Raw genomic sequence first — 288,358 nt, forward strand, 5'->3', positions numbered from 1 at the left:
ATGCTAGGGTACTGCTTGCCACCCAAATGGTGTTGTCAGGGAAAATTGCACACCCTGCAGAATTAAATGGAACACAGCGCCCTCCGCTGGTGTGTGCAGCCACTTGGATGGGGACTGAAGAAACACACCCAGAAGCACAATTTTAAAGACAAAAAGAGAAAATAATGTTTAGAACTGAGAGTTGCAGAGAAGCTTGCCTGCTGGACAGGAATGAGGAAAAGACAAGGTGGAAAGGCCATGTTCATCCCCAAGGAAATGCCCACCCACCCAGGATCCATCATCAGAGACAACCGGAAAACACCTGTGTGTCCACCTCTGTCCCTACACAGACCCCATGGAAACGTACACCCACCTAGGACCCATTGTCAGAGGCAACGTGTCTACCTTGTCCCTACACAGACCTCACGGAAACGTACACCCACCCAGGACCCAAGGGTGTGGTAGCTGACATGTGTAAGGGGTTGTGGCCCCCTGCCCATCTCAGATGTCAGCTGTGTGCTCTGACATAAGCCATCTGGTGACAGCTCATTAAGTCAGGCCCTGATTCTTCTTTAACTTCACCACATACATGGTGATTACAGAGCATCTATCTCCTAGACTACATTTCAAGGAGGTGATATTCAAAGCTGGTTAATAATTGAGCCCAAAGCCCCACCAGCAGCTGTGTGCTCCCCTTTAGGTGAGCAGGCGCATACAGACAGGTCATCCTTGCCTTCTTCTCTGGGTCCCCACAGTAAGACCTGCTGCCACCTTCTAGCAGGCTCCTGTGCTCCCTGAGGCAGAGGCCGTTCTCATTTCCACAGCTCCCTCCTATCTCGCTTCATGTCGCTTTAGCAAAAGGGAGTCTTGACAACTACATCGATGCCCACTAGCCTCTGGCAGCATCTGCTTCCCAGTCTGAAAGGCGGGACTTCGATGGTGCAAACACACGGCTGAGGCATGACCTGCCCTGGCTCTGAGCGCCAGGATCCCTGCTATGGCAGGGACGGAGACGCTGTCACATCAGGCGACTGGGTACCCTCACAGGGAGTCTTCCTCATAAAGCACAACAACTCTGAGAATGCTGCACAAATTCTCAAGCGGTTTGAATGCAATTTTGAAAAACATAGGTGGTGACATCATGACAATGTGACAGCTGTTGCCACTGTGGACATATGTGCTTGCTGGTATGGGAGCAGACAAATGTTGATGCTGCCACGGGACAGGGCCAGGTTTGCTCAGCAAAGTTGTTCCCCATTGTTCTGACGCATCCCCAGCCTGAAGATGATGTAGTCCCCATTTGTTGACATTTTTACTGATTTATTTATCCACCTGAGATGGAAAGGGGGTTGGAGAGGGAGATGTGTCATCCATTTCCTGGTTTACTCTCCCAATATCACAACAACCAGGACTGGGCCAAGCTGAAACTAGGAGTCAGGAAACCAACACGGGTCTCTCACCTGGGTGACAAGGAACTAACTGCTAGGCCCACCCCCCCACCCTCTGTTGTCTTCCATGGTTCCATGGAATGTATGAGCAGGAAGCTGGATTTGGGATGGACATGGGATGGACACCTTGATGCAGGATGTGGCCATTCCAGCACCATGGAGTCTCATATCTGCACTCATGTTCTTATTCATGAGATGGAATGTTAATGACGGGTTCTGGCTAACATTAAGTTCAGCACAAACGCAGCCTAATCAGCAGGCAGGTGTCATGTCTTGATAATGTTAGTTTAATGTGGGCACTACTTAATTCTGTCATTCAGTTAGGGCCCTGTTGCATCACCAGCACTGTGTGGCATATCTGTTGGAACACACACTGCACAACGTCTGTAAAAGGTGATCATTAAAGGAAGGAGGTCTTGGCAGAGACAGGCCACTCACCTCCTCCTCATCTCTCCTCTTCACAGTCACTGTGCATTTTGAACAGCATTGGTTTTTAGTAACCATGTGTTCCTCTTTAGTGTAGCCACATGGCTTTATCTAAATCCACCTGTGACTTGTGCTTCAGGCTCCAGACAGCATTCCGCAGGAGATCCGCTGCCAGCAGACACAATTCTGGGATTCCACCCAACCTCTCAGTGGCTGTGCGCTGTGTTCTGGAGCCAATGTATGGTAGATTTTCAAGAATAGTATGGCTGGGCAGAGCAGACCAGAGCTCTGGGAGGACTGCTGGAACATCAGTGTCATAGCACTCAGCCACTGAGGCTGACTGTGAGGTCGAACATGCTGCAGAAATTTGCTCATTTGAAAACTGGAAGCAATCGAAGTTGCACAGACCCTGGCAGTTATTCACCTCAATGTGGCCTTGCTGACAGAATCCTACAGGCTCGGGAGTTCTTTACCTCTGCATGGGCTTGCTGACAGAGTCCCACAGGCTCGGGAGTTCTTTACCTCTGCATGGGCTTGCTGACAGAGTCCCACAGGCTCGGGAGTTCTTTACCTCCACAGGCCTTGCTGAGAATCCCACAGTTCCTGACAGAACTTCACCTCCACAGGCCTTGCTGAGAGTCTCACAGGCCCTGGGAGTCCTTCACCTCCACAGGCCTTGCTGACAGAATCCCACAAGCGGGAAGTCCTTCTCCTCTACATGGTCTTTCTGATATATATTCTGAATATAACCAACTACTGTACCTTTTACTTGTATATCACATTGATTTTCAACCTTGGGATAAAGTTTGTACAGGACACACCGTGCTTCTCATTTAAATAAAGGCTGCCCAATAATTCATGACCTTTCTAGAAAATTATGTGTCCCTGAGAGAATGCCCCACCCAAAAGCTCAGAGGTCAAAGCTAAGACCAAGTCCTTGTCTGGAATTTTTTTCACCTTATCTCTGATTGGGAATGGTGAAGCTCTAGGGCTGACACGGTTGGGCAGTGGGCTGGGAGTTAGATTTAGGAAGGTGGCTGACTCACTGCACATCCCTGATGCTGTACTTCATGCATGAGATCACCTCACTTCCCCATACCTTCGGTCAGGCCAGGCACGTTTCCTTGCCACACTTTCCAGCAGCTGCAGCTGTGGCTCTTCTTTGGAGCTCAGGAATGAGGATGAAAGACGGGACCTGTGTCGATCACGGACCCGGACAAGTCTGGCTCTTGGCCGGCCTTTGAGAATTGCCAGTGTTTTTCCAAAAAGGAGCAAATCCTGTCAGGACACACTGGGTACTGAAGCTCGGGTGTCTGGCTGGCGACAGAAGAACTGTGTGATCCAGCTTCTTGTTGTAAATGCAGATTTCTGGCACAAAGGGTATGTTTTTGTTTCTCTTATATATTTTAAATTTTGGAGAATCTAAAGAAGTAATCTGCTACTTTTGGTTTAAGTGGTTTTTTTCCTCTTCACAACATTAACACCTTAACCTAGTAGAGGTAGGAATATGTTATTTGTGTTTTGTACACAGGCATCCCATTCTCAAAGTCAATTTCTCATTATCATACATTCATCATTATATACACTGAAACTTAAACACAGATAAGGAATCTATTTTCCCCATGGAATTCAAAAGGGTAAGGACTGCAAGAGAAAACAATGTAGATACAACATATGTCAACTCAATTTTTAAGATGCCACATAATGTTCAACAACTTCAATTTTTCTTTCTCCAGCCACAAATGCTCCAATACATAAACATGTAAGATAATTAAGGTTTTGCTTTTGTTTATGTTTCTGCTGTCCTGGACATCAGTGAAATGCATCGTGGAAAATATAACTGGTCATTTGCTTGGGTTCCAATAAGAATGTGGTGGATCTGCAGTTTTCTTCCTAACCCTCTAGCTGGTCACTGTACAACAAGAAGCACAGATGAAGGGCAGAGGGTCATTTGAAGAAAGGACTCAGCCAGTCACTGACAATTCAGTGACCACTAAGTCTGGAGAATTAAAGTGACACATAATGTGGGGGAAACATGTAGGGTGGGAGCAAGGAGATGCCCGGTGGTCTTGGCAAGAAGGGAGCTTAGTGTACCACAGCTGCCAGCTCACCTCTGGTGGTAGACCTGCACCAGGTGGGATGTTATCAGTGCTGAGAGTGTGTAGCAGAACACAGGTTCCAAAGCACTTCCTGCAGGAAAACCCTCAGGCCCTCAGACCCTGCACCAACTTGGGGAGCTGTGGACTACCACACTGACCCAGAAAGAATTGAGCCTGACAATTCCATGACATGAAGATGACAATCCATGTCAGGGATGAGAAGTTCAGCAGAGATAAGAACTATAGAGAACAACCAACCCTAAAACTTAAAAATAAAGAATGCAGGAAATGAAATAAACAACACAGCGTCTCAACTGTAGAATTAAGGAGAGAAGGTAACAGGGCAGTACAGGATGTAGACAGGTTTAAAGTGACAGGGTGAAACATTGAAGACAGATTCCAGGAAAAAACAGAGGAAGGCTGATGGCAAAGAGGTGCCTGGAGGCCCTTGGACACCGAGAAGCAGTGGAGACAATGGAGCAGCATCACAGTGATCAGATAACCCAGCAGGGGCTGGTGAGTGGTGATTCCAGCTCCAGCAGCAGCCAGGTGGAAAAGAGAGTTCACAGGGAGCTCAGGAAGTGAACACAGGCAAATAACTGTGTTTGATCCAACTATGAGCAGTGAAAGAGTAGCAGATTCCAAGGGGCAGTGCAGGAAGAGGGTGGATTTCACAGCCAAGACCCTCACCAGTGCCATATTGGACACCATTTTGTGTGGTGTGGCGAAGGCTGTGGGACTGGAGGGATGGCTGGGAGCAGGCTCGTTTCTGGCTCAGTGCATTGCACTGGTCTCACAGGGAAAGCAGGGCCAGTGTAGCATTCTGCAGGTTCCAAAGTGGGTCCAGGTGACCCCTAGACCTGGAGGACAACAGACCCAGAGCCCCATCAGTGACACGTCAGGCATCATTCTGTGTGGTTTGGCAAAGGCTGTGGGACTGGAGGGATAACAGCAAGCTGCACATGTGCCCTGCTAAGAGCAAAATCACTTCCAGCTCAGTGCGTTGTGCTGGTGCCCCAGCAAAAAGAGTTCTGACATGGCATCCTACAGGTTTCATCCAAAATAGGTCTGGGTGGTACTCAGACCTAGCAGTCAGCAGACCCAGAACTCTACCAGTGCCACACGAGGCACTATTTTGTATGGTGTGGAAAAGGATTTATCACTGCAGTGACAGTCGTGAGCTGCACATGTACTAGGCTGGCAGCAAAATCATTTCAGGTTCAGTGCATTGCACTGGTCTCCCAGGGAAGACAGTACTGAAATAGTATCCTGCATGTTCCATCAGATAGGTCTGGGTGGCCCTCAGACCTAATGGCCAGCAGGTTTTTGCAAGCTCAGCACCACCAACAACCTAGTTATTTAGGACACCTGGTGAACTGTTCCAACAGGAAATAGGAAGAGGTTGTACAGGCAACAATTTGGTCACAGCATGGGATCACAGTAGGTGAAGAGTGGTGAGCCAGGAGGTGGTGCTATGGAGGGAGTCTGTGGTGGAAGCCTAACATAAGAGCCCAGACCTAGGACTCGTTAGAGTGAGTGGCACAAGTGACAACAAATGAATAAATGGGCACCAAAAGCTGGGATTAAAGATATATTCAATGAAATAATAAGGGGAAATTTCCCTAATCTAGAAAAAGAATTGGGAAACAACATCCAGGAAGTGCACAGAACTCCCAACAGTCTTTACCACGATACATGATCATCAAGCTCTCTTCAATTGGACATAAGGAAAACATCCTTAAATGTGCACGTGAAAAAAATCAACTGACATATAAAGGACAGGAGATCTCTCATAGGAAATTCTACAGGCCAGAAGAGAATGGAGCAACATATTCCAGCTTTTAAAAGGAAAAAAATTGTTGGCCCAGAGTAAAACTTCCCTTTGTCTTTGAAAGTGAAATAAAATTCTTCCACAGCAAAGAAAAGCTCAAGGAATATGCATCTTCCAGACCTGCCCTACAAATGATACTCAAAGATGTTCTCTTGACAGAGAAAAGGAATAGCACCCACCAAAACCAAAGGCAAATGCGAAGAACATCCCAGTAAAATAAAAACAGAAGACCAAATCAAGGAACAACCCATTGCTAAAATGACAGGACCAAATTACCACCCATACACATTAACATTGAATGTAAATGGCTTAAGCTCATTAATCAAATGTCATGGATTAGTAGACTGTGTTAAAAAACAAAACCCATCTAGCTGTTGCCTTTAGGAGACACATTTCTCCAACAAATATCAGTGGAAACTATAGCTCATGGATTTTGATTTCCTTTGTTAGTTTCATCTCTTCAAAACATCTTTTTTCTGATTAAATTATTCAGTCACTCAGATATCATACAGTAGCATTATTTTCTTCAAGAAGGTTCTTGAATTTCATTTCCTCAGCAATACATTAGTGATTCAGCAGCACGTTATCTAACTTCATGATGTTGTAAATTTCTATTTTTTTTCTTCCTTGTTGATTTTGCTTTATGGTTTTTCATTTAAGGGGATATATCAGTCAACCAGTAACTGTTTAATGGAAACTATCATATCTAGATGTGAGGATACAATGCAGTATGCATCTCTATTTCCAGACAAAGATGGACTTCCAATGAGACTGTTTACTATATCTTGACAATAGGATGCTGGACTCTTTGCCATTGTCCATGTCTGCAATGATGGACATATGACTGTGTATGAAGAACTATACTATGATAATGATATTGGAGAATTCAGTGAGAGGGGAGGAAATTGGGGAGGGAATAAGGGAAATCCCAGGGCCTATTGAACTGTATCATAAAATGATAATAAAAAAAGCAGTAAAATAAAAAAAGAACTACTGAAATAAAAACTGATCTGAATAATCACAAAAAATAATAAAAGAAAAGAATTGTTTGAAACAAATGAACACATAAACACAATACATCAAAACTTATGGATCAAGATCAAGGCGGTGTTAAGAGGAAAGCTCATCTCAATCAGTGCATATATTAAGAAATTAGAAAACCACCAAGTAGATGAGCTAACCTTACAGTTGAAGGAGCCAGAAAAGCAATAGCAAAACAATCCAAAGATTAGTAGGAAAGCAAAAATAACCAAAATTAGGAAGGAAATAAACCAGGGACCAAAAGAACAATCAATGAATCAATGAACTGAAGCACCGATTCTTTGAGAAAATCAACCAAATAGGTTCCCCACTAGCCCAACTAATCAAAACAGGAGAGAAAAACATGAAACCAATAGGATAAGATACAAAAAAAGGAAACATAACAATATATCAGACATAAGCAGAATTGTTAGGAACTATTACAAGCAACTATATATCAACAAATCAAAAGACCTAGAAGAAATGGGTAGATGTTTGGACACATACCATGTGCCAAAATTGAATCATGAGGCAATCAATAATGTAAATAGACCTATAACAAGGAGTGAGATCGAACTGATAATTGGATCCCTCCCAACCAAGAAAACTTCTGGACCAGATGGCTTCACTGCTGAATTCTATCAAACATATCAAGAGGAACTTAAACCTATCCTCCACAAGCTTTTCCAAACATAGGAAAGAGAGGCAATTCTTCCAAACTCTTTTTATGAAGCCAATATCACCTTAATGCTAAAGCTAGATCGAGAAACAACAGAAAAAGAGAATTACAGAGCAATATCCTTGATGAACATAGATGCAAAGATCCTAAACAAAATACTAGCCGACAGGATCCAACAGCACATCAGGCAGATCATTCACCTGGACCAGGTGGGATTCATCCTAGGCATGCAGGGATGGTTCAACACTCACAAATCAATAAATGTTATATATCACATCAACAAACTGAAAAATAAAAACCATATGATCTTCTCAATGGATTCAGAGAAGGCATCTGATAAAATCCAACAACACTTCATGCTAAAAACCTTAAGCAAGATAGACATAGAAGGAATATTCTATAACACAATCAACACATACATGAAAAACCCAATGCCAGCATCATAAATGGGAAAAGATTGGAAGCTTTTCCACTAAAATCTGGAACTAGACAACAATATCCACTTTCACCACTGCTATTCAATCTAGTATTGGAAATCCCCCAGAACTATTAGGCACGAAAAACAGATTAAAGGAATTCAAACCAGAAATGAGGAATTGAAATTACCCTCATTTGATGATGATTTGATTCTCTACATACGAAAACCAAAAGACTCAGTCAAGAGACTATCGGAACTAAAAAAGACTTTGGTAGGGAAGCAGGATACAAAATTAACGAACACAAATCAATGGCAGACGTATTCACAAATAACTCCATGGCTGAGAAAGAAATTGTAAGCTCAGTCCCCTTTAAAATAGAGGAGAGGAATCTCAAACACCTTGGAATTAATCTAACCCAATAGGAGGAAAACCTCTATGATGAAAACCACAAAGCATTAAAAAAAAAAAAAAAAGAAATACAAGAAGACCTTGAAAAATGGAGAAACTTACCATGTGCCTGGATTGGCAGGATCAACATCATCAAGATGTCCATATCACCAAAAGTAAAATGCAAATTCAACATGACCCCAATCAAAGTCCCAACAACATTCTTCTCAGAAACAGAAGGTACAAAAGTTCATCTGGAAACACAAGAGACCATGAATAGCCAAAGCTATCCTGAAGAATAAAAACCAAGCTGGAAGAATCACAATTCTAGACCAGAAGACATACCACTGAGCAGTGGTCATCCAAACAGTCTGGCACTGGTACAGAAACAGAGATCAATGGAACAGAACAGAAACCCCAGGAGGGAGCCCACACAGGTACAGCCAACTCATCTTTGACAGGAAGACTGAAAACAATCCAGGGGAAAAGCCTGATCTCTTCAACAAACACTGCTGTGACAACTGGATAGCAGCTTGCAGAATTAAGACGCAAGACTCACACCTGCCACCTTATACAAAAATAAGTTTGAAATGGATCAAGGACCTAAGTCTACACCCAAAAAGCCTCAAACTATTAGAGGAAAACAAAGGAAGCACTCTCCAAAAGGGACAGGGAAAGACTTCTTGGACAAGACGCCAAAAGCACAGGTAGCCAAAGCCAAAAATAACAAACGGGACATCAAACTAAAAGCTTCTGTACAGCAAAGGAAATGATCGACAATGTGAAGAAGCAACCAACAGAATGGGAGAAAATCTTGCACACTACACAACCAATAACCAATAGGGGACTAATATTCAGGATTTAAGAGATTCAGAAACGCAGGGGCAGCAAAACAAACCTGTGAACAAATGGGCAAAGGAACTGAGCAGATATTTTTCAAAAGAACAAATTGAAATGGCTAATAGACACATGAAAAAATGCTCAGGCTCCTTAGCTGTCAAGGAGATACAAATGAAAAAAACAGTGAGGGTCCAGCGCAATAGCCTAGTGACTGAAGTCCTTGCCTTGAATGCACCAGGATCCCATATGGGCACTGGTTCTAATCTTAGTGGCCCTGCTTCCCATCCAGTTCCCTGATTGTGGCTAGGAGAGCAGTTGAGGACAACCCAAAGCCTTGGGACCCTGCACCCATGTGGGAGACCTGGAAGGGGCTCCGAGCTTCAGATTGGCTCAGCTGCAGCCGTTGTGGTCGCTTAGGGAGTGAATCATCGGACGGAAGATCTTCCTCTCTGTCTCTCCTCCTCTGTATATGTGACTTTCCAATAAAAATAAATGGATCTTAAAAAAAGAAAACCACATTAAGATTGACCTAACTCCAGTGAGACTGACATACATCCTGCTGATATGGATGTGGGAATAAAGATACCCTGTTTCAGTATTGGTGGGAATGCAGGATAATACAACCACTACGGGAGTCTGTATGGAGAGTGCTAAGAGAACTGAAAACAGACCTGCCACATGATCCAGCTCTCCCACTTCTGAGAATATATCCCATGGAAAACTGCATATGAGAAAGGGGTCTGTAATTCTACATTTACAGCAGCACAGACATGTGCACCTGTCTAAAGAGGAGTGGGTCATCTACACTACAGAATACTGCTCAGCCATTAAAAAGAATGAAATTCTACCATTTGCAACCAAACGGTTCCAACCAGAGACCATTATGCTCAGTGAAATAAGTCAATCCAAAGGGACAAATACCACATGTTCTCTGATACAAGGCAACCTTCAAGCAAAATGTAAGATAAACAGCCTTTTCAATACTGTCTTTGCTGCATCTCATGAGTTTTGATATTTTGTTTTTATTCTCATTTCTTCAAAAGTTTCTTTTATCTTGTTAAATTCTTCACTGACTCATGGCTCATATTTCATATAAGAAGGTTTTCTATTTTCTTTTTCATTTCTTCAGCGATGTATCAGTCATTAAGTAGCATTTTACTTAACTACATGACACTAAATATTTAAACTTTTTTTCTCTGTGTTGTTGATTTTGTTTTATGGCTCTTAGAGGATGTGTAATTGTGTAACAGAGACTGTCACATACCGATGTGAACATACAACACAGTGTGTGTCTCTACTTCCAAACCAAAAATAGACTCCCAGTGAATTGTTGGGTATATATTGACAACAGGATGCTGGAGTGTCTGCCATTGTCCTTACCAATGGCAGAATACACTTAAATAGCAGAATGGTGGACTTATAATTGCTTATGAAGGACTATATTATTGTAATAATACCGTGGAGAATAGTGGGTGGGAAAGGGAACTTGGGGAAGGGAAGTCCCAGAGCCTAGGAAATTGTAGCATTAAAACCAAATCTAAAAAATAAATAGAAATGAAGAAACAAAAAGCCAGTAGAATTAAGTACACTGAAAAAAAAAAAAAAGACTTTCTGAGTTTGAAATGACCCAATCACAAAAAAGAAAGTAAAGAATGGAAAATTTCTTCACGACATCAGATAGCACTGAGGGGGCAAACACTGGTACTCTGGGTGTTCCGGAGGACACACAAGGAAAACGCACAGATGACCTATTCAATGAACGGCTTGTTCAACACCTCCAAATATTAGGAAATACTGGTACGTCTGACATGCGAGAGTTCAAAGGACCCCAGCAGATTTAACTACAAAAGATTCTCTAGCAGGGATTTTACAGACAAACTGTGAAAAAAAAGACAGGCCAAGAGACTGCTGATAACAACAAGAGCAGAGCTCAGGCACAGGGATTGCCCACATCAACAGCAGAAATCTCAGCTGAAACTCGACAGACCAGGAAAGCACAGCAAGAGATCATCAAAGCCCTAAAACCCTGCCATCCGAGTGCCCCACCCAGCAAAGAGAGCCCGGGCAGAAGGGATTCATCCGCGCCATGGCCCTCCAGCAAGGCCCCCGGAGCCCCCCGACATGTAGAGGGGCAGTGATCACAGTCTCCGCAGCAGAGCAGACACACAGGGGAGAAAGAAGGAAACAAGAAATGATTCACATTTTATCTTCAAAATTTCCCCGGGCTTGATTTGTCACAGTTTAGTGGTAGGATATTTTTTTTTGTCTGGATTAGTCAAAGTTCTGTAGTTTTTTTATTGAATTCATTAGGTTACAATGGTCTGTTGAAATGAGTTGGAAAGTACTAATCTTCCATTTCCTCATTGAACATATTATTGTCCTATTATTTCCTCCTTGTTTAGTATAATCTATTAATGAAATTATTTAGTATTATAGTTATCCCAAGGATAAGATTTTTAAAAATATTTTTTATGGGATAAGATTTTCAAACAAGAGATCTATTTATGTGAAAGGCAGAGTTTTGGGTAGACAGAATGAGCTTCCCCCTACTAGTTTATTCCCCAGATGGCAACAAAGGCCAGGCCGAAGCCAGGAGCCAGGAGCTTCATCCAGGTCTCCCTAGCTGGATCCATATCCTGCTGTTTTCCCAGGTTCCGTGGCGGGAAGCTGGATCCGATATGGAACATGTGGGACTTATTGACATCCAGATAGGATGCCGACGCTCCAGGCAGTAGCTTGACCAGCTCTAGCACAATGGCCCCCAGGGTAAGATTTTTAAAGTGAATTTAAGTTTGAAATATATATGGAACTAGTGAACATTTTATTTGTAATAGTCTTCTGAATATTTAAGGAAATTCATGTATCTTATACACATTTACAAAATCGTTGGCATGAAATTGTTAATATTGTTTTTAAAGTTAATTAATCTATTTTCTTATTCCATGATACAGTTCCATTGGCCCCAGGATTTCCCTACCCTCCTCCTCAAGTCCATGCCCCCCTCACTCATTTTCCATTAAAATGACTCATTTGTCATTAAAATCGTATAGTCCTTTAACAGTCATACATCCACCATTCTGCTATGTAAGTGTATCCTTACATTGTCAACATGGACCACAGCAGAGAGTCCAGCATCCTGTTGTCAAGATACATTCAACAGTGTCACTGGGAGTTCATCTTTGATCTGGACGTACAGACACACTGCACTGTATCTTCACATCTGTATGTGACAGTCTCTACTGCACGGTTATTATACATCCCCTTAAATGAAACGCCATAAAACAAACAAAATCAACAACAGAGAGAAAAGTAGAAAATTTAGAACAGCGTGAAGTTAAATGGTGTAAAACAGTTACATGTGAGGCAGTAACCCCACTGCTGGGTGTGGCCGGGAGAAATGGCAGCGGTTTGTGGAAGAGATATTTGCACCCCATGTTTGCTGCAGAACCAGAAATCTAAGTGCACACGGCCATCAGGTGGTGACTGGGGAGAGAGAGCAGCGTCCACACAGCGGGATTCCATCGGCCACAAGGAGCCACGGCAACAGATGGGCCACCGGGTGCTGCTTTAGGGCAAATCAGCCAGTCACCCAAAGAGGAGCCCCTGATCCCCTTGCTTACGCACCCCAAAGAGCTGATCTCCTTACAATGGGGAGCAGAGCAGTGGCGACCACGGGTGAGGAGGCCGGGGCGGGTCAGCCTGAGGTCCCCGGGACAGGTCAGCCTGCGGGCCGGGGGCAGGTCAGCCTGCGGGCCGGGGACAGATCAGCCTGCGGGCTGGGGACAGGTCAGCCTGAGGTCCCCGGGACGGGTCAGCCTGAGGTCCCCGGGACAGGTCAGCCTGTGGGCCAGGGACAGGTCAAGCCTGTGGGCCGGGGGCAGGTCAGCCTGCGGTCCCATAGTGGGCAGCAGAGCAGTGGCGACCACGGCTGAGGAGGGCCAGGGGCAGGTCAGCCTGGGTCCCACAGCACAGCCACAAGGAGCAAGCCCGGTGCGTCACTGCGCGGGAGCAAAGAACGATGTGTTTTTAGAATTGCTACCAGAGGATTGCTTTTATGTTCTCTCAGCAAATAAGTGATAAATGCTTACGATGATGCATACTTGAATTAGTTTAATTGGATCATTACATATATCATATTGTATACCACAATCAAAAATAAAGTGAATGAAAGAGGAACATCGGGGTAGGGGGAGGAGGGAATTCTGATTAATTGTATAAACAAGAAATTCTGTCAACATATTCTTAATTTTATATATATACATATATATGTATGCATTTTAAAGACTTATCTTATTTGTATTGGAAGGTGAGATATACAGACAGAAGGAGAGTGAGAGAAAGATCTTCCATCCGATGGTTCACTCCCCAAGCAGCCACAACAGCCGGAGCTGAGCCAATCTGAAACCAGGAGCCAGGAGCCTCTTCCAGGTCTCCCACATGGGTGTAGGGTTCCAAGGCTTTGGACCATCTCAACTGCTTTCCCAGGCCACAGCAGGGAGCTGGATGGGAAGTGGTGCTGCTGCGATTAGAACCTGGGCCCAAATGGGATCCTGGCTCATGCAAAGCGAGGACTTTAAGCACTAGGCTACTGCGCCAGGCCCCAATATATATATAGATATATAGATAGATATAATATATATTATAAAGATGGGGCAATGTGATTTTTTAAATTTACTATTCATGCAGAAGATTCAGTTATCCCAGCTTACGTTTTTGCAGTGCGTGGCTACAGTTCCCCTGGCCTCTGTTTCTGTGTGACAAGGGTACCTGAGCACAGGGTGGGTTTTGGCCCACAAGGCTGCCTCTCCAGCGTGCGCTTCTCTGCTGTAAGCCCTCCCTGCCACAGGCACAATGTGATGCACACAGGCTCTGATTCCTGCAGACCCTCAAGCACCAGGAGAGCACAGTGCTTCCTAGAGCCTGGTGGCTGCTGGCCAGGGGCTTTGAAGGGACCCTCCTGCCCTGCAGTGCTGTTGGACTAGGGGGTCGATGTATCCCGGAGGGGCCGAGTCTGATGCTGGCTCTGGGGTTCCTTAGGCTGCCTGCCTGTCAGCCCTGAGCTCCAGAAGGAGGACTTCTCTTGGGGAGGCCCTCTGTGAGCTGTCTGTTGTGTGTTACCAGCTGCTGGGCAGATAGCTGCTTCGGGGTGAACACACAGCAGGGAGGGTTGACTTGGCCTCAAATCTCATCCCACCCTAACACCAAGGTAGATGCACACTTCCCCTGCGAAGTGATGCTCTCTCCACATCCCACGTTACCGCCTGGGGACTATGGCAAGGCCAAGAACACAGAGTCCTTCTGAGAAGGCCCAGGGTTTGCCCCAAGCCCTAGACCTCACTGAGCCCAGCTGCATCCCCATGCTAAAGAATGCCAACATCACAGACAGCCTCCAGTCTTACCCACCTGCATCAGAGCTGCTTGCTGTGTGTTGTATGTGCAGCTACACACATCTATACAAGTATACAGACACAAACATACACCCACACAGACAAGACATGCACATACAGCACACATAAGCAAGGACAATCCACATACAAATGCCTCCACACCCACGGCCCCACCACATGTGACTGGCTGGGCTTTTGAAATGCACATGCAGCTGATCCATACATCTGCTGCTGTCTTTTCAGTTGGAGCTGGGAACATTTGCACAGCACTGGATTGAGCTCCACCTTGGTTTCCATAATGGGGTGGCTATTCCAGACTAGGACTCCACATAGCTTAGGAAGCCATCAAGAGACAGGACATAAACTTAAGGTTTTCTTATTCAGCACTAAACACTCAATGCTCGACAGATCCTTGTGTGTGTCTGCCCATGCGCTCATGCATGTACTTACACTTCTAGGACAGAGACACATTTAACATTTTCAGAGGTGGACAAGTTGTCCATTGCAGTGCACTGGCCAGCATGCGGGATCACCAGCCTTCACTGGCGGTGTGCCGTGTTCTGCAGTGCCCAGGCCTGTAACCACCTCCCTCTCGAAACTCGCTGGCTGTGCCCCTCTGCTCTTGATCACACAGTCCAAATGCACCTGGCATGTTTGTTGCTGTTCTATTGTAATGAAGCAGACACACAGCCTCCCACCGGTCTTCCTGGAACCCATCCCAAATTTGAGCATAGTGCAATTCTTCAGCTTTCCTGCAAAGTGTCTTCCTCTCAAGCTGCAGGTAAGCGGTCTCTTGATGCTGACTTTCTCCTCCTCCTTCTCTGGGATGGGGGCAGAAGGGACCTGACCCAAGCGGCACAGCGCCACCAGCTGCCCCACTGCCCTGTCCAGAGTGGGCATCTCCACACAGCTTAGCCTTGCTACGACCACAATGAGCAGGGCAAATGCTGGGCACATCGTGGCCCTGGAACTTGGCGAGGGGATGGAGCCAACACTGTGACTGCCGAGGGGACAGTGGGAGGGCTGGGCAGGAGGGGCCGCAGGGTGCTCTGGGGCAGGAGGCTTTTCTGAGAAGGTAGTGTGGGGATTCCACTGGATAAGGCAGAGTGGACATGTGAGGGTACAAGGGGCATGGTTCTTTCTTGCAGTTCTTAAATAAGAATGTACACTGGGGTGCCAGTGGTGGCCAGTGAGGGACACAGAAAGCATTTCCCAAGATACCCTTAGAGCCAGCGGCACAGAGAGGCTCTAGAGCTCAGGCCGTGAAGAAGGCGTCTCAGGCAAACGCCTGTGCAGGCAGCGGGTTGCCTCAGCATGCTGGTCACACGTGGCCACACTTTGCCGTAGCAGCCTTACCAATACACTCCTTCCTTCCCGTGGGAGGGACTCCTGCCAGGGAACTCGAAAACTCTCAGAACTGACTAGGATACACCTCTCTCGGCAGCAGAGCACCACACAATCTCCCGTTGGCACCATGGCCACGCCTTTCCCTGGCAGCTTTAGAGTGTTCCAGCACTGATTTCTAATAAAAGGAAACAAATGCAAGCACAAGTACCAGGAGGGAGTTCCCTTACTGTTGTTGGAGACTCACAGATCTGTGTCTACCTGCTCCTCCCCCAGAGGTGCAGCCGGTGGGTGGGGGCCAGGCCGCAGCAGAGCCAGGGGCTGCATTCTGCACTCGCCCTGGGTGCGGGGGCTAAGACAGTCTCAGGCAAGGAGGAGACTGGGTGGGAACAGCTCAGCTGGGACTCACACTGAAAGCTGCAAGCAGCAGGTTAACCGGCCCGTGCTGTGTCAAGTTGAGCAGTCTGGCTGCATCACTCATGGGTTGAGAGGCAGTTGTTTCTGGGAGGACCAGTGAGCGTGAGGGCTGACATGTCATGTCGTGTGTTGTGACCCCAGGGCATTGGCACGTGGAGAGCCCTGTGTTGTTTCACAGCCAGGGTCTGGCCTGGCCATTGTGGGCACTTGGGAATGAATTGTGAGTGGGAGCGCTGTCTGCCTCTCCAATGGGCTATGACATCAGTCAACATGTGCCACGTGCAAATTCTTTAACTGCAAATAGTCTACTATGACTCCGCGTGCAGTTCCTCCAGATGTGTCAGTGAAGGTGACAGGTCAGGAGGCCTCCATCCTCAGCAAGGGGACAGCTCGGTAGAGTAGGGCAGGGCTCAGCAGAGCGGGGCACTGCTCCTCCCTGTGAGAACACAACGGCCCTCCCCCTGCAGAACTGTGGTCCTCCCTGGACAACTGGCCTGCTGGCGGCTGCATTCGGGAACCCTCGGATATCAGACTGAGAAAATGTTTCTCTTTTCTTGGTAAAACACTCAGTCTCAGGTCTTCAAGCAACACAAAGACTAAGACCAACTTCAGGACAAGTAGTGGACGTGAGGTCATACTAGGGGCGCCCAGCGTGGCCATTGTCTTTACATGCAAGCACACATGAAGGCATCACACACAAAATGAACACTACCATGTGAATAGGGACATGCTGTAGACTGGTGTGACACTCCCACTGTCCAGGGGACACGAAGGTTACCAGCACCTCCAAACAGCAGAGCCCATAGCACTCTGCTCCCATCTCAGGACAGGCCCTGCACACACCTACAGCTCAAGTGCCAGACTCCAGGGCTGTGTGAGGCAGGGTGTGTTCTGCCACCTCTGCAGCCTGGCAGCCCAGCCTAGTATGAGCCTTGGGGCCACACTGCTGGTCTGAGGTTCAGGTGGATGGGGTCACAATGGGGTGCTGGCCTGAGATTCAAGTGGACAGGGTCATGGTTACAGTGGGATGCTGACCTGAGGCTCAGGTGGACAGGGTCATGGTCATGGTGGGGTGCTGGTCTGAGGTGCACAGTGGGTGGGAATTACCCAGGATCCCTGTGTGTGGTGCTGGGCACTTGCAGGGTGCTGACGGGCAGGTATCAGCCTTGCGCTGACCATAAATGGGCCGTTCCCTGCACTGCCTCTCAAGCACAGGGCCTGCTACAGGCCTCATGCTGCCCAGTTCTCATGCAGAGCCTGGTGCACCAGCCCAACGTGTCTGGAAAAGCGCAGGCTCCTCAAGCTGCTGATGACTTCAAGAGGACCCCAACTGTGTGTTCTCTTTCATGCCCTTTGATTTCAGCTGGCACTCCCTTTGTCCAGAAGGACAGCTGGGAATGCTGTGCAGGGAACCTAGAAGGAGACGGCCACAAGGATGACAAGCAGTCCCTGGGCACTGCAAGCAAAGCGCAGAGGGAGTCAGACACAGGGTACTACCACAGACAGACCTGGAAGAGCAGGAGCCAGACAGATGGCACAGTGGTGCCCTGGGGAAAGGGATTCCAGACATGAGAGAGGAGGGCAGGGTGTGGGATGCAGAAGAGCTGCATGGCCAGTGCTGGGTGCTCCAAGGAACCCATGCCAGGTCAAGCATCTGTGACCACACGTGCTATGGTGACCCACCTCTCAGCCAAGACTGCTGAGCATCACACCAGAGCATCTCGGCAGCCACCAGGAGTGCCGCAACAGGCTGACTACAGGCGTGTGTCCACTCCAGGTTGGCCAACACCCTTCCTCTCTGGTTCAGCAACACCGTGAACAGAAGGGCATACCTGGCACCTCCACACCCTCACCCCTGCTCAGCCCGGCACCTCTACACCCTCACCCCTGCTCGGCCCGACACCTCCGCACCCTCACCTCTGCTCAGCCCGGCACCTCCACACCCTCACCCCTGCTCGGCCCGACACCTCCGCACCCTCACCTCTGCTTGGCCCGGCACCTCCACACCCTCACCCCTGCTCGGCCCGACACCTCCGCACCCTCACCTCTGCTCGGCCCGGCACCTCCACACCCTCACCCCTGCTCGGCCCGGCACCTCCGCACCCTCACCCCTGCTCGGCCCGGCACCTCAGCACCCTCACCCCTGCTCGGCCTGGCACCTCCATGCTTTCCTAACCTTGCTGATGGTCCAGGGCTGAGTCCTGTCAGAGCAGCATTCAATGGGTCTTTTTCATAATGCACAGATGGTAAGTGTGGGTGAAGAGGCTGAGCTGTTGGGCTGAATGCCCTCCCTGTGACCAAGTCAGTGCCTCCTCGCAGGGTCTTGCCTGGTCATATGGCCTATTGCTCGAGGAAGACTTGGGCCAAGAGTGGCTTACCAATGCCACTGCACCCCAGCCCTTCAATTTATACTGGTGCCTACTGTACCTGTTGAGGTGAGAGTCCTGGGCTGCCATAACTCAGAGCCAGGACACCAATCAGGCTTGGCCCCAGAAGCCCTCGGGATCACCACACTCCAATTCCCCAGCTGAAACAGAGCTCTGGGCACAGTTCTTTGGCCAGACTGATTTCATTATGGCTAAAAAGAAACTATTTTATATAGATTTTCAAATACTTCCTTTAAACAAATGCCAATTCCAAATAACTCTAAAATTTCCTATCTTGCCTATAATCTAAAAATTATCTTATTTTATTCACCGTCTGTCACTGGTTTTACTAAAATTATTTCCTCTGCCATGCACACTCATGGAACCAGAGCACCCTCCTGCCTCCCTCATTCCTCCTGGGACTGCTGCTCGGTACTCTCCTCCGGCTGCCCTGTCATCAACTCCGATGTTTCAAGCAGAACTCTCCTCACTCCAAGGTCTCACGGAGCTGACTCTACAGATCACAAATACTGAGCACCAGCCATTCCCTGTCTATAAGAATGCCTGCTCTGATACCCAGTGTGTGCACCAGTGAGGCCCAGGCTCAAGCTGGGTGGGATGCTCAGACCCCTGCAGGAATCAGGATCACCAGGGCCTTCCCAGGCACTGCTGCACTGGGACATCACCCCGAACTCTTCCCTTCCCCTGCAAGCAGATCCAAGGTGCACACATGTTGGTCTTGGCTGGGAAGGCACTCACCTCACCTGGTGAGTTACCGGCAAGGGGTCAGGGCCCTATCATCAAGGCCAAAATGTCCATGAGCTCCGTGTTGGCTCATTCTCACTGCCTCACCTGCAGTGTAGACCACACAGCACACTCTGACCCCCTCTCACGGTGTTCCCTGCTGTGTAACCCACACGGCACACCCTTACTCCCTCTGTCTCCCTTGCAGTGTAGACTACACGACACACCATGTTTGTGCCGGCAGCTCTCTGTCTGTCCACGACACACACCATGGCTGTGTTCACTGTGGATGTTTTCTGGGACCTCACTGTTACACACAATGCCCACCATAGAGGCTGGAAGAAGCCCTGGCTCAGGCCAGGTGAGTACTGGAGCTCCTGGGCAGTTGAGTGCTGCCCCTCTGTGAGCCAGTGCGATTGGCCTCCCCCACAGCTAGCCTGGTGGGTATAGTAAAGCTGCCAGTGGTACTGAACTGAAATCAACTTCAAAACTAGCACATGTAAGGAACACATGGACTTCTGTGCTAAAATCACAGAAAAAGTTGGAATATAACCACATGGCTCTTCTCATTAAAACAAATATTGTGGGAGAATTTTGAGACTTATTGAGAAAAAGACTTGGGTTGTTTTCAGCAGGAATACGAATATGCCCAAGTTGTCCTATGTGTTGGCAGTACAGTCAGTCCCTGTGGACAATTTGCACACTCCCCAAACCCAATAAGTTGGCACTGGGACATTAGCATACTCATTTGCATTCATTTACATGTAACATTCATGTCACCTCAACTCCCAGACCTGCAGACTGGATAAATTTTTTAAAGGTGGTATGACCTACTGCAATTATGTCCAAACTCAGTATTCAGAATGAGGCATGGGAAAGTAAAATGCAAATCTAAACCAATCAATTCCATGCCTGATTAGGATTAAGACAGGCAGGGCCTTGGCTAGAAAGAGAGCAGCACACGGCCAGTGGTACATGCCCTGAGTGGTCAAGTGGGTGCTGCCCCCACGTTGGAGCCCACTCCGTGGCCACACCATGGGCACCCGCCCCATGCCAGCACCAGGCCCCACAGCTGTTCTCTTGTCCCACTGTTATTCACAGAGCAGCACCCTGTTCGTCGCTGCAGGTTGGGAGCTCAAGGTTTGATGCTTCCTTTGTTTGTGGCACAGTTACTCCTGTTCCTATGGGCACACTTGTCATGCCTGAATGCATATTTGTCAAGGCTCCAGGGGATGCAAGGACACAGCTGGAGAATGTGTGCCCATGTCCCACTTCTGCTGTTGCCCAGGGTGAAGACAAACAGGGGTGCGTTTGGTGGTAGAGAAGAGGTAAAGGCCCATGACCGGGAAGGAAGAGACACCAGGCAGGTGTGAGCTGAGTTGGGGGCCTGGCCCTTACAGGGATCCTCCAACGCTTGTGTTAAGGGAGGGTTGTCCAGAGCACCACAAATGGAAACCGATCATTGCCAACGCGAGCAGTTGGCCAGTGAAGGCTCACCACCCTCTCCATGCTCGATGCCTCACCATGTTGAGTAGCTGTGGCCTCTTGGGTGTCCTGCAGACACAGCCCAGCTCCCCATGAAGTTGCTGTGAAGGTCAAGGCCTTTAGTAGAAGCATAGGTGCTGGAGGCTGGGGCAGAAGTTGTCTGTGTTATCCCATGAGACCCAGGGAGTCTGAGAATCTCTCTGTCAGAGCCAGCAGGTCCTGGTGCTATCATCCAACAGAAGTTTCTGGTGGAACGTGCTAAAACCCTATCTAGCCCATGACCACCTGCAGTACAGAATTCTGAGCAGCCCAGCTCCTCTCTGCTCTGGGGTGGGAAGCTCAGAACCGTGGGGTGGGAAACTCCACCAGATGCAAGGTGGAGTAAACAGAGCCAGGAGCTGAGGCTGGGAGATACCTGGGCCTGGGTGAGGGGCAACCTGCTTCTACCCCCTTCACCTTTTCACCATCTCCAGGAAGAGGTCAGGGACTAGGAGGGGCAAGCAGTAAGATTCCATGGGCATCGGGATGGAGTAAGCAGGTGAGAGGCAGGCAGCCATAGCTGAGCTATGGCCTGCAGACAGCCTAGTGAGACTGGGGTGCTGGGAGCACAGTGCTCTGCTGTGTGGGGCTCCAGCCCTGGAGAGGTAAGGTCCTCCTGGCTGGAGTGGATGCTGGTCTCCTGATCTCGAGCTGGGTACTGAGACTGGCTCAGGTTTGCTCCACAAGGCCCCACTGGGAAGAACAGCGCCGGGCACAGGGTACATGGGGACAAAGCACTGCAGTATCCAAGGAGGGAGGTAGAGAGCTCCCCGATGGGACTATGTGTCAGGAGGTGGGCCTGGAAGAGGTCTCGATGAGTGGCTCTGTCCATGGCATCAGGCCATGTCTATGTCTAGGTCTGAGCCCACATGATGTGCATCACACAGGCAAGTACATAAACATGCAAACACACGCATGTGCATGCATTCATGTAAACAGTGCATGCGCAGTCCTCACACCAGGGGTGTACACACTCAGAGAACACTGCATGTGCAGTCCTCACACCAGGGGTGTACACACTCAGAGAACACTGCATGTACAGTCCTCACACCAGGGGTATACACACTCAGAGAACACTGCATGTGCAGTCCTCACACCAGGGGTGTACACCCTCAGAGAACACTGCATGTACAGTCCTCACACCAGGGGTGTACACACTCAGGGAACACTGCATGTACAGTCCTCACAGCAGGGGTGTACACACTCAGGAAACAGTTCATGCACAGTCCTCACACCAGGGGTGTACACACTCAGGGAACACTGCATGTACAGTCCTCACACCAGGGGTGTACACACTCAGGGAACACTGCATGTGCAGTCCTCACACCAGGGGTGTACACACTCAGAGAACACTGCATGTACAGTCCTCACACCAGGGGTATACACACTCAGGGAACACTGCATGTACAGTCCTCACACCAGGGGTGTACACACTCAGGGAACACTGCATGTGCAGTCCTCACACCAGGGGTGTACACACTCAGAGAACAATTCATGCACAGTCCTCACACTAGGGGTGTACACACTCAGGGAACAGTGCATGGGCACTCTTCACACCAGAGGTGTTGTCTTCGATTGCATCTTAAGACTACATTCTGTCGGCATGGTGAGAACATGACGTCACCTGCAGGATTTGCAGTCACTTCCGTTGTACACCAGCAGATGTCAGCTGTTTGTGCGTTGCTCTCTAACCATTCTGGTGTTTGTTCACATACAGTTCTCTAAAAGGCTGGAGAGAAGGAGCCTCCTTCTCCTGCTCTCAGTGTTTCTGTGGTGTGATGGATGCTGGGGAGTCAGCTGTGAGTCCAGTTCCCATTTAAAGCCATGACTGGGGAATGCAGGCTCTGCCTTAACCACACAGGGACCATGGGAAAAGGATTCTGCCCTCTCCCGGCCACATAGGAACTGTGAGATGGGGTCTCTGCCCCATCTATACAGGGACGTGGTCTTGGCTAGGCAGGCAGGAACCCACCATGTGGAAGTGCACTGAACATCCACCTCCTTCACCTCTTGAAGGTGACACATGTCCCCCATCACATGGTTTCTAGGCTCACCATGTAGAAACATCTGGTGTCACCACAGTCTGGCAGACAGCCAGCAGCAGGCTGTCAGAGGCACCCTCCCTGGGAGGGTAAGTCCCCACTAGGAACCTGGGAAGGACATAGCCAGACAGACAGCCCGGTCAAAAACCCATAGCAGGTTCCCCGGAGGGTCATGTCCTCCTCAAGGAGGATGTGCAGCCCAGGGAGAAGCTCCTCAGATGCCAGGGCTTCGCGTCGCAGCGACTGTGATGACCCCTGGATTACTAATGCAGGACAGAGAGGAGGGTAGGGTAGACACGAGCTCAGAAAAGAACCTGTCTATCTGTGAGGATGTCACACTCCTATCCACACAGCTCTGGATGACGCCACAGCCCACGCAGCCCTTGATGATGACCCACACAGCCTTTGATGTCGTCACAGCCCACCCAGCCTTTGTTGACGCCACAGCCCGCGCAGGCCTTGAGGATGACCCACACAGCCCTTGATGATGTCATAGCCCACCCAGCCTTTGATGTCATCACAGCCCACCCAGCCTTTGATGACGCCACAGCCCGCGCAGGCCTTGAGGATGACCCATACAGCCCTTAAAAAGTCACAGCCCACACAGTCCTTGATGATGTCATAGCCCACCCAGCCCTTGATGATGTCATAGCCCACGCAGACCTTGATGACGCCACAACCCACACAAGGCTTGATAATGTCATGACCCATGCAGCCCTTAAGGGCATCACAGTGCACACCACTGTGATAATGTCACAGCCCATGGAGCCCATGATGTCACATCATACATAACCCCAGATGATGTCATAGCCCACACAGGGCTTCCTTGATAGTGTCATGACATACCAGCCCTTGATGAAGTCTCATCAGACACCACCCTGAGAACATCGCAGGACACAGCTGGAGCATGCTCCTCCTCACAGCTCATGAGGACGTCACACCCTTACATGCCACCCAGGAGCACATCCGCTCCATGGCCCACATGGTCAGGAACATGCCAGAAGTCCAGCTGGCCCACAGCGGCCCCATGAACACCTAAAGTGCAGCCTCCTCAGCCCAGCCTCCCCTGCAGACGCCTCTTTCCCCACGGTGGAGTCTCCACCACAGCTGTGTGCTCCGAAAGTTAGGCCTGACCCCGACTTATTTCTTCTCAGCCTCCCACCATAACAAGCTTTTACCATTTTGTTTCTAAAATACTTGGATTCTCTCTTGACCGACACAATCAGGCCACGCTCCACCCCATCACCTTCCACATGGGAGCCTGCTATTCCTGCTCTCAGTGGGGACTGCTGTCCCCAGTCCCTTCAGTCCACGGGAAGCAGCACATTCAGGCCAGGAGTTTGTTTTTGTCATTCTTTTTGCTGAAAACCAAGCAGGGGTTTCTGTTGTAGTTCAAAGAACCTAAAGCTCCTGTGACTCACACGGCTCTCCGTCCTGCAGTGGCCTCTCCTGCTGGGCACCGCCCAGCCACACGACTCTCCTTCCTGCAGTGGCCCATCCTGCTGGGCACTCCCAGCCACACGGCTCTCCTTCCTGCAGTGGCCTTTCCTGCCGGGCACTGCCCAGCCACACGGCTCTCCTTCCTGCAGTGGCCTCTACTGCTGGGCACCGCCCAGCCACACGACTCTCCTTCCTGCAGTGGTCCATCCTGTTGGACACTGCCCAGCCACACGGCTCTCCGTCCTGCAGTGGCCCATCCTGTTGGACACTGCCCAGCCACATGGCTCTCCGTCCTGCAGTGGCCCATCCTGTTGGACACTGCCCAGCCACATGGCTCTCCTTCCTGCAGTGGTCCATCCTGCCGGGCACTGCCCAGCCTCGCTCCTGTCCAGTTCTCTCAGTCTAAGACACCCTCATGCCCTCTCCTCAGAGCAAGTGCCTGCACTTTTATATTCTTAAGATTTATTTCAAGGAGTTATGCTGAGAAAAGGAGAGACACACATTAGAGAAGAGTGAGAAATAGGGCGGGTTGGAGGAAAGATAGAGATATGGTCACTTTCTGCAGGCAGGGACAGGATGGGAAGAGCAGCCTGCACACAAACTGGTGCCCATTTAGGATGCTGCTCTTACAGGTGGCAGCCCTGCCCGCTATGCCAGGCCCAGCACCTGTGCTTACTTTCCCCCCGTTTCAATCACTTGGCTTAGACTAGATTTGCCATTCTACTGGTTCTCTCAACCTGCAGGATGCATTCTGTGTAGCGTGCTTACTGCAAGCTACACTCGACTGCATGGCCTTCACCTGTTTGCCACTCGCTGAGATTGCATCCCTTTCACCCTCAGGAGCCCCCAGCATTCATGCAGAGCATGCTCAGGGTGTGCATTCTGGCAGCAAGGTTGTCCCTGAGGACGCACTGACCCTGAGGGCCCAAGCCTTCTGATTCTGTACAGCTGTGAGCCATGCCGCCTTGTGCGTTTCTTCACTCTCCGGATGAGGTTGGTGGGCTGCCGTCTCAGTGGGCTTCTCATTCCTGGCAGGGTCATTGGACACGCGGTGAACATAGGACTGGGTAGCAACACATATGCTACATGACTTCAGCCCGAGATCTCCTGACAGCCATCTCCACTGGAAATGCCATGGAGACAACCGCCTTCCTTGGTCCTCTAGGGACTTGAGGTGCATTTGGAATCAGAGCGAAGCCGCAATGGAAGGAGCAGACTCTTGCTCTGCTGAGGATGGCTCCAGGTCTCATCCTCCCACCCAACCCAATGGATGGTACCAGACTCCAGCAGCTCAGTCACCTGGGTTTTCCCTGCTTCCTACCTCCTCTGCCTGCTCCCTGCACCCCATGGCCCTTCTCTCCCCACTCTGGGATCCTCTCTGCCCTCCCCTTGCCCTCTCCCTGCACCCCATGGCCCTTCGCTCCCCCATACTGGGATCCCTTCTATTCTCTGCTGAGGCCTCATTTACCAATTCACCAGAAACAACCTGGCTACACTCCAGAGGCGGCTGTTTCCCCTGGGCATCGTCTTGTCCACACTCGTACACCATCCTGCTCCAGCCAGTGCCCAGCCTTCCTCCCAACCCTCCTTGGGAACTCTCCCCAATAACCCTCCTCTTGCTGTCTCTTTCATGTTCTCTGCCATCTATCAGATCATTCCAGAAAATCACACCTGCCCAGATTGATGCAAGCTCTGGCCTCCAGCCTATGTCCTCAACAAGGAATCTGGTGGGCTGCTTCATAGTAGAGGTTGTCATGGTGACCATGCAGTGAGTGCAAGTGAGTCCTTGCCCAGCTCAGATGTCCTGCCCCCTCCCTGGAGGCTTCAGAATCAGGTGGTAGCGGCATGCTGTGGTCCTCTGTCCCTGAGTCACAGTCTCTGTCTCGCACATATTCCTAGAGGCTGAGCCCAGCAAGGGCGTCTGGCTCTGCCCCTTTTGGGCCATCTGCTGGATGTGTATGGCTCACCACACAGAGGCGAGATGAGCTTTAACTTCACACTCAGCTCCTTTAAGATAAGAAACTGAAAGGAGACATACTTTTTAACTATTCTGGTTGACAAAGATGGATTCAATGAGTTTTGGGTTTTGTTTCTTTGTGTAAAAAGTTCTTCATAAAGGAGAAAGTCTGGAGGAGCAAGTGTCGTGTTGCAGCACTTTAAAACACTAGTTGGGATCTCACAGCCCACAGTGCAGGGCCCGAGGCCCAGTGTGTCGGCCTTCCTGGGAAACCTGGGTCAGCTGCGGGTTTTGATCTGGGCCAGGCTCAGGTAGGGTGCACCTAAGGGCAAGTCAGTAGGTGGACGACCCACCTCCCTGCTATCTGTGCTTCAAATAAGCAAGCATCAAAATAAAATCTTCCATTGATAATGTTATTAATGATTTAGGTTCACTAGGAAAGCTATTTAAAGTGGTTACCTCCGGTTTCCATTAAAATGACAGCATCCTCCGCCAGCCTCCCTTCCCATGCTCAGACACCAAAAGGTTACGCATGTGCATGTGGCCACACACAATGGGAAGTGTCTACTCTGTAAGTCACTGCACAGTGTACATTCCAAGTAAGGTCTTTATCCACAATACACTTGTCCCTCACTCAGCAGAACACCATGTCCCTCAAGAGCTCATGGTCAACTTTGCCTTACGTTGTGCATACAAATCAGCACCTCCACAGAGTCAGATTTCCCACAGCCTCCCACTTGTTCCAGCAGCAGGTGCGTTCACAGCTCTGAGTCTCACAGGAGAGGGAGGGTCAGTGGCATAGATTTCAAGCAACAGCAAGGGGGCAGGCAGTGGGCTCAGGGAGGAGCTGGACTGTCCGTCTCCATATAGGTGGCACTGATATGCAAAGCATCGCCGATCTCTGCTCAGGCTGGGTTCAGTGTGCTGCAGCCATGGGGCCTGCATGTTTACCTCAGGGCTGTAGGGTCCGCTGCTGGGCACCTATAGGCTGCCCTCTCCTAAGTCCAGACTTGGCTCTGTGTGGAGGCCATCTCTTTAACAGGGGCTGTGTCTGCAATCACTTTAAAAATAACTCAACCCAGGCCCAGTGCGGCTGCCTAGTGGCTAAAGTCCTCACCTTGAACATGCTGGGATCCCATATGGACACCGGTTCTAATCCCAGTGGCCCCGCTTCCCATCCAGCTCTCTGCTTGTGGCCTGGGAAGGCAGTCGGAGATGGCCCAAAGCCTTGGGACCCTGCATGCTTGTGGGAGACCTGGAAGAGGCTCTGTGTTCCTGGCTTTGGATTGGCACAGCTCCAGCCGTTGTAGTCACTTGGAGAGTGAATCAGTGGATGGGAGATCTTCTCTGTCTTTCTTCCTCTCTGTATACCTAGCTTTCCAACAAAAATTCAATAAATCTTAAAGAAAAAAAAAAAAACCCTCAGTCCACAAGAAGGGCTGCATGGCCTGCTCCGACCTCTATTCTGGGAGGCAAGCCCCATGGTCCCTGAGCAGGGTGACATTCCCAGAAGGAATAAGTGACACATGGAAGTGTGTTGGATCAGTTGCAGTAACTGGACACCGCGCCTGGCAGGATGATGGCACAAGCGGGAAGTGTTTAAACATGTAGGTTCAGAACCGTGATTATGGTCCATTTCCATGCAAATGCCCAGGCAGGCATCAGAGTGCACCAAGGCCAGCTGAGCCAGAAGGAGTGAAGCCTGGAGCACACATCTATGAGGAATTAGAGAAAACTTGTTTTCTTCTTACCTTCCAGCCTGTAAGATTTATTCAAGAAACTTCCATTAGCACTAATGAGAGTGATCACACAAGTCTCCCATGAAACCATGTAAGAGGAGCTGTGAGCCCCATGCAGTCCCCTGAGGCCCCAGGGTTCCTGCAGCAGCAGCAGCTGCATACCCAGGCTCTGGTATCCAGCCAGCAGGTGCTGGGAGGCAGAACCCATGCTCTGCAGAGCTGTGTGGGAAGAATATCTCTACAAGGGTTCTGAATACCTCGGAGCACAGCCAGGCCACCCACCTGCTCACGAGATGCAGCCTCAGACCAATGAGGCAACGTTCTTAGCCTGCGGGTTCTCCATCTCCCCTCTTCTGCCCCTTGTATCTAACACTTCTTAGCAGAGCAGGCGACATGTACAGGGAGCACCCAGTAAAAAGCAGCGTTCTGAGGCTCGCTGTCCTCGGCCTGGAGAATCGTACATGCACTGGACACCCTGGAAACGTGTTGCTGCATGCTCTTCTTCCTTGGTGTACCTGCTTATGCCAGTGGGAAGCTCTCCACCGCCTTCTCAAGTACCCCAAACCAGGCTGGGTCTCCAAGGCAGTCTCCATCTTGCCCAGGGTTCCCTTGGTTCTCTGTGATGTCACTGCACGTGTCCCTTCCCGGCAGCACCCCGATGCTCTCAGCCCACACGCTCACTTGGGGCTGACACGCAGCTTGCACATTTATTCCATGCATAGGGTGCAGGGAATTCTACACAGGTGTGCCTCACTGTGGGCCTCCTTACATAAAAGAGGACCTCCCTCCTCCTTCCCCATCCCAGGCCCAGCTCTCCTCTGTCCCAAACCAGCCCTTCCCTCTGAGGCCCAGGCCCTTCCCTCTGAGGCCCAGCCCTTTGTGAGGCAGTCTCTGCAGATAAGCATGCACTTCAGGATACATGCATTGCAGTATCACTTATGCGACTGACTGCTGCTGCAGTTCTCAGACACTGTAGCCTGGGCCAGGTGCAGGTCTACCCTCACTCACACACACGCTTGGTTCTCTGACACAGGCGACATCCAAATCAGACTTCTGGAGAGACACTTCAGTTGTTTCCAAAACCAGCTCTTAGAAACAAGAGTCTAATGGATGCCACAAAAATAGCCAACACTTCTAAAATTGTCACTGTGTGACAAGTGCTTTCCTGCAACCCTGTTTGGTAGAAATCCTGAGATTATTCCTGATGTACATAAAAGGAAACGGAGGTGTGTTGTTACAGGGAGTTTGTCCAAGGTTGTGGGGTTGGCAGCAGGAAGCCGGGATTTGGGTCTCGTGAATCTGACATCTCTTTCCTCCACCCTCCTCTTCTTCCTCCTCTCCCCTACCCACTTTCTCTCCTCGAATGACAGACATGCAAATAAAGACAGACACCAGGAGAGAGAGCTCTCATGCTTGTTTATCTCCAAAAGCAAGGCTAGGCCAGACCACGGCCCAGAGCTGAGAGATCAACCCGGGCTCTCACATGGTGGCCGGAACTCAAGTGTCGGAGCCTTTACCCACTGCCTTCCAGGCCATGTGTTGACATGAAGCCGGGGGCTGGGGCAGAGGAGTGTTTAAACCCCACACTGCCCGACAAGAAACCGTTGCTACAGTCAGTGATGGAGCTGAGGGCAGCATCCTGACCTCTGCTGGCAGGAGTCTCCCAGGCTGTCACCTTCATGTGGCCTATGACACAACCTTCCCAGGCACTGAGCATCTGCAAGTGGAGTTGCCAGAGGGGAGATCCATCTTTTTAAATGTCCCTGATCTTGCCAGGAGTCACAGCCCGCACCTCTCAATCACTCACGATCCACTTGTGATGCTTAGAGCTGTGACACCACAGCTTGCACTGCCGGAGGGGGTGAACCCCGTCCCTGTCTTGTCTGAAACGGCCCTGTGGCAGCTGTCTTGTTTGTGTCTGTTAATTCTCACATCTAATGGTGTTAGGCTTTAAATGCACCTAAAGTTCTTACACACAGCTCATTCCCGCAGCCAAGTCCTCTTGTCACGATTAGTTCACCAGACACGAAGAGGTAACAGGAGGCCCCTTATTCCAGCAGGGACGGCAGGGAGGGAGCATCTCCTGCCATAGTGGCCGATGGTGGCTGCCAGATGGGGCACTGAGGAGCCGACTGACCCTTGGCACATAGGGGTCCTGGACTGTCGACCAGCACTCCTTTGCTCCCTTAATTGCTGAACATGGTGACAGAGGACCGAGGAGGCCCGGGCACCTTGCCACCCAACACTCTTACCACGCCAGAGGAGCCCTGGGTCACCATGTCGGTGGCTGGTAGACCTGTCCTTCTTATTAGACGCTGGAGCCACATATTCGGTGTTAAGGGAGTTTTGGGGACCCATCCCCCGCTCCTCCATCTCCATAGTCGGAGTGGAGGGAATTCCCCAACAACCTTTTCAGACCCCACCCCTGCCATGTGTTTTTAATTCCGTAACCTCCCATAAATTTTTACTCATTCCCCATGCCCGGTTCCCCTTCTAGGAAGAGACCTCCTAGGTAAGTTAGGAGCGTCCATCTCATTTGCTTCTCACACTCGCCTCACCTCCGGCTCGCCTTTGCTCCACTTCCTCCTCAGCTTACACAATCTCCAACTGCTGAGGAAAGCCCCCATTGCCATTGCCTGCTGTCTTGGTGGACCCTGCAGTCTGGGACACACAAAACCTCTCCTTTCAACTTCTGGATTTGGATAACAGCAGAACTTTGCTGAGTTTCCGGAACTCCAGTGCATGGGAGACTGCTTGGGGAGTGACTCAGCAGATAGAAGGTCTTTCTCTCTGTCTCTTCTCTCTATAAATTGAGTTTCTAATAAAAATAAGTAAATCCTAATAAGAGAAAATGATTCACCTGAGATCTGCTTTTGATTCACCCTCCCAAAACGTCCCTGCAGTGGCCGTTCTAGAACCATCCATGGAGGGTGAACACTTAGAATTCTTGCTCAGGAGCGGGGAAAGACCTCGCCCACCAGCCCATTTCTGCCCTCCTGGGCAGATGTGCCGCACAACAAGTAGCAAATGAGATCAGTCATCAACTGCTGTGGTTTAGAGGGAAGCTGAAATTCAATACATGATGGTTTCATGAGGAAAATCTGGACTCCCCGCACCGAAAAGGGCTATTGATTTGAACTACAAAAATCTGGAAGATGTGACAGGCAATTTAAGTAGAATGCTTGTCTAAATGTACTAATTTGTCTTTATGAGTAATATGGAGCATAAATTACACAATTTTTTTGTGTGAACCTGAAAGTCAGGCCCAAGAAAAGTATGTAAACATGGTTAGGAGGAAATATGAAAACAATAAACAAAATCCACATGGGCAAAACTTTCCAGCCATGGCTGTACACACATGTGCCCCACCCACCACAGGTGGCTACACGGTCCCGCTCAGCCAGCAGTCGGCAGCTGGCAGGCCTCAGGGTGCCTCTGTCCCCCTCAGGGCTTCTGCTTCTGCTGTGGACTCTGATGCTGACGGTGTTCTGTCCTGCAAACAGGTGGAGCTGAGGATGCCACAACAGCACCGCTACCCCTGCCCAGAAAGCTCTGTGTGCCCTTTCTGGCTCTGTTCTGAGCAGCTCATAGCTGGCATAGCTGCTGCAGCTCTGTGCAGGAGGGTAAGGCTTCAGGGCTGCTGTATGTGCCCGGCACCTGCGGGTCTAGTCAGGAGACTGGAGAAAGGACATGCCAGGCCCAAATCCCCGGGAAGCCAACGTGCCTGAAGTCTGCCTGGCCACGGGGCATCAAGCTCTCAGCAGCCGACTGCTGCAGGCTGCGGCAGAGCCCTCAGCAAGACCCGTGGGAGGCGGGGAATCCTGCCATTGAGCTCAGTGCTTGCACCCCACAAGCCCTCCACCCCAGGACTCATGGTCCCCAGGTCGTCAGGACTTCCTGTTTTGTTCTAGTCACAGGGCTGACTGCAGATCACTGTCCTAGGTCAAGAGCAGGAACGGTTTACACGGAAGTTCAAAGAGAACTGCATTTACTTTCAACTGCCCATACACATCGTCATATCATGTTATAATAAGTACTGTTGTAATGAACAGTAAAAAAAACATTGTGACAATCATGGCTAAAGCAATGCAAGTGATTACCGTGAAGACAACTGGAAGCCATTCTTTCACAGCATACAGGTGATTTTGAAAACTGAAAAATGCTTGGGTCAGTTGTTGGGGAAAAGAGGATGAGGTTGTGGCAGTACAAGCTGTCCTTCATTGCACTGGGCATCAGAAGAGCTTTCAGCACCGACCTAGCAGCTCCACCAAAGCTTTGTGTGTGTATGCACATGTTAGACATGTATGCAAGACACATATACCACAAACATACATGGACGAGACCCAAGAACATGTGTGTGTCAAATTTCGACGATGCTCTGCAGGGAGAGTGGAAGCAGTTCCTGTTGGCAACAGTTCGGTCTCTGTAAGGGCACTATGGGTGACAGCAGCATGAACTTCATGGGGAAATGAGCTAGGCCAACAGCAAACACTTGGCCAATGCACAGGTCGACATCACTGTGTGCGGCGTACACCAGGATGGAAGACGCACTTGTCCCTGTTTCACTGTCGGCAGCTCAGGACACGACTGAGCAGCATTCACTGGCCTGCTGAAACTGCAGGTTTGGCAGGCACGTGCAGTGCAGAGTGCCCCAGAACCTGTCAGCAGGACCACCGCCATCCAGATGCTGCTCACGGAGCTTTGGGGAAGCGTGTTGAATTTCACTCAGCCGTGTCCTTAGCATTGGAAATTGGAAGCAGCTGTGATCTTTCCCCCAGGCTCTGGGGACAGGGAAACTGGATTTCCTACAGCAGGAGCTGCAAAGGCGCCCGGTGCTCCCGGCTCAGCAATCACAGCAGCTAATTGGAACGCCAGAGGACACAGAGACGTCCTCCAGCAGTCACTTTCCTGAGCACTTCCGTTACCACCAAGAGCGAGCCCCAAAGTCCTCTGGCTAAGCAGAGAAGCAAAAGGAGAAGGGCGGCTGCAGACTGAAGGATGGCATATGGTGGCGTGACATGCAGTGAGCAGGGCCTGGGTGCCCAGAAGCCGCTGAGTGAGGCCATAGGTCTGAATCTGCAGGGTTTCTGATCCTAAGCTGCGCTATGAGAGGCACAGCAGGCAGAACCACCAGGGAGCTACACTGAGACTGCCCACCAGCACTGCAGGGTGGTACGAGGGGCACAGTGAGAACCACCGGGGAGCTACGCTGAGGCTGTTGAATAGCCACTGCGGGCCAGCAGTCAGCACACAGCATTCATCCAGTGCACTGGACACCAAAGCAGGCAGGCTTGTATGACAAGTTGAGGGCACATGCAGCCAGCCACCTTCAGACTCGCTCATCTCACTGCAGGTGCCATCAGCAAGGGCAACACATTAACCCTGCAACTTTCTGTGTCCCACAGACTGCAGGCCTAGCAAAACAGTCAGTGTATCCGCAAATGAGTACTCAGTACTGCACCGCTACTTGACCCAATCTGCATGCAGTGCTCAAATCTGTCGTTAGAGTGCCTTTAATGAGTCCACACAGCACCCACTCTCAGTCCATAATGTACCATGCTCACTCCAAGCACCCTCACTCAGTCCACACAGCACCCACACTCAGTCCACACAGCACCCTGCTCAGTCTACACAGCACCCTGTTCAGTCCACACAGCACCCTGCTCAGTCCACACAGCACCCACACTCAGTCCACACAGCACCCTGCTCAGTCTACACAGCACCCTGTTCAGTCCACACAGCACCCTGCTCAGTCCACACAGCACCCACACTCAGTCCACACAGCACCCTGCTCACTCCAAGCACTCTCACTCAGTCTACACAGCACCCTGTTCAGTCCACACAGCACCATGTTCACTCCAAGCACCCTCACTTAGTCCACACAGCAACCTGCTCAGTCCACACAGTACACAGCACTCACATTCAGTCCATAATGTACCATGCTCACTCCAAGCACCCTCACTCAGTCCACACAGCACCCTGTTCAGTCTACACAGCACCCGTTCAGTCCACACAGCATCCTGCTCAGTCCACACGGCACCCTGCTCAGTCCACACAGCGCCCACACTCAGTCCACACAGTACACAGCACTCACATTCAGTCCATAATGTACCATGCTCACTCCAAGCACCCTCACTCAGTCCACACAGCACCCTGTTCAGTCCACACAGCACCCGTTCAGTCCACACAGCATCCTGCTCAGTCCACACGGCACCCTGCTCAGTCCACACAGCACCCACACTCAGTCCACACAGCACCCTGCTCAGTCCACACAGCACCCACACTCAGTCCACACAGTACCCACACTCAGTCAGTACAATCTGTGCTCCTTGCCCACTGTGCTGGTTTACAAATATCTCAGACCCTAGGGAGCGTGCATGCACATGGCTGCAATCCAGCCGTGTGGCCTGATGCTTTCTGTCTCAAGGGCTCTGCTGTCTCAAAGAGGAATTGGCTGCCACATCTGCTTACCTAATGCACTAACGAAGAGTCAGCTCTTGATCGCTCCTCCTGCCCTACTGTCTTTGATTCCTCTGCCTCCTCCTCTACCGACTCAGCGGGATGTGCTAAGCACCCAGGGGAGCCACCACGACAGGTTTGGGAGCATGGAATGGAGCAGGGTGCATTGCGTGCAACAGGCAGGTGTTCTGTCTGGCCTCGTCACCCTCCAGTCTGCCGCTCACTCTGCGGCCTCTGGGTGACAACAGCAGTGTGGACCCACTCATGCCCCTCCCCTTGGGTGTGTTTGAGCCACTAGACATGGATGACAATGGCAAGTATTCACCACTGCACAGTGACAGAGAGTGGTGCTTCATGCCCATGACAGGAAGCAGTGCCCAGTGACAGGAAGCAGTGCTTAGTGACAGGAAGCAGTGCTCATGACAGGAAGCAGTGCCCATGACAGGAAGCAGTGCTCATGACAGGAAGCAGTGCTCAGTGACAGGAAGCAGTGCCCATGACAGGAAGCAGTGCCCAGGACAGGAAGCAGTGCTCATGACAGGAAGCAGTGCTCATGACAGGAAGCAGTGCTCATGACAGGAAGCAGTGCCCATGACAGGAAGCAGTGCCCAGTGACAGGAAGCAGTGCTCATGACAGGAAGCAGTGCCCAGTGACAGGAAGCAGTGCTTAGTGACAGGAAGCAGTGCTCATGACAGGAAGCAGTGCTCAGTGACAGGAAGCAGTGCCCATGACAGGAAGCAGTGCCCAGTGACAGGGAGCAGTACTCATGACAGGAAGCAGTGCCCATGACAGGAAGCAGTGCTCATGACAGGAAGCAGTGCTCATGACAGGAAGCAGTGCCCATGACAGGAAGCAGTGCCCAGTGACAGGAAGCAGTGCTCATGACAAGAAGCAGTGCCCAGTGACAGGAAGCAGTGCCCATGACAGGAAGCAGTGCTCATGACAGGAAGCAGTGCTCATGACAGTAAGCAGTGCTCATGACAGGAAGCAGCGCTCTGAGTGCATATGCCTCCCAAGGGCACTTCCTTTTGTGTAACTTCTGATGCTAACTTTCAAATATTTGCTGGGAAGTGGAATGAACCAGAATGAGTGAGAGTTCAAGGCTGCTCAGAACTAATGATTTGTGTTGAGTCCCAGCAACACTCCTTTCCAGCTTGCTGCAGGCAACCTGGCTTACAACACACAGGGCCCTGGCTCAGCTGCTTTCCCAGAAAAGTATTCTACCTGTCTAGTCTGACCACTAAAGCTCTCAGTGCTGGTTCAGTGAGCTCCAAGCAGGTACGGAGGCCACTCCTGCAGGAGATCAAGCAGTGATCCCTCAGAACTGGCCCACACTGCGGGGCAGGTCTCTCAGGGAGAGCTGCCTGAGGACTGACGTGGGGACTGGAGGCCCTGCATGGATAGGACTGACTGTGGCCTTGGTGACACCCCCAACACCTACATTTCAGTGTCTTTCGGTCTCTCACTACAAACATCGGATCTTGCAGGTCGGTAAAGGCTGCCTGTGCATGCTCAGCAAGCTCCTCACAGGGCTGACCCCGTCACCCAGGAGTTACCTGGAATGTGGAAGTGCACACACTCAACAGGAAGTATCCTAGAGCAGATCCTGGAAAGTGTGTTCTGCAGAGATGTGTATCAGACCTGCAGAAAGTCGGTCCTAAAACCTGACTGGCTTCCAAGCTGCAAAGAAAGTCATGCTCCCTGCTCAGATTTCATGTGGAAATTCATCACTAGAAAGTTCAATGACTGTTTCTGTGTGATTAAGAGACTTGGCCCCAGGACCACAGGTTCCAGGTGGAATCCATCTATGTCGCAAGGGCGGTAAATGGAGCTCACGAGGAATCCCAGGCACCCTCCAGCAGCCCCAAGCACACCGGGGAAGAACAACAGCAGGGGACTCTGCACCTGCTGCAGAGTGACAGCCTGGCCCGGGTCTGGCTGACACTGTGCAATGGAACCTAGACCAGGACTCACTCCCACCGGGCAGAATGACTGCTCCTTGGGAAAGGACCAGCTTTTCAGGAAGTGGAGCTGGGAAAGCAGTAGGTCCCCACATGAAAGAACACAACTGGAGTGGCGCTAACCCTACACAGCAATTCATTCAAAACGCATCTGTGACCTCCACACAAAGCGCATACCAAACATCTTTGTGAAGAAAATACAGAGCAAAAGCTTCATGATTTTGAATTGATTTCTGATGATTTCTTGACTGTGAGTACAAAAGTATAGTCAACCAAAGGAAAAAAAAATAAACAACAAACCCAGAAACACTGAAAGAAACTGAAAGACAAATGGGGTAGGTGCTTTAAAGAGCACTGGGAGGCGCCTCTGGGACACCCATCGCCCCAGGCTCTGCACCCAAAGGAGATGGCAGGTGCAGCCCAAACATTTAGGTCCAGCCACCTGCATGGATGACCCGGATGGAGTTCCCAGCTACTGGTTTCACCCTGGCCTGTCCTGCACATTTGTAGGCATTTGGGGAAGAAGCCACAGAACCACATGGAAGATATTTCTCTGGCTCTGTCTGTTTACTCTCCTCTCTTTCTAATAAACTTATTTTTCATAGAAAATGAAAAAAACTGAAACAATTAGATTATATGAAAAAAATGTGTGTATCAAAGAACACCACATGAGTGATGCCAACTCATGAAAACAGAGAAGATATTTACATATCATGTCTCTGAGTGAGGAGTGACCATATCTAGATATATAAATAATTTTTGTAACTCAACAAAGATTTGATTAAAGCAAGTACTTCAACTTTTTTCCAAAAAACAACCCCCCCCAAATAGCCAATAAGTACATGAAAAGACATTCCAAAGCACTGTTCCTGAGGGGAAGGCACAGCTAAGTCACTATGATACGTCACTTTGTACCCGTGAGGGAATCCATCCGAATGCACACGCACAGAGCCGTAACCAGCCTGCGCAGGGCTGCTGGGAACGCAATCAGGCAAGTACTGCGCAGCCCAGCATGGTGGCCACTCAGACACAGGAAGAGCACATGAACTCCCCCCGCCTTGTAGGCAGGGACTCAAGCACGGACCTGCACATTCACACTTGGCAGCAGCTGCAAAGTGGGCTCAGGGGCCATGTCATGGAGGGGTGCATGGAATCCCATTCCATCTTGGAAAGGAAGGAAATTCCAGGGAGATCTTGGCAGATGTCGTGCCAGAGAAACAGCCTAGTCCCAGAAGGGCAGACACTCAAGGGCTCCGCCCCTAGGAATCCTCGGCAGTTAACCAGACAGTGAGTGGAATGGGGCTTCCAGGGGCTGGGGCTGAGGGTTAGGGCTCCTGGTTGGGAGATGAGATGTGTTCTGGAGGCTGGTGATGTTCATACAAGCAGGTGAATGTGGCTGATACTCTGCTGATACGTACCCTACAGGGATCAGTATTTCCACAAGCGCTTACTTTTCTTGTGAAAGAAACTGAGCTAGGGACAGCAGTGTGGCAAGCTCCTGGGCACAGCTGCTGGCGAGGGGTCTCTCAGCAGCAAGGCAGCAGCCTGCAGGTAGCGGGGCAATGCCACTGAGGCGCTGGGTCACCATCTTGGAAGTAAAGCATCCCTAAACAGGACAGTGGTGGACATGATCTCAGTAGAAAGGAGTGTGGTGCTAAGGGGCTTCTGGTAGGTGCCAGGGCGTCAACAAGACCGACACCATGGCTGCAGAGCAGGGGCAGCCGCTGGGCCGAGGAGGCTGCCTGAGCGTGAGGACTCTGGATTCGGGTTTCAAGTTGAGCACAGTGCTAGGGTGTGTCAGGGTGACAATGCTCGCCCACACGCGTGGCATCCACGCATCAAGTCCTTACCTTTAGGTGGCTCCTTGGCCATCCATGAGTCCTTCTGGCCACCGGAACCCGTCCTGATGACACTCTGCTCACAGGCGGGGAGACCAGACGCCAGGATGGCTCAGTAACTACATGGCTTTCCCTTGCTCCCTGGACGTGGGCACCCTAGAGAAGAACAGGAAGACAGCAGCATGAGGCAAAGCCCCCGGAGGTGTCCCCGTCACTGAAAGGAGCAGGGGCGCCACGGTGGGTGGCCAAGGATGACGGCCTGCCACCCACAGGCATCACCAACTACACCTGTGTCTGTAAGACCACAGGGTACCGAGCTTGGCCAGGGGGCGTTCTCGCTGACTCTGACTCTGAACTGCTCTAGGAGCACAGAGGACCACAGCCAATGCACGTGTGAGGACACGGCTGCTCCGTGCTGCGGGTTCTGACCTTGTCTTGTTGAATTCCAAAGACAGCCCACTGACCCCCGTCATCTCCATCCAAACATTTTACAAGAACATGTCATTTGCTTATCAGAAATGAAATGAAATGCAACATTCTGAGTAACAATTTAAAATTCGCATTTGATATAGCTGTAAAGCGATATCTACATACGTTGTTTGAAATAAGTGTTATATGTAAACCTCTATGATTCATATTTATGTGGTGGGCAGTCACTGCTATGTGCTCTATAATATTATTAAATTGACTAAGAGCAGTCTGGATGCTATTCAATATATTAGCTTTATGAAAATACAAGCCAAATCTTACCATGTGAAGAGCACCAAGAAAGAAAATTTAAATCGATTTTGAAATGAACCAACAGAAAGGAAAAGAAGTGCCTGAGGATATATTAGCAGGATTGGATGTTTGCCACAAAGCCACCTGACGCGCTCTGGACGCTGTCCATGCCGGTTGTGCACACTGTTACATTAGCACATACCACTGAGGGGCTTCAGGGCCCCCAGCGGTGCTTCCACATGCACCTGAGGGAAGAACCCCAAGCCCGCCCCCACCAGCTACCCAGCTACCAGCTACAACACATGGCTGGCAACTGTCGGCCTGGGGCCAACTTGCCACTAGAAAGACAGGAGCTACGTGAAAGCATTTTGTGGGGAAAATGACAGATTTTGTTTGGCAAAGTGCTCCTCCACTTGCCACAGTACATCTTGCAGGGCCCTGGGCATTCTTGGGAAGGGGACTGCTCCAGGAGTATGGATTCGCCTTCCCAGCCTGGGGGCCATGGTTCCCACCCTGGGGCTAGAATGGCCAGCACTCCTGCCCTCTGAAGCTGAGCACCCTGTTGGGATGCTGTGAGTTCCAAGAACTGAAAGGCGCAATGCCACACCTGCCTCAAGGTGTGATCTCACCTGGGAATCATTTACCAGGAAGACAGGAAAACATGACTGCCGGGCCACAGACTGAGTGGCCTGTGTGTGTGTGTGTGTGTGTGTGTGTGTGTGTGTGTGTGTGTGTGCCTGTGGACATCCACGCACACTGTGCCTTCGACAGAATCTCTCTTATAGCATGAAGGAGCTGGAGCCATCTACAGCTGATGGCCCGGCAGTGTGGTCTCCTAAGATCCCACCTCTTCCTCACAATGCGGCCTAGCAGAAGGAAGGGATGCCAGTTGCTGCTTGGTCCCTCTCAGGCACATCTGTGGGAGCAGGCATTTGCTGTGGAATCCTGGGATGCCTCCCATGTGCAGCGTTCAGCAGGCAGCTGGGATGCAAACCACAGGACAGCCTGCCCAGGAGCACTTGGGCGGCTCAGCGCCAGCCTTACCCGTGTCCCTCCTGCCTCCCTGGTGATGGTGATGCGGTCTGCCTGTACGAGGTGCTTACCTGCTGCTGACTTTCCCTTACACAAGTCTTGGTTTTCTGTTCTTTGATATGAGGTAGCTCACAGGCAGTTTGAGGGTCCCATACAGTAATCCCATGTGTGGCTCCCTCAGTGTCACACAATGACACTATTGTGCAAAACTGGCTAAAATTGTGGCCAGAATGAAACTAACTCCTCCAACATCCCTGTGTGTGTCCACTGGTGTACATGTGTGGGTGTATATGGAGCAGGGGGTGCTGTGCTTTGGAGAGGTATGTGGTTAGCATGTACATGTTCGTATGTGAGGTGTGCATGTGTGATGCATGTGAATTTGTGTGTGGTTGTAGAGATGTGGTATGCATGAGTTTGTGTGTGTGTGTGTAGTGTGTGCATGTGTGCAATCCTCCATATTTCCATTGTCTTTGTGGGTCCACATGTACCCTGCCATAGCCAGCACATGGCTGTCCCTCACCTCGGACAGCCCAGCTGTCCTTCTTCACACACAGGCGCCTCCTCAGCCCATGACCTCCACCTTCGCCCTGGCAACTACTCATCTGTTTCACTATGATTTTGCCATTTCCAGAACACGTGGTGGGATCACACTCTTGGGGACTAACTCTTTGCCAGCCTGAGTCTCTGGAAAGTTCATGCTGTAGACTGCACCACTGTCTCAGACCAGGCAGGACTCCATGGTGTGGCAGGGCTATGGTCTGTGGGACCACGTACCTCTGAAGGGTATGAGGTTTTCAGCATGGGAAACAGATAAAAGATCTGACATGTCACATTTCCCCATGGGTCACAGGTATAAGTTTGCACAAATATATGTTTGCATTTTTCTCCTCTCTTCTGGAAAACCACATGGCCTCACAGCAGGTGAGGCGTTCATTTTGGTGTCACAAGCTTCCGGGGCTGGGCAGGGCACCTCCCCAACTGCACGTGGAGGAAGTAAATGACAAAGGGGGTGAGACCTTTACGCATCTTCCCGGTGCTGGGACACGATGCTCAAAGCAGCACGCATCATGCTGCAAGGTGCCTTGCATGCTACCAGCATGCTCATGCTCCCAGGAGAAGACCGGCCTGCTCAGCATGGGCTCACGGCCGTGTCCCAGCCTGTGCCTGCTGCGCCCATAATCTACAAGGGGCCAAGGACAGAGAAAAGGAAGTGCTCCCTCCTAAGGAAGCCACTCACTGCAGGTGATGTAGAGGCCACAGCTTTGCAAACCCAAGGACAACAGAGCCACACCAGGCACTGCAGTGGGGGCAGGGGGAGCTGTCCTCATTTGAACACATGGCTCTCCCTACCTGGCCTGCTCACAAAACCTGAGTGTCACCATCACAAAGGAGGCTCACAGCCCTTGGGCCGCATCCCTGGTGTCCTGGACTCCCAACCCTGCTGAAGGCATGGAGCCAATGTCGCTGCTGCCGCCCAGTGGCTTTCTGTGAGAGCACTCTACACCCTGTTCTGTGTAACAGGCTTACACCAGTGCTCCCTGTCCCGTCAGTGACCGCCTCCAGGAGCTGCTCAAGGCAGGAGGGACTGACCCTCTAGCTGGGGTCCTGCGAAGTCCGTGCTGCCACCAAGTCACGTCACAGCCCATCAACTGAGGGTTGACGCTCAGCAGGGCCCCTGCACCATGCCCTGAAAAGCTTCCTGTTGAAACTCTTCATAATCTGACTTTACGTCTTCACCTCTCAGAACTGCAGCAGTTGAAAAGTGGCTGGGGCATTCGGCCCAGTACTGGGAGACACCGGTTGAAAGGAGCATCTCACCGCCGGGGAGCTGCCAAGGCACTCCTTGTCGGGCCACAGCATGGTGAACTGCAGCCCTGGAACAGCCCAGGCTCACTCAAGGTGGGGCTGTGGGCGCCTTCTCAGCAACTCACGCTGCTGCTTCATATCCAGGTGTGGGAAGGGAATGATCCTTAGTGAAAACTCCAGGTGAGAACCATCAATTGTGAATGACTTGTTGTGCAATTTGTTTAATGTTATCTTTATTACTATTCATGATATGTGAACCAAGGTTACACTTTGTCTTGCAGCCAGGGTGTATCCCATCTAATTTGCACAGATCATGTCCATAGGAAGAGCTGCTAGTGAGCCTTGTTCTGGTCATACACAGTGTGCAGCGAGCACATCCCAGTCACACACAGCATATGATAAGCCTCGCCCCAGTCACACACACATCGTACAGTGAGCCTTGTAACAGTCACACACTCACTGGGTAGACATTGAGCTCTCCCCAGTCACACACACTCCCACTGTGTAATGGCCTAAAGCTCTGGTCACCTTGCCCCTTGAAGAGTTCCCTGAAAGCTGCCTGCTTTGCCTCAAATCCCTGGGGAAAGCCTCAGGATTCTCCTGGCTGTTCCTTTTGGCCTCTATATCCCTTCCTGTGAGTCAGTGACTGCCTTTTCAGGTTGTCCCTGCCCACCACAGAGAACAGTGCAGTGAGGCAAAGCACACTCCGGCCACCGAGCTAGAGCAGGGGACTGCTGCTGAGGACGAGGGGTGTTGCACGTGAGGCTGTGCAGCCCCTGCTCACCCAGGAGCCCGAATGTTGGCCAGCTGCCTCATCAGCTTGGAGCCCCCGCCCCAGGGCCACAGGGTACCTGTGTTTACAGGTGACAGTAGGAGCTCAGCAGGAGATGGTGCCATTTACAGGCTCTTGGGTTGCAGGCCCTCCCTCGGGGCCCTGTTCACTGCTCTGTTCATGGCATCTCCGTCTCCCTTAGTTGTGGCTGTCATCCTCCTTGTTCTGGCTGACATCATCCCATAGCTCCTTTAAACAAAACAGGCCCTTGGGGAACAATTTCTCCAATGATTCCCAAATGGAAGAATGCCTATGTATGCCCTGACAGCTAACAACACGTGACAACGCATGTAGTAGACACAGCTCTGCCAGCGGTGCTCAGAGGCCCCCCTCGGAGTGGCTCCACACGTGTGCTCTCAGCTCCAGCCTCATGCCCAGGGCTCCAATTCGCTCCACAATGGGTGAGTGCAGTGTGGAGCATCTCACATCCGATGTTTTTTGCACTTGGTTTTTCTCCTTTAACTTATTTTTCTTTCTCCAAAACTACAGTCTGGAAGCAAACACAACATTTACAGCGGAAAAGGATCAGTGTCAAACCTGGGGAGGAGTTCTCACAAATCAGTGATGTAACAAACCCAAGAGCAAGATGAATAAATGCGAACAACAAAGCATTTATGTCTGGAGAGATGTTCAATCCACAACACTCAGCGCCTGCAAGATGCAGAGTCCTTGAGCCCTGCAGTGGCTTCCCCCTTGGCTCTTGTCCTCAGCTGTGTCACTCACACCATGCTCCGGCTGGATGAGCCCCCTAAGCTGCTATGGGTTTTTACCACTTGGTCTTTTAATTCCTATCAGGTACTTCTATTTTCCACTCTTTCTTTTGGGATATTTTCCTGAGCCCAGAATTTTGAATCCCAAGGGACCTCTTCGTGTTGTCATTTTCTCATCTGTTGAGACAGTCTGCTCATCCCCCTGTGACTCTCAGGAAATGGGATTCTCGCTCCTCTCGTGTGGCACCTGTACTTATGTTGTTCCTTCTCTCATTTTGGTTTGGTCTTTCCGAAGTCAGAAGACCTTGATCAAGCAGCTGGAGCACGTGGCTCTTCCCGTGTTCACTGGGCAGTGTCAGAATTCTCTGTGAGGTCTGTACACATGGGTGGTTCCTCTTTGCCCATGCGTGGGTGACCCATTGGACCAGGGCTGCCCAGGTTAGCCAAGAGGACAGTTCCGGATTGGACTTGGAAGCCGCTCTCCAACTGGGCACCTCAAGGCTTTGTCAAGTCACAAGTTTTTCTGTATCAGAGTCTTCACTGGTCAAACAGCGGTCCTAGGAGGCTATATTACAAATATAATGTCCTTGAGAGTGTGGCTGATGCATACTAAGTGTAACAGATGTGATTCTAGAACAGCTGCTGGGTTGCACTGGAATGTGCATGGAAGAGCGACCCCTAAATCCCCTCCTAGTGGCATTGTGCACACCCTCAGAGCACAGTGTCCTCAGTAGGGAACCCTGCATAAACCTCACAGCAAACCTCAACTTTGCTACTATAGGAAGGGCAGCTGGGCATCTACCAGCCTCGAGCTTCCCATCAATCCTCCAGTGTTGGGCCAGTAGTACCCTCCCTTCTTTTTCTTAATTGCATTTAATTTTATAACAACGTTTCATAGGCTCTGATGTTCCCCCTTCCCCTTCCCTTGCCCTCCCCCCCATGGTGGATTGCTCCACCTTACTGCAGTATTACAGTTCAAATCTAGTCTTGTTTCTTTCAGTGCAAGCACATGCCTTGCATAGTGTCCAGTATCTTATTGCCCAGCTGAATTCAACAGTTTCTTGAGGAGACCAACTCTGGTCTGGAGACATAGCTGGCAGATTATCATTCCGACCAATTAAATGGCATAACATAACATCAGCAACCGTTTCCAACATTATGGGGTTAATTAACAATGTAATACTTTTCACAGGTACCCTTTTACAAATTGGCAGCATTTCAACTTAAATTAAGGCAAACATGTGGTATCTGACCTTTTGGGATTGACTCATTTCCCTTAGCATGATGGTTTCCAGTTGGGCCCATTTGGCCACAAAGAACTGCATTTTGTTTTTTTAAATAGCTGAGTAGTATTCTATGGAGTAAATAAACCATAGCTTTCTTGGTACCCTCCTTTCTTAGAGGCCAGATTCCAGAACCTATGGACACTTCTGAGGATGGTGCTACTGCCCGCCCCTGGCTTTATACTTGGCTAAGTTAGTGGCCACCTTGCATGGCCTCTGCTTCCAGCTTCCAAAGTGCTGTTGTCACCATCCCTTCTCTTGGTTCTTTGCTTGTTATTTTTATTGTTATTTCTAATAAACATTACTCTCTCATCATTTCAGTGATGTTTCAGGAAAGAGCAGAGTCCAAGATAGTTTTCAATCAGATATGTTTAATGAGCAAACTTGTAAAGATTTGCCATCGACTCCTCTCCTTTAGACTCAAGTACTTTTCAAGAAGAAGGATGATATCATACAGTCCATGAAGCATTTCAGATTCTGTTTTATCTTGATTCTAAGTAAGACTTGTGAATTAATTTTCAGCATTTATACCTGAAACAAGTTAGAAAAATGAATCTTATTTATCTCAATGTCTTCTTTCTGGGTGCATTTCCTCCATTTATAGTTCTCTTTCTCCATCATGTTCAGCTTTCCCCAATCCCCTTCTTCCCCCAATATGCTCTTCCCATACCACCCAGATTCAACGTCCCATCATTTTCTAAACATGACCAGCACATTTGATTTCCTAGTGTGGTCTTGTTCTGTGACCTCCATGTGGACAAAGCACGGCAACTGTATAACTGAAACTAAAAGCACGTCCTTAGAACACGGGACAAAGCAGCTTAGCAAAATCTTCAGCAATTGCAACATGAGCATCTGATCAACAAGATTCTCTCCTTTGTCTTCATTCTTTTTAGCTTTACCTTAGGCATATGTGCACAGTACTTTCTGTATCTTTGACTTAGGATACCACACGTGCAACTGCTTATTTGATCTTGCAGACCAAGCACCTCACTCTCAGCTCAGCACTGCCCTATTATGCTGTACTGGCACTGAAGAAGGACCCACTGTGTCTGAGGGTGCTCTGTGCTGGGAGGACACTGGTTTGCCCTCAGCAATGTGATTGTCTTGGTCTTGCAGATAGCTACATTTGCTTCCAAGTGTATAAACTGTGCATGTGTGCAGGGGGAGGAAGCAGGGGAGACATTTCAAACAGAATTTTGCTCAATAATTTCTAAGGTTTCTCTCTTCTTTTTCCTTCTCAGGGCCTTAATGCTAGGGTTCACATGAGAAAGGACCCTCAGGGTTACAGTGGTAAATCAAAAGGAAAGGCAAAGAGCGTTCAGCAAGTGGTTATTGAGTCTGAATTCCAGGCTGTGCCCACATTAGCACCTGCCTTCCTAAGTTGCCGACTGTGACACCAGGAGAGGGAGGAGGGGGCTGCAGCATCAGCCTCTGGATTCCTGTGTGAGAGGGGAACCTTCTTCATGTCCTTTCACTAACAGGAGGCATTTTAGAGCTAAACACAAGATCAGTGCCTGCATGTGACTGAGTTGGAGCAAGCACAACAGCTAACTTGAAGAGACCCCAAGTCCTCTGCCGGAAGAGAAATTCAAACCACTGTAGCCAGACTGGCATGACTTGGCATCATTATCAGGGTGGAAACTGCAGGAGGGCAGGAAGAGAGTGACATGGGAGGCATTGAAATCACACCCGAGACCCCGGCCAGGCTGCAGCTTCCTTCAGATACAAAACCAGAGTGGGAATGTTGTCATCATAGTCTTGGGGAGACTGTCTCTGTGTTTAACAGGAGACTTTTTCTACTTAGTAACCCACACAATTCTGAATTACGACAACCTCAGTTCCCCCAAGTCATAAAACGTTTAGGTGAAATCATTGATAGTTATGGAAAACATAAAATTCCCCCTGTAGCTGAAGACACACATGTTTCTTTTTAGTAAAACATGTATCTTTCAGAGAAACTTGCTGAAATGTAAATCTTCTCAACCCAATAACTTTTATCTATTGTCTTTGTTATAAAATATAACATATCTCTGGAATAAATATTTGATCTTTGGGTGTATAAAATCAAATTTAAGAGAGGAATGAATACACTTCCACAGGCTCACCAATTACAGTGGCAGCTAAAATATCCAAAAGATTAACAGAGATTCTTAAATAACCAAGATACTCCACCTGTCCCATATGTCAGTTCACACACAGACATTTTGGCTAACCCGGATGATAGCATCAGAAGCTTCCCAGCATGACCACGCTCCCTTCACGGCTCTTCAGCCCATTCAGGGCAGCCTTCTGCTCAGTGCCCCACCTCCAGTCCTTGACGGTTTATCTATTGCGCACCTAGCAGTCATACTAATCGCATATTCCTGGTTGGAAGTCAAGAACCGGAGGGGAAAGTCTTCCAGTGGCTTCTGCACACACACCCTGCTTCACTGTCATGCCCTTCCTACGTTCAGAGCAGCCGAGCCTTTCTGCTGTTTTCTGTCCTGTATGATCAAGTGCTCGCAACCTAATTGGAGCAAATGACACTACTTTTATAATCAAATTACAAAATGTTGCCTGTTTGGACTTTGCAGTGTATCAGTTTCCATCTTCTACACACAGATTCAAAGCCCAGGTGTGCGTTATGACAGAGAAGACACTAGACAAAAAGAACAGCAAGAAAACTCGAATTCTTCTGCTCTCCGTGAATGATTTGTTTCTTTGTCAAAGAAGTTGTCTTTGCTTCATATCATTTCTTACACTAAGTTCTTCCATTTAGATTGCCTACTTTTCCCTAAACATACCTGCTTCAATTTTACTCTTTAGAAAATGCTTAACATGCTTGCCTTCAATTCTCAAAATACGTTGCTGGTATTCCTAAATTCCAAAATACTTTAAACTTCTAATGTAGCACTGAAATTATACCTTATACTGGGGTAAAACTCACAACTTATTCTCTTCTTAAGCTGGAATTTTGTGGTCAATCAGCATAAGATGATGTTGATGATGATAATAAAAACAGAGAGCTCATTTAGGGGCGGGTGTTGTGGCACCACCTGCACAGCCACCATCCTGTAGCAGACTGCTTCTGTAAGTCACGACAATTCCATTTCCAATCCAGCATCCTGCCAACGCCCCCGAGTTACCAGAGGATGACTCGAGTACTCGGAGCCCAGCCATACATGTGGAAAATCTGGATGAAGTTTCAGGCTCCAGTTCCAGCCTGGGCCAGGACTGGCTGTTGTGGCCATGTGGGCAGTGAACCAGCACATGGAAGATCTTTCTCCCTTGTTCTACAGTTCAACAAGCAAACAACCAAACAAACAAACAGTATGTCAAGAAATTCTACACATCACTTCCCATGGTCCCTATGTGCTTGGGTTATCTCATAAACATGAATTCATACCAATGTTACAATGACCCCAAGAGCAGGCAGCATGGCAAGCTCCACCTTGGGAACACTTGGAAGAACAGCCTGCCTCTTTGGAGCTGTGTGGACACAGACACATGACTGGACCTCTGCATATTTAGCTTCTTCATGAGTAAAATTATATTGTCCATAAACCTTCTGTACAATTACTATGAATTTAAGATTCAGTCTTCATTCTTACCAAAAGCTAAACTAGCAATGCTGCTGTCTGTACAGCAAAACCAATTCATGGAGGAACTACAGGGTGTGATACAGATGTGGGGAACAATAGCATGGAGGTTGGGCAGGCAGTGTGGATGTGGCCTGGGGCACCTGAAGGGATGGTGGGAGCTGGCTCTGGCGTCTCCCAACTCTTATTCTCCACTGAGCTGATGGGTAGTGAGAGCTGACATTAGAGGGCAGGACTAGGGCTGCGTATCCATAGAGATTGCACAGAAGTGCCAGTCAGGAAAATTTTTACAGTAGTGCCAGATAATACAAAGAAGATAATAAATATAGCACAAGACGTTCACTTCTTCCACAGAGAAGATCACAGAATTTGATTAAGAGATGCCAAAGATGGAAATCAAAGGGGAGTTGAATTACATCCTGATTAGAACGACAACAGAGTGATGATTTCATTCTTTCTCTGTATTAATGGATAATGCAAGTTTAATTCAAATGCTGCCTGGGTTTTGTGAGGAACCTAGTGTTTACACAGAATGATAGGGGAAAGGCTGTCTGTATTTGTGAAGAAGAAAACCAGGGAAAGGGAACTTGCTGTGAAACTGTGGTAATTAAGACTGTGCAGGAATGTCTAGGAACAAAGAAACTGACCTTTCCATTGTACACATGCCTGGCTGCTCCATTCACATTATTTCTCAAGAAAAATAGAAAAAGCTAATCTGAGTAAGAGAAAGACTCCACTGACGTGTTTAACATCTCCCCTACTCATTCCAAAAGAGAAATCCCCTCCTTCCTCTCTCCCTCCCTTCCTCCCATCCTCCCTCCCTCCCTCCCTCCCTCTTTCCTTCCTTCCTTCCTTCCTCCCTCCCTCCCTCCCATCCTCCCTCCCTCCCTCCCTCCCTCCCTCCCTCCCTCCTTCCTTCCTTCCTTTCTTTCTTCCTTCCTTCCATTCATCCATCTCTCTTTGTTGATTTCCCATATTTTGGAACCATTCTTTGTATATAGGCTCTGTGATGCCCATGGGATCAATAGTTACACAATTTCAGTTCTACATCTCATTAGCTCATAGCCTTACTGGAAATCAAGTGCTTGAAGCAATGGAAGCACACTGGAGACATTAGAATTTTTCTGACTTTTCACTTTTTTTTTTTTGCATTCTGTTCTGGAGATTCTATGTTGATTCATTCCTCTTACCCAGAAGAGTGAAACAGAGTGGTGAGGTGTATTTCTGCTGTACATGTACATATTGTATCAGGATGCCACGTAGTGGGCCAGCCCCCTGGCATAGTTTTTTTGAACTCCACGGTATCAAAACAGAAAAACACCAGATAAAATAACTTCTTAGCTCAAAAATGAACAAAAGAAATCAATAGTTTAAGTACTGGTTTTATAGAAAGATCAAGGCACAGGAATGAAATGAGCACTAGATGTTAGTTTTATTGCCAAGATGTCAGCTTGGGTGTCCTCAAAGACATTATTGAGATTTGTTTTAATGTCCATGAAAGATGAATACCTAGAAGTATATTTTATCTGCATTCTTCAGAGATTATTTGGAAGGTCAAATGAGAGAAAAATGATGACAACATTTTAGAAACTATGAAACGATACTTTCAAAAGGTAGGAATGCCTGACACTAGTGTTGGTGCTAATAGTAACGGCCCAAACAGTGGAGTGGTAGACTGCAGTGCACAGAGCAGGCCTGGGCCCCGTGACTTTCTGACATATGGACACAGCAAGGTTACTGTTTAGTAAGAACTCACAGATCCTAACTGGGGAAAGGCCAATTTGGATTTTGTGATGGGTTAGGGTTAATTCAGTACTTTAGAAGGCACAGGGCCATGTGAGCTACTGGTGAATGTAACAGCCACACAGAGCTCCATCAATAATTAGGTGCTTGCTGATGAGCACCAAATGCTTGAGAGCTCAATTATGAGTTGCTCACTGAGGGTTAAATGGGAAGGACAGCACTGGCCCTGGCCTCAGTGAGCTTGCTGTCTAACTCAACTTGCTGTTCAAATCACAGGTAATTCCACACCCTATCACAAGAACAAAGCACAAAAGGCTCCCCATTAGGAGCACTGAGGTCTTGGTGTTGAAGGTGATCAAAGCTTTCCAAAAGATTCAGCACCAATGCTGAGATTTAAGCAAAGCACAACAAATAATGAAGTGGGAGAGTTGCTTGACTGCCAGACTGGGAGATGTTCTGGAGCATGGAATCGCTGACTGCACAGAGGGCACTTTGGATTGGAATCCATTGAGTTGGTAGAGGGAGTTAAGTTTAGAGGAAAGCAAACTAATCAGGGGCTGCTCCAGACAGGAGGGGGCAGTGGTGTGGAGCTGGGTGAAGGAAGCAAGGATAGAGATTTTGCGGCAGGAGACAGCACGGAACACAGGGTGGGAGGAAGGACATTTTCATTTTCTTGCAGTCTGGCTTGAGGTAAACCTATACTTCCGGCTGGGGCTGGGGGTGGGCAAGGGTCTGCTCAACCCCTTGACCATGGGATCCAGGCCCTGTCCATCACGGTGGGAGACCTTACACTCCCCTAGAGCAGCACAGTTGTCCCAGAGACTCATCCTCTTAAGTTGCCTACACAGCTGCCCGGAGAGCTGTCCTGTGCTCACACCTGTGCTTTGGAGGGTTTTTATGGTTTACAGTTTTGTCTTCTTTAAGTGTAAACCATCAGCTTTCATCCTGATGCAACTGAGTGCCTAAACCCGTCAACCTGGATGTCTGCTCGGGCACTAGGCTGCTGGCACAAAGCAGGCAGTGCAACTTTCTTCTCACAGCCATCAAGGTCAGAGGTCCAAGACCACAACACAGGGAGATGGCTGTCTGCTGAGAGCATGCCCTGGGTTCCTTGCTGGTGGCATCTCCCCGTGCCCACACACAGCTGTTGTCAGGAGGACGTTGCTTCCGGCAGCATTTTTCAGCTCTGTCATAAAGGCTCTACCCTCATGACCAATCACTCCCAAAGAACTCAGCTTGCCAACCCAGCACTGGGGGTTTGGGTGTCAGTGTGAGCTACGCAGAGATGCAAGCCTTTAGGCCAAAGTGATGCTAGGGATGATCCTACTTCTCCCTCACTCATGCTAACCGGAGTTTCTCCAGCTTGTTCCATGCCTGGGCCCACGGTCCCGTTACTCCCCAGCGCCACATCTCCACGTCTCTGGCCTCTTCCTGCTGCTTCTCCCCCGTCAGTAACGCTCACCTGCACACAGCCCTGCATGCCCCATGTTAGAATGGGACTTAGCTTCTCTTCCTCCTAAACTGCCCCTTCTCTTTCCCTACTTGATCCTCTAACAACTAGGTTAGGCCCATCTCTGTTTTTAAGGAAGCCTGTCCACTGCCTTCCTCTTCCCCAGGGGGTAAGGGCAAGTCCAAGTCTTACAGCCCTTGTCTGTCCATGTGGCTTACAACACGCATGCCTTCCACTGGAGCTACTAAAACTGTCCACTAGCTTCTTAAGGGCCTGTCAGGATGGTGGCCCTGCCGTCACCAAACAGGACAAAGAAGAAATGCTTATGAAATAATTCCTAGTGAAAATCTGAGCAGAGACTTCAATTGAGTAAATCAACAGTTTAATCCACTTACTCACTGAATCACTAGAAAAAAAAATGTAAATCATGGTAGAGATGTTTTCTATTTTCTAACAATCAAACCCTTCATCTTATTTTTTTACTGTTGTTTTATTTTTAATTTCACACACAAAAGCACAATCTTTCATTTTAATTGTTATCTATGGAGTCTTGGTAGAAATGACAAATCTCCTACTGAAGTTTTCTAATCAAAGTTGACCAGGTGGCTTACCACACGTATTGTGAGCTTGAGCTTACTGCAACAAACACTTTATACTTTTAATAAGTACTTATGCTACAAAAAAAGGCTAACGCTATAGATTACCCCAAAGGAAGATACACCATCCTTCACATATCAGAGCGGCTTCAAGAAACTCATCCTACAAGACGTGATTAGAAATATAAGAGAAATACTGTGTCAATACATTTTGGAAGAACATGATGTAAAGAAGTAGAAAGGTGAATAGAAGTTCAAATTAAAGATTCATCTGGAATCCAGAATAATAGTAACAGCTGTTGTGTCAGGCATGCAGGCAGTATTCAGTCAGACTCTGTCAGGAATATGCTCGTCTCCTGCGGGCCACCAGAAATGACAGAGCAGCAGCTCACACGCTCAGGGTACATTCTGCATTAGACACCACCTTGTTTGATTTCTGTAACAACCCCTGCAAGGACGCCAAGACTGACTACAACTTGCACAGGAGCAGATGAAGGCAGGGCAAGGTGAAGAAGCACTTCTAAGACCACACCTAGGACGCACTGGTCCGGCAAACAGCAGCTCCGGGAGGACTTCACTGGGGAAGAACTCAGCAGAAGCAGGAGCATCACAGGTGCTGTGGCACTCAGGCACACTGGAGCACACAGGCTGCACACACGGACAGCTCCTCCAGATGAGGACGTTTAACCTTTGTCAGTCACTTTTTGCTAGGAGAATCTGAAGACTTAACACATTCTCTTTATGTGCAGAAAACACTATTGCATGTTACAAACTCAACATAGTACTTTTAGTCACCTGTTCTGCCAGGTTAAGAATCTTCATTAGGTACTGGCACTGTGGTGTGTCAGATTAAGCCTTCACCCATGGTGCCAGCATCCCCTATGGGTACGAGTGTGAGTCCTCACTGCTCTACTTCCAATCCAGTCCCACTAGTGTGACTGGGAAACAGTGGGGGATGGCTTCAATCTTTGGGCCTCTGCACATGGGAGACCCACATGAAACTCCTGGCTCTTGGTTTCAGATAGGCCTAGCTCTGGTTGTTATAGTCATTTTGGGGGTACACCAGGGGATGGAAGATTTTTTTCCTTCTCTGTATCTCTGCCTTTCAAATAAAAGTAAATAAACCTTTAAAAAGAAAGAATTGTCATCATAGTCTGGAGAAGTAGGAGAGAATGACAAGGTGGGCCCGTGCAGCCTTGGCCAGACTAAGCCTGTAGGTGCCATCGTAGCTGGACAGACTGCAAGGCCTGGGCAGCCATGTCACAGGTTACCAGCACAAGAGCCTCAGGAGCAGAGACCAGCACAGCTTTGCCAGCTGGATCATCAGCTACACAAAAGGCAGCCAGAACTTATTGTGAATGCCATTAAAACTCAAGAGAAGTTGGAGAACGAAAAAAAGAAAAAAAAAGATGGATCAGGAAAACACAATCAACTATTTTAGAATTAGGTCCATTAAACAAAGCCACAGAACAAAAACAGGAAACCCTCGGGAGAAACTCCTGGGCATGACAGAAGTTCAGGAAGGCACTGTGTGTGATGGCTGACCTGGAGGCAGCTGCCCTGCCCTGATACCCAGAGTGTGATGGGGCTCAGAGCTGCACTCAAAGCCCCATCCCCAGAGCAGAGTCATAGTTCATGCGTGCCCACAGCTCCCTGGGAAATCTCTGGTCCTGGGGCTCAGAGGTGGGAGGAGGTGGCCTGAAGAGGAGGTGGCTTCAGGCATGACCCAGACAAGAGCAACCTGCTGGCAGCAGCTCACTGCCTAAGGCTGTGACTTCAACTGGGACAAACAAAAGCTTGGCAGAGCATTTGAAAGGAAATCTTAGAGAACTGGAAATCTGCAGGGGCCTTGAAAAACTATGAAATATTCCTGGGTGTCTAAGAGGCTGTATGCCTGCCCAGAAAAGATGGAGGAAGATAAAAAGTCACCTCTAGGTGACCTCAAAGCTCTGCACAAGCAGTGTGTGCGAGCATCACCCCTAAGGAACGGGGGGAAGGCATGCAGGAACTGCACTAAACAGCCTCTGGCTCAACACCGGCTGCTTGTTTCTATGGCCCAGATGACATCCGAGGAACTCAGGCTCTAAAACAATGAACAAAATAATAACAAACCCAAGAAAATGAAAAACAAAACTGTTAGGGGCTAGTGCTGTGGCATAACAACCGAAGCCTCCATCAGTGGCACTGGCATCCCACATGGGTGCCAGGTTGAGTCCCAGTTGCCTCACTTCTGATCCAATTCCCTGCTGATGCACATGGGAAAGCAGCAGGAGATGGCCCAAGTGTTTGGGCCTTTGAACTCACTTGAGAAATCTGGAGGAAGCTCTTGGGTCTAGTCCAGCTCCAGCCACTGTGGAAATCTGAGGAGTGACCAGCAGATAGAACATTCTACTCCCTCCCTCTCCTTCTCCCCCACTTCCCCTCTCTGTAACTCTGCCTTCCAAATAAATAAATAAATCATTTTAAAAAATAGAAATGTTAACAGAGGACTCAGTAGTCCCACAATGCAGCACATACAGAATTTTCAGCATCAGCCCCAGAGAATGACTAAGCAAACTATAAAAAGAAAAGCAAAGCAAAACTAAGTGGTAAACAAAAATCAGCAACAGCAGCAAGTCTCAAGGGAAGGAAGAAATTGATGCCCAAATTGTTAGAAAATATTACCTAAAAATGACCTAATTTTCTTAAAAACATAAGATACAGAGAAGCAGCCAGGTGTGGCACATAGCAATACACATGAAGGGAAACGAAAACAGCCCACAGGAAATATTCCTGAAGGGCCTAAGGCTTTCAAGTTAGTGGACTGGCCTGCAAGGTGGAGGAGCAGAGGGAGCGAGGAGGGAATGGAAGAGCAGAGCGAGACAGACAGAGAGCTCTTCTACTGACCGGCTTACTCCTCACGAGGCTGCAACAGCTGAACTGGGCAAGCCAGCAATAGGATGGCAAGGATGCAAGCACTTGGCCCCTCATCTACATCTTCCCAGGCTCACCAGCAGGCAGCTGGATCAGAAGTGCAGTAGCAAGGGTCTGAACGGGTGCTTTAACGCTAGTGTTGGCTAGGTCACAATGCTGGCCCCAAGGGCCTCAAAGGCTTTGAAGTTAGTAAAGGGAGACCTTCAGGCAATTATTCTATATCAGCTAACTAAGGAGAAGTGTCTCCAGAGTGCTGAGAGGGTTGGCACCTGAAGCAGCAGCTGAAAGGTTAGTAGGGACACTGACATTCTGTGCCACAATAACGAGGTTCAAGGTCCATCTCAATTCAGGATTGCTGCCTCCTTCCAACTTTGATCCTGGGAGCCAGGGGATGGTTCCAGTACATCCAGGATAGAGCATGGGAGACCCAGCCTGAGATGCCAGCTCCTGGTTTGATGTGGCTTGGCCCCAATGGCTGTGCGCATTTAGGACTGAATCAGAAGTTGGCAAGTCTCCCTCCTTTTCTCTCCTTCTCATTCTTATTCTCTTTCTCTGCCCTCCATCCTTTTTCTCAGCATTTCAAATACAAAATTTTAAAATTGTGAAAAACACTTCAACAGATGAACAATACATCTCAACAAATACAAAAGATCAATACAGAGTAGGAATTATAATGAGAAAACAAAAAAGTTTTGGCATTTAAAAGTACAATAACAGGAATGAAAATTCACTCTCAGGGCTTTACAACAGATTGGAGAAGGCAAAACTTGAGAAAAGCAGAAATTTGAAGATAACAAAAACTGCACACTCTCAAAAGAAGCATAATAATGAAGAGAAATGAAGGTCCATGGTGCACTAAACATATCAATATATATGTATATATATTCTGAGTATGAGATGATGAAGAAAAATAGAAAGGGCCAGAAAAATATATTGGAAGAAAGAGGTACTTAATACTTTCCAAACTCATAAAAAATATTAACCAACACACTAAAGAAAGCCAACGAATTCAAAGGAGAATAAATTCAAATTTGTCCACAAGTCAAAGTGAAAAATAGTTTTGAAGACTGCAAGAAATGAGTGCCTTGTCATCTACAAGGTGGATTAGTAAGATTAACACTGGCTTTGCTACAGATTTCAAGGATGTTAGAGATCAGTGGGATGGCCTCTTCAAGGTACCAAAGAATGGTCAAACAGGAATTCTAGAATTAAGTCCAAACTAGTGAAGATGCCAGTTAAGACCCCTCTGTCCCATGTCAGAATACTTGAGTTTACCACCCAGCTCCACCTCCTGCTCATGAACTCTAGGAGAGATAGAGACCAGGCTGTTTCCATGCATCTGAGAGACCAGGTACAACTCCAGCTCCTACCTTTAACCTGCCCCGTGCAGCAGAAAATTGCGGGATGAACTGTGCATGGGGAGATGTGCTCTCTCTTACTCTCACTCACTCCCTATTGTGTATCTGAGAGGTATCAGTGCTTTTCAAACACACAATAACACTACAACTATCTAAACTCTACCTTAAAAATTAAGAATAAACTAATCAGATCTGGAATCACCTTAGACGAGGTTTCTCTGGGGATCCCCCCAACTGAACCTCTGGACTTGGAACTCAATCATGGAGAAAATTACAGGTTCCATGGTCTGACCGTGGAGTGCGTGTGTCAGAGCTGGACCTCCTCAGTGGCTTAGATGGAGAAGTACATAGCATATCCACGCACAGGGAGGATATGGCAGTATGCTGGAGCCTTCAGAGGACACCTGGTACCACAACAGAGGATGGGGAACAGAACAAACCAAGATTTGGCAGTGAATACCTGGGCAAATTCAGACTCTAAGGTGGACTGTGTCAGCCAGTGGATTCTGGGGATTTTATTGTGCTTGGAGTGGCAAGATCAGCAGTAATTCAGAACTGTTGAACTATCAAAACCACTTAAGCAGGACCCTCGGAGCGTGCCGCACGTCGGGGGCCCTGGGATGGGTGGGAGGCGGTGTGTGGTTTCTCCCCTTATCTTACCCCCTTCTCCAGATACGGGAAGGAAAAAAGAGAATGTGGAAGCAATGTTCTTACCTACTTTCCTCTAGCCCTTGACCCTTTGCACCCTAATCAACTATGTAAAAATTATCAAAAATAAAATTGGAAAAAATAAATAATAAATTAAGACATTCTTGGGTGAACAAAAACTGAGATGGTGATTATTCTTAAGACCTGTTTTTATTTTCTTTTTTAAGTTGACACTTAATAACATACATATTTATCAGACACAGTGCTGTTATGTGTGCTGGTCCATTGGAAACTGTCCCAAGTGAGGCCTGGGCAAATATCTGGGCAAATGGAGGCTCTAAGGTGGACTGTGTCAGCCATCGGACCTTGGATTTCTTCTCTTGAATCAGCAAGATCGACAGCATTTCAGAAAGATTGCAACAATTTCAGCAGAACCTTCAGAGCGTGCTCTACGTTGGGGACCCTGGGATGACATCGGGTGGTCATCCCCATCCCCAGGTACTGAGGCAGTTGGGATGCTGCCTGTGGCTTCTCCCCTTCACTCCCTTCTTCCCCCAGACACAGGAAGAAGAAAAAGAAAATTCGGAAACAATGATCTCATCTGTTTGCCTCAATCCTGGACACTTCCCACCTTAATCAACTATGTAAACATCATCAAAAATAAAAATTTAGGGCCCGGTGTGGTGGTGCAGTGGTTAAGGTCCTCATCTTGCAAGCCCGGGATCCCATATGGGCGCCGGTTCTATCCCGGCGGCCCCGCTTCCCATCAAGCTCCCTGCCTGTGGCCCGGGAAAGCAGTCGAGGACAGCCCAAAGCTTTGGGACCCTGCACCTGCATGGGAGACCCAGAAGAGGCTCCTGGCTTCGGCATGGCATAGTATTGGCCGTTGCGCTCACTGGGGGAGTGAATCATCGGACGGAAGATCTTCCTCTCTGTCTCTCCTCTCTGTATATCCGCCTTTCCAATAAAAAAAATAATAAAAATAAATCTTTAAAAAAATTTTTTTAAATGTAATGAATTCAGTAATTTTAAAATACTCTCAACTTTTCAGGGTTTGTGTTGCAGTGACACAATAGGTCAGGGCACAGGTGGAACTGCATGAGCTCCACCTTGGTTTTCTCCTTCTTGCCAGGAGCAAGTGCCAAGGGTGGCCTCAGCAAGAAGCCAGCAAGGTACAAAGGCCATCATCCCACAGTTACTGCCTTGTGAAAATCTGGGAAGCGGATGTTGCCTCACCTCAGGTTGGGAGGCAGAGCTCGTACTGAGTGCACTGCAGCCCAGGGAAGGCCCCAACTTAGCTTCTAGTTGGGTCTAGGCCCCTAACCCACAGTAACAGAGCGAGCTTCTTAGGCATAGACGGAGGCACACTTTGCTACACAGAACCCAGAGTATGAGGAACTAACAGGAAAGGAAGGGAACCCCAGATCCTGCTGGAAAAGGCCCAGTCACTACCCAGCACTTGGGCACCACCCAACCAGCCCAGGAGGTGCTAGCACAGCACACAGTGCCTCACAGCCAGCTTTGCTCAGCTCCCATCATCCACCTTGTCCCCCTTGCGCTGTGGTCACCTGGCTCTAGGACTAGGCCTTTCTTTGTGGTGGTATAGGGCATGTCTCCCCCACATGCAGTTTCTCAGGGACAGGTGTGTTGGTGACACCAGGCTCACAGTAGGTGGCTGGGCTTATATGCTACCAGCTCCTGTTCTGCTGGAAGAGCCATCACTGGGTCCTGCTAATAGACGATTCCACTGGGCCATCCCAGGTAGTTGTCACCTGCACTCCGGAGCTCTGGGGAGAAGGGATCCCTTCACTAGAATAGAACCACACTGAGTTCTGAGAGCTCCACAACCAGGGATGGGTGGTTCCTGCCACAGCTGCGAACACACTCTGGGACACAGTGACACCATGATTTTTTTCTGAGCAACCCCGAAGAAAGGATGGACGGTGATTACAACTGGTTTTTGAGTTTCGCAGTGGGTAACATGTTCGAAACAAATGCATAAGACTCCTCTCATTCTTCAATCAAACACAAAGAATGCAACACTGAGAAACCTTGCAAATATAGACTGCATTTCACCCACCAACATTTTTCCTTCCTTCTTTCCTTCCTTCCTCTCTCTTTCTTTCTTCCTTTCTTTCTTTCTTTCTTTCTTTCTTTCTTTCTTTCTTTCTTTCTTTCTTTCTTTCTTTCTTTCCTTCTTTCTTCCTTCTTCTTCTTCCTTCTTCCTTCCCTCTTCCCTCCCTTCCCTCCCTCCCTCCCTCCCTCCCTCCCTCCCTCCCTCCCTTCTTTCTTTCTTTCTTTCTTTCTCTTTCTTTCTTTCCCTTCCTTCCTTCCTTCTTTCTCTCCCTCCTTCCTTCCTTCCTTCCTTCCTTCCTTCCTTCCTTCCTTCCTTCCTTCCTTCCTTCCTTCCTTCTTAAAATACATTCCACACGTTTTCAACTCTTCCTGTGTTGCAAGGTGGTGCACAACAGGCAGAGCTCGCAGGCTGCATGTGCATTTCACAGTCACATATGAACTCTCTTTTGCACGCCAGTCAGGCTAATGAGGTCACACGCCCAGGACACACAGCAGCTGTGGCTCATGGGAATGGTGTTTCAGGCCCAGGACCCACTGTGGCTGTGGCCCAAGGAGACTGTCACAGGCCCAGCACACACAGTGGCTGTGCCCCAGGGAGATGGTACCACAGGCCCAGGACACAAGGCGGCTATGGCCCAGGGAGAAGTGAGACCTTGCTTCTGGAATAGACCCTGCATGGGCAGGAGTGCAGGCAGTGGAGTCAGGCTGTGGCTGTCACAGTTGCACACTGATGGGCTTCCTGTATCCACACCAGCAGAGAGCAGACAGGGCATGGGGCAGCCCCCCTTTTTCACCGTGGGCCTCCACCACTTATGGGTGTGAAGTCTTGGGTTCCCATGAGCCTCCTTTCTAATGGCCTTTATATGTTGCTCATGATTCATGCTATAGACCTAACATGAATTCTTTCCTAAGAATCTGAACATCAAATAATATGAAATGATAATAGAACCCCAAATCCACCTGTCTTATGTTATGTCAATCCTCAAAACCAACACAGGCATGGACATTAGGGTCTAGCTTGTCATGGCTTGCCCATGTCATATGAAAGGCAGGGCTGGTCTGATTTCCTTTCTGCACCAGTGCCTGCTGGTAAAATTAAAGGGTGTTATCACTTCCAAACCCATAGAGGACCAGCATTGTCTGAAGGATGGTCCTTGGGGCCATGCTGCCTGGCACCCATTTCAACCCCAAGCAGCTGAGAGCCACTAATCTGTAGAAGCCAGCCCAGCAGGCACTGCCAGCAGCCAGCCCATCAGCCTGTAGTCAGTCCAGCAGGCACCACTGGCAGCCAGCCCAGCAGGCACCGCCAGCCCAGCCCAGCAGCCAGCAGCCAGCCCAGCAGGCACCACCTGCAGCCAGCCCAGCAGCCAGCAGCCAGCCTAGCAGGCACCACCTGCAGCCAGCCCAGCAGGCACAGCCAGCAGCCAGCCCATCAGCCAGCAGCCAGCCCAGCAGGCACTGCCAGCAGCCAGCCCATCAGCCAGCAGCCAGCCCAGCAGGCACCACCTGCAGCCAGCAGCCAGCAGCCAGCAGCCACCTAAAGGCACAAGTGATCTGCACACAGCTCCACTTGCTTCTCTGGAGTGTCGAGTTGCTTCTTTCACTTAGACATGCTTGCATTACAGTTGCACATGTTTATGGGCTATGACGTCATAAGTCCACCATGTACCAGTTACGTAATGATGCAGTCAGGGAAACTGCATCTCCATTCCCTGAGACTTCCTGGCAGCAGTCATCTGTGCCCACCAGGGGCTGACACATACTCATCTTATTCTCAGGCTCTTGTGACTTCTCCCACGTGCTATGGGGTCAGTCACAGTTACCTAGCAAATTGTCTGCTTGCCATTTTTACAGAGAATGCCAGCTTTTGATTTTTGACCTATTTAGGTATCTTATTGTGGATCTCCCAAAATAACAAAGAAGGGATGACTAGAAATGAAGAAAACATTGGCTAATCTACCAAGCTCCTGACAGACTCATGACCAAGACATCGCAGGAAAAGTGGAGCACGAAGGAGGGCTCCTCACTGGAAAGGCCTGGCCCCTGTGTGAGGGCCTGGCCAGGAAGCTCCCGAGGCCCTCACTTCCACCACAGCTGGTGACCGTCCTGAGAAGTTGGGGAGCAGACATCCCCTTATCAGCACTCACTGTCTTCTTTGCAGTTCTGCTGAGCTCCAGTGGGCAGGGCCCTCAGCAGACAGCAGCGCCACAGGCAGGACAGACTGCAGGTCTCTCAACTCCTCAGGCCCACCTCCAGCGCAGGCATCAGCGCCTCCCACGGGAGCACCACGCTGCATGGGGCTCTGTCCACTTCCTTCCCCAGAATTCAAGACAGAATCCTGATCAACCATGAGGGACTCTCCTGCCCACCCTGTGCATGTTTCTACATAGGCTTCAGGAGAGGGGGGTTTCCATCACAAGTGTGGAAAGCCCGGAGTTTCCATCACAAGTGTGAAACCCCCCCATGTTTCCTGTCACAAGTGTGAAATGGCCCAGATTTCCTGCCTCAAGTTTGGAAAGCAACCATGCTCCTATCACAAATGTGAAAATCCTGGAGTTTCCTGTCAGAAATGTCAGCTCTCCTGTTTCCTGAGTATAAGAAGCCTGGTGTTTCCACCATAAGTGTGAAAATCCCGTGTGCCCATCCTAAGTGTGAGAACCCCATGGGCGGTGCCCATATTCTCTCTTCTCCATCAGCTGAAAACGGCAGGGTGCATTTCCCACAGGGCCAACCTGAGTTTTCCCGTCAGAGACTCACTGCCCATCCTGAGCTTGCCTGCGACCACATGCTGGATTTGCAGTCCCTGAATGCCTCATTGTGAACATGGATAACCTGCTTTCCTAACAGCAGAAGAGCTGCTAGTTCTCCTAGGACTAAGTGTCTGTCCTTGGTGCCCCCACTGGCCCAGTGACAGAGCCGTTGGGTGGGACTGAAGGAGACCAGCGTGGGCTGGATTTGTGCTATGGTAGGTAAGCTACAGCTTGAAATACGGACATCTTTTATGAAGTGCCAGTTTGTGTCCTGGATGCTGCACTTGCAGTTAATACTCCTGGGATGCAGTGGAAGACTGCCTAAGCAATGGAGCCCACACCCCCGTGTGCGAGCGCAGGATGGAGTTCCAGGATCTGGCTGGCTCCCGCACAGGGTCAGCCAGAGAACGCAATCTCTCCTCCCCTGCCACCTAAATAAAAAAGACTCTTTAAAAACAGGATGCATTGCTTTCCAAAGTGTGTGCTTAAGAAGTGATACAGGGCCCAGTATGATAGTGTAGCGGTTAAAGTTCTCACCTTGAACACACTGGGATCCCAAATGGGCACTGGTTCTAATCCTGGCAGTCCCGCTTGCCATCCAGCTCCCTTCTAGTGGCCTGGGAAAGCAGTAAAAGAGAACCCAAAGCCCTGGGATCCTACACCCATGGGAGAGACCTGGAAGAGCTCCTGGCTCCTGGCTCCCAGCTTTGGATTGGCTCAGCTCCAGCTGTCACAGTCACTTGGTGAGTGAACCATCAGACAGAAGATCTTCCTCTCTGTCTCTCCTCCTCTTGTATATCTGCCTTTCCAATAAAAATTAAAATAAAAAACAACTTAAAAAAAAGAAATGATACAATAAAAGGTGATCCTGTGGTGCTGCTGAAAGAGAGAAACTGAGGCACCAGGAGAGAGCGCGTGCAGGCATTCCGCTCAGAGGGACTAACATCCGTGAGTGGCTATAGGGCAGCTCTCACTGTCCTCGGAGGGCAGAGGATCCTCTGCTACAGCCCTCTCGGGAGTCAGGATCTGAGATAAGGTTCCCCCCACAAACAGCTCAGTGCCCGGACTGCTAAGCAAACTGAACACATGTGCTTGACGCACAAGTGCAGACCTCACAAGCTCCACAGCCCGGTGCACTGCCCCACGCCCAGCACTGTGGATATGGACCCACGAGCTCCACTGCCTGGTGCAAGGCCCCACACCCGGCACTGTGGATATGGACCCAAGAGCTCCACAGCCCGGTGCACTGTCCCACACATAGCACTATGGATATGGACCCACGAGCTCCACAGCCCGGTGCACTGCCCCACGCCCGGCACTGTGGATATGGACCCACAAGCTCCACAGCCCAGTGCACTGTCCCACGCCCGGCACTGTGGATATGGACCCACGAGCTCCACTGCCCAGTGCACTGCACACACATAGCACTGTGGATATGGACCCACGAGCTCCACAGCTTGGTGCACTGCCCCACGCCCAGCACTGTGGATATGGACCCACGAGCTCCACTGCCCAGTGCACTGCCCCATGCTCGGCACTGTGGATAATGGACCCACGAGCTCCACTGCCCAGTGCACTGCCCCATGCTCGGCACTGTGGATAATGGACCCACGAGCTCCACTGCCCGGTGCACTGCCCCATGCTCGGCACTGTGGATAATGGACCCACGAGCTCCACTGCCCGGTGCACTGCCCCATGCTCGGCACTGTGGATAATGGACCCACGAGCTCCACTGCCCGGTGCACTGCCCCACGCCCGGCACTGTGGATATGGACCCACGAGCTCCACAGCCCGGTGCACTGCCCCACGCTCGGCACTGTGGATATGGACCCACGAGCTCCACAGCCCAGTGCACTGTCCCATGCCCGGCACTGTGGATATGGACCCACGAGCTCCACTGCCCGGTGCACTGCACACACATAGCCCAGCACTGTGGATATGGACCCACGAGCTCCACAGCCCAGTGCACTGCCCCACGCCCAGCACTGTGGATATGGACCCACGAGTTCCACTGCCCAGTGCACTGCCCCATGCTCGGCACTGTGGATAATGGACCCACGAGCTCCACTGCCCGGTGCACTGCCCCACGCCCGGCACTGTGGATATGGACCCACGAGCTCCACAGCCCGGTGCACTGCCCCACGCTCGGCACTGTGGATATGGACCCACGAGCTCCACAGCCCAGTGCACTGTCCCACGCCCGGCACTGTGGATATGGACCCACGAGCTCCACTGCCCAGTGCACTGCACACACATAGCACTGTGGATATGGACCCACGAGCTCCACAGCCCAGTGCACTGCCCCACGCCCAGCACTGTGGATATGGACCCACGAGCTCCACTGCCCAGTGCACTGCCCCATGCTCGGCACTGTGGATAATGGACCCACGAGCTCCACTGCCCGGTGCACTGCCCCACGCCCGGCACTGTGGATATGGACCCACGAGCTCCACTGCCCGGTGCACTGCCCCACACATAGCACTATGGATATGGACCCACGAGCTCCACAGCCCGGTGCACTGTCCCACGCTCGGCACTGTGCACACTCGCCTGCGGCTCTCGGATGCTCGGCAGACGCTCCCTTGAGAAAGGCAGGATCTGGGCAAAGCATCAGGTGCGCACAGAGCTGGTGCTCAAGCTGCTCCACAGCCGTGCAAGGCACAATCTCTTCACTCGCTTGAGGATCATGGATAAAACGCATACTTCTTGTCAAGGAAATGTTGCTAGGAAACTTGTTTACATGGTTTGGATCAAAAATATATACAGAAATCTGCTGTGGGGACACGATTCCTTTCTATTCTCTCATTCACCCGATTCCCAACTCTACCACAGATGTCAGCTTTGTTGGTGGTCTCTCCGGGAGCCTTCCGGAACTCTGGAAATCCACAGGCACAACTCCTGTCTCCCCTGCTCCCTCCCGGCCTGGAAGGTGGCCTCCAGCGCACACTCCTTATGGCCGGCGGCTGTGGGCAGTGACATGCATTCATGGAGACAGAAACAACCAGATCTCCATCACAGAAAACCCTTCCAGAGTTCTAAGCAGCTTCACCCCTAAACATGAGGGCCCAGGAGCGGTGAAGAGGAGCTCCCAGGTCGGGGTGCGGCCTGGATGTTTGCACTCTTCACTCAGCTGCCTCTAATAATGCAGTCCATCCCTAGCACACCATCGGAGGCCGCGCTCCAGATGCAGATCCATCTGCAGCAAAGTCCTGTGCATGGCAAGCGTGAGCAATTCAAACTAAGTTATGCTAATACTGTGCAATGGCATAATGCATCCAATACCTGGAGGTCTCTGCCCAATCAGAGGGATGGTTGCCCTGAGTGCAGGGCTGAGGGTACAGCCAGGGGAGGGGGATGGCTGCTCTGAGTACAGGGCTGAGGGCGCAGCCAGGGGAGGGGGATGGCTGCTCTGAGTGCAGGGCTGAGGGTACAGCCAGGGGAGGGGGATGGCTGCTCTGAGTGCAGGGTTGAGGGCACAGCCAGGGGAGTGGGATGGCTGTCCTATGCACAGGGCTGAGGGCGCAGTCAGGGGAGGGGGATGGCTCCCACAGCACAGCTTCTGTTGCCATGGACACCATCCTGCCAGGAGGCTGACAGAGTTGCTCCTGGCAGGCATATGCTGCAGCCAAGTCTCCAGGAAACCCCTGTGTGGGGTGCGGAAGAGACCACGCCTCTGTGAGCTCTCACAGACGGGGAGGCCTGGCCTGTGCGGAGCAGCTCTGCAGGCTCTGATCCTGTGGCTTTTGCAGGGCTGTCAGGAAATTCTCCAGCCAGACATCTCTTGGGGCCACATAGCCTCAAGTCCCCAAGCACAGGTGTCAGCTGCATGACGACTGTCAATGGCGGCAGGGCTGAGGGCACAGGGCCGGCCTCCACAGGGCCACTGGGCAGTGAGAGGACAGGCATCTCGTGACACTCTGGAGCTTGCCATGCTGGGCTGACGTCACCGATGAGCAGTGTCCTCAAAGCTGCCCTCCTGGCTCCCAGCTGCGAAGCACCCACTAAGTGTACTGTGCATGCCAACGTGCAGACCACTGAGGCGCTGTCTCGCCTGCCGTCTCACCTCACTCAGTGCCTGGCAGGGGCAAGTGTCCTAGGGACATGACTCATTCCCCCTGGCAAGCCCACACTGGCTGTGACAGGGAACATCACCCACTTGCTTCGGGTAAGGTTGGGGGTAGTGTGTAGGCTGGCCACAGGACAGAGATGCCACGGGGGCAGCGGCTCTCTCCACAGCTCACTGCAGGTGAGCCCCAGGCCAGTGCACCTCAGCTGACCACTTCACCCTCAACCGTATTTCCTATCACATATGCCCACCCTGTGTTGTCTAGGGCTGTCTTAGGAGTTTAGTGCCTTCACACTAACACAGCCTGGGAGTCCCTCATGTGTCTTAAGACTCTCCACAAATCCTGCTGCTCAAGCTACATTCACACCACACTGGCTCCTCCAAATGGGCACTGGGCAGCCAGGAGCAACGACACAGATGCTCCACATGTAGCAGGCCGTGAGGAAAGGGGTCAAGCAGCCAACGGGAGCCACCCCAGGGGATTGATATTACAAAGGAAATTCAAATGACCAACTCAGGAAAAACAATCAGGTGGCAATGCAGACAGCAGCAGGCTAAGTGGGCAAGTGTGGGCATCCACATGCACATGGACCAGGCATGCTGTTCTGCCCTGTGTGGGACCGCCCCCATCCCCACACTGCACAGATCTGCTCAGGGTGCAGGGCATCCTTCTGCATCGACAGAAATGAAGTTTCTGCCTGGGAGCTGGAGGGACCCCCGTCCCACCCTTCTGGCACACAAGGGGACCCGGGAACCTCAGTGCCAATGCCTGGCCTTTTCCACAAGTGCCCTCTGTTCCTGACAGTGTTTTCCGCATCTCTCACTGTTCTCAGCTCAGGTGACACGATCGCATCACCTCTACCTCCTATGCCAAGAGCTGCTAAACCAGCTCACAGCACAGCACGGTCAGGCCCAGCTCTGATGTGCACCCTGAAAGGCAGCAGCGGTGGCCCAAGAGTTGGCATTCCAGTCACCCATGCTGGAGACTGGCATGGTGTTCTGGGTTCCTGGTTTGGCCTGGCCCAGCCCTGGATGTTTAGCACATATGTAAAATGAGCCAAGGGCGGGATGTATGTCTCTCCTTCTCTACTTTTCAGGTAAGTGAAAAAAAAAAAAGTAACATAAAAACTAATACTAATGAAATAAAAGTCCCAGACTAATCTGGAATTCTTGTCATCCTGGGGTTTGCAGAGACAATACTTCCTCGATATCTGTGTTTTCCCTCCTTTTATTTCCATCTGATTGAGCAGCTGCTTCACCAGTGTATTTGATAAGCTCTTATTCAGCTTTTACTTTCACACAGCAAAATGCCAGCATTTTCAACCCCTTCCCTGCCCCCACCGGTGAAAGCTGAGGGAACAGTACTCAGAAATGACAGTTCCTTCACAGAACCCACAAAGTGGCCAAAGAGAGCCAAGTCCTCCTGTAGATCCTCCAGCAGCCTACTGTGGCCCTCTGTAGACCACAGTGGCTCACATCAGGCAGTCACAAACCACTGAGGACCACCATGGACGACTATTATAGACCATCACAAACCACAGTGGGCCAACAGAGACTACTGAGGACCACTGCAGGCCACCGCAGACACCTTATGCCACTGAGGACCATCGCTGACCACTGTGGACCACCACAGACACCACAGACTGCCAAGGACCACCACAGACCACCACAGACCACCGCGGATCACCATGGCACGTTTCAGTGCCTGCACAGGACACAGTTCTGGGAGAAGCCCTTGCCATGCGTGACTGAATCACCTTCCATGACAATAAGAAGGAAATGGCTCTTGTCTTCTATGACTCATTTTAGCAGTGGAAGTCTGTGACAAAGTCCAGAAACGTCAATAAATAACAAAAGGCTGAATGTGTGTGAATTTTTACACCAAGAATAGGATGGTTCATGCAGATAATCTGAGTCTGTGTATTCCGTTAAAGCAATTCTTGCTTGAAACCAAAGTGAAACGCCTTCAAGTTAGGAGCCTGCTTTCACGCACAGCAGATTCCACTGGCTCTGACAGATCCAGGCTCCCGCACTGCTGTGATGCCAGGACAAGCAAGAGCAGCCACATGCCCACTTTTTTCAGAAACTTCAAAACCTGCTTTTCTTTCCTCTTTTCCCTCTTTGCTTCCCTTCCTCCCTCTCTCCTTCCTTTTCCCACCATCCCCCTCTTTCATAAGGAGAATAGGTAAAGAAGTGAAATGCAATGTTCATGGTGATTGGCCATATTCTAAAAATGTTCTAAAACCTCAGTAATTCATGTAAAATGGCCTGCATAAACAGATCCTTGTTTTAAAATTAGACCCATCTCCAGGAGGGAGGCTGATCATAGTCATGATCCATGACTGGATAATCTGTTCAAAAACTTGGGGCTTTCCATGCCCTGCCCTTGTCTCAGCTCTTGCCATGGCAGCCACATCAGGAGCCTTAGGGGCCACATGTCTGGCCTTGGGTGCTCCTCAGCAAAGAGAGGCACCCAGACCACTCCCTACTGCCTGCAGTGAGTGGGGCACCTGCGGTCAGAAAGCCCTCCACATCTTGACATTGACCCAGCTGCGTCTGCCAGGTTCTGTGGGGCTGAACCTCCTAATGTCACGCCCTCCATCTCCCAGTGCGGCTGGCAGAGTTATGACTTACTGAACAACATGATGAAGCCCTAGCCAAGCGTCTGAGCCACAGTCCAGCGGCAGCAAGTGGTAGCAACAAAGAAAGCAATTTGAGAAAATCCATGAGAGTGAGGCACAGGATGCTGGTTTCAGCAGATCCCATAATCCCCCGGATGCCTGCCAGTCGGGTCCATCCCAGGCTTGCTCACACATGGTCAGGCAGGATTCAGCCCCCATTTGCGCCAGAGTGGTTGTGCCTGCTCTTGGGTTCCACATGCAGAGTGAGTGGAAGTGTCAGTGACTGAGTCAGCAGAGACTCATGTATTCCCTGTGGTCCACTGAGGACAGGCTTAGGATCACTGCTCAGGGAGTCATCATCCACACATTGGAGACCCAGTAAAGAATGGAGCATAAATAGGAGGGGCACATCTAGGAGCCCTCAATGTCCTTTGCAGTTCACACGCTTAAACCAGAAAGGGGCCTGGCAGTTTCCAAATGGAGCAGTGGGCTATATTTAACCCACTGGTGATTTGCAGGGAAATGAGATTCTCACAGCAAATGAAGACAGCTCTGAGGAAGGGCACAGGAGAGCCTGCATGTTGGTGCCCCCATGGCACCCTGCCACCCCAGCACCACATTGAGCACTGTTCAGAATGTACTGGATCACCTGGCATATTACTGAGTGTCATCAGAATGTCACCCAAACATTACCCAGAGCACTATTGTACTGTGTGTCATGTGGACTGTCACCAGTAACACCCACAACATCACAGAGAATATCAGGTGGAGGCCAGTATGCCATGCAGAGTGTCACCTGGAATCACAGGCTGTGTGTGCTGTTTGCTCACAGCTCACCTCTGACACACAGCCCATGGAGCCGAGGCATGGGGCCCAAGTCTTGTGTCTGTGCCTGTGGCTGTGACAATGGCATTGTGGGTTTGGATCAGGCACTGTTTCTTGATGACAGTGGGCCTGGTTCTTAGGGGAACTGCGTGGGGTTTCCATCAGGAGTTCCAGGTGGGGAAAAGCAATGAGGATTCCTGTGTCATGAATGGCCCTGACTAAGGTGCCTATCCGAGTCACCAGCTGCCAGTGCCCCAAGCCCACTGCTACCCTGGGCCTGGCAATGTGCAGTACGCCGGCTGGGGCAGAGGGAGCTGTACTGTGCTGTGTACAGTTCAGGTCACTGTTGGCGAACTTTAGCCAGGCACCTCAGAGCACACTGGGCCCTCACGCCCCTCCAGGTTAGGAGGCTCTTGCGTTCTCCAGTGGATGCCCCAGCTTCGCACCTTATGCCTGCCCAGGGGCCGTCGAGTTGGACGGCTGCTCCATGGCCTTGTCGGTGAGTGCAGGGGATGACACAGGCACGAGCAAGAGGCTCTGGCTCCCCTCAGACCACAGGATGTCCAAGCCGGCTAAAGGCACCAAATGCAGCGGAGGCCAGCACTGTGGTCCTGGGCCATCCCACAGACGGGCATGCATGCTGCCCAGGTTTGCTTACTGCCCCTGCCTCAGTCTTATTCTGCACCCTTTCCCTTTAGCTGTCTCTACTGAGTGTGCGGCTGAGACTTGTGAAGGTGTTTGCGCAGCCCTTCCACTCCTGGTGATGTGCATGGCGTGTGACAGCACACCACAGGAGAGCATGTCCCTTCCACAGCACACCCACGTGACAGCACCAAGGGCACAGGCATGCAGCTCACAGCAGTCAATTTCTAATTGCTCAAGTCGGCGTGTGTCACCTGGATGATGTCAAGACTGCCCCATGAGATAATTATAATAATCACAGAGAAGGGGGGAGGGCTTTGATGGCAGAAAGGCATCAGTGATGGAGAGCTAGGTGTACACAGAGCTTGCCTCCTGCTAGAGAGGAAGTCCACAGAAGTGTGTCCCAGGTGCCATTCCCCCTGAGGTCGTGCGGGGGCCGGGAAGCTGCACACTCCCACACCGGGTCCTGTCTTTAGGAGCTCCAACAGCACAGAAAAAGCTACCAAGAGCTTTGTAGACAGGAAAGCGGAGGAGGGAAAGGGCTGGTGCCTCAGAAAATAAAAATAAGGAAAAAAAAATGAGAAACACAAAAGGAAAATCAAAGGAATTGCACTGGATGGGGTTTTACAAGTCTGAGGGATGTATTAAATGGGTTTGCCCTTCCTTTAGCTCTCCAAACAGCTTCTAGGGGGACAAGCCAGCAAAGAAAAGATATGTGACTTCATGTCAAGCTGCAGACACAGCTGGGACTCTGTGGGGGCCTAGAGTGAGCAGAGGGACAGGCGTGCACAGGGACACGGGGGAGGGCAGAAGAACACGGGGGAGGGCAGAGGACAGGTGTGCACAGGAACACGGGGGAGGGCAGAGGGACACGGGGGAGGGCAGAGGACAGGTGTGCACAGGAACACGGGGGAGGGCAGAGGGACACGGGGGAGGGCAGAGGAACACGGGGGAGGGCAGAGGACAGGCGTGCACAGGAACTCACATTAGGCATGTGAACTGCATTTAAGTTTCCACTCTGAATTGAATGGATGGTGAATTTGTGTCCAGGACCCACCTCTCCACTGTACACCCCCCTCAACATGCACATGTGGAAACTGTCAGGGATGAAGGCTCACACTGCTTTTGGGAATCTGACTCACAACGGTGTCTGAGTAGCCCATCCTCATTACTGCCAAGGAGGGTAGCAGTGAGGCCCTGGGGTGCTGGCCACTGGCCTTGCCCGCAGTGCATCCCCAAGGCATCACAGTCGAGAGGTCTGCTGGTGGTCTTGATGCCTGGATGGGCCTGGGCAGGTGAGGCCTTGTTTCACTCTTCTTTCTAAGTGTGCACTGTGGGTCAGCAAGTGGCTGACTTCATTCCGTCCCCACTGAACAGCATGTTCCTAGAATCTAACAGCAAACCTGAGTGTCTCCTGGTGCGCAAAAACACTCGACTTCCTAGTTCACTTCTGGCACCACTTTTGGTTCCCATTTATGGAAAAACCTACATTCTCAGGACGTTGTCTGTGGTTAGTTCATCTAGCACCCTGTGCATCGGTGGAGCTTCCACTTGACTACTCCACTGAGCCAGATGGCGGAAGGCACTGATGGCCTGGGGTCTCTGAAACCCAGGGGCATTTATTCCATTCCCACCCAGCCTGACACCTCATCCCCAACTCGCACCTTTCCTTCCTCTAATTTCCCCTCCAGAACTTTTCTGCCTTCTTTGCTTGCTGCTATCACTTACTTCCCAGTGGTCAAGCTCTTTGGGACAGTGGTTCATGGAGCTCCCTGGACACAGCGAGCTACAGGCAGAGGGGACGCTGAACAAAGTTCTTGCCAGATGACAGAGAAGCTCAAGAATTTCATGTAACAGGTCAAGCCACCACCTGTGACGCCCAGCATCCCATACGGGCACCGGGTAGAGTCTTGGCTGTTCTACTTCCATTTCAGCTTTCTGATAATGTCCTTGGGAAAGCAGCAGAAGATGGCCTAATCTTCCGTCCCCTGAAACCTCATCAGAGACCCAGCAGAGGCTCCGCTCGTGGTGCCAGGCTAACCGAGGCCTGGGTGTTGTGGTCATTTTCATTCACTGGTTCATTTCCCAAATGGCTGAAAGAGTGGGGAAAGACTAGGCCATAGGCAGATGTTCATCTGGCTTTCCACGTGGATGCAGCGAGCAAAGCCTCAGGCCGTCTTCTGCTACCTTCCCAGGGAGCATCAGTGGAAGGTGGATTATAAGAGAGCAGCCAGGACTCGAACCAGTGCCCATATGGGATGCTGGAGCCCCAGTCAGTGGCTTTAGCAGCTGTGCCACAATGCTAGTCCCAACACACACCTTTTGGAAAAACAACTTTGCATAGATTTCAATACATTTTTTCCCTGAAGATAAACTTCTCTTTTAATTTCATGGTTCCATAAGGTTTCAGAAAGCCTCCTCTACATGCTGTTCTCACCACAGTATGCCCTGTGCCACAGGGGACTCCGCAGGGAGCCCCCCGCCCAGAAGCAGGTGTTTCCCTGATTTAGTCCCCAAATTCCCCTGATTTAGTCCTCAGGTGTACAGAACAGAGTCTGTCGAGCTCTGTCCCCTGGAGCTACATTCACAAGGTGGACAGGCACCTGGCACTGGTTTAGGCCCTGGGCACGGGTGAACGCAGGGAGGCACTCCCTGGCCAAAGATTCTCCCTGAGGCACAAAAGTATGAGTTATACACCCACATCCCAAGTGGCTGGGAAACGGGGACTCCTGTGGGCATTCCTATCAGACAGCCAATACAAGCCCACATGTTCCCTGAACCCACCACTTTGCTGGCTAACAGTCCCCTGAACAGTGCCCTTCCCCAGGGAAGTGTCTCAGATGGTCCTCACCCCGCCTCCCCAGTCAGGCCCATGCATGTGTCTCCAACCAGGGGGCACCCTGGGGAAGTAGCTTTTCTGGAACCTTCTGACCAGCTGCCAGTGATTCTGGTGAAGAGCAGCACAAAGTACTGAAGGAACTGAAACCATGTCCATGTATCAGCTTCACGAAGTTAGAACAACAATAAAGTTACCACAACGATAGCATATAGGCCATGTTTTTGATGAGCAGATGGGGCTGCACCCGCAGTGCAGGCCCATGGTCTAACACTCTGGACCTTGGCAGGATGCTCCGTGGCCCACATGCAGTGAGAATGAGTGGGAACCCTCAGCAGGACCTGTGAGAGCAGGCAGGTCATGTGTGATGGGCAAGTAATGAACATTCATGGATAATTTATCTCCAAGTGCTTAGGGAAAAGGCAGTGCTGAGAGCGCTGAAGGTGGGGCATTGGGTGCTGTAGTCTGGGTGGTCCTCTCAGGGTGAACTCCCCTCCACTGGCAGCTGTAGGGGCGTGCTCCCCTTGGGGACTGCGTGACTGACCTACGTTTATCACCACCCCTTGAATACCCTAGGGTAGAAGTGATTTGCACATTCGAGGCCTGCTCGGAGGTGCTCTGAAGCACACACTTGGGAGGGACACTGGTTCTTTGCCAGCTTCCTGACAAGTGAATATTGCAAAGACAATCTGACAAATAAAGCACAGGAATAAGAGATGAAAAGTCGCTCTGGCTGGCCAGTGAAACTAATCCTGCTGGTCCCCGCCGCACTCAGCATGGCATCTGTGAGAGCTGAGGGGCAGGACTACCTACTTAAATAGATTTACCAGAAAACAAATTAAAAAACCTAACAGCTACCATTGCTACTCCATGACCTTGCTACATACTCAACACTCAGGAATAGGAAACTGGAAGCATATTGCTGTCTGCAGTTTCCTAAGCCAAGGCATTAACACTCAAAGCATGGCTTCCTGTTGCATGAACAAAGAGGCAGGCCAGGCTCTCTCTGCTGCCCACTGGTGTGGGTCCTGTGCTCTAGGGCCTGGCGAGGAATCTCCTGGCCTAGCGTTCACCCCACCCAAGGCTTGCAAACCCCCATAGTCACAATGCCAGACCAAACAATACCTCCCACGTCGGTTCATTTGCAAAGCCAAGGAGCATATTAAAAATATCTGCAAAGCAGTTCTTGAGGTGGGCCTTTGGCACAGTGCTTAAGACATTACAACCACACCCCACAGCAGAGTGCCTGGGTTGCTGTCCAACCCCAGCTTCCTGCACCTAGGGAGGCAGTGGTGATGGCTCAGAGATGTCAGTGATGTCAGCCCTGCCCCAAAATGGAGACGCAGAGTTCCTGGCTCCTGGCTGGTTCCTGGCTCCTTGGCCCAATGCTGGCAGCCGTGGGCGTTTAGGGAGTGACCCAGTGGAGGGGAGAGCGCAGTCCACTTCTAAAACCTGTCAGGGCAAACTGACTGATTAAGAAAAATATCGTTGTTAAACTTCTTTTCTCTCATCATTTACCTAAAATTTATGGGCTTCCTCCTTGTTTGGGCTTAATGTACAAGAAAGAAAACAAGAACAACTATAGATGAGTATTGCTGGTGAACACTGATCCAGATTCTACAGGAAATCCCAGCAAAGTCAACCCAACACTTTCTCAAAAATAAGAAAGAAAAGAAAAGAGAAGAGAAGAAAAGAAAGAAAGAAGGAAGGAAGGAAAGAAGAAAAGAAGGAAGGAAGGAAGAGAAAGAAAGAAAGAAAGAAAGAAAGAAAGAAAGAAAGAAAGAAAGAAAGAAAGAAAGAAAGAAAGAGAAAGAAAGAAAGAGAAAAAAAGAAAGAAAGGAAAAGAAAGGAAACGAAACCTACGACACATCACACACCAGTGGGATTCATCCCCAGTGTATGGAGAAGGCTCATCACCTGCAAATCAATAGAATTAACACATCATGGCAACAGAATGAAGAATAAAACAATACTATCTTTTTAATAGATGGAGCAAAAGCATTTGATAGTCATCATGATTAAAATTTTGAACGTATTAGTCATACAACCAGCATCCTACATGTGAGAACTCCACAGCCAAAATCTCAGCCAAAGAAGAAAGGCTAAAGCATTTCCTCTCAGATCTGGGATGGGATAAGGCAGCCCATTTCTCCCCCAGTCACTGCAGACACAGACACAGAGAGCAGCTATAGACAATGTGGGAAGGCCAGAGAAAGAACAGCAGCAAAATACTAACAAAGGTTGGAAGTCAGATTTTCCTGAAATGCAAATAATATGATTCCATATATGGACAACACTGAAGATTTTGCCAAAAAGAAAAACTGAGAAGTGATAAAATCGCTAAAATTAGAGGATATAAAGTCAACACACACAAACTAGAAGTATTTTTGCACATTAATAATTAACTTATTGAGAAAGAAATTATAAGAGTAACCTTACAATACCTACAAAATAATAAATACACAGGCGTAAATTTAACCAAGTATGTGAAAGATCTTAATAATGAAAATTATAGAACACTACTAAACAACAATAAGAAGGCACAGGAAATGGAATGATGTCCCATACTTATGGGTCTGAAGAATTAAAATCATTAAAATGTCCATATTAACCAAAGTGATTTATAGATTCAATGAAATTGCTTTTAAAATACCAGTGGCATGCTTTACAGCACTAGAACAAAACAACACTAAGATTCATATGGAAGCAGAAATGACCAAGAATAACCAAGGCAATCCGGAAGGAAAAGAACAAAGCTGTGGGCATCTCAATGCCAAATCTCAGGACTATTACGGAGCTGTTGCACCAGAAACATCATGGTATTGGCATAAAAAACAGTACATAGATAGAGCAATGGAACAGACTAGGGAAACCAGAGATGAATCCACACATCTACAGCCAACTGATCTCTGACAAAGACACTGGAGAAATGAGAGAAAAAGTACCCTACATAAAAACCAACTAACAGAAAAAAGGGAACTAAGCCCTAAATGTAAAAGACCTGAAGCCACGAAACTGCTAGAAGAAAATGCTCAGAAGAAACCGCAGCTCATCAGCATTCCCTTGTTAGGTAGGACCCCAAAAGCCCAAGCAGCACACGGGTGCTGCCTGTGGCCTGGGAAAGCCTCGGAGGACGGAGGACGGTCTGAAGCCTTGGGCCCTGCACCCGCGTGGGGGACCCGGACCAGCTCAGCTCTCGCTGTTGCAGCCTGTTGGGGGGTGAACCAGTGGATGGAAGACTTTTCTCTGTGTGTCTACTTGTCTGTGTCTGTGTAACTTGGCATTTCAAATAAAAAAAAAATACCTGCTTAAGAAATGGAAAAGGAGCTAAAAAGGCATTTCTCAGAAGAAATCTATTTGGTAACGTATACATTAAAAATAATGCTGCTTGTCACCAGCCATCGGGAAAAGAGGAATCATAATCACGACCAGGTATCGTCACAACTCCAAATGGAATGGCTGTTATCAGAAAACAAGAAATACTGGTGCCGATGTGGAGAAAAAGAAACCTTTTTAAAAATTATTTTCCAAGTACAGTTTTATAGGTGTAGCGGTCCCTCCCCTGCCCTTCCTCCTCTTCCCACTCTCTGTGAGTTGTCACAGCAGTAGAGATCTTAGCAGCAGTTACCAGTTTAGCTTTCTGCTATTGCAACATGCCATGGCATGGCAGCATCTTACTGTACATGCGTATTTAAGTGTTTCATTGGGAGTCTTACTTTCATTTAGGGGACACAGAGTCCGGCGTATGGTTACTCCCCAGTTTGCTAGTCTGTGTGCAGTGTACCCATCACAACACACACATGCACTTGACCACCTACACCTATTTACTGTGCACTTTGCATAAATGCCATCTTATATCAGAAAGAACGCATGATATTTTTATCTTTTAGACTGGCCCACTTCACTAAGCATAATAGTCTCCAGTTGGAGTCATTTTTTAAAGTGAGAGGATTTTATTCTTTTTTTACAGCTGAGTAGTATTCCAGAGAATAGATGCACCACAGTTTCTTTATCCATTTCTTTTGATGGGCAAATGGGTTGTTGCCATGCCTTCTCCGTTGTGAACTGTGCTTCTGTAAGTGCAGGTTTGCAGGTGCATTCTCAAAGGCGCATGTCACTCCATCCGGCTCTATTTCCAGGCATGGGACATCTGGGTCAACAGTAGCTCAGTGCTCAGTTGTCTGAGCACTCTCCATACTGACTTCCATAGTGGGTTATCTAGTCTACACTCCCACAGCAGTGGATTGGAGTACCTTTCCCTACATCCATGCCAGAAGGGGTTGGTAGCAGATTTCTGCAGGCTATTCTTACTGCAGTTAGGTTAAACCTTGGTGTGTGTGTATGTTAATATTTATTTATTTTTATTGGAAAGGCAGATATACAGAGGAGGAGAAACAGAGAGGAAGATCTTTTATTCACCGATTCACTCCCCAGGCAGCTGCAATAGTTAGAACTGTGTCAATCTGAAGCCAGGAGCCAGGATCTTCTTCTGGGTCTCTCATGCGGGTGCAGGGTCCCAAGGCTTTGGGCCGTCCTCGACTGCTTTCCCAGGCCATAAGCAGGTAGCTAGATGGGAAGTAGGGCAGCCTGGATTAGAACTGGCACCCATATGGGATCCCGGCACATGCAAGGCGAGGACTTTAGCTGCTAGGCCACTGTGCCAGGCTCTTGATGTGGTTTTTGTTTGTATTTCCTTATTTGTTAGGAGGCTTGAACACTTTTTCAAGTAGTTATTTCATTTGAATTTCTCCTTTTAAAAAATATCTGCTCATGTCCTTCACCCAGAAAAGTAAGCCCTTATGCAATGTTGGTGTAAGCAGATTAGGAAAGCCATTGTAGAGAGCAGTATGGAGATTCCTTACAAAGTTAGAAACAATTCTACTAGGCCTGGCACAATGGCTCAGTGGGTAAACCGCTGCCTTGTATGTGCTAGGATCCCATATGGGTGTTGGTTTATGCTCTCCATTTCCCACCCAGCTCTCTCCTTGCAGCCTGGGAAAGCAGTGGAGGATGGCCCAAAGCCTGTGGCCATGTGAGAGACCCAGAAGAAGTTTCTGGCTCCTGGCTTCAGATTGGCTCAGTTCTGGTCATTGCGGCAACTTGTGGAGTAAACCAGCAGATGGAAGATTTTTCTCTCTGTATCTCCTTCTCTCTGTAAATCCGCCTTTCCATTAAAAATAAATAAATCTTTAAGAAAAATAGTTCCACCATATAGCCCAGTAGTCCTGTTTTAGGGTATATATTTATAATAATCTAAATCACTCCTCAGTGTAGCAAAGGGAAGAATCAACACAGATGTCTACAAGCAGGTGACTATGTAAATGAATGTGGCATGCATATTCATTAGAATATGATTCAGCTACCAAAAAGGTTGAAATGTTGGCATTTCCAGCTAAATACATAGGACCAGAAATCTGTGAATTGAGTCAGCCACAAAATAACAAATATCATTTGTTCTCCTTCATCAGATGAAGTTTTAAAAAAAAAGCACCTGAACATGACACGTGATTACCAGATGTTGGGAAGGAGATAAAAGGGAAAATGGCTAACAGGACTCTGGACACAGTGAAGCAGAAGAGAAGCTCTGTGCTGCTCAGGATGAGCTCTGCCCAGCAGGAGACCTGATGGGGGCAGCCAGCAGCTACCCACATGCTGACAGAAGCAGGTGATGGGAAGGCTGGCTGTGCAGTCTTCCAGCTGAGCCACATTCCCAGAATACAGGCATCAGTTGTGTTCCTGAATGCCCTCGTTTAATCAGCATTCAGTCTGGAGAAGCCTGGTTGTGTACTGCTAGAAGCATTCAGGCAGCAGCAATGCAGGTGGTCCCAGGCCAGGCTGAAGGCCGCTGCTGCCTGCACCAGCCTGCCACTGAGAACTCTGTCCTCTGCTGACCTCCGTCCACCCAGGAGGGCCCTGCATGACAGACACTGTTTCTCATCTGTGCCTGCCAGGGGGACTTGATGATGAGCCCAGGATGAGGGCTCAAATATTGGCTCAGAACAGCGCAGCCTCGAGCAAGGTTCAAACATTCATCACCTGCTGACACCTAGTGCTGATCCCAGCGCGGGGTGGATGAGCAGTCACAAGACAAGGACGCAGCGCTTGCGATGCACAAAGTGCCCCATAAGCAACTGCTGCTGCCACTGCCACTCCCGCTGGGGAGGGCCACGCGGGGGCAGCTGATAACCACAGCAGGTGCTGGGTCTTGTCTCCCAGGAAGGCAAAACACAGTCTCATTTCCCACATTCTAGTTTCAAATGGAAAGAAACAGAGCAAAGCAGTGGGATGGAGAAAAGGTGCTGCTTTGTTTCTGGAAGGGCAGAACTGCACAAGGACTGGGGATTTGGCCAAAGCAGCTGCCTGAGAATGCTGCAGTGCCCCTGGACCACGGCCCGGCCGGCTCTCCTTGCAGAGGCAGGATTTGCTTCCAAGGAGGTCCCCAAGTCCAGGCAGGGCTCGCGCCAGTCAGCCAGCACCGGAGAAGTCCAAAAGCCGCACCCCCCATGTGGCTTGTGAAAGATCTCTCTCTCTCCCTCTCTCTTTGCTTTATTATTTATTTGAAAGGCACTTAGAGATACTGGGAGAGACAGAAAGAAATCTTTCATTCACTAGTTTACACCTGCAGTGGCCACAATGGCCAGGGCTGTACCGGATCAAAGGCTGCATCCAGGTCTCCCACACGCGGGACAGGAACCCAGAGACTTGAGCCATCTTCTGCTTTCCCAGGTACATCATCAGGGATCTGGATCAGAAGATGAGCCAGGACGTGCAATGCTGCTGTCATGGGCAGCAGTGTAACCCACTGTGTCACAAGACGCCCCTCAAATAAATACTTTTTAAATAGTAAAATAACATAGGCTCCTGAACGTGTGTTGCAGCACACTTCCCTTCTCGTATGTATGGCAACTAGGTAGTCATTGCCTCTTCCTCTTTCACATTTCTCTCAGCAGATAAATATGTTTACAGTGTGGATCACATCATAGTTCAATCTCATATACACATTCTGGAGTATATAAGCACCTGATAAGTAATTTACACATGAATGTTGAATGCTTCAGGGCCCCAGTCACTGCTGCACAAGCCTGACCTAAGGTCTCCGCGGGCGGTGGAGGTATCGTGTTGAAAATCACAACAGGTAAATATCCATCACCTCTCCTTCCCATCATCCACGGCTCATCAACCCTCTTCTGCCACATGCACGTTCTCCTCCAGATGCAAAAGGCATCCCTAAGTTTACACAGTCTTCTTTATTGTGTGTGTGTGTGTGTGTGTGTGTGTGTGTGTGTGTGTGTGTGTGTATGTGTGTGTTCTACCACACACTGTAGAGGGAAGAGAAAAAGGAGGGGGAGGGGAAGAGAATGAAAGGAAAGGAAAGGAAAGAGAATAAAGAAGGGAGGGAGAGAAAGAAAGAAAGAAAGAAAGAAAGAAAGAAAGAAAGAAAGAAAGAAAGCAAGAAAGAAAGAAAGAAAGAAAGGAAGGAGGGAGGGAGGATGTAAGGAAGGGAAAGAAAGAAAGAAAGAAGGAAGGAATAAAGGAAGGAAGGAAGGAAGGGAGGGAGGGAGGGAGGGGGGAAGGAGGGAAGGAGGGAAGGAAATACTACAATGGAGACCCTGCCCTGGTGGGTTGATTCTTCAAATGCTTGCCAAGGTCAGAGCTTAGATCAAAGTCAGGACCCAGAACTGGATCCCTGATTCACGTGACACAGCAGGGACCATCACTGCTGCCTGGTAGAGTCTGCGTCAGCAGGAAGCTGGAGTAGAACCAAGGTGCTCCAACTTGGCAACCAACACCCCAAGCAGCAGCTCAGCCACTTGCCCGAAGGCCCAACCCCCTTTGTGTCCAAATGCACAGCAGAGGCTTCAAGCTCCTGACGCTGGCTCTCTCTCTTTCTGGGGCTGCACTGCTGCAATCCCCAGACACGCTCTGCCCAGGAGAGCAGTGTCTGTGATCCCCTCCTGGCCACCCCTCTGCCTGGTGCTGCAGTGCCCGGGAACACCCTGTTGGCCACCCCTCTGCCTGGAGCTGCAGTGCCCGGGAACACCCTGTTGGCCACCCCTCTGCCTAGGGCTGCCTGAGATCACCCTGCTGTCTCCACCATGTCTTGAATATGTGCATGATCACCATAAGCAAGTGTCCCCAGCTGTCCCACTTGAACCTGTGCCAAAGCTGTAGCTCTTACCTTGTAACAGCTCTACTTTTATCTATGACACATAATCCTTTATAAGATAGAGAAAATGTATTTGCATACACTGCTAGTATCAGACTGCCTCCACCAGGCTGTGTGGTCCTCAATGGTCCCATGTCTGCCGGTTTCTTCCCAGCTGTGTCCCCAGCCCAGATGACGGTTGCACAGAGCTGCTGCTGTCAAGGCTTTCACGGGTTCAGGGGGACAGTCTGTCTTCTCAGATGGCCTCAGGAACTCAGCAGACAGCAAAGAACAATGTGAGGAAAGGGACTTTGACCACATCGTGCGAATCTCAGAAGGCTGAGCTAGCCAAACCCTTGCCGGGTGACACAGGGCCAGGCCTGGGTAAGAGCTGAGACACTGCAGCTCAGTCTCATGTGAAACCCAGCTCCAGGCAGACCCGACCTCAGCGTGACCATGCCGAAATGTCTCCAGTGCAGGTTGCGTGAGAGTGGTTGGGCACGCCTGAGCATGTCCACTGTAGGCCAAGAGGAGACCCAAGCTTGGTCCCTGCTCCAGGTTAACTCTCACTAGAGGCCCACACTAAGGGCTGGGGATAAAACTATGTTGGACAGGGACCATGGAGACCACGCCAGCAAGGGGGTAGGGGAGTTTGTCACTCTGTGGCTTCCTATTATAGCTCCTCTGCTGATCCAATCTCAGTCAAAGGTTCATCCTCTTGACGTTCATGCTGATTTTTCAACGAGAGATCACTTTAGCCCTCGGTCCTTGGCCCTCGCTACTCATGTCCTGTCCACATGGCTTCCGCCTAGACCCTGACAGAACTGCACCATGGCAGCACTCAGACCTCAGGGGGCTGTCTCCAGAATTATTCACATTCCGACCAACTCCCACATGCAGCCTCATCTCATCCAGCCTGTGCCACCGCCATCCCTGCCAGCTGAACAGTGGCATGGGTACAGTGTGAGACACCTCGAGCTCCTGCCAGGTCTCCGAGAGTCCTGACTGCAGCACAACCACTGAAGATTGCTGGTGGCCAGCAGCCAACCAGGCAGCAGAGTTGAGTAGGGAGAGGGCATGCTGCAGTAGGGCTGCGGCAGGCCCTCCCCGTGCCAACTGCAGCCCAAGGTGGATGTACGCTTCCAAGAGCCTCTGGGACATCAACACAAACAGCTGTTGCTGTCAGGGAGGAGAGCCAGCCGGACCCCTGTGGCAGCCGCCGCCTTGCAGCGAGGCCAGAAGGTCACTGCAGCACATGCTGACTGTGCAGAATTCGCCCAAACAGCCACAGTCCTGGGACTCCCAGCACTTAAGGCCTCACCGCCCAGCCTGTCCGTCCCTTTGTCTCCTTGCTCATTCCTGTCTCCTGCCTGAGCCAGACAGTGACTTCCTGCCTGCCTTCCCTTCACTTGTCCTGTCTTTAATACAGAGAGCCAGAGCACCCCCACCCCCGCGCACACACATACACACACCGACCATCTGGTGGTTTGCAACAGAAGGCAGTAGTGAAGGGAACTTCAAGGCAAAGCAGGGGAATCTGGCAGTGGGGAGCACTCTGCTGAGCACTGGCTGTGGGGTTCGGGGCTGCCTATTCTTGGGGTCTTGGCACCTGCAGCAGGCACGCAAGGCCTTCTTTGCACTGGCAGGTGGGCTGCAACATTGAGTGCCATGGAACTGAAAAAGGGGTGTCTGCAGGGTGTGTGTTAAGACCCTGCCCTCACTCCAGGACCAGCAACATATAGCACCCGAAGACCTGTGGCAGCGCCTCTGCCAGGAAGCAACTTCTTCCTTCACCTGGTTCCCAGGTGACTGTACAAACCAGCTAGAGCAGGAAAACCATGCTGGAGGGTTGTCAGCCATGAAGTAGGAAACATTAGGCAGGAGATCAGAGCCATGAGCTGTGGTTCCAGCAGACAGCAGCATGGAAGCTGCTGCCGACAAGGAGGAAATGGCCATGAATTTCCAGATGATTAGACTGTCGAAGTCGATAATGCCCCAAATATGGGATGTCTGCATCTGAGCAAGTGCTCATCTATGAGCAGATGGAGAGCGGTGCTACATCAGTAAGCGTGCACACACAAAGAGCACACACGGCAGGACTACACACACAATACCCACATACACACATGACAGGACTACACACACACAGAGCACTCACACACATGACAGGACTACACACACAACAACCACAAACACACATGATAGGACTATACACACAAAACCCACATACACATATGACAGGACTACACACACACAGAGCACTCACACACATGACAGGACTACACACACATAGCACTCACACACATGACAGAATTATACACACAACATTCACACACGTAACAGGACCACACACACATAGCACTCACACATGCGACAGAATTACACACACAACATTCACACACATGACAAGACTACACACACATAGCACTCACACACGACAGGATTACAAACACAACACCCACAAACACACATGACAGGACTACACACATACAGAGCACTCACACACATGACAGAATTACACACACAACATTCACACACATATGACAAGACTACACACACAGAGCACTCACACACATGACAAGAGTAGCACCTGTGACAACGCATGGCCATGCAGTTATAGTAGCCAGCGCTGGGTCCACAGAATGGGACCAAAGGGCAGGGACAACTGTGACTGGGCCCCTCACGACCCGGGTTCTAAATGGTTTCAACATGTTCAGTGTGGGGAATTACTTACAACGTGCCAAGTATACAGTCCAGTGTATTAACCAACAAAATAACTAAGATAATCAAATCCTGACTGAAGTCCTCACGGAAAATAATTGAAGAAAAATGACTGGTATAAAATACTGAAATGAATGATCTTCCTAATATTTCAAGGGTATAAATACAGTTGAGGAAGTTATCAAAAACCAGTGATGCTAGAAATTCCCCAAGATACCCTACTTGGACACTCAGGCGCCCGAATGCCAACCGCAGGGAGGGCTGCTACCAATAAAGAAGGGCATCAAGGCCTAAAAAGTCTGGACATTTTTAAATGGACAATGAAGTAGCAATTCTGCCACACTCACTTCCTCAGTTTCCGTGATCAGTAGTGACAACTGCCATGCAGTGCACTTTCCTTTCCATCCATTGTATGTTCTTTAACCTGAGTCAAGCAATGAAAGCCAGAATTGAGCAGCCACCATCAGGTGCCCGCCCCAGCCTCATGAGAGCTTTCTGCCACGGCTCTGCTGCACTCAGGCCTGAGTGAGGGCAAACAGAGCCCCAGGCTCTTGGGTGCTGATCACCCACCGGGAGCTCTGGGTACGGCACAAGGTTGTGGTCTGGCAAAGGCATGCCATCATGTTCTGGCCATTCCACCCGCCAGGGTGCAGCTGTGGGTGTGATCGCAGCGTGCCACATTGGGCAGTCTGTGGTGGTGGAGCCTTACGCTGGCTCAGGGCCATGGCTCCCACAGCCCACAGGGATGTCCACGTGCATTTTCCATGGGTGTGCTGTACTTGCCAGCACCCTACATTAGCCATCAAGACTGGTAAGAGAACAATCTGTTAGACCTTTGAAAGGAGCAAATACTATCAGTAATCACAGACCGTGTTACATATTACTCACTACCTTTAGCCTGAATAAATGGGCACTTGGTGAATTCCTGTTTAACAGCAATAGACAACAACCTCTGAAAACTGTGGTGTAAGGCAAAGACTCACAAATGCATCATCTTGGCATGACATGTGGTGCTATCTAGCAATCAAAGGAAAACTCCAGCTCTCATGTGAGGAACACATCAAGCCTTATCTTGGGGTAGGACACTGGATTTAGTTTGTATTCTGCAACATGATTCAAGGCCTGAACTGCCATGGTCCTGAAGTGCAAGGAAACCTTCACCTGGAACGCTGCTCTGGGAGCCTGGGAAACTCCTCAGGCCTGGCCCTGCGCCAGAGCCTGGGAAACTCCTCAGGCCCGGCCCTGCGCCAGAGCCAGCTCGGGCTGGACCCCAGCCCTTCTCCTCGCCAGGGCAGCCTGGGCTGGACCCCAGCCCTCCGAGTGCCATCCTGAGCACAGGACACATTCCTTTTTGGTGCTGCCACAGGGAGCCCCTCAGGACACATTTGGTTACATGCATTTTCTTCTAATTGGGAATTATTATTTCCAGGCCAAAATGCATTAACTTTTAAAATGCAAATGTGGCATTGGTTTTCTAATCATCTCCAGCTTAGGTAACTAACAAGAAGCTTTGGTTGCTGGAAATGCTAGACTGTGAGAAGCAGCATTTTACATGTGAAGAATGCGTAAGAGAATACAGGAAATGCAGCTGATGAAAGTTCTCTGGGCTGGGTGTCTGACACAGCAGCTGAGGTGTGCCTGGAACACCTGCCCCCTGGCTCAGGTTCCTGGGCTCCTGTCCCAGCTGCAGCCTGCAGTCCAGCGTTCTATTAACGTGGACCTCGGGAGGCAAGCACTTGAGTCCCTGTCCCTGGTGGAGTTCTGCGCTCCTGGCATCTGCTTTGCAGTCATCTGGGCAGTGAACCAGCAGACAGGAGATCACTGCCTCTCGGCCTTGCCAATGGATAAAATACCCGCTACCGAAGTGCGGGAAACAGAGGCCCAGCACATTCAGTTCAGCTGGGCACAGAATCTGGCTGAGGGTGTAGCTCATGGGTGCAGGGAGGGTGGTTGTTCTCATCCTGGCAGAGCAATGTTCCTGCCCACGACAGTCCCAGGCGTCCATGGGCCCAGTGCAGCAGGGTCCCCAGTGTCCACAGACCCAGCACAGCATGGTCCCCAGTGTCTACACAGGCCCAGTGCAGCAGGGTCCCCAAGCATCCACACAGGCCGAGTGCAGCAGGGTCCCAGGCATCCACAGACCCAGTGCAGCAGGGTCCCCAGCGTCTGAAGGCCCAGTACAGCAACAGGTTCCACAATGTCCACAGGCCCAGTGCAACATGGTCCCCAGGGCCTATACTGGCTGCTCCTCACTGGGGGCTCACCTTGGATGGGATTTTTGCCTCCTGACTTCTGCTTGCATTTGCAACTTGGAATTAGCTGACTAGCTCTGGATTTTAGAGCCCTGGCTGCCACGTGCTAACCATCGTCAAATGCAAGCCAGTGACCCGGGACCAAGCATTGTCAGCAGTCACAGCTCAGCCGACCATCAAAATTTTCTTATGTTAAATGTTTAAGCAAACAGTTCATGTCAAAGGCATGTGTGCTTCACTGTCCATTGTCCTCTGGCTGGATGTTCTCTCATCCAACTGCTGGTTCACTATTCTTCCCACCTCATCTTTCCCATGTGCCCTGTGTTATCTTCCACCTGAGCCAAGGCCCTCATCCCCTTGCTGCACGACCCCCAGTAGGAGAGAGCCTGTCTGCTGTCTCGAGGTCTATTCTGATTGTCTCCTGTCTTGAGCATGAGCCCCTAGTGTTCAGCGGACCCCTGGAGCATGAGAACACAGCTGCATCTGCCTTGCCCACAGCGAGGACAGGGGAGAGTCCTTCATTCTTCTAAACGGTCCTGCTCTGCGGCTGGCTGGGGCTGGCCCTGTCCATGGTGGTCTTCAGCTGTGCCTCTCAGTGCACTGCCCCGTGTTCCTCTAGCTGTGACCACCCTGTCCCAGCCCCTCACTATCCAGGCTCCAATCTCACCCTACTCCATCCTCTGTCTGCCCCGTTGCAGCTTTCTGTGGCTCAGTTACTCATCAGTAGCACAGAAATCCTCCTGGGGCCTCCTTCCCAGGGCTCTGAGCACACAGGCGCACCCAGCACACGGAGGACAGACACACAGGCAGGGACTCTGTGGATAGCAGCAGAAAGGGAAAGCCACTGAGGATTCAGGCCCAGCCACCACGCTGGTTCCTGTGGGGTCTTGCGGCCAGGTCCCCAAATGCCTGCTGAGTGGAGTCATGCAGGCGCCTTACCCTGGCTTCCGTTCTGTGTAACCACAGGGTTGGAAGATGCGATTGGCTGGTGGTGTTTTGTGCATTTTGGAGCAGGTGTTAAGTAGGCCGATGCTCTTTCCCTTAAAAACAGATGCCATCTCCTTGGACCTCTCACACTGCAGGCTGTGAGAATAAAGTGTGTGCACCTGTTCCATGACACCAGGGCCTCTGTGGTGTGACTGACGCAGTGCTAGGAGGATATGGAGTAGGGATTAACGCGGGGTAATGGGGAAGCAATGTGATGGGAGGGACACAGCTGCCACTGGAAGGCAGGGCCTCCAGGGCGGCAGCACCCTCGCAGCCTCAGAGCTGGGAGATGACTGATATCGAAGCTGCCAAGATCTGGTCCCTCAAGTGTGGGCCCACGCTCCTCATCATCGGAAAACAGTAGCATGGAAACCAGTTAGAGGTAGGAGGTCAACCAATAGCCAAGAGCAATCCTCGTGGGTTTTCACAGCTTCTCTTGCATGCCGCAGTTTGGGGCATGAATAAAGGGGTGTCGATCCACTCCCCACAGACAGACACAGACTACCAAGGTTGGCCTTTCTGCAAAACGGGAGTGCATGAGACTCAAGCTGGCATCTGGCCACAGGTGACCACAGCCTCAGCTGGTGGCAGGGGTGCCTTCCCATGCCATGACAGGAACTGAGGAGGCCTGGCCTCCCTGAGTCCCTCAGCTGGGTGGCAAGTGTGTCTTCCCATGCCATGGTGAGCACCAAGGATGCCTGGCCCTCCCTGAGTCCCACCCTCACCATTATCCCACCCTCATCACTTCTGCACAGCAGCACACAAGTGGTCCACTCTCCTTTACATTTGAAAAGGCATCTTATGTTTTCCTGCCTGGATCATTAAGTTTTACTTATCTGAGATTCACAGAAGCAAGGGTTAAACGCCCCACAGATGCTCACAGAACTTGCCCCAGTTATCAGCTCGCAGCTGCTGAGGATGTTCACGCCCCATGTCCCTGCCGGGGGCACCTGTGGCATCCCTGGGTGCAGGAGTGCTGGCCTCTGTCAGACACTGCACACCCAGCTGCACCCACAGCAAACAGCACCTCCTCACAGGTCTATTTCTGACACAGTTAAAACTTGCTGCATGGCAATGAACAATTTCTGTGAGTCTGTCTAGAACAAGTAAACGTGTACTTAGTACAAAATATGATGATCTAAGTCAACAAGGATACTTCCAGATGCTCGTGAGAAAGTGGAAGTGAAAGGTAAGTGTTTTGTACAAAAACATTTCAAAATCCTGCAGCTTTTTCCCAATATTTTCCCAAGCCTTGTGAAGGCATGTCATATGAATGCACTGCACAATGGTTTTGTATCAAAGTAAACCTTGAGTGGAGTCTCCTGTCCCTGCTTCCTAGAGCTGCAGCCAGAGCAGCGGGTGTGCAATTCTCACACCTGTACGGCTGCAGCTCAGTGCTCTGCCCAACACAGGAAACACACTCAATGAACACGTCATGTGAGCCAACACAGACACGGGTCTGCACTGGCCAGCCAGGCTCTGTCACACGTGTAAGTGCCAGCAAATAACTGCAAATGCCATGACACGGTTCAGGCAAGAGCAGAATACCCTCAAACACATTGGCAGAGTGGTCAGAGTTTGGTCATCTGGCAGCAGGAAGGGGTGGCAGGTGCTCGGAGGAAATGCTCCATTCTTACCTTCCAGCTACCTGGTTGTGCACAGGCTGCACATGGGTGGGCTGGACCCACTGACCCAAGGATCCCTGCTGAGTTCTGGGGCCTCAAGGGCTGATTAAGCAGGCAAACCTGTCCCACTGGAGTCTGGTCCAGGGAGAGGACCAGAGGCCCAGCCAAAGGAGGCAGGTCATACATGAACCCAGGACATGGGAAACACTCCACTACCACCCGCACAGGTGGTAGTGGCCGGACATAGAGGACAAGCCCGAGCCTTTGGGCCACCTCAGCTGCTGTGAGCTCTTATAAATGACTGTGTTGGGCCCGGCGTGATGGCGCAGTGGTTAAGGTCCTTGCCTTGCATGCCCGGGATCCCATATGGGCGCCAGTTCTAATCCCGGCGGCCCCGCTTCCCATCCAGCTCCCTGCCTGTGGCCTGGGAAAGCAGTCGAGGATGGCCCAAAGCTTTGGGACCCTGCACCTGCGTGGGAGACCCAGAAGAGGCTCCTGGCTTTGGATAGGCATAGCATCGGCCATTGTGCTCACTTGGGGAGTGAATCATCGGACGGAAGATCTTCCTCTCTGTCTCTCCTCTCTGTATATCTGCCTTTCCAATAAAAATAAAAAATAAATCTTAAAAAAAAAAAAAAAGGAATGACTGTGTCTTGCTGACACATGGTCTCTGTGAAGACAGACGTCTGTGGGTAGACTGTGAGCAGGTTCCCTGAGAAGGAAGCAGAGCTAGTCTGTGAGCTCAGCCTGGGGCAAGGGTGGGCACCCTGCTGTGCAGCCCATCCACAGCAATGAGAGTGAAGGTTGCCTGCTTGCCTTGGTGCTGCAAGCAGCTCTCTTGGCACAGACTGCCCTGAGCAGCAGCTGGCCTGCATGACAGTGGTCCCTCCCCATGCTACCACGCACACCTTCCGCCAGGGCACAACTGACCTGGTCTTGCCCAGTGCAGAACACCAAGAGAGGAGATGTGCATACCTTCACACTGAGCAGCTCCACCCGGCCAAGATGGCAGCAGGCAGTCAGCACCTAGTCCTGCTCACTGCCAAAGCACTCCCAGCTGTGGGCTACCTGCCACAAGGCACCTCGCAGAGTCCTGCCCAGAGTCCTGCCGCACGTGTGCACTGGGAAACGTGTGTGACGAGGTGCCTCCCAAAACAAGGTGCGCTGAAGGAAGGGAACAGGTTTAACTAAGACCATCAAGTCAGCCTCTCTTCAAATTTTCAAGCGTACTTATCTGCTGTGCTGTAAATTCTAAGCCATTTTTCTGCAGGGGCTAATCCCAAGGAAAGTGATTTGCTTGCTGGATCTCTGAAAACTGCAAATGTAAATATGCCACTACAGACACCATCACTTTTAAGATGGATGATAGGACAGTCTCCCATTCATATCTTATTTAAAAGAGTTTTTATGGGAAATTCAGATATACAGAGAGGAAGATCTTCCATCTGATGATTCACTCCTCAAGTGACTGCAATGGCCAGTACTGCGCCGATCTGAAGCCAAGAGCCCAGAGTCTCTTCCGGGTATCCCATGCAGGTGCAGGGTCCCGAGGCTTTGGATCATCCTCGACTGCTTTCCCAGTCCACAAGCAGGGAGCTGGATGGGAAGCAGGGCTGCCGGGATTAGAACTGGCGCCCATATGGGATCCCGGTGCGTTCAAGGAGAGTACTTTAGTTGCTAGGCTGCTGTGCTGGGCACCATTCATATGGTTAGTTTTAAAAGTTGTTTATTTTCACTTTATTTGAAAGAGAGAGATTACGCTTCCATCTACTGATTCAATCCCCATATGCCTGGGATGGGCCAGGCTGAAGCCAGGAGTTCCATTTGGCTCTCCCCAAGTATTTGAGCCATCACCAGTGCCTTGCAGGGATGCGTCAGCAGGGAGCTGGATCTGAAACAGTAGCTGGGACTCCTACCCAGGCTGCGGGTGTCACCTGTGCTGAACTGTGCAAGGGGACATGGAGTGGGTGGCTTCTACAGTATAGTCACAAATCCCAGCACATTTCCTGCTTGCTGGGGGGCACCCAGGGGCTACTGTGAGTCAAGGCAAGGTCCTCTGATGCTTGGCCACAAGGAGGTGCTGTACACGCGCACACACACACACACACACACACACACACACACACACACACACACACACACACACATCTGTCCTGGGGACACCCCCACTCCCTTCAGGCACAGGATCCAGGCCCGAAGCCCTGTGCTGTCGGGGCTCCATCCTTAGAGACATACCTTCCAGCAGTCTAGCACCACTCTCCCCACTCCACAGCTGCAGAGTCACTGCCCCACAACGCTCACCGCTGAAGGGTGGCATGTCCCAGGGTCAGGGCCTCCTCAGACTGCTGCCCTCTGCTGCCTGGACACCTCTCCCACGGCATCTGGCAAGTCTGATGAGAAAGCAAGTGCCACTGCATCTATCCCTTGTAGCAAGGCATCCTACTATGTGCTTCTATGTACTATGTGTCCTGCGTCCCCTGTCCTCTGTGTCCCCTCTGTCCTGTGTCCCCGTTTTGTGTTCCCCCGTGTCCTCTGTGTCCCACTGTTTTCTGTGTTTCCCTGTGTCCCGTGTCCCCTCTGACCTGTGTCCTTCTGTGTTTTCTGTGTCCCCCATGTCCTGTGTCCCTCTGTGTCCTCTGTGTGCTGTGTCCCTCTGTGTCCCCTGTGTCCCCCGTGTGCCCTCTGTCCTGTGTTCCCTATGCCCCCGTGTCCCCATGTCCTGTGTTCCCTATGCCCCCGTGTCCCCTGTGTCCCCTATGTCCCATGCTCCCCGTGTCCCCCGTGTCCCCTGTCCTCTGTGTCCCCTCTGTCCTGTGTCCCTCTGTGTTCCCTGTGTCCCCCGTGTCCCCTCTGTCCCATGTTCCCTATGCCCCCATGTCCCTTGTGTCCCCTATGTCCCATGCTCCCCGTGTCCCTATGTCCTGTGTCCCCTATGTCCCATGCTCCCTGTGTCCCCTGTGTCCCTATGTCCTGTGTCCCCTATGTCCCATGCTCCCTGTGTCCCCTGTGTCCCTATGTCCTGTGTTCCCTATGCCCCGTGTCCCCCGTGTCCCATGTCCACTCTTCCCTCTGTGCCTTCTGTGTTTTCTGTGTCCTATGTCCCATATACTCTGTCTCCTGTGTCCTCTCTGTCCTGTGTGTTCTGTGTCCCTGTGTCCCATGACCTCTGTGTCCTCTGTGTCTCCTCTGTCCCTCTGTGTCCTATTTGTCCTGTGTCCTTTGCTCCTCTTTCCTCTGTGTCCTATAGGTCCTGTGGTGTGTGTGCCATGTCCTTTGTCCCTGTTTTGTGTCCTTGTCTTGTGTGTCCTGTGCCCACATTCTATGGTCTCCATGTTCCTGTCTTCTGACCACGTCACCTAGAGTCACATGTTGAAGCCCAAACCTCCAGTATGTGGGATTTGGGAGTGGAGGGGTGCTTGGCAAGGTGCTCACATCGTGACAGTGAGCTCCCCTATATGGTATTGGTACCTTTAGGGAACAGGAAGAGCCCAGAGCTCTGTGCATCCCTCCATACAGTGAGTCAGCCGTGCAGCCAGGACACGGCTCATGGACACTGCACTGGCCATCTGCCGCAGCCGTGGTTCTCCAGAGTTGTGAGCGGTGCTTGCTGTACCAGCTGCCCCGTTGGCCGTACTGTCACGTATTGCTACACCAGTCACCCCTCCCTGGGCTGACAGCCTCTTCCTCTGTGTGCTGCCCACCAGCGCCCCTTCTGCCCCTCGCTCCAGCCTCCTTGTCAGGTCTGCACTAGCAGGGAGAGCCTCTGTTTGGTACACAAGGACACTGTCAGCTCTCCCACAAGTCCTCAAACTTGCTCATCTCTGAGCCATTGTCCACATTCTTGCACACAACTCCTATGCAGATCAACCAATGCTTGTGGGCTTAATTAATAATTAAGTCATCTGCGTGGTCCACTGATCTGCCAGGTCAGCACAACAACAAAACTTGTGTTTTGTTCACCATTCTGTCCCGGAATCTGAAGCATCCCATAGTCTCTGAACACAGGAGAGAAGAGGTGTACAGGCAAGGGAGAGGAAAGCAGATGGCAGGAGAATGATGGGCAGATGGGCAGACAAGGAGAGCGGGAGGGGAGGACTGGATGGGAACAGGTGAATAGGCAAGAAGGATGGATGGGCTGATGGGCAGATGAAGGTATCTGATGACAACATGAAGACCAAGGATGGTGAGGAGGCAGGAAGGACAGAGAAGTGGGGAGCACAGCACACACCCCTCTATGAGGAATGGGGAGTTGGGCAACGCTTCAGGAGAAGGCACATCAGACCCTGTCCTGTAGGACTCTGTCGTGAGCACTGGGTGCGAGGGCACACCTGCTCCTCACTCTGGGTCCCCTGCCTCCTCCCAGGCCCCACTGGAAAGAACCTGCTGAGCTCAGGCTGTGTGTGCTTCCAGGGGCTGCCCTCCTGTAGAGCTGGCAGGGGTTAGCACACAGCCCCAGAGCAAGCAGCTTACAATCCTGATTCCCCCTTGCAGGTCCCTCTGACACCCAGGAAGTCCTGCTGAACATCCTGACAGCAAACCTGTGTCAGGCTCCACGGTGGGACATGTGGACCAGAGACATCCTTGCCCTCACAGGGGCCCACTGGTGGTACAGCCTATTTATTCATTGGTTCAAAATCAATGCCTATTTTCTCTGCTCATTTTGCTCATGAAACCTTCAATTTCAGTAAATCTATATAATATTTACCATGTTACATTTTCATCTCACACTCTTTACAAGGACTGTATGAGGAACTATGGAACCTTCTGCATCCTCCCTCCTGGGTGCACTGAACAGGCTGTGTCCCCAGGGACAGGTCCCTCTCTACTTGTCTGGCCTCTGGCAGCCATACCACTGACCACACACACATAGTAATGGTGGTATTCAGCAGGGGCTGTGATGCTACAGGGGAAGCCAGTGGGAATCCCACAGTACACTCTGTATACTGCAATTGGAAGCAGACTATGGACTGAGTGAAGCACAATGAAGTCATTCGCTGATGTACTCAACATGTGTACTTCCCCACTTACAGCTCCCAAGTAAAGAGAATCCTATGACACTCCTGCTCAGTATAAAATTATCTCCATGTGGACTGAGTGTCCGAAAAGTGAGCCATCAGACATTCTGAAATCTAGCCGAGGTGGAAAGCAGGCACTCTGAGGACCCCTGCTGCAGAAGGGCTGTCTCCAGGCAGTGCTTGCCATGGAGGACACAGCTCAGCTGAGGCCCACACAGAGCCCAGGGTGGTGTCTTGAACTTTGAGAATGAGGCATCTGCATAGCAAAACTGATTATCAAGGAGCACTTTAAAATTAAAGAAAACATACAAACTTACACAACTTTAGATTTCCTTAAATCCCTCAGACTTACGTTAACTCCCATACCACTGGACTTATTGGTGTAACACAGTGATACATGTTCTTGTAAGATTCCAACACTGGGGAATGTTGTGACAGTAGCAATTTCACCTACAAACAGCATTAGGTCTAACACTGAGCTTCCATTCATACCTCTGCAGAGAAGGGAAATAGAGGGTGGGAGGGAGAGGGGAGGAGGGAGAGAGAGAGGGGAGGAGAGAAAGGAGAGGAGAGAGAGGGGAGGAGGGGGAGAGAAAGAGGGGAGGAGGGGGAGAGAGAAAGGGGAGGAGGGGAGAGAGAGAGGGGAAGAGGGGAGAAGGGGAGAGAGAGAAGAGGGGAGAGAGAGGGGAGGAGGGGGAGAGAGAGGAGAAGAGGGGAGAGAGAGGGGAGGAAAAAGGGAGGAGGGGGAGAGGAGGTTGGGGAGGGGAGAGGGAGATAGGAAAAGAGAGATTTTCTACCCACTGGTTCACTCCCCGAATGGCTGCAGGTTTTGGCTGTGCCTAAGTCAGAAGAGGAACCAGGAACATCATCCCAGTCTACTACAGTCCAAGGGTGCCAGCACTTGGACTATCTTCCAACCACGTGGCGGACAGGTCAGCAGGAGCCGATGGGAAGCAGAGCGGCTGGCACCTGACCTGGCATTGGATGTGGATGTCAGTCCTGAAGCAGCCGCTTAGCATTGTATTGCATCAGCAGGCTTCCCCATAATTTCCGTTTGCCCTTCCCTGGCCTCCGTGTGGGTGGCTCAAGGACGAGAGGTCAGGCTTTTTGGTGAGGTGGGAGGCCCTGTCCCCGACAGATTGGTCTGGCTGTAGTGAGTGCTGGCTGAGCCTCTGCCTGGGAAGATGTCGGTGTGTGGGGTGTGAGTCCCAGTGGGGAACAGAGAAGCAGGTCTTAGTTGCAGCCAGGGTCCAGACCTCTGTGGCCATTCCCCGGTGCCTCTGTGTGTGCACCTCAGTGTACTGTCAGCTGGTCGGTCTCCTTACATTTAGAGAGCCAGGTCCATCAACTGGTTGCCACCAATTTATTCCTCCTCATATAATTCAACATTTTGTCAGTAACTAACTGCAGACACACATGAGTGGATAGCAGGGCTTGGCACAGACCCCCTGCCTGTCTCTGCCCTTGCATGGTGAATGGGCACCTGGGCAGCTCACAGGTGACTCCCACGGGGCCTGTCCTGGGAACTCTGGAGCAACACCTGCTGGCAAGATGGAGGTGCCTGCGTGCAGGCACTCACATTGAATCAAATGACTTCTCAGAGGCCAAGGTGCTAGGTCATTGCCAGTGCGCCCTGAAATGGGAGTGTGCATGGCTTCCCCATCAGCCAGTCACAGGTGCAGCTGCAGCTGAAGTAGGTATAGTGCTGACAAAACACAAGGACACATTCGCAGCCTCAGCAGGTCCCCCATTTTGCTCCCATGGGGCCCTGGGGGCACAGGGTGGGTCACACCTTCCTAGCTAATTCTCCCGGTAGATTTCCTTCGGCAAGAGCAGGGGTGAACACCAGCCCGCAGACAAGAACGTCCTCACCAGTGCTTGTACCTATCGCAAAGCAGCCACGTGTGCTTACATGCAGCTCTCTTGGCACCACCCTGGGGGCACTCTTGCGGGCTCTGGCAGGAGCAGACCCCAGTGAGACTCCCCGGACTGGTGCCCACATGCCTCCTGAGCTACGGCCAACAGCATATCATGACCTCAGGGGAGGCTTTTAGAAAGATCCAGCTCAAGGCCGAGGAACCACACGGGCCCTGCAGGGAGGCAGCACATCTCTGCCTGTTTGGCCAAGCCTTTGTCTGCGAAACAGAGGCCTCAGTGGCAGCACAGATGAAAGACATGACACACATGGCCTAGCCTTCACGCCCCCCTTCTGCTGCTGCTGGACTCACAGCATTACAGGATCCTAAGGGACAAAAAGGGTCATCGCAGGGTAAGACTCAAAGGGAGAGGAGGATGGCTGGAGCACACATTTTAAATTCAAAGGATGGAAGATGACAGAGAAAAGAAAGGAAAAACCTCAGGTCACCACCAAAGACACACATCCGTGTGAAGTTTCACGTGTGCACGTGTACATGCACAAATGTGTCCAAATGCATACACAGGAACACTAGTCCATAAAAGCACATGAATTCACAAAGATTAATACAGCTGTGTGCGTGCTTAGCACATGCTGAGGCAATTGGACAAGCCACCATTCACAGCCCACTAACAGAAGCAGGGTTCATACATACACTCATACAAGGTAAACACACATACAAAAGATGGACAGTGCATACAAGATACACATATTCACACACAGCCAGAAAGGCAGACCCGAAGTCATGGTTTGGAGCCACAAGGAAGCACCTAGGCCATCTGTGTTTTACAGACTTTGCTATAAAGCTTTCATAAGTGTCCATCAATCACACCAGTCCGGTGGAGCACTAAAAGTGACAGCAAATGTCTGTGCAGGAATTTACAAAGCCATCCTTTCTGAGCTGCTGCCTCATGCACACGTCCCCTCATGCATGCGACCCCCATTCCTGCTTGGCACATCAAGAGCCCAGCCCCACAGTGTCGACGATGCCTGTGAGACCCGGGCACTGTTGTCTTAACAGAAGGATTTGCTGGCACTGCAGTCCAGAGACCTTGTGGTGCCCCAGACTCCTTTCAAGCTCTTTGCCAGTGACACAGGAGGACAAATTTATATGGAATTTTATATTTTTCTGAAATGTTAAACACACTTGCATGTAACTGAGCTTAGGGACAAGTGCCTCATTTTCCATAAAGAGGAAAACAGTTGGGATGATGGATGTGTGGGCGTCAGAGTACAGGAACTGAGAGCCACTGGGCAGGGCAGGAGGACCCCCAGGCAAGTGGGGCAGCTTGGCCTCCTCTAATGAGGACTGCTGGGGACGGGCTTTGCAAATGGTACTCGCCAAGGCTTCTATTCTCAGGCAGCCCTGGGGACAGAGAAGAGGTGGGTGTGTCCTTGTGCCTCAAGTTGGCACATCTCACCTGTGAACAGCTGGAGTCGTGGGGAGATCACTCCTGCACACGCGAGTATCCCTGCTCAGGCTGGTATATGGTTTTCCTGGGGTGATTCTGAACTGCCACAATGTCACACAGGCTCAAGCTACAGAGGCAGTCACTTCAGGAGGCACTGCCTATGGGGTTCCAGCCACAAAACCTTGGAGAGCCCTCTACAACCCTGCACCAACTTGCTCCCCAGGGAGGACAAGAGGCCTGCTGTTTGCTGCTTCTGGCTTTGAATTCTCTCAGCCAGGCCTTCTTCAGCACTGTGCCTTGGGGCAGCATTTCCAGCCACCTGGACTGCCTGCCAGCAGGCTTGGCAGAGCTTAGCCCCAGGATGGCTCAGGAAGATGCACTGTAAAGATGAGTGTCCCATGAGGACATCACACCAGCCACAGACTTACTCCAGTAACAAGGAGCAGCCTGCACACGGCAACAAGGAACAGTCTGCACACGGCAACAGGACCAGTCTGCACACGGGAACGAGGAGCAGCGCAGCCTGCACACGGCAACAAGGAGCAGCCTGCACACGGCAACAAGGAGCAGCCTGCACATGGCAACAGGAGCAGTCTGCACACGGCAACAAGGAGCAGTCTGCACACGGCAACAAGGAGCAGCCTGCACACGGCAACAAGCAGCAGCCTGCACACGGGAATGAGGAGCAGTCTGCACCCGGCAACAAGGAGCAGCCTGCACACGGCAACAGGAGCAGCCTGCACCCGGCAACAAGGAGCAGCCTGCACACGGCAACAAGGAGCAGCCTGCACGTGGCAACAAGGAGCAGCCTCCACACGGCAACAAGGAGCAGCCTGCACACAGCAACAGGAGCAGTGCAGCCTGCGCACAGGAGGGGTGCTAGCCAACACTGCAACTCCTGCTTGCAGGCATCTGTGAGCCACAGGGAATGACACAAGTGTGCTCACACACAGCAGGCACCTTCGTGTTAGTGACACCCAGAAAGAGGACTCGCAGGAGCCCAAGACTGCCACCAGTGTTTGTCTCAGCTGTGTGCTCAGGGATCCCAATTTGGGCATAAGGACACATTTTCTGCTATTGAAATTTCAGGTTTTGACCTAAAAAGGGTCTGTGAGGGGGATGAGGTCTGGGGATGGAACAGCTCAGAGCATGACGTGTGTGACAAGTTGCCACCTGCTTCCCAGAGTGGGAATGGTAGCCAAAGGCGTGGGGAGGCATGCCGTCTGCGTCCCAGACGGCCAGCTGGGGCGCTCAGCAAGCAGCTCCATCCACCTGGGACCCCTCACTAGACAGCAGCCCCCGTCACTTAGCGACACAGTCCATCTGCCACCAAGGCTCCCGGTTACTAGGGAGTCACAGCTCCCAGAATTGTAGTCAGTGCCACCTACCCCTCCCCACGCAGGAGAGCTGCAGACTTCCCAGGCACTGCAGTTCCCAGAGCCAGAGAAAGACTACACTGGGCCATAAGCGGGAGGCCAGAGCACTCACCTCTAAATGGCATAGGCTATAGGTACCCTGCACCCCCTCATCTCAGTCTGCTCCCCTTCACTCCAGCACAGAGCAGGGGCCAGAGCATGGAGGGGAATGACAGGCAAGGGGAAAGAAAAAAGAGATTTCCTCAGAGGGGAAGTGGGCGGGGAAGGGGGCGGTAACCCAGGCTGAGCTTGGGGCACCATTCCCTTCCGCTCTCTGTACAGCACTGGGAAGCAGGAGGGACTCCACGGAGTGCACCTTTAGCCAGACGAAACAAGGATATGCTGCAGAAATGATGCTACAAGGGCTGTCCCAGTGCACCGCTCTGACACACTGCGTCACGAGGGCCCTCCCAGTGCACCGCTCTGACACACTGTGTCACAAGGGCACTCGCAGTGCACCGCTCTGACACACTGTGTCACGAGGGCCCTCCCAGTGCACCGCTCTGACACACTGCGTCACGAGGGCCCTCCCAGGGCACCGCTCTGACACACTGCGTCACGAGGGCCCTCCCAGTGCACCGCTCTGACACACTGTGTCACGAGGGCCCTCCCAGTGCACCGCTCTGACACACTGTGTCACAAGGGCCCTCCCAGTGCACAGCTCTGACACACTGTGTCACGAGGGCCGTCCCAGTGCACAGCTCTGACACACTGCGTCACGAGGGCCCTCCCAGGGCACAGCTCTGACACACTGCGTCACGAGGGCCCTCCCAGGGCACAGCTCTGACACACTGCGTCACGAGGGCCCTCCCAGGGCACAGCTCTGACACACTGCGTCACGAGGGCCCTCGCAGTGCACAGCTCTGACACACTGCGTCACGAGGGCCCTCCCAGTGCACCGCTCTGACACACTGCGTCACGAGGGCCCTCCCAGTGCACCGCTCTGACACACTGCGTCACGAGGGCCCTCCCAGTGCACCGCTCTGACACACTGCGTCACGAGGGCCCTCCCAGTGCACCGCTCTGACACACTGTGTCACGAGGGCCCTCCCAGTGCACCGCTCTGACACACTGTGTCACGAGGGCCCTCCCAGTGCACCGCTCTGACACACTGTGTCACAAGGGCCCTCGTAGTGCACAGCTCTCCCACACACATGCACACAACCCTCACCTGCTGAATCTGAGTTGTCTGTGCCTTTGTGTCGATTGCCCCATTTGCCCCTGAACCCCTGTGTCTGCTATGAGGGTGCTGCTCCTGCTGGGTGAGGGGGATGCCTGTGGGCTGGGCAGCGAATCCTCGTGAGCCGGGAGTGTTAGTGGGGAGTTGGGTAGTGTTTCTGCAGGAACACAGCTGGGCTGTCCTTACCTGGCAATCCCCTGCTTGCCCTGCAGTTGGGCTTCAAAATGAGATGGGGACCCTTCCTGTCTCCTGGGGTTCTTAGCCCCAGGGCCTCAAACCACTCCCCACCCGGGAAAAGAGCTGCTTTGCCTAATTATAGCTATATTAATTAAGACTTATTAACTCAATTGAGAGAAAAATTTAAAATAACCTGGGTTGCCACCTGAAATTAACAATGCATTGACTGAATAAATAGAGAATAAAGTCAACACTGGGACCAGCGTGTAACTGCTCTCATCAGAAAGCTTTTCTCCAACAGCACAGGCTGGTGCTTCTAATAAGTATTCATAGAAACAAAAAAGAGCTAGGTGCAATAGCCTAGTGGCTAAAGTCCTTGCCTTACAAGTGCCAGGATCCCATATGGGCACTGGTTCTAATGCCAGTGGTCCTGCTTCCCATCCAGCTCCCTGTTTGTGGCTTGGGAAAGCAGTCAAGGATGACCCAAAGCCTTGGGACCCTGCACCCATGTGGGAGACCCATAAGAAGCTACTGGCTCCTGGCTTCAGATTGGCTCAGTTCTGGCCATTGCAGCCACTTGGGGAGTGAATCACTGGACACAAGATCTTCCTCTCTGTCTCTCCTCCTCTCTGCATAACTGAATTTCCATACAAATAAATAAATCTTTAAAAAAGGGAACCCTTAACTCCCTTCGGGACTAGGGAGAGAGGCTTTCTCTGCTCCTTGCTTAGTTCCAACTTTGGATCCCCACCATCTCCTACAATGACTATCAGGGTCACCCCGGAGACCTCCCCCTCCTCAAAAAAAAACAAAACAAACAACAACAAAAAAATTAGAACAGACAGAGAACAACAAAGAAAGCTTAGAACCAGACAGGAAACGGTTAGTGGGGACTCACATATACCTTACTGGGTAGGTCACGAAAACAAATTACTCCTAACTAGGGTATTGAAGAATTCTCTGCACACCCCTCCTAAAACTGTTATGTGCCTCAACTGAGACATATGCCTTGTTAAAGTTATAAGCCAGTTTAGACTATCCTAAATTCTGCCAAGTTCAGTAAAAATTATGCTTCAATACAATAAACTGCTAAATACAAAAATGAAAATAGACACAAGACAGCTGAATAGTATCCTATATCCGTTTTAAGGTAGATAGAAGCCAGTTGTAGACAAACTAAAATTGAAATGTTAATGAAGTAGTCACAGGATGTGGTTAAGAACATGCATTTTCTAACATATCAGTCACTCAATACCGTATCAATTAACCCCATAATGTTGGAAACGGTTGTTGATGTTATGTTATGGCTTTTAATTGGTCGGAATGATATTCTGCCATCTATGCCTCCAGACCAGAGATGGTCTCCCCAAGAAACTGTTGAATTGAGCTGGACAATAAGATGCTGGACTCTATGCATGGCACATGCTTGCAATGAAAGAAACAAGAACTTTATTATTTGAACTATAATACTGCAATAAGTTGAAGTAATCCACCATGGGGGGAGGGCATGGGGAGGAGTTGGGGAACCTCAGAGCCTATGAAACGATGTCATAAAATGAAATGCAATAAAATAAATAATAAAAAAAGAGAACCTATGTTGGAATTACCATGTGATGTCAGTGTGGGAGAACGGCTCGCTGTCCTCGGAGCTGCACCTTTGTCAGGCATGAGTGTCCCTCACACTCAGCAGTTCTGCCCCACCAACAGCCATGCTCCTAGTTAGGTGTCAGGCACCATGCCAGAAGCATGGTGCGCTAAACCACGTGTGCCCAGAGAGCTCCCAAGCTCTAAGGCACGGTGCTGGGTCTCCTGCACTCAGCCACAGGCTGTAGCTCAGCCCCCGCAGGGTGTGGCATCTTCAGGGCTGGGCTGGGATCCAAGGAGAACCCCGCTGGGTGGCAACATCATCAGGAGTTCTTGAGGTAGCCTGAGAGACATAAACACGTTTTCACTGGGCCTCGTCACTGTTCCCACCCCAAACAGAACTGCTCTTATTGACTGGGGCTTTTCCCATCAGCGCTGGCTAGGCAGGAGAACTCAAGATGCTATTCCCACCTATTGAGGCACAACAGAATTTACATCTTTACTGATCTGGCAGAGTATGTGCTCTAATGAAACATGGTGAGGCGACAGAAATTTCTAACAATGGCTTCTTGCTCACTGAGAAATGGTACTAGAGAGACACCTCCTGGCAGCAGTGCCACCAAGCCGACCCACAAAAGCCCCGCGTGAAACTGAGAGCTCGGCCTTCACCACATCTAAGTGCAGCAGTAGGCATAGGACTCGTGGTGGAGATGCCACATCCTACACGGGAGCTTCCAGTGTAAGCACCGGCCTTGGGCTGCTGTCCCCGACCGCTGCTTCCTGCTCATGGGCACTCTGGAAGTGAGCCTGGGAGGAGGCCAGGGAAGTCCCCTGCTAGCCATGTTGGAGGCCCAAACGGGCTTCTGCTTTGGCCTGGCCCAGCCTGGCCAGGGGACATTGGCAGAACGAAGCAGCAATAAGAGAGGTTGGTTTCTCCCTGTACACATGTATCATGAAATTATATAATACACATGAAAGCTCTTTAAACAGGAAAGCTGCACACACAGACATGAGGCATTAGAACCAGCTTCACCTTCCTAATCCTGCCCACCTGTGTACCAGGAGGCCGCACAGGACCAGCGGTCACCTTGCTGCTATCAGGTAGGCACCTCCACTACTCATAGGAGCAGCCTCAGAGAGAAGGGGAGGGCAGGCTGTCAGCAACCAGTACGGCGCCACCTGCACCCCTTCCATCCCATGGGGCTGCCACTTGTGTCTCCAGGTCCCTGCTAACGGCCTGGGGAACCAGCGGAGGACAGTCCAGGTGTTTGGGCCCCAGAACCCGTGTGGAGACCTGGGTGGAGTCTCAGGCCCCTGCTTGGCCAGGCTCAGTGCTGGCTGCTGCAGCCATCAGGGGAGCGAAGCAGGGATGGAAGATCTGACACCCCCCCTCTTACCTTTCAAATAAAATATATATATATATATCTGAGCATGAGTAGACAGACCTGGGACTCTGCGAGTGCTGAGCACGTGCAAGGAGAGGACTGAGGCCACAGACATGGAGCACAGGCCTCCCAGGAGGCCACGGCCAAGGCTGCCACTCCTGGCTGCTCTCCTTTTCCTGGTGGCCAGAGCTGCTCCACACGCTCTTGTTGGTTTTCGAAGAGATTGCCTTTGGCGTCTCTGGCAGGGACTGTCACCTCACCTGTGCAGTTTGCGTCTCTTGTCAACAACAGGCACAGCTCTGGCTGGCTGTTCTAGAAACCACCATGGAGCCACATGCCACAGAAGTCCAAGCTCGCCAGGACTCCTGGGGTGGCCAGACATGTGCCACTCCTCCCTGAGCTGGTGCTGGCCTCCAGACGTCCTCCCCAGGGCCTCAGCCTCTTCAGGGGATGAGCCCAGAGCCTCCCCGCTTCTGCCATCCTGAGTTCTGACTGCCAGCGCCATGAGCAGCCCCAGAACGTGGCCAGCCCTGCTGAGGCACACTGGATCAGTGCTCCTGCTTCCTGTGAAGGTCAGCTGAGGAGTTCGGCAGGTCCACAGGGAGCACAACCCAGCAGAGCTGGCAGGATCCCCGAGCAGCACTGAGCATGCTCCATGCCCACCCACCCACCCAGCCTGTGGGGCTGGCAGGATCCCTGAGCAACACTGAACATGCTCCATGCCCACCTACCTAGCCGGTGGGGCTGGCAGGATCCCCGAGCAGCACTGAGCAAGCTCCATGCCCGCCTACCCACCCAGCCTGTGGGGCTGGCAGGATCCCCGAGCAGCACTGAGCACGCTCCAGGCCAGCAGCTCGTGCCACACCCACCTGCCCAGGCACTCTCCTGGATTTAACTGGAATTTGGTCAGCACATGGCTCTTCCCGTGCCCCATCCTTGCACACCTGCACACGTGCACTGGTGCATATTTACACATAGGTACACATACAACCCTGAGACTCAGCACTGCCAGGGAAGGCAGCGGCACCCTCTGAGACCACAGGCCTTTCCTGGCCTGGCAGATGGCGCTGGTGGAGCCAGGGCCGCCTGTCTGAGGAAGGACCCAGTGTGCAGGCCCGTTGTTTGGGTGTTAGAGTTTCCTAGTCACTGCTGACAGACGGCAAGTCACAGACCCATGCAGGGAGGGTGCTCAGCAAAGGTGGGGGCTGGTGGGCCTTTGCCCTGAGTTTACAGGGCAGGAAAGGTCCAGGCTGTCCCTCCTGAGTCTAGGGACAGGGACATACTAGCAGCTGTGGTACTGAAGGCCCTGGACAGCCTGGAGCTCAGTGAACCACCGGTGACCTTCAACCACCCTTCCCTCACCTCGGCTGTTTCTCTCACTTCTTGGTGCCTTTCTGGCTTTCTCACCTACGTAACACACATGCATCCAGCCGCCCACGAAGCCAGAAGCCAGGGGCGCTCAGAGGCTGCTGTGAACGCCTGTGGTACAGCAAGACCAACTGCTCTCTGGCACAGACAGGAAGCAGATCAGGCTTCCCCTTGGGCGTGGAGGACACGGCCCACAGTGCACCAGAGCTGTGGTTTCTGCTCTCAGATCAGCCTTGAGAATGCAGGCAACGCCTCAGGAGACTCCAGATCTCTAAGTAAATGCCTCTCCCCACGATGAAGGCACCGAGGTTCCTACCTGCCAAGTGCTGAACTCACATGGCCCAGCTTCTTGTCTCTGGGACAGGGCCCGTGCTGGCTGATGAGCACAGTCTCGCAAGGGGGTTCCTAGCTCATGATGAGAGGGGGTGCCAGCCAGCCCCCACAGCCCTAGGGGATTGTACTCGGCCCAGACAAACAGGCTGCTGAGCCACAGGGAGGGAAAGCTGGCAGATAGTTCTTCTAGGCTGATCAGATCCCCAGGCATCAGAGCGAAGACAGAGAGGGCACTCGGGCAGAGTCCCTTCAAACTGTGGCAGGAGGGGGAGTGGTGAGGGGCAGAGGAGCACCCTCGGGTTATGTGGCCCAGCTGGGACAGCAGAGGAGTGGCATGAGGTTAGCGTGCTAAGGAGGCAGGGGCCAGGCAGCTGTGGCTGGGGCCTGGCTTAGACTGACTCAGAGAGCTGCCTGTAAGCTCTGTACGCTGACACCCCCCCAAAGGGTGCTTGCTAGGAATTCTCCCCAAGGCTCCCAGGGAGGCAGCCTTTTTATTAAGAACAGCACTTGAGGAAGCTTACTCTGAATTATTTCTAGGTAACACTTTATACTGATGGGGATCTGTTCCATGCAGCCCTCGTGTGAGGTGGGAGCTGGTTTAGAGAACAGACCGCTGAACCTCTCCGGGGCACATGTGGGCTCTTCTGCAAGGAACAAGAGAAGAGAGAAGAAAAGGTGGGGCTGCGGTGGCCACTAGGTCTCAGGATGGAACCAGACAGACAGACTGTCAGACTCTGGGCCCAGCAGGGTCACAAGGCAGGTGCAGCGGGGTGAGGATGTAGTCTCAGCAACACGTCCACCTCCACCTCTGCAGACCTTGTGGGTGTTGACTAAAAATGCCCAGCTGCCGCTGTGCTGGAAGTGCTGACCCAGCAGGCCTGGTCAGGGGCCAGGAAAGCCTCCTTGGGAGTCCACGTGGGTGGCCCAGAACTTTCCTCAATGTTCAGATCTGTGCTGCCTGGCAGACCCAGTCTATGCAAGCCCTGAAGACATGGCTGAGGAGGCACCAGGTTGCCACAGCGGCTTCCACATGTGCGGTCAGGCAGGATCAGAATAAGGAAAGCTGGCTGGGTGAGATGGCAACAGGCTGGCCGCCATCACCATGCCCTCACTGGACATGCTCTACTTGCTGTCCACACCACCTGCTCTTCACTGCCTGGCCTCCCTGGAATCTGGCACCTAACATCTAGAGTGAATGCGGAGGCTCCTGACGGTCCCTCCACTGGACGCTGGACAGCCCTAAATCCCAAACGGCAAAGCTGCAAAATGAACGGGGTGCCAGCAGGCCTGAGCTTGTGGCAAAGACAAGAAGTAACTTGTGTCCTGTGACACCATCTGAGGATGTCTGAGTGCATTCTACTAAATAGCCATTTTATTTATTTGAAAATGCAGAGTTAAACAGAAGTGGAAGGAGGTGGCCAGGGAAGTGGCAGGGTGGGGGTGAGAGAAAAAGAGAGAGAGAATATGAATATGAGAATCTTTCAAATAACCATCATGGTCAGGTTGGGCAGGCTGAGGCCAGGATTCTGAAAACTCCTCTGGATCTCCTGCATGAATGCAGGGCCCCAAGCACTCGGGTATCTTCTGCTGCCTTCCCTGGTACATTTGTCTGGAGCTGAACTGGAAGGGGATGTGCTGGTGTTGTGAGAGGCACCCTAATCCGCTGTGCAATGCACTGCCCCCCTAACCTAATTCAGGTCACATCGAACTTTACAGCCCCTTGAAACACCTACTAAACCCTACAGCATTGGATGTTGCATTGTTGGAGGGCCAGGGAGAGGGGATTTATGGATGTTGCATTGTTGGAGGGCCAGGGCCAAGGAGAGGAAAGTTAACTTTCTATTTTTGGGGTGGGAACCTCATCACCACTTTATTATGCACTCTTACCTGACCTGCTCAATTTGCAAGGTTCATAAAGGCAGACCACTGGTTTTGAAGCTGTGACAAATCATTTTAAAGATGTATGGCTGAAACAGAAGCTGTATTACCTGTGTGCAGAACTCCCACCTGGCACAACTGTCACCTACTGGCACAAGTCCAGGCCATGCCTCCTGTGCCCTTCTGAAACCCAGGGATAGCCTCTGAATACGCTCCAGAAAGCAGACTGTTACTTTTCTTTAGTATCCAGAGGAGCAAAATGTCCTTGTGAAGTCCCAGGCAAACCTGAGAATGACCTAACAAAGCAAGCAGATCACTGCTCTCCTAGCGGCACTACAAGCATGAGTGCATGCCTAAAAGCTCATCACAAAGCATCGAGGAAGAAAACATAAGACACACACACTCACGAGCTCATCAAAATGCCCATTCTACCCACAAATTCAGTGCAGTCCCAATCAGAACATCAGGAGCTTTTCTTCAGACCAGCCCCAAGATGCACATGGAATCATGAGAGACCCTGAACAGCTAAAGATTCCCAAGCAATAAAATAAAGCTGGAGGCATCGTAACACCTAATTCCAATATATATTACTGGGCAGTAATAATCCAAACAGTTTGGTACTGGCACAAGAATAGGCATGGAGGCCAATCTAACAGATTAGAGGCCCCAGAAATTAATCCATGTAGCTACAACCAACTTTTCTTTGGTAAACGAGCTAAAATCACTCCTTGGAGAAAGCACAGTCTCTTTAACAAATAGTGTTGGGAAAACTGGATTTCCTCATGCAGAAGTGTGAACTAAGACCCCTATAACACCCTATGCAGAAATAAAATCACAATGCATGAAGAAACTAGACTAAGATCTGTAACACTCAAATTAGTAGAAGAAATCATAATGTAAAGACTACAAGACAGGCATAAGGCAAAGGCATTAAGAAATACCCCAAAATAACAGGCAAGAAAGGCAAAAATAGACAAATGGATCACATCAAGCTAAGAAGCTTTTGCACAGCATGTGAGAGAATTATCTATAACCCATTTATTTTTTTATTAATTATTTTTTGATACAATTTAGTTGGAGCTGGGCTATCCCTTCCCCTGCCAAGTTCCTTCCTTTCCTTTCTGTTCTCCCCTCCAGGTTATAACCTGTGGAGAGCGGAGCCGCGCTTCAAAGATGGCACTTGTTGATGATTGCTTCATGGGTCAAAGGTGGTAAACAGGTTTTGGGAAGTTACTGAGGATTGGGCCAGCACGCAGGGAAGATACGTGACCTAAGTCATGATTGGTGTGCTCGCCGCGTGATGTGAGGAGCTGTGTATGGATTGGTTTGTGTAATGTAAAAAGGTCTGGGTAAAAAGTAGTTAAGAGGAGATTCTCCCAGGCGCGCTTCAAGGCTAGAGCTAAGGCTATCGCTTCAAGGCTATGTTGTAGCTGCTATCGCTAGCACTAGGCTGTAGCTGCTTTCGCTTTGCTGCAATAAATCTTACAACTGTTGTAACTGCTTTTGCTTTGTAACTACACTTGAAGTCTGCAGAAATAAGCTTTTTAAAGAATCTTTACCATATCAGGGTCTTGCTCGTGGGACGAGGGACCCCGATAATAACCCATGTTATAGCAGTTCAATTCGCAATAGCTAAGATATAGAAATAGTCCAGATGTTCATGGTTGTGTAACTGGACAAAGAAAATGGGGTGTACACACACACAATGGAATACGTCCCAGCCACAAAAAAAAGAATGAAATCCTGTCTTCTACAACAAAAATGGGTGCAATTGGAGACCATAATGCTTAGTGAAATAATTCAGGTCTCCAAAGACAAATACCGTATGTCTTTGCAGTAACGTGTGGTAACTCACACTAGAGTACAAGGTATGCAGTGTTTACGGGCAAAACTCACAGATTTGGTCATTGTTTACAGCTCTTGTCTACAATCTTGAGGAACAGTGGTTTTTCTGTGCTTACTACCTGCTGAGTGCTTTATTTTATGGAGTACGTTTGTGATTATAAGTTGAAAGTATGTGACTGTAAAAGTTAAAAGCAAAATAAGAAAGGAAAGAGGAAGGAGGATGGAGTGAGAAGGAGGAAGGGCAGGGTGGGAAGTTTCAGTCTCTTGAAATTGTATACTAAAAAATGTAATTGATTCCCTTTATAAAAATTAAAAATTTAAAACTTGAATTAAAGTAAGTTTGTTTTGGTGCAAAATTTTGTGAATTCTGTTTAGTTTTTCATCATACACATTTCCCATCAACAGCTTAAAAATCTCTTGCAGTTTTTTTTTTATTTACAAAAACCATACACATTTTATATGAATAGCACTGTCCTTTAGATATTGAATAAAATAATAAATATCTCTTTGTCCTTCTTGATTATAATGATATTAAAATGTCCATATATTTGTCCTTATTTCTCTGACAGGCAGAGACAGAGTTCTCCCAGGAATTGGTTGAACCCTCAGATGCCTGCAACAGCTGTGGCTAGACTGGGCCTGGAACACTCCCAGGAACTCCATCCGGGTTCCCTAAGTGGGCCGCAGCCAGAGCACTGGTGACGTCACCACCCCTGACTGCCAGGGTCTGCCTCAGCAGGGAGCCGGACCAGGAGGGAAGTAGCACCTGAAGCACAAAAGGCACACAGGTGTCTTACTCTGGGGCGGCAGCAGGCCTGGTTGCCCTTCTTGGAGTTGGCCCACGCCATCTGTCTCCCCTTCCCTCCCCTCCTCCCTCGCTCCCTGCGCCTCTGCTCTCCCAGTCTTGTCAGTGTCTTACAGGGTTGTCACGTCCTGGTTCAGTGTGTGCTGCGTAGCATCTCCAATCTGAAGCTCCTCTGCCTGTCCTGTGTGAGTGCAGGCAACTGCACAGGCATGGGGCAGAGGCCTGGCATCACCACCTGCTGGCCACCTCCCCAGTTAGCCCATGTGCATCCACGCTGGCCAGTTTCCCAGACTCCTCTCTGCTGTCTTGATGACGTCAGTATCAATTCTGTTTCCTCTCCCACGAGGTCTCCCACGAGCAGCTGTCCACGTGGGTGACTACTCCTTTCATCTTCTGTGTGTGCATGAGCCGGGAGGAACACTATATGCATACAACCGTGATATCTGCATAGTGCTTTCAGACAATCTGAAGGAGAGAGACTACTGCTCTAGTCCTCATTGGGCATGCTTCTGCCGCTTACCACCAGCACTCGCCTTTGTCCCTTGCCTACAGAACTGCATTTCCTCACGTCCAAGGTCCATACGGAGCATCCTGCTGGAACCTGCTTTAATTCACTGGGTGAAGAGCAGGAAACGCCATGGGGAGGGGAGGGCAGCTCTGACTTCCAGAGCTCCTGAGCTCTTCTGAGCAGCATGTTTTCCTGGCACAAGCTCTCCATCTTGCACTTGTCTACAAGGGGTGTGTGGGGCGGGGCGGGGCGGCTGGTGTTGGTCAGTCCTGCCAGGCTGAGTCTCAAAGAGGGCAGGGTGGGCCCTGGGGGCCCAGGACCAGGGACCAAACCACTGAACCTGCACAGGACAGCTCCCCTCAAGGACAAAGGACATTCAGAGTTCTACTCTCCACCTTGTGACTTTGTGGGCCAAATCGCACTGCTGTACACACACACACACACAAACACACAATCACAGAAGTGCTGCTTTATGCACACACAATGCACTGCACACACGGATATACCTCTCTGAATCTATCAGAAGCAGACCACAGGCATCATGGCAAATCACACCTCAACACTCCATTGCAACCTTGAGCATAAGCTGTGTGTGATCAGAACTGAAGGCAAGCCGCCCTGTCTCAGTCACTCACAGCTCCCACAAGTCCCCAGCTGTCACATGCTCTCCAGGTGCTGCACTGCAGGAAGCAACTCAGAAACACAACGACTCTCCCTGTTACTTTTCTACAGAATTTCTTCTCTCTTGAGCTTTCTCCCATTTTTGTAAGATCCTAGCTCTTTTTCTCTAATCCTAGATTTTAACCTTAAAATTACAACTCCAATATTGAATGCATGAACAAACAATGATGCAATCGATTATTACATATTTGTATTTCATAAGCCAACCTTTCAGTTAAGAATCTTAGAGAGCATGCATGAAACATGATGAGTCATGAAAAAAATTAAGTGACTAAAAGGTAGTTGTGCATATTGTGTGTCCTGCTGCTTCCTGGAACTCTGGTGAGCTCTCCTCCATGCCACTTCCCCCAGACCAACTCCTCCCTCCTGCTGCCACTGCCAATGAATCAGCCAGGACAGCTGCTTGGTCTGCATGCAACTGTGGTCGAGCCTCGCTGACCAGAAAGCATGCTCCGCTCCAGGCTCCCTCCCACTGCCACTGGCCTGGTTCACCTAGCTCTTCCTTGGATTCTGAGCACCGAATACAAGGAATTCTGAGTGATTAGTACAAGAGGTAATCCTGTAGCCAGGAGGGAGTGGGGGCAGCCCAGCACGACTTGGTCATGCCGCTTGGGTCAGGGCTCCTTGGGGTGCCCGTGTGCCTTCCCTGCCTTACACCATGGCCTGTGCGCCCAAGCTAGCTGTCTCCTCTGGAAGCATGCTTTCATGTTTCTCTTAAACTTCATCTTTTGAGCAAGCAATACTTTTATGTTAGTGGAAAAAAATAAAACCAAATGGATGAAGGAGCGGAAGCAGTGAGCTGCTCTCTGTAGCAGTTAGCAGACATTTTGATCAGCTTCTTGTCGGAATTTTGGGGCTTGTACACAAATGCAAGTATACACACGTACACATTCCCAGCCTGGCTTCTCTTTGGTACCACCTGATTTTCTTAACAAAACCCTCTTAAACCCCTGCTGTGCGCACAGTGCACTTGACCTCTGTCCAGCTGCACCCGAGGGCGGGTCTGCAGCCAGGAGCAGCACAAAGCACGAACCGGCTACCAGTCAGATGGTTAAAGCAGGGCGTGCTGGTTCTCTGTGAGCAGTAATGGGATGACAGTGTGTGAAGAGCTGGAGCTGTCTGTCTCCTGGGCCTTCCCCTGTGGGGGTCTCCATGGGCCTGAGGGAAGCAAACCCCTGGCTGAGAGGGAAGCTGCTTGAGGCTGAACACACACACAGCAGCTCCGGTCACTGCAAGTGGGGCTGTGGCCCTGCGCTCTGCTCTGGCCTGAGCACACACAGCAGCTCTGGCCATTGCAAGGGGGGCTGTGGCCCTGAGCCCCTGCCTGGCCTGAACACACCCACACCAGCTCCAGTCACAGAGAGCGGGGTGTGGCCCTGAGCCCCTGCCTGGCCTGGCTTGCCTACCTGTGCACAAGGCCTGTGCAGCCCCCTTCCCTCCCCTCCCCATTGCACACAGTCCTGTCCACAGAGAGACCCTGGCCCAGCTTGATCTCTTCCAATTCAAGACTCTCCATCCCTGCGAGCAGCACTCCTGGCTCTTCTCTGCTTGCATCATCGCTGGACCCTCACTGTGTGGGGAACTGAAATGAGCTCACAGCAGTAGGGTCTCCCACTGTGCCACGTCTGATCTCTGGCTGCCTGGAAGGGGTTCTGGGACCTGTGACCTTTGACCCTTCCTGACTAATCCCGGTTACTCTCCCATTCCTGGGTACTTAATGATTTGTAGCTCGGTGAACACCAGCCACAAGTGACTTCACACTGTGGTGAATTACACACACTATTTTTTTTCATTTCATTTTATTTGGTGTAACTTCCCTCATTAAGTGATGCAACATAAAGAGCTTTTAGGCAAGAATTTTATTCCTTTTTGGTATCCATAGTGTCTGGCATGTAGCTTTGACTTAAAAGGACAGCACTAACGGTATCTGGAATACTTAGGAATGCATGTTTGTTTTGAAATCAGTCATTTACATTATTTAAATGTAGTACAATTCCTCACTTTGCTTGAACCCATAAGAAGAAAATCAGACACTACCAAGAAAATAAAACAGGTGCCCTCATATGTATGGGGCTGAGGAATGTCAAGATGCATGGCACTGGCCTGCTGAAAGACATGGGCCTGGTAAAGAGGGAGGGAGATGTGGAGGAGCCCAGGGAGCATGGCCAGCTTTGGATATGGAGTTGAGAAAAGGAGGGTGGATGGACACGGAGGAGCCCCAGGGAGGAGGGCCTGCTGAGGACCAGGGCAAAGGGAGGTAGATGGACGTGGAGGAGCCCCAGGGAGGAGGGCCTGGGTTCTTTCCTCTGCGCTTCTGTCTGTACTGAACCTGACCATGCAACCACACATCAACAAAGTGCAATGAGCCCAGAGCCTGGTCAGGACAATGATTTCATTCAGCAGCCGTCCCCTCACTGTGAAGGCCATATCTGAATGCAGGACTTCACTTCAGGCTGGAGAACACACCTACAACCAGATCCTCCGGCCACTGCTTTGCGAGTAGCAAGTGGTTCTTCCTACTCCCTGCGGCTCATTTCACACAAGAACAGTGGTGGGTGGCTGACTTAAGTAGCGCATGTCTCCCTCAGCTGGCCCTTTATATGGGAGACTGCCCAGTCCATACCTGCAGCAGGGATACCCAGTCGGTCATGGTGCCCAGCCTATCCCCGCAGCAGCAGGCATGCCCAGTCGGCCATGGATGGGGCTGGACACTGTGTCTCGACTGATAGGGTAATGTGTGCCCTTGTGTGGTGCCAATCCGTTTGTTTATATGGTTCATAGGATTTGACTTCACCACCTGTGGTTAGTCACAGCATACATATAGGAATTAAACAGCGATTACCCTAAAGGGCAAGTATCAATCTCCAGAGCAGGGGAGAACGGCTGGAGAGGCTATAGAGTGGGCACCTAAGAGGCTCTGCCCTCTGCGTGGCCACCTGCTATGCATGCTCACCTAAGACCCTCAAAGCCCAACAATGACTCAGTGGAAGGGATGAGACGGAAGGCATGTATCCTGCGACAGGTGTTAGTCTACTTTGCATCTTGCTGTCACTACCAGACATCTCACATCCCAGGTCGGCTCCCCGACCCCTGCCACCATGGTGCTGGTGCAGACGGAGTGGCTGGGTGCTCAAGAGCTCAGCATGGGCAGAGAAGGGCCTGGGAGAACCTCGAGAGCCTATTCCTCCTAGGACAGTACAACCCCATTTTATCCTGGTCAGCCGAGAGGCCTGCGCGTGGCCTGCACACAGCCCAGGCTTTTGAGTGCAGCCCCAGTGTCCATGCACTGGTCAGCTGGTACTGACTGCTTTGAGTTTACCCACAGCTGTCACCCTCATTTTAATGTGACCTGCCAGAAATAAATGCTGAGTCAGGGAAGCCACTGAACTACATCCACACGAAACACTCAAATATCAAAGCTCAGATTAGATACGAGACTGTCTCATGTGCAAAACATGTCTGAGACTTGAGCAGACCCTACAGCCAGCTTGAGTTAACATTCAACATAAATGTTTTTTACTTTTAACCACAGACAGATACAGCTAAACATGATGTCTTCTCCAACATGGCCAATGCAGGCAGAGGAAGAGTAACAGAGTGTACCGATAGAATAATGAGGGCAGCTGTGACCTGCTACCGCTGTGCACAAGTTCCTAAAGATGGAGGCACCCACAGAGCCACAGCATCTGGGAGACAGGTCCAGATAATAATTCCCATGATGGGACAAGTAGCTCTATTATCAGACAGGCAAATGGCAAAGTCAACCAGCAAACAAACTGCTGAATCTGAATCCCGAATCACACATGGTTTCCCTTACAGAGTCCGGAGACTGCAGTACCCCAGAATGGAGCCCTTCTGCCAGGCAGAGCGAGGTGTGCAGTGGGCACCTCTTCCGGCAGGCATAGGGCCACTGAGCTCTTGAAGCTCAGCTCCCACCCAGCTCAGAGCAGAACCTTCACAGGACCCATGCGGGCTCTGGCTGCACCACAGGCCGGTCTCCATGTAGCAGGTGCTGAGGCACCTGCCCTCCAGGCCACAACGTGTCAACTGCTAACACCCTTCCTCTACGACCAGGGTGTGAGGGCCACAGGGAGTCGCCTTCCTGGAGGGGACCCTGGCACCCCAAGGGCACCCCAAGTCCTCACTGTCTGCATTGCATTCCTGCTCCACTCAATCTTATGCAATATATGCACCATTTGGTGTAACTGCAAATGGTTGAGTTTAGCATGAACTGGCTGGATGAAGAGAACATGCCACACCACTCCCAGCTGCCTCCGAGGGGCCAGGACAGTCACTCACAGCAGCAAGGAAAACATCAAGGAGAAGCCGCTGGGCCCACCCACAGATGTCCCACGGCCAGAGTACCTGAGCCCATCCGCCACCAGCCAACACACTCCCCCGGCTGCTGCTGCTCCCTCTGGCTTCCGGTGATCTGCAGTGCCCACGGGGTGGGATTTCACCAACTCTCCTCCGAGGTCATCTTCTGAAAGACAGAAGGACAGCGTGAGAACTCACTGAGGACAGGAGGTGTCCACAACCAACAGTGCTCCACTGTGAGGTAGCGCCAACAACAAGGTGTTCAAATGGGATTTCACTCAGAATCCCAGCAGGAAATTCCACACTGTTTACTGTGAAGACTAAGACATTCATCAACCTACACGTGTCTGGAGTGAAGGTGTGATGGAACACACTTCATGTGCACGGGGACCAGCCAGGCCACAGAGCCAGCCCCTTCGCTCATGCGCTGCTGGCACTGGGAAGCAACTCAGCAACTGACAGCCACTGTGGGTGTTTATGCCTGGGAAAAAACACGACTCCATTCATAACAAATATAATCTGTAAAGGACAGGGTCACTTTCAACTGTCAGTTCAATTTTATCCTGGTAGAAAAAGAGAAATTACCTTTGTTCATGTCAATTTAGAATTGAAGCTTGAATCACACTTTTCTGCAATATTTTCTCAGCAGAAGGAAATGATTGCTCTAATCTGAAATGCTTAGATTATCTCAAAATATACTGTTGGAGAGAATTTCTCTTGTTTGAAATAAACAAAACAAAACACCATGAACTGGCAAAGCAGGGAGTGAGGGAGGCTATTGTTTCTGGAGCTCACCCCAGATTCGGGCCTCATTAATGCAGGCTGTGGCAGGCCTGCAGGTGTGAAGGGGTTGCAGTGAAGCAGAGGCCCAGGAGGCTCTCCCAGCTCAGCCTCTGCTGCAGGGCTACCGTAAATCCCTTAAAAAACAAGGGATGCCACTGCTTCAGGTTGCTGGAGGCTGAGAGGAGGCCCTGGGATCCCAGCTATCAGACTGCAGTAGGGGACCGCTCAGGACAGAATGGAAGATCCTGGACAAAGAATGCAACAAAGAAGCTGGCGGGCTCCACATACACAGCAAGGATGTGTTACCTAGGCCATCTGCACTAGGAAACTGCACATGCCACGTGGCAGCCCAACATTTTAGATTAAATCCAACCACAAAAGGCCCCTGGCTCCTGCCTCATGACAGAGCAACCACTTCCCACAAAACAACTGCGAGACTCAGTGAGGGATCCACAGCACAAGCTCCCAGGAACGGCCCAGATAGGCAACCCAGGGATTTCCTTTCGTTCAACGGGAACTGACAGTCACACAAAGAACATGCTTATCCGCCCATTTCACATGGGGCTGCAGAGGCTTCACAGGAAACTGCAGGAAAGACCGAGCTGGAGTCCTTGGGGGCTCAAGGCTGACATCTCTGTGGTTATTTTATGGCATTTTTATACATATTCTGGTTGTGATTTTAGCTCTAACCTGGGCCTTTATTCACCTTTGGTTATCGACATCTGAAACTCCAACAACCTCCCCTATGTCATTACTTTAGTATAGTCCTTCACCATCAGTTACAAGTTCATCATTGTGGGCTCTGATATCGGCAGAGTCCAGCATCCTGTTGTCAGAGGCATTCAACAGTTTCACTGGGAGTCCATCTTTGATTTGGACGTAGAGATTCACACTGTGTCATATCTGTGACAGTTTCTACTACAGAGTTACTATACATCCCCTTAGATGAAAATCCATAACACAAAATCAACAAGAGAGAGAAAAGTAGAAAACTTATAAGTTTTTGAAGTTAAATATCCTGCTATTTAATGACCAATGTGTTACTGAAGAAATAAAAAATAAAATCAAAGGCCTTCAAAGCAAATGATGCTACTGTATGACCTATGAGCCAGTGAAGAAAAAAAAAAAAACACAAAACTTTTTTTAATGAATGAAAATAAAAATATCAAACATCCTGAGATGTAGTAAAAACAGTATTGAAAGGGTCATGGATCTCATATTTTGCATGAAGCTTGCCTTATATCAGAGAGAACATAGGATACTTGTCCTTTTGAAATTGACTTGAAGAACCACCCAATGGAATGGGAGAAAATCTTTGCACATACACAACTGATAGGGGCCTAATATCTAGGATTTACTAAGAGCTTCAGAAACCCAGGGACAGCAAAACAAACAACCCTGTGAAGAAATGTACGAAGGAAATGAACAGATATTTTTCAAAAGAACAAATTTAAATGGCTGATAGACAGATAAAAAAATGCTCAGGCTTTCTATCTGTCAGGGAGATACAAAGGAAAACCACACTGAGGTTCCATCTAACTCCAGTGAGACTGGCCTACATTCAGGACTGTACTAACAACACCTGCTGGCGTGGACGTGGGGAGAAAGACACCCTCCTCTGTTGGTGGGAAAGTAGGCAAGTGCAACCATTATGGAAGTCAGTATGGAGAAGGTCAGGAACCTGAAAATTGACCTGCTGTATGACCCAGCTATCCCATGTCTAGGAATATATCCAAAAAATGAGATCTATACCTGAGAAGGGGAACTGTAATCCTATGTTTACAGCAGCACAACAGCAAAGGCATGGAAGCAACCCAGATGCCCGTCCAAAGAGGAGTGGATAAAGAAACTGGTACATCGACTCCACGGAATATCAGTCATTAGAAACAAAAATGAAATTCTACTATTTGCAACTAAATATCCCAACTAGAGACCACAATGTTCAGTGAGACTTCTTTTTTGAAGATATATTTTTATTTGAAAGGCAGGTTTACAGAAAAGGAGAGACGGAGATGTAGGACACTTCTAACCTACTGTTATTCCCCAAATGGCTGCAGTGCTGGAGCCGGTCTGAAACCAGGGGCCAGGAGCTTCTTGCAGGTCTCCCATGTGAGCACAGGGCCCTCAAAGACCTGGGCTATCCTCCACTGCTTTCCCAGGTGCATCAGCAGGAAGCGAGGTCAGAAGAGAGCAGCCAGGACTCCAATGAGCTCCCATATGGGATGCCAGTACTACAGCAGGCATTTCGAAGGGTCATTTTCAGAAATAAAAATATTATAGATAAGAGAAAAATATATAGTAAAAGAAGTAACAAAGATAAAGCACTAAGAAGAAAGCAGAAGCAATGATTGAAAGCTTTTAAATCCCCCTTTTCAGTTTTAATGCTCACAGACTCCGTGGTCTACGCCAATCGCGTGTCCTATGCAGTGACTGTGGTAATTCGGCATGCCGGGATTCTCTGTCGGTTCAGAGGGTTCAGTTCACACGTACCTTTCTTGAACTGACTAATTTCTGTGTTTTCAGCCCTTTACCAACATCCGGAACATGAACTCATTTGTAAGTAATGGATCATGGATTCCAGCATGCTAATTAGCAAGGCAGAAGAGCTGGGAACATAGCTCTCAGTGCAGAGCTGTCCACAGGTGAGGACATGGTCTGAAAAACCTACCCCGTACAGGCACAGACCTGCTCCAATGTCCAGCCCATGGGTATTCAGGGGACACTCGGCAGGAACTCATTACCCCCTGTGGCTTGTGGGGCTGGTGGCATTCTCGGTACAGAGGGACAGGGCCATGGCTCCCCTGTGCTGTCCTGTGGTGACAGGGTGGTTTTGCACAGTGAATGTGGCTCCCTTGTCAGGAACCTGGCAGAGTGGATGAGACAGGCATGAGTCTACAACCCCAGTGCTTCCAGCTCTCATCATCAGCCATGCTCTCGGCTTTGCATGTGTGCAGACATGTTGTGAGAACTGCAGTGCACCATCAGATCCAATCAAAAGCCACACATGGTGAGATGGATCAGACCGATGAATTAGCAGCAGAGCAGTGCATGGGGCAGGGCAGGACAGTGCAGTGAGTAGGGCAGGGCAGTGCACCGGGCAGGGTAGTACATGGGGCAGGGCAGGACAGTGTACAGGATCAGGGCAGTGCACTGGGCAGGGTAGGGCATGGGGCAGAGCAGTGCACAGGGCAGGGTAGGGCATAGGGCAGGGCAGTGCACAGAACAGGGCTGTGCATGGGAGAGGGCAGTGCACGGGGCAGGGCTGTGCACGGAGCAGAGCACTGCATGGGCAAGGCAGTGCAATGGTCAGCCCCACCTGCTTACTAGGAGTCCCCTGGGAGGCTACCCTACAGGGCAGCACCCAGGACTGCATCCGACTGCCCTGAAGTGCTCAGGCTGACCAGCCCCATGGCTCTCAGAATCATTTTGGAAAAGAAGCAAGACTGTGAGCACTACCAAGGATTTTCATTTTTTTCCTTGAAACATTTCTACTTGTTTAAAATTCAAAGTCAGAATAAATTCATGTATCGTTTCTGTAATAAAAATTTGGTAATTGTTAGATACACTACTGTTTTAAGGGTATGTATCAATTGGTGTAAAGCAAAATCAGGAGATTTAAATATTTATACTTCAATAATTGTCAAAAGTCTTGTGCCTCTTCCAATCCCCTCCCCAAATCTGCATACTGCTTCCCAGGGTAGTTTACAAAGGTCCTGGGATCTGCTAACTTTACAAACCAACAAATGAACTAAGGAGAAAGCGTAGTTAGGCACAATTAGATCCTTCTAGCTCATTAAACAATTCTTCTAGTCAAAGAGAAAATGACAGTGAGAATGAAGGCACCTGAAACGAGGAGCAGCTGGCGCTGCCACAGCACAGGGCTGCCCTGCCGATCCTCCCAGGCAGCGGAGGGATGTGGGGGCTAGGTGACGCCTAGGCCTCTGGCTGCAAGTCTGCAGCTACCTGCATAGGGGGTGTCACCAACGCACAGCCCTGAGAAGGGCACATGGCAAGGGGACGGAGCATGGTGCAACTTCACTGGCCGTTGGTGCTCAAGCTGGATGCTCATGTAAGCAGCCTGAGATGACAGTCATCACAGAAGGGAGCCCAGCAGAGGTGGCAGATGTGTTGTCCCCATCTCCCACCCCAATGCCTCTGAGTGTGCAGAGAGGGAGAGAGGGAGGAGGAAATGTAAAGACCACAGTTACCTCCACTATGGTGCCAAGCTTTAGTCTCCAGGCACCCATGCTGCTGCTGCTGCCATCCACACCCAGGGTCCTGAGGACAGTCGCTGTGTTCGTTCACCTCTGGCACCAGGGCCTGGGAGAGAGGCATCTGTGACAAATGAGTGTGCGAGTCCCCAGCAATGCAGAAGGTGTTGAGTGTTCTGCATCTCCCATGCAGACAGTACAGCACATGCACTCCAAATCCCCACGAGCTGCTTCTGACAGCTAAGCAGTGAGCTGTCACGGTGGTGCTCAGCCAATGCCGTGCTGCCGGTGGGAGCCGCACCCATGTGTGCTGCGTGGGTGTGCACGTGCTCGCAGGGAGTGTTTCCCACGCAGCAAGTTCCTGGGCCACACTGTTGGGTGAGCTGCTCCCTCAACTTCACAAACTGAGGCACAATGGGTTGAGCTGCTGCTTGTGGTGATTGGGTTCGAGTCTCCGCTGCCCCACTTCCAATTGCTGAGGTGGCTCAGCAGGCCAATATTCCATCTGCAAGCACCAGCAGCCCATATGGGTGCTGGTATGTGTGCTGGCTGCTCCACTTCCCAGCCAGCTCCCTGCCTGTGGCCTGGGCAAGCAGTGGAGGATAGACCAAAGCCTTGTGATCCTACACCCATGTGGGAGACCCGGAAGCTCCTGGCTCCTGGCTTCAGATCAGCTCGACTCTGGCCACTGTGGCCTTTTGGAAAGTCAACCAATGGATGAAAGATCTCTCTCTCTGTAAATCTTCAAATAAAAATAAATAAATCTTAAAAAAAGAAGAGATGGGAGCTGCTGCGGCCGATATCTCCTGGACCTTATCATGGGAAAGTTCCACCATCTCGCCTGCATGCCGGTCACAGGAATGCTCGAGCGATCCCCAGAATTGTCTGCTCGGCTACAAACTTTCAGGGATTGAGAATGTGTATCTTGGGCCATCTTCCCAGCCGCAGCTGCCTGATAGTGTGTCTAAAAGAAGTTGAACAATGCCACATGGAGAGATAGACAAGCCCCCAAGAGTGAGGGCGGACAAGTGCAGAGCACCAGAAAATAGTATAAAAACAGCAGCATTTTCTCAATAAAGCGGCATTCTCCTTACACGAACAACCCACTGTCTGTTGTCCTTTTTCCAACCCTAGTCCCTCCACTCAGCTCGGGGAACACAGTGACGCAGTGTCGCCAACAAGAACAATCACACCTTTGTGTCTTAAAAACAAAACCCAAAACACCCCTGCAGGTACCATTGGGTGAAAGTCAGAACTGGAGCAACAGCCCCGACCCTGCACGCAGGGAACCAGAGGCGGAGCTCCTCAAGGGATGGGCACGGTCCCTTCACTTCACAGGGCAGGGCCACTGCCCCTCCTTAGCATCTGGGGCACTAACAGGGCAGGGTGCTGTGGGAACCCAGTGCAAGGAGAGAGGTGCAGGGGGGCATGTCCGGGGGATGCAAGAGAGATGTCAGGGAGAGGCTGCCTCCTGTCCTACTAGAAGAAGCAAGTAAAGAGAGGAAGGTGGGGCCTAGTAGGGGCAGGCCGGTGGCAGGGGGCAGCAGGGGAGGGCAGGGCTGGGGCCAGAGCAGGAACTGCACATGACCTGTGAGGACCGAGACACCCTCAGGCTTGCTGCGTTCTCCTGGCTGTGGCAACAACACCAAAGCTTGAGAGACAGCTTCTCCTGGGCCTTCTGACACCATTCCTAAGTCATGACCAGGTCAGAAGGTCTTAAGGTCATGGCCAGGTCCAAAGGGTCTCCATGTGTAACAGCAAGGATCCCATTTTCACCAATGCCCCTCGTGGCTGTAGCTGAATGTCGAAGAAATCAAGGTACAGCAACTCAAAGACCTTAGGGCTTTTCTTTTCAGCAGGCACGTTTCAAATGTGGAGACTTGAACCTGGTAAGGAAGCTGGTGATGGAGAAACGTGCTAAACACAGATCAGAACTCTAAGAATGGAAACCTCCTACCCTGCCAGGCCTCCTGGACCGGGCTGCACACACCCCAGGCCTACCTGAGCTCTGTGTACCTGCAAGTGGGGGCTCTGTATGAGTTCAGCCTCGGGGCCTCCTGCCTGTCAGCTCGCAGAATCAGCACCAGATCTCTCCCCTTGGATCTGACTGTGGGACCTCAGAGTCGTGGCCTGTGCTGTCAGTGGGTCTAGATACTTCCAGCTGTCAAAGGAGAGAGCTGTGGCTCAGGCCCCGCATATGCCCAGCCCAGCGGGCAACAGGCTGCTTTGGCTGTGCCAGGCCAGCTCTCTGAGCATGGGCTCTGTCCTGGGTGCCATACGGGAAGCTGGTCACTAGGTCTACCTGGGAAAGCTGTTGGAGCACTCCCCATGCAAACAGAGCTCCAGTGTGTACGTATCTACATGACCCCAGCTCAGGCACAGCTGCTCTGGGGGTGCATGCTCACATCTCAGTCACATAAAGCACTGCGCACACATTCTCCCTGAGCCTCCTTGTGGAAGGACTGACCTTTACAAATAGCAGCAGAAAGCCGGCAGAAGCCCAGTGGGCACCAGTGGATTCTAACACAGTTGCATGATGTCCTCGTATGACACGAGCAGACATCATTATCCTCTCAGCACCTTGCATCCCTGCAGCTCCACGCAGAAGTCACAGGGCGTGCAAGGCTCACCCCGTCAGTCCATGTGACTGGCACTTGAGAGCCTGAGGAGAGCAAGGATCCCCAGGCTTTGGACCCTTCCTGCCGGGAAGCAGGGCAGCTGTGGCAGCCCCCGATCCCTGGGAAGCCAGGCTGGTGTGCACAACACAAGTCACAGATCCTAATGGATCCTGTGGGGCTGAGATCGACCCACCATGTCTTCGGGCTCGTGGCTCCGCCCCACCAAATCCTCTCACACAAACCTTGCCATTTGCAGACCCCACAGTGCAGCCACCTTCTGTTCACTCTAGTACCTAAAGGCCCTGGCTTCCACACCTGCAACAACTCACATAACTTTGCATAAACCTCATAGACTGTTGTGAAATCCCACAATGAATTCCAAGTGAACACTTAATTGTGCAAACAGATCCTCCCTCTCACAAGAAGCAGAGCCTGTTGCAGCTACATGACTGGGTGAAAAGCCTCTGCTGTGACTATCCCAGGGTGTCCAAGCTCTGCTGCTGGGCTGCTGTGGTCCGGAAAGCACTTCCTGGGCAGGCGCAAGAAGCAGGGCCTGAGGAAGCAAGTGCCTTTTTTCTTCTACCCTCTCCCCAAGAAATTCAGCAGAAAACCAAATGCAACCCAAACCCACAAAAGTCATCCTCGCCAGTAAGTCGCAGGAAAGAGCAGGAAGAAACAGCCATCAGAAGAGGCTGGAGGAGTAGCAGGGCTCCAAGGCCACACCTGAGGACAGGGAACGGCCTCCGCCCACCCTGGATACTCTGAATGGACACTATGGCAGGCTGCACTTGCCCTCTGCTGTTCTCCATCTGGAAGTGAGCCCCGCCCTGGGGCTGCAGGCTGCTGACAGAGGAGTCTGCTCCCTACAGCACAGGACTGGGTTTCAAGTCGCTGTGCAGGAATGGGTGTTACAGCAGAGGGGTTAGGCTGGCACTGCTGAGGCTGGCACCCCCATCAGACCTCAGCTCAGGTCCTGGCTGCTCCACTACCCAACCAGCTCCTGACTAGTGCACTGAGGGAAGCTGAGTAGAAGATGGTCCAATTACTTGGGCCCTTGCAACCCTGGAGGAGTTCCAACTTTGACCAGCATTTGGGGACTTTTGGGGACTAAACTGGTAGATGGAAGATCTGTTTCTTTTTCTGCCTCTCCCTCCCCCTCTGTGTTTAAGATATGTAAGTAAATAAATATTAGTCCTCCATTAACCAGCGCTGTGCTACGGCAGGTCAGAGCTGTTGCCTCGAATGCCGGCATGCTATACGGGTGCCAGTTCCTGTCCGAGCTATTCCAGCTCAGCTCCATGCTGAGGCAGTCTGGGACAGTGAAGCACTTGGACCCCTGCCACTCATGTGGGAAACCCAACTGAAGTGCTTAGCTTTGGCCTAGCTAAGTCCTGCTATGGAAGGTATTCCTCCATCTTTCCCTCTCTCTGCAAATTTGATTCTCAAATAAATACATCTTAAAAAGCATTTAAAAGTCCAAGCATCTTGAGAAAACACATGTTAAAATTTAAGAAATTGGAAGCAATTTATGCTGCCATGTTCTTGGGATTTCTTTCTATGGTTGAAACAGCAAGAGGACAGCAGCTGAGTGACCCTGACTCTGGCCCAGGTCTGCCCAGCACGCAGTCAAGATCACATGCCAGCACGCACAGTCTCGGGACAGAGGCCCTGCTGCTGTCTCCCTGTGCATTCTCACAAAAGCAGCCATTTAAACATGGTGCTTAACAAACAAGTACCAACCAGGGGAGACCAAGCCCTGTTGGTCTGCCTTCAGACTTTGATGGTTAAACCATGGGTTCTACTACATGTGCATAATGGGTTTCAGTCAGATCAGGTGACACATATCTCACGCTGCGCATGTCACAGACCACAAGATACACTGGACCTACAGGTGAGTCTAAAGAGAGGCCTTTTTACTTTACTTTTGCTTGTTTCTGAATCCTTTGTGAAGCAACAGCATAAGTACTTTGAAATTCAAATCTTTTTCCTTGTAAAACTGATTTGAAAAGCAAAGATAGAGACAGAGATATTTCAACACATGGCTCACTTCCTGAACGTCGGCCGGCAGCGAGGGAGAAGCCAGGAGCTGCACCCAGGTCTCCCACATGGGTGGCAGGGTCCCACCGTCCAACTGTCACTTGATTCCTTCCTGCATGCACAGGCGCAGGCGGGTAGGGCTGTGCATGCAGCCAGCACTTGACCAGGCACTCCAGCATGGCATGCAGCATCCTGTCCTGCATTGGGGGCGAGGCCTGTCTGTGTCCTCTGTGAACACAAACAGCTGTCCACATTACAATGGCAGGAGGAGAGCAAACAGATACAGCTCTCTCCTATGCAAGCATGGGTCTGAGGGGGCTGCTGGCTGCCTTTCCCACAGGTGAGGCCCTCCCCCAAGCAAGCACAGGTCTGAGGGGGCTGCTGGCTGCCTTTCCCACAGGAGTGATTCTGTATCCCGTGCAAGCACATATCTGCAGCCCCCTCCCCTAGGCGCTCCCCAAACCTGTCTGGGATGAGTTTCCCTACTCAGCAGCTCTGGTCTGGCAGTTCCCCGAGGAGCTACAGAGTTGGCTTCTCCACAAATGCAATCTGCTGGACCAGTCCCGGGGACTCCTGCTGTCACAGTTTCATGCAGACTGGGTCAGATTCAGGTGAGCACCAGACCCTACACTCAAGCTTGTGGAAGTGGGGAGATCAAAGCCATCCCCTGTGAGCTGCTCTTAAACACAGCCGTCAGGCCCTAGTCACAAGGCGGGCATGGGGCTGTTGGCTGGAAAGCCTCAGATGGTGCAGCTCTGCTCCACGCTGGCCCCGTGCTGATGACTGCATTGGGAGGGCCGGCTTGGCCTCCCGCGACAGACTCGGCACCCAACAGGTAGCGCATGGCACACACACACACACACTCCAGGGAATTTGGAAATAACTGCAGAACGCCTGGAGGCCCTAGCACCTAGGACACCTAGGACGTTGCTAAATATATGCTTCCTACAGCAACATCTGCTTTCCTGGTATCTCCTTTGCTATGGTTGCCTTAACCAGTGCCATTCAGTTCCAGATATCTGTTCTCTGGCTGAGCGTGTCCCCATATGGCTCCTGGTTACAGGGCTCCACGTAGATTCCCCAAACCTTAAGGCACAAAGAACATTTCCTCCTCACAGGCCCTCAAGTGCCCCTTGCATAGGCACACACAGGTATTTGCTATGTCTACATGAAAATATCCAATGCTTTATTCAAACAGCATGGGAAACCTGTCTCTCCCATATACATATGCTGCTTGCCACGTCCATGCATGGACTAACCCGGCAATGGCTAAGCTACAGAGATGTGCAGCTGCCTGCCTTTAGCCCTATCTCACTCAGAGTTTCCCCAAGATGCTCTGTGATATGGTGGCATGGCCGCACACCCTGGAGGCATCTGTGCTGCACACAGCGTTGAGGCATGCATGCGTCCATGCAGGAGCCCCCTGCCACCCCCACAGCTATGCCCAGACCTGGCAGGACAGCTATGCCAGCCAGATCACATCCAGGTGGGCTGTCCCTGTGTTCTGTGTCCCTTCCCTCTGGCCAATCTCCCACCTGGGCACTCGTGTTTTCCAAGTCCACATGCGGAACTGGGAGTTATAGGGCCAAGGGGAGCAACTGCCCAAATATAGGTGGCCAAGGCAAAGCTTCCAGGCAACAGAAGCTCTGCCTGGTCTCCAAGGTGCCAGGAGGCCAGAGTCCTCAGCCTGCAGTGGGAGAACTGCAGTGAGGTGAGTGGGGAGAAGCCGCTGACCCTCCTCAGCCAGGGCCAGGGCAGCCAAGCCCTCGCAGTATTTCCAGACCACGTTGGCTGCCCTGGCATCTCAGTGAACCGAGAGCAACCTCTGCTGCTCTCCCACCTACCAGTCTGTAGGGGCTCCCCAAGGAGTTGCAGGGCTTCCCTGTACACCCCAACTGCCCCTCCTGTGAACCTGGGAGGCTGGACTGCCTCCTGGTGGTTTGGGAAGAACTGTGCACACCATGTGCAGAGGCAGTGGGAGCTGAGCTCTTCTGTTACCTAAGTGTGATTTGTCTGCTATGGAAGACATGATTATTTCTCACAAATACACGCTGCTCATGCTTGCATGTAACACACCTTATTTTTAAATAAATAAGTAAATAGCAAACACTACTAACATCTCAGTCTTATGTCGGATACAAGGGCTGTGGTGGCGCCATGCCTCCCACGCTTGGCTGTGCAGCTCTCTGCACAGATGCACACCGACACACTCGCTCCTTGCCAGTGGGCCTTGGCATGTGGCAGTGTCTACTGACAGACATGCTCACTCCAACCTAAGTGCTGCTCCTTCTGTTGTAAGCACTGACTCCTCGTGTTCCATATCAGTCCTGCGATCTTCCATTCTTGAATTTTCAATTTTCCTACTGTTAACTTCTATTCTCCAGAGCAGGGCGTTCAGTGAGGGCCACTCTACCTTCTTCAGTGCCCTTGGCATCCCCACAGTGCATGGTCCATGAGCGGCACCCAGAAAACACTTGCTAGCAGGTACATAGGATTTAAGATGATCATGTCACAGGTTCCAAACGCACCTCATGATTATTGGCGCCAGTAGCAGATTGGTATCTCTGCAAGGTGTTTTAGGGGAGGCCGTGCCTGGAGGCAGGGACAGGGCTCCTTCCTGAAGGGCAGTGTGGAGCAAGGCACAAGCCCACACGTGTGTGCACAATGGGAGCTCTTGGTGTGAGCCGTGAAGGAAGAGCCAGACCACGGGGACAGGCACAATCAGGGAATCCAGGCCCTGTTCCCCAGCTCAGGTTCCCCTAAATCCCATTTTCTGTGCCTGAAGCTCCCAGCAGACGGTGGGAATCCAGTCTGGAACTAGCCAGCGGGGGTTTCATGAAGTCAGCTGTTTAACAGTCAGGGGGACGTAGAGCATTGCAACAAACAGCCATACCAGAGAGTAGGCCAGAATGCAGACAGTCTCAGAGGAGCCCTGCCCACAGTCCAGCAGTGGCCCTTGACCTAGGTGGTGGTCAGGGAGGTGGGGAGGTCCAGCCGTGGCCCTTGACCTAGGTGGTGGTCAGGGAGGTGGGGAGATCCAGCAGTGGTCCTTGACCTAGGTGGTGATTGGGGAGTGGGGGCATCCAGCAGTGGCCCTTGACCTAGATGGTGGTCGGGGGCTAGGGGGGAGAGGGTATGGTGGGAGCCTCATTTTGCTGAGTGCCTGTGTGGCAGACATGCCCTGTGTGGGAGCCCAGGGCTGCTGCTTGCTTTGCTGTAACTTTCCATGAATTCAAAAGGCTGAAACCCAGGACCTGACTTGAGTGATCCATGTTTCACTACAAACATGTCTCAGGTGAAGTCAGCCCAGGGCAGACAGACCCAGAGCGTGATCCACCAGAAGAAAACCTACAAGGCAGCTTCCCTACAGCACGCCCTAAGGGAGCAGGAAGGTGGCGGCACACACGTTTCAGGAACATGACCTGAAACCCACTGCAGCTTCGGCTTCTTTCCCTGCACTCTTCTTTTCAGTGTTATGTGTTGGAGTTTCAATTTTCCACATGATATTTCTGTTTGCTAGCATCCTCCTTAGAGAAGAGCCTCCTTCTGGAAACGTGGGGCAGAACATCCAGGGACCGTCTGCTGGGGCTGGCCGTGGGAGGAGACTGTCACATTCCAGATTTTCAGCAGCGGCTGGCTCTGCTTCAGGCTTTCCCCACAGATGCCTGCCTGTTCTTTCTCTTCTGTTCGAATGTTTGGATTGATCCCTGCAGAGCCAAGGCCAGTCCAGGAGCTCCTGCCATGCTCCTGGGTTTTGGCAGCACTGGGATGTGGGGCAGGGTGGTGGCTACAGACCAGAATGTGAGGGGGCGGAGCAGAGATTGGCCTACACACCTCAGGGGAGTGCAGTGGGCTGTGGGGCCTTCAAAGCCTTCAAGATGAGGCTACAGGGCCTTCTATGGACTAAGAGACTTGGGGTTCTGCTGAGAAATACAGGACACTCCTTGGGCCAGGACAGAGTCAGCATCAGTCGTGGGAACCGTCTGGATTCTCTCTCCCGTGCGCTGTTGGAGGCGAGGAGACACTCCTCCTGCCGAAAGCAGCCTGAGACAGTGGCTGTGGAAATGCTGGAATGCTTGACAACCCAGCACTGGGTGCCCTGGAGCCAGGGGCCGGCCTCTCCAGCATTTGACACTCCTGCCTTACAGGAGGCCAGTGTGGGACTGCCCTCTCTCCCATCTGTGGGGCTCGGGCTGTGGTGTTGATCTATTTTGGATTTGGGACTCTGCCTATCATCTATGTATATCTAATGTTTGGTATACTAGTTATATCAGAAAAATTCTAACAAAAGAAAACAGGGTAAGAATTACAGACAGCTCAGCAGCATTCATGTGGCTGTGAGAGTAGCAGACTTGGAAAACGAGGCAGGATTGAACAGACAAGCATACGACTCGCAGGGACTGGTTTTGGAGATCTGGGATAGATCTGCCTTCTCTGGGTTATATCTGAAGCAAAGACTTAACTCCTATTTTACACAAAATAGTTTAAATAAAATCATCTTTTTTCTAGACTGATACTTAGGGTTTTCCTTTGCTCTTTCATTTAGTAGTGATGGTTTACCCAATGATGTCATGCAATAGCTATGATTTATCCCAGTGCTCCTTTAGAGCACAGCAGACACCATGCACCACCGTAGTTTACCTGAAATCTGGCATCGTGAGGGTTTCTTCTGGAATGTTACCTATGGCCCAGGGAGGAGCTGAGCACCCCTGCTGTCCCTCATGGCCCTGACTAGAGCAGGGAACTCCTCCTGCTGGACCTGCCTTTTCTACTACCTGCAAGCACGCAGTAGGGCTCAGCAGAGAAGCTTATCCTGCTGTTCTTAGGGTCAGGGTTCTGATGAGAATGTGAGGGAGGCCAGGGAAGCAGCAGGATGCCCATTGTTCCAGAAGACTGACACCTGGCTGCCCAAGAAGCTCCCTGGCTATAGCAGAGCCTCTCACCAGCTCTGCACCACTCGGTCTAAGAACCAAGGCTTAGCAGTAGGCCAAGGGGCTGGTATGATATGCACCTGGGTCTCCACAGTACCATGGAATGCCACAGGACGAGAGCTAGACAGGGTCTCAGGTGTCCTCTGTCCGGTGGTGGTCTTCAGTTACAGTGGACAGAAGGCACAGGTGCTTCTATTGCCATGGCTTCTGGTCTAGTTTCTGAATAATCCTCTCAGGTAACCGTTAGTGAGGTTGGGCCTACCCATGAAACCCCTGAAGGCAGAAGAAAGCAGGCATGATGTGCACAGCCCAGACAGGCAAGAATAGGTCCAGAGAGACTGCCTCTGCTTGCTACCACTTCAGTTCCTGGGGCACTTGATGCCAAACGAACCATGCCAATCTCGGCTTCTTAACAAAGGGTTGAGAAAATGACATGACTGAGAGAGCTGGATATGCTTAAGCCCAGAAAGAATCCCCTTGGGTAACCACAAACTTTCAGTTTAAGCCTGAACTGGAGATAACTTGATCCTGATGGGTAATAGACTTCAGCTTTGAACTATCAATTCCTGAATGTACTAAAGGTGTTCTGTTTCTAATCATATAAAAGGAGTCTTTTCTGGATGGTTATGACATAACGTGCAGCCTCAGTGGATCACTGTAAATATTTATCTATAGGATCTGTGATTCAAGCAAAATACGGCAAGGCTTTCAAGAAGGAAGATGTGACCAAATTCCATGAAAAAAAAGGCAGCCAACAGAAGGAACTATGTTGGGATTTTCTAATAGGGCCCTAATTATGATCAAAATACTTTAAAAACTTATGATGTTAAACATCAGAAGATAAATTACCATAAAAATCAAATGTTGAGAGCAGTATTGTAGTGTAGGCGAAGCTATTGCTTGGGTGTCAGTCTGAGTCATGGCTGCTACCACTTCTGATCCAACACCCTGGTAATGCACCTGGGAAAGCAACAGAAGATGCCCCAAATCACCAGGCCCCTGCCATCCCTGTAGGGGACCCAAAAGAAGCTCCTTACTCTTGGCTCTGGCCTGGCCCAGCCAGAAAATAAGCAAAAGTATTATGTGCAAAACTGATGAAAGATATTAATCCACAAATTCAACAAGCATGAGGAGTCCCAAAAGGATAAACCAGAGGAGATCACACACGGAAACCTTAGTAAAATGCTGGGAACCAATGAGCAAGAAAAAAGACATTAAGAATATTAACTTGTTGCTCAGCAGAAATGGTGGAATTCTGAAGACAATAAAACTACTTATTAGAAAACACCTGAGGGGGCCCAACGCAGCAGCCTAGCAGCTAAAATCCTTGCTGTGAATGTGTCAGGATCTCATATGGGCGCTGGTTCTAATCCCAGTGGCCCTGCTTCCCATGTAGCTCCCTGCTTGTGGCCTGGGAAAGCAGTCAAGGATGACCCAAAGCCTTGGGTTCCTGCACCCATGTGGGAGACCCAGAAGAAGCTCCTGGCTCCTGACTTAGGATTGGCTCAGCTGTGGTTGTTGCAGTCACCTGGGAAGTGAATCATCAGACGAAAGACTTTCCTCTCTGTATATCTGACTTTCCAATAAAAATAAATGTTTAAAAAGAAAAAAAAAACCTGAGGAAGCTAACTGCCAATCCAGTGAAAACAACCTTCAGAAATAAAACAAAAGGACATGTTCAGAAAAATAAAAACTGAGAGTCTGTTATCAGTAAATCCACATGAAAATCAACGCACAGGTTCCTGGGGACGGGCGCACACTGAGACACCTGAAGAGGCAGAGAGCTGGGGGTGGGGCAGCAGTGGACACCTCGGGTAAGGTCTGCACCCTGAGCAGAGCATCCCTTCTCAGCCAGGACTCCACCCTCCTGCCAGGGAATGCCATCCCAGAGGCAGGAAATGTGGGTTAGGGACTCCAACTGAGTTCTAGACTCCGGATGTCAGCCTGGCCCAGTCCGGGCTGTCGTAAGCGTTTGGGGAATGTTGGTGTCTCTAGACAGTTCTTCTAATAAAAACGAAAAAAACAAGAGCTGCAAATATGTGAAAATGTCAAAATGCTTATGACTGTACAAAGGAACAATGTCTTACAAGGTGTGATGCTCTTATTAAAAATAATTATACTTAATAAATATTCATATAGCACATTGTATATAAAACATCCCCTACAATGACACACACATGGGAGGTATCCATGGAATTAAGCCTTACTCAACAAGTTTTTGAGAACTACTAAAACTACACTTGCTTTTACATCTTAGTGATTTGGCAATGTGTCGCACAGCTAACAGCTTAATGGAGGGAAATGGTAATATAAAACCCCAAGTCCAAATGGTCTAAGAAGTCAGACAGGAGACAGCAGTGAAGTAGAGCAGTTGAGAGAGCGGATGACCTAACAGCCATTCCACCAAGTGCCAGTGCCCACATGCACACCCAAGCACTCAGGTGCTGAGTCGGCAGCAAAGGAAGAAGCATTTCCTAAAATGCTGCTGTTGACGGCAAGATGCTTCTCAGACAGGCAGCTCACTGCTGAGACTGTCTGCGGCAGGTCTGATGATGAGCTGCGGCTTAGAAGCGCTGCTTTAAAGTGCTCCTTTCATGGATGAGGAGTAGGCTTGCTCCTTCCCTTCAACAATAAGGGACCCTGCTATGAGCCAAATAACACGACTCTTAGTTCATAACATTCAGTTCCTACACTTGACCCTAGCCAAGAGGTCAAGAAGCCATGCAGAAATGCAAGTTTCCATAAAACAAGGGAAAGGTCTAATAAGGCAGAACGCAGGACACCAGAGGGGGCAGCAGAGGGACAAGTGCTGAAGGAGGGTTAGGTTCAGTTGGAGCTGGCTACAACAAGCAATGGGCGGCTGGAGGAAGGCCGCAGTGACAGGATGTGGCAAGAGACACACCACATCCTCTAGGACAAAGCTGGCTCCTTCCTGACACCCTCAGCACTGAACACCAAATGTTCTCAGATTCTGAATGCTGTGAAAAGCCAACTTCTGTGGTCACTGCATGTTTTCAGAAGGGCGAGGCCTACTGAGAGGTCGAGGGGCGAGGCACAGTCAGCCTCTCCTTGTGCTGCACCAGCTGGGCTGCTCCCCGGCAGGGCTGGTGCTAGGCTGAACCTGAGCAGAGGCTCGGCAGCCAAGCAGGAACAAAGCCCTGTTCAACAAGAGCTCTGGCTGTGGCCTTTCACACCCCACCACCCACCCAGTGGCAGAGTGTGGGAGTCAAAGACAAAAGGCACAGGCTTCCATGCTGGGGCCCAGGGCTGCAACCACCTGGGAGCAACGTGCTGAGGCTGCCTGGCGGCTGCTGCTCCCAGCTACAAACTCCTTCTGGAAAGGCCCACCCTACCCATACACAGTGAGTGGGTTCTGGACAAAATCAGCCTCCTACGCCCAATTTTTCCCCTTCCGTGAGTGTCCCTGCTATCGGCATTGCCCACTCGGAACTTCTCTCTCCCTCTTTCCACTGCCACCAAGCTCCTCAGACAAGAGCTGGTTGTCAGCTAACCACACTCTGCAGGGTTACCTCTGGAAGCCTTCTCCCTGCCTGCCCCTGCTTCAGCGGCAAAGTCAAGTCCAAAGCATTAGATATGACCAGGACCATGTGGTTTTTCTGACAACAGCTTCCACGTATCTGTCCCCTGAGGGATCAGGGCCCAGGTCCCTATGGCTTCCACGTGTCTGTCCCCTGAGGGATCAGGGCCCAGGTCCCCACGGCTTCCACGTGTCTGTCCCCTGAGGGATCAGGGCCCAGATCCCCACGGCTTCCCACCTCTTTGTGTCTTGCAGAGTTTGTCTTCATGCACACCATGCTCTTGCTAGTTCCCTCAGGGAGCACTGGGTGTCCAAGCTCCAGCCCTCATGGACGTTTTTTGATAAAACTCTGCTGAGAGGGGGATGCAGACACTCTCGCCCACATTTCCACTGTACTTCCACACAGGACCAAACATGCTGGTATCTGCCTCCTGTCTCGACGTGTGAGCGCCTGCAGGACAGGGCTGTTCTTCTCAGGCCACTGGGAACATTGCAGGGTCTTAAAAATCACATGGAAACATGGTAACACAGGAACAGGAGAGCAGAAACAGTGCAGTTTATGCTTTAATACAATTGCAATTCAGAGAACTTACACACAAGGGAGCCTCTCTGAAATCTGCCCGCCATAAGATGAACGCAGATGCATTCCCCATTATCTGTAGGTTCCCTAGTTACAAGTCATCTACTTCTATCGCCTCTACCCAAGCATCCTTTCTGCATCTATGTGAAGCCACACATTCTCAGCTTTTTGTCCCTCTTCCTCTGTCATTGGTTTAAAACACCCCCCAAAGAAGGTACAGACGTGCTGTCCAGTGTTGCTAAGAGTAGGAAGGCTCGCTGCCACATGGGAAATGCACACACAAGCCAAGCCTCCTTCATGAATTAGTGCACAGTGGGTCACGAGTTCCATGAAGCAATAGCACATGCATATTTACTTACACACATTACATACATAAGTGATAGAAATACACATAGTATGAGACTATGTCATGCTCAGTTGGTAACCATGCGGGCAGATGACCCATGGACCCCAGGACGCCCCCCACAGGAGCTCGTGTGAACTGAGCCTTTTAGAAAGTACGATTATTGCAAAGAGCGGACACTGGCGGCATTATGAGCATTGGGTAGCTAAGTTAGAGCAGAAAAGAAGGCACACGCAGAGAGGTCTTAACCTGGCTCAACTCAAGTCCCTGACAGGAAGCAGTGCCTGCTGCTCTGCCGGCACTGGCCTCAGCTGGCCAGCCTTGTGAGCTATGTGCTGTGAGCTCTGTGTGGCCTGCTGTTCTGCCAGCACTGGCCTCGGCTGGCCAGCCCTGTGAGCCGTGAGCTCTGTGTAGCGTGCTGCTCTGCCAGCACTGACCGCAGCTGGCCAGCCTTGTGAGCTGTGAGCTCTGTGTGGCCTGCTGCTCTGTCGGCACTGGCCACAGCTGGCCAGCCCTGTGAGCTGTGAGCTCTGTGTGGCCTGCTGCTCTGTCGGCACTGGCCACGGCTGGCCAGCCTTGTGAGCTATGTGCTGTGAGCTCTGTGTGGCCTGCTGCTCTATCAAGTGCTGACCTCGTATCTGTTTAGTGCACGTGCAGCTCTGCTAACCCTGCTAGTTGCTGAGGAGAGTAAAAAGTACACCTGAATAACTCTGCAGTGGGGCTAAGGGGACGTCACAGGCCTCCTCAGGCTGAGTGAAGTCATGGGTGCTGTCGTCTCAGCAGCACACAGGTGTAGAAGCCCAGGCAATCACACGCTCACGTCCTCAGGAAGCACAGGCTCCCCTCGGAGCCAGAGAACCCAGTGTAAAGGAGAGGGGCAGTGTTTCAACTGTGCGACACCTGCCCTGCCCCGGTGCCATCTCCTGCCAGGATTCTGTCTTGTGCGCATCCCCTGCTCATCCCAACCCGTGCCACTCTGACTGGACCCCACTCTGTGGACAACATCTTAGCTGAAACCCTTCCTCAGGGTGGATAGGGTGCCATAGGTTGGTACGATCCAAGTTCTGTACTTGCTCAGATGTGAACCCTGCCAGAGGAGCCTTCCCATGGCTTAAAGCCTCTTCCTCCGCAGCCACAGAGAGCCTGTGAGTCGGGCCTTTCCTGGGGAGACTCACCCCAAGGACAAGCAAGGTCAGGCTTGCCTTCCCTGACTGGCCTCTCGCAGCAATGTGATGAGCAGACAGATTCTACACCAACATATACCAACGGGAGAAACAAATATTTAATTGTTTAGTTACAGATGAAAATGCTTTTAAATGTTTAATTCTTAGGAACACTACAAACTTTTTTCTTCTGAAATGTATGAAGAGCATGTTAAGGTGAAAAAAACATTAAAATATAGCTATTTCAAAACATTTCAAAACATTTGGCTGGCAGCTTACGAGAGTCCATCAGTGCCTACAGCTGCTGTCTTCACCTGATAATGACAGTAGTGCACAGGTCAGCACTTGGCAGCACTGGGCATGGCACTGGGCAGCATGTGGCAGCACTTCTCTAGTTGGTGCTGCCACCACTGCCATGCCCACACCACAGCACTTCCCATCAGCTGCAAGCTGCAGAATCTTAGCAAACCCAGACAATTTCTACGATTGCCAAATGTTGAAGGGAGCCCTTGTACGCCAATGAGGAGGTACTCAAATTCACTGAAATGACCCATCTGAATTCCTCAAACTGCACCTGCATTTCTGCTTTCCAATGTAAGGTGTACAAACCAGAGTTTTTAATAATTTACACACCAAAGAAAATGAAAACAACAAAATTCTAGACATTCAGGATCGAGATGACCTTTAATTCCACATGCTCTCTCAACAGATCCAAACACAACCCAGCGGTGCCACTGTCCTCCATGAACAGGACATTTGGGCCCGTGTCCTTCACACTGTGTCAGCCACCGTCTTTCCTGCCTGGGACATCTGGAACATGAATCCTTTTCTTAAACAAATAAACAAACATACCTAGCTGATCAACATACAACAAACAAACAAACTGAACCTAGCTGATCTTTAGAATGCAGAGTAACTTTAGAACTTCACTGTAACCACTAGTGCATCCTCTATGGTCCCTGTGGTTGTCTATAGAACTCTATGGTCCCAGTGATGTACTACATTGCTGTATGGCCCCTGTGGTTGTCCTATAGAGCTCTATGGCCCCAATGGTTGTCCTATAGAGCTCTATGTTCCTGGTGGTTGTACCATCGTGCTCTATGGCCCCAATGGTTGTCCTATAGAGCTCTATGTTCCTGGTTTTTGTACCATCGTGCTGTATGGCCCCTGTGGTTGTCCTATAGAGCTCTATGGCCCCTGTGGTTGTCCTATAGAGCTCTATGTTCCTGGTGGTTGTACCATCGTGCTCTATGGCCCCTGTGGTTGTCCTATAGAACTCTATGTTCCTGGTGGTTGTACCATCGTGCTCTATGGCCCCAATGGTTGTCCTATAGAGCTCTATGTTCCTGGTGGCTGAACTATAGAGCTCCATGGTCCTGGTGGTTGTACCATCGTGCTCTATGGCCCCTGTGGTTGTCCTATAGAGTTCTATGGCCCCCATGGTTGTACTATAGTGCTCTATGGCCCAGATGGTTTTCCTGTAGTGCTCTAATTTACCACAAACCCACTGGAGGGCCAGACAGGACACAAGTAAATGGGTGTCCACATCCACTAAGGCTTCACACTAGGAAAGCAATGTATTTATTCATTTCAGAACCAATAATTTATAATATTTTATTGTACATTAATATCATAGAGCTCCCTAACTAATGGGAATCCTGCTGTGGAGATACATCCTGGGATCCTACATCAATGCTCAAATGCTCCAAAGACACATTCCTCAATGACAAAGTACAAGGTAATCCTTGAGGTGGATCTGAGACCCAGACTTATTTTGGTTTCTAGTGTCCTTTATGCTGTGACTAAAAAGCATGATAGGTACTACAATCAATAAATACACATATTAAATAAACCCGTAAGTAACAATATACATATATATTTTTAAATCCAATACATATATTGTTAATTTAGTACATGCACATGCATGTGCTTTGGTTTTAACTCCCAGAATTACTCTGCTATGTAAAAAGTATAACTTATATTTAAGTTTACAAATGGAATTACTATTAATTATTAATAATACCTCATGGCTAAGTATACTTATCATTTCCTTCCTTATCATCTATTACTCGCCAAAATCTCTCTTGTGTTATGATCTATACTCTCACATGTTCTATACAGATCAACCACGTTTAAAGTGCTGGATTGATACTCACCTGTTCAAAGGGTAGTGAAACAAAGGGAGAGAGACAGACTAAGTTACCGAGAGAGAGTGTCCATGCTGGGCTTCACTCTCCAGACACCAGGACTATACCAGCTACAGCTAAGAGCCAGGAACTGTCCAACTTTCCCTCGCTGGGGGCTGGGCCCCAGGCACGTGAATCATGCTCTGGTGGCTCCCAGGACGCAGCAGCAAGAAACTGGATCAGAACCAGAATTTTCATGGATCAGACTGACATTCTGACATGAGATATGAGAGTCGCCAGGGCTGGCTTAAACCCGTGCACCACCACACCCATTCTTGAATCAACAAATGTTGAAACACAAAGCCCTCAAACTTAGCCACCGAGTTACGCCATTACTTTATTTCCCCAAATCTCTGTTCTCCCAACCTCAATTCCATACTTTGATTCAAGTGTTTAGAGCCCTGTGTCCACTGCCAGGTGTGGGATGGCCTGGATGCAGGGGCTCTTGGGCAGGTACCCACTGTCCGTCTTCCCAGGGAACAATATAGGGAGCTGACCCCCTAGGGGATGGAAAGAAGTGCAGAGGAGGGCAGAAGTGCTAGGTGGCAACCACAGACCCTGGCATGGAAGGACTGAAGCAGAGGAAATAGATACTTGGATGAGCCGCTGTGGGTTACAGCACAGCCATGCTGTTTTACTGCCTGCAGTACCACATCCAGAGCTGCCCCGCTTCTGATCCAGCTCTTGCTAAGAATCTGGAAAGGCAGCAGTTACAGCCCAAGTTCTTGGGCCCTATCCAGATGGAGTTCCAGGCTCTTGGCGCAGACTCAGATAACAGAGAGGGGTATTAGGAGAATGAATCTCTCTGTCTTGTCTTGCCTCCTTTCCCTTTCTCAATATTACTCTGGCTTATACTGCATACATGCACACATAAATATCCACACACATATACACATGCACAAACCTTAACAAGAATAAAGGAAGAACTGGACTCCAGTCTCCTCCATGATGGTGTGACAGCTGCCAGACTCACTTGGAATCAGAGACAGATGAGCTCTGGGAAGCAGTGGCTTTCAAGGCAGCAGAGAGCAGGCCCTGGCATGCTGGTGGCATGGTATAAGTGGTAGAGCCAATCCCTCTGCTTGCACCTGGCCTAACACCTTGGGGGTTTCCAGCCTGTAACACCTCAAGCAGAAGGACCACCAGCAAGAGCCCAGTGAGATGGAGATACCCACAGTTCTCAGGACCTCTGTGCCGAAAAGGAGTCCTTGACCTCAAGGCTTGGGAAGCAGCCCTGCAAGAGTTCACCAGGGCCCTGCATGCAGTGCTGTGACTTACTCTGCTTGGGCCCGGCAGCACACATCACAGGGCCTGGTTTCAGTGCCAGCTTCCTGCTGCCAACCATCCTGGGAGGCAGCAGGTTAAGGCCAAGTGACTGAGTACCAAGACTTGGGTTGTTGCCTGTTCCAGTCCCGGCTGTTGGAGAGCAAACTGGTAGATGGAAGCTTTCTCTTTTCTTTCCCTCCTTCCCCACCTCCCCATAAGCCATAAAATAAATTAAGGAGTATTAACCAGACTGCTGATCAGCCTGACTCTAGAGACACTAGCTGAGACCAGGAAAATCCACCTGGAACCCCTTGAAGGGACAGCACACAGCTCTCCCCAGGCAATAGCATCTGTTCCCATCCATCTCATAACCCATGGGCATTGAGCAAAGCATTCTGAAGAGTCCCCACCAGCAGAGGACACTTAACCACAAACTGAGCCCTGTGCAGTGTGGCCTACCATGCTGTAAAAGCCAGATCATAATGGAACAAATTGTCTTTAAGTAATTCAGCTGCTGTCAAGAGAAAAGCTTGCATGGCAGGCATCTGATGTTAACAATTAAGACTCAGCCTGCACCCACTTGACAGTGCCTGGGTTTGATTTCTGACTCTACACCCATTTCCAGCTTCTTGCTAATGTGCCCTATGGGAGGTGGCAGCAATGGTTCAAATAGTTTAGTCCTGCTACTCACCTAGGAGACCTAGACTGTTTTGCCATCTCTTGGCCCTAGCCTGGCACAGCCCCAGGCCCAGCCTCAGCCCCAGCCCCTGACCTAGCCTCAGCCTCAGCCCCAGACCTAGCTTCAGCTTCAGCTTCAGCCTCAGCCTCAGCCCCAGACCCAGCCCCAGACCTCGCCTCAGCCTCAGACCTAGCCCCAGCCTCAGTCCCAGCCCCAGACCTAGCCCCTGACCTAGCCTCAGCCTCAGACCTAGCCCCAGCCCTAGCCCCAGCTCAGGCCCCAGCCTCAGCCCTAGCCCCAGCCCAGGCCCCAGCCCTAGCCCCAGACCTAGCTTCAGCCCCAGCCCTAGCCCCAGCCCCAGACCTAGCTTCAGCCCCAGCCCTAGCCCCAGCCCAGGCCCTAGCCTCAGCCCCAGCCCCAGCCCAGGCCCTAGCCTCAGCCCCTAGCCCCAGCCCAGTCCCAGCCTCAGCCCCAGCCTCAGCCCCAGCCTCAGCTTCAGGCCCAGCCCCAGACCTAGCCTCAGCCCCAGCCCCAGACCTAGCCTCAGCCTCAGGCTCAGGCACAGTCCCAGCCCCAGACCTAGCCTCGGTCTCAGCCTCAGGCACAGTCCCAGCCTCAGCCTCAGGCCCAGCTCCAGCTCCAGCCCCAGCCCCAGACCTAGCCTCAGTCCCAGCCCCAGTCTCGGGCCCAGACCTAGCCCCAGCCCCAGGCCAGCTGTGGGCATTTAGGAGTGAACCAGATGGAAAATATCTCTCTTTGCAGCTCTTGAACTCCATAACCCTGGTCCTCAAATAAATAAAATTAATTTTTTTGGAAAGAAAAGCACACAAACATTTCTAGGAATGTAAACTTATCCAGAGCCTAAAGTTTAAATTCACAAAGCCTGAAATTTAATCACAATTGTCCAGGCATGTGAAGAAACTAAAATCATGTTCGGTGCCCCAAAGGATGGTGGTCAATGTCCAGAAGACTCGTAAGTAGAAGAGTGGAGTAGCCAAGGGAGAAAAACCCCACACAAAGCCATATATTTGAAGACACTGAAAATTGTCCACATTTTAGGACACTTGACACTCAGAAATATTTTTAAGTCAATAAAACCCAAGCACAAGAAAGAGGAGGACAATAACATTCAGCTCTTGCTGGAAGCTCCAAAGAACGGATAAACAAACTTGCACAGGCAGTCAGAAGGAAAAGAGGCAATGCGTGAAGGAACAGAGCCAAGGAACGGGAGAGTTGTTGCTACAACTCACACAGCAAAGTTCCCAGGCACCTGAAGCTCTTTACTCAGTGAGAGACCGTTCACAGTGGAGCCAAGCAGAGACCTTCTCAGACACACAGGAGCTGGAGTAGTGTGCAGCGCCTGCAAACTGGCCCCCAGGATGCTCAAGGAAGCCTCCAAGCCACCGGCTCATGCAGGACCCCGGGGTGTGATGACATGTGAGACTGACTCTTCTTAAATATCCTACATTCTCTCTGGTCAAAGGCAACCTTCACGCAAAATTCAAGATCACCAGCTATCTGGATAAACAGACATATCTATTCATTCACCTTGAGGAACTTACGCTGGAGAGCAGCATGCCGAGACGTGAAGCCAGGCTGTGGCGTGGATCTACCCTCAACTCAACGATGGACTCCCAGCAAGACAGCAGGACGCTGGGCTCTGCCACTGTCTGTACCTACACTGTCACGATACACTTAAACAACAGGTTGATGGACTTGTGGCTATTGCTGAAGTACTAATACAGGGGAAAATAGTTCAGGGGGAGGTGACCGTGGAACTGTATCATGAAAAACAAAAATTAATAAAATAAAATTGTGTATCCCATATCATAAGATACAAAAGCAAATGACAATAGCATTCCTTTAAGCAAATTATTTTGGGCCAATATATTAGCTGAATATTGAAAATTTGCTGAAACATGACTTTAAAATCAATTTGTAGAGATTATAGTGTATGAAACTTGCTTATTATTGTAAAATATTTCAATGAATAAACCTTAAAATAATCACCTGGTGAGTCACGTCACACACCTAAAGTTCATGGTGACAGCACAAAGACGGCACAGCAAGCTCTAGGAGCCTGCTCCTGAAGTACCATCCACCACAGCGTCACATCACTTGATGACAGGCCTTAACAAACCCAACAGATGTGTTTTACCAACTCCAAGCAACCACAAAATAACAACAGCAAAAGTTTATAAATACTAAGGCAGCAAAAGAAACGAGTGTGAGATCACAGATAATCAATCCGGAACAAAGCAGAAATTGAGAAGCAGGAAGTGGAGAACAGATGGGATAAACAGAGAACAGAAAGAAAGATGGGAGACGTAGATCTAACTCTATCCATATCGACATTAAGCCTGAATTGTCTAAACACCATAATGAAAAAGCAGAAGTTGTTGAAACAGTTAAAAAGCAAAATGCAACTACATGTAGCCTACAAAACACGCATTATATCTAAAGACACAAATAGATTAAATACAAAATGCTGGAAAACATATACCATGATCACAACAGACCAAAGGAAGCCAGGGTGAGACACACAGTGGCCTTCGGAGCAAGGACCACACCAGGGACAAGGACACAGGCACAATAAACAGAGGAGACAAACTGACACACGTGCACCTCAGGCGTGAGTGGGAAACACATGGGCAACTGCGGGTGACAGGACAGGCAGAACCAGTTATGGCCAAAATACAAACCCTCAGAGATCCTTCCCCCACAGCGGATGGGATGAGAGGGGCGTGCATGGCGACAGAGAACCACTGAGCCATGGGGCCTGTCAATCGACTGCACCTGACATTCACAGCACATGATGTTCAACTGGAGAACACATGTATTTCCGACAGCACAGGGCACACAGCATTGCGGGACATAAAAACGAGCCTCAGTGAATTTTAAAGATTGAAGTCCTAAAAAGATCTTCTTTGACCACAGAATAATCAACTAAAATGTCAATAATAAAAGTTTTTTGGAGAAATTCCACAAACCTTTGCGACTAAATAATAACTCAAGGGTCACAGCAGAAGTTTAACACAGAGAGCTGTGGCGGGATTTGAACTGACTGAAAATGCAGACTCCTGCAGCCTGCCAATTCCTCACGGGGTACTCCAGCCCCAGTGTGCACACCAACCAAGAACCAGCGGCAGTGACTTCAGTTCCAGCCTGCAGCAGACTCAACCCAAAGCAAGAGAGAACAAAATGACACAGATCAGAGTGAAAAATCGGTGGAATAGAAGTGAGAAAATGGGCCCATTGCAGTAGCCTAGCAGCTAAAGTACTTGGCTTGAACATGCCAGGATTCCATATGGGCCCCAGTTCTAGTCCTGATGGCCCCCTTTCCCATCCAGCTCCCTGCCTGTGGCCTGGGAAAGCTGTCAAGGATGGCCCAGAATCTTAGGACCCTGCACGGCCTGGGAGACCTGGAAGAGGCTCCAGGTTCCTGACTTAGGATCGGCTCAGTTCTGGTCATTGCGGCCACTTGGGGAATGAATCGTCAGATCTTTCTCTCTGTCTCTCCTCCTCTCTGTATATCTGACTTTGCAATAAAAATAAATAAATCTTTTTTAAAAAGTAAGAAAACAATGGAGGGGAAAAATCAACAAAACCATACTCTTAAGAATCTCAATAAAGCAGACAAGGCTCCAGGCTGGCTGCTCAGGGGCGAGGGAAAGTGAGAAGGCTCAGGGGGTCCCTGTGTCCCGTAGGACGGCAGCAAGCAGCAGCACTAATGAGGTGATGGAACACCATGAGCGGTGTGACTGGCGCAGTCACCAAGGCCACTCTTCACGTGCCACTCAATACATCCAATCTGTAGTTAAGAGCATCTCACAAACCCGGGTCCAGCTGGATCCAAGGAGCCCTGCACCAGAAAGTTGAGAAAGAAACATCATCAATCGCTCAGGAAGTTTTACAGAACACACTGTCCACCTCAGTGTTAACATTTCTCAGAAAACACAATTAGAGAGCGGCAGGGCTAGAAAGTACAGCGCAATATGCAAAGATGCAAAAGTTCTAAACGAAACACAGACGGACTCCAAGAGCACACAGGGTGCAAGTCCAGGGCCACTAGGGTCTAGTCAAGGCTGGTTTAATGTTGGAGAGGTAGGAATGCAGTTCACCACAAATAACTGAAATGGGGTGCAGTTCAGTATCTCAACAGATGAAAAGCACTCACTTGACCAGGAAGAGAAGGGAACTCAGCCTGCGAGAGGCCGTGACAACCACCCAGGACCAGACAGTCAGATGGCCCTGCCACCACTTCTGTCCAACGTGCCACCAGACATGCATGCAGCCCCGCCAGGCAGGGCGAGACACAGGACAAAGAGGCCGACCGTTTCTACGCATGGTGCTACACTGCGGACACTCGGTATTTCTCTGAAGCTACTAGAAATACTGAGTCTGCCAAGGCTGCAGGATGCAAGATCAAGACTGAAAAAAATCAATGCAATAAGCCAGCAATGACTGACCAGAAATTAAAATTTAAACAATCACTTACTATAGATCATAGAGATATCAAGTACCTAGATAAAAATGTGGCCACAGCATAAAGGACCTGTACTCTAAAAATATTTTTTAAATATTAAAATCAATTTCCTAGGGAAATGGAAACAGAGTTGTCAATATGACAATTCTTCCTCATTGCTTTACAGCTATAGCTGCAGTGCAAACCACCAAAGCCCAGCAGTCACTGCGACTGGCAAGGTGATTCTGAAATTCAAATGAGATGACAATGGCAAAAACTACTCAATCAACTTTGCCAAAGAAAATAACTGCACAATGAGCACCAGCTGACTTTAAGATGCACCACAGAGTAGCACAACGGACCCAAGACGGACACCTAGACCATGGGGACAGGCCAAGAAGAGCAGACGCACGCATGCCTGGACCTGTCACTGTTGACAACAACCCAACCCAATGGAGACAGGATGCGTTTTAACCCAGTAGTGCTGGAGCCATTGGGCAGCCATAAAGCAAGGAATAAAAAGAAGGGTCAATGAATACTTGGTATCACATGTAAGTGAACTCCGGATGGATCCTAACCATAACTGTAAAACAAAGCTCTACCACATCTAGAGGAAAACATGGGCCCTTCTGACCTGGCACTTGGAAAAGTTCCGAGGTGCGACATCAAACACACAACTCATCAAAAATGATGTTGCTTACTTGCACTTAAAAATGTCTGTTTCTCAGAAGGAACAGTTGAGAGGATGACCAAGTAAGTCACAATCTTGAGGAAAATACTTGCAGATCCAACGAATGCTTGCACATAAAATCCGTCACAATTTCTCCCCGGCTGGGCAGGCTGGCAAGACGGTAAGTTCATACTACCATATGACCCCATGAGCACCCTACCCCTATCGTGGATCCACAATAAATGAGAACCTGTGTCCTTACAGAAACTTGCATATGTGTAATGTGAAGTAATCATACATCCATCAACAGGAAGCAGACAAATGTGCCAAGTTCACATGAGGAAATACTATGCGACAAAACCGGGTGTATGATGAATAAACTCAACACCACAGACCTGAGACTGGACATGGTGATAGGCCACAGTGGGCAGACGAGGGGTGGACAGCTGTGATGGGCGTCAGGACTCCCACCACCACGCACGTGACAATGGGAGGAAGGCTTCTAGTGCGCTCTCAGCTTCACACAAAAACGGAAACCAAGACCCACTCAGGCTGAAGCTGTGACTAGCATGATAGGTCCCACAGCTGATGGAGGCACAAAGAAGCTTCCAGAAGGAACTGGAGATGGTTGTGACTGATTTGGTCTCCGGATCTCTTAGATAGTTTCTGAACACAGAACTGTTGGTCTGAGGCCATTAACTCTGCCCTCCCCCGCCAAAGTACACTTTAAGACTCTCACCAAGGACTGGCCTCAGAGATCCACTCCAGGCACTGTGGTGAGGCTGCTCCAACCTGTGGTGAGGTACCAAAGGCACCGGAGGTTTCTTTTGGTGACTGGGCCACCTTGCATATGTTCTCACTCAGGGACAAACAGAGTGAGAGTGCTGAGCGCTAGCAGCAAGGGAGTGAGGGAGGGGACGGCGAGGCATCCATCCACAGTCGGTGACATGGGTCCTCCTGTGCTGAGTTGTGCCATGCTCTGATCTGATCAGAACGATAAGCAGACCCAGAAGCACACTCTGACAGCATGTCTTTCCTTTTCAGCAGACCCCAGACACATAGGCGAGGTCACCAGATCAAAGTTTCAGAAGCAACTCCCTGGGGGCGCCTTACCCAGCAGCCCTGACGCTGTTGATGTAACACGTCCATACCGCCCATAGGCTAGACCCAAGCCCGCCTTGCATGTCACCTTGGTGAGTGGATTCTGACACTTTCACAGATGGAATCCCGTATTACTACTGCAAGGTCTAGTAGACACTGTGGCCATGAAATGCGTAGCTTGGACATGAATCTTGCATCATATGCTACATGGAGTAGCATACATGTCAGCAGGATCCAAGGTGTAAAAATTCAGAGAAAAGAGCTCAGAGTCTTGGAGGAGCTCCAGGGCCTGTATGTTCCTTCTGTTACGAGTGACTCGGGATGCTGACAGGTGCCGAATACTCACAGAGACTTGGTGGTGAAGATTCTCGTGAGCAAGTTCCTCCTGTGACTGTGTCAAGAGAAGCTGAGGGAGACCAGGCAAACCTCAGGCCACGTGGCTCAAGGAATCATCTGGGCTCCTGAGCCTGAGGAGCCTCCAACGCTGAGCTACGGACTCCAATTTTAAAATGAAAGTGCAAATTTGTCATGACATAGTGATGCAGTAACAAGACTCCAGAGAACAACTGCTGCCAATTAACATCTTCAAAATGGTATTAGAAATGATTACAAAGTAGATTAAAAAAAAACACTAAAGTGAGATCAAAACTTATAAAACTTCCACTGAATCCAAAGTATTATCATCCCTATTACATCCTGAATGATGACGAAAATGCCTATGCAATCAGATACCCCTTGCACACCTGCTGCGCGGCACCCCTTCCCTCTTGGCTCCTCATGGCCCTTCAGTCTCAGACAGGAGCCTCGGAGCCTGGGATGACCGCTGAGCAGCAGAGGCCACACTGGCCACCCTGACTCTGTGCATCCTCCCTGAGGACGACTCCAGCAGTGTGAGCATCAACATCAGCAACGTCAGCCCTTCTGAAAGTTCCAGAAGACCACAAGTACTCGTCCCACCTGCATGTGTGACGCTGCTCCCAGGCAGCATCTCTAGCATGGACTTAAAAAACAATCTGTGTATTTGAAAGAGTTGGTGTGATGAATAGAGAGAGAATCTTGTTTGCTGGTTCACTTGCCAAATAGACACAACAGCTGGACTTGGACTAGTACTAAGCCAGGAGCCAAGAGCTTCTTCAGAGTCTCCCACATGGGTGCAGGGACTCAGAACTTGGGTCATCCTCCACTGCTTTCCCAGGAGCGTTATCAACGAGCTGGCTTATAAGTGGAGCAGCTGGGGATCCAACTGGTATGTGCAAGGCAGAGCTTTGCCTATTGCACCAGTGCAGATGATTGGAAAGAGTAATTCAGGTAAACTGCTTTTGGGTTGAATCAGGCACAGATAAGTCCAAGCTGTAACAGTCAACAGCTGCTTTCACAAAGAGCATCCTGCTGTTTACAGTTAAAGCATGGTGCTCGGGCAGTCCCTTACTGACACGGGGTGCTAGGTGTTCGGAAACACTGGGTGGTTAGACTTGGGAAGTCTATTTTGCAATCAGCCTTTAATGGAAGGAGACCCACCCAGCCTAGCTTATGATGTCATTTTCATTTGAACTGCATTAAGTTTCCTGTTCTAAAGTCAACTGAAGAGTTTAAGGCCCAGCTTTGGCAGCACAGAGGACACACGTGAGCGTGAAGTTAGGCCCCCTGCTCTGGAAGACTTCTGCACATGGGCAGCCTCCTGCTGCCTGGGCAGAGTTAACACCTGACCTGTATTCACTGTGTGGTGCAAGTGTGGGTGACAGAGAACAAGGTCCAGTGCGGTATTTGGCTCAGCAGGTCACTTAGGATGCCTGGTTCAAGTCCCAGCTCATCCCCGGTTCCAGCTTCCTGCTAACACACCGTGGGAGGCAGATGACCCTAACCCTAATCCTAAAGCTTAGCTCCAACCCCAACCTCAAACCCAATCCTAACCCTAACCCCAATGCTGACCTCAACCCCAACCTCAAACCCAACCCTAACCCCATTACTAATCTCAACCCCAACTCTAATTCTAACCCCAACCCTGTTAATGCACACTGTGGGAGGCAGCTAACTAACTGTAACCCTAACCCAGTCCCTGGCACTCCTGCACAAGATCCAGCCCGAGTTCTGGGCTTCAGGTTTCCACCTGGCCCAGCCCTCGCGGTTGTGAGCACTGGGGGAGTAAGTCAGCAGATGGGAGATTGGTCTCTGTTTCTTTTTTCATTTCTCTGCCTGCTCCAGTAAGCTGAAAAACAAGAAACAGGGATCTTCCGAACACACTGTTGGAAAAAGAACAATGCAGGGATGTCAGGGACGCGTCTGCGTACAGACTACCCCAGGGAGCCTTCTGTCAATCCTCTTCAGCCTGTTGTTTTGTTTTTTTTTTACAGCTTTTTCCCTTGCCTGTCTGAGTCCACTGTGCTCTCCCATATTTAAAAATAGAGGCGAAATAGCACAGATGGCAGCCCGGGGAACAAATCCAGCTGAGGTTTGCCAGCAGTCACTGTGGCTAAGGCATGATGAGCTTGATGTCAGGTGCAGGATAGAATCCCCCAGAAGACAGAAGGGCAGGTAACGCAACTAACCCCCTTGCTCTCTCCAAAAGCCAAACATTTGCAGGTGAGGAGAAAGGAATTATGGAGGATTCTGTCTTCCTTTGCCTCATGCTGTGTCTAATTTTTCTATTATAGGTAAGTAGTACAATTTCCCAGAAACAGTCTTAGACCGTGGGTGCCCTTCTGGTGATGTGGGCTGGTAAGCCGAGAGGGGTATGCCAGGAGAGCCGCAGAAGGGCACCCCTTGGTTCTCAGATCTCTGCTACTGTTCTGAAATCTGAGTAGTCTGGAAGTAGGACACATGACTTCATTGAGCTGTGGGCCCCGTCCATGTGGCTGGCACTGCCTCAGATCAGACCATTTTTGGAGATGGCTTCACACAGATCAAAGATGCTTTCTCTTGCCTTGTTTAAATGAGGTCTACTCTCAGCCTATGAGGCAGCCTACCCTCCCTGCCTTTGGAGGGAGGGGCACAATCACCCCTGCCTTTAGCAAGTGTCTGCCTCACAGGGAAGACAGGCAGGTAAGGTCACTACAGCCAAGCACGGCCAGGCTTAAGCCAGAAGCTGGACCTCAAGCTGGATATGCTACATGGGTGGCAGGTACCGATTCCGTTTTTGCCATCCCAGGTGCTTTAGCAGGCAGCTGGGTTTGAAGTGGAGCAACTGGGATATAAACTGGTGCCCACACACGATGCCAGTGTCGCAGGAGGCAGCTTAATCCACTAAGGACCACACTATCTTTTGATCATCGTAGATGGTAGAAAGTGAAGTATATTCTCTGTGTGACTGAACTTCTGAAATGCAGACAAAGGGACTTCAACCCTCAACCCAGATAATCTACCCACACCAGGTGCACTCATTTCCCGGCTTCCCATACCCCATGAGACATCAGCCCCAGACCCCCTCTGCCATTGCTGAGGTACAGCCTCCACAGCTGGACCTCTCACGCCCTGGGTCCTGGGCCACCTGCCACCCTACACTAGCTCACCCTGGGGTCCAGCAGGAGTGTTGCCCTACCTTCTTTCCCCACCTCTTCCTGCACAGACTTCCAGGAGAAGTGTTCTGGGTTTGTCCACAACCCTGGCATCCCTCCCGAAGTCAAAGATTTCTAGACAGGCCCAGAGGCTCCTTCACTCTTCTCTAAGCTCTTCTCCATTTTACTCAGCTATGCCGCTCTCCTGGGATTCAAATGGGGAGCACTGCACTGCTTGGTCCTCAGCCCTGTCTTGGTTCCTGTTGATTCTGTCTGGTCTTACACATGAAGTGTCATTCATGTCAGTGCTGCCAGAAGCATAGTTCTAGAGTGGTGCTCATTCCTGAACTTCAGACATGGGGGCTGGCATCAGAGCTCCATCTGGGCATGCTGGTGGGATTTTGCATGCCCCACCAGCGCAAGCCCCTGGGTCAGCTGGCATGCCAGGGAGCTGTTTGCTTTGAGGCACACGTGGAGGGACTGCCCAGGCTGCTACCCAGAAGGAAGGACCTCCTCCCCCACTCCAGCCTCTTCTCTCAGCCCCTTCTGCCTTGCCCCTATCCCAGGCCAGCATTCCCTGTGGGAAACACCTGGCCTCTGGGGGGTAGGATTTCAAATATAGGCCACATCATTGCTACCACCGTAGTCGGAATAAAACTTAGAACTTTACCCATGCAGCTGGAACCCGTACATCAAGGGCTAACCAGTGAAAGCCCTTCTTTCACTGGTTACGAAAAGCAACTTCATGCCAACTGAACTTCTGTTCTCCATTATACCACAGGAAAACAGGCTGAACAGGAAATTCACAGCTATGAAGCACCACCGTTTGTCAAATGTCTTATTCACTCTAATTCCTCAGATACTCTGGAAGAGTATGCGGTTAGCTCCATGTCTTACCTGAGAAAACATTCAGGGATGTGAGTGACACTCCCTGGGGTCACAGGGCGCATGAGCAGCAGTCACTGCCCACAATGACTTGCTGGTATTCACTCTGGCCACAGCTAAACACAACAATCAGAATCCCAGACACCTCTAACGTAATCAACACCCAGCGCCCTGTGGCGAGATCGGGCCAAGGCGTGAGCTCTGCAACGCCTTCCTTTCAGTGCTGGTGTCTAGGCGGGTTAGCCTCAGAACTAGCTCAGTACCACAATTATGCAAAAGTCCCTCACAGCAGTATCAAGCTGAAAATTCCTGTGACAGACTTATGACAATGCGTTTGCATGGGACAAGGCAACCTGTTGGCCAGCTTGATTTCAAACTCGTCAGGCCACAGGCACACTCAGTATTACTCAACAATGATTAAGTGATGTCAAACAGTTGCCATCTGTTAGGTGAAGATCTCAAATCACAGATGTGTAGAACTTTGCAATCAGAATGAGCCTATTTTTTTCACTAAACCTTATTTGGTGAGAATTTAAATAGATGTTTCTTAGATCTAAAACCTAAAATCAACATTTATGTTAATAAAACAAAATATAATCCAGCAACACAATTTCTCTACAAAACATGAAAATGGCTTCCATTTGTGTAACTGAGACAGTGAGATGGTTCCGACAGTGTTTGCAGAGATAATTCTAAATATGCCACAAGCCTGCTTCTGGTTTCTGTAACTCTAGAAAACACTGCTGTTTCCATTGCTCCTTAAAAGGAAACCAAGAAAATAGTCAGTATTTGCCCAGCTGCAAAGTGAAACTTGCCCTGGGCATTCCTGTGTATTGGCTGTATTAAAATATTGAAGCTAAAATAAGGCCAGTGTCAGCTAACGGCTACCTGCTCCAGGCAGAAGAGCGGGAAGAGGAAGCACACAGGTGGGCCCCAACCCCCGAGTGGCAGCAGAAAACACAAAGCCGTGAGGCCGACCATGTTTAGCGCCCTTAGCAACTCATCGGCACACACGAGGGCATGGCCAGGAGCTGGTGGACAGAGGCTCTCAGGCAGCTTTCTAGTCAGCTGCAGAGACAACTGCAGTCCAGAGCTGGGCTCTGTGTTGCAGCAAGTTAAGCCACTGCTTGGAAGGTCTGAGTCCCCACAGGGTCTTCTGTCCAGCTTCCTGCCAGAGCATCCTGGGAGGCAACAACTGGAAAACCCACATGGAGCTCTGAGTTCCTGGCATCAGCCTGGCACATCCCCGGTTGTTGTGGGTACTTGGGCAGTGAAGTAGCAGGTGGAAGACAGCATCTCTCTCCCTCTCTTTCTTCCTCCCTCTCTCTGCCTTTCAAAAAAAATAAAAATATAATCACAAATGTTGTAAGTTGCCCAAATTCTAAATAATAAGTTCCATTGGATTTTGTGAAGGCCCTTAGTATGTATATAGCATCTTTATAGCATCTTTATTAGCTTTTGTAAATCGACTTCTAGGTTTTCTTCTTAAAAAATCAAGAAATCCCATTATATGTGGAAAAATCTTCACACTTCCCTTTTATTTAAAATGTAGGTAGTTTCCACAGACTGCTCATTACCAGCACTGCAAGGGAAGCAACTCTGTCTGGGGGTCCTGACTCTGTCTGGGGGTCCTGACTCCGTCTGGGGGTCTTGTTCTCTTACACAGCTGCTGGGTGACAAGATAGCACGGTTCACACTCGGTGTGACAAATTTATCACTGAAAAGGCACTGCCAGCTTCAACTCCGCAATACCCCAAAAGGCGGCCTCGGCTGTGCCAGCCAAACCCCAGAGAGGCCAGGAAAGGGTGGCACCACAGCCGGCACCATGTTGTCTGCACCCAGAGCCTCAATCCGTGAGCACATGCCACACTCTGTTTAAGGTCAGACAGGAAGCCCCATTTGCCGGGCTCCTTGGCACCCGAGTCGTCAGTGCGACACCCTCAGTGCGTGCACATAAACAATTATTTGGCCGACTCTGCCTTGACTGCAAAACACGTGCTCCTTCCCCCATCTGAGCAGCACCTTGCCTTTGCAGATGGAGCCCTTTGAGCAGTGACAGCCCCAGCCCTTGGTGAGTGGGAAATTTTCTGGAGCACTGTGGAAGGTGCTCTATCCTAACCTGGAAGGGGATTAACTCAAGAGCCAATTTCCGGAAATAATTCACTAGAACAGACGCCGAATGAGGTGTGCCACCCAGCTCTCATGGGTCTGCTGCTGGGCTGTGTGAACTCAAACGCAGTGAATCACAGTGCGTGCCTATTTATGGGTTGTGCTGACAGAATTGTGATGGCAACACTGGGAGATTGCCCTGCACCATCAGTCACCACCAGCGAGTCGAGTGCCTGCCTACCAGGGGACCAGGGCAGGAGCAGCTGGCTCCCCACCCACAGGCCAAGCCACGCACACCCTGGCAGCAGTGAGGAAGCTGACAGCCCTGATGTTGCCTGCGGCTCTGTCACTGAGCAGGCTGCTGGCTGAGCTGAAGGACTGTTCCAGAAGCCACTTTTCCCTGACTCCTCTTTGATCCTCTGCTATTTGCATATTTTTCTGAGCTCCCTGGGAGAACAAAGCACCTGTGGGAACATCTCCTAGCTCTCTCTGTGGGTAGGTGTTTGCAGGGGGCTGGCTATGGGGAACAGTGAGGAGCAAAGCCATGTACTCAGAGACTGCAGCTCCAGCACACAGCCACCTGCAGCGTCACAGGGCTGTGTCACTTTCACTCCCTCCTGCTTGCAAGTGTAGCTTCAGCACTTGGGGTTCTTAATTTGTTTTTGTTTACTTTTTAATTTCATCATTATTATTATTACTATTATTGCAGTGGTTCTGGCTGGGGAGTTAAACTGGGAGACAATTACAAACAATTAACTATTCAAATGAAGAATCCTGGCACCCATGGAATAATGGAAGGGATGTTTTCTGTTCAACTATGCATCCACCGAGTTTTCCTCTACCTCCTAATTCCTAACCACGTGTAGGTTGATGATATCCAAAGACTTGAATGTGAAAGGTAAAAATCCAAGCCACAGCATCTAGCTTAAGGATGCAAGGTTCCGCCCACGCTCGGGCCTCACACAGAGCCAGTCGCTGTTTCTTTGTCTTGTTAGAGGATTCTTGGAGGTCAGTTCATCAGAGGAACCAGAGCAACAACTGGTCGTGGCAGTTCTTTCAGAGTAATGCATGCATCTATGCAGAAATGCAGAGAACTAACAACCCAAACCCTCTAAGGCGAAGCAGTAAAGGTCTCTTCCACAGTTACAGAGGCTGGTTTTGCATATGCCCCTGGGAACACGAACCTGGTGACAGACAAGCAATCAGATGTAAGCAAGACGGATGGATCCGTTCGGGAAAAGGGAGGGCAGGGCACACATGGTGAGGCTGCCGGGCTGTGGGGAGCCGGTGAGGGAGGGAGAGGCAGGCTGCGGAGGCAAACAGGAGAGTTAGAGCGGGCTGACCTTCTGCGTGCACCAGGCCCCGCGGGGCTTCCTGCAGCCGTGGGTGCACTTCCTGAGTCAGCGTCCCTGCAGGAAAGGCCCAGACTGGGAGTCAGCAGTGTCAGCTGATCATTCAGCTCTCCTGACCCAAGGAGGGCATCTGCAAACTCGGCGTCATCAGTTTCCTGGGTGTCACACGTCAGCTGCACGCTGAGAGCAATACTGCCCTTCCATACCAGAGTGGGCCAGCCATGCAGCTCGCCACATGACTCACTGGACAGATGATTCCTCCTGGCGGTCCTGCTGGGCTTTTGAGGGCCCGGGCAGGGTGGGGGTGGAGGAGTGTCCAGCATCTGGCCCAGAGCATCGAGGTGCCGCTCCATCCCACATCTCACATACCTGCCCTCTGATACACATCATGTTCCACATGAACAAATGAACAAACGATGGGTTTTGAGGAGGCTCACTGTCCCTGCCGTGGAAATTGGTGGGAGGGCCTTTAGGCTGGGATGTCTCAAGGTCATGCATCAGCTAGTGGCAGGCTCAAAGCTTCCAATCCAGGCTCAGTGTTCCTGCCAGAATGTCTTGTCTGCATTCATTTAATTGGATGAAAACATTAAAGGAATGACAAAGGCAACTGGACATTGGCAGAGAGATCCACACTCTTCTTACTGAGGGTCAGCTAAGCCCAGCTCCAGAATCAACCCAAGCGACCCTCAGGTGAAGCAGACACGGCGCACACTCAGCAGGGAACACTCGGCATCAGGAGCGAAGATGTGCCAAGTCACAGACAGCACTGGTGTGTCTTCATGGAGCGGCAGCAGTCTGAGCATTTCCTCACAGTTCTGGCATAGGACGCTCAGTCATGGCCAAGGTGGAGCAGGACAGCACTGCTTGCACTGGGGTTCTGCCCTCTATCGCCCCTGAAGTCATTCTCTGGGAACTCCAGCTGGGTTCCGAAGAACAGGTTTACAAACACGGTGACTTGGTCCATTGTGGTCTGTCTTGCTTCCATCTTCTCATGTGGCCTCTGCCTCACACCTGCTCCCGCACTCTGGGGCCATGACATTTGAACGCCAACCCCTCACCGAGCACAGAGCAACATCGAATAAGGGTGGCAATGTGGGATCACACACAGCTAAGCTCTTAACAGAGCAGGGCTGTCCTGACAGGTGGATGACACAGGACACAGAGCCACAGTCACACAGGAGGACCGGGCTGTACTGCAGCACACCGTGTTAAAATGCAGCTGACAGCCGACTAGGCACAGTGTGACACGCCAGATCAGTCATACCAAACGCTCAAAAGTCATATATGTTTATGAGGTATAAAGTGGTATTACAACTACAATTTGCCAAGATAGGATAAAAACAAGCAGAAGGGACAGAAGTCCCCTTGGGTGGCAGCAGTCCTTCCCACTACTGATCTGCCCTTACCAGCGAAGACAAGAGGAGGCCACAAAGGGTGTGAGGTGGGCTGCAGGGCAAAACCTCGGGCAGGAAGGGTGAGGTGCCAGCAGGATGACCCGGAAGGCCCTGCCTCCCGAGGAGTGCCCGGACAGCAGGCGCCCTTTCCGGCTCCCTGATCTAGGAGTGGACACCTCTGTTCTCAGGGCCCAGGGTTCCTTTGTAAGTCTCAGGCTGCTGGCTCAGATTCCTGGAGGTGACTAGGCAGTGTGGCCCCAGCATACCTTCCAGAACCAGGTCTGCAAGGGCCACCTTGAGCAGGGTGCAGAGCCAACCACATCTGGGCCATGGATGTAGCACAGATCCACCAGGAGTAGTTGCCTTGGATGGGCAGGGGACCCTTTTTAGCAATAGAATGCTGGGTAGGAGAAAGCCCTGGTAGGGGGTGTGGTGGGAACAGGCCAGCCCTCACCTGATACTGCCTTGCCAAGTGCCTCCAGCAGGAGGCAGGCGCATACAGTTGGAGCCATGGGTGGGGTGAGTAGCATGGAGATGGTCTATGTGTATCTTTTGCTGGAGGGAGGCCACATCAGGACTTGAGGATGTGACACTGACCCACTGTGAAATTCTGAGTTTTAGATGGGAACTGGCCTCCACTTCTCAGGTCTGAAAGCTACAGTTGTGAGCGGCGAGCACCTACTTGTCCCTTTCATGTGTACTCCTAGTGCTACTTAAAGAGCAGAATGAAGCCAGGAGTAAGGAACTGAAAGAATATCACAGGGCTGAGTGTTCTCTAGGTCATTTCAATGAAAGGTAAGAGCACTGGAAAAGCGGATGACTTCATTCTTGTCCGGAAGAGAGAGGCCCTCACTGGGCCTGAGGATTAATGACTGAGGGCAGCAGCGAGGACACCCAGGAACATCACCTGTTGTGGTTGTGACAGCAGGTGTCCCCGAACATGGCCATCTGCCGTTTAGCAGTGTCTGTCAGCTACCAGTACTGGAGATGAAGAGGGTGGGCAGGATGAGCCCATGAGAACAGAGAGTCCATCAAGACAGGGCGAGCCCATGGCAAATGACACAGGGCAAGCCCACAGCACAGGACAAACCCATAGCAAGGGCGAGCCCAGGACACAGGGCAAGCTCACGGGCACAGGGTAAACCCAGGGCACAGGGCGAGCCCACAGCACAGGGCGAGCCCACAGTACGGGGTTAGCCCTCGGCACAAGACAAGCCCTCAGTACAGGGTGAGCCTATGGCACAAGACGAGCCCACAGCACGGGGTGAGCCCACAGCATGGGGCCAGCCCAGGGCACAGGCTTTCCAAGGATCAGGCTGCGGCTTTGCCATCCATGGCCAGGGCTCAAGGGCTTGCTAAGAAGTGAGCTGAGAGGGTGTCCTGGTCTCACCCACGGAATTTCTCTTGTGTGTTCAATCCCACTTTACAGCCCAAGGAGAACGTGGACTTGCTCTCACTTTGAGAGCCGAGTGGGGAGCTGGGGGTCTCCAGGCGCATGATTCTGCCTATCCATCAAAGCTGGTAGCTAGTGGAGTTACGGCCAGCCAGATGCTGCACTGTCTCCTGGGCTCCCTCGTTTGTCTCTGAGCCCAGACTCTGCTCTCTTTGCCCTCACTCTCTGCTTTTCTGGCAGCTCCCAGAGCGTTCTCGGAGCCCATCTGTGTCCGCCTTCTTCCAGGCTGCAGGTGTGGAGGCAGCCAGGCAGCCTCACAAAGTTCACTCCAAGCACGCCATCACAAACACTGCACGGAGGACTTCACAAACACTGCTGTTCTGAAGTCTACCTTGCGATCCCAGTACTCTGCTGCCCGCTGGGTCTCCCTTCAGCGCACTGGCATCACTCTGCTCCCCAGGTCTGGTCCTCATCCCCAGCAGCTCTGTGTCAGTGTTTCTATGGCAGCCGAGGCTCAGGCCTTCAGCCCTGTCCACATGCATGCTGAGGAGCAAGGGTGAGCACGGAGGCCCCTCTGCAAGTTCGCAAAGCTTGACCTTGGTGTTGGCCCCTCAGTGCCTACTTAAACAAGACCTCTTGGCAGCCTCAGGGAAGCCAGCCTGTGAATGGCTCTGCTCTGTGGAGAGCCCCAGGTTCTGCCCCAGGAGAACAGGCAGGTACCTCTTCACAGTCCCCTGGGAGCCCAACACTTCACAGGTCACGTACAGCAAATTCTAACATCTCTCCTTCTGCCCTCAAGCTGAGAAGACACACTGCCTACCCTTCGTTTAAGTACAATAGGTGGTGTAGAAACAGAAACTTGGATACTCCCATCCCACTTCCTCCCTCCCTTCTGCTTTCCCCAGCCCTCCGCCCTGCATGTCCTCATGAATGTTTAGGCATCCATTTCCTACTGGATCTAACATGCTGAGCATGGACGCCACCAGGGAAGCCAGCGCCACCTTTCACCCAGGTAGCCCAGATCCTGTCTGAGCCCAGCTTTCCCACACAGACATGGCTCTGTGGTCCTGTGCTTGCAAACATCATATTCTTTCCCAGCATAAGTCTCTAGATTGCTACTAGCTTTGTGGTCTTTCTCTGCAAGGCCATGGTCAGCGGCAAAGGACTTTCTTTCTGAAGGTCAGTGGAGCTGGACTTCCTGCCTGTGGCACTGCCTGGGCCCTGCCACTGCAGAGGCCACCCAAGCTCCGCCAAACGACTAGAATGGAGATTCCCTGCCAAGGAGGAGGCCAGAACAAAAGTCACCTCTGACGCAGCAGGGGCCATGAGGCCCTTTCGGGTCATCTTTTTCAGAACACAACATAACTGTTGTGTGAAAGCAACAGTAATCCAGGACCCAAACATGACCAGAAGTCCTTATTTCTACTTCTCAGCCACCAGCCTAGGTTCTCAGAGTTAACTCTCTTAGGGTAACAGCTTTTTGCAAAGGAGCCCTGATGTACACTTAGAGTTTGTTTGCATGTCCACAGATGGACAGAAGGTGGCACAAAGCCAGAAAACATCTCTCAGTTCCTAAAATGAGCCCAATGCCCCATGCCTAGGGAAAATTGTTTTGAACAAATAATGCGTTCTTTGTATTCTCATTGCTGTAATGTACCTTGTTGGTCCCAACTATACATGCAGAAAAGTTAATGTAACAGAATTCAAAGAAACAAATCATAGAGATGTACTTAAGTATACTTCAAAAGTTGGTGCAAACATGGAAGTGAAATTTAGATTTATTTTTGGTGCAAAATAATTTTGAAATCCAGGCATACCATTCTCATAACATGTGTTTTCCAGGAACTTGTTGAAAATCACTTGCATGCACAGATTTCAAACACTTTCTGCACCGAAAATAGACACCTTTTCCTGCTCTTTCTCACCCCTGCTGGCTGAGCCCAGGAATACCTCCTCTTCCTCCCCAGCGAGGAGCCTTGTGCGTGCAGACCAGGGCCCAGCCACTCCACGGAAGCCCAGCAGGAACAGTGACAGACAGCACTGGGCAGTCCATCTCCTGCCACACTGGCTGCGACCCTGCTGTTCCTTTGATTCTCATTCTAAGAAGTTATGACTTTATTAAATGAAACAAAAATTTCCCTATTTCAGACATCTTGACTGAAATATTTTATTCTTTTACCTAAGAACTTTAGCAGTCTTCATTTTATTCTAAAAAATGTGGTGGTGGGGGGCGGAGTGTGGTGTGAATAGTGGATAAAGCTGCCACCTGCAGCTCCAGCATCCCATGAGGGCGCCAGGTCACATCCCCGCTGCTCCACTTCGCATCCAGCTCCCTGCTTGTGGCCTGGGAAGCAGCGGAGGATGACTCAAAGCCTCGGGACCCTGCACCCGCGTGGCAGACCTGAAGAAGCTCCTCATTCCCAGCTTCAGGCCAGCTCAGATCTGCCCATGGTGGCCATTTAGGGAGTGAACCACTGCATGGACGATCTTATTCTATCTGTCCTTCTCTCTGCCAATCTGCCTTTCAAATCAAAATAAATAAATCTTTTTAAAATGTGTGTATGCAAGGAAAACGATGGCATCGACACAAACATGGTGACACTGGGGTTTGGGGTAACTGCATTTCGTGCAGGGCCTGCAGGTGGCCATTGGCTGATGGACAGGAGGGAGGGAAGAGCCCAAGTGCCAGTGTCAATAGTCTGCGTTTGCCTCGCTCAAGTATTAGGAAGCTGAAATGTGCAAGAGTAGTTCTGGGAAAGGAGACATTCTAGGTGAACTCACTGGTAAGCAGCACAAAACAAAACAGAGAACTGTAAAATCATCATCCATCCAACCGATCTTCTATCTTCTTAAGGTTTATTCTGGGTAGAGATGTCTGCCCCATAAAATGGGCGTCTGAGACCTGAAATGTTAGCCTGGGCAGAGCTGGATGTGGGCCTGAGGCAGAGTAAGAGTGGAGCTACAGCGGCTGATCTTGCCTCACCTCCTCAGGCATGTCTGCAACGCCCTTCAGGGACCACTGTGGCCATGTTGGAGTCCAACACGATGGGCACCCTGTGCCATAGACCACTTGCTACAGGCCCTTGGCATGTACCAGCCCAGAAGCTGCTGCCTCCTGCCACCCCCTGCGCCTAAGATGTATAAAAGCCAAGTGCTGTGTACCCTGGGTGGCCATGTCCCTCATGGGGTCACCCTGCCACGTAGAAGTCCCCTGCCAGGCAACAGTCCACTAGACTCTCCTCTAATAAAACTCTGCTTGAACTAAAAGCCTCAATCTCTCAAAGGCCTCCAAACCTAACAAAGATCTCTGTACAAGCATGTCGTTATGCAAATGTACAGACGTCCTCTGTCACTGGCCACATCTGTTGTGGTATAAACATTTGACCTTGCTCAGGCCATGCACAGCCACACCTGTAGACCAGAGTCACTGGTGGGAGGCACCTGCTCAGGCCATGTGCTGCCCTGAGGCACACCATGCATCCTCATTGTCCTCATGGTGGTTGTGGGGTTCTGCTGAGAGCCACGAGTCTCACAGCTAACTGGGGCGGATGGACATGCCTCAGCACGGCTCAGTGTGGAAACCCTCTGCTCTAAGTTTCTAGTGAACACGCACTCCCATCAGCAAAACATTCACCCTAATTGGCCACGTTGTTAGCAGTTGCTCAAGCAGAAAGACTACAGGCAAGATCAGCAGCCGACACGGAAACTGGGTTGTCTGAGTGACTGACTTCCAGAGACACCCAAAAGGCAATTAAATACAGGCTCCAGAACAGGACACACAAAAATGCAATTATAATTTCAAATAGCTTCTGTTTAGATCATGCAAGCTCAATTTACAGAATGGCCAAGCTTACCAAAAGACACTTAACTGTGGAACCACACTCAGCTCAAAGGAAACTGCCCGATTAGGTAAGGCCTGCCATCTTGGACCCCCTCTTTTGGAGGGAGCAGTAGATGATCTTTCCAAAGGCAACTGCTCCTACATCCCCTTTCAAAATGAAACCTGTTAGAGTTTTGGTGACGACACACAAGAAGGGATGCATGGTGTCCTTGTGAGTGAGAAGAATGAGAACGCGCCTCCCGCAGTGCTCTGGACTCTTGTCCACTCCCTGACGTTGCTTTCCTAGCATGTTGGGTCCCGGGAGGAGGGATCACAGTGCCGTGGGGCGTCCTGGGGGAGAGTGCTTCTCCTGCAGCCAACACAGGGTAAGACATAGCACTCCTAGGCACAGGCCAGGTACGCTGAGGCTGCGTGCAGAAGCCTGCCCTGCACACAGGTCTTGTAAAGCACCCTGCCTTCCCAGTGCCTTCGCCTGCCACGCCCCAGGTTTCCTGAGTGCCAGAAGCAGTGGTGATGGGTCCTCTACGTCCACGCCATGCAGACAGAGGTGAAACCATTCCAGCCACTTGGACAACTCTAGGAATGTCAAGAAGAAATCATGTTGTGCAAACTGCAAATCAACCAAACAAAGCTGCACGGTTCCCATCAGCATCAAGACCCTCCCGAAGGCAGCTTCTGTGAGAACACGGAACTCTGACAAGGCCCAGTCCTCACTCACGTAGGGCAGGATGCCCGAGGACTGCGAGGCAGCTGAGCAGGGCTGAGAAACACTAGCCATGGTAGCTGATGCACAACCTGTTAATGTCATGGCTTTACGTAGGTGGACTTGGCCATTCCTGAAACCATTCTATGAAGACACATCCAGCTGAGATGGGCTAAGAGTTTTGAATACAGAAATACCAAGAACTTAATTTCGAATGCTTAGGCCAAATTAGTTGATACCATGTAATTGGAGGGGAGTGCCTTCTCCTGTTCACTACACATACATGGTCACAGATTGGCCAGCATCGCAGGAGCCTGGGGGTCATAGAGCGGCTCCTTAATCCACAAATATGAGCCCTCATGTAGCACCAGGAAAGGGATGAGTCATTGTAGCGTCAGAAGGCCCAGTGGTCCCAGTGGCCAGCATTTCTGCCCAGGAGGCTGCCGGGCTGCCCTGACTCAGAGAACAGCAAGTTCACCAGTTGTTCCTGGGGGCTGCCTTCTGTTGTAGCACAAGCAGAATCTAACAATGGCTGAGAGTGGGTTTGGCTCCCAAGGACATCCAGTCCAGTTCCCTGCAATGTGAGTGTAGGGAGGGAAGGAATGAGAGTGGAAGACGGCCAGCCCCAGCGCTGCAGCCCCGTGTGCACGGCTTCAAGCTCCACCCCTTCTGCATTTGTCTTTGGGTAAGGTGCTGACCAGGGACACCCAACCTGGAGGCGGGCTCAGCACACTGCCTGCCACCACGGACCTGAGCCCTTTCCCATAGGGATTCTGCAACAGGCAACCTGAACCCCATTTTCATCATGAACCATATGCCATGGGACTTCCAAGATTTCCCAAAAGATGATATGGAAGTGGGTGACACTCAATCCCTGCCCACACCCTCCACCCCCATAAGGATAATCCATTCTGGTATGTGCTGCCCCAGGCACCACCTCATCCTGTCAAAGGATGACCCCATCTTGGTTAATGACATCACTCTCCCTCAAAGCTGCCCTGTTTTGTCGATGGCTCATTAACCACTTACTGAAATAACTCATTGAATTTAGGGAGTGGTGCCACTGAGCCTGTGAGATCTTCCAGTAATTCATGTCTTGGTGGTCTGTATTATCTCAAGAAGCTTTGCTTTAGGGGAATTCTGGTCCAGAATAGGCAATGACAACCACTGGTGAGTAGCCCTGGCCTGCCTGAAACCCACTTTCCTATCCCAAGGAACAGTAAGCCATCTACTACAACCCATGCCCCAACTTTGAATTCTAAGTTTCATGATCTGACTTTCTTAACAGAGCCTGGGAGTTGAGATGGCTGCCCAGCTCCTTGCTCCATGTAATAAATAGCTACTTGTCTCATCATTCCAGAGTCAGAGACCTGGCTTTCTGCTTGTCACCATTTGGGAGATTTGATTGTTTTGGAGGTCATTCTACGTCACAGCTAAGACTACATGCAAAGCTACTCACTATGGTGGGGTAGCCCCTGAGCTTGGAAGCCATCGCCACAGTCCTCCCACCATGTGGTTCTTTCTGCCCACCCATGATGGTCACCTATCATGACCTGGAGCCTGAGAAGAGGGCAATATTGCTTGGTCATGTAACCACTCCCCTTGCAAGCCCCATAAAGGTCCATGATAGGGAGGTTCATTCTCTTTGTTGCAGGCTTCCTTCGCTCTAGCATTCTGACTCTCAACCTCCTTGTTAGCCCAGAGGGCATAGGGGCAGGCAGAAAGCCCCTAGGTGCACCAAAAGTTCCTGCCAAGAAGAGACACCAGACTCATTTAAGTGGAGCTAACACATACACATACACAACACATACCTTTACATCAAGCCCCATCATCACCACTACTTAAGGAAGGTGCAGCTCGGTGCAGGCACAACTTCCACAGCCGGCTACTATTTAGCCACCTTGAGGACCCATGAACCTCTCCCAGGAGCAGATGTTCTGGTCTCGCTGTTTCGGGACGGTTTTATATCTAACACTCTCCAGTATCTGCTTGTTCTCTGGTTTCCCACAGATTAACCCCAAGGACAGGGAGCCCCTGAACATGGCGCCTGAATCTCCATAGACTTCACCAAAGGTGTAAACACCAAGATGCATTGTATCTCTAGTTGGTGTACTTTCAAAGTTCAGGAGAGGTGAGGCCTAGCAGCAATGGCTGTCAGAGAGCCTGGGCTGAAGCGCTGGCTTTGAGGTCAATTCCAGCTCCTGTTTGTCCGTATGGGAGGGTAGCAGTGATGGTTCAAGTGGCTGGAACTCCGCTACTCATGGGAGAACAGGCTGAGTTCCTAGTTCTCACTATGACCTGGGCATCTGGAGAATGAATGGGCACTTTCTCTGTTTCTATAGGCAACAAAAAATGCAAATCTTAATTTCCTTCTGAATTTAATTTTATTGCTCATTCATTAGAAGCCAGTTGTAAGCTATTCCCACTTAAGTTACCACTCACATAGGTGGGTGCAAATTCTTGTTTTTTAAGGATATGGGTGGGTAGCCCAGGTGGTGTGGGGTGAGAGGGAAAGGGCCCACTGGGGGTGCTTTTTTGATGCAGGCAATGCCACACACTTGTTTGTAGATGGGAGTCACAGGTGAAACCTGAAAACAAACCTTCAGAAGGCATCCTGGGCCTCCATCCCAGCCATTCCTTTGGAGATTACACACCTTAAGTACAAAGAATTGAAAAAAAAATAATTATGGCAGTGATTATGATGAAGCAAACATGAATTCAGAAGGAGGAAGGTGCATTCCAAGGCAATGTGGAGCGCAGCAAGCTGAGCAAAAGGAGGAAACGGAGCCACCCTGGCTGGGCCTGAGCCGTCCACGTAAGGAGCCCTCAAGGACACAGACTCAGGAAGTGAAGGAGGAGGCAACTCCACACAAGCCAGGGACTTCTGGCCCGGTGCCAATGGTGATGGTGGCAGCAAGGCAGTGACTCTGTCAGCAGAAGTCTGAGTTGGCAACAGTCAGTCAGGCCTGGGGAACCTCTGTCCCTTCTCTGGTCTGAGTTCTCACTTCACCCACTATTCTAACCACCTTCCCAGGATGCACTTGTGTCTCACACAGGACTTGGGAAAAAGACATGCCATGATGTCACTTAGAGATTCAACCCTCCCGGAATGACTCTAAAAAACCCAGAAGGCCACTAAGACCCCACACTGCTCTTTCTTCAGGCAAGGCGCCACACCAACCTCATGGCATGGAAGAGGCTGAGAATGAAGGAGAGGCCTCTTTTTGTCCCTGGCTGAGGCTCCGTCTGGGGCTGCCCGCACACATATGTGAATGTATGCCCACCTTCTCACCTCCTAAGTGATTCCTGTTGACATCTGGGCCCTGTGTGCACATCCACTTAGAGTGATGAACGCAGGCTATGGCAGACGGACAACAGCTCTGTGGGTGGGAAACAGCCCTGAGTGTCCCGATGATCCCACACTCCTTGCCTGCCTCCTATGATGTGAATGATGGCAGTGACACGTATCACACACTAATCCCGTGTTTGTCGGGACTGCTCTTATTCGTGTGTCCCACATAAACTTGGCAGGTTGGAAAGACACAATGCCTGAGGCTGCCTTCTTAGAAAAGAGTATCACCCAGGTCTGTGAGCTGTGCTCGCAACTAAGGCTAATCGATAAAATATTTTCCTGTCTCTTAAAATAATGTTTACTCAGACTTTAATGACATGAAAATTGTCTATCACATAAGGTGAAGTCTAACAACGTATGAAATGTTAATGTGAACGTTAAAAACTGCTGCCCTAATAGTGATCCTGGCCTTCGGCCCTCCCTCTGCCTGGAAACGAGGCTCTGCTGCCAGGGCCTGCAGGGACACTGCAATTGCAACCTACATCCAGTCTTAAATATGAGAACTCAAGTGGTTGGCCTACCTCCCAAATGGACACAACAGCCAGGCCTGGGCCAGACCGAAGGTTGGAATTTGTCCCAGGTCTCCCATGTGGCTACAGGGGCTGAAGCACTTGGCTCATCTTCTGCTGCTGTCCCACACATGTTAACAGGGAACTAGACCAGAGTAGAACAGCCAGCATATAAACCAGCACCCAATCTGGGATGACAGCATCATGGATGGCAGCCTTATCTGTCATACCATAATGTGGGCTCTCAGGTAACATTTAAAAAACACACACCCTTAATCCTCATTTGGACACACAGTCAACAGAAATGGATCAGACACACCATCCCTCCTTATGCACTTCATTTTGAGGTAAGACCTCAGACCATTTCTTTTGCAAAATTTCAGAGTCAAGGCATAATCATATAATATAAACAGGTTTGTGCTGCTACAGCTTCTTTAAAACAGGAAACACAAAGGAGAAGGAACAAGCTGGGGATGGATATTTGGGACTCCCATATCCTGTTCTGGAGTCCCTGGATTCTAGTCCAGGCCCTGCTTGCAATTCTAGCTCTCTGCTAGGCTGCACTATAGGAGGCCGCAGGGGATGGAAGACCTGGATGGGCTCCTGGCTCCTGCTGGCCCCATTCCCAGCTCTTGCCTGCATTTGGAGACTCAACCAGAGGACAGAAGACCTGTCTGCGTCTGGCTCTCTCTCCCTCTGCCTTTCAAATACTAAATTTAGAAGAAAGCTGGTGAAGGCTGCTGGTGCTTTGGCAGGATTGCCAAGTCTGAGTCATGGTGGTGAGGCGCAGTGGCTAGGCTTGCCTGGGCTGGCACTGTCTGGCAGTCCTCTCACAGCTCCTCCACTCTCTGCTGACTCCCGGGCACCTCCTGACAGTGCTCACCACTATCACCTCGGGCCGTCATCCCCCTAATACCTGATGTCCACCCATGGTCACCTGGCCCTCATTATGCACACTACCAAGGCAGAGGTGTCTTGGAGGAGATTAGAGAATCTTCTATTTTTCTTAATTTCCTCAAGTCAGCTAAACTGGCATGTAGAGTCTACCCCAAGAGGACCATGGCTTATCCTACCATATGGAGACTGCATAGCTGCTCTCTCCTAGCTGACCTAGAATCCTGGAAGCCTGTTGTTGGCCTGTGCCTTGAGGACATAGTCTACAAAATGGGCATGTGAGGACTGAGAGGGGACACCACAGCCCTGGGGTCCAAGGAGGCGTGGCACACCACACAGAATCTCTACTGTGCACCAGATGCAAGACACGTTCTACTGAGTGCTTGAGTGTCCAACCAGAACAAAAGCAGCCCCTAACTGCGGGCCGACCCCTGGGCACAGTCCTCACGCTGAGTCGGCCTCTCTGCCCCCTAACCTGCGGGCCGACCCCTGGGCACGGTCCTCACACTGAGTCGGCCTCTCTGCCCTCTAACCTGTGGGGCATGGTCCTCACGCTGAGTTGGCCTCTCTGCCCCCTAACCTGCGGGCCGACACCTGGGCACGGTCCTCACACTGAGTCGGCCTCTCTGCCCTCTAACCTGTGGGGCATGGTCCTCACGCTGAGTTGGCCTCTCTGCCCTCTAACCTGTGGGACACCTGGGCACGGTCCTCACACTGAGTCGGCCTCTCTGCCCTCTAACCTGTGGGGCATGGTCCTCACACTGAGTTGGCCTCTCTGCCCTCTAACCTGTGGGCTGACCCCTGGGCACGGTCCTCACACTGAGTCGGCCCCTCTGCCCTCTAACCTGCGGGCCGACACCTGGGCACGGTCCTCACGCTGAGTCGGCCCCTCTGCCCTCTAACCTGTGGGCCGACACCTGGGCACGGTCCTCACACTGAGTCGGCACCTCTGCCCTCTAACCTGCGGGCCGACACCTGGGCACGGTCCTCACACTGAGTCGGCCCCTCTGCCCTCTAACCTGTGGGGCATGGTCCTCACGCTGAGTCGGCCCCTCTGCCCTCTAACCTGTGGGCCGACACCTGGGCACGGTCCTCACGCTGAGTCGGCCTCTCTGCCCCCTAACCTGTGGGCCGACACCTGGGCACGGTCCTCACGCTGAGTCGGCCCCTCTGCCCTCTAACCTGTGGGCCGACACCTGGGCACGGTCCTCACGCTGAGTCGGCCCCTCTGCCCTCTAACCTGTGGGGCATGGTCCTCACGCTGAGTCGGCCCCTCTGCCCTCTAACCTGTGGGGCATGGTCCTCACGCTGAGTTGGCCTCTCTGCCCTCTAACCTGTGGGGCATGGTCCTCACGCTGAGTCGGCCTCTCTGCCCTCTAACCTGCGGGCCGACACCTGGGCACGGTCCTCACACTGAGTCGGCCCCTCTGCCCTCTAACCTGTGGGCCGACACCTGGGCACGGTTCTCACGCTGAGTCGGCCTCTCTGCCCTCTAACCTGTGGGCCGACACCTGGGCACGGTCCTCACGCTGAGTCGGCCTCTCTGCCCTCTAACCTGTGGGCCGACACCTGGGCACGGTCCTCACGCTGAGTCGGCCCCTCTGCCCTCTAACCTTTGGGCCGACACCTGGGCACGGTCCTCACGCTGAGTCGGCCTCTCTGCCCTCTAACCTGCAGGCCGACCCCTGGGCACGGTCCTCACACTGAGTCAGCCCCTCTGCCCTCTAACCTGTGGGCTGACCCCTGGGCACGGTCCTCACGCTGAGTTGGCCTCTCTGCCCTCTAACCTGCGGGCCGACACCTGGGCACGGTCCTCACACTGAGTCGGCCCCTCTGCCCTCTAACCTGTGGGGCATGGTCCTCACGCTGAGTCGGCCTCTCTGCTCCCTAACCTGTGGGCACGGTCCTCACACTGAGTTGGCCTCTCCACTCCCAGGGGAGCACACATTCCTTTCCTTCTGCCTTCTCTTATACACATTCCTTCCAGACTTCAGAAACAGAATCTGTCATCATTCTAGGCTCTGATTTATTTAAGTTTCCCAAAAGAAGCCTCCCTGGTGTCCACTGAAACGTGCTCCCAACATGAGTATGTCACCGCCAGGGGCATCTTGAGAGCTGCGCCCAAGCTGTTCCAGGGCAGAGCCTGAGCCTGGGGAGCAAGGGCACCAAGGGTTTTGTCCTGCTTCTGTCCTTCCAGTGTCTCTGGAACAGGCTTTCCCCTGGGAGACCCTGGGAAGTTGGAAAGCCCACTCTTAGGAACCTGTCTGTTTCTGAAGCTCAAGTCTTGTTTTCCAAGCCTGAACTTGCCTTCTGCGCTGTGTGATTTAGGAACTGCACAGACACAGGTCTACATCAGGCCCTGGCCAGGACCCACCCGTTCACAGCAGAATCTCCTTTTAGTGTGACATCTTTCTCCTATTGCTTTGTTCTTGGAAGTGTGGAACCAGACACAAGCTGGCATCTCAGGCCTCTTACACACATGTCTTCCAACGCTTGTGCTCGCTTGCCTTTCAGAAGGGCAGGAGATGCAATAGGAGATCCTGAATTGGGGACATACTCATCCTGTATCCTAATGCTCCTTGGCAGAAATTCACTGAATGGACTAGAGGGCAGGAAGAAGGCTCTGGGGTGGGGGCAGTGCCGTCCCCATCTCTGCTGCCCAGCCTGTAACACTCTGTCTACTGGCAGCTGCCACAGGCGAGTTGGGCAGGCAGTAAAATTCAGTACTACAAAACAGCAGAGCTGTGCAGACCACATGACAACACCTACGCTTCAACACCACAGAAAACTGCATAGACCTTGTGGCACTTGTTGGCATTTCCCCAAGAAGAGGCCATGATAAGTGTCCCAGAGAGAAGTCCTGGCTGTCCCTATGACCTCATCCGGGGAAGCTGGGGGAGAACATGTGGCAAGGACACAACCAGAACAAAGTAGGACTTCAGCACTGAGCATCTCCACAGATTGGGATTCGGAGTGAAGGCATCCCACGAGGGAATGGGGTCAGCTCCACGCAGGCAATGGGGACTCCACAGACACAGAGCGACTGTCTTCCCACCGTGGCTGTGGGCACCACATCTGCTGCCCTGCCGAGCACGGTCTGAAGACCAGGCCTGGGACACATGGCAGGGCAGCTCAGGGCAGACCGCCAAGGAGTCTGAGCCAACGCCCTGGTTTGCCCTGCTTCTCCAACTCCCTGAGTGTCTTTATAAACCTGACACTTCTGCTGTCACCTCCTGCCAGGAAAAGATTCTACAAGTAAGTCTAAGAGTGCCACAACCACAAAATTTGATCAAGATATTTGAATTTTTCTAGCTAACCAAGTGGCCAAATAATTCTGTCCAAGTCCCACTAAAGAAGTTGTTTGAGCACCCAGCATGTTTTCCTTCATAGATTATGTTATGGGCAGAACTTCTTTTATTCTTAATAAATAAGGAATGATCTTGATGTCCCATGTTAAGTGAAAGGCAAAAATAAATACATTGCAGGTAATAAACAATCTAGCTCTTTGAAGAAGGAAAAAATATCATCAAGCAAATAAAATCTTTCCCAAAAAACAGGAATATGAACACAAATAAGATTTCAACTATAAGACACACTGTTATGAACAACTTCAGAAAAAGACGTACTTCTACAAAAGTGAGAATTAGAGGAAGAGGGATGGGGTGGGGCAGAGAGGGAGAGATCTTCTCTGCACTTGTTCTACAACAGCCAGGGCTAGGGCAGGTGGAAGCCAAACGTTTCATGGAAGTCTTCCACTCAGGCTGTCCACTGCTGCTCTCAGGTGCTGGCGGGAAGCTGGGTGGGAAGTGGAGCAGCCGGGACTGCAACCAGGGTTCATGCAGGACGGCAGCATTGCCAGTGGTGGCTTCACCTGCTGCACACAGCACCATTCCCAGGAAGCACTTTTAAGTAAGAATTCTCATCGCCCTGGGAGAAAGCAGGCAGTTAGCTCTTCCTGAATGGCCAAATACAACTCCTTTTCTTGGTGACTACACGAATTACTGCCTCCATGAGCAGCTCGGTTCCAGCACTGAAGTGGAGTACCTGAAACCACCTGATACATGGGTGAAGCAGAGCGGGCAGGGAGGCTGGTGTGCCCACTGCCTCCTTCCCCAGAAAACCCAGCAGAGCCGGCTGTGGCCTGACCGTGACGACACCCAGGCAAAAGCAAACAGGTAAATCACACGATGCAGACAAGCTACACCAGGGAACTTCAAAAGGTGCTTTGAAGTGTGAATTAAGAGGCAAGTTTATTCTTCAGAGCATCTCCCACAAAGACATACACGTTCGTGTGGAAGAGCTCTTCTTTGAGTTCCTGCTCTGTATGGATTTTTCTGGGGCCCTCCTGCTCCCAACCAGCCATTTGCGCAGTAGCTCATGGGATGGCTACAACACAGTGAAACCTTGCTGCTGCCCAGAAGCCTGCTGGGGTCCAATGCAGCCCCTCCCATGGCTTGCACAGACTCTGTGGCCAGACTCAGTTCTTTCTGCATGCTCCCGGAAGCTAGCAAGCTGCCTATCAATGTGGCATGTGATGGGCTGCATCCAGTGTGGGGCTGCACACGGCACGAGCCCTGTGGTGATGGGATGCTGTGAGTGAGCCCTCTGCTTTGCCCAGGGCAAGGAGAGCTAACTTTCAGGGCCAGCACCCACAACAGTAGGATCAGGGCTTCCACCCCAAAACTGTGTCCAGCCCCACACAACACAGCATCTGAACAAAGTTTTCAGGTCTCAGTGCTGTGCAAAGTCTGCCTTCCTGGGTCCCAGCCTTAAATGGACCCAGTCGGGCCCTCACACCCTCCTAGTATCCACGGATCCTCATTCTGCTCTGAGCCCTGAAATGCCCCAGGCCCTGTGCCTTGTCTGTCAGGTACTCACTCTGACTTCCCCCACACCTCCCACCAGGGAGCCACTGTGGTGCCCAGGCTAGCCATGGCCCTGCTTTGTAAGAGATCTTATGGAGGAGTCAGGTTCCAGCTGAGCCTCCAACAACCCAAGACAGTGCCCGCTGAGGACAGCAGTGACATGAAGTGTGCTGCACCTGACACCGGAGGGCTAATTCCAGCTCCTCACACTGACATGAGCTCCTGAGGACAGGAGCCAGGCCCCTGGGCAGGTTTCTTCTGCCCTCTGAGGAGTACACCCACGTCAGTTCGTGGTAGGAGAGCGCAGGGGGACATGGGGAAGCTGAGATTGAGTGGCACTCCTGAAAGGGAGAGCAGCTGGCAGAGCCTCCCACGGCACACGGAGGACACGGAGCACAACATCACAGAAACCCTGGCAGGCCCACGTGTTTACAGCACTTCAGATGAGCAAGACGGCAGAACGAATGCCAGAGGGGACAGAGATGAGAAGAGGCACTGGAGGGAGAAGGCATGAAATACAGAGGCAGTCAGACGTGGCCTCCAATCCCCGCACCACCACTCAGCAGCTACAAAATCACACACAACAGATCCAGCTTGTTTTCTGTGAGAACGAGACCACTGCCACTGACTTCCAGAGCTGTCACCAGAGTCCCTCAGACCTACGCAGGTGCAACGTGCAAGCACACAGTGACAGGCAGCTTGCACTGTCTCCATGAGGCCAATCCCTGCACTCCGAGGAATGAGAAGAGTTGGGAAGTGTGGGGTCCCCACAGGAGTGTCACCAGAGTCCCTCAGACCTACGCAGGTGCGACGTGCAAGCACACAGCGACGGGCAGCTTGCACCGTCTCCAAGAGGCCAATCCCCGCACTCTGAGGAACGAGAAGAGGGAAGGCCAGTTGGAAAGAGTGGGACAGGAGTGCAGCCATGGGTCTGGCTGGTCCAAGGTGACTCTAGAAGGGGAGAAGGCACTGCGCAGAGAGCCTCACGACAACAGCATGGATTTGCGAACTGCATGGTCATAAAAAAATTCCAAATTAAAAAATAACTATATCTGATTCAAGACAGAGATGATTTACCTGCTGGCACACTCCTCACATAGCCCACAGACGATGCTTGGCCAGGCCAAGTCAGGTCTCCCACGTGAGTGGTAGGGTCCCAGGTACAGAGCTGTTACTGCAGCCTCCTAGATGCCCACCGGCAAGGTGAGTGCGGGCGACACCATGTCTCAGCGCAGCCTGTGGTGAATGAGTGCCCATCCGTGTGTTCCTCCAGCAGCTCCTGCTTAGCTGGGAAGGGGGACTCCAGAGTGCAGGCACCAGATGTCTTCCTGCTCCCCAAGCTGCATGGGACATTCAAGGAACTGTTTGTGTTTTTCGTAGTGGGATTGTCCATGGCGCCAGAGCGTGTGCCAGGTCCCGCAGAGGTGGAAACATGCCCAGGTCTGCAGACAGCAGGCTAAAGGCCTCCAGCAAAGCACTGGCCAGCGCAACTCCACCACGTCCGTGGGCTCTCAGCAGCTCCCAGGGCTCCCAGGGGCAGGGCACATGACTAGGCTGGCTAGGCAGGCCTCCAGTCAAAGCAGTCGCATGTCCTTGCCCTGCTTCCCCGCCCTCAGGCCAGTACCTTGGTTGTGAGCCTGGCTCCACCTGGGCAGTGAGAATGCAGTGCCTACTCTCCATGGTGAATGCAGGGCAGAGAGACTTGGACACTGAGCCAGCAGGGCCTTAGGGCAGCGTACCAAAGAATAGGGACCACAGCAGAGTGAACAGGAGAGCCTGGGCAAGGTAGAACTCTGTTCCAGAGCCAGATGAATCAGTGTCCCTGGGTGAGCAGTCAAGGACGGGGAGCAGTGAGACCCACAGAGCAGCTCTGTAGGGAGGGTGCAGCTCCCAGTGACACAGGGGTCCCTGGCAGTATGGTGTCCCAGAGAGGTGCTGTGCCAGGTTGCCTGTGAATCACGCATCTTCCTCACTTCAGAAGGGGCCTGGAATTCAGAGAGGTCACTCAGTCCCCCTGGCTTCTAACCAGCAGTAGGAGTGAGCTCACCAGGCCTTTGGACCATCTTAGAGAACACAGAACATGCAGGGGACCCTGTGAACCACTGTGCAGGAGGCCCCATGAGCCATCGTGTGGGGGATGCCATGACCCACCATTCTCTAAGGGAGTGAGCAAGGGGCGGAGGATACCTTGGCTCTGCCAGGCAAGGCTGCAGGATTGAAACTCCGCCCCAGCAGCTCCAGCTGAGCCCAGCCAAGAGGCTGTGCACAGGACAAGGCCCTAGGAACACCCTGAGCTGCCCTGCCCACCCTGCCTCTCCTGTGCCCCTGACCCACTCTGACTGCTCCACTCTCTGAAGAACCTTCTTCTGGGACGCCCTTGAGCCAGAGCAGGCCACCCAGCAGCCCCACGCCAGCACCTCAGGCCTCTGAGTCTATACTAGCATCCCCTTCTGCTCTGCCCTCATTTCATGTGCCTTCACCTGCCTCCACGGGCACCTACAACATCTGGGCATCACCTATGACAGCACTGCAAAACTGATCCAAAAGGGGAATTAAAAGATGATTATTTTTTCTGTAAAAACATCTGAAATCTGTATTTTTTCTGACACATATTCTCTTAGATCTTTGAAGAACACCTGTATGTGTGCATTTCAAAACTGCTTGTATCGAGGGGGACTTTAACTCTTCTTGACCTTCTTGGAGTTCACCTACAGATGTGACACTCACGTGGATGTGAGGACACAGGGAGAGGGAGCTGCCTGCAAAGCAGGGCGACCATCTGGGAGGCACCCTGCTCTTGTGCATCTAGCCTGAGAAGTCAAGTCTGTGGTTCAAGACTGGTGAGTGGCTGGAGAGCAAATGATGACCGGATGGCAGTGCTGATGGAAGCAGTGGGCTGAGGGCTTTCCACGGTGTCACTGTGCTTGTTACCACGGGGTCAGGCACAATCCCACAGGACTGTTTCTTCCCTTCACACACTTGCCATGTGCCAGATGTAAAAGTGGAGGAAGAGGAAGGGCCAGGGAGCATCCTTCACTGGAGTCCACGATGCTGACCGACTGGCAGAGACACCATCACAGCTGACACAGGCATCTAGGGACAGCAAAGCAGGGCACTGGGAGGCAGAGGGATGGAGCAATGCTGCCAGCAGGAGCAAGACAGCATGGCCAGACCGCAAAGCAGAGGCCACTGAGTAAGCAGGCAGCACCTGGCATCGGCTTGGTCGTGAAGCAACTCTGGTAGAAGCAGCTGGACTTGACTTTGAGTCTCGTCCCTTCCTGGTCATGGCATGCAATGTCCTCACTAATGACAAGGGGCTAGCACGTTGGGCCTGGTGGAAATGCCTTCCCATCCCTTACGCATCCTGGGGGTCCCCAAGTGTGCTGGTGGACTGCTTGTCTCTGACAGATGGCAGGGGCTGCCTTTCTGTTCCATTTGGGTCGAAGAGCTCAGACCAGGTTCTACAGGTGCACAGCGCCGAGAGAGGGGAGCTTCACGTTAAGGTTCTGACAAATCCACGCCCAAGTGACCACCGGAGCTCCACAGGGCTCTGCTTTGAACCTTGCAGTTCATTAGTGACAGTTACTGGGGCTTGTGTTTTGTTGCTGAAGTTGCTACCTGTGACACCAGCACTTGACCAGTGCTCGTTCAGGCACAACATATACACCAGAAGGTGACACTGACCCTCAGCACACACCCCTGCATGTGACTCACCCCATGACACTGACTCTCAGCATCCACCCCTGCACTGTGCTGTTACCAAGTGACACCGACCCTCAGCACACATCCCTGCACTGTACTGAGTCACCACGTGACACTGACCCTGAGCAAGCACCCCTGCACTGTGCTGAGTTACCAAGTGACACAGACCCTCAGCACATACCCCTGCACTGTACTGAGTCACCATGTGACACAGACCCTCAGCAAGCACCCCTACACTGTACTGAGTTACCAAGTGACACAGACCCTTAGCACACACCCCTGCACTGTACTGAGTCACCACGTGACACAGACCCTTAGCACACACCCCTGCACTGTACTGAGTCACCACGTGACACAGACCCTCAGCAAGCACCCCTGCACTGTGCTGAGTTACCAAGTGACACAGACCCTCAGCACACACCCCTGCACTGTACTGAGTCACCACGTGACACTGACCCTCAGCACACACCCCTGCACTGTACTGAGTCACCACGTGACACTGACCCTCAGCACACACCCCTGCACTGTACTGAGTCACCACGTGACACAGACCCTCAGCAAGCACCCCTGCACTGTGCTGAGTTACCAAGTGACACAGACCCTCAGCAAGCACCCCTGCACTGTACTGAGTCACCACATCACACTGACCCTCAGCACACATCCCTGCACTGTACTGAGTCACCACGTGACACTGACCCTCAGCACACACCCCTGCACTGTACTGAGTCACCACGTGACACAGACCCTCAGCACACACCCCTGCACTGTACTGAGTCACCACGTGACACAGACCCTCAGCAAGCACCCCTGCACTGTACTGAGTTACCAAGTGACACAGACCCTTAGCACACACCCCTGCACTGTGCTGAGTTACCACGTGACACTGACCCTCAGCACACATCCCTGCACTGTACTGAGTCACCACATGACACTGACCCTCAGCAAGCACCCCTGCACTGTACTGAGTCACCACATCACACTGACCCTCAGCACACACCCCTGCACTGTACTGAGTCACCACGTGACACAGACCCTCAGCACACACCCCTGCACTGTACTGAGTTACCAAGTGACACAGACCCTTAGCACACACCCCTGCACTGTACTGAGTCACCACGTGACACAGACCCTCAGCACACACCCCTGCACTGTACTGAGTCACCACATCACACTGACCCTCAGCAAGCACCCCTGCACTGTGCTGAGTTACCAAGTGACACAGACCCTCAGCACACACCCCTGCACTGTACTGAGTCACTACGTGACACTGACCCTCAGCACACACCCCTGCACTGTACTGAGTCACCACGTGACACTGACCCTCAGCACACACCCCTGCACTGTACTGAGTCACCACGTGACACTGACCCTCAGCAAGCACCCCTGCACTGTGCTGAGTTACCAAGTGACACAGACCCTCAGCAAGCACCCCTGCACTGTACTGAGTCACCACATCACACTGACCCTCAGCACACACCCCTGCACTGTACTGAGTCACCAGGCCACACGGACCCTCAGCACACACTCCTGCACAGTGACTCACCCTGGGACTCTGACCATGAGCACACACCCCTGCATGGTAACTCACCCCTATAACACTGACCTTCAGCACATACTCCAGCTACATTTTCTGGACTGATCGCCTTCCTTGGAGCTCTCAGAGCTCTAGTCCATTTCTCTACACAAAGAGCCGCAAATGCAACCAGTGCAGCCCCTCCCTCAGCATCTGTTACTTCCTCAGTAGCAGGCCTGGTACCCACAACCCCTTACCCTGTTTCCTCCTGGGTACTAGGAGTCTTTCAGTTGCAGGCCTGGTACCCACAACCCCTTATCCTGTTTCCTCCTGGGTACTAGGAGTCTTTCAGTTGCAGGCCTGGTACCCATAACCCCTTATCCTGTTTCCTCCTGGGTACTAGGAGTCTTTCAGTTGCAGGCCTGGTACCCACAATCCCTTACCCTGTTTCCTCCTGGGTACTAGGAGTATTTCAGTTGTAGAATCTCCTTGTGTTTACCTGCTTCAGGTCTTGCAGGGACTGGCTGCTCTCTCGCAATGCCATCCTTGCCCCTCTGCTCTCCCCAGAAGATTCTGTGCCATCTAAATACTTGCCTCAAAGACCTTCAGCTGTGGAGACCCTCCTGCCCCAAAGTTTTTCCGGCTCCCTGGCTTCAGCATCTCCTTTTCCATGCTCATCTTCTCCCAAGCTCTGTCCATCACTGTGTCTTGCCAGGTCTTTGTACCACCTGAGACCTTTCGCTATGCCTCCCTACCACAATCCTTACTGTCTCTTGGACCCCTCACCATCCCTTCTCCAAGCTCTCCCCTTAGACGTGTTCTTAGGTCCCTAAAGATATCCTAACCACCATGTTCCCAAGAGATCAGTGTCTCTGCTACACACTTCCCAACATGAGAGTGACCCCACCACTGCTCCACTTGCGTAGGGTTTCCCACCTGTCTGGCCAGCCTTTCCCCTGCCCAGAGTCCCTTATTTTCTGCCTGTTCTGCTCAAGCACTGTGAGCCTTCCCTACCTAACCAAACAAAACCTGGCCTCAGGAGAGCCCAAGTGTGGCTCTAGCCACAATCCCTGTGACCTCCATAATTACTGAATGGCCCAGTGCCTCCTGGTGGCTGCTCCATCCACTGCATCCTCCACAACTTTGTCCCCTTGCCCATTGTTCTTCAAGTCCTGTTATTCCTCATGTCTACTGCAATGGACACTCAGCTTCCTGTCTGCCACTGGCTACCAGGGGACTCATGAAGTGTTAATTTACTGTCCCAATGATCTCCCATGTCTTTCACAATAAAGCCACAGTCCCCAGTCTCATTCCCCAGCCCACCACTGCTCCGTTCTGTCCCTGCTGAGCCCAAGTGGTCAATTTTACGGTTACTTGGCCATTCTAACCTAAGCCTCGGCTCCTGGGCTGCAAAGTCCTCCCCATCCAGATGCCTCCACCGCTGCCCTCTGACCACTGCATCTGCACAGGACACTGCCCCTACCTGCTCTGCCTCACCTTCCTTCATAGTGAATCAGCTGTTACACAAAATAGCTTGTTTGTTCTCATAGAGGTCTCTCTCCCACACTCACACATGCCCAGATCTATGCTCTGCAAAGGCCAGTATTCTGTCTTATTTTCTGCTCTGTGCCTAGAGTTGAGCATGTATGTGGTCACTGTTTTTTTTTTTTTTCCTAAGAATCAGACAATGCAAGATTGACAATGTGCAGCCATTGAGGTAGGTGCTCCTGTGCTGCAGAAGTCTGGACCATTTGGTGGCCAGCAGTAGCACCAAGCCAGGAAGGCCACCATGTGGGTGTGAGGGCCTTCTAGGGAGGGACTCTGCAGCACAAGAAAGGACAACTGTGTTCCTACCGGTAAGCGTCCAGAGGTGATGGGGCTGGGCAGGGCGTGGCTGCCTGCCTCCCCCAGCTCCTGGATGGAGCACCAGAGGACAACTGTGTTCCCACCTGTGAGCATCCAGAGGTGAGGGGGCTGGGCAGGGCGTGGCTGCCTGCCTCCCCCAGCCCCTGGATGGAGCACCAGAATTCACATGCTTGCAGAAAGTGTTCATCATGTCTCTCAGTGCAGCAATGTGACCTGAAGACCCCTTAGCAGCATTAGCCACACGATACTCAACATAGCATGTGGGTGTCCATACGACAAAAGACAAAAATGAAAAGGAAGCAACCTAGAGTGGGGTTTAGACTTCTCAACTATCATGGAAACTTACAACACAAACTGGATTTTCTCCCAGACAATTCAGGAGCAGTGACGAAGGGATGCTAACCATTACTCCTACTATGGGAGCACTTGTAGCTTTTCTTTCCAGTGTCATAAGCATTTTGTTCCAGATTTGGTCTTGCTTTTTTCTAGTGTGATTTCTGACACTAAAGTGCACAGTCTTAGCAGGGTCTGGTGTGCCTAGCCATGTGTTTAGAAAGTCCGTCCCCAAGTCTCCAACCACACAGCTGTCACATGGGTGTTGCGACTGTGTCACTAAGGCCAAGTCTCCTAACATGTGTAGTCTCACTGCTCCTATGCATGCCATATGACAGGGGACAGACCCAGGCCTGCCAGGGACTAACCCAGGCATTTGGGACCTTCCCAGGGTTGTTCTCAGAGAGCTGTAAGGCTGAGCAACATCATGGGTCCTGTGGAATGGGAGGAAGGGGCAACAGAGAGTCAAGTGCAGTGTAGGGACAGTGGCTGGAGGACCCTGTCTGGGAGCACTGAGGGCTGATGTCCCTGGGGGTGGATACTGAGCTAAGCCTGAGGGATGTCTGTGTACATCTGTTCACGAAGGGATGACCATAAATGCAGGCGTGTGTCACATATCAGTCATGCAAAATGAGCTTTGTGAATACCAGCAGGCTCCCGGCAACAATTCCATCCACAAGTGCCTCCTGCTTGAGGAGCCCAGGAATCCCTGCCTCTTTACTTCCGTGTGTACCTGGAAGCCTCTCCCAGCAGCCCCTCTATGCTTCCCTGTGCCTGCAAGGGGAGCGCCCACACCTGTGTGTGGTGCTGGCCCTCCCGCACTCCCCTCAGTCCCTCAGCAGCGTCCCTGCACACAGCTCACTGGGTTTCCCCACTGCCACCCTCTGCCCTGCTATTCTGCAGAGCAGGGAATTCTCCAGTACCCTCCTGCTTATCCTCCCCCATGTGTATACACACACACACACCTACCCCCACATGCAAACACACACACCTTCTTCCACGTGTACACATATCCCATCCCCCATGTGTACACACCCTATCCCTGACATGTACAGACACACCTTCCCCCATATGTATACACACCCCACCCCCTACGTGTACACACACACCATCTCCCATGTGTACACACATCCCCTACGAGTACACACACACCATCTCCCATGTGTATACATACCCCACCCCCTAGGTGTACACACACACACCATCTCCCATGTGACACACACTCCATCCCCCACGTGTACACACACACACCATCTCCCATGTGTAAACACATCCCGTATGAATACACAATCATCTCCCAGATGTACACACACCCCATCCCCTATGAGTACACATACACCATCTCCCATGTGTACACACACCCCATCCCCCATGTGTACAAACACATACGCACACCACCCCAGCCACTCTGCCAGTCTGCCTGAGGAACTTTGCCCAACCTCCACAGAGTAAGGTTGTGTTGGCTCCAAGCTTGTGCCTCTTATCACACGCTGCAAGGAAGCAGGTTTTGGCTTCATGTGTGAGAAAGAGCATTTCTCTGACTGTCCCTAAGTCCCAGAGACTACCACCTTGAAGCAAGGCTTGCCCTGTCCCCTGCCTCTGCCCCTTTCTGGATTTTTCTCTGGATCACAGGCCTCAAACACTCATGCTCAGCATGAGTGACAGTAGGTGGCACTGAGTACCATCTGGACCACCACATTGGTGCCAGTGCCCAGCTGCAGTTTCTCCAGTGCTCCTTCTGAGCATATAAGAGCATGGATCAGGCAGGGCTCAGAAATACACCTCCATGAGAGCACAGCCCCTTCCGGTTGCACCAGAAGATGGCTTCACAGTGGCCAGGAGAGAGGAGGGCAGCAGAACAAGGGGGGAGACACTGACCACCCACGCCTTGTTCATTCCCACTCCCCCATGACCTTCACATCTGACATGGGGCCACAGAGGACAAATGTGCCAAGGCTGAACTTGCCATCAGCACTCACTATATGAGCATCATTTCATTTCCCACCTCACCTGTTTCTGTTATCCTCTTTCCACATCAATGCCTGCGAAGAGCCCTACCCAATGTTCCCCAGGATGTGATTCAGGGCCATGTATCTGACAGGCTCCCATCAAGGGTCAGGAACCCATGACCTTGACCCTTCTTTCCATCCCTCAAGCCTGACCCAGCGACCTCTGCAAGACAGTCCTTGGAGATAAGTCATTTCTGCCATCTCCTAGGGCAGATAGAGGACAAGTGACACCAGGCAGGGTGACAGGAGCCACTCCTCACACAGACACCAACAAGCAGCTGGAGAGTACAGCCATCAGGACCCCTGCAGTGGCTCCCTCCTCAGTCCTTGGTGTGGAGGCTGAGCTGGGAAGCTGTTGAGTGCCCACTACCCAGGTGCCCTTTTACAACCTGACAACAGAACATGCCATGGACAGCAGCCAGGATCTGGGTCCCAGACAAATGGACTCATCACTTAGACTACTGAAATTAAACAATCATGGTCTACCCTTGGCAAATTCTTACAACTTGTTTTTTAAACCCTTTCTAAAAATTTTTCTTGAAATCTATTTGATAGTTTTAAGTGATGGAAAAGACATGAACCAGGTGGGAAGGGGAGTTCACTGGGAGCTCAGCAGGTGAATATGTAAATAGAACAGCTCATCCTCTTCGTTTGTTTTATTTGACCAGGAGTAGAAACAGAGCAGCAGATCCTAAACTGGTGGTGCAGAAACAGGGTAGATTTCACAGCCCGGACCCCTCCAGAGCTGCATTGGGCACCATTTTGTATAGGGAGGCAGAGGCTATGGGACAGGACTGCACATGAAGCTGTGAGTGAACTCCTTGCTGTCTCAGTGCCCTGCAATGATGTGCCATCCTATAGGTTCCACCCAAAATAGCTCCTGGCATCCCACAGACATAACTGCCAGCAGATCAAGAACTCTACCAGTGGCATTTCATCAGATGCCATTTTGTACAGTGTGGCAAAGGATTTGAGACTGGAGGGACAATAGTGAGCATGCACTGAGCTGGGAGCAAACTCACTGAGCTCAGTGCACTGCACTGGTCCCACATGAAAAATAATACAACTATGCCATCCTACAGGTCAAAATAGGTTCCTAATGGCTCTCAGCTCTAAAAGCCAGCAGATTTCAGCAAGATCAGCACCACCAACAACCCAGTTATTTAGGACACCTGGTGTCTCCCTAATCCTGGGAACTGCTTAAACCAAAAGTGGGAGAAAGATTGTACAATGGTGCTGGCACAGCACAGGATCACAGGAGGTAGAGTGGTGAGCCAGGAGTTTGGAAGTCTAATACAAGAGTCCAGACCTAAAACTTGCTGGAGGGAATGCAGCAAGTGACTGCAAATAAAGAACTAGTACCAACTGCAAAAAGTAACATTGAATTGTAGACCTGTGCCTGACACAGCTTGAAACCTGCCCCAAGGAGAAGAATCTGTTAACCCAGAAGTAGAATGACTAAGAGCAAGAGAAGAGAAAAAGGCACTATGAAAATTACTAAAAATTACTAAAGACTCTCTCCTGCAAAGGAGCAAAAGCCTTTGTAAACCTCAGAGTTCACTGAGGAAGACATCGAGAAAATGGGGGATACAGAATTCAGAAAACTCATCATAAAGCTTCTTATCAACAATAAGAAAATACATAAAGGTATTGAAGGAATTTAAGGCATGTGTCACACAGGAAAGAACACGGGAAAAAATCAAGCAGAATTATTAGAAATAAACGACACAACAGAGTAAATTAAAAATTCAGTGTAAAGTCTCAATAATAGAATGAATTGAGACAGAAGAAAGAATATCCGAATTGGAAGATATTTCTTGTCACAATGGCGAAACAATCAAAAAGCTAGAAGCAGAGCTGGGTCAAGCTAAAAAAAAGTATTAAGAGACACTATTAAAAGGCCAAGCGTAAGAGTTATGGGAGTTCCAGAAGGTGCAGAAAGAGAAACTGGGCTTCAAAATGTATTCAGTGAGAAAATAAAGAGAAACTTCCCTAATCTGGAGAAAGAATCAGGAAATAGACTACAGGAGAGGGGCACAGAACTCCCAACTGGGTTGACCAAAAGCAGTCTGCACCACGACACATGATAATTAAGCTTTCTTCAGTTGAATATAAGGAAGAGATCCTTAAATGTGCATGTGAAAAAAAAATTGACATATAGATGAACTGCAATCAGACTCACAGCCGACCTCTCACAGGAAACTCTACAGGCCAGAAGAGAATGGAGTGACATAATCCAGACTTTAAAAGGAAAAGTTGTTGGAGGAATCCACCATGGGGGGAGGGGTATGGAAGGGGTGGGGAGAATCCCCAGCGCCTATAAAACTGTACTACATAATACAATGTAAGCAACAATTAAAAAAAAAAAAAAAAAGGAAAAGTTGTTGGCCCAGAGAAATCTTCCCAGTAAAGTTTTCCTTTGTCTTGGAAAATGAAAGAAAATTCTTCCACAGCAAAGAAAAGCTCAAAGAATATGCCTCTTCCAGACTTGCCCTACAACTGATACTTAAAGAAGTTCTCTTGACAGAGAAAAGGAATAGCACCCACCAAAACCAAAGGCAAATGTGAAAAACACCCCAGTAAAATAACAGGAGAAGACTAAATCAATGAACAACACATTGCTAAATGACAGGACCAAATGACCACCTGTTCATATTAACCCTGAATGCAATGACTGAACCCATCAGTCAACGCCACAGATTAGCAGACTGGAATAGAACAAAGCCATCTGTCTGTGGCCTGCAGGAGACTCATCTCAGCAACAAAGATGAAAGGAAACTCTATCTCACAGATTTTGACATCATTGTTTTTATTTTTATTTCTCCAAGATAGTTTTTCTCATATTAAATTCTTCATTGATTCATAGGTCATACAGTAGCATCATTTTCTTCAAGAAAGTTCTTGATTGTATTTTTCATTTCTTCAGTGACATTCAGTAGCATGTTATTTAACTTCATGGTGTTGTTAATTTCTTTTTTCTTCCTGTTGAATTTTTTTGTGTGGCTTTTCATTTAAGGGGATGTATAATAACTGTGTAATGGAGACTACATATCTAGTAACATGTTATTTAACTTCATGTTGTTGTAAATTTCTATTTATCTTCCTGTTGTTGATTTTGTTTCGTGGCTTTTCATTTAAGGGGATGTATAGTAACTGTGAAATGGAACTATCATATCCAGATGTGAGGATACAATGCAGCATGCGTCTATACTTCCAGGTCAAAGATGGACTCCCAAAGAAACTATTAAATAGATTTTGACAATAGGATCCTGGACTCTCTGTCATTGTCCATACCCATAATGATAGACTTGTGACTGTTAATGAAGAACTATACTATTACAATAATATAGGGGAAATCAGTGGGGGAGGGAGAGGAACAGAGGCAGGGTGGCAAGGGAAAGCCCACAGCCTATGGAACTATACCATAAAATAATAATTTAAAAATGGAAATGAAACAAGGAAACAGAAGTTGAGATTTTTAATAGAAATATCAGGAATTGCTAAATACATTTTTAGTTTTTTAAAAACTGAATGCATATGCTGTGATGACTTCCTCCTAACATCAAATCCACAGCAGTTCTCCATGGAATTTTGGGGGTCACTGAAGCCAGAGGACTGGCCGCTCTAAGACTGATGTGCACTAACACAGGTGGTGAGAACAAGGCAGGACGCTTCCCCAAACTGGGAACGTATTTACGTGGATGCTCCATGCTCCTACAGTCACTTTTTTTTTTAAAAGATATTATTTATTTTTATTGGAAAGGCAGATACATAGAGAAGACACAGAGAAGAAGATCTTCCATCCACTGATTCACCTTCCAAGTGGTCGCAATGGCCGGAGCTGAGCTGATCTGAGGCCAGGAGTCAGAATCTTCTTTAGGGTCTTCCATGCAGGTGCAGGGTCCCAAGTCTTTGGGCCGTCCTTGACTGCTTTCCCAGGCCACAGGCAGGGAGCTGGATGGGAAGCAGGACCGCCGGGATTAGAACCGGTGCCCATATGGGATCCTGGCGCTTGCAAGGCGAGGACTTTAGCCACGAGGCCTCAGTGTCAGGCCCTCCTGTAGTCAACTTAAAGAAACATTCACCTCTGAGAGCCCTGGGCATAAGTGCTGTGTTTATGAGGCAGAAGCTTAATATCAACTGAGAGTCACAGCAGAACCAGCTCAGTGCGTTTCAGGGTAGGCAACAAGTGAACTCCCACGGCCCAACATTCAAAAAACTTGTTACCAAGCTTCTTTATAGACGAAGCGACACCATTCTAAGAGTGTGTCAGAGTACGCCCAGCAGAACTGAAACATGACATCACATGACTCACGCCAGTCTCCTGGCCATGGCTGGCACTGACAGCAGGGCTGCCAGGCCCTACAGTTTGGTCAGCCCAACTCAAGGGCTCTGATTGCTCCAGGACAGGTAACACCGGTTATGTCAAGACAAAACATTCCTCCCTCATACTAACGCAAAGAACTCAGGGCATATATTGTCAACAAGGTTGCTGCCTGAAGTAAGGAATGGTGAAGTCAGAAAGTTGGGGCTCAGAGTCTCTTCCATGACAAGTGGGTGGGTTGAGAAATGATGTTCCTGCCAGTAAGACCAGCTCAAGTTCCAGCAACACTGAGAGATGAGCCGCCTGTGGGCCTGATGGCCTCTATTTACTACACAATTAACTTCGAATTGTTCAATTTTTTTTTTCAGGACTACTCCACGATGGAGCTAAAACCCAACAAAGTCACATCTCAGGGCATACCCTGCACCTGGCTGCCCAAGCTGCCCAGCCTCAGTATCTTCAGGCTGGACGGGCTAGTGCAATGTGTCTGACACAGAGCCAAGCCTCAGGGCTCCCCAGAGAGCAGAGGAACAAGAAGCCGAAGTCTAGAAGGCGCCATGTCACACAGGGGACAGAGAAGGACACTGAAGAGTCACGTGCTGTGCAGGATTTGTTTCTGAAAGATTGACACTGCATATAATGCTCACAGAAATCTAAGGATGTAAGAAACACTCCTCAGTAATTTATGAATTTAACTGGTTTGGCAACGACATAAAGTTGAAACATTAAAGAGCTGAAGCAAAACACCTCTTCACACAGCTGCACCAATTTGAATCTGTCATTCCTTCACCCGTTTTACCTGTTTTCAGGAACATTCTCTACACTCCAGCCCAATCCTCAGTTCCCAAGGAACTTACCTACCGTGCTCTGCAAGCCCTCAAAGGCCAGCGTGGGTCAGACGGGCATCCAGGACAGTGTGGCCAGCACCCAGCACTGCTTCCTCAGCGTGACCGTGGCCTTTCCTGCACACAGAGAAGTGGTGGTGAGTGGCCTGCAGCCTGTGCTGGTGGGGTGACACAAGCACGTGTCCTTTTGGCTTCTCCACGCCCACTGCCTTCCTCCAGGAGCAGTCCTGGAGGTGACACTCCCACCACACCTCGTCTAAAGCACTGCCTTTAAATGCAGGTCTGCTCCTTATTAAAAACACAAGGATGCAGTCAGTTGCGTGAGTTCTGAATTTTTCCCTGGCTTCTAGCCTACTACAGCACTCCCAATAATGGGAGATGCTTTGGTGAGGAACCCCATGACCAGGGTACTGGTGATTGTCAGAACCGGTGGTACAGGAGGCTCTGGCCTGGCAGCACCCCTGGTTCCCACTCAGAGTTGCTGCTCCCTCATCAGCACCCTTCATCAGGACAACTACCACTGCCACTGCCACTGCAGGGACAATCATGAGAAGATAAAGGCACAGATACGTGGACGGAAGGGAGGTCCTCATGTTTCCTGTGCCCCAGGGTCCCGAGGAAAGTTGGGCCAACTGAGGCAGAGGCCACCAATGCTCCTCAATGATTCAGCTTCCCCAAACTGCTGGCCACGTCAGGGCCAGCGGTGGCAGTCCCGTGGGAGGTCTCATGAACAGGATGTTCTGCAACTCAGCTCTGCACCTGGTCCCCCCGGCAACTGCGACGCCCTTCCCTTCCCACGTTACCCGCTGTTTGGATGGATCTACCAAATGTCATTCTCTCCTCGCACAATAGCTCCCATCATCCTTTCTTCTCATGACCTGGAGCCTTTAGCATTTATATCACCTGCTATGCTGGGTAAGGCCACTTCTACAGAGCCGGATGACTCTGGCACTGACCTGGTCACACACACTCGCTGGATACTTCTGAAGTCAAGTCTCTTTCAGAATATTCATACTGTGCCTGCAGCTAATGTGTGCCATTTATACCCATGTATGTACTCAGTGCAATGAATTTTTTTTTTGGTTTTTGTTGCTGTTGTTTTTTAATATAAGAAGCCACTATACAATTCCTGTGTCAGAAACAAGCTGGAAATCAAATGAAAAATCAAAACCCTGCTGCCATATGCAGCTCAGTACCACAGGATGCTGGGTGTCCACCTAAGCAAGCCTGGGTTGTTCTCTTGCTGAGCACCTCTGAGGTCCCATGCAGGACGCAGCCAGCATGCTCAGGAATTGCACTCCATGGCTCCAGGTTCCTCTGTTTCTCTGGGCTGGCCTCCAGGGGTTCACACACCTCTAACCATTCGAAACCAAATGAAATGTAGGCACACTTCTAAAACAGGTAATGCACATAGCAAATATCCACATTACTAACAACTGAGCAAAGCAAAGAAGCCCCTCTAAGACATTTATAAGCTCTTTTGTCACTGGGATTCATTCACAAGTGAAAACAGTGGTGATCAGAGCAGCTGCTGGTGCACTGAGAGCCAGGGCCACGCGCCCCAAGGTTCTGAGCGGCCTGCACGGGCTATGCACTGGAGTAGTGCAGGAGACCCTCCGGACCATTCAGCTCGGAGCCACATGGAGCGCAGCAGCAGCTTCCCACAGCCAGGCAGAGTCCAAGATCTCTGGGCTGGGAGAGACAGCAGGCGTGGACTCTGCTTCCCCATCATCTTAACTCAGCCAGTGAGAGGGTGAGCGAGTGCACACACCATTTCATCCAAAACTGTCACCACTTTGCTTATTAGTCACATTATGACTTCTTTTAAAATGACATGCAAGGGCCCGGTGCGATGACGCAGTGGTTAAGGTCCTCGCTTTGCATGCCCAGGATCCCATATGGGCACTGGTTCTAATCCCGGCGGCCCCGCTCCCATCCAGAACCGAGTCATGGCCCACCTACAGCCACACCGCCCAGCATCCCAGCTGTAACCACAGGCAGCATTCAGCACTTCCCTGCTGCTCAGTTAACCTGAGACAAACACACAGATGCCATTGCACTGAGATCACCTGTCACATCCTTTAGTGCTTCTACATCACTTCTAGTATTTACTGGAACATGCAGTTTTCTGTGGGTAACTCTCTGCTCCTTGTTCTGTGTTTGCTGGGCCATGCTGACCTAGCGGTCCCCCTCATCCCCATAGCCAAGCACACATCCTCAGAGGGACACATCCTGCTGGCCTCTCTGGATGCTGGGTTTGTGCCCTTCTTAAAGCAGACAGCTTCTCATCTTGAGGCTAATACCAAAAGTTGTCTCCTGCAAGATGACGAACATCTTGGCCTCTCAGCTGAAGCCCGGGGCTAGCTTTATCGGCTGCTTTCCTGAGACTCCTACGGCTCAGGACAGAGATCGGCTGAGTGCCCCAGGCAGTGACATCTGAAGGGCGGCCATGGGGAAGCTCAGAGGACACTCGTGCAGCACCAGCACCTGAAGGCCCCACATACCAGCGGAGGGCTCACTTCTGCACAGGCCTTCCTGCACCAGTCACTGAGGTCCTGGCTTCCCCTCTCCTCACTTCCCGCATGGTGATGGCACAATGGTTCTTCCCCGTAAGCTCTGAGCTGCTCTCTGGGCTCACCAGGACCACTTCTGGGTGAGCTAGTGTTTGCAGGTCTTCTGGGAAAGTAGGGCTATGAGAGTCAGTGCAAATGTGGACACGCAGTAAGAGCCCTAGTCATGAGGACAGCACTCCTGTGGGCAGCCAGTGCCTGACACTTGACTAGCCAGCAGACTCAGCTCCAGCAGGCAAAGAGGTGGAATTAGGGGGAGGAGGATGAGACGAGACCCAACACTGAAGGTAGCCAACAGCGAGACGAAATGTGACATGATAGCTGAAACAGAGACTTGGCTAAAGACCGAATTCAGTCTCCGAGGACCAAAAGCTCACGTCACGTGTTGCTTAGCACCAGTGGCCACAAGAGACAGGCCCTGGGGTGGAGGGAGGTGGCCTCCCAGTCAGCGCGGGCCCTGGGAACATTCAACTTCACTAGAGGAGCCGGTATCAGCCAGAACACCCGTGAGGACAGCGTCCGTAAAGAGCAGCAGCAAGGCCAAGTTCTGAACTGCGGGTCAGAGCTAAGGCCCCGTCCATGCTAGGGCCCCAAAGCCATGCTCCCTTCTGCCCTGGACAAGCTCACAGTAGCACCAGAGGCAAGACAGACAGAGCCATGCCGGGGCAGTCTCAAGCAAGCTGGGCCTTGCTGTTTTCAACAGAGAAAGTTCTTTATCACAAAAACCTGATAAGCACAGGACCACATGCTCTCCCTTCCCAGCTCAACTACCCAGGTGCTGTCTGCTTCATGCATGTGGTAAAATGGCCAAGCCAAAAACTGGGCTCAGTCATGCATGTCGTGGGGAAATGGCAATGAGGAAAGGAATGACTGACTGACGACTACTTACTCAGAGTCCAGACCAGCTAGAAGAGCCACAGGGACAACAGCCAATAGGCTGTGCTGGACCCCTGTTTTGGGACAGCCAGGGAGATGGCCTGGCTGGCAGGCAGGCAGGTCTCCATCCTGGTTCACAAGGTGCAAGGCCTTAGGGTCCACTGGAGCCCAGGGGCCCAGGCTGGCTTCGTGGGCCCGGGCTACAGGCCTGCATCAGTGCAGCAGTTTAGACTCCTCCAATGCCTCCCAAGGTGCAGGGTGGGGCAAAGCTTCCTGTGATCCCGCTGAACCCCAGGTTCCCAATAAAACCCAGCATTCCCAACTGCAGGAGCAAGCAGGGAGAGGAACGCGACCGCTGCTGGGCATCCTGGGTCCAGCTCGCACGGCTCGAGGGGCCAGCAGTGTTGCACGTCTGTGTGCTCTCCGGAGAAAGCACAGGCTGGAAGCTGAGCCACAGCCCTGCGCAGCCACTGCACAGGAAGGCAGAGGAAGCAGGGGTGCCTAGTCTCAGCTAGAATGTGCTGGGCTCTCTGGACACCTACAATGTGGATCTAAGCTTTCCTATTCTGAATGTGGGATGCTGAGTATGCGGGCCCATCCCGGGGAGCCCCCCATGCCTCTGAGTTAAGAGGACTGAATCCAGCAGTGTCCACACCCTGCAGATGATAGCAAATGTTCCTTGGAGTGAGAGGCAGGAGCTGTCCCCCCTGTCCCACCTCCGGCACAGCAGAGGCTGCCTTTCCTGCTGTCATGCTCAGGCCCCAGATCCCTGGGCTAGGTAGCGGCTTCAGTTTGCATGTGACCATGGGCACACTGTGGCCACAAGCCGATGGCACAAGCCAGGTGGGCAGAGCTGCTGCCCATCTGTGCCCCCAACGTCTGCTATTGCATCAGCTCTTAGACTAGAAGAACACGCACACCCGGGCTTGCTTGGGATCCAACCCTCACTACTTTGTGTGTAACCTGTCTTCCAGCTCCTGCTGCAGAACAGGACCCAGCACAGTTTCATGGAGCATGTGGGGGAGCTTTCCGCACCTGTGCAATCTGCCTCCCTCCCCTGCTGCAGTATCTTCCAAAGCAGAAAGTGGCATGGTACCGAGGGCAGAGAATGTGTGTGCACAACTGCCCCACCCAGTGTGGAGGGAACCCCAGTCCAGAATGCATGAACCTCAGCCTGAGCGTGCTGCACCTGTATTGTTCTCTGCTGCCCTCTGTGGGTGTGGAGCATGAACTGGAGTCCCGAGTAGGCAGAGCAACTGTATGTCCAGGGAGGGTGAAGACTGTGCTGTCCACTGACATAGGAGGCATCCAGTGAGTCCAAGTTTAGGAACAAGAGGGGCCAGGGCAGCTGCTCAGACGGCCATGTAGGGCCATGTCCACGAGCAGCTGCCAGATCTGCAGTTTGAACAGCAAAGCAATTTTGTTCCCTAAAATTTGGGTGAAACAGAACTGAAGTTTTTAACCAACACAAGAGCCTCATGTCTGTCTATGCAACCGACTATTGTCTATATGCAGGGGTGTGCAGGGTGTGCAGGCTGAGCATTCTCCACAGGCGCTCACTGTGCAAAGAGCACCACGTGCTCCAGCCTTCCAGTCTCACACAAAAGATCTGCTTCCATTCAGGCAGATGAGCTGGATCACCTGCGACAAACCCATCTCTTCAACCACACGCCTGCTTCAGCTTCAAGTCAGTGAAACAAGGATGAGTCAGGGAAGAAGGGACACTCCTGTGAGGGGCAGAGACACTGAGGGACGGGCCAACAGCAGCTTTGCATGGGGCGGCCCTGCTGCTCTAGTAAATGCAGCCACAGGGAGAAGCTGAGGCCACGAGGGGCAGACATAGGCCCCCGTGCCCAGAGGGGCTACTGCCACAGACAGGGCTCCTGGGCCAGGTGCTGAATGGTTAGGGACAGCACAATTGACCTGTGTGTCCCTCCTGGGAAGGTGACCAAGGACCCTCCCCTTCTGTTCAGCCTGGAATGGGCAGCAGGGTGGGGGCGCGACCCCAACTGCCTGCTTCTGGCTGCCTCCCCTGGTATCATACACGTTTTAAAACGCACAAACGCAAAGGAAGGATTTGGGAGGGGATGCTTGGGAGCACTTGGTCTTCTCAGCTTTGGTGCCAAGAATCTCAACCTGCTCCTCCTTGGCAAGCACGCGGCACAGAGGCAGCCGTGGCTGGGGGGAGGGGGAAGAGCCTGCACTTCCGGCAGGAATCAAAGGACTAAATATACAAACGCAGAAGAGGAGAGCAGGAAGTCAGGCTCCTTGTGCTGGGCCTCCACCATGTGCAGGATGACGTCAGAGAAGCCCCGGGGGACAGCAGGCAGCACATGCCCAGGGAAGAGCCAGGGAGGCCACACGGGCCGCAGACCACAGACTGGGCTCAAGGAACGTGGCACCTTGCTCCCTGAGGAGGATTCCAACCACAGCACAAGCCCCAAGACCTTCCCTCAGCCTTGCATCAGGTGCCAAACACCACAGGCACCAGGGCACTTGCCGAGTACTTTGGAGCAGCTTCCATTTGGAAGAGCAAGGTGGTGGTGAGAAAGCAAGCTGACAGGCAGGCTGATGACGTGAGTCCCACTCACACACCATCAGGCAATGTTGAATTCCGTCTCTGTTCTGAGGGTGGCAGCCTGGGCCAGGGTGGGCTGGAGATGGTGCTTCCCTGGGGCCAGGGAACAGCAGAACCAAGGGAAGGCTCAGCTGCAAATGGAATTCTCCCCCTTCTCCCACAGCAGCCCAGGCAGCAGGTGTGTCAGCCTCCTTTCTGTCACCATCAGGAAGGGTGTTCTTCAAGTCATAGGAAAATTTGAGCGAGTAAGCAGAGACTGACCAGGCTCTTGGCTTCCCCTGGAGGAGAGCAGGGAGTGTCTGGACAGCTGCAGTGTGTGCCCACGCTGCCTGCCTGCACACTCCCCACGCCCGCTCTGTTCCTCACACAGCCAGTGCACATGAAGCAGACACAGTCCATGCCCAGCCCCCTGGTCAGACTGCCAGGGGGTGCAGGGAGGAAAGGGGCTTGGCTGGGCAGAAGTCACCACACCCGTTCCTCCAAGTGCTCAGGGCTATGGAACAGGTGCTGGGAGCTTGGAGAGAGGAGGCAGGCACACGTGATTCCACGTGGCGGAAGAAGGGAGAGTGCTGCAAGACCCTCCCACCCTTCTGGCAATAAGGCCTCTGCCTCAGGGCTACACAGAACCAGGAAAAGGGAAACACCCAAATGGGGTATGTCTGGGCAGGGGAGAGACTGCCCTCAGATGCTTCATCCCCCAAGAGTGGCAACCAGACCCAAGCAAGACAACAGCAAGAGGCCGGCAAGGCAGACTGTGGGAGGAGCCCTCGGGGATGCTCGCCTGCAGGTGAGGGCAGGGAGGATGGTGTCTCTGGATGGGGCAGGGAGCAGGTTGCCAGAGAAGAGAGCCATCCTTGGCTGAAGGATGTATGGGAAACTGGGCTGTGCCCCTTTGAGGACATTTTCAATTTTTTTTTTTTCAAAAAGAAATGCAATTCACAGGGACAACTATTTCCACTTTGAGTGGTAGTTTTTGGCTTGCTCTATGAGGTTAAACATTTAAAGAGCTTTGTGATGAATACTAGGATGCCTTTTTGGGGACACAATTACTATCGTTTTACCTGGGCTTTTCAATAATGAAACACATACCTTCTTCTGTCTGGAGAGGCTGCCTTGCTTATGTCACCGAGTCCGGGCTGGAGGAGACGGCAGCATTCAGGGTTAGGACAGGCTGGGTGGGACACTGGCAGGGAGCTTGCTGCTGCTGGAGGAGGCACGCACTGTACTCAGCAGGCCACCCTCATGCCAGCACAGCTTGTGGGGCACTCCACTCCCTCCAGGGGCAGCTTGCCAGGACTTGCAGGGTGTCCTACCATGCCCACACTTTAAGGCCTGGGAACAACGGGACTCTCGGACCAGTCCCATGTTAGTTGGGTACTGGGTGCACAGCCCTCACCTGAGCTACACTGCTCCCAGGCTCTCAACTTCTCTGTCTGCCCAGGGCACCTGGCATGGGGCTCTCCTGGGCATTATCTCCCTGCGCTGCTCAGGAGTCATCAGGGACATACCCCGTAACAGGAGTACCTTGAGTGGGTGAGAAATTTAGGGGATAGGCAACTGGGCTGCAGGCTCAGGTCAGGGTGGGCCTAGGCCTAGCTGGGAGCAGGTTGGGCACAGCCCCATCTGCCTCCATGGACAAGGCTCCTTCAGGTGCAGGTTTTTGTATGGCTGTTCAGGAAGCCACCCAGAGCTGGAGGACATGGAGCATCTCATGGCACCCTCCACTGCCCTTCTGACACAGCCATGGTGGGGCTGGGGCTGCTCCCATGCTCACTCCAGAAAATTTCAAGCATTGTCCAAGGAGCCATACAGGCTCCCCTGTCTCCATCCACACCTTCGAATAAGCGCCTCCCCAGTGAACCAGGAGAGCTGAGGGCCTGTCGAGTAAAGTGCAGGTGCCATGCTGCCATCTCCCACCAAGGAGATAGGCTCAAGTCACTGCCGTGCTGAATATGAGAAGATGACAACAGCCCCTCTCCCTGATCATGGGTTGTGTTCCTTGGGGTTAGTGGAGTTGAGTAGAAAGCTAGCCTGGGCTACAGAGAGGGAAGCATATGGCCCTCTACCTCCTAACCACCAAGCCCGGCCCAGCAGAGGGCCAGCTGCACGCACAATCAATCTGGCTCCCAACGTTAGTCTGAAACACAGATGAGGACCTGCCTTTGGGGGCATTGGGTATGCGCCCACAGACAGGCCAGAACAAGGCCAAAAGCTCTATGAAAGAGTGAAATGAGAAAGAGTGTGGGCAAGCTCAGGAGGCCGTGTCCAGCTCTCTGCTAACGCAGGTCTGGGCAGCAATGCTCACAGCTCCAGTGGTGGGATCCCTGGCTCCCACCTGGGAGACTGAGGAGAAATTCCTGGCGCCAGCTGGACCAGCAGCTGGAGAGTGAATCAGCAGGTGGGACCCCCATCTCTCTTTCTCTCTCTGCATTTCCACCTCTATCACTGGTGTATTTATCCCAAATAATCAGACATTTTGAAAAGATAATGCATGGCATCAATGAGCTTTTTCAAGTCCTGTAGTACAATGGAGGATGCCCCAAGAATCTGAATCACATGCTCACAAACTGGCCACAGAACACCCCCACTTAAGTGTGGGATCATCCAATGAGCTTCCAGGACAGTCACGTCCCTGGGTGGCTTTGTGGGAGACTCCAGGGAGGAGATGCGTTGGGCAGGTGTGGAATCAAGACACCATGTGGGACTGTGCCCTTAAGGCAGTGCTTTGGCCCCAGTCCAGCTTCCTGGGAGGCAGCAGGGGCAGGTGACATCATGCCTCATTAGGCAGGGCCCAAGCCCCAGTCCTGGCTCTACCTCCAATTCCAGCTTCCTGGCTCAAGAGCTTGGGCAGCTGCCACCAGCACAAGACACGTGGATTGAGTTCCTGACCTGGTCCAGGCCTGGATGTTGGGGGGTGAACCAGTGGGAAATCTGTCCTTGTCTCTGTATGTGCCTTTCAGATGAAAACTAAATAAATAAAAACTAAAGATGCCTTTGTCATAATAATTTCCAGCTTCTAGGTAGAGAAGGGAAAGAATGCAAAAGTTTTTAAACTTTCATTAAAAATAAAGATTTCTAAGGAAAAGAAAAAACAGAATACTTTTTATGATAAAGTTTTAGGTCCTCTTGTCAATTTTCAACACTGAGTCCCAGGGGGCAGAGGAAGCTGGAAGAGGGGCCAGGCCAAGCCCCCAGAGTTGACTAGCACTGTATATGCATGTGCAAAACCAGGATGACTGATGTCCCTGCTGCACTCCTCAGAAGGAAACGGAAGAACCAGAGGGCAGATCAGGCCAGCAGCCACCCCACAGTCCATCTCCTGGACAGCTGAGGCAGAGCAACTGGGGATTTGAGCAAGTCATAGCACTACCAAGTGACAGACTGGGTGGTGACTTCCTGTGGTACCCCTCTGAGCAGTTGGAACCTCAGGGAGGCTGCTGGCATGGAATGGGGGGTGGGAACAGGCTGGCCAGGGTTCCTGCCTGGGAGGTCTGGGGAGGCTGTAGAGCCTGAGTGGGCACCAGGCTTGGAGCCTGGCAGTTGTGTTTGGCTGGAGGTAGCACTCAGGGGCCTGCCCATGGACAGCATTTGCGGTTCCATTCAGGCAGTGCAGCTGTGCCCCCCACCCCACCCGACTCCTACATTTCTCCATAGCTGCTAAGGAGCTGGCACATCCCTGCATGTCATCCTTTCAATTCATAATTATCAGTGGGACTGGCAACCACAAATATCTGAATTGCTAATCATGTGTTTAGTGCTGACTCATGCATCCCTTCCAAGAAGACAGGGCCCACAGCCTCCGTTGGGAATGTCTGGTGGAACAGCCAGGGCCATCACAGCCTGCCTCCTCCCGTCAGGCCTCCATGTCAGATTCCCAACTCTGATCTGGCACGGATTAGTGCATCCTTGTAATTAACTTTAAGGCACAGGGGAGAAAATCAATACTGCTTGGTATGTCTGTGACAGCAGAGTGCTTCCCAAGGGTCTCACCTGGCCTGCGGAGAGCTGATTTTTGTGAAATTCCAGGTGAGAAGAGGGCAGTTTGGTTCCTATCAGGGAAAAGCACAAAATGGGTGAAATAAATTCAGGGGCTCAAAGTTCTGCTAAGGAAAGTCGCTGTCTCTCTCTTTTCGGTTGCATATGACAACATCTTATGAATTGTTGGGAACATAGAAGTGCATTCCAACCATCTGAGTAAGCATTTATCAAATGGAATCTACAGATATGTCACCTTGAACTGCCTCGGTTTTGCCCACACACAAAGGGCAGGGCCACCTCGGCCAAATGCTATCTCTATGCTCACCATGAATTCACAGGCACAGGGTATGCTGTTCCACAGTCATCTTCCAAGCAGATGTAAGCAGAGGCCAGGAGGCCTGTCAAATGTCACATGACCTGAGTGGGATGCTTTCTTTTGCCATGCCTGGGGAGGGGATGACTGTCACCTGTGGCTGGCAGACACCTTCTCCCACTTTGGGAAGGAAGAACAGGCTTGCTGATCATCAGGTCACAATATCTTCACAGGAGGGTGATCACGCAGAAGTGTTCCATGCTCTTGTGCTCTCTGGACGGTCTGAGGTCTGAGTGGAGGAGCGCATGGGTGGGAGCAAAGCTCCATGGCTATTCTCAGATACACAGACTGGCTGTGCCCTGCACCCTCAGCGTGTGGCTGTGGCCCCTTTTCCTCAGCTCTCACTGGCCCCACAGCTGAGCTGTGCCCACTCTTGCTGGCCAAGCCACACACCTGTGAAGAAGGTGGCCTCCTACTGCCCCTGTTCATGGAGAGGCAGTGGAGACGCTGACACTCCCACGGCAGCTCTTATGTGGAACACCTGTGCCTGTACCCTCCTGTTCTTCCCCTCTGCTTCGTGGCCTCTGGGCTGTTCCACCACAACATGGGTTCCTTTCTGGATGGAAAACATCATGGGAGGCACATGTGTGCAGATCCCTTCCCATTCCTCTAGGCCCCACTTCACATTCCTATGTGGACACATGCAATTGTTCATCATTTCACTAGCAGACACTCAACCCACATTAGGAGAACACAGAACAGGGCAAAGCCTGAAGAACTGACACACAATAATTATAAGTGTTGCAGTAGCTTTTTTTAATGGAAAGGTTAACTATGGAGATGCAGAGATCCACTCTTGTGCCCAAACCACTGAGTTTCCGTGAGCTGCTCTCTCTAAGTCAATCACGGAGCTAGGTGCTGTCCATACAACCACTAACAGAGACTGGTTCCCACATGGCCTCTTGCCACTCTGCAGCTGACACCCAGACTGGCAATGCCTGGGTTACCGTCCAAGAACATGACCCTGAGCACATTCACAAACACTGCAGAAAACATACATGGACAAGGAGGTCAGCTGCTGCTCTGTGAACAATGCAGAGAATCCAGACTGAGGTCAGTTCTGCTCCCAGGCCCTCTGTGTTCACATGGAAAAGGCCAGGAGGCAAGTGACCAGCCACACAGTGCTGTCCGCATGCTCAGACTGTTCTTGGCCAGTACATGAGGACACACACAGCAGGCACCTTGGTCTGCTCCTTAGCTGAGCTCGTTCTATATGCATGGTGAACTCGGGAAGCACAGGGCTGCTTTCCTTAGAAACACTGAGGGCGTGGGTTGTGATACTTCTATTTTTGCCAGACTTCAAGACAAACTTGACTGAGATGTCAAACTGCAGTGACTGTGCCTGCCACTAAATATGCTGATATATGCAGTGTGCTGCGGCTGATGTCTGCTTACAATGAACAATGAGTTCTTTCCGTCCCTAGAAAGACAGACAGCTTGGCCTGCTCAAATGGCTGCGATTGAACAAAAAGTGAACAAATACTTGCAATCATTAGAGAATTTCAATGGGCTCTTTTGTCTCATCTGAAACTTTGCTCACACCAAAATTATTAATTAGATTATAGACATGATAACATGCAATGATGAGCTGATGCATGAATAGTCCTTGAGATGTGACAGTTGCTTGCTTGCAAGAGCAGGATCAGGTTCGGTGCGGCAGCCTAGCAGCTAAGGTCCTCGCCTTGAATGTGTCAGGATCCCATATGGGTGCTGGTTCTAATCCCAGTGGCCCTGCTTCCCATCCATCTCCCTGCTTGTGGCCTGGGAAAGCAGTCAAGGATGGCCCAAAGCCTCGGGACCCCACACTCACATGGGAAACCCGGAGGAAGCTCCTGGCTCCTAGCTTTGGATCAGCTCAACTCCAGCCATTGTGGCAACTTGGGGAATGAATCAGCGGACAGAAGATCTTCCTCTCTGTGTCTTCTCTGCTTATCTGACTTTCCAATTAAAAAGAGAAAGAGGAGGATCCCTGTTTTGGGGTTGGTGCTGTGGTGGAACAGGTTAAGCTACTGCTTGCACTGGTTGTGCTGGCATCCCATGTGTGTACCAGGTGTCCCAACTGTTCCACTTTTGATCCAGATCCCTGCTAATGGTCTGGTAAAGCACCAAACGATGGCCAACATCCTTGGGTCCCTGCACCCACATGGGAGACTCCGAAAAAGATCTTGGCTTTGGCCTAGTTCAACCCTGGCCACTCTGGTCATTTGGGGAGCAAATCAACACATGGAAGATTTCTCTGTCTCTCCCTCTCTGTAACTCTGCCTTTCAAATAAATAAAATCAATATTTAAATTTTAAAAAGAAGAAGGGAAGAACAGGATCCTTGTATTAATGTAGACTTCTAGAACTATCAATTAATGTCCCTCAATCATTATCAACTTTGACTCACCTTTATTTCATTCAAGGTATCAATCCATTTTTGTCTACTCAGCATCTACTATATACCAGAGAGCATTCAGTGAGGTTTCACGTGAAATTCTACATTAACAAACAGTAAAACAATGATAAAATTGAAATCATCATTTCAAGAAGTGATGACGTTTGTATCTAGCTTTACACATGCAGTGCAGCTAGAGAATCAGTGATGGGGCTAGGTGTCCCGTGGAAAGATGCACAGCCTAAACCTGGATGCCAAAGACCCAACAACCTTTGCAGCTTTTCTGGTTGAACCTGCAATACTCTGTTCTTCACTAGCCCTTGGCCACATTCCCTCCCCTTTAGCCCCCCAACATGTCCTAAACCCTTGCCAGTGTAAGTCAAAGTCAGTCAGTTCCCACTAACTGGTGTTGGCTCATCACTGTGAAAGTAATGCAGTCTGAGCTGAGACACTGTGCCTTAAGTCCTCAGTCCCCAAGACAGGGTTGGACAGAATGGTTAGGGTTCATCTTCCAGGTTCTACCTATAGGACCCAGCTGGGTCTCCATGAAGACTGTGGAGGGCACTTCTCATGGCCCCAGTGGAGAGTTACACCCATGGGGAGGAGTCTCTGAAGAACAGCCAGAGGAGACTTGGGAATCTAAGTCAACTAAAAACAACAAAACAACAGATAAAGCACAGCTTCTGATGAAGTGAAAGAGAAAGTCTATTCCCAAGGCAGATGGCAGCCAGTGCCCGAACCAAGATGTTCCCTCAGGCCGTGTGCACAGCACGCTGCAGCAGCCCGCAGCAGGCCAATTCCCCAGTGGCCAGCCACTGTCAGCTACCCTCAGCTTCCTGTGATGCTGCTCACACACGTGTCTCTTCACTCTCTTCTTCCAGAGGAAAGACTCCAACAGAACCAAGGAATGGCAACGGGGAGGTGCTGGAGCAGTTAGGGTGCCACCGAGGATGCCTGCATTCTATCCCACGTGTCTGGGTTGGAGCCCTGGCTCCACTTCCGACCAGAGCTTTCTGCAAATGCACTTTCCAGGCAGTAGAAATTGGCTCAAGTGTTTGGGTCCCTGATACTCACAGAGGACCCAGCTAACTTGCTTGCTTGCTATCTCATTTAAATGAATTAGAAAACATGCTAGAAGTGAAGCTAAGAGCCTATAGCCATGCTGGATTCAAGGAAACAATGTATGCATGGCTTAAACCCCACCAGAATCCCATAAACGGGTATCTCCCAAGTACCTCTTACGTGTGAGGTAAAGGAAGAATGTGGGGATGGAATTCCCCTATTCCAGCCATGATCCATACCCCCAAGGCTGTCACACACACCTTCTTGACAAGCCTGGAAGTGAGGCAGGCATGGCTGAGTGAGCCGTGCAGGAAGTTCCAGCCCAGAAGTGTGACAGAGCACTCAGGGAAGGCACAGCTGGACAGGGAGTGCTGACAATGGCCAGCGGCTGAGTTTTGAGCCAGGCAATGAGAATGTCAAGGCTCTGCCCGTGCCTTCTGTGCCACTGATGTTGGATACTCCTCCTTGTTATCCCAGTGGACTACTCCTCACTGTCATCCAAGTGACCTTGGCCCCTCCTCCTCCTGTCACCCAAGTGACCTTGGCTCCTCCTCCTCTTCACTGTCATCCCAGTGACCTTGGCTCCTCTGCCTGTCACCCTGTGACCTTGGCTCCTCCTCCTCCTGTCATCCCAGTGACCTTGGCTCCTCCTCCTCACTGCCATCCCGCTGACCCTCAATTTTTTGTCACTTTCACTTTATAACCAGCACCAAGTCAAAATTCCTCCCTTTCCCTTTAAGATCTTGTATTCCTTTTTTGCCCCCTTCAGAACAGCTGCACCTTGTGTCTTTACCATTGGCAACCCAGAAGGTTCCAGGTTTCTCAGCCATAGCCAGTTGAAGCATAATGGCCACAGTTGTGCCTACTTCTTCAGAGACATGCAGTGGGCTGGATGGATGACAGACTCTGCCAGCCCTGGTCTGGCGTGTCTGGTACCCCACAGTGGCTTCCAGTGACAGCCCCGAGCAAAGCGACTAAGATGGCTTAGCCCTGGGGACTCGTTCCTTAATAAGCCAGGAATTCCCTGCACATCAGACACTAAAGACCTGTGACCACCAGGCACAAGGATGGCATCAAGGACCACCTTTGAACAAAATAGGAGCACAGAGTATCTCATTAGTGTATCTAGAGTATCTCATTGGTGACATGGGGAGATATTCCAGTTGCATAAACAAAAATTTGTCTTAAAACACATTAAAATGTTTAATTCTTAGTGACATTTTAATTATGAACTTGCTTTGGCACTGAGCTGATTTTGACTATGAAGGCTGGACACTGTCAAGTTTATTTCAGAAATTTTGTGGAAAACAGAATTAAAACACAAGTTTAGTATAGTACAAAAAAGTTTGAAATCAATGCCTAATCTCTTTCTAACATATATTTCTCAATAGCTTGGCACCATTTGCAAAGCTCACAGGAAGAGGACCCTGTGAACCCCAGCTGAGATTTCACGCCCAGAATGGACAGCCCCTTCACTGATCTGGACTAAACTGCACTGAGGCAAGCACCTGAGCCCATGCCCACACTTGGAAGCTACAATGCACCCCCTGAGCCCACTTTCAGGATAAAACCCACAGGAATGCAGCATAACATCTGATTACGTTTCTCTGAATTAGTTTGAGCCCTCACAGCTGAATGGTTCCAATAATGAAGGCAAATCATCACCTTTGGAGCCGGTGTGGTAGCATCGTGGGCTAAGCTGGCTGCGGCACTGGCATTCCCGGCAAACACCAGTTCAGGTCCTTGCTGCTCTGCTTCTCATCCAGTTCACAAGAAGGCAGCAGTGATGTCTCAAGTGCTTGGACCCCTACCACCCGTGTGGGAGACCCAGATGGAGTTCCAGACTCCTGAATTTAGCCTCACCTGTTGTGACTATCTGGAAAGTGAATCAGAATGGAAGTGCACTCCCTCTCTGTCACTTTCCTTTCCAATCAATAAAGCAAATCTAAGATTTCTCATAAAATAGGAAGTGTTCCCACATCGCTCCAGACATAAGTGCTTTCCAGGTCTTTCCTTCCCTTTGGGCCACAGTTTTTAGAGCCTGTCCTGATCTGGAAAGCGGCCCCTTGAGTGTCAGAGACCATCTCCTGGAGGAGTGAGGAAGGCAGCAGCTCCAAGTTGGGGTAGGGTGTGTCCAACATGAACCTAAGTGAGTCCTCCTGAACTCTGCACCTGCACCCTGCTCTGCCTGCCCTGCTTTCCGACCTGGTGGGAGGAGTAACTGTGCAAGGGCAGACTTGGCAGGAGTGCAGCTTAGCTCTCATTGCCACCCTGGACCTCACCTGCTGTGAGCAAGCTCCGGGAGCCTCAGGTGTCAAGGGCCCTTGTCAGCTGCTAGAATCAGCAGCCAGATAGACAACTGTTTATTTGCAGAGCGCTATCCAATAGGCTGAATGAGAGTGAACACACATACCACATGGGCATGGGAAGTAAAACATGGGTGCAGAGGTACAGGGTTGAGCTTGGACTTCTGACTCAATCAGAGGTGACATCATTCTTACAGGAAGTGTCAGATGACACAGCATACAGGGGTCACAGCTTTCAAGTCTCATGTGCACCTCATGAGCTGGTCTCCCTGTAGCACCAACACAGCCATTTACAAATGTCAAGGTTCACAGAGTGAGACCAACATGAGGTGGCCACCAATGGTTGCAGCAGTAACTTTCACTGAGTCAGGTGGCCTGGGGAATCCCGAGTGGCCAGTGCCACACAAATGGGGCTGACTTGCTTCCCGGAGCAGCACAAGGAACCCATTCCTCCCTCCTTCCCCTCTTCTCATGAATGAAGGTTCATCGGGCTGTGTCCATGTTCAGCATGGACAATGAAACCACATGTGGCAAACAGCCCAAGCGAAAGGCTGGAAGGTGGCCTCAGATTGGCTCTGACAAGCAGGTAGGAAGGTGTGCCTGGCTGCTGTGGGACCAACCCCAGCACCAACAAGGGCAGGTCCCTAGGGCTCCACCCACAGTGGATCAGGGCAACGCATGGGGAAAGAGAGCTGAGCAGATGGGTTGCCTCTGACAACATGGTCCGGGTGTGGGGTTCATCTTGAGAGGACAAAGGCAGGCCCTGGTGCCTTTCCAGCAGGAAATACCAAAGCTGTACTCTGGACCAAGAGCAGAGTGCACCTGTGTGCATATGCAGTGGGGCTGGCCTCAGGGCCACGCAGCGGAGCCTGAGGAGAAGAGCCATTACCTCCATCCACCATGGTGGGGGAGGCAGGGAGGGAGTGACAAGAGCTAGGGAATCAGCTCTGCAGACAGGCTGGCAGGAAGTGGCCTTGATTGGCCGCAAGAACAATTATCCCGAAGAACAGCTCTGTCCTTGTCATTCAGCTACTCTGAAGCTTCTGTAATTTCCCATTATCCGGGAGCTGAGCTGGATGTCATTCCCATGGAGGTCACGTGGGCCCTGCTTGGGCTCTTGGGCCCGCTCTGCGAACGGTGACTTCCTGCCCCTCCACCCCCACCTCAGTGCCTCCCATGTTGCCTTCTCAGTTCCTTGGGAGGCTAAGGGGTACAACCTTTTCTGCTCCATTTTCCCAGCCCGTATGTCACCCTCACCCAAGATCTACCAACACTCTGCTTGTCTTCAATCCCACCATTTCAGCAGCATCTGTGCCCCAGTTTGGCTAGATGGAATCTCCATCCTCTTGGAGAAAAATCACAACACTTAACAGATCCTTCCTTACCACTTTTATCAAATTTAAATCACATCATGTCACCAAAAAATCTGGCCCCACATCCCCACTGCTGTGTAAATTTCTGAGGCCAGGGGCCGATTCTGACTCAGTTTCATATAGCCCACAGCGAATAACACAAAGAACCACTGCTAAGGTAATGCTTAAAGGAAGCACCGTCTCTGGCACTTTCCTGATAAAAGGGGTTGGCCACAGAATTCCCATCAGCAGCAACAAACACACACAAAACTGTGGCTGCCGTGAGTCCTCCTCCCTGGGGTGCATCCTCCAGGGCTGCCATCTGAGCTCAGAGCCCTGCAGGGAGGCTCATGCTCTCAGCTGCCACCCTGGGTCCCTGCACACCCCTGAGCTGAGGGAAGCTCAGGATGATCCCTGGGCTGCAATAACATGCTGGCATCTTGATAACAAGAACACAAGAGTCAGAATGGAGGCTGATGCCCAATCTAAGCTGACGGAGCTTAGGAGCTTAAGGAGGAAGACACTGGTCACATGGCCATCCACTGCAGAAGTAAATGCATGCATGTCCAAGTCCTCTATGTAGACTCTGCCCTGCCTGCATAGCCTGAATCAGACAATGGCTTTGTCTGCTCCAATTAATGTCCACTGCCTCTCCTAGGCAGGGTAGAGAGGGATGGCAAGATGTGCAAGGTACAGTGAAGGTGACTTCAAGTAGGTGCATAGGCTGAGGGACTAGAACTTTCCTTTGTTGCTATGTGAGGTTTTGGATGACTTCATGTGAAGTATGGTGGCAAGTCCATTGTGCTGCACCAGGCAGAGGATTCACTTGGCATGTGGCTGCCTGAGCTGCCTGGCACTGGCATACTCCAGCCAGGTCTCAGCACTCCAGTGACAGAGCCTCCCATCTGGGCTTGCCTCTTGGACAGAAACACAAGGCTCCCAGACAGGGAGCAGGGAAAAGTGGGCTTCCATGGAACCCATGCACTATGACACTTGAGCACACGTGTGTGGGGCCTGATTGCACAGCATGCTGACAGTGGCCAGCAACAGGGGGCTGCACTATGCAAAGGACCAAATCAGAATGAAGCCAGAGGTGTTCTAGGTCTTCCTGGCTGTCTGCTTCACCCAGTCCACTCCCACTTGCCTGGAGTCAACCTGTTCTCCTCCCTTCTGGTGGCCTCAGCCTTTGGCTCTGAGCCAGCCTGTTTCCTCCCTTAACCAATAAGAAGGAGAACTACAAGTTCTCTCTCAATGGCTTTCTCTTTTTCTCTCTCCTTTCCTGTATATGTAAAAACATAATGCTTTTGAGGTTCGCAAAGAAATTGCACTACCAGTGGATTTTTTTTTATCATTTTGTTCTGTTTTCTGTCCCATTACTCATTCGTCTTATTTTTAGATCTTGTAAAGAACCAAGGACAGTAGGGAACAGTTGCTGCACCAAGAAGGTTTCACTGAAGAGCCATGGTAGGAGTCAGGTATAAGGTGGAGTGTCCGTGAAAGGGGCGAGAGGGAGGGTCTTGTCAGAAGGAGAAGACAAAGGGAGGCCCAGGAGGGAAGAAGAGAGGTGGAGTGGCTCTGACAAAGGACAAGGGAGATTACACAACGTGGTGTGGCCATTGTTGGAGAAAGAGTGACCAATGGTGGGTGGCCTGAGCTTGAAGAGGACAGATGAGATGAGGGAAATGACCCTGGAGGCTGACAAGTGCACCTGTGACTGCCTGCGAGGCTCTGTCAAGAACACTGGAGTCTCCCCTGAATGAAGGGCAGCAGGGAGGGATCCCAGCATAGTAAGGCCAGAAACTTCAGTACATCGTTTGGACAACTGGGTGCAGACAGCTGCTGGCAGGTCTTCTGCCACACCCTCGTGGCTGACCAGGGTCCCAGTGATCTCAGAAGCAGAGCACAGCACTGACCCTGGGCTATGTCCTCAGGAGTCTCTGGCCCAAAGTAGTAAGTCCCTGGGAAACTTAAGTGGGAACTGAAAGTAGATAATAATGGTGACATTCTGACTGGGACTTTACTTAGCATGATTTCAATTCATAACTTGGCTTAAAATAATTATTTACTAAAACATCTGGGCATTGTGTGAGAAGAAAGACAAGAGGGTAGTTTTTCTTTTAGAGTCAATATAAGGACCAGCATTGCAGTATAGTAGGTACAGCTGCTGATACCAACATCATGTCCCAGCTGCTCCCTTCTAATGACGGATAAGGTGACTGGGCCCCTGCACTTACACGGGGGACACAGATGAACTCCTAGCTCCTGGGTTCAGTTTGGACCAACCTTGTCACTGCATCATCTGGGAAGTGAACCAGCAGAGGGAAGCTTCTCTCTCTCTCCCCCTCTTCCTCTCCTATAATTCTGGCTTCCAAACAAATAAATGAATCTTTTTTAAGGAATCCACATAGGAACCCCTATGGTGGGGGTTAGTTCTATGGGAAGCCTCAGGGTGCTGCCTGGGTCCTGGGGAGACAGGCTCTGCATTCCCTCCCTTAAAGACTCTGCACTTCCTGTAGGTGTGACCTGGTTGGGAAGAGTGAGCTACTAAAACTGAGAGCCTCAGGAGACTTGTGTACTGTGCGTGCCTTCCCACCTGGGCTTGCAAACACGGCCTGGCCAGACTCTCTCTCTGTATACAGTTCATTATAAATTATCTTCACAACAATCCTGTCTTCAGAAAAAATAAATTCTCACTTGCTCATAGAGATTCCAGAGCAAAGAAGAAATGGTCATTGCCATTACTGTCTTAAACATTCTGGCTCCATGGTGTTTATAGTCTCTTAGTCATTTTCAAGTAGTGCAAGACCGAGTACATCTTCCATTTTTCTGCTACCCATTCAGTAGAAACAATTAGGCCTGGGCTCTCACGTGTTTATACAGTGACATGCATGTTTGAAAATCTTTGGAAACAATAAACGATTACAGCTTAACAAGGGGCTGCAAGCTGTGTGTGTGTGAGGCTGCGAGTCATGCCCCAACCTCAGCTAGTGTGGCAGGGTCACCTTACGCCACCATGATCTTACCATGACTGCAGTCAGAGCATTGCATAAAGGGCCCACCACAAGTACTCTGCTTCAGTCCACACAAAGGCCTCCTCTCCTCCCCCACTATACCCCATTACACTGCTGTCGTGGCCCCCAGGCCTGAGGCACACCTGTCGAGGCCCCCAGGCCTGAGGCACACCTGTCATGGCCTCCAGGTCTGAGGCACAGCTGTACTGGGCCCCAGGCCTGAGGCACAGCCTGCTACCTGCACTCCTGGCTCCCAGCACCCCATGTTTACATATTTCTATCTATGGTTACATCCCATTCCTCAGAACAAGAACAGTGCAGTGGACTGGCTGAAGTCCACTGCCCTGAACCCTCGCTAAGTGGTTTACTGACCACCACCAAAGGGTGATGTCCTAAAGACAGAGAATCCTCATTTTATGCAGAGTTGGTTTCTGAGTATTGGAAAAATGCATTGTTTTACTAAATGTCTTTTTGTATCTAAATTTTCTCCCAGGTCAGCGGGAGGCTGGAGCTCAGTATGTGGAGAGATCTGTGTAATCTTACTCTCTAGCTCACTGGGAAGAGAGAGCTCCCTGCGTCAGGGGACACGCAAGCGCAACATTCAGGCTACTGTGGTGCAGGGAGCAACACGCCACTGGCTCGGTGGGAAAGTCCCTCATTTGCACGTGCAGCCATGTGTTTATTATTCATGTATGTACTGTGTATTTATTACTCACATATGCATCCAAGTTCAGACATGTTAATTACTCACATGTGCATTTATGTGTTCATTATTCATATGTGCATTTATTCACATGTACATGCTTATTCACATGTGTCATGCTTATTCACATGTATATCCCCGTGTGTTGATCATTCATGTGTGCATCCATGTATTTATATTCATGTGTGCATCCACATGCGTGTTCACTGCTCATGTGTGTGCACGTTTACTGTTCACTCACATCTGTGTATGTGCTTTCTGCTCATGCATGTACCTATCAGTTAACTGTTCTGATGCACACGCTTGCTAGTCATTCATCTAGCTTCTGGTCTAAGATACTGGAATTAGGACAAGGATTGCGTAACAGACTTCAGTTGCTAAAGGTGTGTTCCTATTTCACCTGAGCGAGCGCAGACGCTGCTGTCTTAAAGAAAGGGAGGCCCTAAAACCTTGGGCCTGCCCATTCCGGCATCTACCGAGATCCCACTGAGCACAGTACCTGTGCTGTGCTGTGCCTGCAGCACAGTACACACAAGGAGCCACGGAAACACCTGAGAACCCTCATGACACCTGCATCCTGCGAGCCCCCACCTGCTGAGCCACACAGAACAGTGGCCTCAAATGAAACAGCCATGGCCACAAGGCAGATGCGAAGAAGAGAGAAGGTCCCTCGACACAAAGGCCGATTTGCTGACGTTTCTCAGATTTATACAGTGCAGTGTCTTTGTAATGATCAAGAAGCATCTGAGGAGGTGGGTTTCATGTCAGTTCTTCTGATCTTGACTTTCCAGAGTAGACCACTGCCCCTGCTCTACACAGACAGGCACGCACATGTGAGCCGCAGCTGCCCCCTTCAGTCTGCTCTCTGCATTTCCTGTGCACATCAGAGGCTGGCAAACCTTCAGCAGGAGGTGCTGCCAGGACACAGGAACCCCGCCTCCCACAGCAAGGCTCCGGCCAAGCCACCCCCACCAAAGATGCCACATGGTCTCTTGTCACTGAACTGGAAGGTACTTGAAACTGTGGAGTCTGACCCCCTAACCCTGAGCTGGGGCATGCAGAGGGAGGGAGCTAAAAGCACTTGCTCATAGCCACCTCCAAAGCACATGCAGAGCTGCCTGCCCAGCACGGCCCTCCAGAACCAGCACTCCTTCTCGGCAGCTCCATGACACTGCATGGAAAATCTCAGAAGACAAACCTCACATTTACTGGGAACGAGCTGGTGAAATATTTATTCACACAAAAATGCCTTCAACCCTCCTGGAGAAAGATGGCACAGCAGGGCTTCTGGAGGTGTTCTGCCCTGGACGGACTTGGTCAGGATCCCGTGGCACACTGGGCCATCTGCTGATGTCCTAACCTGGGGAGGGGAGGGGAAATCCACTAAGGAAAGTCTTTCATCACCCTAACGACCTTGTCCTTAGTTAAGAACAATCTATGGTTGGGAGCAAATGGGGATACTCCTTCATTACCAAAGCTCAGGGCCATGAGGTCACCATGCGGGGGGAGAGGGGTGAGGAGTGTAGAAATAACATGCAGAGACTTAAAAAAGAGAGGGGTTCATTTTTAATGTAATGCTTATAGTCCAATCAACAACTCACATTTCAGCAATGTGAATTTGAAGTGAGAATAAATAATTTAGTCTGCACATATCAGTTTGAGAAAGTATAAGCATTGTTTCTAACATACATTCTGCATTTACTCCATGGAATGTTGATGTTTTTAAGGTGGAAATATTTTCTAACTTACTGAAAATTTAATAAAACATGCACTGAAATGTAATGTGTTAGAAATGAGAAGTCACTGTCTGCTCTTCGATCATTAGCTTTAGAAGTGGATGAACAGGTGGCCGAGCCCATTTGTAAACAGGTGTGTTACACTGTCCCTGGAGAAAAGGCACAAATCCAGGCTTGCTCTCGGGGTGTGGGTCTCTCAGGGAAAATAATTGTTTTGAGCTAACAAAATCCCAGTAACAAGGTACCAACCAAAACAACAACAACAACTATAACCATGGGCACCAAGACCACCTCCACATCTTCCTGAAGAAGACCCTGAAAGAAGCACCAGAGGGTGCAACAGACTCACGATAGAAATACGGGCAAAGTTTGGTGCTGGCTCCAAGTCCAGCGCGTCGCAGGATACAAAGGCAGGGACCCGCTGGCCCAGCCAGGCCAAGGCACTAGGGCTCTCCCTACCATACCCGAGTGCCTGGAACCCACCAATTACACCTCATTCTGTGTAATCTCAGAATTCCAATTTGAAGCAGAGACCTGGCTCTCTGACATCTGAGCTACTTATGCTTTCAGACCCTGGGGGAATAGAAGATGCTAATCCTGCCCTAACCTGTCTTTTAGAAGATCTGATGACAAAGTTCTTAATTCTGATGGGCAGGTGGACCTCCCGGGAGACATGCTGTTCAGTCACCAGACTGGACCAGAATGTACACGGATTCTCATTTGAATTTTCCTCTCCATCTCCTTACGAGGCGTCTGCAGCCAGTGGTGAGCAGGCAGTGACCAAGGAGAGGTGACAACTGCGTGGCAGCAGAGTTGCTCACACCGCTGATGGGCTGGGGTGGAGTCTGCCTCTGCTTCCCAGGCAGAGCCCGCACCTTTCCGCAGCTGCCCTCTGGCATCAACAGCTTTGGAACGTTCTCACCCCACAGGACAGAGTCCTGTGATATGCACCAGCACTCCTCTAAACCACACCGTCTGCTGTCTGAAGCACGCTCAGCTAAGCGACTCCACACTGGCAGGGCACAGGCAGCATCTACACGGAGCCCGCAGCAGAGGAGTACCAGCTGCATCGAACCCTCGGCCAGCTCTGGGTGTCTCCAGGAAGCAACATACTCAGATCCCTAATAGAATCCAAACAAGACTCACTGTGGAAGTCATCACCTGAACCTGGAAGTATGTCCCCTGCAGGAAAGGGGGGACATGAGGGCTCTCCCACCAAGGTCCTGAAGTCAGAATACCACTGGAATCTGTCTCGGATTATACTCACGGAGGCCTTGGCCTGCACGTCTGTGACTCTTGTCAGAGCTGGGGACAGACATCCTCCCCAAGCCCCAGCTCTGTGCTGGGGGTTCATCTTCCTCGTTCTGTCTTCTCTGCCTCTGTACACAGTAGGTGCTCAATACATGCAGGCGGTGAGAATTACTCAGTGCATGGTGCTTGGGACAAAGGCAGGGCTGTGCGGAGTGACCCTCTGGAGCATCACTGTGGACTTTACTGCTTGCCTCCAGGAGAGGACCCTGCTGCCCTGGCTGCCCACCCTGGCTGCTGACTCCAGGGACTAAAAGCAATTGATAAAGCTGAAAGTGGATGCCCAGCGTAGGAGAACAAAAGAGAGCTGCTCCCCCGCAGGGCAGAAGCCCCAAGGGGTAAGGACTTGCCCCTGATCCTGAACCTGAGTGCCTCCTGCAGCCTAGTGTGCTGTCCAGAGCCTCTTCCTGGACAGGAGATGCCAGAACCCTTCTGACTGTGTTGTGACACAGAGGGAGGATGGAGAGGGTTAAATTCATCACATGGTGCTTATTCACACCACATTAGCCATAGGAACACTTCAATTAGGCATAGCATTTTATTCCTGTGCTAATGTACTTCAAGCCCTACAAAGCCAAGTAAGGAGAGGAATTTCCCATGGGTGGGGGCAGCCAAAACAAAACCAGACACTCTCAAAGACAACCATCACAGCAACTCTGGACCAACTGTTGCCCTTGGCACCGACCGGCAGGATATGAGGTCATAGTAGGTTTGAATCCAGACAACACAGAGTGATATGCACAATGGCCTCTCACACCGGCTACCCAGAAACCAGAATGGCAGGACTGCTTCATGTAATGGTCTGGGTGGCCCTGTGCTTCCACGTCATTGGCCAACTGTGAGTGGTCTTTGAGGAAGCGAGGAAGGAAGGGAGCCAGCATGGCTGTGTGCAGAGCAGCCCCACCGGAGGAGCCAAAGACGGCAGGCCTGTTCTGGCCTGTGCCCCATGGCCTGCCAGCAACTGGGCCCAGCTACAGTGACCCTGCTGGTGATGAGCAAGCCTTTCCAGGACTGACAGCCAACAGCTGGGCACGTGCCAGAGGACCACGCAGCCGTGGTCCACCATGCCCTTTCTAATCAACTTCCTAATTAAAAAAGGCCATGCTGGCATGAGGTGTGAAAGGAGTTGACTTGAAACATTTCACGAAATAGCATCCCCTAATCCTGGGTTTGTTCAAAGCCAGTGTTGTTACAGATGTTTGTGAGTTTTCCTGGTGCAGTGATAGAATCAATTTGCTTGCTCCGGGCCCTCAAGACGTATTAAATTTATCCTGAAGGAAACGGCTTTCTGAAAAGCTCTTGTGAAGATGCATTAGGGCAGGTGGGGCTCCCGGCAAAGCACAGAGGCTGCCAGCAGCTGCAGCCTTCCAGGGCGCTCCCTGCAGCAGACAGCTCTGAGCAGACGGGCTGGATGGCTCTCCGTGGGGTGCCCTGCACACTCCATTATTTCCCGGACCATCCTGGCCGGTGCCGTCCCAGGGTGACAACACTCTGCACTCTCAGTTTATGTTCAGAAAGCACAGGCTGGTGAAAATACATGTATGTACCAGAGAGTGGAAATGGGGTCCAATATAAACAGAACCATCAAGGGACTGTCCAGGCCTGCCAGGTTCATTGAGGAGGCAGTCCCTGAACTGGAGTTGAAAAGTCAACGTCTTACTGGGCACCACAACCCTGGGTTGAGGTGATGCCATAAGTGCACCACTTTCAAAATAGTCTATGAGTAGAAATCTGGCAACAGACATGTTCACCAATGGCCAGAGAAAAAAGAAAAAGTCTCTCCCTCCCACCCAAATGAATTTCTGAGTTGGTGTCAGACCCAAACCTGCAGTTCTACACCTCGAAATGTGTAAACATCAGTACCTGTGAGACCATCACCCTTACAGCTGGGTGAGTGCATCATTGAGGACAAAGCAAGCAGCATGGCATCTCAACTCCACAAGACCCCGCCACTCTGTTAATGAGGACACACACGAACCCAGGGCAGGTGCACAAGGTGGATCACCTTGTGAGAAGTTCCACTCTGGATTCAGAAACACGCAACAGCACACACACAGCCACTGAAGAGGGTGCTTCCAGAGCTTAGCATGCAGATGTTCAAGGGAGTGAGGCCATAACCTCTTATAGGCAAGACAGTCATATATTCTTCCTTTGTCATTAGTGGAAACACTCTTAGTGCCTAGGGATGGAGCAGACCCTGCTGGGAGCACAGGCACACACAGGGAATTATGTCAGTGCGCTGGAGCCTCAGACTCATCCAGGAATATCACTGGCTCATTAGAGATTTTATTGTGAGTCTGTATTCCTTCCCAAAGTTAATGCTCAACCTTAAGAGTCAAACCATGAAAAGAAAGAGCCCCCAGAAATGCCACCCTCCTCTGGCACCTGTCACCCCATCTCCAGCCCTAAGCCTGAGGCCTTGAGCGATAGAGTGGTACAAAGTGTGTCCATGGTAATCCAAGAACCTAAGTTGGGCTGTTGGAAGCACAGTTGGCCTCCACCGAGCACGGCAACCAGGAACCCCAGAAGCAGTGTGCGGGAGGAGCACGGCTTCAAGCGGACAAGGTGAGGTGAGAAGCCAAGGGAGAAAGTTAAAGCCATCAAAAGGCACACAGAGCTCCCTTGTTCACACACAGCACTGATCTGCCATAAAATGCAGCCATGGAAATAAGTGTTACTTTCTTCCAAGTAACAGTTGAGCAGTGTTTTTAAAAACAATTTTTTTAATCGATTTGAATTTTCATTTTCTCCTTTGTTCAAATTTGCCATAAATTTTTTAAATAAAACATTCTTGTCTATTTGCACTCACAAAAGGTTAGATTTTTACCTACAATCCAAAAAATAGAATTTAACCTGGTTACTGAGGGATTCGCGTTATGGGAAGACAATGATCACCACCACGCTCCACATCTTCATATGAAGGGTTAATGTGTTTTCCAGCATTTTGGGGGGTTGGTCCATTTAAGAATAGTTTTTTTTATGCTTATTATTTTTACATGCAGCTTTTCAAATCAAAGATAGTTCCTTCTCTCACCAAAAAGTTTCATTTAATGTCAAATAACCATCGTCTAAAGCAAACAGCTAAGCTAGAGCAACTCTTAAAACAGTGTTAAAAATGAATCCAAAATAAACTAATTCTGTGGTCTGAACTCATCGGGAGCTGCGCACAGCAGAGGGAGGATGGGGATTTCTGCGGAGGTCTTCCTTTAGATCAGGGGAGACAATCCAGTGAGGTGCCGGGACAGGCTGGCTCTGCCAGCACAACAGGAGCCATTCCTCACTGGGCTCCTCGGCCCAAGTCTACACCCCTGATGTTCAAACACACTGCAGCACGACAGCCACTGAATTATATAATGGTGTCACTGTTGACAACAGAAAACTAGTATTTCAATAGGCTTTAGTCTGCCTTCAACTCAGAAGACTTGGTTTACAAAAAAATTCTCTTTATTTTCTGAGAACAGCGAGGAGTATCCAGGGCTGTGCTCATTTCATGTTCCCTGTCTATGGATTCCTCAGTCCCATTTTCACCATCTCCATTAAAGTTGCTGGTTAAATTGGTTAAAAATTTCTTCTAGCTCTGAAAAATATTCACCAGTCAAAACTAATTATGTCTGGGCTTTAATTGAAACAACACTGACTAATTTTGCAGGTCTCCATACACTGTTCCAGAAAATATTAATTAAACACGTTGAATAATGGCTGCTGCAAATTTCTGAAAACAATCACCTCAAAACAGTTGGTTCTCACTTCAGTCCGAGACCAGGCAGGAAGGGCCATCCTCACTTGGCTTCTGACTGTCCCTGTTGGGGAGCCCCGAGCCTATTTACCAGAGGGGCTGTCCAGGGGAAATCTGAGGAACTGGAGACAGTCTTCCAAATGTATTGTCTGCACCCGCAGTGCCACCTGGCACCGTGCGCCGAGCCAGTGTCTGACAGGCAGTGGTGCCCACGGCAGCCACCCCTTCCTTCCATCTTGGGGACTCACCCAGAAAGCCATGCACTCTACTCCAAGACCACAGAGCCTTTCCACCACCTTGCAATGCCCACTGTGCCATCCTCTGGCACTCCGGCGTGGGACCACTTCTCATCTGTATGCTAATTATTTTGCCACATGGACAGAAGTAATAATGCTTTCAGACAGGAAACTAACAGGCCTCAAGTCCAAGATGGAAATGAGTAAGTTGACTGGGCCAAGTGCCAGGCAGGAGGGGCACGCACACAGTGCTCTGCCAGGCCAACCAGTGTGCCCAGGAGGGTCCCGGCCTGTGAACTCAGGCTCCCTCAGAGCCCACCTGGCTAGGGCGGCACAGTGCAGGGCCCGCTGGACTCCGGCTCGGAAGGGCCCTTCCCTGCTGATCTAGAGATTTTCTGAGCTCCAGCTGTGGATTTCTACCCAGTAATTTCTAACCTTCCTGTTGATGAAGCTTACAACGCAGGCAGACAGGATAGGGATGCATGCTGTATGCTCCTCACATCTCACCCACAGGCCCTAAATCTCTGGAGCAGAATGTGTATCCTGAGCAGTGCTGTATTTAATGGAATAGATGAGAACTGTAAATATCAGCCGGGCAGTCAACAGCCACGGGCTGGGTCATGGGTCTAGAAATATCTCCTCTATCACTGAAGTTATGGTAAATTCAGGCTGTGGCCAAAGAAATGTCACCAAAGTCAGTCAACAGGACCGAAAGAGGGGCCTCCCTGCTGTCTCAGGCCGGGAGAGCTGAGAGCGGTCACGCAAGAGTTAACTCTGCTCTTCAAATCCCTCTCAGGCTGGGGTCTGCCAACCAGCCTGTTTTTTCTGTTTCAGCTGAGCTTTCTTGACCCTTTTCTTTTAAAATGAAACACACAATTGTTTTTCTAAGAAAGTTAAGGCATTATCAACCTAGCATCGTTTGAAGGAAAAAATTCAGAACAAAAGTTGTATCCAAAAAGACAGCCCACATCAGATCCCAGAAACGCAAGAGGAACGGAGATGGATACACAGACACACAAATTATAGACATGGCTTTCATTTCATTTCTCTGCTTAAAAAAGGTGCTGATTTTATAAATGACTTCTTGAGTTAGGCAATGCATGTTTTTACTTTTGCAGTTTCTATATCACTGAGCCCCCTGCAAAGCACTGTCCTCTGCTGCACTGTCCTCTGCTGCTGCCCGCTGGGAAAGGCCACCTTAAATCACAAAGTCCCCATTAGCACCTCCCACCCTCCCCTTGGAAACCAGCCTGCAAGCCACTGCTTCCTGCTCAGCACAGACAGTGGGCCCACCCGGCCTTGTGTGCAGCGAGAGGGGCTGCTTCTCAAGTGCTTATTGTTGGCTCGGTGGCAGCCCAAACCGCAGAAGCACAGGAGAGCTGCAGAGAGCCAAGTAGGTGGGAAGACAGCTCTTTGTTGAGGTACTCCAGGGGACACTAGAGACTTTCCTGCGGAGTGGAGAGGCGCGACAACCAGGCCAAGCCACAGTCAGGTGCAAGCTTGCAAATAAAAGGAAAGAGGTACCTTTCTGTAGCTGTGCTGGTGGCCATGAACACAGGACTGTTCCGCAGGCAGGTCCTCACACAGGCAGCGACAGCTCACGTGCAGGTCACATTTCCCCCTCCAGTGCCATCCTGTTCATCCCACCCTCAGGACTTCCACGGACCATGGCAAGAGCCGAAGCAGAACAGCCACAAATGAGCAGTCACCGCAGGCTCCCCAGAACGCAGTGCTGGCTGTGGCTTCCAGAGCGAGATTGACACGGAAGTCTTAAGTTACCAAGATTCTAGCCCTCAAAGGTATTCCCGGGAAGACCAAGCCTCTGCCTGGCATGTGGTTACTACGGAGGCATCAAGTCCCTTCCCAGCCAGCCCTGCCGAGAAGCACTGCAGGCTGAGAGCAGGACGGCTTTAAGAGAAGCTGCAGCACTCCATCTCCGCACAGCACAATGCCGCTTCCACTTAAACTAAAACACCTTCCTCCCTCCCAACTTTGCTGATAATCACCACGTGGGGAGGAGGGCTTCTTTTAAAAAGACACACATGTAGGCAAATTTTCCTAGGAGCCCCGAACACCAATGTTTATCAGTAGCTCTTCACACAATAAATAGGCAATTGTGCATGCCTTCTGGTATTCTAACACCTGGGCTATATTTTCTGTGCCATCTCTGATTGCCTCTACAGATACCCCGAGGGCTCATTATGATGTCAAAGCTAAAAACAGTTTCATTGTAGAAACATGCATACAAAAATCATTGTGTATGGCGAAACAATGCAGGTGTAAAACAGAGAGACAAGGAAAGGCAGAGAGACTTGCAGAGAGAGACAGAGAGGGAAAGAAGGGAGGGAGGAAGAGAAGGATGGAGAGAAAGAGGGAAGAGAGACAGAGAGAGAGACAAAGCTACCCAAGTTGAGCCATGCTGCATTGAAACACAAGCCTCCTAAGGAAGAAAGGCAGAGCTGTTGCCTTGAAATTATCCGACTCCAAAAATTCAGACAGTAAATGGCCGTAATTGCAGATTGTTCGGTTTTCTCTGTACAAGTTACGGTCACTCTGGGGAGTGGTTCTCCCAGGTGGGAAACAACAGTTGAGGCGTCGTCTTCAACACTAGGCACACACAGTGTTGGGTACGATCACCCTCCCCCACTCCAAGGGAAAGTATGGATCCTTGCATGGATAGACGCTTCGGGAACCTGCATCTTTAGTTAGTTTAGAATAAGCACATGCCCACGTACACAATGTGGTCCTGAGCACAGCTGGGTGAGAACTATGGCAGGAATGTTTATGTCTCTGTACCAGCTTGCCCTCTGTTACCCTTTTCTGGGGTATGCAGCACAATTTTTTCAAACAACAACAGCAACAAAGATAATCATGAAAAAGCCTGTTTAAAACACTTGAAAAAGAAAAACACATAATGCTACTGCAATCAAATCATGCTGTAGAGTAATTTGATTATAAGAATTCAGCCAAACTAAAGCGGTCCCTGTGTTCGAATCTGCCCTGCCTGTGCTTGCTGGACAGAGTTCTGGTACTCCTCGGTACCAAGGTGCACTTCAGACCTAGTGCCAGGTGCACCAGAGAGACTGGTCCCTGAGTGGGAATGGCAGGCCAGTGAAGGGGCCGCCAGCAGAGCCATGTGGCCAGCATCAAAGAACATCACACTAGTGCTTAGTGCACTGTGTGAATTTTTAAATAAAATATTCAAGAGTAAAGGAAACTTTCAGTTGGTTTCAGTTAAAAATATAGCCAATAAAACATATGGTAAATAAACAAAGTGTTCAGAATGACATAGCTTGTGTTTTAAAAACTCAGGCGACTAACAGGTAGATAAGGAGATCTAGTTTATACAAGGGACAGTCCAAATGTTATGCAGTCAAAAAATTTTTTTCAGAATTAAATGTTTTTGAAGTCTTAAGTCTAAACTGTTTTATATTATCAAGTTTAAAAATCATGTTATTGTTAGTTCAGTATTTTTCATTTTGATCTTAATAGAAAACTTTCAGAATATTTGCAGTGGCAAAATAATATCTATTTCCCAGCACATTTAAAGTTAAAACATCAGATAATGAAATAATTGAGTATATTAGATAGCAAACTTTGGTGTATTTACATTTTCAAGGGAGAATCAATGATGAAAGAAAGAAAAAAGTGTAAAAGAAACAATGAAAACACGTTAAAGAAACATCATTATGTAAAAATACCATGTTTAGAACCCAAAGAAGACTATGCAGCCACTCTGCTTTGGAAGCATGTGTAGGCCACCCATCCATGATGGTAGACGGCTGAGTCTTCAACCTTGAACTTGGCTTCCAGCAGAGTCATGGAATTGGCATAAGTTATGCTGCTGGATGCAAGTTCAACTCAAGTGAAGTTGAAATGTATGTGTCATGCATACTCTCTGCCTTCCCGTTACAGCGGATCCTTTTTGAAAATGAAATTTTGTTAATGATTAAATACATTTAAATAAACTTTGTTTCAATTTGAAAATCAGTAGCATTCAATTTTCCAACACACAGTTGCACATATGCAATTAATTTTAATGAATTCTTATATCTGGTAATTTAGAAAATAGAGCAAAATGTCTACTTGATGGCACCTGGGTTTTTAAAAACAAAACCAAACAAAACAAAAACTTGAAGTATACAGATCTTTGCTGCCACCATCTTCAAAACATCCAGACATGCCCATCAAGGCTTCTCCCTTCCACCTCCCCAGCAAGATGGTTAAGGTGCTGGAAGTGAGGCATTTTCACTTTGCCAGCAAACTAGCAGGAAGTCAGTCACTGCTGAATGCAACTGCTATCAGCCATGGACAGTTCCTGGTGCTGAAAGGGAAGGCAGAGAAGCCTTCCTCACAATAGCTCACTCAACCAGCCTTTGGAAAATCACAGCCCAGCTGAATGAGGTGGCTCAACAGCACTGTCTGCAGAACAATGGCAACCAGCTCCAAATCCCACTCTAATCACATTAATGAGATTAATCAGTGAATTAGCAGCAGTCAAATGTCAGAAAAGCAAGGAAGAATCCAACCAAGATTGGCAATTAACTTTTTTGGAGGGTTGGAGGAAGATGGAACCAACTGTATTATCTCCTAGATTTTTCAGAAGGTGAGAATTTTTATTCACAAGGCTTAAAGCCCATATGTACCAGTCAAAAGATACAGCACGATTCTGTGTGTTGTTACAGAGAGCCAGGTATCACCTTACTGAACCTTGGGCTATAATCCCCTGAGGAAAATGTCTCCTTAAATATTCTCTGTATACTACCAGGATTTTGGTTTATACTTCATTTATGTAAATTAATATTTTAGGTAAAATTATTTAATTTTTTTAAAAAGATTTTTAAATGGCTGATTTTTAAAAGAATTATATAACATGTGCTCTTGCTTATGGCAGGTCTGTGGCAATGTTAAAAGATTTTCAGAAAGTGAAATCAAGTAAAGTATGTCATATAAATATATCAGTAAACACCACTGTCTTTGATAAACAGAACTGCTTGCGAAAGTACAACTTTAAGCAGACTTTTCCAGGGACTGCTGCTACTGCAGCTGAGAGAATCACACACATTCTTTTAGGTCAGTCAAGAAAACAAACTTTTTTTGTCTGGAATGTGTCACTTAGTATTTATAATGTACAATCAACACTTTGGATTCAAAGTTTTTGAGAAGTAAAACTCACAGGAATGCAATGGCAGTGCTTTTCAAAATGGAATATTGTACAGTAACACTTTCACTTTTATCTGTACGAAGAAATGCCTTCACTTCTCACTTCATGGACAACTGAGGGAGACTCTGCCTGTTAGGTCTGGCAGTGGGGGCACTTCCGTCTATGCCGTTAATTGCTCAATGAAAACATAAAGACTTGGACAAGGAAGCTCTTACCTAAACATTTTTGCTCTAAATTACAAAATAACATGAAAATTCAATTGCTTGCATAGTTTTAATGGCACAAGAATTTGATATGGCTAAATTAACACTGAATTCCAGATCCATGCTTTTTACTTTGTATAGCTGCCTCTAACATGAATATTTACAGATATTCACTTATCTTGATCTATCTTCAAGTTAACAGTATGCAGTCTGAACTTTTAAGTGGCACTAAAGACATATTTATGCTAAAATGCAATGCTGTCCCATTAGTATAACCACAGTTTGGGTTATCAGTCATAGCTATAGTTGAGAATCTCCATTTGCTGTTTTTCAGTTTAAGACAATGAAAATCAACTTTCTTTCTATCATTAGGCAACTCCAGAAAGACATAAGAAACCTGCACTGTTTCACAGTCTTTGTGTGAGACAATCTGCCTATTCTGCGATGTAAAGTCATTCAGTAAAGTCTCAGGAAGTTTTGTCTCCGCATCCTCACAGCATCTAAGCACTAGGCATGCAGCAAGTTCCGTGGTTTTCTTTTCTTTACAAACAACATGACAGTTAAGACATGCAACCTAACACCCTTTTTGTTTGTTAAAGACAGATTTCTGTGGCTCACAAAACCTCTAGCTCAGGAGCCTTCCAGCTACCAGCCATGCTATAAAAATATCTCTAAAAGGAGCAAACAATAGGATTGCAGTACAAGCCCTTGAACCTACAGCAAAACAGAGCCTGTTGACCAAGTGCAAGAATTAACCTAATGAACATCACATACCTCACAACATGAATGACCACAACGGCTCACAAGCGAAAGGCAAGCTCCCTGTTGGTGACTGTGCTGGCTCACAACACACAGAAAGAGAAGCCAGCCCTGCTGCACGCCAGTGGGAGAGGGTGAGGAGGAGGATGCACTCCACCGAGACGCAGGAGAGGCTGCTTTTTGTCTTCAGTGAATATTGATATCATTACCCCAAGTCCAGGGAGTCAAAAACATGAAAGCGCACCCAGGAATAACGAGGGGAGAACCCGGCTTCAGCAGGCGCAGGGACAGGCTCCCTCACTCTGTTTAGTGTGCAGTAGCTTGGGGAGAAAACATGTCGCCCGGGCAGCAATGACAAATGCGGCACGAGAGGCTCGCGGGCCACAGGGATCTGTCTCACTGCCACAGACAGCCCCTAACGCGCGCGCTCCCCCTCATCCTCTCCCAGGCTTTTTTTTTTTCCACATTTTTTTTCACGAGCTCCAAATCCCCGGCATATGACCTTCTGTTAAATAGATAAAAAAAAAATTGCTTATCAGTCATGCAAATGAGGCTGAATTCATTTTCCACAACAGATGGCCTCATAGATAATGATGATGGAAGAGAGAAAATTGAATGTCTCTCACAAGGTGGCCATGGCAACCGAGAGCAGAATAATATCAATAATAAGCTCACTGCATAATAAGGTTGTCAGTCCTACAAATCAAAGTCTCCAGCTAAATCAGGTATACCACCCCAGCCAGTTACCAGGTAAATAGAATAAATGTGTGTCTACACACACACACATACACACACACACACACATATGCATTTTCCAGGGACACTGAAGAAAACTAGAATTGCAAGCCAGTCAACTGAAATGTGTGTGGGGGGTGTGTGTATACACGCTTCTGCACTGGCGTAAGGGAGAGCTGGATAATCAAATTACAATGTGAATTTTTCCCTTCTTTTCCATTGTCTTGCCTGCAGTCGGCTTGTGTTCGGGAGGGCCTGTCTACCTAACCAGCCTCGCTGCAATCTGGACCCGGGGCTCTTTCTCTCGGCACCTGCTTGCCCTCGCTCTGCCTCTATGCTGTGGGGAGCTGCGGCCATGCAATTCCAGCGTGCCTGGGGCAGCCACCTAGGCTCCCAGGGGGACATCCTGCAAAATGAATCAGCGGCCATCCTGAGCAGGCTGATTACAATGAAAATGGCAAGGCCGCTCTCGGGGCGGAACTGGAGCTCAGTCGCTGCCTGTCTAGCAGGCATGCTCAATATAGCTCTGGCTAATAATGGCTTTCTGCCTTTGGTTTTTTAAAAAGGTATCACCCTGTTTCCTTAGAATGAACTAGTGTGGTGCATGTTTGGGTGTGTACACGTGTGCGTGTGTGCACACATGTGCATGCATGTTGGGGGTTTTGGGAGATGGTTCTCTTCTGGTTTTCTGCAGTTTCCAAGCACATCGTTTGTCTGGCCACAGCATTATTTCAAAGCTGAACTTCATCTTGCCTCCCGGGAAAGAGATGGAGGGGTCAGCTGGAACACAGCTGCCAGGGTTCCAGGGCAATTCTCAGGCCCCTAGAGGCCGGCATCTCCAGCCAAAGGTTAGGCAGCCGGCCTTGGGAGAACTTGCTGTCTTGGCAGAGCCTGGTCACACAGGCTGAGGGACAGCCCTGGAGAAGCCTATTTTGGGGTGAGCACTTGCAGACAACCATTCCTGAATCCTAGAGATTATGCAATGAAGACTATTAAAACAGGAAAATGAGGGCTAGTAACTGATGAAATAACCTAGCAAAATTTATGAAACAGAAGCCATCAACTTTCTGCAAAATTCTCATGCATTCTGTAAGATTACCTTCAAATAAATCGCATTTTCTAAATTTGTAAAAATTTCTCAGGCTGCTTTCAAAGCATTCGAAAAATCAGAACACTATCACCTTTGTTGGGAAAAAAAAAACAGTTACAAGTTAAAACCCAGGCATTCTCTGAACTCATGCTGCCCAATTGCCCTGTGTATTTTACTTGTTAGATAGGAGCTTCACAATTTGTTGCCTACATTCTCAATACTTGGTTCCAGAGGCATGATTTCAGCATGTAGCTCTCTATAGATGCTTATTTTTGCTTTGGTAGTTTCTGTTTGTGAGGTGTGATTTTTTTTTCTCCTGCACTCTGGCCTGTTGCTACAGTGTGAACCAGAAATCAATGGAGCTGCCCTGATGGAGACTCCACTCGGCACGCGGCGCAGCAGCTGCAGTCTCCCCTCCTGCCCCTCCTCCCTCCCTCTCTCTCTCTCTCTCACACACACACACACACACACACACACACACACACACACACACACACACACACAATGACGTCTGTGTGGTCTCTTCAGCTGATTGGGTGGCACATCGGATGTTCTGTGGAGCACAGAATAGGAGTCGCTTGCAGCCGCTGGAGAAACAGCAAGAGCCTGAATTCATCTGGGTGGGATACCTGGAGCCGAGTCCACAGCTGAAGGACAGCTCCTCGGCCCTGGGGTCTGCCCAGAATGAACTGAACATGTGGGGAATGCTTCTAAAACATGTAAACATGATCAAATTTACACAAAGATTTGAGCATTTCGGGCAGAAAAAAGCTTGATGTATCATTTAAGTATTTAAATACACACGCTTGTTTTAAAATACTTCCAAATACCTGTTAAGAGAGACACTACAAATGGGAAAAAGACCCTTCCATATGCACATGACCCTGTGAGGTGATCTTAGCTGGGTTAGCAGTGATCTCAGATTTCACCACTACAATTCACCAGCATATGTCTTAGAGATTAACAGAGAAATCAAGCTCCAACTAATTGTAAGCCACAATATTCTAAAGCACAGCTTTAGTAAGCTAGCGTGTTTCTGGCATATAGGTGTGCATCTGCAGAAATGCAATGTGTATGGGGCATGGAGACAGCCATGCATGCGCACACACACACACACACACACACACACACAGCTGATGCAGCTGTGGGCACTGGAGCTGCAGGTGTATCGCAAGGAGGCGGCAGGCCACTGTGCCGATAAGCACAGCATCTTACACTTTACCCTTGAGCCAAGGAGTCCCTGGACTCTGCAGCAGTGAGAACAGCTCTTCTGCAGCACGCTGTCACCACAACTCCCTTCAACCTTATCCTCCTGACAGCAACCGCCCTGTCTCATTCTGCTCCAGTGAAGCATTAGCCTTCCTTCTACCCAGCCCCACTCAGAGCTCAGAGCTGGAGATGTCAGCCCTCACACGGCGTAACAGAGGGAGGAAAAAATGAATGAATCATGAAGCCAAGAGCCCCAGCAGAGTGGCTTCCGCCCTGCATCCTGCAGTTACGTTGTAGCAGGAAATCAAACTCTCCACAGCAAGGTGGAGTGAAACCCCTCAGGATCTCTCAGGACTAGTGGGATGCTCAAAGGACATTTTAGGGGAAAAAACACTTCCCAAGAGTTTGTAATTAAATCATACACCACATCGCTTTGTCTTGAAACGTCCATCAGACTCCTAAATTACTGCTGCTGTACCTCCTGATGCCCTCAGACACGCCCTCCTTCTCTGCAGTGAAGGACCCATGGCTCATCTCTTTAATGCTATTAAACAACAGAATATAATAAAACTGCTATGTGCAGCCCCACATAGATTCTACTTTAGGCTGAGTGCTCTGGCAGCTCCAAGTCACAACCTGCTCATCTGCCATGGGTACCAAGGGCGGCTCCTCTTCTTTGTGTACTTGCCCTCCATACAAGGAGTGCCGACAGAGGCTTCCACATGGCATAATGTACAAGTGTAACACCCGGGCTGGGAGACGGCATCTGGAGCTCCAGGTAAAGCCCAACAATGACTTAGCTTATTTTAAGAAGCTCTCAAAACACCTGCTTCACATGTCTTCAAAACTGCACGCACACCAGTGACAGAGCGTGTTCTGAAAGGATCCTGAAGTCAGGACAGTGGCAGACGGGCAGCAAACAAAGCCTGCGGTCCAGTCATGGCCATCAGAGGGCAAACTGTGTCACATCATGAACTAATCTAACTCCCAGCATTCCAGCAGCATCATGAAAGGTTTCCACGTTAGACACAGATGAGGAAGGGATATATGTGCATACACACACACAGTGTATCAGAGATGTATATACAAACAAGTATAAACTCAAACAGTGATAAGGATGGAAGCCCATTTTTTAAAGATACATTTTATTTTCATTAGAAAGACAAAGTTACAGAGAGAGAGAATACACACACACACACACAGAGAGAGAGAGAGAGAGAGAGAGAGAGAGAGAGATCTTTCTAGCCATAATGGCCAGAATTGGGCTAGCCAGGAGCTTTTTTTTAAGTGGTGTGCAAGGGCCCAAAGACTTGGGCCATCTTCCACTGTTTTCCCGGACAGCCACAAGCAGGGAGGTGGATGGGAAGTGGAGCAGCCTAGATTTGAACTGGCACCCTACAGGATGCTGTAGCCTCAGGTGGAGGTATAGCTCACTACATTGCAGCACTGGCCAGGCAGCCCATCCTTGCTCCAGGGAATTAAACCCTGCTAATCAAAACCAGGCCAAGCTGCTTCCACAGCAACCACTGAAAGAGCTAAGTGGCAGTGAAGAATTCTCAAAGTAGATAAATAAGGAAGAGAGTGAGGGATATACCCCGAGGCAGAGTTGACATATGGAGGACAGAATGAATTCTGCTATGTGACGCAGTGGACTGCTGGGTAGGCAGTGGTGACTCGGCCCTCCTGGAGCCCACACGTCACTGGGGATTCTGACTTGGACCTGTCAATCCACACTGGGAGAGCCAGGGCAAGAGGGCGTGAAGTGCCACGTCTGGACCTGTGCTCTCTTCTAAGAACTGGCCATTTTGGCTTTTTTGTGAAGTATATAAATTGTATCAATTATAATCCTCATATCTAAATTAGCATAGAAAATTTAAGATTTAGGTGTTTATAAGTGGCAAAAAAAAGATACTATACAGAAGTGGTTATTTCACTCTAATATCTGTAATTTTTTAAAAGACATATTCAGCATCATGATCAGACTGTTACATTTACCAATCAAAAGCAGAGGGGCAAAAAAAGAAATAAAAACTACGTTAAAACCCTTTGTTGGAATGCTTTACAGTTTCTACAGAATAGAAGCTAAAATAACCTGTTATACAATAAGTCACAGATACAGTTCTTGAGTTTCGCTTTTTTTCCCCCCACACTCAAGTGTCATCTAAAACATGTGCTGCCCCTAGGCCCCACACCACTGGCCTTGGCTGAACTAGCAGATCTCTTATAACCTTCAGCTTCCCTTCCCTGTTCTGGCTCTCCAGTCCTGCTCAGTCTTGCTTCCTGACCATCATTAAAGCTTTCTGCCACTGCTAAAGCCATTGCTGCCACAGCCACCCGCCACAGGGGTCAGAGCTTCTACCCATCCTGGGTCCAAAATCTAAAGACTGCCAACATCAGTGTAGCTTCCACTGTCACCATCAACACCACTTCTGCTGTTGCTACAGCTGCCCTATCTGCAACACCCTCCGCAGCCACTGGCTTGGTCTTCACTGCCCTGTCCACCTCTGGCTCCAGAGTAACCAGGGCCGCCTCCTGCATGAGCACCATCATTACCAAATCCATTGTAACCATTCCCACGGCCACCAAAGCCACAACCATCTCAGCTGCAACCACAGCCACCATGACCATGAAAGTTTCCTCCTCAACCAAGGTTACCATTACCACCAAAGCCTCACTCTGGCCATACCACCCTGAACAAGCCTGCTTTCATCTAATATCTATAATTTTAAGAACCTTGTCATAATGTTATAAATCTTGCAACATGCCTTCATACACTCTCTAATCTCTGCTACCAGTTTCCAAACTTCTGTGTTTATGGTCTCTATATCACATTCTCTGTCACTGGTTTAACATCTCTACAACAATTCCAGTCACATGAAGAAAGAGCTGTACGGTTCTCAGTCTACAGTTGCACAGGGTTAGTGGTGTGCTTACTAGATGCCTTGTAAGGATGGCCTGAGGAGAGTGAGGAGGACAGAAGATGAACCCGTGGGGAGAGAGTTTAGCATGGAGGATTGCCTTTCACCTAATGAGCAGACTACCAAAAGCCCTTATGCAAACAATGCAAAGATGGTGGTGGCTTTTGCCCTTCTCACTTGTTGACTTGTCCGGGACTGAGGGCAAGGTCCTACTGTAGAGTGAAGCTGCATTTCTGTGACCATCAGTGAGCAACACTGTTCGAAGAGTGGTGTTTTTACTCCAGCAAATAAACAGAGCTCCTGGCAAAGGTCTCGGATTCGGAGCCCATAAAAACTTAAGGTCCAGAGTGCCTTTTCTGTAGGCATGGAAGAAAGGGCACAACTTCCCAGCCTTAGCTTCTATTCATTCAATTCTCCAATGACACAGAGAAGCAGACTGCCTCCTCACACCACAGGACATGAGGCCTGTCTGCCACAGCCACAGTGCTGGAAAGGCCTCCAGGGCCATCTTCCACTGCTTTCCTGGACAGCCACAAGCAGAGAGCGGGCAGTTATGCTGGATCCTTGGCAAGACGAAGGGATAGCGATGGCCAGGAGGTGAGCTCGACAGTACTGCTGTTGGTCATCTCATGAAGCTACCGAGCTGTGGGGGACAACAAGGCCGTGACTGCTGACAGAGCCCAGGCTGATTTCCCTCGGGTTCTTCCCTTCTCTTGCTGGATCTTACTGTTCCTGCCACAGCAGCCAGGTGGGACTCTTGGTGCTGGCCAAGAGACCACTGCTGACCGAGTAAACTGCCTGGGTGCCTCACAGCAAGGAGGAGAGAAGCAGGCCACAGCACAGACAGGGATCCCAGACATGGCTCCCCAGTGCAGCTGCATGGGTGACCAGCACTGTGCATGCAGACAGGGTGCTCAAGAGTCAGTGTCTCTGGGGAAATGTGGAGAACCAGCAGGTGGACAGCTCTGCCCAGCAGGGACACTCTCAGGACAGGAGGAGGTCATAAACCCAGGTATGACCCTGTGGGCACACAAGGAATAGCTACTAGTGGTGTTTCCATCCCGTGCTCTGTGACGTGCATATTTGTGTAATTCAGTTAATTTTCTGCTTCCTCTTTGTGATTTCACAGAACCGGACGTGGGAACACGTCAGAACAGAGCAGGAAAAGGACACGGCTTAGACACCCGTGACTGGGGTTGGGTCAAGGACACTGGGGTCATTCTTTGCTAAAAGTGAAGCCAGATGTGTTTATCCGGAGCTAACCATCCCAAGATTCAGACACGCTGATGTCAAACTACACAGGATGGGCTTCCTGGCCAGCTCCAGGCTCTAAGCCTTTGCCTAGGTGGGTAAGGGTGTTAGCAATGCCCACAGGGCCCGCTCAGCAGTGTGCAGGCAGCACCATGGCCTCGGCTTACCTTGCTCGACTCCCAAGCTGGCCACAAGTCTCAAGGTCTTGTCAATAAACCCTTCTTTTCTGTTTAACTGAGACTCTTGATCTCCTCTGCTATGAAGTGGCTGATGCAGCACACACACACTCACTCACACCCCCCTACATACTCACACTCACACACTCACATATACCACATATATACCACACATGCACCACACATATACACATATACCACACAATACACACTCACACACATGCATACACATACACACACGTACACATACACACCCCTACTCACGCTCACATACACCACACATACACATATATATCACATACGTACCACACATATACACACTGCATACACATACACATGTACACACACCCCACATACTCATACTCACACCCACACACATACACATACATACCACACGTATTCACATTCACACACTGCATCACACACACATACACCCACATCCCATGTACTCATACTCACACCCCCACATACCACATGCACACATTTACACAATACACATGTGTCACACATTTACATACATGCACACATACACACAACACATATACAAACATACACCTCATGCACGTACACCGTACAATACACATAATACACATGTACACACAACATACACCTCATGCATGTACACATACAACACGTATGCAAGCACACACACACACAGATGGGCCATTTCCTCCATGGCAGCAGTTCACACTTGGCAATTCTCATGTCACTCCTGGTCTGTGTGAGGCAACTCAGTCATTAGCTGCTCAGGGCCTTCCAGGTGGGGTAGCCTCCACACACAATGCCATGATCCCATGCTCTAAGAAGCATTCCTCTGCCAGGTGCACCTACACATCTATCCTGACGAGGGATGCAGGGTCAGAGCCGAAACAAAGGAAGTGCCTGAGAGATGTGGGGCCTTCTTAGCTGCCAGCCCTCTGAGGATGTTACACAGGAGCTCAGCATGTATCAGTGATGTGTGGTCTTAGTAACCTTAGCAATGGGCAAGTCCGGCTACCCAATTAGCAACCGAGAATGCCTTTGTCTCTGACCTGATCTTATTCTTTTTTTTTTTTAAGATTTATTTATTTTTATTGGAAAGGAAGATAAACAGAGAGAAGGAAAGAGAGATAGAGAGAGAGGTCTTTCATTTCATTTCCCAAGTGGCTGCAAGGGCTGGAGCTGAGCTGATCTGAAGCCAGGGGCTTCCTCCAGGCCTCCTGTGAGGGTGCAGGATCCCAAGGCTTTGGGCAGTCCTCCACTGCCCTCTGCCACAAGCAGGGAGCTACATGGGAAGCAGAGCAACTAGGACATGAACCAGTGCTCACATGAGATCCTGGTATGTGCAAGGTGAGGATTTAGCCACTGAGACATCACACTAGACCCTGAACTTATAACTGAGATATGGAAACCTCCTAGGAGCGCAGTCACAGCCTGAGCCCACTGCCCTTACAAAGTCAGAATGCCCCATGCCCACTGTGCCACACACTAGCACTACCCCAAGAATATCACGTGAGCCACATCTGGGAAGGTAACTGAAGGTTCCTGTGGATACACACAAGAAGAAAGCAGAAACTTGGAAAACCAGTGTAATAATATACTGGCATATAAAAAATCATAGAAAGTGAGATTAAAAGGTAACTTTATTTTGGTACAAATATTTTTTAAAATTCATGCAATTTTTAATAATATAATTTTTCCATGAACTCTGTTAAGATTACTTGTGTTTACTGAATCGATACTTCTAGAAAATTATTATTTCAAAATGTTATCAATACAAAATGCATTAATGAAACACTTTAATTAATCAATCTGAGACACACAGAGAGACAGACAGGGAAAGACAACAGCAGGGCCTGCGATACACTGAGGCCGCGAGCCCAGAACTCAGTCAAGGCCTCCCACATCCGCCATTTGAGCTGTGCCTACATTCTGCAGTCAGCAACAGAACTGGCACTCAAACCAAGGCCCTCTGAAATGGGGTGCCGGTATCCCACAGTGTCTTCACCATCATGCCTCAACATCCACTGCTGGATTTGTGCTTTTGAAACTCACAGAGACTATGTGATCTGTCCCCATTCCATGGCTCCTTGCCTTTCTTGTGACTCCAACAAGCTGTACCCTGTGTCCAGTATGAGCCTCGGCTATAATGTTGGATTCTACACCTCTCACCAGTGATATCAGAGATCTCTGCCAGAGCACTCTATGGGGCCACATGAGCACTACTTCTGCACAGCTGCACTCGAGAGCTGCAGTGGGTAACCAGAACTCAGACAACTCCAAGGCTGGGTGAGCACCACAGTGATTAGTGCAGGCCACAGAAGCGGGGATGGGATCCCCTCTACCTACATTCATTGTAAGTTGCTAATTGAGACAATCTCCTTTAGATAAAAGGATTGCAATCTCATTTCCCGAATGCACTTGCATTCCAAACAGAAATAAAAACATAAGCAGATGTTAGAATTATAGGAAATTAGGAATGAAAAGGCTACCTTAGAGACTGTCAACTTTATTATTTAGGAAGCTAAAGCTTAGAGGCAACAACTGGTCCAAAATTGATGATGTGAGAAAAAGAGCAGGAGAGAGAGAGAGAGAGAGAGAGGGAGCGAACAAGCAATGGCAAGCCTGGGCAGAACACAGAGGCTCTTAAAGGAACATGTTCCTCCCTGTTCTGCACAAAGGACCCTGCTGATTTCCCTGCAGAAGTTATGTCTGAAAGATGCAGAACAACGACTGGTTAGCAACAAGTTAAATATTCATTTCTAGGCCAACTGAAGTCAAATAGGACAGGAACTTGAACCTGAATACATTTATCTACATCATGGGTTGCAAGCTGGGCTTCAGAAATCTTGTGAACATTCATTGTATTTGTCTTAATTGAGTAGAGAAGGAGCCTCAATAAATGCCTTCCATTTAAGTCAAAATTCAGAAGATACATTTGTAAAGTAATACCAGTAGTTACCAAATACCAAAGCTTAACACATCCAAAGGATGTTTTTATGTAAACATAGATGTAAATATGTATTAGAATAATGTATGTAAACATAAGTGAAACACTTCATTCCCAAGCTTTACTTGCTCAGAAAAGTCTTAAGTTGCATGAGTTTGTTAAGATGTCTTCAGGTTTCCTGATTCTTTGCATATGATTGGTTCAGTGACACTGAAAAAAAAGACAAACTTCATTCTTGGAGGGAAGGTTCTAGAAAGAGTTCAAATGATTCCAACATTATCTACAATAAACAAAGTAATACAAAGTAATTTCTCTCTCTCTCTCTCTCTTTTTTTTTTTTTTTGCTTTTCTATTGTGCATTTTTGTGAGTTACAAAGTGAGGAATTAATGCTGGATACAGTAGTCTATTAGAGTAGTTAGTATTTATATTTCTTTAGGAATTTTTTAAAGTTTTGATTAACATGTAATAAGTGCACATTTTTGAGATACCTTAATATTTTTTTCAGACAAAAAAGTCAAATTTTAAAAATGGTAGGCAGCTTGAATAAACTAGCTCTCGAAGATGGGACTCAAGGAAAAGTTGACTTGGGTGACCGTGAACACAACAGAAAATGCTTGTGTTTACCAGAATGAGACACACAGACCTCTGGGGCGTATCCAGGCTGCCGGGCTGTGGGACCCCCAAAGGCAGCCTGAGGATGACACAGGAGTCAGGCACAGGGGAATTACCTGACACAGCTGGATGTGGAGACAAGGTGAGGCATAGAAAGATACACACTAAAAACAGGGTGCCTTAAGTTTAGTCTTAATTTCACATTTTAAGTTATATGTTTATTGTAGTCATCAGAAAACACAGATAGGCAACAGGAAGAAAGAAACATCTGGAGCTGCTGTTGTGGCAGTGCAGTAAGGCACCGCTTGTGACGTGGCATCCCATGTCAGAGTACTGATTCAAGTCCCTTCCTTACTAACGTCCCTGGGAAGCAGATGAGGACAGCCCACACACTTGGACTTCTGCTCACATGGGAGACCCAGCTGGGGCTCCTCAACACTGACTTCAGCCTGGGGTATTTGGACAGTGAACCAGTGAACCGAAGATCTCTTCTGCTGCCATCCCCATCCGCTGCTGCTCTCTGCCTTTTCAAGTCAATCAATTAATCGATACATTTTTCAAGGAAAAGCATTACCATGTAAGTCCCAGCAGTTGGTGCAGACATTCCTTCTGTGCTACCATGTTGCTTTGCATCCATCACTCAGTCATTTCTCCTATGTCTCTAATGGTTAAGAAACCCCATTTGAGTCCCTAATATCTGGTTCTAAGACGTCAGAAATAAGGGGACCTGATCTGTCATTTATTCACATAACAACAGTTCGAAAACTGAAAATAAAACAATCAGATAAATTTTAAAATAAAGCAAACAAACTGCTGGAGTCTCATTTACCTTTTAAAATCATTCGTGGATTAACTCATGTTATTTTAAAGGCAGAGTGAGAAAGAGAGGTAGACAAAGAGGCAGAGAGAGCTCTTGCATCTACTGGTTCACTCCCCAAATGGCCTCAATGGCTGGGACTGGACCAGGCTGCAGCCAGCAGTGAGGAGCTTCATCCAGGTCTCCCCTGTGGGTGGCAGAATCCACCCACCAGAGCTATTATCTGCAGTCTCATTTTCCTGTGAGGGCAAAAGGCTCTGAAAAACTGCCACCTCTTCCATGACATTAGCAGTCACTGCAACCCACACTCAGTAAATTCATAACTCACACGGAGTCCAAAAGAAGGGAGACAAGACATAAGAAATGTGCTGCCTTGAGCACGATTTTACTCTCAACTTCTTACTGCAAGTCCTAACCAGCAGTTTCAATGCAGATGACATCAAGGTACGTAGAGAGAATCCAAGCAAACATGTAATTGTTAGGGCCTTTTCAATGCAAGTGTGACCAGGTCCTCACACCTGCAGGCACCCGAAACCCCGGCTGTTCCCCAGGGTTCATGTGGCCACAGCTCCTGGGGCTGGGCTCAGTGCACCTGGCAAGCCACCTGCTTGCTCTGTGCCTGTTTTCTCTCAAAAAAAAGAGGATCATATACCTCCCGCTACTTGGACTCATCTGAGAGTGCAAAGGATACACGCATCGGGTGAGGGCAAAGGGTTCAGCCAGTACTTGGGTTTATGTCACTATAAATAGTGACAAAGATTTCTGTTGGGGGAAAGAGGAAAATTTGGAAGGAAGCAAAGAGACCATATATTCAATTGCTATATTCACTTTAAGAAATTGCACGTAAGGACTGGTGTTGTGACACAGTTGCCTAAGCTATGGCTTGCGACAGTGGGACCCTATATTGTAGCACTGGTTAGAATTTTGGCTGCTGCACTTCTGATCCAGCTCCCTACTGATGTGACTGGGCGGGCAACAAAAATGGCCCAAGTGCTTGAACCCCTGACATTCACATACAAGACCTAGATGGAGTTCTAGGCTCCTGGTTTGACCTAGCAAAAAAATTTGGCTGTTGTAACCATTTGTGGAGTGAATTAGCTCATGGAAGATCTTTCTCTCCACCCTTTGATTAAATAAATAAACAAATCAATTTCTAAATCTTTTAAAAGTTTTCCACCTGAGTGTTAGATCACTTGGCAGGGACTGGGATGAGTTTTCTCTGGCAGCTTTCTTGTTGCTGGCTAGGGTGCATGCCCAGACTCACACTGCACCATTTGCACCCCTTTTCTCTGAGACTCTGGTGTCTCTCAATCTCGGAGCGTGCTTAATGCAGAGGTGGGATTCAAATCTAATTTATTTGACATGGAATTCCAGTGTACCAAATGACAGCTTATTCTACTACATACACCATGATCCCTGCCTTGGGTCTGGTTTATTCTATACTTACAGAGATTCACACTGAAAATCTATGCAAAAATACATGAAGACCCTTAGTAGCTCAGATACAAAAGCTGGTATTTTTGTCAAGATTAAGAGAGTTAAATAGGGCTTGAGAAAAACGCATTACTCTTTTCAACACAGAAAGGACACTCTCAACTCCTGGATCCTCCAATGGAAACAATGAGTGGTCTCTGCAGGATGCGTGTTTCAAAGGAGACTCCAACACTTGATCAAGAATAAGAACAAGGCAATTCAGTGCACCAAAAATGAAGTAATTCTGTATCTTTTATCTTAATCTGTTGCTAATAGTTGCCCAGTGTCAGGCGTTTGAATACCTGTGGGACAGATGGACACATGTCAGTCATAAGAAGACATTCAGGCAAAGTATTCTTGTCCCATGTCGAAGTTGAGCTTCCTACCATGTTCAGCTCATTCCGAAAGCAAAATACTTGTGAAGAGCTGCTGATGTTCGACTCAATAGCTAGGAATCCCCTAAGACACCTGCACTCCATTTCTGAATGCCCAATTTGAGGCCTGACTTCTCTGTGTCTACTCCAGTTTCCTGCTAATGCACGCCACGGGGGCAGCAAGTGACAGGCTGAGTGCTTGCCCCTGTACCACAGGTGGCGAAGACCTGGATGGATTCCTGAGCCTCTGGCTTCCGCTGGCCCAGTCCTGCATTCTCATATTCATTCATTTATTCATATTCTCTCTCTCCCTCTCTCCCTTGCTTTCAAATGACAAAATGGAAATAAGTCAATAAATAAAAACATAGGATATTTAAAACCACAAGGATCCTGTTGCCATTTGATAGTTCTTCCTTATTCTCTATAGCCATATGTGTTGTCTCCTGCTTCTGTAATTGTGGTGGATTTTGTATACATTATGGAAGGAGAATGGGAATAGATGTGGAATTCATCTCTGCTCATAGAGTGATTTTTTTTCAAGTAAATGTGTTCCATTTTTAGCAATTTCTATTGATATTGAGGCCTTACATTTTATACCTAATTATCATTTGATTATGTCCCAAATGTATGTATTTAATACAAATTTCTCTCTATCCTTAAATTTTATTATGTATAGCAATGAGGATAAATTTTCCAAATTTCTCAATAGCATCCATTCATGTTCTGTGAATTTTCCGAACCATACTGATGGATATTTACTGCCAATAATTTTTCTGTGATTTTAGAAATTTCTACATGTAAAAAACTCTTCTGTGAATTATGTTCACAGTCATTACATCAAAGTTTTAAATATTGTTCAGATTCTCAAGGGGTGGGAAGCTTCTCTGATATGGGCCACAACATCATTCACACACCAAGCAAAATTATCAACTTAAAAACCACCCTGTTAGCAGTTTGTGGAATTCTGAACCCAGATCACATGGCCACTGGGGGTTGAAGGTCCCCCCGCCTCCTGCCTGGCACTGAAGGTCCTGTCTCTTGCTTCCTGACTGAATATCCTGCCGTATCACTTCTTGACTGGATGGCAGCTGGTCTGATACCAGAATGAGAATTGCAGTTCTTGATTTCTAACTGAAGTTTGTTTGCCAGTGTGTCAATCTCTACTCTCTTTTACTCTCCTAGTTTGGACTAGAGCAAATCACCTTTCCTTTTCGCTGCTACGACTCCCAGCTAAGGAGAGTCTATGAGATCTGCATCGTGCCACTTGCATTTGGACTTCCCATGTAGTCTGAGAAATACCAAAGGTGTTCAGCATGGTTTCCAACGCTTAACAGATGCCCAAATGTCCACATGTGACACTGTTCTCCACTGCAGAGGATGGGACTCTGGTTAAGGTCAGAAGGTACCTGCAGGACGAGCTCTGGGATGCCAGCCTTCACTGGGAGGGGCAGTGGGAACCTGACTGCTTGGCTATTCTGTCACCTTCCTTTCTGCAACGGGGTCATGATCACAAAGCTTCTAAGTCTGATCCTAATCAGACCATTTACGCTCACTGTGCCAGGGCAGCTTTGGAAGCCAGTCCTTGGCTTTTATGACTTCTAACTTCACTGTGATTGGTGTCTAGGCTGTGGATCATTTAATATGTATGTTTCAATAATAAAAATCTAAAGAACTCAGAAAATGCATATTGTGGAGAAAATATGCCTTGATTTCAAAAAAAAGTTTCACCAAAATAAACTTTTCTCGCTACATCCTTTACCCAGGAACACTTGCAGCACCTCTGTGACAACGAATGGCAAGTGTTCAAAATTCACTTCCAATATTTCAAATGAGGATTGCACGATGTCACGGCTAATGTTAAGGGGGAAAGGGCAGCCGATGGTCACATGACAGCCACATGCTAGGCATGAGGCAGAGAAGGAAGCCCTCTGCATTGGACAGTGCGAACCACTGAGTGTCTTCCCCAGACAGGCTTCTCCCGCTCTTACATGGCAACACTGATGTACTGGGCTGGTTTAGGGCAGAGGTAAACTGTTGTGATTTTAAGTACGACGGTTGCGGCTGGCATTTTTTATGCTTGCATCCTCTCATCTGCTCCTCACAAAGGCTAACACTGCCAGCTGTGTTGCAGCTGGGAAACTGAAAACATGATTTCAACGATCGATAATCTAATTTTTAAAAACAAGTTCATGTAGACTCTGTTGCTTTGATAAACATTTCTCTAAGATGAGGTTGATGGCATGAAACTTCTGTATGACATCCTGAATATTTCACTGACTAGACATTTATCCAATTAAATATCAGGGAACTACCAAACTAGGAATGTGAGAAATGTGTTTGCTTACAAAGTCACTCTTTAAAGAGTTAATTTTTTAAATCTAATTATGGTAAGTGTGTACTGTCAGGTTCCATCACTGTCATCAGTGTCACAGTGTGTGTCAGTGTGAACCTGATGTCGAAGACTTCTCTGTGTGATGGCCACTATCACAGCCTGACAGCAATGTGAATTACATAAGAGTACACTGCAATCAATTCTAAGCATATTTCTGTTTCATTGTTTCTTCCCTTCCCCCAAAATTAAGATATAATTGACAAACCACACACACACATGCAGAGATACTTCTAAAGAAACAAAAATATCATATTTCAGTGCAAATTTTTGAATAATCTGCAGTTTTCCATAATATGCATTTCCATGAACTTTGAGAAGAACCCACATACATGTGCGCACAAGGTACAGATTATTATTTTAATATAAACATAGTGTTTGTGTGACATCAGTCACATCAAATTTGTACCATAGGTCAAATATCCCATTTTCCTATTGCATTGGGCTGGTAGATTTTTGGATTTCAGAGTTTTGTTTTTAATTTATATTGAAACATTTGCACATCTATAATGAGATGTCTAGGACATAGAACCTAAGTTTAAGCATGACACGCATTCAAGTTTCAAATATGTCAAACACACTTGGCCAGAAGGAGATTGAAGACATTCTTAATGATTTTGCGCATGAAACAGTTTCAGAGTCTGGAAGCATCCATCTATGGTATCATGTAGTTATTCCAAGGCTTTAGATTTCAGATTTGGGACTTTCATATTAATGATGCTCAACATGTGTTAACATTATTACAAAAAAAAGTATCTTTTGTCAGTGTTGCCTTCTTTGCCAAATTTTCTGCTTCACTGATTTTCCTACTTGAGGCATCTGGAGAGAATACTGAAAGGAAACTGGTCTCCTCTAGCTGTTGGGAACAGTTTGCCTTAGCTAAGGGACTGCACCCAACAGCACAGAGTACAGAGCTTCTCATCCGTGTCACAGGAGGACTGGAATCAGAAATCAGATTATGAGGCTGCATGGAACCTTCTCCAGAATTGACTGTGTTAGAGGCCACAAGACAACCATCAGCAAATTTTTTTAAAAAAATTGAAATTATAGCATGCACCTTCTCAGACCATGTGAATTGTAAGATCAGTAACATTTCATACTGTTTTGTTGCATCCTACATGTTTTGATGTTTTTGTTTTTATTTTATTTTCATTTCTTACAAATGGATTCTTTTCTCTTGTTAATTCCATTGCTGGCTCATGCATTTCATAGTGATGTCATTTACCCAACAGGCTTTTGTGTTTTCTTTTTCATTTCTTCACCCTTTCATTGGTTATTCAGTGGTACTTCTTTTCAACTCCATAGTGCTGTAAATTTTTTGTTTTAACTTTATACTGTCCTTAACTATGCTTCATAACTTCTCATTTAAGGCAATGTATAGTGATGGTATAATAGAGACTATCATATTCACATGTGAAGATGCAATGCAATATTCACCTCTACTTCCAAATCAAAGATGTACTCCCAATGAAGCTGTTGGATATATCTAGACATAGGGTTGTCCGAAACTGTAAGTACTAGCAATGCCAGGGAACACTAAATTAATAGACTGACAGACTTACGATTGCTTGTGAAGGACTATACTATTGTAATAACATGAGGAAAATGAGCTGGGGGTGGAAATTTTGGAAGTGGGTATTGAAATCACAGAGCCTATGGGATTATATCATAAAATTCAAAATTAAAAAAAAAATTAAAAGACACTATGAAAAGGCAAAATGTAAGAGTTACCAGAGTTCCAGAAGGTACAGAAAGAGAAGCTGGGTTTAAAAATGTGTTCAGTGAAATAATAAGGAAAATTTTTCATAATCTGGAGAAAGAATCGGGAAACAACATCCAGAAAGGGTACAGGACTCCCAACAGAGCTGACCAAAAAGGATTTTAACTATAACACTTGATAATCAAACTCACTTAAATAAACATAAGAAATGATCTTTAAATGTGCACATGAAAAAAAAAATCAATTGACCTAGGAGGAATGGGAATCAGACTCACAGCTGACCTCTCATAGGAAACTCCAAATGCCAGAAGGGGATGAAGTGATATATTCAATTCTAAAAGCAAAATATTGTCAGCCCAGAATATATTAACCAGCATAGTTTTCCTTTGTCTTTAAAAATTAAATAAAATTATTCCATAGCAAAGTTCAAAGAATATACTTCTCCAAAACCTGCCGTAAAAATGATTCTTAAAAATGCTCTGTTGCGCCTGGCGGCGTGGTCTAGCAGCTAAAATCCTCGCCTTGAATGCGCCAGGATCCCATATGGGCGCTGGTTCTAATTCTGGCAGCTCCACTTCCCATCCAGCTCTCTGCTTGTGGCCTGGGAAAGCAGTTATGGACAGCCCAAGTCTTTGGGACCCTGCAACCGTTTGGGATACCTGAAAGAAGTTCCTGGCTCCTGGCTTCGGATCAGCATAGCATCGGCCGTTGCGCTCACTTGGAGAGTGAATAATCGGACGGAAGATCTTCCTCTCTGTCTCTCCTCTTCTCTGTATATCTGACTTTGTAATAAATAAATAAATCTTAAAAAAATAATAATATAGGGGAATCAGTGGGGGAAGGGTATATGGAGAGAGGATAAGGGAAATCCCAGGACCTGTAAAACTGTATCATAAAATGGTAATAGTAATAAATGAAAAAAATAAAAGAAACAGTTCAATACTTTACTTATTGGAAACAGAAAATTAATGCCTGTGTCACAGCATGGATGCAAAAAGTTTTATCAAACGTTATTTAAAACCTAATGCTTAAAAATGCTATGCTAATATAAAGTGTTAATTATCTATGGTTACTTTAAAATTCACTGTACATGGAACAGATGACCTATTCCTGTTAGATAAGAATCTTTAGTTCCATTTTACCTGGTGAACTCTTTATTTGGTGGAGCATTAAGCACTAGGCTGTAATGTAAACTAAAATGTTATCTCAAAAGTGGAAGGGAGGAGGGAGAAGAAAGAAAAGGAAAGAAGGAAGATCATGTTACTAGAATGTGTATGTGGGGACTGGAGTGACACAGTGGATAGTTGCTTGTCAAGGACTCAGGCATCCCATATGGCTCCCACTTCCTGTTTCAGGGGCTCCCCGTATGATGCAGTTCCTACTAAGGGCCCAAGTGCTTGAGCTGCAGTCTTCTCTTGGAATTCCAGATGAAGCTCCTGGCTTAGCTCTGAATATTACAGCCATTTGGGCAATGAACCAAAGGGGAGTAACATCTCTCTGTCTCTCCATCTCTCCTTGCTCTCATAACACTTCCAATAAGTAAATCCCTTTTAATAAAAAAGTATCTATGTGGTGTGCAAAGATCTTCTCCCATTCTGTTGGTTTCTTTTTTTAAAAGATTTTTTTCCATTTTATTATAATTATCATTTTATAATACAGTTCCATATTCCCTTATCCCCTCCTCAATCCTCTCCCGCCCACCTAGTTCCTCTATTTCATTACTAAAGTATACTTCTTCATACTCAGTCATATGTCCATCATTGCTGGCATGGACAATGGCAGAGAGTCCAGAATCCTATTGTCAAGATATAGTAAACACTTTCATTGCAACTCCATCTTTGTCTGGAAGTAGAAATGCATACTACACTGCATCCTCACATCTGGATATATTAGTCTCCATTTCACAGCTACTGTACATCCCCTCAAATGAAAAGTCATAATACAAAGTCAACAATAGAAAGAAAAATAGAAATTTACCATGCCATTAATTTAAGTGACATGTTACTAGATATCACAGTCTCCAATACACAGCTACTACACATCCTCTTAAATGAAGAGCCAAAAAACAAAATCAACATCAGGGAGAAAAAGAAATTAACAACAACAAGAAGTTAAATAACATGCTATTAAATGACTAACATGTAGCTGAAGAAATGAAAATCAAGAACCTTCTTGCAGAGAATGATGCTACTGTATGATCTATGAGTCATTGAATGATTTAATTAGAAGAAAGTGTTTTGAAGAGATGAAACCAACAGTAAAACAACAAAACCCATGTGATATAGTTTCTGCTGATCTTTGTTGAAGTGTGTCTCCACCAGACAATAAACAGATGGGTTTTGTTTTTTAATCCAGTCTACTAATCTATGACGTTTGATTGAGCTTAAGCCCTTTACCTTCAGGATTAATATGTATGGGTGGTACTTTGGTCCTGTCATTTTAGGAATGGATTGTTAATTGGTTTAGTCTTCTGTTGTCTTTTTACTGGGATGTTCTTCACATTTGCCTTTGGTTTTTTTGGTGCTATTCCTCCTCTCTGTCAAGAGAACATCTTGAAGTATCATTTGTAGGGCAGTTTTGAAAGAGGCAAATTCTTTCAACTTTTCTTTACTGTGGAAGAATTTTATTTCATTTTCAAAGACGAAAGAAAGCTTTGCTGAATATGTTATCCTGGGCCAACAATTTTTTTCTTTTAGGATCTGGAATGTGTCACTCCATTCTCTTCTGGTCTGTAGAGTTTCCTGTGACAGATCTCCTGTGAGTTTAATTGGCATTCCTTTATATGTCAATTGATTTTTTTTCACGTGCACATTTAAGGATCTTTTCCTTATGTTCAATTGAAGAGAGCTTGAAGATCATGTGTCATGAAGATCGCTTTTGATCAAGCCTGTTGGGAGTTCTGTGCCCCTCCTGGATCTTGTTTCCCAATTCTTTCACCAGATTAGGGAAATTTTCCTTTATTATTTCATTAAATACATTTGCATACTCAGCTTCTCTTTCTGCACCTTCTGGAACTCCCATAACTGCTACATTTGGCCTCTTAATAGTGTCTTTCAATTCTTGAATACTTTTTTTGGCCCGATCCAGCTCTGCTTCCAGCTTTTTGTTTGCTTCCCCCAATGACAGGAAATATCTTCTAATTCTGAGATTCTTTCTTCTGCTTGCTTCATTCTATTTTGGAGACTCTCCATTGTACTTTTAATTTGCTCTACTGTAATCTTGATTTCTGATATATCAGCCTTGATTTGCTCTATTGCTTCCTTAAATTCTTTGAACTCTTGAATGTACTTCTCATTTTTTATCAGAAGCTTTAAAACGAGTCTTACAGATTCTGTGTCCCTTATTTTCTTGATGTCTTCCTCAGTTAACTCTGAGGTTGGCATAGGGTTTTGCTCCTTTGCAGGGGAGTTTTCAGTAATATTCATTGTGCCTTTGTCTCTTCTTTTGCTCTTGGTCATTGTACTTCTGGTTAGCAGAGTCTTCTCCTTGGGGCAGGTTTCTAAGCTTTGTCACCCACAGGTCTACAATGCAATTTTACTTATTGCAGTTGGTACACAACTCTTTGCTTGCAGCCACTTGTGCCACAACCTCCAGTGAGTTCCAGCTCTAGGTTCTTATGTCAGATTTCCTTCCACTGTGGTCTCCACAGCCCCGACTCCTGGCTCACCACTTTCCATCTCCTGTGATGCCATGCTGAGGCTGCACTGTTGTCTCTGCAAACTTTCTCCCATTTCTGGTTGGAGCAGGTCCCAGGATTAGAGAGACACCAGGTGTCCTATATAACTAGGTTATTGGTGGCACTGATCTTTTCAGAACCTGTTGGACATTAGGTCTGGGTGCCACACGGACCTATTTTGACCTGTACGATGCCACAGTCGGTATTTTTTTCCTGCGGGACCAGTGCAATCCACGGACCTCAGTGAGTTCTCACGAGCCTAGCACATATGCAGTTCACTGTTGTCTCCTGCAGTCCCAAAAGTATTGCCACAGTGTACAAAATGGTGCCCGATGTACCACCACTACTATAGTTCTTGATCTGCTGGCCGTCAGATCTGAGGGCTACCCAGACCTGTCTTGGGTGGAACGTGTAGAATGCCATGTTGATGCAGTTCACTGAGTCAGAAATGAGCTCACTCCCAGCTCAGCGCATGCTCAGTCCTTTCTCTTGCCTTTGCCTCCCTACGCAGAATGGCACTCAATTCAGCTCTTGGGTGCTGACTGGGCTGTGAAATCCACCCTGTTCTCTCACTGTCCATCTGAGATCTGCTGCTCTGTCTCTGCTCCTGGTCAAATCAAACGGATCAGCAGGACGGACAGTTCTTTGTCTCGGTTAACCTCCCAAGGTCCCAGTGAAAGTCCCTTCTCACCTGGTTGCTGGTGGAGTTCAGATCGCTGTTAGCTAAATGTCGCTGGAGTATCATTCACTGCAACACCACACTGCTGTGCCCGCTGTTTTCCTGTGCTTGTCAGTCTCCAGGTCCCCCTCTGCTGTTGTTCTGTCCTTTCCTATTTCCTGAAATATGTCCTCTCTGCTTCATCCTGATTAAATGTTTTTCCGTCCATTTAAACATGTCCTTACCCTATTCTGCCATCTTGATTCTTCAGTTTCTTTTTTATTTTGTTGATTGTTTCCTTTGCTGTCAGAAACCTCTTAGCTTAATGTAGTCCCATTTGTTTATTTTGGTATTGACTTCTTTTACGTTTGATGTTTTTCTAGAAAGTTTTTGCCCATGCCGGTATGTTGCAGAGTAGGTCTAACATTTTCTTCCAAAAGTTTGATGGTTTCTGGGTGTAGGTTTAGATCTTTAATCCATTTAGATTTGATATTTGTGTTTGGTGAAAGGTGTGGGTTTTGCTTCTCATTTCTACATGCTATTAGTCAGTTGTCCCAACAGCACCTATTGAAGAGACTTTCCTTTTTTCCCGGATTGTATGCTGTTTTCTTGTCAAAGATTAGGTAATTGTGCATGTGTGGGTTACCCTGTGTTTTCTATTTTATTCCATTGATCTACCTCCGTGTTTCTGTACCACTACCAGGCTGTTTTAATCACCACTGCCCTATAATATGTCTGGAGATCTGGGATTGTGATCCCTCATGCCAGGTTCTTATTTTTCAGGATACTTCTGGCTATCTGTGCTTCTCTGTGTCTTCAGATTAACCTTCAGATCATTTTTTCAGTCCTGTGAAGTATGTTTTTGGTATTTTAATTGGAATCATGTTGAATGTATATATTGCTTTTGGTAATATTGCCATTTTGATGATATTTACTCTGCCCATCCAGGAACAAGGTATTTTTCTCCATTTTTTAAAGTTGTCCCAACAACATTTACTAAAGAGTCCTTCCCACTTGCTTGGACTGTCATTGGTCTTTTTGTCAAAGATTAATTGGCTGTATCTGTGTGGGTTCCCTTTTGGTGCTTCTATTCTATTCCATTGATCTTCCTTTCTATCTTTGTGCCAGTACCAGGCTGTTTTGATAACCACTGCTCTATAGTATGTCCAGAGGTCCGGGATTGTGATTCCCCCTGCTAACTTCTTATTCTTCAGGATGGTTCTAGCTATTCGTGGTTTTTTGTGCTTCCAGATGAACTTTTGAATTATTGTATCCAGTTCCGTGAAGAATGTTTTGGGCAATTTGATTGGAATTGTGTTGAAAATGTATATTGCTTGTGGTAGTATAGACATTTTAATGATATTGATGTTGCCTATCCAGGAGCATGGGATGTTATTCCATCTTTTGAGGTCTTGTTCAATTTCTTTTTTGAATAGTTTGTAGTTTTCTTCGGATAGGTCTCCTACACTTTTGGTTAGATTTATTCCCAAATACTTCATACTTCTCTCTGTTGTTTTGAATGGTATCCTGTTGGTTAGATCTTCTTCCATCTTGGTATTATTTGCGTACACTATGGCTGTTGATTTTCGCTCATTAATTTTGTACCCCGCCACTCTGCCAAACTCTCATATAAGTTCTAGTCGTTTCTGTATTGAGTCTCCTGGTTTTTCTATGTATAGGATTATGTCATCTGCATATAGTGAAAGCTTGACTTCTTCGTTTCCTATTCGTATGTCTCTGATTTCTTTTTCTTGTCTTATGGCCTCTGCAAGTACCTCTAGGACTATGTTGAATAGCAGTGGTGATAGCGGGCACCCTTGTCTTGTTCCAGATCTCAGTGGGAAGGGTTCTAGCTTTTCTCCATTCAGTATGATACTGGCGTTGGGTTTTTCATAAATTGCTTTGATTATGTTGTGGATTTTCCCATCTATGCCTACCTTAGCTAGAGTTTTTAGCATGAAGAGGTGTTGGATTTTGTCGAAAGCTTTTTCTGCATCTATTGAAACTATTATGTGGTTCTTGTTTTGCAGTTTTTGGATATGGTTTATAACATTTATGGATTTCCAAATGTTGAACCATCCCTGCATTCCAGGGATGAATCCTACTTGATCCGGATGAATGATCTGTCTGATAATTTTTTGAATTCTATTGGCTAGGATTTTGTTGAGAATTTTAGCATCAATGTTCATCAGAGAAATAGGTCTGTAGTTTTCCTTCTCTGACGGTTCTCTGTCCGGTTTTGGGATTAAGGTGATGTTGGCTTCATAGAATGAGTTTGGAAGGGTTGCTTCCTTCTCTATTGTTTTGAAGAGCTTGTAGAGGATTGGAGTTAGTTCTGTTCGGAATGTTTTGTAGAATTCTGTAGTGAAGCTGTCTGGGCCTGGGCTTTTTTTCGTTGGGAGATCCTTGATGACTGCTTCAATCTCTGCCTCGGTTATGCGTTTATTTAATTCTTCAGTTGCCTCTGGACTAAGTTTTGGTAAGTGGTGGGAGTCCAAGAACTTTTCTATTTCTTGGTGGTCCTCAAATTTGTTGGAGTACAGTTCTTTGTAGTAATTTCTAATTATTTTCTTAATGGTTGCAGTGTCTGTTGTTATGTTGCCTTTTTCATCTTTAATGCTATTGATTCTCACTTTCTCTTGTTTTTTTTTTTTTTTTTTTTTTTTGGTCAATCGGGCCAGTGGAGTGTCTATTTTGTTTATTTTCTCAAAAAACCAACTTTTTGATTTGTTGATTTTATGTATAGTTTTTTTGATTTCTATTTGGTTTATCTCCTCCCTTGTTTTGATGATTTCTTGTTTCCTATTGTGCGTGGGGCTCTTCTGCTGCTGTTTTTCCAGATCCTGGAGGTGTGTGGTTAGTTCCTGTATTTGGCGTCTTTCTTGGGCCTTGACATGGGCTCCGATTGCGATGAATCTACCTCGTAGCACTGCTTTGGCGGTGTCCCACAAGTTTTGGAATGTTGTATCAGAGTTTTCATTGGTTTCCATAAATTTTTTTATTTCATCTTTAATTTCTTCTCTGACCCATTGTTCGTTTAATAGCATATTCAATTTCCAAGAGTGTCTATATTTCCTGGGGAGTTTTGAGTTGTTGATTTCCAGTTTCATCCCATGGGGTCTGAGAGGGTACATGGTATGATACTAATGTTTTGGAAGTTATTTAGATTCGCTTTGTGTCCTATCATGTGGTCGATTCTGGAGAAGGTGCCATGCACCGCTGAGAAGAATGTATAGTCTGTGGCCTTAGGATAAAAAGTTCTATACATGTCTACTAAGTCCAGTTGTTCTATTGTTTGTGTGAGCTCTGTTGTTTCTTTGTTGAGTTTTTGTTTCGTTGACCGGTCCATTGATGTTAAAGGCGTGTTGAGATCACCTACAAGAATTGTGTGGGTATCTATGTCTTCCCTTAAGTCTGTAAGTAATTGCTTTACATAACTAGGCGCATTGAGATTTGGTGCATAAACATTAATGATGGTGATTGCTTCTTGATGGATCATTCCTTTCACCAGTATAAAATGGCCTTTCCTGTCTCTTTTGATGTTAGTTAGATTGAAATCTATCTCGTCTGAAATTAGGATAGCTACCCCAGCTTTTTTTTCCTCGTCTATTGGTGTGAAATATCTTTTACCATCCCTTCACTTTCAGTTTCTTTGCATCCTTTCTGGTTAGATGTGTTTCTTGTAGGCAATAGATGGTTGGGTCTTGTTTGATGATCCATTCTATTAATCTCTGTCTTTTGATTGGTGAATTTAGACCATTTGTGTTGAGAGTTAAAATTGAGAGGTTGCAATTTTGCCCTGCCATGGGATTGTGTTTTGTGTGTGTTGTTATCTGTGTAATTGCCTTCTTTGTGTGGGCTTTAGTTTGGAGACCTTCTTATTTGCCATCTTTGTTTGTGGTTTGCCTCCTTTTTTTCTGGGATTAGCGCATTTCTAAGGAGACTTTGCAGAGCTGGTTTTGTGTAAACATATTCTGATAGCCTGTAGAAACAAAAAGATAGACCCATATCTATCACCATACACTAAGATCCAATCTACATGGATAAAAGACCTAAACCTACATCCAGAAACCTTCAAACTCTTGCAAGAAAATATAGGAAATACCCTGCAAGACCTAGGAGTAGGTACCAACTTTCTAAGAAGGACACCAAAAGCAATAGCAGTTGAGAACAGAATAAACAAATGGGACCTCATCAAGCTAAGAAGCTTCTGTACAGCAAGGGAAACAATCAACAAAGTAAAAAAGCAACCCACAGAGTGGGAGAAGATCTTTGCACACTACATAGGCGATAGGGGGCTAATTTCCAGGATATACAAAGAACTTCAAAACAACCAAAAAACCAAAACAAACAAGCCACTCAAGAAATGGGCACGGGAAATAGGCAAACATTTCACAAAGGAACAAGTCCAAATGGCAAACAAACATATGAAAAAATGCTCCAGTTCCCTGGCAATAAGGGAAATCCAAATTAAGACATCGATGAGGTACCACCTAACACCAGTAAGATTGGCCCACATAAACAAGAACACCAACGATGCTTGCTGGCGAGGATGCGGGGAAAAGGGAACCCTGCTCCACTGCTGGTGGAGCTGCAAATTGGTACAGCCTTTATGGAAATCAGTCTGGAGAACACTCAAACAACTCAAAATCTGCATACCATATGACCCAGCAATAGCACTCCTAGGAATATATCCAAAACACCTGTTTTACGACAAACCAACATGCATCCCTATGTTCATTGCAGCACAATCAGTAATAGCAAAAATGGAAGCAACCGAAATGCCCATCAGCAGAAGATTGGATAAGAAAGCTTTGGTTCATCTACTCCATGGAATACTACTCAGCTATTAAAAAAAACAAAATGCAGTTCTTTGTGGCTAAATGGGTCCAACTGGAAACTATAATGCTAAGGGAAATGAGCGAATCCCAAAAGGTTAGATACCACATGTTTGCCTTGATTTAACCTGTAATTTTTGTTTGGTTGTTTGTTATTTTTTGAACCTGTCATTGATACTGTCTCAACCCAGATGTTTCAAAGAATGGAACTTGCATTATTTTTAACATATTGTTTCTCAATACTATGTCAATTAATTCCATAATGTTGTATATTGATACTGAGGTTTTGTTGGGGCTTTTAACTGACCGGAACTTTACTCTGTTAGCTCTACCTTCAGACCAGAGAAGGTCTCCCCAAGAGGCCACTGAACTTATCTGGACAATAAGACGCTGAACTTTATGCTAGGTATATGCTTGCAATGAAGGAATCTCAACTGAACTTGACCTGTGGTTATGCAGCAAGGTGGAGGAATCCACTATGGGGGGAGGGGTATAGGAGGGGTGGAGGGAATCCCCAGTGCCTATAAAACTGTATCACATAATACAATGTTAATAACAATAAAAAAAAGTCTTTTTAAAAATTTCCTGTTTTACTGCTTTGTAGTTTTCTCTTATAGGTCTTCCACATCCTTTGTTGGGTTTATTCCTAGGCATTTCATTTTCTGTTCTGTTATTTTGAAGGGCACCATGGTGGTTAGTTCATCTTCAGCCTTGGGGTTGTTTACATACACTATGGCTATTGATTTTTTTATTCATTTATCTTACACCCTGTCACTTCGCTGAACTCTTGTGTTAGTTGTAGCAGTCTCTTTATTGAGTCTCTTGGTTCTCCTATATATAGGATCAGGTCATCTGCAAACATAGATAATTTGATTTCCTCCTTTCCCATTTGATTCCTTTTTCTTATCTAATAGCATTTGCAAGTACTTCCAGTACTATATTAAATGGAATGGTGATAGTGGACAGCCTTGTCTGGTTCCAGATCTTAGTGGGAAGGCTTCCAGTCTTTCCCCATTCAATATGATGCTGGCGTTAAGTTTTTCATTTATTGCTTTAATTATTATGGATTGTTCCTTCTATGCCTATCTTATTTAGTGTTTTTAGCATGAAGTGATGTTGGATTTTGTAGAAAGCTTTTTCTGTGTCTATTGAGACTATTATTCGGGATAATTTCCAGAATATACAAGGAGCTCCAGAACAACAGTAACATCAAAACAAGCAAACCAGTCAAGAAACGGACATGGAAAACGGGCACTTTACAAAGGATCAATTTCAAATGGCTAACAAATACATGAAAAACTGCCCAAGCTGGCAATAAGGAAAATTCAAACAAAAACAACATGAGGTTTCACCTATTGCCAGGAAGAACTGCCCAGATACAGAAGATTACCAAGAATACCTGCTGGAGAGGTGGTGGAGAAAAGGGAACCCTACTCAACTGCTAGTGGGAATGCAGGCTAGTGCAGCCACTATGGAAGTCAGTATGGAGAACACTTAGGCAATTAAGAATTCACCTACCATATGACCCAGCAATACTACTTGTAGGAATATATCCAAAAGACTTGTTACATGGCAAAGCAACATGCACCCCAATGGTTACTGCAGCAGAATTAACAATAGCAAAAACATGGAAGCAACCTAAATGCCCATTCACAGAGGACTAGATAAAGAAACTGTGGTTCTTCTACACTATGGAATATTACTCAGCAATTAAAAATGAAATACATCACTTTGTGGCCAAGTGGGCCAAACTAGAGACCATTATGTTAAAGAAAATGAGCCAATCCCAAAAGGTGAGATATCATATGTTTGCTCTAATATAATATAATATGATATCAAATCTAGAGATATGTGAATCATACTCTGTTACTCTGTTACCTCACACTTACCTGTTCCTAATGTAGTAAGAACTTGTGATGTAATTCATTAATCAACCATCCACAAGAGTTTGATTTATTATAATCACCTGAGAGAGTCAGAGTCCCCTCTATCACTTTTACTGGCACTGCCCATAAACAACAAAGATCTAATCCTTACTGTACCTACATGAGGGTCTCAGGATACAAGAATTAACCTACAACGAAATGTTAGTCTCCTACATGGCTGGAGTCACTCCAGTGGAAGCATGATAGACTTGGGAAAATTCACGATGGACGCACAGTATAAACCTAGAGAGGAGAATAGAGTGGAGAGGAGGGAATTTGGGGGAGGGGGAGGGGAGAGTCCACTGCCAACTAAATTGTATCAAAAAATGAAAAAAAAACAGGTATGTATGAACTATACTGAATATAATGAAAAATTTAAAAAAGAATTTAAAAAGAATTAGAAGGGAGGAGCTTGCTTGCAGACTCCAACAAGAAGATAGGAAAATGGCAACGTTAACAACCTAATTTGATCTGTTCAAACTGTACCCACTAAAATGTGCAAGTGCTACATATTAATTTAAAAATTTAATACAACAATACTACGATGAAATAAATATCTGGTTAATGTTAAAGATTCATTTACTTTAAAGCAAGTGAAAGGGGTGTGGGGAAGTGATACAGATATTCTATTCACTGGATCACTCTCTGAAAAGTCCGCCAGGATCCAGTGATTCCGTTTGGGTATTCTACTTGGAAGGAGGGACCCAAGAACTTCGGCCATCATCTATTGTCTTCCCAGGACATTGATGGGGAGCTATATTAAATTGAGGGCATGCAGACTATCAAAAGAGTGATAGGAGAAGCAATGACTGTGTACTGGGCACACTGCCAAGATCAGAAGGGGTGATGTACTGAGGTTGTCTGAGCAGCTCTTAGTACAACAGCAATCTACAGGGCTCAGGCCGGCTACCACCAAGTGGTCCAGTCCCCACTCCTACCCAGCCCACTTCCCTGTGAGAGCCTGAGTTTCTCGTTCACTCACAGAGTGGTCTCTGGGACATTCCATAGACACTTCCAACCCTGGACAACACGTGAAGGTCATTTTGTAAAATCTGTACCCAGCCTGTTCTGTCAGGTTACAACCTGGAAGCAGCCACAGCTTTCTGCTTACTGGATTACTGTAGTGCCCAGAAAGCCCTGGGAAGCAGGTAGTATTCTTTCAAATAGCACATGGGAACAGAGTTTCGGCATGAATACTATGTCTTTGCCACAAAGTCCATGGCTGGGGTGTCAAGCTGAAGCCTGATATCAGACTGCCAGTCTCTGAATCCCTGGCTTGGGTAGAATTTACTGCACAGGTGTGGAGTTACTACAGGCTGGGCAGTGTTGGTGTGCTTCAGCCTGTTTTCAAAAATGAAGTTCTGTGTTAGTGCATGGTGCTCCTTTCATTCTATCCTTGCTATTCCTTTTAACATTTCACCTTCCTGTGTGCAAAAGCCAGTCAGGTCCCTTGTCATTCACCAACATCACCACTGTGTTTATATCTCCTTGATGTTCCTGTGAAGCCCCGTTCTGCTTCCTGTGCCACCCAGGTTCCCACATGTCACTTGTGCTGTCTCCCCAGGTTACTCCTGGCTCTGCCACTCTCTCATGCTTTTCTTGTTTTGATGACCTTGATGGTTTTGAGGATAGCTAGGTAGAGGTTTTCAGAACATCCTCATTGGTCTGATGTTTTCTGAAACTGTACTAGGTGATGTGGATGATGTGCTTTGGGGAGGAAGGGAAGTTATCACATTGCCCCATTTATTACCTTGCATTGCAAGCTGGCGAGGGGTGTCTGTCTGCACCACTGGGAGCTTCCTCCCCTTTCGGTGTGGAAGGTAAAACTGCACCTTCTCCAGGGTGGAGCAGCTACAACATGTACTTATAATTCGTCTGCGCGGCAGATTTGCATAACGCCCCTAACTGAACTACTCCTTCAGGTACATAAAGTATGCAGTTTAAACTTCTGATTTCAATCCAATATTCTGTTACTGATTTTGTTGCTCAGACATTTTCCGCTTTGGTCACTGGTGGCTTGCCAGGTTGCCCATGCCCTGCTGGTACATCCCATACCTGTGTTGTTTCAGAAGTTTCTTCCTTCCTGAAGTGAACAGATGCTTCTGCGTTTTTCCTGCCCTGACACTGGAATCAGTTGTTTTTCCCTGGACCCTGATTCCCCTCATAGCAGACTCAAATTAGAAGCAAAGCTCAGCTAGTTGGCTAAGCTCATTTTCACTGGCTGCTACTGATGCTGAGCTGCTCACCGGTGGGAATCAGGCTATCCATGCCAAAAATTTGGGGAAAAAAAAGCCAGGCTACACACATGTGTCCACTAACCAGAGCCAGATTACATGTGCATGCATCCTTACCAGAGCTGCCAATCAGTCAGCAACAGACTACACACTTGCTCACTAACAGGAGCCACTCAGCAGTGTGAGCCAGGCTGTACACACATGCATACACACACTAGCCAGGCTGAAAACGTCAGGCTGCACACACACACACACACACACACACACACACACACACACATGCATGTGCACGCACACACACACATACTAGCCAGTAAGTACATCTCCACAATTATCTCTGTATCTACCCATCTGCTTCTATACTAAGCAAAACATGAGATCATACTGATGTCTCCAAATTAACTCTGCACCACATGGTTTGTTCTATTTCTCAGCTTCATTGTAGAATATATTTTCTGTCTACTGTCTTGTCTGCTGTCTAGTTTTTGCTTATTGGGACACTTAACCTGGAACAGCTCACTCTTTCTCTTTGCTTTCAACAGCTTTAGAATAATTTAAACTTTGTTTGACTTTTGTGCAAAGTAGAATAAGGACACTCCAGGTAAGAGTATGAAAGCTGCTTTGTAAACACCTCACTGTAAAAGGTTTAACAATGTCACAGCTTTGTGGACAGTTCTTGTCCTCAGCCAAGTTTCAAAGAAGTGAACTTGGTAGAAGGCTTGTTGCCATTAGGATTCTTCTATGGACCTCTGATTTAAATAAGAACAAGACACTTAATATTAGATTATTTATTTTCACTTACACTTACGTTTTATCATCTGTATTTACTTGAAAGGCTGAGAGGGAAACACAGCCCATTCACTGGCTCATACACCAAAAGCCTGTAATGGCTGGGGACAGACCAGGTCAAAGCTAGCATCCATTTCTACCACATGCATGGTGAGGGCCCAAGTACTTGAGCCATCCACCTGCTGCATGCCAGTGTGCGTATTTAGTAGGAAGCCAAAATGGAAAACAAAGCCATGACTCAAAACCAAGCACTCTGAAATGGGATATGGGCTTTGGGCATTCAGACAGACACTAAACCAGGTGGTCACCCTCTTATCACTCCTTAATAGTCACAACTGTTTCTGGAAAATCTGACATGAATCAGAAAATTTTTATATACTGTGTATTTTATGCCAGACAAAAACACTGCAGAGATCCCCCTCTTTGTTAACAAGTCCAGAGTTTGAACTCTGGCTCTCTCATTTTTATTTTTAATATTTACAATTTGAAAGGCAGGGTGACAGAGGGAAGGAGGGAAGAGGGAGTGAGATAGCAATCTTCTATCCACTGGTTTAATCCTCCAAATAATTGCTGGGCCACGCTGAAGCCAGAAGATTGAAACTCCATCTCAATCATCTGTAGGGACAGGAGGGGTAGAAGTACTCGGGTCATTTCCTGCTGCATTCCCAAAGGCATTGACAAGGAACTAGATGGATCAAAAGTGGAACATCTGGGAGTTCAACCAGCACTCATATGGGAGGCTGACATCAGAGGCTGTGGTTTTACTTGCTATTCTTAACACTGGCCTCTGTTGTTATTTATTATTATTATTATTATTATTATTATTTTCTATCATACAGTTTTGTAGATATAAAACTACCCCTCTACTACCTACTCCCCCCTCCTTTTCCACTCCCTATTGTATTTTTCAATAATATATTCCATATAGTCTTTCAGCTGCAGTCACAATTCCAACATTCTGCTCTTCAACTGTGTCTGGATATTATAGGTGTAGGCAATGGTAGAGAATATAGTATTTTGCTGCCAAGGTATATTTCAGTTTTATTGGGAGGGGTCTTCTTTTATTAGGGAGTAGAGATGCATAAGACAGTTCTTTGTTTCTAAACATTCTAGCCTCCAGGACACCATGTATTTAGGAGAACATAAGTGTCTACTTATTTACCTAATCACCCTTTTGTTTTGCATTTCGCATGAAGGTTGTCCTACATCAAAGGGAGCATATATTTGTCCTTTAGGAATTGGCTCATTTCACTGAGCATGATAGACTCCAGTTGGGACCACATTGTTACAAATGGCAGAACTCCATTTTTTGAAGACTGAATAGTATTCCATAGAATAGATATACCACAGTTTCTTTATCAAATCCTTTGTTAATGGGCACCCAGGTTGTTTCCTTGTCTTTGTTATTGTGGATTATGCTGCTATGAATACAGTGTTGTAGGTCACTTCCTCATATGTAGGTTCACACCTTCTGAATATACCCCTGTAAGTGGGATTACTGGGCCTTAGGGTAGCTTAATTTTCAAATGTCTGAGCATTCTCTGTACTGTCTTCTACAGTGGCTGCACAAGTCTACAATCCCTCCAGAGTAGAACAGCATTAACTTTCCCCCACTTCCTCACTGACAGGTGTTATCAGGCCATTCTCACTGGAGTTAAGCAGAATCTCTGCAGTTTTTATTTGTATTTCCCATATTGCTAGAGAACCTGGGCATTTTTCACATTTGTAACCCATTTGAATTTATTCATTTGTTCTTTTAAAAAAGTCTGCTCATTTAATTTGCCCATTTCTTTTTTGGATTTGATGCTCAAATACTGTGACAGGTGAGCTCTTGCTTCTCACCTCTATGCGAACTATCCCTTGTCCCAACAACTTTTGAAGAAACTGATTTTTTCCTGGATTATTTTCCATTATATTGTTAAAGATTAGTTGGCTGCCCATGCGTAGGCTTTTTTCTGGGGTTTCCATTCTGTTCCATTGATTTTCCTCTGTTTCTGTGCCAGTACCAGACTGATTCGATTACTACTGCCCTGAAATGTCTTAACATCTGCAACTGTGATTCTTCCAGCTTGATTTTTATTCTCCATGATGGTTTTGGCTTTTTGTGGCCAATTGTGTTTCCAGATGAAATTTTGTGCCATTTTTTGCTGCTCTGTGAAGAATATTGCTAGGATCTTAATTGAGATTGCATTGATTATTTTAAGCAATATGGACATTCTGATGCTGTTGATTCTCTCTATCCAGAATCATGATAAATTTCTCCATCTTTTAATGTCTACTATTTATTTTTCAATGTTTTGTAATTTCCCTCTAGAGGTCTTATATTTCTTTGGAATTTTTGATATTAAATCCAAGGCATTTAATTTGGCATTAAATCCAAGGTATCTGAGGTTCTTCTCAACTATTTTAAAAGGTACTCTTCTGACTAGTTCCTTTTTTCAGCTCTGCATTTGTTTATACTGGGGCCACTGATTTATGTACACTGATTTTATACCCTACCAGCTTGCCAAATTCTCTTATAAATTCCATTGGTCACTTTCTTGAGTCTTTTGTTCTCTTATATATAGAATCATGTCAACCACAAAGACAGAAAATGTGACTTCTTTTTCTAATTTGAATTCTTTTAATTCTTCTTGCCTAATAGCTCTGGTGAGGATTTCTAGTACTATGTTGAATAGAAGTGGTGATAGTATACATCCTTGTCTGGTTCTAGATCTCAATAGGAAAGCTTCCAATCTTTCCCCATACTGTTAAATGCTGGCATTGGGTTTTTTTTTTTTTTTACAAATTGTTTTCATTGTGTTGTAGAATGCTCATTTGGTGCGTATCTTGCTTAGGGTTTTTAGCATAAAGTAGTGTTGAATTTTATCAAATACTTTCTCTGCAATTACAAGCATATGTTTTTATGCTTCATTTTGTTGATGTAATATATTGCACTTATTGATTTGCATATGTTATAATATCCTCGCATGCCTGGGATAAATTCTGCATGGTCTGTGTGAAGGATACATCTGATGTTTTGCTGGATTTTGTTGGCAAGTATTTTATTGAGGATTTGTGCATCTATGTTCATCAAGGATATTGGTCTGTAGTTCTATTTCTCTGTTGTGTCTCCTTGGTATTAAGATGATGTTGGCTTCACAGAAAATGTTTTCTAATGTTTCGAATAACTTGCAGAGGATTGGGGTACATTCTTCTTCAAACATTTGGTAGAATCAGTAGTTAAGCCACTTGGTGCAGGGTTTTCCTCTGTTGGGAGAGATTTAATTACTGATTCGATCTCTATCCTGGTTACAGATTTAGATTTTCTATTGTCTCATGAGTCACTTTTAGTAAATGGTATGTGTCCAAGAACTATCCATTTTGAAGGTCTTCTGATTTGTTGGTATAGTTTGTTTTAGTAGTTTATTCTATGTATGTTTGAGGTATGTTTTCTTTTTGCCCTGTTTCTTCTTTTTTAAAAAAAATTATTTTTATTGGAAAGTCAGATATACAGAGAGGAGGAGAGACAGAGGAAGATCTTCTGTCCAATTATTCACTCTCCAAGTAGCTGCGCCGATCTGAAGCCAGCAGCCAGGAACTTCTCCAGGACTCCCACATGGGTGCCGGATCCTAAGGCTTTGGGCCATCCTGGACTGCTTTCCCAGGCCACAAGCAGGGAGCTGGGGGCCGGGGATGCTGCTGGGATTAGAACCGGCGTCATATGGGATCCTGGTGCATTCAAAGCAAGGACTTTAGCCGCACTGAGCCCTGCCCTGATTCTGTTGAAGTGGGGTATCTCCTGTTTATTTTCTCAAAGAACCAGCTCTTTGATTCACTGATTTTGTGTATTGTTCTTTTGGACTCTATTTGTTTTATTTCCTGCCTTACTTGGACTATCTCTTTTTTTCTTCTAATCTTGGGATTATTTTGCTATTCTTTTTCTAATTCCTTCAGTTGTATGTTTGCTTGCTTATCTGATACCTTTCTTGTTTTCTGCCATAGGTGCTGACTGCAATAAATTTGCTTCCTAGCACTGATGCCGTTATTTGTTTGATTTCTTCTCTCATCCATTGTTCAGTAGCATGTTATTCAGCTTTCAAATAGTAGCATTTTTTTTCTGAAATATTTTGACTTACTAGTTCCCAGTTTTACTTTGTGGTAGTCTGAGAAGAAGTGCAGGATGGCTTTTAATTTTTTGTAGATTTGCTGGGGCTTATTTTGTGACATACAGTGTGATCAATCCTGGAAAATGTTTTATGTGTTTATGAAAAAATATATATTCGGTGTCTGTAGGATGGAGGATTCTGTAAACATTAATGAAGTTCATTTGTTTCTGTTTTCTGGGTGAGGCTTGTTGCTTCCTTGCTGATCTTCTGTCTCACTGATCTGCCCATTGATGTTAGTGGGGTATTAAGGTCCACCACTGTAACTGTTTTGGGGTCTATATTTCCCTTGAGGTTTGTCAACAAACCTTTCATGTAGCTAAGTGTCTTGGCATTTGGTTTTCATACATTTGCTGTTATCTTTTCCTGCTGGACGGATCCCCTTATTACGCAGTGTCCATCTTTGTCTCTTGTTGCTTTTAATGTTGAAGCTTGTGTCTGCTGGTACTAAGCTACACCAGCTCATTTTCCCCTTCCCTAAGTGTGAATTAGCCTTTTCTATCCTTTCACTTTCAGCTTCTGTGGAACTTTGGTGGCAAAATGTGTTCCTTCTAGGTAACAAATAGATGAGTCCTTTTTTATTTTTTAATCTAGTCTGCTAAGCTATGTCTTTTGACTGATGAATTGAAGCTACTTTTGTTCAGGCAGGGTTACTATCAAGAGGTAGTGATTTGGTCCTTTTCTTTATGCATTTGGTTTTTCATTGGTTTAGATTTCTTTTGTGACTTTTTTTTTTATTGGATAGTTCTACCCCTTGGCCATCGTTGGCTAGCTTCCTTTTCTTTGTTGTTGCTTCCTATCTTCAGCACATTTCTGAGTAACATATGTAAGGCTGGTCTGGTAGTGGGAAAGTCTTTCAGCTATGTTTGCTTTGAAAGTATTTTACTTCATTTTCTAATACAAATTAGAGCATTGCTAAATAACTTATTCTGGGTTGACAGTTTTGTTTTAGAATCTGAAATACGTATATATCACCCCACTCTCCTCAATTCTAAAAGCTCTCCTCTAATCAAGAATAAGCCTGATTGAAGCCCCATTATGTTATCTGATCATTCTTGTGTGCTTGTTTCAATATCTTTTTCTAAAGGGAGCATGATAATGATATGTTGAGGTCAGGATCATGGCTGATTAAATTTGTTTGGGTTTCTCAGTCTTCTTGTATCTGGCTTCCCTTTACATTCTAAGTGTTTAGGAAGTTTTCTTCTATAATTTCATTGAATACATCCTGCAACCCTGTTTTTCTTTCCCCATCTTCAGAAAATCCTATCATCCTTACATTTGATCTTTTGATGGTGTCATTCAATTCTTGGGGAGTTCTCTTGGCTTCATTCAGTTCTTCTTCCATCTTTCTGATTATGCACTCTCAAATGAGATATCTTCAAGTTCTAAAACTCTTCTCCTTTGCTCATCCTATTGGTGAGACTTTCTATTTTTTTATTTGCTCTATTGTATTCTTCAGCTCAAGTATTTCAATTTGATTCTATTTTACAGCTTGTAACTCCTTTATGATATATTATTTAAATTCTTACCTTTGAATTTCATGCTCTCTCTGAAGAGTTCTATGGTGATATTTTTTAATTCTTCGGGAGATCCTCAGTGTCTTCATCCTGCAACTCTGTGATGTTCTTTTGCTCGTTTTCAATGGAAACAACGGTTTCCGCATTTGTGTTGCTTGTTTTACTGTTCCTATTCTGTATCCAGTTCTCATTCACTGGTTCACTCTCCAAATGACTACAACAGCCAGAGCTGCTCCAATTCAAAGCCAGAAGCCAGGAGCTTCTGGGTCTCCCATGCAGGTGTAGGGAACCAAGGCTTTGGGCCATCCTCTACTACTTCCCCAGGCCATAAGCAGGGAGCTGGAGAGCAATCCGAGCAGCTAAAATATGAACTGGCAACCATATGGGATCCTGCTACATATGTTAAAGATTTAGCCAGTTGGCCAGGGTGCTGGGCCCTCTTATTTATTCTTGTTCACGGATGCTATCTGGGCATTTGTGCGGGTCACTCTGAGGAGCTTCAGCCTCAGATTTTCATACTTTGTTCCACCTCAGTGTTGCCCCAGCTGCCTCTCTCAGATCTGTGTGCTCCTGGATTATATCTGTGCTTTTGTCTGCCTAGGCTCTACCTCATTCGGTTTTAATGGTGCCCAAGACCAAGGAGTCTACTACCATAACTTTAAACTGCATTGTTGCTCTTTCATCTTTTTTTGCTCTGCCCTACTTGGTAACTGGGTGACTACTGCTCTTGGAGACAAAAGAGTCATGCTTGGTTTACCCTGAGTCATCTTTGGATGAGCAGAGCCTTCTCAAAAATAGAAACAAGGGAATGTCCTGCCCTTTTAAGGAGAGCATGGATGGGTTCCTTGAATTTCAAAGCAGACTTCCAGGCCCCTCACATATGTACTCTCAATGAAACCATTAAATATATCTTGACAACAGGATGCTGGAATTTATGTCATTGTCTATATCTACAATGTCAGGACACACTTAAATACCGTAATAATGAACTTACTATGGTTTTTGAAGAACTATATTATTGTAGTAATACAGGAGAAACCAGTAGGGGAAGGAAAACTACCTGCGATGAATCCCTTCACCTATTGAACTGTATCATAAAATAAATAAATATATTTTAAAGCAGATTTCCCTTTCTTTATTGCTACCTGGTGGCAGAGTTCCCTGCCATGTATTTGGGACTTCCATAAGGCACTGGGCACACTGTGGGGCTGCTGTTCTCTTGGTGCTAGGGATATTGGGATAGGCATTGTGGCAGTCACCAGAGCAGCTGTGGGGTCACAGAGCAGCATGCATGATCATGTGTGGTGTGCTTTGTCTCACCCTTTTCTCCACAGGTCTCCTGTGAGTTCTGCCTACCTAATGTGGTGATTTTCCTTCACCAGCTCTCACAAACTTCCATTTTTCTCCTGCTGCTGCTCTCTCTCCACTTACGGCTACATCTTCCTACCCCAATGGGCCATTTTTTCCTCTCTGCTTTATTTTAAAATAAAACTGTATTTTCATTTTTATCTGAAAGAGATACAGAGAAGGAACAAGAAGAAGACAAATATTTTGCCTATAGCTCATTACTAAAATATCAGCAAAAGCTTGGCCACAGTCATGTAGAAACCAGAGCAAGGAACTCAATCCAAATATCCCACGTTGATAAAAGAGATCCAGTACTTGAGTCACCATGTACTGTCTCCCAGCACGTACATTAGCTAGAAGCTGTAACTGGAAGCCCAGTTGGGGTTTGAACCCAGGCAGTCCAATATTAGATGCCAGCTTTCCAAGTGGCATATCAACTGTGGTACAAAAGACTTGTCCTTGCAGATATTTCTTTGTCCAAGTCTTCAGATAATTTCATCATTCATACATAATCTGATCAACTCAAAAATGCTTGAAATTTCTAGAGCTATGTTATATGGAAAATGCCTCCACTGAGGAAGTGCCAAATATCTCGAGCCAGGAAAACCTAGAACCATGGGGTTGGCACAGGGTATGATCCAGCAGAGATGGGTAGATATATTTTCCTAAATCAGAGCACAGAGGGCTGAAGAGACTTTTGTGTAATTCCAAAAGTTGAGATCAGGAAGTCCAAGGACTCATGTTGTTGAATTTATAGGCCAGTTGTGTTTTCCTGAATACGTGAGAGAATCCAGTGTCACAGCATGAGAACCCACAGGCTGATATTTTACAACAGCTCCTTTTCCTATTTCTTACATCAGATAGTGTAAACAGTTGCTCTTCACTTTAGAGTGTGCAAGGGGTAGCAACAGAAATGCAGAAAGGAAGAACTAAGAGGTGCACATCTAACGGAGATGAATACATTGGGACTCCCACTGAATACAGCAGATACCTGGTCTCTCTCAAAGCTACAAAAGTGATACTAAAGGGATTAAATAGATGCATAAGTCCAAGGGAAAAGGCAAATAAAACAGAATAAAAGGTGACAATGACAAATTCTAAAAGCATGCTGTCAACCTCTGAAGGCCAAGGATTTCCCGACATCTGAGTACATGTTGCTGCAAATTTGAAAAACAGAGATGAAGACACACAGAGGAAAATAAAAGCCACAGGAAGCTGGAGAAAGTAGAAGCTATAGGGGATAGTTTCTGAAATGATATTTTCAGGACAGTAAGAGAAGATAATGCTTACCTGAGACACTTTATATCAAAAGTAAGGAGGTTCGTGGAATAAAAATAAGCTTTCATATTAAAATTTGATGGCATATACAGACAGTCCAATAAAAAGATTGAGTATGGTCTCGTGAAATAGTCTAGAAAGCAGAAAAAGAAAGGATAAGACTATTACAAGATCCAACAAGAGACCCACTGTCTGGATAAAATGAATCTCAGAAAGAGAATGAAGAGTAAAAAATCAATTAACAAAGAACTAAAATATATGCACTTCAGAGTGGAGTAGGTCATAATTAAGAAGCCTAGCAAAGGGCCTAAAATGATGTTGCAAGAGGAGCTACATTGAAGTACATGGTCCTGAAATGTGAACAAATAGCACAGATGGAAGCCTACCATGCTAGGAGGCCAAGAACGTTCTGTAACTGGTCTGTGCATGAAAACACAACAGGTCACACTTTCCAAACTCTGAGGAAAGGTGATCCCCAACTTAATGTTTTTTGTCTGGGTAAAAAAATAATGTGTCGGTGCATTAATTTACTTGTGCATATACACATACAGATGCAGAGTATGGTGGACCCATTAACTACATAATGTGCTCATATTAAGGCAAATTGTTTTGTATCACCATCTTTCTCATTAACAGAATCACAATTTTATGAAAGTAAGGGTCCCAGAAAACAAGGATCAACACCTACAGGATTCTTATCTTACATAAATTTGGACAATAATATATATGTACAATTTTACTGGAAAGCTATTTTTCCAAATAAAGTGATGAAGACAGGGAAAGAGAAGATTTTATCTTCTTTCTTCTTGCAACACAAGTATGGAGTTAGAAGAAGCACCAAAGACTGGTAAAGAAAGTGATGGGATTAACTTGACATTTCCATTGTCAATGGACCAGGATTCCTCTCCTTCTTGTTTCTTACCATATTCAAACGTAAACAAAATCCAAACAAAACTCTTTGGCTAAGTTAGAAAGCTTGAACTGTTGTTTTCCAACATCAAAGCGCAACCCAAACTAAATATTTCAATAATGGTGCCTCTTACGTTCTCTTCCTTATGTATCTCCTGAAGGGAGGGCTGCACCCCAACATCAGTGATAAACCAACACAGATGAGAACATGACATTCCATCAGGGGTGATGAGTGCAGTAGCTTGGATGGCAGGGGCACACAAGCAGAAGTAAGCCTGCCCCACTGGCTCCAGAAGCCTCATGACCCAGGAAGGGTGCTCCAAGAGTGGAGTACAATGAAGAGAAGGTTCTCCACAGAGTGGATAATGGAACAAAACATGCCAATCACTGCCTCCAGCAAAAGCACACAAAAATACTTAACAGGAATGGAACGCAGGCAATGTACCTGAAAACCTCAGGTGAACTATATATGCATCAAGAGGTGTGTTATATATGCAAGAGGTGTGTTATATACGACAAGAAGTGAGTTATATATACGGCAAAAGGTGTGTTATATATATGACCAAAGATATGTTATACATATAATTAGAGGTGTGTTATATGTACAATGAGAGGTGTATTAGATATATGAGAGGTGTGTTATATATGCAATGAGAGGTTTGTTTTATACACGATGAGAGGAATACTATATATACAATGAGAGCTTAACAGGGGTTTCTCCTCAACGGGGCTTGGAAGTTATGTGTAGGGGGATTACGGCTATACAAAGGAACTACAAAAAGTTTGTGGGAGCAGGTGTGTGGAACAGTGGGTTAGGATAAGAGTTGGCATGCCCCATCTAGTACCAAAGAGGCAGTCTGAGTCCTGGTCGCTCTAGTGCTGATCCAGGTTCTGGATCTCTCACTGTCTATGCTGAACATGAGGATGGAGTTGCTGGTTCCTGGCTTTGGTCTGGCCTAGCTATGGCTGTTGTGGATACTTGGGGAGTGAGCCAGTGGATCGTTAGATGTGGTCTCGTTCTCGTTCCCCTCATTCCCTCTTATCATTTTCACACAGATGAAAATAAGTAAGTAAACATTTTTTTTAAAACTTAGTTACAAATAAATTAAGTGATAAGTTTGTTTCAGTGCAAAAACATTTTGAAAACCATGTACAGCTTTTTTCCCTCTACAACCCAAGTTCTTCATGAACTTCTGGAAAATTCCTCTTATTTGGAACAAGAACAGAAATATTCAGTAGTCATCATTACAAATGGAAGGTCAACAGAATCATTTCAACCAGAAACAAACAGAAATAGAAATACATGAACACTACTTGGAAATACAAAGACAAAGATAACTAACAGAATACAGAGTTGGAAGTGCCTACTTCTTTCTTAAAGATTTATCATTTATTTTAATGACAGAGTTAACAGCAGGGGACAGGGTGTCTTTCACCTACTGGTTCCCTCCCCCAGATGATTATAATTTTCTCAGCTTGGCCAACCCAAAGCCAGGAACCAGGAGCTTCTTTCAGGTGTTCCGCGTTGGCACAGGGGCCCAAGCACTTGGGCCATTCTTTGCTGCTTTCCCAGGCACATCAGCAGGGAGCCTGATGAGAAATACAGCAGGTGGGATATGACCCAACACCCACAGTGAATGCTGATGCCACAAGTGGTACCTTTATCCATTTAAACTTTGTGGTACTGTTTGATTGCTTAATCCAGGCAAGCCAACAATTTCAATAAAATAAACTAATGAACATTTTACTTAAAAGTGCTGAATCTGCTTTCATATTGCTACTTTGGGTATTTTTCCAAATGTGGAAATCTTTCTCTTCATCACTGGATCAATTTTTCATTTTCAATTTCACTTAGCATAATATTTCTAATCTACCGGTAAACAATAAAACAGGATGTAAGAACATACATAGCTTCAAATTTAAATAGTGTGACTTAAAATATTTTCAGTTTGCACATTTTGAGACAACTTGCCTGTTTACAGGAAACAGTGCCACTGAGACGCATGAGCACATTCTTTCATAAACGGCATTCCTCTTGTTTAATGCTACTGAGAGGGCTCCCGCAATTCTGCGAATTTTCCTGTTTTGTACATGCCTGAGTGAGGTCTTCCCCCCAGGTTGGAGATGAACGCACTCGGGCCTCCAGGCCTGAACCACCTTCCTCACTGAGTACAGCTGAGACGCCTGCGTCTCTGTGACTGCCACCACTACCTGCCTCTACTCCCAGAAGCTGTCCCTTTCCACCTTTCCCACCTAAGGCTTGGCCGGGGCTCCCTGACATCAACGATCAATAGGTTGCTGCCATGACTTACGTTGTGTCTGTGTTTTCAGTGTTGACACACACCTGTAAGCTGGCCACATACATACTTCACATCCAATGTACAAATCAAACAATTTAGAATGGATGGCTCTCTCACAGCTGCTTACAAGTCAATGTTACAGCTACGTGGAATTGGGTGTTATTTTATCTGTCCAAATTCCTGTATATTTTAACTAAAATAATGAAAATATAGATATTTCCTTAATATACCCTAGCTAGTTTCAAGATATCATTTTCAAACGTATTAATCCAAAGCTCTTTAATGCACTTATCTGCTTATTGTCATTTATTACTAAAGTCACTGAAGGCTTGTCAATGAGTCGCAGTGTTGGATTGGGCAGCAGCCATTGCTATACAGATGGCAAACTGGTAGCATGTGGAAGACAAATGAAAACGGATATTAAAAGTGACAGAAATCAAATATTCACCTGGGCTACTATTATCCACCTCCTCTTCCTCTAATGATGTGACTGAGGTAGCACAAGGCAATCCTGTGGAAGATGCATTTTTCACAATATTTTAACCTTGGGAGAGAGTCCCATTCCATCCCTGGCTCTCTGGATTTCAAGGCCACTTCTCTTCTTCTGTAAATCCCTTTTTTTCACATCCCATTAAGACAACATTCAGTTGACTTCCACGTGCTCTTATATATGAAAGCGTACTGGGAAGGTGACATCACACAGAGTGAGGGAAGTCATCTAGCAAGGCCAGAGGAGTGATGTGGTGTGCCCATGTGGGCAGGGCCACCATGCAGTACTGGGCAGGGATTTTCCAAGTTCCTCCCTAGACATCACCCCAGTGCCTGTCATCCCATTCCCTGGACCACTTCTTGAGGACCTCTCTTTGAACTGGACTGCTTCCCACCTTTTATATGGCAGATGTCCCCATGCAGTGTACCCTGGAGTGATGGCATTGTGAGCACACAGTCTGAGGGGGTGTAATACACCAATTAGGCCGGACAGGGCCTGTGGCCTGCTGAAAAAGAGCTAGCCCCTCCTGCAGTCCATAAGCAGCCCAGTCACCAAGTTACTTGTTTGCTCTTCCTCCCGCTCTGAACACTCAGCTGTGCTGAAGTGATGCCCTCAGCCATGGCCTGACTGGAACTGAGGTCTCTCCTCTGAAAAGAGTCACAGGGCCAGGAAAAACCTGATGCCAGGGGAAATATCATTTAGTAGTCAGTAGATAATAACTTTACATTTCTGAATTCTTGAAAACAGCTTGAGTGAAAACTCTGAAGTTAGTATTTTATCATCTATCAAGAAATGACTTTGGCCTTGTCAAAATTTTTACAATCCATCATTTATCCTGAACCTATTGAACCAAACACTATCACAGCCCAGAAAACCACAAACTCGATTTTACTTTAAACTACAGGCCTGTAAAGCCTTGCTCAATACCCTCTGAATCAGCTATGTGTCAAATTCAGATTTATCCTCAGATATCAGAAAATACAAAGCTGCCTGTGCTATGCATGATCCATGTCTTGGAAGGTCTTGGGCAGCTCCGGGCCATCATGGGAAATGGCGGATGAAGACCTTGAGGCTGTCTGGGTGAGGGGCAGGTTGCTTTGCCCGACTCAGCAAGCACACACATTGGGATCCCAAGCCTGGAACTTCCAAACTGTATGGCACTTATTTCATTGTTACTATGTATATGGGGAAATTTGAAAATATTAAACCAACTTCGCTAATTAAAGTAACACATGCAAAGAGGATGAGGCAAAGACAATGTTAGTACACACCCAGCCACACATTTACACACATGTATACAAGATGGCCCCTGACCTTAACTTCACAATGTTATGATACCAAGCTACATCAGCAGAAAATGTACTTCATTTAGTTTTTAGGAAACCAAATATTTTAGTAATTTTTAAATTAACTGATTATTTTTTATTTTATACAGTTTTGGTTTTTGTTTTTTGATTTATTCTTTATTTTCTGATACAATTCCATAACCTACAGGATCTCCCTTACTCTCTACCTAAATTTCCTCTCCCCTACTGGGAGGCACTTCACATTTGCCTTTGGTTTTGTTTGGTGCTATTCCTCCTCTCTGTCAAGAGAGTATCTTGATTCTTATTTTACGGCTTTTCACTTAAGAAATCACATTTTAACCCTGAGTCTGCTATCAGGCTAATAATGTGTGATATACCCTTACATTTTTACTTACTCATTTTTAATTATTTGAGAGGGAAGGAGGAGAGAGACAGAATTACCATCTTTTGTTTCACTCTCCAAATGGCTATGATGGCCAGTGTGTACCAGGTTGCTGAGGCCAGGAGTTGGAATTCAATCAAGGTCTCCCAATTGGGTATTAGGAAAGCAACTTGTGCCTCCAGGAGGTCCATCAACAGGAAACAGAGGAGTGGAGCTGAGCCACCAAAGCCCTATACAATATGGGTGGATGCTAGACAAAATAGCCACTGCAGAAGCTTGTTCTCTGGGTGCTGGATGGAAGCATCCCAGCTCCCAGGTAACGAGAGGACCACGAGGGGAGACAATTCACGCTGTACTATGCTGTTAGATTATGTTTGTGCATTATATTTCAACCCATAGTTTCAATTTATAATAGGTTTATCAGAGATTTATAAACCTCTGTGTAAACTGGGGAACATATGTATAGGAAACATGGACACAGACACAAATAAACACACATGCACATGTAGACACATATATATGCAGATATGTGCAATATACACAAAGATAAATGCATATACACACATACATAAAACGCACACTCGCATGAATGCATACACACAGGCATATAACTGTGACTGGTTTAGCACAGAATGTAAGTGTGGCTGTGTAAGCATGGCTCTCAGTGTGGCCTATGTAAAACAAATGGGCTTTTGGATCTGATCATCTTTTGCATTGACAAAAAAGAAAAAAATAACTTACAAATAACTAATCAGATCAGTTACAGAGGTAACTTGCTCCAGAATTGACTATGTTAATTCTTAGTGATCAAAGAGGACCAGATCCTAAGCATAGGAAAACAAAAGAAAATATTTTAAAATCATTATAAGCAATAACATCTGGACAGAATATTTAAGCTGAGATTTAACTTTCATGCTTTTGTGTCAAGGGATTCAAAGTCCAACAGAATTACATGCCAAAACACATCTCGCGCTCATTATCAAGGAAATTCAGTCACAGACATGTCATTTCACAGGGACAAGAGTCATTGACAAACACAAAAATCAAAATTTAAAGCAAAAACTGAGCTCTTGTGAGTTTAGAGGCTTGGATTAAACTTGGCTTTGGTCCAACACCGTGACTTCCACTCAGCTTTTAAACTATTTTTAACTCTGTTATAAAATACAGTGCACTGAGAAGCAATGTTGCAAGCAAGGGTCCGCTTAAAATACTAAAAGAAGTGCTAGACATACCATCTGGGAAACCCAAAGGGCAAAAGAAAAAGAAAGAACTACAAAATAATGGGACATGTGCGGAAGACCCGTAGATGACAAGACGGAGCAGGTGGTCAGGAGAGGTAATAGGGACACCCTTGTTCAATGAACCTCCGAGAAACACACTGTGCTGATTAAATTGCACAGAGTTGAGACAGAATCCCTCCACACAGACATACACACTCCACAATGCAGTGTACTGCTCGGCTTAGCTGAGCTACCAGCACATCATATTTATCCCCAGGACTACATTTTCATATGTCTTGGCTATGCATCATCCAGAGTAGTTCATAAATTCTAAGTAATTCCTATCTATAACTTTAGATGCTGGTATTCATATAAAGAGAAAGCAAAATAGTGCTTTTTGGTATATTTCACAGCTTGGTGGCATTTGACATATTTGTTTTTTATTATTCATTTATTTTTTTATTTTCCATGATATAGGGTTGTAGATATGAGTTCTTCCCTTCCCCTCCTTTTCTTCCCTCCTGCCATCCCCCACCCTCAAATTATGACAGTAGTATAGTCCCTTACTAAAAGTCACAAGCTTAATTAAGATATTTAAATATATCATAGCATGGCAGGTAGAGGCAAAGACAGAAAATGTAGTATTGCTGCACAGTATATTTGCGTGTCTCTGTGGCAGCCCTACTTTTCCTGGGGAGTAGAGATACCTTCGGTAATGTAATTTACTTCCCAGTATGCTTGCCTCCATTATACAGAACATCTGTGAGAATATATGTATGTACTTGGTTACGTTTATCTATTTGCTTTGTACTTTGCATAAAGGCTATCTCATATCAGACAACACATACGATATTTGTCCTTTTGAGACTGGGTTATTTCACTAAGCATAAGGGTCTCCAGTTGATATATTTGTAATCATTTTGTGTGTGCAGTCATCAATAGTTCATTAGAAGTGACCTCCAAATACTCATTCTATTATATTTCAAGACTTCACTTTTAGAGAAGTGGAAGCTACAGCATTTCCCAAACTCCCATGCCGCACACGTTCAGTCTCTTCACACTCAACCTATTGACACATTGAAAATATCCAGTCTATATCAGAGTTCTCCTTGGGCTTACTCTCTACGGGCTTGGGCAAATGCACAGGGGTATATGATCACCTCCACATCCTACTGGGCACTGCCACTGCCCACAACCCTTCCTCCACACTCCCAACCCTGACAACCACTTGTTTTACTTTCTCCAAAGGTTTCCCTTTTTCCAGAATGTTATGGAGTTGTACCATGCAGTCTGTGGCCATTTTGTATCAGTTTCTTTTACTTAGTCATCTGTATCTGGGGGTCCTCTTTGTCTTTTCCATGGCTTGACAGTTTATTTCTTTTTCATGTGAATAATAACCATTTGTCTGGTTGTAACAGTTCATTTACCCATTAACTTTCTGAAGGATATCTCAGTTGCATCCAAGGTTTGAAAATGGAAAATAAAGCTGCTGGGCACTTGTGGGGGGCGCCCCTGCCGAACGGAACCCCGCTGGGGACTCAGCCAAAGCCCCGCCGCAAGGTGGGGGCAGAGTCCTCGGCTTCTCCTGGCCCAGGAGCAACAAACCCCTCATGGGTGAGTAGCCATGAGGGATGCCTGGGAACTGGGGTAAAATCCTAGCTCCGCCCTGCCGCCAAAAGTCGGCGGCAGGACAGGTAGGGTGGGTTCCAGTCTTGGGGCAGGTGACGAGCTTAACCCCTCCTCAAGGTGGCAGGGGCAGAGTCCTCGACTTTGGGCGGGCAGTGCACCAAATGGTGCCAGGCTTTGCCTGCTGTCCACCCAGCGGCAAGCTCTGGGGTTTTTATGATATGAAATAGCTGCTTAGGGACACCCAACAATAAGGCCTGCTTTAGTATAGGTGAGACAGGAATTACTGGTTATTCCCATGGACAGGGACATGAAACTTTAGGGCAAGCGTGGGACTGAGACCTGAAGGTTTGGACTGAGCAAACCTTAGCCCACAAGCATGATTGGAAAACAGGGTGGAGCTCAGCACATGCCCAGCTAGGTTTTGGCACCAACTGGTCTGCATGAACCACAGATCTGAGTCACAGTGTCTAAAGCAGGGGTCGCGACAGGTGGATGGGGCTGTGATCAGGTCAGGACACAGTTATTGTCTCCCTTGGCACAAGAGTGGACTGGAATTGACGCACTGGGCAGGGCCAGACTGCAACACCTTCTGGTGCTCTGGAGGACCAGGGTAGATGTGGGACAGACTAGGCTAGCCCCAACTGAGCCATATATGAGCTATACTGCAGTGTGGACGAGCCGTGGCTGGGCTGAAACATCCTACAGCAAGAACTAGAATGGAATGAAGGCCAGTTAGGAAAGGCCACTGTTCCTGCTATGACAGGAGGCGAACTGGCACATGGGCCCACTGGTATGCACGAAAGCTGGTACTTGCAGGGGTTCTGATGGAGGAGCCCGGGCAACTCCTCTGGCAGGACACAGACCCTGCAGGTTAGTGCAAGAAGCCCGGAAGGAAACAGCCAAGAGGTCAAGGCCACTGGCATGCATTTGGCATGGGTCAGAGGCAAACCAGGCTGAATCTGTTCACGTCATCCACTGGTAAATCCGTACGCCAGAACAGAGTGTGGGTTGAACCATGTTCGGTCTCGACAAAAGCAGTACACAACACGAAATGCCAAGGTGGCGTAGCCTGAGCCAGATGCGACCACAGCACCCAACCAGCACACATGAGAATCAGGAAGGGAGGGGGCAAAGCTGGCAGGGGAATGAGTGGTAGATCCCCAGCTGGGGAGCATGAGTGGATGAGGGTTGTTGGGTCTTGGTTGTCGCATCGGCTGGCGGAGGCTGGCACAGGGGGATAGTCATGTCGAGCTGAACCACAGGGCCACCTGGAGAGGACATAACCAGGGAGTGGGAGTGACCTGGGAGAGAAATAGTGCCCTTGGAGCTCTGGGCCTTGGTCTGCATTCCTTTCACTTAGCAGATGGCACCACCATATTCAACTGCTTCTAAGCTCTGTGTTGGACAGATAGCAATTGTGCATCTTTATCATAAGGCAAGATGACATGTCAGGGCCTGTTTACATTGCACTGATCTGCTCAGGATATGGAGGCTATCCATCTTCTAAACATTTATCCTTTCTTTGTGATTAGCACACTCAGATTTCTCTTTTAATAATGATGTCGGGACTCTCCAACACCAGTGCCTCTAGTGTCTACATTCTGTTCCCATGGGCTCAGCTATTTTATATCATCCAGATGACTGGAAGCATGCAACTCCTCTTTCTCTGTCTTGCTAATTTCACTGAAAAGGGTGGTCTCTAGATTCATGTATGTTGCCACAAATGAAAGGAATCAATGGTTGTGTGGCTGTACAACATACCACAGTGTGTTTTGGCTTTATATCTAGCACTGAACTTGCTGAATCACATGGTAGTTCCATTCATATTAAAAAAAAAAAAATCATACTCTGGGCCTGGCACAGCAGCCTACCAGCTAAAGTCCTTGCATTGCACGTGCCAAGATCCCATACAGGCACCTGTTTTAATCCCAGTGGCCCAGCTTCACTTCCCATCCAGCTCCCTGCTTGCAGCTTGGGAAAGCAGTCGAGGACGGCCCAAGGCCTTGAGACTCTGCACCCACATGGGGGATCTGGAGGACGCTCCTGCCTGCTGGCTTTGGATAAGCTCAGTTACAGCCATTGTGGCCACTTGGGGAGTGAATCATTGGACAGATCTTCCTTTATGCCTCTCCTCTTTTCTGTATAACAGACTTACCAATAAAAAAAAAATTTTTTTAAGCCATATTCTTTCTCATAATGACCATACAAATTTCAATTCTCTCCTACACTGTATAAGAGCTACTCTTACCATGTCCTCACAGGCATTTATTGTCTACACACAGAAACCATCAAACTATTAAAGGAAAACATAGGAAGCACACTCTAAGATATAGGAACAGGGAAAGACTTCTTAGAAAAGACGCCAAAAGCAAAAGCAATCAAATCCAAAATGAACAAGTGGGACTACATCAAACTAAAAAGCTTCTGTACAAAAGGAAACAATGAACAAAGTGAAGAAGCAGCCAACAAAATGGAAGAAAATTTTTGCACACTACACAAGTGATAGAGGACTAATATCCAGGATGTACAAAGAGCTTCAGAAATCCAGGGACAACAACAACAAAAAACAAACAAACAAACAAAAAAAAACCTGTAACAAAATGGGCAAAGGAAATGAACAAACATTTTTCAAAAGAACAGATTCAAAACACTAACAGACATATGAAAAGATGCTCAGGCTCCCTAGCCATCAGGGAGATACAAATGAAAACCACGTTGAGATACCACCTAACTCCAGTGAGACCGGCCTACATTCAGAACTCAACTAACATCACCTGCTGGTGTGGGTGTGGGGAGAAAGGCACCCTCCTTCACTGCTGCTGGGAGTGCAGGCTAATACAACCACTGTGGAAATCAATAAGGAGTGTGCTTGGAAAATTGCAAATAAACCTGCCATATAACCCAGTTAACCCGCGCCTAGGAATATACCCAAAAGGAGTGAAATCTGCATATAAGAAAGGGATCTGTAATCCTATATTTGCAGCAGCACAATCCAGCTCCCTGCTTGTGGCGTGAGAAAGCAGCTAAGGACAGCCCAAAGCCTTGGGACCCTGCACCCATGTGAGAGACCTGGAGGAAGTTCCTGACTCCTGGCTTTGGATCGGCACAGCATCAGCCATTGTGCCCTCCTGGGGAGTGAATCATTGGATGGAGGATCTTCCTGTCTCTTCTCCTCTCTGTATATCTTTGTATTAAAAATAAATAAATATATTTTTAAAAGAACATAAAAAAAGAAACTGTAGTACATCTAATCCATGGAATATTACTCAGCTATTAAGAAGAATGAAATTATTCTATATGCAACCAGGTGGTCTCAATTAGAGACCATTCTGCTCAGTGAAATGAGTCAATCACAAAAGAACAAATACCACATGTTCTCTCTACTATAAGGAAACCAACATGGAAAATGTAACTTCAAATAATGCAATCCATATTGTTTTTTGCTTTTTTTTGCATTTTTGGCTGTATTCCATGTGTTTTGGTGTTTTTTTTATTTCAGTTTGGTTTGTTTCAAATAATTTCTTTTCTCTTGTCGAATTCATCATGGGCTCATGGATTATACGATGCCATCATATTTCCCAAGAGACTTTCTGTCTCCTTTTTGTCACCCATGTGTTGGTTACTCAGTGGCACACTTGTTCATGGTGCTGTAATTTGTTGTTGATGTTGTTGTTGTGGTGGTAGTGGTTGTAGTTGTTCTAATTCATACCAGTTGTTGACCTTGTTTCATGCCTTCCCACTTACAGAATTGTATAGTTTGGAGTACAGGGGTCTATCATATACAGACATGGGGGTATAACGGAATATGCATCCCTACTTTCAGACAAAAGATGGATTCCCAATGAAACTGTTGGACATGTGTAGACAATGGGATGCTGGAATGTTTGATATTGTCTGTAACAACAATGTCAGGGGACACTTAAATAACAGACTGATAGAATTATGATTCCTTATGAAGGACTACACTATTGTAACAAAATGGGAAAAACCTGATGGGGGTGGGAGTTTGGGGGGAATCCCAGTCTATACAAAATTGTACCACATAGGGCCCGGCAGCGTGGCCTAGCAGCTAAAGTCCTCACCTTGAACGCACCAGGATCCCATATGGGCGCCAGTTCTAATCCCAGCAGCTCCACTTCCCATCCAGCTCCCTGCTTGTGGCCTGGGAAAGCAGTCAAGGACGGCCCAAAGCCTTGGGACCCTGCACCCCTGTGGGAGACCCGGAGGAAGTTCCTGGATCCTGACTTTGGATCGGCATAGAATGGGCCGTTGCGCTCACTTGGGGAGTGAATCATCGGACGGAAGATCTTCCTCTCTGTCTCTCCTCCTCTCTGTATATCTGACTTTCCAATAAATAAATAAATCTTTAAAAAAAATTGTACCACATAATTCAAAATTCAAAGTAAAAATATATTAAAAAACACATATTATTGAATAAAAAGCCATACTCTTTCTCATAATGACCATACAAATTTCAATTCTTTCCTATATTGTATAAGAGCCACTCTTACCATGTCCTCACAGGCATTTATTGTCTTTTTTCTTCTTTCTTATTAAAGTTATTCTAGAACCAGGTGGTATTGCATTGTGCCTTTGGTTTACATTACATTGACCCTGGGTGCTAAGTACTTTTTCACGTATTTGTTGGTCATCTGTACACCTTCATTTCAAAGTTGTCTGCATTATTCAGTATTTTCTCTCATTTTAAAACCAGGAATCTGGTTTTAACTATTGTTTGAGACTCCCGTGTGTTCTAGATATTTGATCCAATCTTTCGTTTGTAAGCAGTGTCCCACTCCGCCATTTCTCCACTCTGTGTATGATTTGTGCAGAAGCTTTTTAGTTTCAGTTTGAAGTAACTCTTTTTCCTTCTCCTTTATTCTTTCTTTTTTTTTTCTGCTTGTTCTTTTGTTCTCCCCAAAACCCACGCTTAGACCAACAACCAACATGTCACTGAATTTCCTGGCTTTTTTTCCCTAGTAATTTTATCATTTCTTTTTTTACATTAAGATTTAATTCATTTTGACATTTTTTTAATCTAATGAGAGTTAGGGCTACTCTCATCCTGCTACATGAGGCCACCCAATTTTCCCAGCTCAATTAATGCAAAAGTCCTTGCCCGAATATATCATGACACCAGTGTGAAGAATGATGTAGCTGGGATGGGCATTTGGTCTGGCAGTAACGATGCTTGCGTTCCAGATGGGTGTCACTGGGACCCACTCCTGGTTCTAGTCCCTCACTCCAACTCTCTGCTGATACAGGTAATGGAGGCATTGGTGAGGCCTTAGATAATGGGGCTATTTGGATTGAAGTCCTGGCTCATGGCTTCACCTTGGGCAATGAACCAGTGCATTTGATCTCCCTTTTCCTCTCTACCTCTTATGTCTGTGCCCTCTGCTGTGTTCCACTGACAGTTGAGTGTACTCTAAAAAGTTCATGGAAATCCCCTATGCTCCCCTCCCTAGTTGGTGGTCCACATGGGCATGCATCCCTCTCAACTATGTAAACATCACCAAAACTAAAATGAACTTGTTATTTTTTTTTAAAGTTCACAAAAGTAAGACTAAAAGACAAGCTTATTTTGATGTAAAATATTGGATGTATTTTTGAGATTTTTTTTGTAATATTCATTTTCCATGAACTTGTTGAAATACCACATATGTGCCTACTTATGTCAATATACTGGTTTTCCTATCACTTTTGTAATATATTTTTTGAGGTCATATTACATCTTGCCTTCACCTTTCCTTATTTTGTTAATGATTTTTTGAGCTCTTTGGGTTCTCAGGTGATTTTATACAAATTTGAATACTTTTTTTTCTATTACAGTAAAGAATAATACTGGTATTTTATAGGAATTACATTAAACATGTAGATCACTTTCGATAGTAGGCACGTTTTAACAAAATTAATTTTTCTAATCCATGAACATGGGATGCCTTAACAGTTATTTGTGCCCCATTAATTTCTTTCAGTAATATTTCATAATTTCCAATGTGAAGATCATTCACAACCTTAATTTCATTTATTTTAAGTACTTTATATTTATTGTAAATGAGGCTGCTGTATTAATTTCTATGTCAGATAATTTATCACTGGTGTGCAGAAATGCAATTTAATTTTGTATTTATTGTATCCTGCACATTTATTGCATTAGTTTATTAATTCCAAAGGTTTTGTTTTGACTTTTTTTCTATTCATATAAAGTCAACTATGGCTTTTTAGAAAATGTCCTTTATCGTATTGAGATATTTTGTTTCTATCCTTAACTTTTGGAGATTGCACAATGAAGTGATTCTGAAATTAATCAAATAGCTTTTTTTGAAACTACTGAAACTGAAATATGATGTTATGCTTTACTTTGTTAATGTAATGTATTACATTTATTGGCTTCCATCCTTGCATTAACGAATGAATCTCACTTAATTATGGTGAATTTTTTAAATGTGTTATTGAATATATTGTGATGTATTTGTTCATGTTTTGTTGAGAATCTGCACATGTATGTTCGTCAGGGAAAGTAGAATATACCTTTCATTGCTTTTTTTTATGTGTTTGGTTTTGGTTCCTAGTGATGCTGTTCTCATGAAACAAGTTTAAAAGAATTTCTATCATAGAAAACTAGGATTCTTTTTAGAATTTTACCTTCTTTACTCCTATTAATTACTCAATTATCATGGCATTTACACTTTCATACACACATACATAGATTCTCAAGTCTTTTTCTCCATCTCTGTTGCCATCTTTTCTTAAGCTCTCTCATCTGGACCACTCACAAATCTCCTGGCCAATGTACCCATCCCTTTAAGATGACTCCACACACACAGGTACATCACTAATGTCTTAGCAAACACAAGCATGCCACTTACCACCAGGCTTTGCTGGTTGGTGTTGGGAAAAGTATCCACCTACGAATCCAGCACCCACATGGGCACTTACTCACATTCCTGCTCCTCCACTCCAAGCTAGCTCCCTGCTCTGCTCATAGCCTGGGAAAGCACTTCAAACTGGTCCAAGGAGCCCCTGCACCCAAATGGCAGTCCTCGATGAAGCTCTTGGCTTCATTCAGCCCCAGCTATGAGTGCCATCTGGGAAGTGAACTGGCAGGTGAGATAGAGATCCTTCTGTCTATTTACCTAACTCTTTTAAATAAATAAATAAATAAATCTTTTTTAAAAAGCTTTGTTGGCTTTTGTTGCTCTCGGGGTAGAGCTTAAATACTCTGCATGCCCTCCAAGGTCTTTCCATGTTTCCTGCTCTATCCCAGAAAGTCCACTGTCTCCCACACATCACAGAATGACCAATATATGACCAAACAGTCCATTATCAACAACAAATTTAAGAGTAAAATGGAATGTCTGCTTCCATAACCCCAAACAAATATAAAGTACACATGTAAAACTCTTATAATGGAAAACATCTCAGGCAACTTAATGTACAAAAACGTGAACAAGGCTTAAAGACTTTGAAGGTCATACTCATAGCTTAGTAGTGCTGTAGCCTTGAATAAATCTTCCTGTATTTTAAGGCTTCAGCTTTCTTACTTACAGACTATCAAAAATATTAAGTCCTGATCACTTCACAAAGTTGATTCAAAAATAAAGAATCAGGGGGTGGGGGCGTGGTGTGGTGGCCTTGCTGCTAAAGTCCTTGTCTTGCACCTGTGGAGATCCCATATGAGTGCCAGCTCTAATTTCAGCAATTCCACTTCCTATCCGCTCTCTGCTTGTGGCCTGGGGGAAGTGGGGCAATCGAGACCTTGGGACCCTGCATCCACATGAGAGACCTGGAGAAAGCTCCTGGCTCCTGGAGGAGGCTCCTGACTTTGGATTGGCTCAGTTCCAGCTGTTGTGGCTGCTTGCGGAGTGAATCAGAGGAGGGAAGATCTTTCTCTGTTTCTCTCCTACTCTCTCTATGTCTGACTTTATAATAGAAATCAATACATTTTTGAAAAAATTTAGGAAAAAGGATTAGAAAATACAAAATGACTATAAGCTTTCAACTTCACTGTAAAAAATCCTGGGCTACAAAGCTTGATACTCAATGAAGTCACTATTATTGTGTTTGCTGTTGTTTTGCTGTAAAATGTAGGGTAACTTCTTAAATGAATGAAAACTGGGATTCATTAACATCTGGAAAGAAGAAATACAGAGCTAGCAGCACTAGCTACTGCCTTTGTTTTGCCTCATTTCCATACGTTTTCAGCCATGGTTTACATGGCTTGTTATCCCTCTTATGAAAACAATCCATAGCTTGTACCTTTTGGGCTCTTATGTAGTGCAGCTACCTTAGGACACTAGCGAGGACAGGGCGCCACAGAAGCAAAATTAAGGAGATCCTCTGGGTTTACTCACCAACTTTGAGTAGAATGTGTGCTTTAGACACGGGTTTATAATTCTGCCTGGGGCAGTGGTGCATCCTTGTAAATTTCTTAGCCATTTAGGCTTCATTTTTGGAATAAATTAGATAATGGTATGAGTTCAGAAACAAAACTGCAAGATAAGATGATACTCTTTTCCTTTATACAAGTAGCAATGATGTGACTCACAACACTAAGCCATTCAACTACCAGAGAATTCAACCCAAACCTCAAGAGCATTTGCAAATTACTCACCTAACATTGCTGGCAATCTAGCAAGTAAGAAAGAAATATTCATAAGCAAAATATGAGCAAGTACAGAAAATCACAACTCCAAATCTAGCTTTTGTTTTGTTGAAATAGGACACCTGGACTTTTACTGTCATGGAGTTACAGGGAACAGAAGACAAAAGGAAAACCAAATGTGAACTCCAGACAGAAGCTGAATCAGTGCTTTCTAAGAAAATAAAAGCTTGGAAGTGAAGAAAGTCAAAATCTATGTGTTAAGCTTCTTAATGTTAATTCAACTAAAAATAATACAAGAAAAAAACGAAACAAATTAAATGAAGGTAAGAGTCACTATTATCAGAATATACAATTCTGCAAGAAGGGTAGTGCCATAGCACAGCAGATGTGACTGGGGCATATGGCACCAGCATCCCATATGGACACCTGTTCTCATCTCCAATGTTCCACTTTCAGTCCAGTTCCCTGCTAATGCTCCTGGGAAAACAATGGAAGACGACTGAAGTGCTTGGTACTCTATACCCACGTGGGAGACATGGAAGCAATCCCTGGCTCCTTATTTCAGATAGGCAAGTTCCAAAGCATTGTAGCCATGAGTGGAATGAACCAGCAGGTGGACAATCTATCTCTGTGACTCTGTCCTTCAAATAAACAAATACATCTAAAAACAAAACAAAACAAAACCTCTGTAATAGGCATTCCTAAGTTCCAAAAACTACAAGACCAAAAAGTTCAAGATACTTTTTGCATTTATAAGAGAGATGAAGTATAGATAATAATCCTGGGGTGGCAACATGCACAGCAGTAATAAACAAAACTGATGACAAGAAATTAGCCTGAGTTAGGCTGTGACAACAACAACAACAAAAAAAACATCAGTGAAAACAGCCAAATTTCTTGGGAAATGAAATTCCTAAAACTGACCCAAATATAAGCAGAAAGGTAGACTGGTCCTACAATCATTACAAAATTGAAGCACTAATACACTTCTACAAGAAATGCAAAGGACAGATGACCGTGGTGAGTCAGACACCAGAATACCATGGGAATACTGTGTACACCCCAGAAGGCACCTGAATGCCATGGGAATACCGGGGTCCCTGCTAATGTACACCCTAGGAGGCACCTGAATGCCATTGGAATATGGGGTCCCTGCTAACGTACACTCCAAAAGGCAACTGAATGCCATCGGAATACTGGGGTCCCTGCTAATGTACACCCTACCAGGCAAAACTAATGACCATGACCACACAAGCTCTTCACACTCATAATGGGAGACCTAGACTGAATTCTGGGTTACTGACTTTAGCCAAACTCAGACGAATTTCAACCACTGAGGGAATGATCCAGGAGATGGAAGATACCTATATCTGTCTTTCCCTTTTAAATAAATAAAAATTTTAAAAAAGAAGCTCCAGAACCAAACATTTTAGAGGTTGTACTCATCTTAAGAGTAGTAAATCTTTCCTCAGGTGTCTCAAATATTTCACAGTATCCAAACAGAAATATCTCAGATTTTTTTTTAATTAATTAAAATCAGTCAGAAAGCACCATGCCAAGGCGAGTAGGAAATAACCTAATTTTGATAAGGAACATAGACGAGAAACTTGAAATAAAAATTAGCAAACGTTCAGCCACATTTGTACATGTGTATGTTTACATATTGGAAAAGAAAATAAAATTGGGTTTTTCCTAGGAGTAAAATTCTAAATATTAAAATCAAATTATTTTCCTAAATAATTATTTAAATTTGGAAAATTGTATTACAATATACATAGACGAAGATTTATTTAGTATAACTTGATAGTTAATTATCCTTCTAAAAGTGAAAATGAACAATAAAAGTCTTTGAGAACAAAGAAGTAAAACAAAACATGCATCTTGTTGTTGCATAAAATACAATTATCATGAATTTTAAAGGCACACACACAAAATGACACGGAGGAGTGGAGATGGCAGCATGCCTTCTGTCACATGTGTGCCTTAGCCCTCCAGAGCCAGCATTCACTTTGTCTCCCACAGTCACGGCATCTATGGCCTGGATGATCAATTCTAGGAATGGCCCCATGTCAGGAGCCGTGTACTATAGCCACACTGAAGCCATTTTGAATATAGAACTACGGGCCAGTGGAAAATCCCCGGCTGGCTAGATGCTTGGGAAAGAAGTTATGAAGCTAATCACACGCTTAGCTTCAATTGTTTCTAGCAACTGTTTTAGAATGTGATTTATGTTGTACCTGCCGACATCTTGTTACTGATTACCTATGCTATTGTTGATATGCTGGTTACTATTGTGGATATGGTGGCTGCTCAAGAACAATCGGTCTGGAGACCATGGCTTGCGTCCTAGTTTCTCCTTTCCTCCCTGAGCCTTAGTTACTGAAGAGTATAAAAACCCTCAATTAAAATCAATAAACTGACAGCTTGATCAGACATCCTGTCTTGCTGTCCATTCTTCGTGTCTCTTGTCCCCCAATCTCTCCTAGGTGGTTGCGACCCCTGTTGACTGTCCTGCTGGACGGGACAGCCCCAGGTAAAGCAAAACGTGGGTGCTGGAAGGTAAAGCAAGAGTAAGCAGATGGAGAAACCTGCATCAGCCACATTCAAAGCAGCAAGAAGAAAGGAGGGGAACGCATGGCATTTACATTGTGGCCCTAGGTTTTCAAGACCCAGTGGCAGCAGCCACTTTGAGAAAGCAACACTAAGATTCCAGGAAATTCTAGAATCCAACCACATCTCCTTTTGTTCTGGCCAGCAGAGCTGCCGTACATCTTCTTGCATTACGATGTGCCTTCACACTCTCAGCTGAGACACAAGAGCATCTTTACAGAGCGAGACACCCTGTCTCCTCTTAAAGCTAATTTATTCCAGAGTAAAAACCCACATCCTCACAACGACCCATGCCACCCTAAACATACATTCACAAGACACAGCCCCTCTCTCACACACACATACTCCAACATAAGCAGCTCAGTACCTCTACTATTTCACGATGTTGCTAACTGCACACACAGTCTTCCTTGTCCGAGGTGTTAATAGGTTATCTCCATAGCCATGGGCCCCTTCACTGATCATCCAACTGAAAGGGGTCATTTTCCTCCATGTCACTCTTCCTGCCTGTTTTCGTAATGGCACCTTCCATACCCCAACCTCTTCTGTGATATGATTTCATCCACCCCGCCCCCTGGAATGTGACAGATCTAAAGGTAGAAACTTCACCCTCCTGTCCACTAGACTATGGACTAGCATTCACTAAGTACTCAGAGCTTTTTTGATGTATGAATAGCAACACTGGAAATATATTTCAGAATAAAACTAATCAACTGTTGGCTATTTAGAAAACCCAGTTATTTAGAACAATAAAGTACAGTCCAAAAGAGCTTGGCTAGCCAGGATTTAGAATATTGCAACATCCTTGCTCTACTTTCGGCACGTTAGGTCAAATGAGCACTGCTGAGAGCTTCCAAATAGACTGAGGGGACACCATGTCTTTGGCTTGTGGGTTCTCGCATAGTGACGCCCAAGCAGTATTGTTCCAGGTCACCTACAAACTTAGGATCCGGCCTACTTCATGCCAACTCTCCTGCCTGATTCACTGCCTAAGTCAGAGAAGCACACGGGGAACTTACTTTAGGAATTAGAGATCTTGAGTATGATCACCAGTACTCACACTAGGATGTACTGAATTAGGAGTTATCTCAGTAACACTTTGTTTTCATGTAACTTACTGGGTAAAGTGAATTTTAAAAGAACACCAGTGAACACTGTACACACAACAAAACCTGGCCCATCTGCATTCCTTGAGGAAGGCCTCAGGAGAGTTAGTCAAGCCTAAGGTGCTTTATGTGCTGCCATTGGAGGCTGACGAGTGAGCTTTCACAGCAGTGAGCTTGCTTTGAGTCACCACACCCATTGCACCAGCTCATTTCCTCAGACTGAAACCCAACATAAAGTGGCAGATGATGGATCTGGTTTCCCTGTGATGTTTCCTGCAAACAGATCCACTCAGATCCACTTCCACCTCTAAGTATAACTGCGGTTCGGCACACCTGCTTTGAAAGAGGACACAGAATACATACCCAGGACTCTAAAGACTCTGGCAAGTGCCAAGGCCCTCCTCCCACACACAGCAATTAATGCCTACTTAGCATACACAAACCCTAACCCTAACCTTTCCCTTCCTTTCCTGTTTTTGAAGTTTTTCTACAAATATTTCTTCATGGAAGAAAATTAAACCTGGTGTATTTTCTAGATTAAAAATGTTTCCTTATTTGTCAGTGTTTAAGAACTGCAAGCAGTGCTCCGTCCTTTTTTATTGTGTTATTGTTTTACTTATATGAGAGACAGAAATCTGCCATCTGCTGGTTAATTCCCCAAATGCCTGCCAACAGCAGGGGCTGGGCCAGGCTGGTGTTGGGGGCCCAGAATTCTGTGCAGGTCTCACGCATGGGGGGGAGGGACCCAAGTACTGAGGCCATCATGTGCTGCCTCCCAGGGCCCATGGGATTAGTGGCAGGTAGAGCTGGAAGCCAAAGCCAGGTCCTGTGACCCAGGAGGCACGTGTCTCAGCAATGTTTTCACAGATATGGAAAATGCCAGCTCCCCCATACCACCCCCCCCCATTTTACAATGTTTCAAGAAAAGAAAACTCGCTCATTAGACACTCCTTGCAGCGAATGGAAGCTTTGCATCTTGCCACAACAATTTTGCAGCTGGGAACTTCCCGCCACAGCACCAGCAAGGGTGCAGCCTGACTCTAGCAAGTGCTTTAGCTGAGGACTAGGAGAGGCAGGGGAGAAGAGGGTTAATTTCCATGGAGACAACAGCTTAGTCTGTGGCAAACAATAATTTTCGAGCACTCTGGACTTAGGAATTCATTTGTCTACTGATTTACCCCTGGGATCCTACTTGGGAGGTCCTGAGGACCCCCAGGGAGTGCCACTCAGGCACTCCCCTCCCCGGGTGCAGTTCAGAAGCACTCAATAACCATACAGTGCCAGGCGGGGTTTGCTCTCTCCTCTCCCAAATGGCCTCAGGAGGTGCTGCTTGTCTTCTCCATTCAACCCCTCATCTCCATTTGAATTTTAGGCTCATACTTAATAGGATACAAGAAAAAAAGATGTTGTTTTAAAAAGGCAGTAGTCCTTTTTGTTAAGACAAGGTGCCAGGCCATACCACCTGGAGTAGACCAATGGGTAGTCTGGCACCATCTGTCTTTATATTCTGGGAGGACAGAGAAGTGGCCTTATAACCTAACCTTCACATCACCCTTCTTGCAGCTCCTTGAGCTGGCATGCTCAGCAGACATTCAGGTTGCAGCCCAGGCAGAACTGACTGGTCATGACATAGGCAGCTGATGGCCTAAGTGGTGTCCACTGCTCTGGCCATCGGCATCCTTCCTAGAGACAGAACCCTGGAAGCCAGGGCTGCGTCAGGTGCTGCCTCTCCATCTGATGTTCTACTCCAGTGGATACCAGAAAAAGCTAAGAATCAACCAATATTTTTGCACTGATAAAAGGAAAGATAAATTTTTGGTGGTTTATAAGTAAATCTAAATTTCATGACACATAATTTCTACCAAAATCATGACAATGTCTGTCTGTGGCAAGCTGACCTGTCAGTGGTGTGACTGAATGAGAGGAGTGAAGCAGCTGGAGAAATAGCACTTTTTGCACTTGTACAAACAATGGAATGAGCTGTGCAGCCTGCAGTAGCCTCTTTCCTGTTCTGAAACCTTTGGAGATTGGCAAAATCCTGGGATGGTAGAAAAGATGAAATGTCAAACCCAGAGATACCCCTTGAAGAACACACAGCACAGATAGGTTATGGTGCACTCACGGGTGCAAGCCTGTATTAGGAAACAGGAAGATGATTAATTTCAAAAGTGAGTTTGTACCTGTTCTGAATTGCATGCTGGTTGCAGAGAGAACTAAAAAGAACTAAAGAGGAATAATGTGATGTTGTTAGACAACATGATTCCACTTGACAACAGGATTTAGGAAAACACAGGCTAATGTAGAAAGTAGGAGAAGTCAGGGGTGGAAAGAAGCAAGTTCTAGAGGAAGTCACATATACGGCCAGGCTCTACTCACCAATGTTGGACTGCTCAGAAGTCCAAAGGCCGTTTAGATATTCTGCTCTGTTAATATTGATCTTGGAGGACAGAAATCTTTAGTAGAGAATGAGCATTCCTGCAAACCAGCCAGAATGGAGAAGGTGTTCAAAGTGTGACCTGCATCCTCCTGGAGGTGACTACTCAGATGTAGCTAGTATGTGGACAACCCCAAGCAAAGGCAAGGAGTGTGGAGGAAACTTGAGGATGAATTCAAGTTCTCTGCCAATGTAGATCCCACTTTTGTTTCCACTGTGGAGAGGTTATATAATACTCTCACACCACACCGGATGTCCACAAATGAGAAAAAATGCATTCAGGAGAAGTTTATGGGAAATATGCATTATGAAAAAAGCTATATAATACAAGTCTCAAAATATTTACACCAAAACAAATTTAAATTTAGCTCCATTTTTCTAATAGTTTTTGCAATGTTCTTGTATTGCAAAAGTTAAGGAAGCATTGGTACTATGTCAAGTATGTGTGGTCCCCCAGGGCCTAAGGCTTCTCAGTAGCTGTGTGAACTTACTTTACTCCACTGGTGCACCACAATCTCCAGGACTGGTGGGGTATGGGAAGGAGAGTCACAAGCTCTTGACAATGCAGTGTACGATGGACTTCGAAAAATGTTTCAAATGCAGTTAAAAATCAAGAGTATTTTCTAAGCATGAGTGGTGATCTTCTATATTTCTATTAGTCTTAGTCACATAAGCAACCATAACAAAATGCCATAGTCTGGACCATTCAAACAGCAGACATTAATTTCACACAGTTCTGGAATCTGGGAATTTAGTGTAAGAATGATGGCAGATCTAGCATTTTGTTAGGGCTTGCTGCCGGACTGAAAGAAAGCTGGCTTCCTGCTATGTCTTCACATGGGTAACAGTGAACCCTCGTGTCTCTTCTTTTACTCATGACAGTAATATCAAGGGGCACATCACTTGTGACCTAATCTAACCCCAGTTACTTCCCATGGCTCCATCCCTATATCATGAACTTGGCCTCATAACCTAACCTAACCCTGATTTCTTCCCATGGCTCCACTGCCAAAGCATAATCTTGGGGGTCAGGACTTTAACATGCACATTTGGAGACACAAAAACACTGAGTGTTTAATATCACTTAAAATTTTTCTGTAGCTAAAACTAAGAAAGAAATATGTTTCAATATTTCACTGTATTTATTTGTTTTACATTCTTTAAATTACTTTGTAAGTTGTCATTCAATTTCATTTTATTTGAAAAGGAGGGAGAGAGTGTGAGACAGAGAGAGCAGATCATTCCTGAAACATAACAAGTAGGACTAAGACCAGCCACCAGGAGCCTACACCAGTTAGTCCAGTTCTCCCCTGTGAATGACAAGAAACCAGGTCCTTGAGCCCTTGTCTGCGGATGCCCACACACACTAGGAAGGACCTGGATTGGAAATGGACCAGGGCTGAAAGCAGGGACTGTGACACAGGATGCTGGCATCCCAAGCAGTGCCTTCTTTTCCAGGTTTCTGTTTGCACGGTATTTTGGTTTTTGGTAATTGTCTTAATGGTATTAATTTCCAGATTTGAAGTTCATATAAATTCTAGACAACTTTCTCTACCGCTTTTTATAAATGCTTCTTCTTCTCCACTAAAAAATCTAGAAAAAACTCAATCTAAGATAACAAGTCAAGAAAAACAAATAGTTGTTACATGTATTGAGAAAAATCCAAAACAGTTATAGGTGAAATGACTGTCCATAGAAACCTCTGATTTTTCTCATAATTTTTAGTAATTGTACTACTAATTTAGCAAATTGATTAAATAAAATTTTATATATCAAAATAAATTAGATTTTAGTGGGAAAAAATAAAATTTCTCTTCCGGGATTGGTACAATGGCATAGCCAGCTTAGCCTCCACTTGTGGTGCTGGCATTTCATGTAGGTACTGGTTCAAGTCTCAGATACTTCACTTTTAATCCAGGTCCCTATTTATGAACTGGGAAAGCAGCAGAGACTGGTCCAAGTCTTTGGGCCCCTGCACCCATGTGGGGGACTGGGATAAAGCTCCTGGCTCCTGGCTGCACACAGGCTCAGCTCTGGCCATTGTGGCCATTGGGAAATGAAACAGATGATGGAATATCTCTCTGTGTGTCTCTTCTTCTGTCTCTGCAATTTTGCCTTTCTAATAAAAACAAAAATCTTTTTTAAAAATTAAACTATAAAAAAATCTAGAATAATCATAAAACATAAATTCTGTTCCTTAAATCTATAGATTGGCTAGTTTCACAAGTCAAATGACAAAATTATTATAATTTGCATAAATATATAATATATAATATTAACAATTAAATCAATTAATTGTTAATCTAGTGTGTATATATGTAAATTCCCAAATATGCAAACCTACCACGTGTTCATGAACTGGCAGCCTCAATGCAGCTAAGATAGTAACACTTTCTCAACTGAATCAGAAGCTGCTATGTGCCTGTGTGTGAGCTGTGCTCAGAGGCATCAGCTCTTCCGCAGAGCTTCCAGAGGTCAGAGGAAGGCAGCAACCTCCTCAAGACATCAGAGTTAACTTTTAGGGTTTTTTATTTTAAATTACTATTTAATAATTCTGGTGTGACTTGTACATTCAAATCTAGAAACACAACGACATTCCCCCTCCTTTACCCCTCTCCTTCCTCCTTTCTCTTTTTGTTTTAAACTTTTCAGGTAACATGCAGTGTAGATTTACACTACAGCAGAAGATCTAATGTTACTAAATCTGAAGTTCAACATGTAAAGACGGAGGTTATAAGCAATAATCAAATAGGAAAAAGACCATTTCATTCACATACAGTAAATTACACCAGATCGCTGAAACGAGCAGGTATTTTAAACATGTCAGATAAACACAGCAATGGCTCAGAGCACAGAATTCAGACATGAACGTGTGCAAGTTGGGCATCTGCTTTCTGACAGAGCTCACAATTCAAATCAGGGGAAAAGCAACAGAACAATCTAAAAATGTATAGAAACTAACCTTTTGCCTTTATATTTTAACCCCCACACACAACAATCTCTACGTGCGAATAGTAACTAGAACATCATGTTGAAGAATACTTTCCCCATAGGTGTTTAATTATGTCTTAAATAAGACATGACTAGCACCAGCCACAAACACTGATCAACCGCATTAAGAAACGTCTGCTCATTCAAAGAGAGCATTCACAGTATTATACGGTAAAACACACAGAAATAAAAGACATCCACATAACATCATTACAAAAATCATCGATGCAACAGAGAGGCAAAGTACTCAGATGAGCTCTTCACAGCAATGAACGAGGCTGTAAGCCTGGTTGCTACTTTCTCATCACAATTTCTCCCGATCCTGATTCTGTATCTACCCCATTTTTGTCCCTGTCCCTGCCTCTACCCTGGCAGCAAAAACAGGACATCTGGAGTTGGGATATTTGATCAGGGTTAGTGTTGGAACACAAGAGAGGTTTAGAGACTAGGCTGGGGCCATTGCAAAGGAAATTGCAGGGACAAAATGAGACAGTTGCAGAAATTTCTCAATATCTTGGCAAATTATCTCTTGGTTAATGACCCATTTGATGAATTGGTCATTGGTTGAATTGATTTTCAGTTGATTGGTTTTTGGAAAATTGGCTACCCCATAATGGGAAAATGATTTTTTGGGAAATTGCTCTAAACTAGAGCCATGTGATTCACTCCTGAGAATGAGTGGTATCTTCGTATCCTTCTCAGTGTTGATGGAGGCACTCAATGGTTTTGGTGCTGTTATCACCTCCATCAGTGCAATAAAAGAAAAGCATTGTGCTGGGAAATCTTCTAATGGCAAGGCTCCTATGCTCTAAGAAACACAGAAAGAACTTGGGGGGAAGACACACTTTAGAGGAGAGCTGAATGGTGAGCAGGTGTTAATCAGGAGCTCATTGGAGGCAAGCAGGAAAAACCAATCAGAGGTTGGTTCACATATTGAGGGTCCTGCTGGAGGTTAATGAGAGATAATGACAACTGAGTACTAAGGAAGTGGGGGTGCTGGCAGGTGCAGAAATCAGAGGAGTGTTTATGAGAAGCAACCAACAAGTCACAGAAGTGACATGAAGATGGTCTGTGGTGAGAATAGTAACAATAATAAGAATTACCCTCACAATGACGTTGCTGTTTGTTGGACATGCTTTGTGTCAAGTGCTTCATCTCCATGTGTGGCGTCCCATATTGGACACACACCCACAAAATGGACACCCTTCTTGTTCCTATTTCAGAGAGGAGAGAACAGCTCCAGATCACCAATGTCTACTGGAAACAACGTGAGCCACATGCTTGAGGATTTTCTATATTTCATGTTGACAGAAAGCATGAAATTTACTTTAGCAATGTGTTCAAGTTGATCCAGGATATTCAACATAATTTATATGAAATATTTCAATTAATTTTATTTACTTGTATAAAGTAAATAACTTTCATGTATTTCACGATACAGATTTAGAAGCATAATGACATTTTCCACTCCACCCTCCTTCCTGCCCTCAGTATGCACTCCCCTTCCTTTTTTTTTTTAAGATTCTTTTTTTTTTATTGGAAAGGCGGATATACAGAGAGGAGAGACAGAGAGGAAGATCTTCCGTCCAATGATTCACTCCCCAAGTGAGCGCAACGGCCGATGCTATGCTGGTCCGAAGCCAGAAGCCTCTTCCGGGTCTCCCACGCGGGTGCAGGGTCCCAAAGCTTTGGGCCGTCCCCGACTGCTTTCCCAGGCCACAGGCAGGGAGCTGGATGGGAAGCGGGGCCGCCGGGATTTGAACTGACACCCATATGGGATCTCGGGCATGCAAGGTGAGGACCTTAACCACTGTGCCATTGCACTGGGCCCACTCCCCTTCCTTTTTCCACTCTAATTTTTAAAATGGTGTATTTTAATTTCCCTTCATAATCATAAGTTTAACACTCCAATAGGTAAACATATCAACACACAGCAAGTAGAAAAAGAAAAGTGCTATTCTTCAGGAATAAAGACAAAGGCTGCAAACAATAATCAAATCCCAGGATGTTAACCTCACTCTTGAAAGTTACACCTTGGCTCTTTTGTTTGTTTATTTTTAACTCTGTGTATGACTTATGATAGATCAGAAAAAACTAAGATACTTTTCTTTTGGCTTATTTCACTAACCAAAGGCTTCCAACTGGATCAATTTAGTTGTAGAAGACAATTATTTCTTATGGCATATTAGTATTCCACAGTGTATATACATCACATGCTTTACATTCAGTTATAAGTTCATGGACATCTGAGTTGATCCCATATGTTAGCTATTGTGAACTGAGCTGCTATAAGCATAGTGGTACAGATAACACTATCACAAGGTGATTTCATTTTGTTTGGATGAATTCCCAGGTGAGATAAGATAATATGGTAAATCAATTTTCTAGATACATGAGGAAAATGTCCTCCCTGATGGTTGCACTGTCCCACAGTGGACCAGGGTGTCTACTTCCTGCACTGCTTCACACTGCCCCACAGTGGACCACAATGTCTACTTCCTGCACTGCTTCACACTGCCCCACAGTGGACCACAATGTCTACTTCCTGCACTGCTTCACACTGCCCCACAGTGGACCACGGTGTCTACTTCCTGCACTGCTTCACACTGCCCCACAGTGGACCACGGTGTCTACCTCCTGCACTGCTTCACACTGCCACCCACAGTGGACCACAGTGTTTACTTCCTGCACTGCTTCACACTGCCCCACAGTGGACCACGGTGTCTACTTCCTGCACTGCTTCACACTGCCCCACAGTGGACCACAGTGTCTACCTCCTGCACTGCTTCACACTGCCCCACAGTGGACCACAGTGTCTACCTCCTGCACTGCTTCACACTGCCCCACAGTGGACCACGGTGTCTTCTCCCCTCATGCTCATCAACATTTGCTATTTTCTGATTCCTGTATAAGCCACTCTGACTAGGATGAGGTGAAAGCTCAATGTGATTTTATTATTAGTAAGACATATTAAGTCTCCAAATTCAGAGTATATTTAACATTTTGAGAATGATATAATTTCAATGGCTTTATTGAGAATAACTGATCTGTATCTAGATTTCATAAAATTCAAAACTGAAGTTGAGTCACATGTTCAAATTGTTCTAAACACACTTAGAAGTTCTGTCATAAGTGGTCTTCAACTCTTTAGTTAAACTAACCCAAGTACTCAAGTCCTCAGTGGTCTAAACCAAACTTAACACCTTCATTAGCCATGTGTGGCTTGTGAACAGCTCAGACCAAGATTACTGAAATCCTTCTCCAAGAGTCCTCAGACTGTAAGTTGTGTTGTGGGGATTTGGGGCCACAATTCCATATCAGAGCCTTCTTTTTCCAGCTCTGACCTTTTCCCTCCAGAGGCTCCTAAGCGGCTGCTCTTTCCCTTCCCTGAAGACACCTGCAGAGTTCTCCTGGCTAGAATGGCCCTCCTCCATTTACCACAGGGGAGGTTATCCTGGACTCTAGACAGGCCTGATTCCCTTGGATCACATTACCTACAGCTGAGTCTTTTCATGGCACATTCTCTTTCCTGCCTTATTTCCATGCCTTGCATACCCATATCACTCACATTCCAGGTTCCCCCATTCTGTGGCAGGTCCTCCTCCTGCT

The sequence above is a fragment of the Ochotona curzoniae genome, unplaced genomic scaffold, assembly GCF_017591425.1.
Source record: "Ochotona curzoniae isolate NIBS_2020 unplaced genomic scaffold, NIBS_Ocur_1.0 contig_883, whole genome shotgun sequence".
Classification (NCBI taxonomy): Eukaryota; Metazoa; Chordata; class Mammalia; order Lagomorpha; family Ochotonidae; genus Ochotona; species Ochotona curzoniae.